Genomic DNA, 288,358 nt, shown 5'->3' with positions numbered 1-288,358 from the left:
GACTGTGCATTCCCCTTCTTCCTTAAAGTCACTAGCCTGGGCTTAAGTTCCCATGGGTGTTAGTTGTTTTGAGTGTCACAGCTTCGTCAGTGTTCATGCCATTCAATTGAGGACAAAGTTGAACTTTACTATAATCTCAACTGACATCTCTACTGTCAAATTTTCAGCAACAATAGGAATCAGTGGATTTTTCTCCTTCTGAAGCATCAAGAGGGAGGCCACCGTTCGATCAGCATACTTGACAGCATCAGTGAACACAATGCACACATGACATCCCTGGAGTGTATGGCACTGTACTGTCACTAAGTCACTGGGAAGCCTACCACAAACGATTAAATGCAGCTAAGTACATCTGGCACAACCTCAGAAAAATGCTCAACATTCTCCATGTTTGAAAAGTAGCGCTCGCTTGATTTTTCTTTAAACCATAACTAGGTGAACTAAGTGTTTGTTCATTAGGGTGAGGAATGCTGTTGCAGAAATTACACATATGAATTAAGTACAATTTGAATTGTGTTTTTCTCCATGCAAGTTGGAACAGGCCCCAGGGAATGCAATGCAATAATGTTCCTTAATCATCAAATTGACATCAGGTCAAGGCGCAATTCCTATCTCCCTGGAATGACCATTTTAATTTTGGCGAGTTTTCAGCTCATGCATTGTACATAGAAAATAAATAACACTGTGATCAACAAAATTACCAAGACGTTTGCAATGATGATTAACGCTATATTAATAGCGAAAATTCAACTTCACAATCATTTTTGAAACATGACTTATGGGTCTCCTCGTTGTCCTTTTACCATCAAATCCCCTCTCTGGTCTTCATCTGTGAAGACTGGCCTTCCAGATTCTTCTTCAACTCTCATTTTAAGTGAACGTTAATTGTCTCCTTTAAATTATGGAACATAACTTTTAACGAGGCACCCATATCCAAATAAACCATCAGGACTCAAGAAATCTCAGTTTATAGCATAAATTAAACAAAAACCAAGGATATGAAAATTCATCTCAAATTAAATCAATTGTTAAAGCCTTGTTCTGGAAGAATTGCTAGTGGTTCCTGTGGCTGTAGTATTATTCTGTTTGCACCATGGTCCCTCCCCCCAGTTAAATGTTGAGCATCCTTGAGGGGTTGTGGGTGGGTGGGGGGGGGGGGGGGGGGGGGGGTGGAGAAACGAGGTGGGGGTGAAAGCAGATGGTGGAATCTTCTATAAAAGCAGCAAACGGAAGGCAAAAACATCAGGCAGATATATTAGTCATTGCCATCTGCTGGTTTGTGATAGAATGCCCAGCTGAAACAGGTTTTGCTTTTTGCTTCAGGTTTCAGGTTGTAATTATTTACATGCTACAGGTAGGTGACTGCTTTTTCAGAGTATTAAGAAATGTTTATACCTCACTGAAGCAAAACACTTTTTAAATGATGTTATTTTTGTTTTCAGCTCTTCCAGTTAAAGCATTTTCTCCAAGATCCAATAATTGTATGTTATTCTACCAAGTTTTCCCAATACCTTACTAAATATGATAAACCCTTGCTGGGATACAGTCCGATGCATCACAGCCCTCTTGTAACCTCAGCCGAGTCACGTGTTCTGCATGGTTTGGGCATGGAGCATTTGAAAATTATCTGGCATTTCAGTGTCCTCACCAGATGTCACAGCAGCACATTCCTGGTTCAGTCACTATGTTAATCAGGATTAAACTGTGACTGATGTTCATTCTCCCTATCCTCGGGCTTCAGAGGCCAAACATAATAGTACTGCTACCCTAGCTTGGCATTTGTTTTTTAAATGGCTCAATTCTGAAAAATTAAACTATTGCAGAGTCACATTTCAAAACAAGCCTTTTGGGTCATGTTGCCCCAAATTTTCCTGGGAACAAGCGCTGTGGCCAGAGTAATTTTTTTTTTAAAAAAAGAGTTTTTGACTTGGGGCATTTGTTACGCTTCATATTATCCCAGAACTTTAACACCATTACCCCCATCGAGAACACATTGCCAGGATTTTGCAGTAACAGTACTGTGAGGCTATCAGTGCTCACCATTGTTCAGGAATAAACTGTATAGCAACTTCTTGCATCTGCACTTGTGCGGTTAAATGTATAAATAAGGAAATGGCCATCAGAGTTGCTCTGGTCTTCCAGAAACTTCACGTTACAGGCGCTTCAAGAGACTTGGCATCAAAATATATGGAAAGGTGTGAAGTCACGGCAATTATCCACAAGTCATACCAGATTAATTAATTAAATTACTGCCCTGCTAAATGAGCTCCGTGATATAGAAAATTCATTTTTACAAGTGGTGGATTCTCATTCCTTCATATATTAATTGTTGGGAGTTTTAAAAATAACTGACATTTATTTCTACCTCCCTTATTTCTCTCTGAATCCTATCTTTATCTATTCATTTCACTTTCTGTACATTTCCCATTGAATATTCTTAGACTTCCTGGTTTACAATCACAGATACATACATATAATCCTATAGTGCAGGAGGCCCACAGAAATTCTGTGGGTGAGTGCAAACATAATTTTTAGTTCAAACATCAGTTTGATTCAGCCAAGTCTGTAAACATGTCCACAAAAGTTTCCTTTCAGAGAATCCCTACAGTGCAGAAGAGACCATTTGGTGAGTGCTATTCATTCACCAATCACAAAATCTAAGCAACTAAGTACATTTCCATAGCTCTGCCTCCTGGTTAAAATTAATGCTAATTCCAGTTTTGTCTGCATTCAGGCCCGTTTCCACAGAATTGTCACTTAAGACTCAACAATATTGCTGGCAACCTGGTAGCAGAGTAATTTGCATGTCCAAGCATGTGACTGAATTTATGCACAAACACAAGTGAAAGGACTGAGATTTGAGCCAGCATCATGTGAGGATTGGTGGACAGAGATAACTGGTAGTGGAAACCACTCTGCAGAAAGATTAAAATATTGCAGATGCTGGAAATGCTTAATAAAAACAGAAAATGCTGGAAATACTCAGCCCAAGCACAGTAAACTTTGTTTTGCTCTCCCAGGAAAAGCTAGGCCCTGTGAATGATACATTTTGATGTAAACAATGACCAGAAGAAGAAATATTTTGTATTTAAGACTTCTCAGCATTGAATAAATGCACAAAGACATTTAAATCCATTAAGTATTGCATTCCTAAAGCTACTGTTATAAGAGGAAATGTTACAAAAATGAAGTTCCCACCTCACTTATGGTTTGTTACATGATCTGCCTGAAAACACTAGTGTCCCGTGAGCACGGAATTATCAAAAAATGTAATGCACAGGATAAGCAGAGCAAAAGGTGACGGTATTGAATGGAGTTTCTACAGAAGAAAAGGCCACAAATTCACCCCAAATTATTTTATGGTAACACTTCGATTATTCCTTCTAAATTGTTTTTGTAACCGAGACTGCTCCTTATCTTCAATTTGTTCATACTTCAGAAATAATCTCTTCAGAACATTGCTGAAGGAAGGGTGAATTATCTTGAGTGAATAACAAAACCCTTGTGATCGGCAGCAGCTGGTGATCTTTGACAGGCAAGACGCAGCTATATGTGCCTAACCAAGTCAATGTATCACAACAGCAATGGGCCCTTCCTGTGGAATTCCATCACCAACCATATAAATTGTATATTATCTTTGTTGAACTGCATTGTTCAGCACCTGTCTTTCTTTAGCCTTCCTTTTAAAAGGCAAATAAAACTTTTTGGAGAAAAGAGAAATGGAGTATTGCCAGGCTTTGGTACTGGTCCAAAGCTTTGGTACTGGTCTAAAGTATAGGGAGCAAAGGAGAGATGAGCAGATTTTGTTTTAAATGCACCCTTGAAAGGTGGCAGAAGCAGATTCAAACTTCAAAAGGGAAATTGATTTATAAATGTAAAAAAGAAATAATTGCATGGTTATGGGAAAAGAACAGGACAGTTTCACACAGCATTATAATAAAACAACTTTGAATGACATCAAGGCTTTTCAGGAGCATTATTACTCTAGTTACATTAAGTATTCTGTGTCTGAGGGTTATAATATTGCAGATTTACTGAGCAGCAAGGTTACATTAAAGTTAGATGTTCTATTGGAAAGGATTGTTTGTTAATCTTTGCTTAAAAGATAGAAAGCCAAGGGTTAACTAGTGTGGTAACTATTTAAACCTTTTTTGAGACTCACTAACAATCTCCACGAACATGCTAAATTTTGGAAGGTGGGCATTGAAATTCTATTACCTGAGAGATGACAACAGCAATCAGCAAAAGAGTGAGCGAGTTGGGGAAATGGCAGCAACTGTAATAACCTCTCGCCAGTTTGTTACAATAATCACTGCGCTATGTTACTGGACTTATAATCCAGAATCTAGTTAAATGTTGTTATATATAGGAAAGTAGGGAGGGGTTGCCATCGTATAGTCAGCCAGAATATGAAGCTTTTTAAATATTCAATTTCTTCTGAGGTCTATAGAATGTGCCAGTGGAATGAATGTTTTAGCATGACTACAGTGTCAGTCACAAACTGGAACAAAAGAACGTGCGAAGACTTAGTGTGCCAAAGCCTAAAACACTCAAAGTTGGAGTAAGACGATAACTTATCCAGGTAATGCTAATTACTGCTTAGTTTCAAAATGTTCAGGTTACAACAGTTTATCAAAATTAAATCACTGTTACAAATAGTTCTTACACACCTGAGAGAAGCTAAGTATTGCAGCACTGTGTATTGGAAGGCAGAAAGATTTGCATTCACAGCCTCAAAATATTTTATTGGCAATCAATTTCACCTGAAGTACAATCAGCTTCATAATTTAGAAAATGGGCCAGTACACGAGGGAGGTCCCCTGCTCTCCTTCAAAATAGTGCCATGGGATCTTGTACGCCTACCTAAGAGGGCAGACGGGACCTTGGATTAAAGACAGCGTGGCACTCCTTCAGTACTGCACTGAACTACCAGCCCAGATTATGTACAAGTAACAACCCACGTTCTGTTGCTTCAAACACGAGTGCCCGTGAGCTGATGACTGATAAAAGGGAAGCCAATTTCAAGTGTTGAATATTTAATTATGAAATTAAGATTAGAGGTTTCCAATGAGGACCGCATTTTGAGATAGAGATGCAATATCAAAATATAAATGGCTTTTTGGACAAACTACCTTGCTCGTGAATCCTGAACTTTTAGAATGCTAGTAGGAATTTAATCATATGGATAAAGACTGTTGTCATTCAAGTTTCAGTTTAGTATTTCTCACTTCTATTAGCCTAATGCAAGGTGAAAAAAAGAGCAACGACTTTTTATTTGAAATCCAAAATTATGAATGTCATTAAAAAAATTCCAAGAGGCAAAAGCATGTACAGCAAAAATTAATTTTAACCTCAAGAATTCCCATGGTCAGTATCAATCCATGAAATGTCAAATAGACCCATGCTCTGCACTAACCGCTTTCACATCTATTCATCTTGTAACGAGCAGCTCCTCATTTAAGTATACAAACTTGGATACACGCATATACAGGGAAGACAAAAGAAAGAAGAAAAAATATAAGTCTTTCTTTCCCCATTAAAAAAATTAGTCAAATATTCTGAAAGTCTTCATGTATAATTAATTTGCACAGTTGTTTTCATGCGGAAATAGGAAGGCTGTGCGTACACTGCAATAGAAGTCAGCAACAAGATTCCCAATTGATCCACTTTTGGTTTTGGTCTGGATGGGAATGTTGTGCCCTGGACTGCTGAATGAGTCACATCAGCTATACTACTGACACATTTATGATAATTTGGCTCTGCATGTGCAATGTTCAATGTAGCCCAGCAAACTTTTATATGCCACTCTCCCTTTTTTCTTAAAAAAGGAACTACATTCAGGTGTTACTGGTCGACATCGCAGGATCATTCAATAAATGGAAGCACTTATTTTCTGTGCCTCTGAATTACTTTCGCAGTATCCACAAAAAGTTAGATCACAAGTAATCCAATGAACAAATCTCATTTATACCGAGGCATATGTAATGAACTATCAGTTCCCCAGTATAGATTTAAAAATATGCTGGACAGCCTTTTTGGAAATATGATTCTATCTGCTGCAACTCCTCAGGTGTATATTAGAAACGGCAAAATCTTTCGAATAGGTGTTCGTTTACTGGAAAAATTACACAGCCCAGGAACCATTTTCCCCGTAGATAAATAGTACAAATCTGATTTCCCATGGAATTTTCATTCTTATTGTACAGATGTTGAGGAGCAGACAGTTCTAACAGCAGCGTTGTGATGAAGATAGGGGAAAAATACAATGAAGAACAAAAAAAAACAACTGTGGGAGAAGTGAGGAAGGGGTAATAAAAAGCACAATAGGGCCAGGACATCCAAGGGGTGGACAAGGGAGAGAATCAGCCAGGATTGAAAAATGCTAAGGAAACTGGAAACAGATGCAGTGGGGTAAAGACATAAAGATGATAACCGATTAGGAAAAATTAGCAGAAAAAGTTTGAAGAGGAAGAACAGCCAGAACTAAAACTGAGTAAATTGGAATAACCTTCTCCAGACTCATTCTATAAAAGGTGTTTGATTGTTGAGTAGCATTATTTATCCATTGGAATCAGGTCGCATGTGAATTCCAGTTCCCCAAGTTATTTCTCCTCTGTATCTATTCCAATCATATTGTAATTGTGTCACATTGTTTTCATTTCCCTCAGTAGCTGACATTTGTGAAGACTAAACTTTATTCTTTCTCCACTTATTTTAGCCAAGCTTCTAAGTTTCAGACAGGAACACTGCAGATCAGAAAAAGGAATGAAAGGAAGAGCAAAAGTAAGTAATTTGGCCCCATCACACTGCAATCTTTCATGACCTCCATAATACCATGTATAGTAGATGTCAACCAAAATACAAACAGATCATAGAATGTATTTGCGACAGTTTCCTCGAACAGTATGTAACGGAACCAAGAGGGAGCAAGCTATCCTGGATCTGGTCCTGTGCAATGAGACAGGAATAATTAATGATCTCACAGTGAGGGATCCTCTCGGAAGGAATGATCACAGTATGACTGAATTTAAAATACAGATGGAGTGCAGGAAGGCAAAATCCAGTGCCTTGTGCTTAAACAAAGGAGACAACAATGGGATGAGGGAGAAGTTGGCTAAGGTAGACAGGGAGCAAAAACTTTATGGTGTGACAATTGAGGAACAGTGGAGGACTTTCAAAGTGATTCTTCACAGTGCTCAGCAAAAGTGTATACCAGTGGAAGGACTGTAGAAAAAGGGACAATCAGCCATGGATATCTAAGGAAATAAAGGAGGATATCAAATTGAAATAAAATGCATACAAAATGTCAAAGATTAGTGGAAAACTAGAGGATTGGGAAATCTTTGAAGGTCAGAGAGCAACAAAAAAAGCTGTAAAGAAAAGCAAGATAGATTATGAGAGCAAACTAGCTCAGAATGTAAAAACAGATAGCAAAGCTTTCTACAAATATATAGGGAAAAAAAGTGGCTACGGTAAACATTGGTCCTTTAGAGGATGAGAAGGGGGATTAAATAACAGGAAATAAGGAACTGGCTAAGACATTAAACAGGTACTTTGTGTCAGTCTTCATAGTGAAAGACACAAATAACATGCCAAAAATTGATAACAAGGCAGCTTTGGGAGCTGAGGATCTAGAAGCGATCATTATCACTAAAGAAGCAGTGTTAGGTAAGCTACTGGGGCTAAAGATAGACAAGTCTCCTGGCCCTGATGGAATGCATCCCCGGGTACTAAGATTTGGCGGGAGAAATAGCAAATGCACTCGTGGTAATTTGCTAAAATTTGCTGGACTCTGGGGCGGTTCCAGCAGATTGGAAAACAGCAAATGTGACACCACTGGTTAAAAAAGGAGGTAGACAAAAGGTGGGTAATTATAGGCCTGTTAGCTTAACTTTTGTAGTGGGGAAAATGCTTGAATCTATCAAGGAAAAAGTAGCAAGACATCTGGATAGAAATTGTCCCATTGGGAAGCCAACATGGGTTCATGGAAGGCAGGTCATGTTTAACTAATTTAGTGGAACTCTGAGGACATTACAAGCACGGTGGACAATGGGAACTGATGGATGTGGTGTATCTGAATTTCTAGAAGGCATTCTACAAAGTGCTGCACAAAAGGCTACTGCATAAGATAAAGGTGTTCCAGGTAACGTATTAACATGGATAGAGGATTGGTTAACTAACAGAAAACAAAAAGTGGGGATAATTGGGTGTTTTTCTGGTTGGCAATCAGTGACCAGTGGTATGCCTCAGGGATCAGTGTTGGGACCGCAATTGTTTACAATTTACATAGATGATTTAGAGTTGGGGACAAGTGTAGTGTGTCAAAGTTCATAGATGACACTAAGATCAGTGGTAGAGCAAAGTGCGCAGAGGACACTGACATTGAACATCTGCAAAGGGATATAGATCATCTCAGTGAGTGGCCAAGAGTCTGGCAAATGGAGTACAATGTTGGTAAATGTGAGGTCTTCCATTTTGGTAGAAATAACAGCAAAATGGACTATTATTTAGATAGTAAAAAAATTGCAGCATGCTGCTGTGTAAAGGGACTCGAGTGTCCTTTCGCATGAATCACAAAAAGTTGGTTTGCAGATGCAGCAGGTAATTAAGGCGGCAAATGGAATTTTGCCCTTCATTGCTAGAGGGATAGCGTTTTAAAACAGGGAGGCAATGTTGCAGCTGTACAAGGTGCTGGTGAGGCCACACCTGGAGTACTGTGTACAGTTTTGGTCTCCTTACTTGAGAAAGGATATACTGGCACTGGAGGGGGTGCACAGGAGATTCACTAGACCGATTCCAGAGTTGAGAGGGTTGGCTTGTGTGGAAAGACTGAGTAGACTGGGGCTATACTCACTGGAATTTAGAAGAATGAGGGGGGATCTTATAGAAACATAAAATTATGAAGGAATAGATAAGGTAGAAGCAGGAAGGTTGTTTCCACTGGTGAGTGAACTGGGAGTGTAGCCTCAAAATAAGGGGGAGCAGATTTCGGATCGAGTTGAGGAGGAACGTCTTCCCCCAAAGAGTTGTGAATCTGTGGAATTCCGTGCCCAGTAAAGCAGTTGAGGCTACTTTGTTGAAAGTTTTTAAGGCAAAGATAGATAGATTTTTGAACAGTGAAGGAATTAAGGGTTATGGTGAGCAGGTCGGTAAGTGGAGCTGAGTTCACGAAAAGATCAGCCGTTATCTTATTGAATGGTGGAGCAGGCTCGAGGGGCTAAATGGCCTACCCCTGCTTCCAGTTCCTGTTATGTAGATCAACTCAATTTTTAAACCCAGAACTGTAGAGATTTTGCTTATTCTGTGCAAAACATTTTCTTGCTGCTGATCCAACTCGAGCCATTTTATATAACCAGCCCCAGTTTATCAAATGCACATGTTAAAATACAGCCCATCACTAGGTTTATCAAACATTCCATTCAAATTGCTGACATGCAACTTACACCCCTCATCAACATTCATGGACACAAACATCTATATATACAGAAAGATGTACTAAATTTCAAACACTAATGTGGAGTCAGCCACCTAATTTGTCTAAGAAATTCTCACTACTGCGTTAGCAATTCTATTGCTATCATACCATGAGATGGAGATCCCAGTTCAAACCTTGATCAGCTAAATCCAAGAATATTCTTGGTAAAATTAATGCAGCTTTAGAAGTACAATAACTAAGAGATAATTAAAAAACTCAATTGATAAATACACCGTGCCAAGTTAACATTTTCTGCACTGCAAAACCAGAAAAAGCAACACTTCAAATGCTGACCAGCTGCCCCTTAACACCACCTAAACAAAACTCACCATTTTCCCTTGGCCAAATTTTATAACTATTTTAGGGCCAACCTATTGACAGATGAATAATGCTCAAGGCTAATTACTCAAAGTTCACAAGCCGAAGGCTTAGAAAGAACAGAGAAACTGACTATGTAACATCCGAGAAATAGTCCAATAAACATCCAAGCGGCTAATTAAATCAAAAGGGTCTTGCATCGCACTCCATTATCCTGCACTCAACCTGGACAACTGTTTGGATGATTTTATTTCGGGAAAGGAATTTATGGGTAGCCCTAATTATTCAAGCCACCTGCCAATTATTTATAGAAAAATAATTGGATCATTTAATTTTACCACTTGGCATACAACTGTTCACAATGAAATCCTGGAGTTTCTCTGAGCAATGGGTTACTTCGGCCATTTCACAGAGAACTTCCATCAATTCTGGAGAGTTGCAAAATTTAGAGAAATCGCAATCGTCATGAGTGGTAAACTTTGCAAAGTGATGTTTTGAAATGTGCCTTCAACTCAAAGTAAAACAGAATTCTGGATAAACACCTCAGCACAGGCAGCTCATACCCATGGATCCCTTTTTTAAAAACGGGAACAAAACTTAAATAGAAGCCCATTGAGTGTTGGCTGGCAGTTTTGATACCTTTAAATTGTACCTCAGAGAAAAAGGACAGCTGCTGTTTGAGACAGTGACGCAGAAATGATCGCCATCGGGAGCAGGTGGACTGTTTTGTGTTACTAACCAAGCAGGGTGCTTGAGAGAGTTTGGTTTCTTTTCAGAAGAAAGGAAACAAAACAAATGGGCTCTTGAACATTTAGGAACGGAGAGACGTCGAGTTATGCCTTGCTGGGTGTAATCATATCTGGGAAAATGCAGGTCGAGTGGAGTGATTGTCAGACAACACCAAATTTTGATAGCTGTTTGGTAGTACAGAACTTGCTGAAAAGAAAGACATATTGAAGCTTTTCGTGGTTGCACTCATCAGGACACTTTGCAAGAATATCGATAAGAGGAAAACAACAATCTATCTTGCATGAGAAAGGAGTGCTGATTGGTTGGCAAGTGGACTCTGATTGGTAAAGGCGTTGCCATGGAGAATGCACCAGTTGATGGTGACTGACAGATAACTGTCAAGCATTGTTTGAAATTGAAACCAGGCAGCTTGACCCTGATCGGTCAAGTTATTGTTCTGGGGAATGAATCAGCCAATGGTTGTCACTTATTTTGTTAAGCTGCAACAGGCACAATATGTGTACCTGTTCTTTCTGCCTGCAAAGAACGGGGCCTTGTTTTGCTTTCAGTACATGCAAATGCGCCACATTGCAGGCATGAATGACAATCTTATATTGGCTATCAGCGTAATTCTTCGCACACAGAGGATTACTTGGCAAATGTTATCCAATTGCGGATTCATACCTACTTTTGACACAACGTTTTAAACTTTGCACGCATGGGTGGATAGGTACTGTCTGTTCCTTGCCCATTGAAAACGACAACTGGGGCATGTTGTTTGATACAATGCACCAGTCTTTGAGACGTATGACCTACATATCTAGCACTGTACTGGCACAAACTCATATACCACATTACTCATTTGTGAAATGGGTGGAACATCTTTTTGCCTTGATAGCAGCATCCCATTAGTGGCAAATACCATTAATGTTGCTACTGAAGTGGAATATTGGTGAACAGGCTATCAATGTCAAATGAGCACATGGACACAGCATTACTATTGGTATGCAAGTTCTACATGGTCTTCGCAAATGTGGAGGAATCCTTCAGTGTGTAACTATGCAACAGGTGAAGCTAGCTGTTTCAGTGTTACATGGAGTAGCAACACGAGTGGTATTTGCCACTAGCAGGATACTGCCGACTAGCCAGAAAGACGTTCCGCCTACCAAACAAACGAGTAATGAGTTATGTGAATTTAAGTACCAGTAAGAAGGTATTGATTCATCTCTACACAAAAGCATATAAAAGTTTAAGTTAGACAGTAGCCTCGAAAGAGAGCCTGGACATTCAAACCCCACTCTTGCTTTTTTACTTAGTTCATCAGCATGTTGCAGTTCTCCATTGGGCAGAAAATCAAAAAGTATGCCCATCTTCTGAACTCTAACCTGTTTGCAGGACCTAGGAATCTTTGGATTTCTGGCACTGTAGAGATGGTGCTCCATCTGCATTATCCATGTAAAATGCCTTATTAATTGTACAACCAGACCACGGACTTAAATCAGGTAAGGCACACTGAACAAAAATTCTTCATTTATGTGTATGCATTTAAATATATGACAGATTCTGAACATTTTAAATTAAGAGAAGGTCTTTTTGACCTCCTATGGTTTAAAGTCCGAATATAAGGCAGCAATTACAACCCAAAATGAACACAAACAATCCAAGTTTCAGGGAACAATTATCACATAAAAACATGTGATGGTCAAAAGGAAATGAACAAATGACATGAAAGACATTACACTTTGACAAATGGTATCTTACCTGGCAATGGAATTGGCATGCCGGGCAATGGCACACGGAATGGTGGCACCATCACTGGTGGAAAAGCTGGGATTGCTGTGGCTGGCTGCGGTACGGGCTGTGGTACAGGCGGGGGCATGGCCTGTGGCAGAGACTGCGGTACCGGGTGCTGTGTCGCGCTGGTAGTCACGGCTACAGAGACGGGTGTAGGGACCGCCACTGAGACAACAGGTGGTGGCTGATCGGGAGCTGCAGATACCAGTGGAAAAGTAAAGCTGGCACCGTCACTTGACACACTCCTCATACTTTTTCCAAACCCTTTTAAAGCTGAGTAAGTTGGTGCGCTTAATCGCATATGATCTGTACCATTTCAAATGAAACAAAAACAGCCATTGGAAAAATATATCACACTAAACAGGCTGTGAAAGCCTTCACTTTCTCATATGCAGGTATATAATTAATACATTTCATTTTAACATCTATGGACAAGCTAGTTCAGTAGCTATGCCTTTCCAGTTTTGTTGACGAAAACCAATAGATTCTATTGCAGCTATCCCAACATAGGAACATAGTAATTTTCAATCTCTTGTAACATTACACCAAACTTTAGGGTATCTGACATAGTTTGGGAGCGGGATGGGACAAAGTTATAAAAACTATCAGGTTGCAATGAGAATCTACCTCCCCTTCCCACACAATATACACCATTAAAATCACTGTCAGGAGGGGGAGTGGGGGTGATGTAGTACCAGAAGTGTTGGGAATTTCCAAATTTATGTATTTAGACATTTAAAGAACAAAACTTTCCTTCTGACCGAGTGAGTCATATCACATTGTTAGGAATTAGGAAGGATTCAGGCTTGATCTCTGATACCAGTTGAGGTAGTTAATCCCTTTAAGTACCATTGATGAGATACCAGAACTGGTCTGAAAGTCACTTGGTTGGAGAAGGAAATTGAATTTTTAAAAACCAACGTGAAGGTACCCAGTCCTGATCTTTACTCAGAAATGTTAAAGTAATGCATGAAAGGATATGAAGTGGTAAAGAAATTGGGCTCAGGAATCATGACTTGACAGTCAAGTGGCCAACATACATTAAATCTGTGGCCTTAAATGTGAAGAGATAGTTGTGTGAAATACCAGAAGCTAATTCCAGCCAACACCCATGAAATTGTCCCTCAATTGGGAAAGCTTGACACAACACTATCCCATACAATACTCCAGATTTCATTCAGCATTCAATTATATATATTCAAATTTGCTTTTATTAATTCATTCACAGGATATCAGCATCACTGGAAAGGCCAACATTCACCTCAGATTTCCCTCTATGTGGTCGTGAGCCTCCATAATGGCTTGCTTGGCAATTTTAGTTAAGAGTCAACCACATTATTGCGGGTCTTGAATCCAATACAGACCAGACTGGCTAAGGCCAGAACATTTTCTTCCCCAAAGACGTCTGGTAAGTGGCATGCTTTCAAAAGTGTGTTAACCAGGGTTCAGGGTAAACACATTCCTCTTAGAGTGAAGGGCAAGGCTGGCAGAAGTCGGGAACCCTGGATGACTCGGGATATTGAGGTCCTGGTCAGGAAGAAGAAAGAGGCACATGACATGCATAGGCAGCTGGGATCAAGTGAATCTCTTGAAGAGTATAGGGGCTGTAGGAGTAGAATTAAGAGAGAAATCAGGAGGGCAAAAAGGGGACACAAAATTGTTTTGGCAGATAAGGCAAAGGAGAATCCAAAGAGCTTCTACAAATACATAAAGGGCAAAAGAGTAACAAGGGAGAGAGTAGGGCCTCTTGAGGATCAACAAGGTCATCTATGTGCAGATCCACAAGAGATGGGTGAGATCCTAAATGAATATTTCTCATCAGTATTTACTGTTGAGAAAAGCATGGATGTTAGGGAACTTGGGGAAATAAATAGTGATGTCTTGAGGAGTGTACATATTACAGAGGAGGTGGCGCTGGAAGTCTTAAAGTGCATCAAGGTAGATAAATCCCCGGGACCTGATGAAGGACATCCCAGGACATTGTGGGAGGCTCGGTAGGAAATTACGGGTCCCCTAGCCGAGATATTTGAATCATCGATAGTCACAGGTGAGGTGCCTGAAGATTGGAGAGTGGCAAGCATTGTGCCTTTGTTTAAAAACGGCTGCCGGGAAAAGCCTGGGAACTACAGGCCAGTGAGCCTCACATCTGTGGTGGGTAAATTGTTGGAAGGTATTTTGAGAGACAAGATCTACAAGCATTTAGAGATGCAAGGACTGATTAAGGACAGTCAGCATGGCTTCGAGAGTGGAAAATCAGGTCTCAAAAATTTGATTGAGTTTTCTGAAGGGGTAACCAAGGTAGATGAGGGTAGTGTAGTTGATGTTGTCTACATGGACTTTAGTAAGGCCTTGGACAAGGTACCACATGGTAGGTTGTTGCATAAAGTTAAATCTCACGGGATCCAGGGTGAGGTATTTTAATGGATACAAAATTGGCTTCTTGACAGAAGCCAGAGGGTGGTTGTAGAGAGTTGTTTTTCAAATTGGAGGCCTGTGACCAGCGGTGTGCCTCAGGGATCAGTGCTGGGCCCACTGTTATTTGTCATTTATATTAATGATTTGGATGAGAATATAGGGGGCATGGTTAGTAAGTTTGCAGATGACACCAACCTTGGTGGCATGGTGAACAGTGAGGAAGGTTACCTCCAATTGCAGCGGGATCTTGATCAATTGGGCCAGTGGGCTGACGAATGGCAGATGGAGTTTAATTTAGACAAATGCGAGGTAATGCATTTTGGTAGATTGAACCAGGGCAGAACTTACTCAGTTAATGGTAGGGTGTTGGGGAGAGTTACAGAACAAAGAGATCGAGGTGTACATGTTCATAGCTCCTTGAAAGTGGAGTCACAGGTGCACAGAGTGGTGAAGAAGGCATTTGGCATGCTTTGTTTCATCGGTCAGAACATTGAATACATGAGTTGGGACGTCTTGTTGAAGTTGTACAAGACATTGGTATGGCCACACTTGGAATACTGTGTGCAATTCTGGTCACCCTATTATAGAAAGAATATTATTAAACTAGAAAGAAGGCAGAAAAGATTTACTAGGATGCTACCGGGACATCATGATCGAGGCATCACCAAGCTCTCCAATTCCAATTTGTGTGAAGAATGCACATGCTTTTGACTGTCCATGTACAGCACTGATGGTCTTCAATGCATACACAGTGCATCTGGAAAGGTTAATATATTGTCAACAAAGATGTCCAAACAGTACAAAGATGTGCAAGTTAACTGATTTGGCCATGCTAAATTGCCCCTTAATGTCCAAAGATGTGCAGGTTAGGTGAATTAGCCATGGTAAATGTGCGGGATTATGGGGATAGGGAAGGGCCTAGGTGGGATGATCTTTCAGAGAGTAGGTGCAGACTTAATAGGCCAAATGGCCTCTTCTGCACTGAAGGGTTTCTATGGAAGTTCCATGGATGTAAAAGTTTTTAGCTAACATAAAGTTGGGTCTATCTAAGTGGGGGAAAAATGACTTACATAGCACTTTTCATTACCTCAGGTTATCCTAAAGTGCTTTATATCAATGAAATACTTCAAGTATCATCACTCTTATAATGTAGAAGATGCAGCAGCATCTCATGTGCTCATGATCTCATCTGTTTTTGCAGTGATGGTTGAGAAACAAGTATAATCCGGGATATCAGGGGACAGAGTGGGGGAATGCAACTGACCGCAATGCTCTATACAGAACCAGCATAGAACTGATGGATTGAATGATGTCCTCCTGTTCTGTAATATGACTTTACTCATGTGATTACCAACCACAAATGTGACACCACCGTTTAAAAAAGGAGGTAGACAAAAGGCAGGTAACCATAGGCCGCTTAACTATAGAAGTTAAGGTTAGCCTAATTTCTGTAGTAGGGAAAATGGTTGAATCTATCAAGGAAGAAATAGCAAGACATCTGGATATAAACTCTCTCACTGGTAAGATGCAGCATGGGTTGATGAATGGAAGGTCATGTTTGACTAATTTGGTGGAATTCTTTGAGAACATTACATGTGCAGTGGACAATGGATGTGGATGTGGTTTATCTGGATTTCCAGAAAGCATTTGACAAGGTGCCGCACCAAAGGCTGCTGCATAAGATAAAGGTGCACGGTGTTACGGATAATGTATTAGCACGTCTAGAGGATCGGTTGACTAACAGAAAGCAAAGAGTGGGGGTAACTGGGTGTTTTGTTGGTTGGCGATGAGTGGCTAGTGGTATGCCTCAGGGATCAGTGTTGGGACCGTAAATGTTTACGATTTATATAGAAGATTTGGACTTGGGGACCAAGTGTAGTGTGTCAAAGATGCCACTAAGATGAGTGGCAGAGCAAGGTGTGCAGAGGACGCTGAAAGTCTGCAAAGGGATATAGATAGTCTAAGTGAGTGGGCAAGGGTCTGACAGATGGAGTACAATGGTGGTAAATGGGAGGTCATCCATTTGGGTAATAACAGCAAAATGGACAGTTATTTCAATGGTAAAAAATTGCAGCATACTGCTGTGCAGAGGGACCTGGGTGTCCTTGTGCAAGAATCACAAGGAGTTGGTTTGCAGCAGGTAATTAAGGCGGCAAATGGAATTTTGCCCTTCATTGCTGGAGGGATGGAGTTTAAAAACAGTGAGGTTATGTTGTAGCTGTATAAAAGGTGCTGGTGAGGCCACACCTGGAGTACTGTGTACAGTTTTGGTCTCCTTACTTGAGAAAGGATATACTGGCACTGGAGTGGGTGCAGAGGAGATTCACTCGGTTGATTCCGGAGTTGAGAGGGTTGGCTTATGAGGACAGACTGAGTAGACTGGGACTATACTCATTGGAATTCAGAAGAATGAGGGGAGATCTTATAGAAACACAAGATTATGAAGGGAATAGATAAGATAGCAGCAGGGAAGTAGTTTCCACTGGCAGGTGAAACTAGAACTAGGGGGCATGGCCTCAAAATAAGGGGAAGCAGATTTAGGACCGAGTTGAGGAGGAACTTCTTGACACAAAGGGTTGTGAATCTGTGGAATTCCCTGCCCAGTGAAGCAGTTGAGGCTGCCTCGTTGAATGTTTTTAAGGCAAGGATAGATACATTTTTGAACAGTCAAGGAATTAAGGGCTAAGGTGAGTGGGAGGGTAAGTGGAGCTCAATCCACGAAAAGATCAGCCATGATCTTATTGAATGGTAGAGCAGGCGAGGGACCAGATGGCCAACTCCTGCTCCTAGTTCTTATGTTCACACAAGCAACTCTTTATAACCCAAAGCTCAATGATATGGAGAATGGATCTTCCAAATCAAGCATTCACATTAGCCTGATATAAAATCCATCAGCACCTCAGAATATTAAAATAACATATCTCCAGTACATGCACCAATTTGAAATAGACAATGAGTTCAATTGCATGCACATAATAGAGGGAAGCCGTAATTTCAAAAGTCAGAAGCACCGAATTAAGCAAAGTCAGGGATTCATTTTCCGATTGCTCAGAATTTCTGCATTACCCACCTGGACCCGCAGCTGAGACTGTTACAACTGACGCAGGTGCACTGGAAGAGACTGGTGCTGTGCACTGAACAGAAGAAACTGGTGTTGAGATTGATGGGGCTGCCGTGCTACCGATGGGTGTTGATGTCGTAGTGATCACTTGTGAGGCCATCACTGGTGTCAGTTCTGATTGCTGTATGATCTTTACGCCCTCTGGCTTTGACCAAGCAGACTCTCGTGTCCGAGCATTGTAATAATATACCTAAAAAAGACAAGAGAACTCCTGAGTACAAAATGAAGACAACAGCAGAGCACAACACATTAAAAAAAAATTAGAGGAGCATTTTTCCTACATGAACTCAAGGTTTAATCTGTGGCTTGCTCTGAAAAAAATGGAAATCAATAAAGACAAAAGGGAAACTCACCCATGAGTGCAGTCATATCTGACAGACTGAAGGCAGCCATGGTTGTCATCCATCCCAGGACCTCAACTGGAATTCTGCAGGGAATTCCCCTCTGCCAAAATTCTTTAATTTACTTTATCACTAACCTACTCTTGGCTGTAAGTTGTAGTGGAGCTATATGTGAAGATATCAGTCTTCAACTTGTGCAATTCCCTGGACAATAAAACTGTCAATGCCAGTCTGCAGTAGGATTTGGATAACACCCAGGGTTGGGCTAGCAAGTGAAAATAATATTTGCACCAGAGTGTCAAGCAATAATCATCTTTAACAAGAAAACACCAAGCCACCTTCCTTTTAAGATTGAACAGTACCATCATTGCAGTTATCGCCCCAAATCTTCAGGGTCACCAATAATCCAAAACTTGATTGGAACAGCCATATTGGCTCGATGAGCCAGGCAGATCCTGGGCAACCCACAAGCAGCAGCTCACTTTTTGTCCTGTCAAGTGCCTCAGCATCAACAAGTCAAAGGTTAGGAGTGTTATGGAAAAAGTACCATCCATCTGTATGGATGAAAAGAGATCATCAAAAGGAATTCAACACCGCACAAGACAAAGTATCTGATTACTTGTCTGGGTTACACGAGACTCCAGTGCCACGGCAATGTGGTTGACTCTTAAAAGTGCTCCAAAATAGCCTAGCAAGCCACTCTGTTTAAGGGCAGTTAGGGATGGGCAATAAATATTGGCACAGCCAGTGATGCCCACATCCCATGAAATAAGTTTTTTAAAATTAAAAATTGATCTGCCAATCGATTAAAAATCCAATTCCTCACAGTGGCTGTAATGCATATTATCTACAGGGTGCACTGCAAGCTGAACCCTTTTTGGCTTCAGCAACTGAGATACACAAGAGCAGTTATACTCCCCCTGCTGGATGCCATTCCATGATTGTGACGGATTAAAAGCCCGAAGTTCGCAGCCTATCACCATGCAAGCACAAGGCTGTGTCAGTGTAAAGAACAAACCCACCACCTTTTTCTCAGGACAAGTACGAAAGAGCAACAAATGTGGTTTAGCTAGTATTGTCCATCTTGCAAGATCATATACAAATAAAATGTTGGTAATGATATATATGGTAAATAAACTCAGTTGAACTGATGGACTCCACTGGCTCAGATATCAGATTGTCTTCGTCTGACACACAGATGATTCCTCCAATTTTTGATCAGGTATCTTTAGGAACTGGGCCTCTATCGTATCGCATCCTTTCTTTCTGCATTATCCTAACCTCTACCACTTAATTTTATTTTAAAATTCTCATCCTTGTTTTCAACCCCCCCCCCCCCTCCTCAATGTCCTCATTCTCTATCTTTGTAATTTCCTCCAGCCCTGGAACACACCAAGACCTCTCTACTCCACGCCTCATGCACATTCTAAGTATCATCACTTAATTACTGAAGGTCTTGCCTTCAGTATAAAGTTGGTTTCATTAATGAGTAAATGTTTCGGTCTGTCGTAGCTGCACAGAATGAGGATTGTTGATGTTGTTCCAGTTTCTACAGCTAAAATGTTAATAAATCTGATAAATTGAGCTTCCCTCTTTGGAGTTTTGATGCAAGTCTTGTGTAATTGGCAATTAATGATTTTAATTTATTCAAAAGTAACCGTTTAAGATATTAAAACCCATTATTTGCTCCACAGATTTTAAAACAGGATTTAAAATTTAAGAAGTCGAAACACTTGTTCCTAATGATTCCTACACTTATAACTTAGAACAAATTGTGTCGACCTTGGACCTGGAAGCATACAGCAAGGAAAATGTGTCATTTTTTAAAAATGTTTAATTGTTTTTAACATTGCTTGAAATGGACTTATGCTGAATTATAATGGGATCAATTATAATTTTCTTGGATAAGAAAAACTGCTGATCCATGTGACTTGGAAGCAGTGCCAATAGGAAGTTAATATGCAGGAGCCATGTGGCTGAACACAAAGGGAGGTTACAAGACAAAGGAGAGCTGTAGGCAGGTGGCAATCAGCACACACAGATAGCCACAAAGAAAAAGGAGGCAGAGGCAGAAAAAGAAACACCAAATCTGGAGGAGAAGCCAGCACATTTCGATGAAATAATCAGTTTTATGTTTGGCACTAAGATGGAAACAGAATTCCAGAAGTTCCTGGGGTGCAAGATCTGAGTGAACTAAAAGGAACTGAATCCTAAAAAGTGGTGTGAATAGCACAGGCATGCAAAAGAGCTGAGGAATTGTATCATAAGACCAAATTGTGAATTGGGTGCTGTTGGTTGGCGCGTTCAAAAGAAATTCTGTAAAGCCAAGCCATCAAAATTAACATAATCCGAGTGAGATTTGGGTTGGTAGATACGCGCAATGTCAGGTTAACCATATCCATGGACCTCAGTTGTAATACGCCTGCTTAGGAATGCAACTTGAGGACCGAATTGATTAAGTTGAAAAGACTGTGGGAATGGTGTCACATCTGTGCAGGGAATGGGGGCTTGTGGCTGCATCAACTACTTACAATGAAATTTCCTTTGTTTGGAGCATCATTTGCCTGTTAATTCATGCTAAATTTGTGTTGGCTATGATTCATGTTGGGGTAAAATTTACAAAAAATGTAATCCCTCTGGTAATTTCTTCATTTGACAAATTTGGTTATTTTTGTTTCCAATTCCCCCAAAGAAATCATAACAAAATCAACATTTAATTTTAGAAATTTAGAGAAGACAGTGAGTCACTGAGCAGTCAGGTGCACATTAAAGCAAGCCAGTAACTGAAAGCTGCATGACGTGACCGAGAGAGGAAATGTTGAGTAAAAACAATAAGCCCAGAATATAATTATTCAGTTAGGGACTCAGTTATCTGTAAATTTGTGTTCCCTTAAGCAGAAGCCTCATAACTCAATTCTCCCACGCTGTCCCATTTAGTTTCACAGACTTCCTGAAAAATGTCATAGTTAATTCCTGTAGCACCAGTCTGTCAACACACTTTGTTGATAACATCTCCATTGTCAACCACACTACAGGAGATGAGCTAGTAATAAAATAAAACTGAAAGTAAATTCCCACTCTTCCTTAAACTACATAAATTAACTGGGTGGCAATTTCTCCAGCAGATTAATAAAGGTTGTGTAATCATAAGGGAGCTTCCCACTTGAATGAAATGAAGCAGTCATGTCCAGTGACTTACACCATCTTTCAGAATGGTGTCTGAAAACTAGACAATCTGTGACATAAATATTTCAGACACAGCCGATTACCTCTCTCTACAAACTAATGTACCAAATAGCTACTGTCATTTATTTTGCCATTTTGAAAACTTCTGTGACTTAACCAGTGTTGGATTATTTGCACCTAATACATTGTTACATTGCAATATTTTGTTGAAGAAGAATTCATCATAGAGCATAATCATTGTTGAGATGACCATGTCGAGCAGATTGCAATGAAAAGTTAAAGGGGTAATTTGTGATCCTTCATGATGAGATGATGAGATTTGTGATCCTTCATGATGAGATCTTACAATCTCATCCCAGGCCAGTGAGGCTTCCCTCAGGATGATGGTAACTTATGTCAGAGGACTTGAAGCGTCCATCTCTGTGGGCCAGGCAGGTGTATGTCATTAAACCTGCAGGGCCACATAGAAAACATAATCCCATGTTCCAGTTCAGTTGCGCTTGTCTCAACTTCTCATCAGAAACTGTTTCTGGTTCTCTGCTTCAAGATTTATTCACCAAAGCGGCAACAGCATGAAGAACAGCCCATTTCATCTCCAGGCTCTCAAAGTTCAAACACATTAACCAGCGAGTAAAATACAACAATTAGGAACAGGAGCAGGTTCCCTGGTCTTCAAGGCTTAGACTGCCAGATGTCACTGGTTACTTTGTGAACCCCAACCCAATACTTCAATTGCACAAGAGGAAATCTATCAAGAGCTCACTTTAACCAAACTTATGTCAATCAGAATTTGAGTTTTTGCCAGGCAGTTTCTGAATGTGGAAGTGTTATGCAGTCTAACAATTAAACTTTTGATTAGCTCCTTGTTCAGCAAAATCAGCAACTAAATCTTTTATAATTACTATTTCACATGCTAACTGGCAGTGCAGAAAATGCAATTAAGGAAACTGGAATCGGCACTGAAATCTGAGCATTTATCATCCCTTGTTTCTAGGGAACAGATATTTAAGGGACAGATTAAGAAAGTAACCAAATTTTCTTCTCAATTTATACAGAACAATTTCAACAATCATTTTACTTGCTAAAAAGAGAGCATGAATTCTCCCACAACTTACCTTTCCCTCTGGGGTTTTGTTTTCCACCCAAATCTCTTCGTTGTTCGGCAACCCAGGTGCTGCTGGAGCAGAAACTGGGGGCATGCCAGGAGGAAATATCATTCCTGGTGGTGGGGGCATACTGGTCATAGGAGGGGGCATGAAAGGTGGTCTCTGGAAAAGAAATGAGCAAGTATTAGGTGCAAATAATCCAGCAAATTCTGAGCCAAATACAGTGATGAAACTCCTCATCTACAACATAGTGACATCAATCTATTCCAGCCATTTGTAAATGAAATTACAGTGCAGTCTTCAATGCATAACTGGCTGACCAAAATGTCTATTTGCAAAAATGTAAGTTTAAAAATAAATTTGTGAAGTTTCAGATGAAAAACAGCAGGTGGCTCTTCATGGCAAGCATTTATGACATTCGCACGAAAGATCCAACCTGTGATGATACTGTGCCTTTAAGAAATGTATTTTAATCTTGTTTCTCTGCAGGACGTTTCTGCAGTCCTTGGCAATTTGTCGGCATCGTGTTGTCTATAGCCGATGTCCTTTGTTGTTGTTGAGGCAGTATAATTAATATTATGTTGATTTTAATCTGGACTAATGCAGTGTTCTGTGGTTTTAATGGTCCCTTCGGATTGCAGAATGGAGCTTGTTTGGGGGCTGGTTGACAGGGCACGTCCTGTGGCTAGGGACAGCTATGCCTCATAGAAAAGTCCAGTTTTTAGTTTTGCTTTTCATTAGTAGCTTGAAGTGGAGAAAAGCATGAGTGTTTTTCCCCCTCCCTCTGGAGTTTCAGTTTCAGTTGTGTGCGCAGAAGCTGCCCGAGATTAAGTTTACCGCTCTGAAGTTTAGCTGTTTTGAGGATACCCTTCTCTGCAAACAACAGGCCTGGATTCCTGTCCATAGGTGTTACAAAGCAGAAGATACAGCATCACGTGAGCATACTTGCTTTTTGTGCCAAGTCTGAAGGAGGATGTATGTCTGTGAGATGGCGTTTAACTTAGACATGGGCGGCACGGTAGCACAGTGGTTAGCACTGCTGCTTCACAGCTCCAGGGACCTGGGTTCAATTCCCGGCTCGGGTCACTGTCCGTGTGGAGTTTGCACATTTTCCTCGTGTGTGTGTGTGGGTTTCCTCCGGGTGCTCCGGTTTCCTCCCACAGTCCAAAGATGTGCGGGTTAGGTTGATCGGCCATGCTAAAATTGTCCCCTTAGTGTCCTGAGATGCGTAGGTTAGAGGGATTAGTGGGTAAATATGTAGGAATATGGGGTTGGGCCTGGGTGGGATTGTGGTCGGTGCAGACTTGATGGGCCGAGTGGCCTCTTTCTGTACTGTAGGGTATCTATGATTCTACGATTCTAGATCAAGAGAAAGCTAGCTGTTAGGAGTTAAGCTGTGTCATGTTTAAGTCTTGTAATTGGTGAAAGTTATGCTAATTCTTTTTGTTCTAATTTAACTGTGTTCTTAAATAAACTTTGTTTGATAAAAGCTTCCTGATGGGAATCATACCCGAGAGAAACACTTTATGCTCACCCATGCCAAAATCAAATGTAAAATGTAGGTTCTAGGCTAACTTCAGAAAACGTCTTGGAGTTTCTGGCCTGGGTCTTAACACAAAAAAACATAAAACCCTAAGTTTCTGCACTAGCTGCTCAATGATTGTGGCTCATGTCACCCACTAAGCAAGCCTTCACTTTCAATGAAGTATAGTGTGCCTTTATTTTCCCAAGCACAGAGTCCATGAGTTAAACTGAAGCCTTCGTCATTGTATTTGGATATTGGCTATATCATGTGTCCTCATGCAATTTTGAAGTGTACGAGGATAAACACCAACATGCTGAAACTTAGACTATGAACTATTAAAAAAATTACATTTTTAAAAATTTGCATGCATCTTATCCTCAAGTCCGTCCAGACTGATCTCAGCTGTGACGCTCCCAACCTATCAAAATACTCATTGAGGAACTGCTGACTGGCATGTTGTAAACAAATTAAATATGAAGGCACCAGGTTATAGTGAACATCCGCAAAACCATATTCAAATTTCACACCAGGTGGTGGGAGAAAATTTGAAAGTCTGTTTGCAAGATGTGGAATAAACTACTCCAGGCCAAGTTAATAAGTTGACAGTTAACTCATCCCAGAAGGTGCTCTAGTCTCACAGCCGAAGATCTACGATTGCCTCATCTGGAAGGAGCCGACAGCTCTCCAAAATCTCTGTGCTCCTCCAACTCTGACCTATTACCCATTCTCAAGCTTCATTGTTCCAATGTCGGTAGCCGTGCCTTCAGCTGCCCGGGTCCTAAGTTATGGAATTTCTTCCCTATGCCTCCCTATCTTTCTCTCTTTTAAGATATTTCCTTAAAACCTATTAATCTTCCTATTAATCTCTTTTGTGTCAAATTTTATGTAATAAAGCTACTGAAGTGATTTGGGACAATTTGAAAAGGTTCTGCACAGTAATAATGACGGTAGAAAATTTGAACTGAAAAAATGATAAAAGTTAGAAGTTGTACTTTCTGTTGAAATAGTTTCCTCGACCAAGTACCTGCAAAGCATTGATTCACTCAGAACATCTGGGAATTCCAGAATTTGCCTTATTCTGAAAGTTTCACAAATTAGGACAATCCTCAAAGCATTGCTTCCCAAAAGAACGCAAAAAAAAACATTTTTTTCGGAGAAAGAGATAAATAGTGAGTTCCAGTGAAATACACCGATAAGGGTCTACAAACCAACAAGGTGCTGAAATCAAATGTTCCAAAATTATGATTTGCATTTATTTAGCACTATATCATCTCTCCCAGGAGATCCCATAACACATGACCCACAATGAATTGCTTTCAAGTGTAGCCACTCTGATATGGCTGAACTCCCAACAACCATTCAGCAGTTGGGAATGCTCCATCTATACAGTGATGAGATTAATGGCCAATTTTTTAGCTCGTGTTGCTTAAACCCTAATAGAGAAAGAGTGCCAGTTGTTTTTAAAGATCCCACTGTTGCTGTGAATTTCAGGAAGGGAACCACGCTCTCTGACTGGATAGGGAATACAGACATAGCTTGGTAGAATTAATAATACGTATCTTCGTGCAGAAATCTGGGACCCCATGCAGAGAGAGATTTAACCCATGGATGTTAGAACAAACACTGCTAGCCTGATTTAGAATCCAAACAGGTATGCAACGAGAGAAGCAAAATAAGCACATGTATTTGAACACATTCAAATATCTCGAAACTCAAGAATGGTGGGAAGGGTTATTGTTACAGGGCCGCCATGTGTCTGGAAATTGACAATGGATGCATGTACATTAATATTTAGCAGATCTCGTCTCAGCTAATCAGTATCTATTAACATGCACCCAAGGTCTATCGAAACTGGAACATCGTAAAACTGAAACATGTAACATCGCTGAATATGTAATGGTAAATGATCTCGGAGCATTGTGCATGACCTCCGGGAAGATATGTTTCATGGCCTCTCTCTGTTGAGGTAGCTTTGAGAGTTCACGTCTTTCGTTGCAACAAGATTAAAAAGTTGCTTTAATTCTGCATCCAGTTGGGATCTTGCCATGGTTTTTGTATCTCCAGGCCATCTTCAATTTGGCAAGTCGTCGCCCTCTTTAAATTATAGGCCCTAATAATAGTTTTTCTCCACGAACAACTAGTAATTTTAATTCACCATCAATCAGGGGCATACACTTTGATTTGATTTATTGTCACATGCATTAACATAGTGAAAAGTATTGTTTCTTGCGCGTTATACAGACAAAACATACCGTTCATAAAGGAGGAAATGAGAGCATGCAGAATGTAGTGTGTCGATCATAGATCGGTGCAGAGAAAGATCAATTTAATGCAAGGTAAGTCCACTCCAAAGTCTGATGGCAGCAGGGAAGAAGCTGTTCTTGAGTCGGTTGTTACATAGAACATAGAACAGTGCAGCACAGAACAGGCCCTTCGGCCCACGATGTTATGCCGAGCTTTATCTGAAACCAAGATCAAGCTATCCCACTCCCTATCATCCTGGTGTGCTCCATGTGTTTATCCTATAACCGCTTAAATGTTCCTAAAGTGTCTGACTCCACTATCACTGCAGGCAGTCCATTCCACACCCCAACCACTCTCTGCGTAAAGAACCTACCTCTGATATCCTTCCTGTATCTCCCACCACGAACCCTATAGTTATGCCCACTTGTAATAGCTCCATCCACCCGAGGAAATAGTCTTTGAACGTTCACTCTATCTATCCCCTTCATCATTTTATAAACCTCTATTAAGTCTCCCCTCAGCCTCCTCCGCTCCAGAGAGAACAGCCCTAGCTCCCTCAAACTTTCCTCATAAGACCTACCCTCCAAACCAGGCAGCATCCTGGTAAATCTCCTCTGCACTCTTTCCAGCGCTTCCACATCCTTCTTATAGTGAGGTGACCAGAACTGCACACAATATTCCAAATGTGGTCTCACCAAGGTCCTGTACAGTTGCAGCATAACCCCACGGCTCTTGATCTCCAACCCCCTGTTAATAAAAGCTAACACACTATAGGCCTTCTTCACAGCTCTATCCACTTGAGTGGCAACCTTTAGAGATCTGTGGATATGGACCCCAAGATCTCTCTGTTCCTCCACAGTCTTCAGAACCCTACCTTTGACCCTGTAATCCACATTTAAATTAGTCCTACCAAAATGAATCACCTCACATTTATCAGGGTTAAACTCCATTTGCCATTTTTCAGCCCAGCTTTGCATCCTATCTATGTCTCTTTGCAGCCTACAACAGCCCTCCACCTCATCCACTACTCCACCAATCTTGGTGTCATCAGCAAATTTACTGATCCACCCTTCAGCCCCCTCCTCTAAGTCATTAATAAAAATCACAGAGCAGAGGACCAAGCACTGATCCATGCGGCACTCCGCTAGCAACCTGCCTTCAATCCGAAAATTTTCCATCGACCACCACCCTCTGTCTTCGATCAGACAGCCAGTTACCTATCCAATCGGCCAACTTTCCCTCTATCCCACACCTCCTCACTTTCATCATAAGCCGACCATGGGGAACTTATCAAACGCCTTACTAAAATCCATGTATATGACATCAACTACCCTACCTTCATCAACACACTTCGTTACCTCCTCAAAAAATTCAATCAAATTTGTGAGGCACGACTTGCCCTTCACGAATCCGTGCTGACTATCCCAGATTAATCCGCATCTTTCTAAATGGTCGTAAATCCCATCTCTAAGGACCTTTTCCATCAATTTACCAACCACCGAATGTTATGTGACCTCAAACTTTTGTATCTTTTTCCCGAAGGCAGAAAGTGGAAGAGAGAATGTCCAGGGTGCGAGAGGTCCTTAATTATGCTGGCTGCTTTGCCGAGGCAGCAGGAAGTGTAGACAGAGTCAATGGATGGGAGGCTGGTTTGCGAGAAGGATTGGGCTACATTCATGACCTTTTGTAGTTCCTTGTCGTCTTGGGCAGAGCAGGAGCCATACCAAGCTGTGATACAACAAGAAAGAATGCTTTCTCTGGTGCATCTGTAAAAGTTGGAGAGAGTCGCAGCCGACATGCCAAACTTCCTTAGTCTTCTGAGAAAGTAGAGGCATAGGTGGGCTTTCTTAACAATAGTGTCGGCATGGGGAGACCAGGGCAGGTTGCTGGTCATCTGGACACCTAAAAACTTGAAGCTCTCGACCCTTTCTATTTAATCCCCATTGATGTAGATAGGGGCATGTTCTCCTTTACGCTTCCTGAAGTCGATGATAATCTCCTTCATTTTCTTGAAATTGAGGGAGAGATTCTTGCCACACCAGTTCACCAGATTCTCTATCTCATTCCTAGACTCCATCTCATCACTGTTTGAGATCTGACCCACTACAGTGGTATTGTCGGCAAACTTGAAAATCGAACTGGAGGGGAATTTGGCCACACAGTCATAGATGTATAAGGAGTATAGTAGGGGCTGAGAACACAGCCTTGTGAGGCACTGGTGTTGAGGATGATCGTGGAGGTGGTGTTGTTGCCTATCCTTACCGATTGTGGTCTGTGAGTTAGGAAGTTCAGGGTCCAGTCGCAGAGGGAGGTGCCGAGGCCCAGGCCACGGAGTTTGGAGATGTGATTCGTGGGAATTGTAGTGTTGAAGGCTGAGCTATAGTCAATAAATAAGAGTCTGACATAGGTGTCCTTGTTATCTAGGTGTTCCAGGGTTGAGTGCAGGGCCAGGGAGATGGCGTCTGCTGTGGACCTGTTGTGGCAGTAGGCAAACTGTAGTGGATCCAGGTAGTTCGGGAGGCTGGAATTGATTTGTGCCATGACTAACCTTTCGAAGCACTTCATAATGATGGATGTCAGAGCCACCGGCCGATCGTCATTAAGGCACGCTGGTTTTTCGTAGATACCGGGATGATGGTCGTCTTCTTGAAGCAGATAGGGACCTCAGATTATTGTAAAGAGAGGTTAAAGATGTCTGTAAATACCCCCGCCAGCTGATCCACGCAGGATCTGAGTGCTCGTCCGGGTACCCCATCTGGGCCAGTCGCTTTCCGTGGGTTGACTTTCAAGAAGGCTGCTCTGACATCTGCAATGGTGACCCCAGATACAGGTTCATCCAGGGCTTCCAGGTAGAGGGCATGCTCTCACTGACCTCTTGCTCAAAACGAACATAGAATGCATTGAGCGTTGGAGTCGGCAATTTTACATGCCTTCATCTTGTAGCCTGTTATGTCTTGCCATAGTCGGCCAGAATCGGTGTAGCTAGCCTGGGACTCTAGCTTGGTTCGGTACTGTCTTTTGGCATCTTTGACGGATCTCCTTAGATCGTATTTGGCTGTCTAGTATAGGTCAGTGTCACCTGACTTGAACGCCTCAGACCTGGACTTCAGCAAGGAGTGGATATCCCTGTTCATCCATGGTTTCTGGTTGGGGAACACACGGATTTGCTTCTTTGTCATTGCACCGTGCAGAATTTCAGATGCACCACCGATTTACTGAAAGCCAAGCGAATAACACGATTCTGCTTTTCAGAAACTCCAACAAGAGCTCTGTTCACCATGCTTGTAGCATGTCCATCAATGGGCAGCACTCATCAGATTAAGCTGGGAATAAGCATTCGCCCAGAATACTGATTGGCATGCATCAAGACATGATACTTTGTAGCTCTCGTCATGCAACAGCATCACAAAGCATTTTACACAACATTTTGCAAGAGCAGAAAGCAACAGCAGGAATTGTGGAGTTACACCAAAAGCCCAGTGGAGACTTTGTAAAGGAAGGGATTGCTACAATCAAAAAATGCAGTCCTGTTGAACCTCATGTCGGGAAACTCAAAATTATTTTATGTAACAATATGACTGGGAGTTGAATGACTTGATCCTCCCCTGGACTGCAGCTTTCAAACAATTCAATGCTCCAAGGAAATCCATTTTCAGAAAACACTTCCATTTCTCTGCACATGAAGCTTTATAAGTAAATGGAAAGGAGAAGATGAAGCCCATCTGAAGATGGTGGGAAATTCTACTGCCGTGCATCGGGTACGTTTACAGGTTCTGCACTGATTCCTGGTCTGTGCTATGTTAACTAGTCTCAGCGATGACAAAAAATGTGTTAAATCTAGCCTCAACATTCTTAAGCCATGGAGAAAATAAAAACATCTCACATTACCAGTCTTGTGTGAGCGAAAATACTTAAGTGGATGTCAGGTGAAAACAAGATCTAGTTTCATTCGAAATCCTCCAGTCAAGTAACTCATGACACATGACAAACGATGTATTGTCACTCGGATGAAGTGTAGGCAATACCCATAAAATTTAACTCTTTCCAATTGTTTCCAAAGAGCAAAGGAACGTATTCTAAGATTGTCATCAAATTTATGGAAACTGGTTTACGGAAAAAAAAATCTTGAACACAGTCAAAACAGCCATGGAATCTGGACAGGATCCAGTCTTTACACACCACAGCAGCTGAACCTCACTATAAAGGATCTTGCCCTGCATGCAGTTTGGCACACATTAATGGTACAAACAGTTCCTGATTATTTATACACCCACACTTTTGGGCAGGTGCTGAAAATATCAACAGGAACAAATGCAACAGATTCAGTTATGAACATGGATCAATTCTATTAGTTTCCGAGAGTCACAGAAGGATTGCAGCATGGCAAGTTTAAACTTAAGTTTCAACACAGCCCTAAGGAAGTTGAAATCAATGCTCCTATTGATTTGCATAGAGCTCAAGCTGACAATGTCAACATTTTTGTGAGTTCTGATTCAGGGTTCAGCCACCAAGAGCAAGAGTGGCAAGACATGTATAACAAATCTAACCAAACTTCTAGGCTCACAAATGTTGATAAACCAGCAAGTAAGAAATAAAATGGAGTCACCTGAATTCCTGGGCCACGTATGGTAGACTGTAGTTGTACACCTCTAACAATAACACAGAGTCCTAGTGACAACACCATTCAAGTTTTGTTCATATTCCAAGTCATGGTGTTTTATTCGTCCTCACAAACCATTTCAAAATTCTGGCTTCCCTCACCCGATTGTTTACATCTAGGATATGGCAATAAAATAGCTAAATAGCAAAAAGTAACCATTTCCTCCTGATGATCTCTCCAACTGGACAAATATGAAACCCATCACGGTTCGGAGTGAAATATTTTACTAAGATGTAACATCGCAACTTCACAATGGCCAACATTGTAACAGTCTCTAATTAAGCAGTTGAGGAATTTTCTGACTCATTTTTTAGACGTGAGGGCAATGAGCGCATGAAACCTTTCTGTCACATGAAACAGAAAAAGAGAGTAGTAAGACATCGGGCCAGAAAAAAGGGCATGGTGAAGACTGTAAAGAGTAAACGAGAGTATGAGACATCAGTCATAACATGAGAAATAAAGTTTATAGTTTAGCACTGCAAATAAAAGGATTATTCTTCTCACATGGGGTCAATGCCACCATTGTGCTTAAACAGTAAACTTCCTTATTTGCTTTTCAATTTTTTTTCCTTCTATCCTTAAGGCACTGACTGTTGACATGCTGGGATATGGCATTGACATTGTCCCATCTCAACACCTTCCCCAAACAGTTATTCTGCACTGAGGCTAGAGCTGCTGTCAGCAGGATGCTGATCTGTGGGGGGCATCACAGTTGGGTTTGATCTTATTCACATTTGAAAGATACACTTTAGTGAACAACAACCAGGAGTAAAAATCTTGGTTGATTTACCACCTCCACTCTCTTCCAGGTCTACTGCAGTTCTGACTGAGGTTACCAGATGCAATGGAGACCATGAAGAATCTGCATTTTATGCAATACTTCTAGCCATTGGGGTTATAAAAGAGCCTTAAAATCCACAACTAACAGTTGACAGGTGTAATTCACCACATGCAAAAGTGAGCTACCTGCAAAGCAAGGTAACAACTCTGAGGATCCTGCAGCAACTTCAGATGTTAAAACTTGAGAAAAATTCCTGTAGATTCTGAGAGACAGGATCTATAGGCATTTAGAGAGGCAAGGGCTGATTAGGGACAGTCAGCATGACTGAGTGTGGAAAATCATGTCTCACGAATCTGACAGTTCTTTGAAGGGGTAACAAGGTCGACGAGGGTAGTGCAGTTGACGTTGTCTACATGGACTTTAGCAAGGCCTTTGACATGGTAGGTTAATCTCACGGGATTCAGGGTGAGGTAGCCAATTGGCTTGGTGACAGAAGACAGAGGGGGTGATTGTAGAGGGTTGTTTTTCAAACTGGAGGCCTGTGACCAGTGGTGTGCCTCAGGGATCAGTGCTGAGTCCACTGTTATTTGTTACTTAAATTATTGATTTGGATGAGAATTTGAGGTATGGTTAGTACGTTTGCAGATGACACCAAGATTTGTGGCATAGTGGACAGTGAAGAAGGTTATCTAGGATTGCAAAGGGATCTTGATCCATTGGGCCAAAGAATGGCAGATGGAGTTTAATTTAGATAAATGTGAGGTGATGCATTTTGGTAGATTGAATCAGGGCAGGACCTACTCAGTTAATGGTAGGGCACTGGGGAGAGTTACAGAACAAAGAGACCGAGGAGTATAGGTTCATAGCTCTTTGAAAGCGGAGTCACAGGTGGACAGAGTGGTGAAGAAAGCATTCGGCATACTTGGTTTCATTGGTCAGAACACTGAATACAGGAATTGGGATGCCTTGTTGAAGTTGTACAAGACATTAGTAAGGCCATACTTGGAATACTGTGTATTCCACAGGCGGCACGCTAGCACAGTGGTTAGCACTGCTGCTTCACAGCTCCAGGGTCCCGGGTTCGATTCCCGGCTCGGGTCACTGTCTGTGTGGAGTTTGCACATTTTCCTCGTGTCTGCGTGGGTTTCCTCCGGGTGCTCCGGTTTCCTCCCACAGTCCAAAGATGTGCGGGTTAGGTTGATTGGCCAGGTTAAAAAAAAAAAATTGCCCCTTAGAGTCCTGGGATGTGTAGGTTAGAGGGATTAGCGGGTAAATTAGCGGGTAAAAAAAAAAGGGATTAGCGGGTAGGGCCTGGGTGGGATTGTGGTCGGTGCAGACTCGATGGGCCGAATGGCCTCCTTCTGCACTGTAGGGTTTCTATGATTCTATGACTTCTGGTCACCCTATTATAGAAAGGATATCATTAAACTAGAAAAAGTGCAGAAAAGATTTACTAGGATGCTACCGGGACTTGATGGTTTCAGTGAGGAGGAGAGGCTGGATAGACTGGGACGTTTTTCCCCTGGAGCGTAGGAGGCTTTGGAGTGATCTCAGAGGTCTATAAAATAATGGGGGGCATAGATAAGGTAGATAGTCAACATCTTTTCCCAAAGGTAGGGGAGTCTAAAACTAGGGGGCATAGGTTTAAGGTGAGATGGGAGAGATACAATAGGGTCCAGAGGAGCAATGTTTCACTCAGAGGGCGGTAAATCTCTGGAACGAGCTGCCAGAGGCAGTAGTAGAGGCAGGTACAGTTGTGTCTTTTAAAAAGCATTTAGTTAGTTGCATGGGTAAGATGGATATAGAGGGATATGGGCCAAATGTGGGCAATTGGGACTAGCTTGTGGTAAAAGAAAGGGCGGCATGGACAAGTTGGGCCAAAGGGCCTGTTTCCATGCTATAAACCTCGATGACTCTAAAAGAAAAATCTTTGTTGGCATCTGAATTCATTTTCTAATTGGCAATTGAAGCATTTAGGAAGTGCAAATGAGACATGTAATCATTACATCTTATAGGCCATCTGCTTACATTACAATTATTCCAAATGTGTGACTGTCAACTACAATATTAATGGAACCACATTAAAGTAGATGTAGTTTTTAAATGCTGTAAATCTGAAAAACAACGATCTCAACTATCAGTGAGTGCTTGAGATGAGGAGTGTGGAGCAATTCCGTACCGATAGCCAGTCCTTCAATGTCCCATCATTGGCAAACTGTGCTCCAGATTTTCACTGAAACAACATACTAATTCCATCAGAATTACAATGGAATAAGCTGTGTCAGACAGGAGTGGTAAATTATAGCAGAAAGTCTTAACAGGTATTAAGTTACATTCAGTAAACTGAAGGACCCTGAGCTTCAGAATCTATTATACTGCGCCTTATCAAAACACAAATTAAATACCTGTAGATCACAAAGGAACTGAGCAGAAGATAAGCCATGACCTTTTTTTAAAAAAATGATGTAATATGACATTTCATGAAGCTTGGAGCCTCAAAATCCTCAAGATCCTGGTCAGAAAGGCAAGGAGTTTCGTTATGTTGAGGTTTTCTGAGACAACATTGAGCTAAAAATCGGAGATGGCACAATGAGTCTGGATTTCAACAATGCAGATACATGAAGCAGCGTGGGTTTGCATGTCCGCAGCTTAGGGAAGAGAGGATGATCATTTTTACTGACAGTACTACTCTGAAGTGCGCTGATCACAACAAAAAGCTTGAAACGACAAGCAAGAAATGGATTACTGATAATATATAGAGATAACGTAAATAGAGAGAAGCTGTTCGCACTGGTGGAAGCACTGAAAACCAGACTTAAATTATTTAAGGTGACTGGCAAAAGAACCAACAGAACATAAAAAAACACTGGAAAAACTCAGCAGGTCTGGCAGCATCTGTGGTGTGGAGATGCCGGCGTTGGACTGGGGTAAACACAGTAAGAAGTTTAACAACACCAGGTTAAAGTCCAACAGGTTTATTTGGTAGCGAAAGCCACACAAGCTTTCGGAGCCCCAAGCCCCTTCTTCAGGTGAGGTGGAGACAGAAATAATGTTGAACCTGTACAAATCTTCAGAGTTCGAGGAAGTGAGAGATTTTATACTGTCTGAGCATGTGGAGCAGGTGGAGCACAACAGAAGGACAAGAATAGGCAGGAACTAGGAAAGATTTCCTGAAAAACAATGTCAGGATCTACGAACAGTCTATAGAGATGATTTGAATGTGGGGACCAATTGTGATATTTCCAAAATTGCTAGTGACACCAAACTGGGCGGGAACGTAAGTTGTGAGGAGGATGCAAGGAGGCTTCAAGAGGGTTTTGACAGACTAAGTGAATGGACAAGAACATGGCAGCTGAAATATGTAAATAGGTGTGAAGTTATCCACATTGGTTGAAAAAAAACAAGACAACAGTATTTCTTAAATGGAGGGGGGTTGGGAACTGCACGTGTCCTTGTTCATGAGTCATGAAAAGCTAGCATGCACATACAGCAAGTAATTAGGAAAGGAAATAGCATGTTGATCTTCATCGCGAGGAGATGAGAGTGCAGAACTAAGGACGTCTTGCTGGTGAGTCTTTGGAATTCTTTACCCCAAAGGGCTGTGGAAGCCCAATCATTAAGCATATTCAAGACAGACATCGATAGATTTCTGGATACCAATGACATTGAGGGATCTGGGGATAGTGTGAGGTGGTGATGTTGAGGTGATCAGCCATGATTGAATGGAATTGCAGAACAGGTTTGACTGGCCGTGGTCCATTCAGTCCAAAGCATGATTCCGAGCTTCCTGTAGCGTGTCATTTCAATTCATCACGCACTGACCTTGATTTCCATGGCCTTCTGCAGTGTCCTAATGGCTCTCGGAACAGCAGTGAATATTTTTCGACTCAGCATTCCACAACTTCTGGACTCAATACAGAGTTTAACGAATTTAGATCATAAACTCTAACCCCATTTTGTTTCAATACCTTTTCTTTGATTTCGTCCCATTTCTCTCTTACTTCCTTTCCTTTCAGACTGCTATTCAGGATCAAGCGATTCACACCTTTTCTGGACACTCTTTCACTCCCCTTAGTCTTGCAACTTGAGTCATTTCATCTCTCCTACTCTTCATCTTATCAGGGAACTCCCATTTTGTTCTTTATCCACCCTCCCACTTTCACAAATCCTATTGTATTTCTAACTTTTCCCGGTTCTGATGAAAGGTCACACACTTAAAGCATTAACTCTTTTTAGTACCTCACAACTGCTGCCAGACCTGCTGAGTACCTAAGTATTTCCTGTTTTTTATTTCAGATTTCTACCATCCACAATATTTTGTTTTTGCACATCGTATTCCAGATGTAGGTCTCACCAAAAAGAGGAAAAGTTTCAAAATCACCTTCAAGTCAAGCTCAATATACCAACATATTGGCCCGTAACTTCCACAGAGTGGCAATCTCTGTCAGATTGCCACTCTCAACAGAATTATCCACACTGGAGTTTCGAAGCCCCCAACTTGTCCAACCTTCCTCGCTCAAGCTGGGTCAGACAGGCGCAATGCAACACACCCCCTGTCAGTGTAGAATAACTGGTGTGCAGAGAGGTAAGGAACGCCCCTTTTTACCGCAGTAGTGCCATAAAGGGGATGTTTAAAGGAAGCAGTTAAGTGGTTTACCGGGAGGAGTGGGGGTGGAAAGAGGAAGAAAGAGAGACAGAGCACGCGCAAGCGCACAAGAACGAACGAGAGCGAGACAGAGACCAGGAGACGGGGCTTGGGCCATGGGTGGGGGTGGCATTGTGTATATATGAGGTGCCCCCTGTGAGGCTTGGTCTGGGTGTATGGATTGTTAAAAGGATTTAAAATTGCTTTTGACGACTGTTCCCAGCCCAGCGCAACTGTCGAGATGAAGTTAGCACTGCTGGGCAATTACCAGGTAAACCTTTACGTGTGAACTTCCTAGAGGATTTCCCCAGTGTTTCCCCCCCAAATGCAACACTGGGCAACCAGGAGGTTATCGGCCATTATTTACTTTCTTCATTAGCTGTAAAGTGAGCCATTGGTTTTAAATGAACGAGTGATCAAAATCCCAGGTCCCTATCCTGCTCAGTTACATCCATCACATTACATTTTTAAGTGCATTTCACATTCTTACTGCTTGTACCTAATTTCAGTTCCACGTTGTTCGATATTGAGGTCCAACAACCATCTCTGCTTTTCAATGTAGCCTAAACAGATCACTTTGGATGACTGCAGCGAGTTATGTAGTGGCAGTGTGAAATGCATTTCTGAAATGTAGAAAAATATCTGCTTCTCAGCCCAATAAAAATGGAGGAAATTGGTTAAACATAACTACCTCTTTCTCAATCTCAGGAAAAGAATGCAAAAACTGAACCTGAACTGAAATTTGCTCTCTTATCAGACCTGATAGTTCCTGACAACCTATTTCTATCATTCGTCAACAAGGCTCAAACTTCCCCTACAACTCAGGTGAAGTTCACAGGCATGCAGTTTAGAAACATAGAAAAACTACAGCACAATACAGGCCCTTCAGCCCACAAATTTGTGCCGAACATGTCCCTACCTTAGCGATTACTAGGCTCACCTATAACCCTCTAGCTTACTAAGTTCCACGTACTTATCTAAAAGTCTCTTAAAAGACCCTATCGAATCCGCCTCCACCACCGTTGCTGGCAGCCGATTCCACGCACCCACCACCCTCCGAGTGAAAAACTTATCCCTGACATCTCCTCTGTACCTACTCCCCAGCACCTTAAACCTGTGTCCTCTCATAGCAGCCATTTCAGCCCTGGGAAAAAGCCTCTGACTATCCACTCGATCAATACCTCTCAACATCTTATACATCTCTATCAGGTCAGCCCTCATCCTTCGTCTCTCCAAGGAGAAAAGGCCGAGCTCACTCAACCTATCCTCGTAAGGCACGCTCCCAACCCAGGCAACATCCTTGTAAATCTCCTTTGCACCCTTTCTACAGCTTCCACATCCTTCCTGTAATGAGGCGACCAGAACTGAGCACAGTACTCCAAGTGTGGTCTGACCAGGGTCTTATATAACTGCAACATTGTCTCACGACTCCTAAACTCAATTCCTCGATTGATCAAGGCCAGTACACCATACGCCTTCTTAACCACAGCCTCAACCTGCACAACGGCTTTGAGCGTCCTATGAACTCGGACCCCAAGATCCTTCTGATCTTCCACTCTGCCAAGAGTCCTACCATTATTATATTCCGCCATCCTATTTGACCTGCCAAAATGAACAACTTCACACTTATCTGGGTTGAACTTCATTTGCCACTTCTCCGCCCAGTCTTGCATCCTATCAATGTCTCGCTGCAACTTCTGACATCCCTCCACACTATCTAGAACACCTCCAACCTTTGTGTCATCAACAAACTTACTAACCCACCCCTCCACTTCCTCATCCAGGTCATTTATAAAAATCACAAAGAGTAAGGGTCCCAGAACAGATCCCTGGGACACTCCACAGGTGACCGTCCTCCATGCAGAATATGACCCATCTATAACCACTTCTGTGGGCAAGCCAGTTCTGGATCCACAAAGCAATGTCCCTTGGATCCTATGCCCCTTCACTTTCTCAATAAGCCTTGCATGGGGCACCTTATCAAATGCCTTGCTGAAGTCCATATATACTACATCTACTGCTCTTCCTTCATCAATGTGTTTAGTCACATCCTCAAAAAATTCAATCAGGCTCGTAAGGCATGATCTGCCTTTGACAAAGCCATGCTGACTATTCTTAATCATATTATACCTCTCCAAATGTTCATAAATCCTGCCTTTCAGGATCTTCTCCATCAACTTAGCAACCACTGAGGTTAGACTCACTGGTCTATAATTTCCAGGGCTATCTCTACTCCCTTTCTTGAATAAAGGAACAACATCCACAATCCTCTGGAACCTCTCCCGTCTCCAATGATGATGCAAAGATCATCGCCAGAGGCTCCGCAATCTCCTCCCTCGCCTCCCACAGTAGCCTGGGGTACATCTCATCCGGTCCCAGCGACTTATCTAACTTGATGCTTTTCAAAAGCTCCAACACATCCTCTTTCTTAATATCTACATGCTCAAGCTTTTCAGTCCGCTGCAAGTCTGCACTACAACCACCAAGATCCTTTTCCATAGTGAATACTGAAGTATTCATTCAGTACCTCTGGTATTTCTTCCGGTTCCATACAAACTTTCCCACCGTCACACTTGATAGGTCCTATTCTTTCACGTCTTATCCTCTTGCTCTTCACATACTTGTAGAATGCCTTGGGGTTCTTAATCCTGCCTGCCAAGGCCTTCTCATGACCCCTTCTGGCTCTCCTAATTTCCTTAAGATCCTTCCTATTAGCCGTATACTCTTCAAGATCTCTAACATTACCTAGCTCCCTGAACCTTTTGTAAGCTTTTTTCTTCTTGACTAGATTCATTACAGCCCTTGTACACCACGGTTCCTGTAACCTACCATAACTCCCCTGTTTCTCAGGGGAAAGTGACAAAAGAACTTCAAATTTTTGTTTATTTTTCTGAATATGACATAATAAAAAACAGCCTTCACATACAAAAAATGGCCAGATTTCATTAATTAATATTCAACACACCTTAATTTGTCACTTGGGTTTAGGAAAAGTTCCGTGACGATTGCATGACATTTTAGTACAAAACCACATGAAATGGGAAAAACATTCAGCGCTACAATTACAGATTCTGTCCTTCCAAAACGGCATCTATGGAGATCAATGTACTTATGTTGGTGACTGCTGCGAGATCAATTGAATTGAACTATTGAACAAGCGTATTAGATTAATATTTCAGCATTGAGCCTTAAGTGTGATTTTTTTTTCTCCAGCACACATCAAGAACATAAGAACTAGGAGCAGGAGTCAGCCATCTGACCCCATGATCATGCCTGATCTTTTCATGGCCTCAGCTCCACTTACCCGCCCGCTCACCAAAACCCTTAATTCCTTTACACTTCAAAAATGTATCTATCCTTACCTTAAAAACATTCAATGAGGTAGCCTCAACTGCTTCACTGGGCAGGGAATTCTGCAGATTCACAACTCTTTGTGTGAAGAAGTTCCTCCTCAACTCGGTCCTAAATCTGCTTCCCCTTATTTTGAGGCCATGCCCCCTAGTTCTAGTTTCACCTGCCAGTGGAAACTACTTCCCTGCTTCTATCTTATCTATTCCCTTCATAATCTTATATGTTCCTATAAGATCTCCCCTCATTCTTCTGAATTCCAATGAGTATAGTCCCAGTCTACTCAGTCTGTCCTCATAAGCCAACCCTCTCAACTCCGGAATCAACCTAATGAATGTCCTCTGCACCCCCTTCATGGCCAATATTTCCTTTCTCAAGTGAGTCCAAAACTGTACACAGTACTCCAGGTGTGGCCTCACCAGCACCTGAACAGCTGCAACATAACCTCCCTGTTTTTAAACACCATCCCTCCAGCAAATGAAGGACAAAATTCCATTTGCCTTCTTAATTACCTGCTGCACCTGCAAACCAACTCCTTGTGATTCATGCACAAGGACACCCAGGTCCTTCTGCACAGCAGCATGCTGCAATTTTTTACCATTTAAATAATATTCCATTTTGCTGTTATTCCTACCAAAATAGACAACCTCACATTTACCAACACTGTACTTCATCTGCCAGACCCACGCCCACTCAGACTATTTATATCCCTTTGCAGACTTTCAACATCCTCTGCACACTGTGCTCTGCCACTCATCTTAGTGTCATCTGCAAATTTCGACACACTACACTTGGTCCCCAACTCCAATTCATCTATGTAAATCATAAATAATTGCGGTCCCAACACTGATCCCTGAGGCACTCCACTGGTCACTGATCGCCAACCAGAAAAGCACCCATTTACCCCCACTCTTTGCTTTGTTAGTTAACCAATCCTTGATCCAAGCTCATACATTACACCAAGTCCAGTGACAATATTTATACTGCCTGAAATATTGGAATATTGAAATATTGGCACACATGAGGACGACCTCAACCGGGATCTTGGGTTCATGTCACACTATCTGTAACTCCCACGACTTGCCTGGGCTTGCAAAATCTCACTAACTATCCTGGCTGGAGACAACACACACCTCTTTAACCTGTACTTGGCCCTCTCTCCACTCACATTGTCTGCACCTTTAAGACTTGATTACCTGAAAAGACTCGCATTCCAGCCATTATCTTGTAAATTGAATTTGTGTCTGTATATGCCCTGTTTGTGAACACAAGTCCTCAGTCACCTGATGAAGGAGCCTGAGACTCCGAAAGCTTGTGCCAAATAAACCTGTTGGACTTTAACCTGGTGTTGTGAGACTTCTTACTGTGCTTACCCCAGTCCAACGCAGGCATCCGCTCATCATGAAATATTGGAACACAGATTCTAAATTCTCTGTTTGCCATTGAATGCTTGTTCTTTGAAAAATAACTTTGCATGTGACGGCACAAGATTAATTGCTCCTTAATCTCTGCCGCTCGCTCATGTGGTGAAAACATAATGATGCACAGTATACCTCCAAATTCTTGGCCAATGAGCAATGATCAAAATGGACAGTTCACCTTGTTGCAATGTTGAAATTTACTTGCAAAGTAAAAGGTGCAAAATAAAATGCAGATATGCCAAAGTTCACAAAATTAACAACACGGCAACAATATGCCACTCAGCCGCTATGTGTCTCTTTTACCATTCTTAGCAAAGCACTGTGGTGGTTGGGTGCTGAGTAATTAGCCTGCGCAGCTGTCACTAAAACACAACTGGGCTAAAAACAAAATTCTGAAGTGCATCATCTTTTGAAAAGACAAAGCAAGCTTGTTGCACCCGACACAGACATTGCTTCTCAACTCTCCATCCAAAGTATCCACTTGTCTTTGGCTGCTTCTGTTTGTTTTGTTACCAAATTTCCTGTATTGGTAGCCTTTTCTTTTTTTAATGCTTCCACATTACAGCAGCTGCTTGTTTGGAATTTTTTTTGCTCCTTTTTGATGCTGGAAAAACTCAGCAGGTCTGACAGCATTTCCTGACAGATCCCCTGTTCATACTTTGAAAAAGCTCTGCTTTCCTCAACTCCAACTCTGTCTATGCGCTGGCTGCACTGATTAATAGCCTGGAGCATGGTCATTAGCACTTCAGTAGTGTGTGTTGGCAAGCAGGCAAAATATTAATATCACATCTACTTTGACTGCGAAAAACATCATCTGGTTTAAGGAAAAATGCTAACGGCTAGGTGATGGAAATTTAAAATTGATTTTTTTTTAAACTCTTCATGTTTGCCAAAACTCGAGCGGAGTCATTTACTAATTCTGAAGTCAGGGTGTCAAAATTTCAAAAATTAAAACTGATCAAATGATTTACTTAATTGAACAATGAAGTGTGTCATCTTTAAAATAAAAGCACTCTTACTCCCGAGTCAAAAGATTAGGGATTTATGCAAAACCATAGATTTCAGTCCATGATCGAGGATGGCACTTCAGTTCAGTCCTATGGGAGTGCTGCATTGTTAGATAGACTTAGGGTATGTCAAGCCAAGACCCTATCGTAGGTGGATGGAAAAGATGTTGTGGTAATATTTGAAGAGCAGGGAGTTAATCTAGAACAAGATCATTTGGTCATTCTTTCGCTCTGGGAATCTGGGCTGACACACCAGCCTAAATAACACAAAAGGTTAAAAAAAGAAAGATGTCGTTGAAGTTTGCAGCAGACATAGCCTGGAGGCATCTTGGCTTGTGCTCAAGGATGATCATGATGTTGTTGGTAAACAGTTACTTGGTAATACAGAACTTGAATATTGCTGAAAAGAGATACATGCTGTCAAAGCTTTCTATCTTGCACTCATCAGGACAATGGCAAATTTCAAATGATCACAATTTATTCTACATGAAAAAATGTGAGTGCTGATTGGCTGACAAGTGAACTTAGAGTGGCAGGCATTGCTGTGAAGAAAAGAAGGGGGAACTATAAGCTCACCAAACTCCTGGGTAATTCAAAAGACAGTAAGAAGTCTCACAACACCAGGTTAAAGTCCAACAAGTTTATTTGGTAGCAAAAGCCACTAGCTTTCGGAGCTACACAGGGTCTGCTCAGATGAGGAGGATCGCAACAGACACCTCCAGACGCTGAAGGATGCCCTCGAGAACAGGATATGGCGCTCGACTCATCAATCTACAGTTCCGATGCGCCACAGCGAAAAACCGCACCGACCTCCTCAGAAGACAAACACGGGACATGGCGGACAGAGTACCCTCCGTTGTCGAGTACTTCGCCGCAGCGGAGAAGCTACGACATCTTCTCCGGAGCCTTCAACATGTCATCGAAGACGACAAACATCTCGTCAAGGCCATCCCCACACACCCACTTCTTGCCTTCAAACAACCGCACAACCTCAAACAGACCATTGTCCGCAGCAAACTACCCAGCCTTCAGGAGAACAGTGACCACAACACCACACGACCCTGCCACAGCAACCTCTGCAAGACGTGCCGGATCATTGACACGGATGCCATCATCTCATGTGAGAACACCATCCACCAGGTACACGGTACATACACTTGCAACTCAGCCAATGTTATCTACCTGATACGCTGCAGGAAAGGATGTCCCGAGGCATGGTACATTGAGGAAACCATGCAGACACTACGACCACGGATGAATGAACACCGCGCGACAATCACCAGGCCAGAGTGTTCTCTTCCTGTTGGGTAACACTTCAGCAGTCACGGGCATTCGGCCTCTGATCTTCGGGTAAGCGTTCTCCAAGACGGCCTTCACGACACACGACAGCACAGTGTCGCTGAGCAGAAACTGATAGCCAAGTTCCGCACACGAGGACGGCCTCAACCAGGATCTTGGGTTCATGTCACACTATCTGTAACCCCCACGACTTGCCTGGGCTTGCAAAATCTCACTAACTGTCCTGGCTGGAGACAATACACATCTCTTTAACCTGTGCTTAACGTTCTCTCCACTCACATTGTCTGTACCTTTAAGACTTGATTACCTGTAAAGACTCGCATTCCAATCATTATTTTGTAAATTGAGTTTGTGCCTTTATATGCCCTGTTTGTGAACAGAACTCCCACTTACCTGATGAAGGAGCAGCGCTCCGAAAGCTAGTGGCTTTTGCTACCAAATAAACCTATTGGACTTTAACCTGGTGTCGTGAGACTTGAAACATATGCCAGCTCAAGATACAATGAAGTAATTATCAACCAATCAAGCAGTTAGAAAGGGAGTTTTAACCAATATGGAACAGTGCCAGAGCTGGAAAAGGGCATGAAGAAAGAACCTGTAAGACCCTAAAGTGTGCATCAAGGAGGAGAAGAAAATAGACTTTAATCAAAATATGAAGAGCGCAGTTGACCAGAGGAACCCAGTGTTCCACAGTGAATCTGACTGCTTATACTGCCTTTTGCTAACTATCACAATTTGGACCGACTGTAATAAACTTAAATTTGGTGAAATTTATGAAAATACACTCTTAGCCAATGTGGTAGGCAGCTAGTTTAAATTGAAACACCCTTTTAGATTAGCTCTCCCAATTAGAAGTTTGGACTAAGTTTTGCAATTAAATTGAAGTAAACCTCAGATCTTACATCGCCACTGCTCTCTGGGAAAGAGAATTCCAAAATCTATCAACTTTCTCAGAAGAAATTCCTCCTCATCTCCATCTCGATGGGACAGCCTTATTTTTGAACTGCCCCTCCTAGTTCTAGAATCCTCCATGAGAGAAAACATCCTCCCAATGTCTACCTTGTCAAGAATCCTCAGAATCTTGTATGTTTCAGTAAGATCACCCCTCATTCTTCTATACGAGTATGAGCTCAGCCTTTCCTCATAAGGCAACCCCTCCATCCCAGAAATCAGCCAAGTTAACCATCCCTGAACTGCCTCCAATGCAGCATATCGCTCTTCAAGTACACAGACTAAAATTGTACACAGAACTCCAGGTGTGGTCTCACCAACCCCTTTACAGCTGCAGCAAGACTTCCCTACTTTTATACACAATGCTCCTTCCACAAAAAGTCAACATTGCATTTGTCGTTCTAATCACTTGCTGTAGCTAACTTTTCTGTCATTCATGTACAAGGTCACCCAGATCCCTCTACTGCACCATTCCAATAAGATCACTTTCTGTTCCTATCTCACTTTTTCCCACTATACTTCATCTGTCAATTTTTTTGCCCACTCACTTCACCTATCTACAGGCGACAGGGTGGTACAGGGGTTAGCACTGCTGTCTCAGAGACAGGGACTGATCCCCACCTTGGGTCATTGTCTGTGCAGAGTCTACACGTTCCCTGTATCTGCATGGGTTTCCTCTGGGTGCTCCTCCCAGTCTGAAAGGCGTGCTAGTTAGGTGCATTGGCCATGCTAAATTCTCCCTCAGTGTACCCGAACAGGCATTGGAGTGTGGCGACTAGGGGATTGCCACAGTACTTCATTGTAGTGATAATGTAAGCCTACTTGTGCCACTAAGAAATAAACTTTAAACATCTGTTTGCCAACTGGAAAATGACCTATTTATCCCGACTTGCTGCTTCCTGTCAGTGAGCCAATTCTCTATTCATGCTATCTGTGCTACTGCTACTGGGCGGCACAGTGGTAAGCACTGCTGTCTGACAGCGCCAGGGATCCGCGTTCAATTCCAGCCTTGGGTGACTGCCAGCGCGGAGTCTGCACATTCTCCCTGTCTCTGCATGGGTTTCCTCCAGGTGCTCCAGTTTCCTCCCACAGTCTGAAAAACGTGCTGGTTAGGTGCATTAGCCATGCTAAATTTTCTGTCAATGTATCCAAACAGGCGTCGGAGTGTGGCGTAGGGGATTTTCACACTAACTTCATTGCAATGTTAATGTAAGCCTACTTGTGATACTAATAAATAAACCTTAAAAATATTAAACATCTCTTTGCAGACACTTTGTATGCTCATTACAAATTGCTTTCCGACCCATCTTCGTATCATTAGAAAATTTGGCTACAATACAGTCTTCCCTTTCATCTATGTCATTAACACAGTCAATAAATGGTTGAGGCCCCAATGCTGATCCCTGTGGCATACCACTCGTTACAGTTTGTCAACTGGAAAATGACCTAATTATCCCGACTCGCTGCTTCCTATCAGATAGCCAATTCTTTATTGATGCTATTTGTGCTACTGTCATGCCCAGTAAAAATATGCCTGATCCATAACTTTAAAATATAGACTATAATCAGTTTGGAATCTTCCGGAAGTAACGTTCTTTTTAAAAATGAACGCTTTTTAACTGTTGACGGTTATGTGACTTTTGCGATTTCAAGCTCAGTTTCCGAAAAGTTCCTGATTGAATAACCAAGCCTCCAGCTTGAATAGACATGCCAAGAAAGCCCACATGTAGGACATACACCTGCTATCATTTGTGGACTCATCCAAAATCAAAATCTGTAGACCCTCAGATTCTGTATCCATGAGCTTGATACTCAACAAAAGCAAGCTACGGAAACCAGTTTATCATAAATGAGTATGATCAGCACACCCTCATCGATTCTCTACCATGTAGCAATGGCTTCTAGCTTTGAACCATTCTGGGTGCACAATTTTTGATCATGCGTTGCCTGGTCAAAACTGTCTTCAGATAACAAATTGATTAGCGCAAGAACCAGAGAGAGAGACTGGTGAGTCTGCAGAGAACAGAGCAACTGCAGAAAAAGGCACTAAAGCAGACTCCTGTTAAAACCTGGAGACAGCTCCCAGCCATTCCTTTTTAAAGTCCACCAGCACAGAAATATGACCTTCTTGTAGGAAAATCACAAGTAATTAACTTTGTGATCTGCTGCAAAAGCCATCTCTGAGGAAATCCTGCACCAAAACAGCTTTTTGACTCCAGCTATTGAAACCACCTGGATCAGCTGTCAGCAGTGAAAACACTTTCTTCAACAGACCCACAACAAATAAGACAACCTAAATACCTGACTCACAAACTGTACCTTTGTCACCAATTGGTAACAGTGCAATAGCATATTAAACTGTACCTGGTGTGAGGGCATGCACAGTGAAAAAGACAATGTTTGGACTTTCAGGGTCAATATGTGAATAAAGAATCCTCAATATAAACCCACGAAAGCTTGTTGCTGGTATTTCAAAATTGACCATATATTCTGGTTTTCTTCTCCAAAAATGCACTGATTACCAAGTAGTTTAACTCGTTAAGCTATAAATTTAATGCAATACTTATATCTCCCCAGTACCAGTTTAAACCACTGTCCATGTTTAGAGGGATAAAATCTTAAAAACTTACCAATCACCTACATGCCTCCCTCATGAAAGCCTTGAACGGAGGCAGAAAAAGATACAAAATGCAGCGCCGTCTTCCCCCCTCTGCGCCAATTCCCCTTCTCTGCCAAATTCCCAAGTTAGCACTCTTACTTTGTAACACTGTGCTCCCTCAAACTATGCAAAAGCAAAACCTGTCTACTTTGAAAGAGATTAACACCGATTCACTTTCAGTTGATCAACAGATAGCAGAAACTGCCTGGCAGTGACAGTTAAGTAGGCTCTATAACTAGCTTGCAGTTTTAGATGTCAGAGTCTGACGACTAATCGAAATTATAACCCAAATAAAACTTGAGATTCCCAGCCACTTGTACCTCGTCACACTCAGGCCTTGTCAAACTCTGTGCTCCCACACAGAGAAACACTGAGGCCCAATTGCCAGGGCAAGGGCAGCAACATTTCTTAAAGGCACAGCATCATCACAATTTACCCATATTATATTCCATTTACCAGTTTTTCCCATTCACTTACTGTATGTCTCTTTGTAGCCTCCTTACATCCACTTCACAATTTACTTTCCTACCTATCTTTGTGTTGTCAGCAAATTTAGAAACCATATCTTCAGTCCCTTCAACCAAGTTATTTATATAAATTGTAAAAACTTGAGGACCAGCAGCAATCCCTGTGGCACACCACTCATCACATCCTGCTAATCAGAAAAAGGCCCATTTATGCCTACCATCAGCGAGTCGATCTTCAATCCATCTTGATACGTTACCCCTCACACCATGAGCTTTTATTTTACACAATAGTCTTTTATGCGGCATCTTGTCAAATGCCTTCTGGGAATCTAAGTACAGTACTCACCATTTCCCCTTTATTCACAGCACGTGACACCTTTGTCAAACATAAATTTGTTAAACGTAAGTTCCCTTTCACTAAACCATGTTGACCCTGCCCAATTGCCTTGAATTCTTCGAAATACTCTGCTATAATGTCTTTAACAATGGCTTCTAATATTTTCTCTCTGACATATGTTCGGCTAACTGGCCTGTAGTTTCCTGCTTTGTCTCCCCCCCCTTTTTGAATAAAAGTGTTACATTTGCTATCTTCTGATCTAATGCAACCTTACCTGAATCCAGGTAATGTTGGAAAATTTAAACCAACGCATTTACTACCTCATTAACCACGTCTTTCAAGGCCTTAGAGTGAAGTCCATCCAGATCATGGGATTTGTCGGCCTGCACACCCAAACATTTGCTTAATACCACTTCCCCTGTGATTGTAATCTTCTGGTGTTCCTCCCTCCCTTCCATTCCCAGCTATTTCTGGGATGCTGTTATTTCTGCCCTTTATAGTGAAGACAGATGCAAAATACCTATTTAATTAATCTGCCATTGCCCTTCTTTCCATTCCTAATTCCCCAGACACTTTCTATAGGTCCAATGCTCACTTTGTTAACTCTTTTTTTAAATTTAAAGATGTACCGAAACTCTTCCTTTCCGGTGAGCTTGCTCTTGTACTCTAGTTTGTCCCTCCTTTTCAATCTGCCAGTCTTTGATGTTCTTTATGCTCTTTCCAATCTTCTGACCTGCCACTTGCCTTTGTACAAATATGTTTTTTTCTTTAATTTTATTCTGTCTGTAACTTTTTTAGTTAACCACTGATGATGGACCCTCCCCTTCGAATTTTTCTTCCTCATTCCAATGTGTCTATTCTATGTATTCCAAAATATCCCTTTAAATGTCTGCCACTGAACATCTGTTGATCTGTCCCTTAAGCATGTTTGCCAGTTCACTTCAGCTAGCTCCGCTTTCATGCCGTGGCATGGTAGCACAGTGGTTAGCACTACTGCCTCAGCACCAGGGACACGGGTTCAATTCCCGGCTTGGGTCACTGTCTGTGTGGAGTTTGCACATTCTCCTCGTGTCTGTGTGGGTTTCCTCCGGGTGCTCCAGTTTCCTTCCACAGTCAAAAGATGTGCGGGTTAGGTTCATTGGCCATGCGAAATTGACCCTAGTTTCAGGGGCATTAGCAGGGTAAATATGTGGAGTTACGGGGATAGAATCACAGAAACCCTACAGTACAGAAAGAGGCCATTCGGCCCATCGAGTCTGCACCAACCACAATCCCACCCAGGCCCTACCCCCATATCCACCCACTAATCCACGCATCTCGGGACACTAAGGGCAATTTTAGCATGCGATAGGATAGGGTGAGATTCTTGTTGGTGCAGGCTCGATGGGCCAAATGGCCTCTTTCTGTACTGTAGGGATTCTATGCCCTCACAAATTTAAGTTTAAAATACTGTATTGGACACACACTTCACTCCCTCAAACTGAATGCAAAATTCAATGATAAATCGTTGCTACGTTGGGGCGTCTTTACTATTAGGTTATCAACTAATCCTCTCATTGCACAATACATCAGGTCTATTTCTGGAACCAACCAGAGCCTATACATCTTGTGCTAAGAAACTACCCCAAAAATGTTCTGTGAACTCATCGATGCTATCTTTGCCCATCTAATTTTCCCAGTCGAAATGGAGAATAAAATCCCCATGGCTATTGCAGTACCTTTCTGACAAGCTCCCATCTTCTCTTTTATACTCTATCCTCCCGTATAATTACAATTTGGGGGCCTCCACACCTCTCCCACAAGTGATTTTTTTGCCTTTATAATTTTGCATCACAACCCAAGCTGCTTCCACATCCTAGTTTCCTGAACTTGGGTCATCCCTGTCTAATGCATTCATTAACAAAACGACCCCTCCAGCTGTTCTTTGACTTCCTGTCCTTCCTATATGTCATATAGGCATCAATGTTCAGGTTCCAATCTATGCCATTCTGGAACTGGAATGGAGGTAAACATGCCACTGACAAGCAAGCTAACTCCTAAACAGGTCAAGCAACTTAATCCTGAATTTGAAGGACACCTCAAGCTTAACTGGTTCTGAGCTACAATCTGTTCAAAAAAGGCAATGGATTCAAACTATGGATCAGTTCGAGAATTCACTGGACAGTACAGCACCCTTAAAAGAATGGGAGAAGGCTATGAGGACCATAAAGCTCACCAGAGAAACAGGATACAAAGATAGATTTTCAGTCACATAATTGCTCACATCAAAATTATACACCCTATCTACTTTTTCTCAAATGATTCACTACTTAAGTTAAAATTCCAACTTCTCCTCTCCTCCTTTGAGGGCAGTAACTTGAGCTGAGCTGTGGTTCACACAGGGACCATGATACCAGCTGGAAGCACATCCAAGTGGTCATTCTTCACACATGAGTCATCATGGTGTGAATAGCAATAGGCTGGAATTCATGAATGACATCACAGTCTAGCTTGATACTCCTTTTGCGTCCAAATAAATACTTTTCCTCACAGAGTTCAATGAATAGCCATCAGAAACAGGAGCCACAGTTGATGTTACTCCTATCTGAACATGGGCACTGAGACTAACGATAGAAGTTGCTCTCAGGGAGCGAATGATAAATATTTCTAATCAATTACATTAAATAATACCTGCTCTACAATTGTTGAAAGCTTAACCTGAAAGATGTCCACAAGTAAAAGGTAATCGAGCAAAACGGCCACAGGCCGTTGAGAAAAGAAAATCGATTGTTTAACTTCTACTCTCTGTACCTCCTACCTGTAAATGTGGTGGGGCCATAGGTGGTGGCATTCCTCCTGGTGGTGGTGGAATTGGTGGCATACTGGGATCGAATGGTGGTCGCCCAAAAGGAGGGCGTGGAGGGGGTCCTCTCATCATTGCAAAAGGCGGAGGTGGTGGACGTACATGAAGTGGTGGTGGACCCCGCAGCATAGCATTTGTTGGAGGAGCTGGACCACGGAATCGTAGTGCTTGCTGGTGTGCCATCCTAACAGAGGAGATAAAACAAATAGATTTGACATAATTACAATAAATTTATAGGTAACACTGCAAGGATTACCAGGAGTTTTAAATTATGAGGTTTCTTCCTGTCCTTGTCCCTCTGCAGTATGATTCCATGGGTGCCAGCCACCCTCCAATAGCATGACATCAAATGGCTGTTATTCATTCAGCACTGCCGCCTTAGAATCAAACAAATGATCCTGTCTTAATCCAATATCCACAGACATGCTACCTAGCCGACCGAGTTCAATATTGGTTACAATATTGACTGAGACTGATTTTTAACTCCCAATCCAACTAACGTAGCAAAAATCAGGAATCAAACCTGGGACCCTGATCTTTTTGGACACTGCCACAAAAAATAGTGAATTTACACACTTAGAAAGATGGAAAGCCCTTTAAGTCCATAGAATAGCCCCAATTTTGAGGCACTCTTACTGTACATTTGAAAACATTTGCTGTTTTATTGATCTCTTATGGATTGAAATAAGGACAAGGAACATAAAAAGTTGCAATAAAAAGACAAAGAGTGGGTTTCCTCCGGGTGATCCGGTTTCCTCCCACAGTCCAAAGATGTGCGGGTTAGGTTGATTGGCCAGGTTAAAATTGTCCCTGAGATGCGTAGTTAGAGGGATTAGCGGATAAATATGTGGGGGTAGGGCCTGGGTGGGATTGTGGTCGGTGCAGACTCGATGGGCCGAATGGCCTCCTTCTGCACTGTAGGGTTTCTATGATTCTATGACATTTTTCCCATGTTTTAATACATTAACACAAATTTAGAGGATAACAAAGCTACTGTAAAAATCTACAAGGAGTCTTGACCGCTTATCAAATTCAAATTAGAGCATCAAGTGACACTAATCAATCTGAAACAAAAACATAAAATGCTGGAAATCCTCAGCAAAATTTGTTTTTGTTTGCGATTTCCAGTATCCATGGTTTTCAGTTTTTCGCTCTGTAACCTATCTGCTCCAATTCAGCAAGTACTAAATGTCAAAACCATTCACTAACAAGGACAGCAAAAAGGCATTTTTGCTATCTGAACCCAGGATAGAAGAGAGACACTACCACTAGTGACGCGGTGACACAAGATAGCCCACTAAAAAACAGAAGGGTTATCTTGTGTTTATGGGGTAAGAGAAGTACGGCTTTAAGATTAAATATTTTATTCAGTTTTATCCATTTCAGATGCACTATCATCTCCTTCAAGATTCCCAATATCGTACTTTTAAATAATCCCATCAGAAATTTATGGGTGAAGAATGAACATAAAAATAATGAATTCTTGGAATTAATATCTGTTGATTCTAAATACTTTATCTAGTTCTCTTTTCATTTTTACAGTCAAAAGGGAAAATAATAATGTTACAAACTAGAACAGTGGCGTAGAATCAAATTCCAATGTTTGGGACACTTGATTTTGGGAAAACCACATCAGATGACATGGAAATAAAACTGAGTAAGAATTGACAGAACTTCAAACTTGGATATTTGAAATTAGTGCAAACTAGAAACAAGGTACCTTGAGGGCTCTAATGAATCAATCTTATTAAATGCATTTATGTTCCAGGTCCCTACTCCCATGCCAGCTTCTTTATTGGTGTACAGCTCCAGTGATGGCCGCAGCACTTCTGCACCTCAGCCAAGTGCTATTTCATCACATGTAATTTACAGCACACTGTTGCCTGAAGCCAGTTATCATGCCCCAACTGTTGTCCTTGCTCAGATCACTTACCTCAGCACAGACTGGATACTGAACTTGGAAGCCTCCGGTCTGTGCATCCCAGTGCCATGGAGTGTGCTCATTTACACTTGCTAACAGAACGCTGCCAAATCACTTGAGGAGAATTACATCAGTCAGCTGCTGCAAAGAGCCATTGGCCAATCACTACCCACCTCAAGTTGATAACCATCAAAATTGAGCCTAGGTCCTTGTAAGCATGTCTATTTAAACTATGTCTCCGACTGAAGGTCACTGTATTTTATAGGAGAACATGAGCTGAAACAAAAAAACTAAAAGGAAGGCTCCCAAAGCACAACAGCACATCCTGCCTCATGCTGTACGAAGTGATCGAACTCAAACATGGTTGAAAATCAGCTAAATCTTATAACATGTTGACTGACAATCAAAATAGCCAAGTGTATCCGAAAGTTAAAACAGTATACCCACCAGTTACCCTCCCCCTCAAAAAATATAACAGCCTATGAATATCATTGCTAAAAGTACCATCAGTTCTCTGCATTTTAGCACTTAATGTGCTGACATACTGAATTTTCCAAGGTCACCAGCAGCCCTCTGGAATATCAGTTGGTTAGTCATCAGTCTCGACACTAAATGTCTGCAAGACATTTGACAGGATCAATGGATCAATGCTTTGCGCTCACTAACAATTTATTTTTCCCAATGGTGTCAGTCAATGATAAAAAAGATTCAGAGACTATTAGGGGCCGGACTGCAAGCCCCTCCCATTCGCCACTACAGCCTCCACATTGATTTAGCTGATCTCTGCTTTGATAGCAACGTAAACAGCAATTGAATCGGGAATCTACCTGGTCTGTGAAGGGCAGAACCCAACAAGTCATGCTTTTACCAAGGGGACTTTTGCTTTTAACATCCCAAAGTTTGTTCACCTCCCCATGCATATGCACTAGTAAAATTATTTAAGGATGAAGGAAGCAACAGGAATAAACAACACCATAATAGTATCTGGAGAGAGGGGGAGAAAACGAATACTGCCAGAGTCCAAGTCAATGGTCATTATCTATCTTAATCTCCAGAGCACCATGTTTAATCAAGTTTGACCCAATCCTTTGTTTTTTTCATTATTTCTTCTTAGGACACTGTCAATAGTGGCAATGCTACATTTATAACCCAACCACATTTAATTCAAGGGCATTAGAGCCTACCATGTATTATGAGTCTACAGGCTCGTGTTACGGGTGGTGTGTTTCTTCCCTAAAGCTCACATGAAAACTGTGTGGGTATTTACAACAATCAGGCTGTTTTTTGTGGGCCATTTTAATGGAGACCACAAGTTGCAAGATTCATCGAGTTTGATTTAATGTCATTTATACTCTCAATCCCTATTTGCGAGTCTGGTACTATATAACCACGATAGTGTTGCATCAGTCATGTTTCATACTGAAGAGGAGTTTTTTTTCGGGAAAGATTTGTCATTTAAACTCTCACTTTGGGAGTAGAGCAAAGTTTCATCAAGCAAAGCTAATAAATTATTTGCGTTAAGGGTCTTTTCACGTCATCTGAATGATTCTTTTGATAAGTTCTAATTTTCTCCTTATGATCCTTACTTATATAGTTCTGGAATGCAGGTACCCTCAACCAGTGGTAACTCCTGTTTGAGCCTTAACACAAGGCTGTAATTCTGTCTTGAGACAACATGCACATCCAGCAAAGGTCACAGATGGCTGTGATGAGCAATAGAAAAACAACCGATTCCATATCTCAAAACACAAGTCAATGATGCTGCTGTCCCTTCAGAGATCAACTACCAGTGAGGGAGGTGGGTCAGAGTGACTCATGGTCAGAAATAGAATATATCCAAGAGGGTCAAAGAAGCAGTGCATTTGCCCTTGTCTGCATGGAATTTAGCAAGGCTTTTGACATGGTTCCACATGGTAGACTGATCAGGAAATTAAAATTTCCTGGGAAACTCATGAAATGTGGAAAGTTAGATCCAAAATTGGCTGTGGCACGAAGCAAACAGTTTTTTCCTGTCTGGAAGGCTGTTTCCAGTGAGGTTCTGCAGGGTTCAGTGCTGCACCCCTTGCTGTCTGAGGTGCAGTGGTTATGATCGCTTTGTAGATGACCCAAAAATTAGCCATGTAGTTGAGTGAAGAAGAAAACTGTCATCTGAAGAAAGCTATCAATGAATCAGGCTGGTGGGCAGAGAAGTGACAAATGGAATTCAATCCACAAAAGTGAGGGAATGCATTTCTGGAGGACAAACAAGGCCAGGGAATATAATAAACAGTTGCATTGCAAAAACTGTGGAGGAACAGAGGGACCATGGAGTGAGTACACTAGTGCAGATTCCTGAAGGATTCCTGTTGGACTTTAACCTGGTGTTGTGAGACTTCTTACTGTGCTTACCCCAGTCCAACACCGGCATCTCCACATCATTCCTGAATGTAACAGGACAGGCAGATAGATAGTCAAGAACATATATAAGAAATCTTTTTCTTCATTGACTGAGGCAGAATGTGTAAGAGCAAGCAGGTTCGGCTAGAACTGCATAAAACACAATCGCGACGCCAGCGACAGTACTGCATACAGTTTTGGTCACTACATTGAGAAAAATGTGATCTCACTGACGAGAGTAGAGAAAGGATTTGAGAAGATTGAAGAAATTGATCATTTTAGCTGAGGAAAATCTGAATAGCCTCAGGTCGTTTCCTTTGGAACACAGAATCTCTACAGTGCAGGAGGAAGAATTCGGCCCATCAAGTCTGCACTGTCCACAATCCCACCCAGGCCCTACCCCCATAACCACTTGCTAGTCGCCCTGTCACTAAGGGCAATTTAGCATGGCCAATCCACGTAACACTTCGAACCACGGGTGGAAACTGGAGCACCGGAGGAAACTCAAGCAGATATGGGAAGAATGTGCAAACTCCACACAGACAGTGACCCGAGGCCAAAATCGAACCCAGGTCCCTGGCGCTGTGAGGCAGCAATGCTCACCACTGTGCCACCCCAACAGAGAGAGACTAAATGTACAAAATTATGAGGAGTCCAGATAGAAGGAGCTATTTCTGTTAACAGAGAGATCAGGGGAATAGGTTTCAAGTGATTGGTGGAAGGATGAGTGTGGAGTTGAAGAGAGTGGTTTTTCACCCAGAGGATTTGTCAAAACTAGGATGCTGGGAACACATGAAGCAAGTGTGGAATACAAGGAAAGTAGAAATTTGAGTAAGGAGGGCTAAAATGGGTCACGAAAAAGCATTGGCCAGCAAGATTAAGAAAAATCCCAAGGCTTTTTATACATATATAAAGAGCAAGAGGGTTGGCCCACTCAAGGACAAGGTAGGGAATCTATGCGTGGAGCCAGAGGAAATGGGTGAGATATTAAATGAGTACTTTGCGTCAGTATTCACCAAGAGAAGGACTTGGTGGATGATGAGTCTGGGGAAGGGTGTCGATAGTTTGAGTCATGTTGAGATCAAAAAAGTGGTGGTATTGGGGTTCTTGAGAAACATTAAGGTCGACAAGTCCCCAGGGCCTGATGGGATATACTCCACAATACTGAGAGAGGCAAGGGAGGAAATTGCTGGGGCCTTGAGAGAAATCTTTGTATCCTCACTGGCTACCTGGTGTTGTTAAACTTCTTACAGGGGAGGTCCCAGAAGACTGGAGAATAGCCAATATTGTTCCTTTGTTTAAGAAGGGTGGCAAGAATAATCCAGGTAATTACAGGCCAGTGAGCCTTACATCAGTGGTAGGGACATTATTGGAGAGGATTCTTCGAGACAGGATTTACTCCCACTTGGAAATAAGTGGCCATATTAGTGAGAGGCAACATGGTGAAGGGCAAGTCATGTCTCACTAACTTGATTGAGGTTTTCGAGGAAGTGACGAAGATGATTGAGGGTAGGGCATGGATATTGTCTACATGGACTTCAGTAAGGCCTTTGACAAGGTCCCTCATGGCAGACTGGTGCAGAAGGTGAAGTCGCATGGGATCAGAAGTGAGCTGGCAAGGTGGACACAAAACTGGCTCGGTCAAAGAAGACAGAGTAGCAGTGGAAGGGTGCATTTCTGAATGGAGGGCTGTGACAAGTGGCGTTCCTCAGGAATCAGTGCTGGGACCTTTGCTGTTTGTAATATATATATAAATGATTTGGAGGCAAATGTAACTGGTTTGATTAGTAAGTTTGTGAACAACACATAGGTTGGTGGATTTGCGGATAGCGATGAGGACCATCAGAGGATACAGATCAGTTGGAGACTTGGGCAAAGAGATGGCAGATGGAATTTAATCCGGACAAATGTGAGGTAATGCATTTTGGAAGGTCTAATACAAATAGCAAATATACAGTAAATGGCAGAACCCTTCAGAGTATTGATAGGCAAAGGGATCTGGGTGTATAGGTACACAGGTCACTGAAAGTGGCAACGCAAGTGGAGAAGGTAGTCAAAAAGGCTTATGGCATGCTTGCCTTCATCAGCCGGGGCACCGAGTTTAAAAATTGGCAAGTCATGTTACAGCTTTATAGAACCTTAGTTAGGCCGCACTTGGAATACAGCGTTCAATTCTGGTCACCACACTACCAGAAAGATGTGGAGGCTTTGGAGAGGGTACAGAAAAGATTTACCAGGATGTTGCCTGGTATGGAGGGCATTAGCTGTGAGGAGAAGTTGGAGAAACTTGGTTTGTTCTCACTGGAGCAACGGAGGTTGAGGGGAGACCTGATAGAAGTCTACAAGATTATGAGAGGCATGGACAGAGTGGATAATCAGAAGCTTTTTCCCAGGGTGGAAGAGTCAATTACTAGGGGGCACAGGTTTAAGGTGCGAGGGGCAAGGTTTAAAGGAGATATACGAGACAGATGTTTTTTTTACACAGAGAGTAGTGGGTGCCTGGAACTCGCTGCCGGGGGAGGTAGTGGAGGCGGATACGATAGTGGCTTTTAAGGGGCGTCTTGACAAATCCATGAATAGGATGGGAATAGAGGGATATGGTCCCCAGAAGGGTAAGGCGTTCGAGTTAAGTCGAGCAGCATGGTCGGTGCAGGCTTGGAGGTCCGAAGGGCCTGTCCCTGTGCTGCAATTTTCTTTCTTCTTTGATGGTGGGGGCCTGGAACTCCATGCCTGAAACTGGTGGCAGAGGCAGAAACCTTCACCACATTTAGAAGTCACTAGATATGCACGGATCAAGAACTGAAAGGCAAGATTAGACTGGACAGTTTTTTTTAACTCCAGACAGCATGAACACAATGGACCAAATGACTACCTTGTCCCTCTGTGTACAGAGGGACAGAGATAAGCTGCAGAGCTTATCCAAAGATGTGCGGGTTAGGTTGATTGGCCAGGTTAAAAATTGCCCCTTAGAGTCCTGAGATGCGTAGGTTAGAGGGATAACGGGGAAATAAGTGGGGGTAGGGCCTGGGTGGGATTGTGGTCGGTGCAGACTCGATGGGCCGAATGGCCTCCTTCTGCACTGTAGGGTTTCTATGATTTCTATGAGAGCTGGGCTGAGAGGTGGCAAATGGAGTTTAATGCGAAAAAGTGTGAGGTGATTCACTTTGGAAGGAGTAACAGGAATACCGAGTACTGGGCTAATGGCAAGATACTTGGTAGTGTGGATGAACAGAGGGATCTGGGTGTTCATGTGCATAGATCCCTGAAAGTTGGCACCAAGGTTGATAGGGTGAAGAAGGCGGACGGTGCGTTAGCTTTTATTGGTAGAGGGATTGAGTTTCGGAGCCAGGAGGTCATGCTGCAATTGTACAAAACTCTGGTGCGGCAGCACTTGGAGTATTGCGTGCAATTCTGGTCGCCGCATGATAGGAAAGATATGGAAGCATTGGAAAGGGTGCCGAGGAGATTTACCAGGATGTTGCCTGGTATGGTGGGAAGATCGTATGAGGAAAGGCTGAGGCACTTGAGGTTGTTTTCGTTTGAGAGAAGGTGGTTAAGAGGTGACTTAATAGAGGCATACAAGATGATCAGAGGATTAGATAGGGTGGATAGTGAGAGCCTTTTTCCTCGGATGGTGATGGCTAACACGAGGGGACATAGCTTTAAATTGAGGGGTGAGAGATATAGGACAGATGTTAGAGGTAGGTTCTTTACTCAGAGAATAGTACATAGAACAGTACAGCACAGAACAGGCCCTTCGGCCCACGATGTTGTGCCGAGCTTTATCTGAAACCAAGATCAAGCTATCCCACTCCCTATCATCCTGGTGTGCTCCATGTGCCTATCCAATAACCGCTTAAATGTTCCTAAAGTGTCTGACTCCACTATCACTGCAGGCAGTCCATTCCACACCCCAACCACTCTCTGCGTAAAGAACCTACCTCTGATATCCTTCCTGTATCTCCCACCACGAACCCTATACTTATGCCCCCTTGTAATAGCTCCATCCACCCGAGGAAATAGTCTTTGAACGTTCACTCTATCTATCCCCTTCATCATTTTATAAACCTCTATTAAGTCTCCCCTCAGCCTCCTCCGCTCCAGAGAGAACAGCCCTAGCTCCCGCAACCTTTCCTCATAAGACCTACCCTCCAAACCAGGCAGCATCCTGGTAAATCTCCTCTGCACTCTTTCCAGCGCTTCCACATCCTTCTTATAGTGAGGTGACCAGAACTGCACACAATATTCCAAATGTGGTCTCACCAAGGTCCTGTACAGTTGCAGCATAACCCCACGGCTCTTAAACTCCAACCCCCTGTTAATAAAAGCTAACACACTATAGGCCTTCTTCACAGCTCTATCCACTTGAGTGGCAACCTTTAGAGATCTGTGGATATGGACCCCAAGATCTCTCTGTTCCTCCACAGTCTTCAGAACCCTACTTTTGACCCTGTAATCCACATGTAAATTAGTCCTACCAAAATGAATCACCTCACATTTATCAGGGTTAAACTCCATTTGCCATTTTTCAGCCCAGCTTTGCATCCTATCTATGTCTCTTTGCAGCCTACAACAGCCCTCCACCTCATCCACTACTCCACCAATCTTGGTGTCATCAGCAAATTTACTGATCCACCCTTCAGCCCCCTCCTCTAAGTCATTAATAAAAATCACAAAGAGCAGAGGACCAAGCACTGATCCCTGCGGCACTCCGCTAGCAACCTGCCTCCAATCCGAAAATTTTCCATCGACCACCACCATCGATCAGACAGCCAGTTACCTATCCAATCGGCCAACTTTCCCTCTATCCCACACCTCCTCACTTTCATCATAAGCCGACCATGGGGGACTTTATCAAACGCCTTACTAAAATCCATGTATGTGACATCAACTGTCCTACCTTCATCAACACACTTAGTTACCTCCTCAAAAAATTCTATCAAATTTGTGAGGCACGACTTGCCCTTCACGAATCCGTGCTGACTATCCCGGATTAATCCGCATCTTTCTAAATGGTCGTAAATCCCATCTCTAAGGACCTTTTCCATCAATTTACCAACCACCGAAGTAAGACTAACCGGTCTATAATTACCAGGGTCATTTCTATTCCCTTTCTTAAACAGAGGAACAACATTTGCCATTCTCCAGCCCTCTGGCACCATCCCCGTGGACAGCGAGGACCCAAAGATCAAAGCCAAAGGCTCTGCAATCTCATCCCTTGCCTCCCAAAGAATCCTAGGATACATTTCATCAGGCCCAGGGGACTTATCGACCTTCAGTTTATTCAAAACTGCCAGGACATCCTCCCTCCGAACATCTATTTCCTCCAGCCTATTAGCCTGTAACACTTTCTCTTCCTCAAAAACATGGCCCCTCTCCTTGGTGAACACTGAAGAAAAGTATTCATTCATCACCTCGCCTATCTCTACTGACTCCATACACAAGTTCCCACTACTGTCCTTGACCGGCCCTAACCTCACCCTGGTCATTCTTTTATTCCTCACATAAGAGTAAAAAGCCTTGGGGTTTTCCTTGATCTGACCCGCCATGGGCGTGGAATGCCCTGCCTGCAGCAGTAGTGGACTCGTCAACATTAAGAGCATTCAAATGGTTATTGGATAAACATATGGATGATATTGGAATAGTGTAGATTAGAGGGGCTTTAGATTGGTTTCACTGGTCAGCGCAACATCGAGGGCTGAAGGGCCTGTACTGCGCTGTAATGTTCTATGTTCAAGAAATAATTACATTTCTATGAAAGCATCAGCTTACAAAGAAATATCAGAAAGCAAATTCAATGAATGGAAAATGATCAACACATTGGTCATTGTATCACCCAGACAGCAATGCGCTGAAAGAGGAACTCTTTCTTACGTCGCAATTTACCAAAGAGCTATGAGTGTAAAGAAAACTACAAGTATCGATGCACTTCAGCTATGACACCTTCTTGATGAACAGAGGTTGCTGTTAGAACATAGAACATAGAACATTACAGCGCAGAACAGGCCCTTCGGCCCACGATGTTGCACCGACCAGTTAAAAAAAAAAAAACTGTGACCCTCCAACCTAAACCAATTTCTTTTCGTCCATGAACCTATCTACGGATCTCTTAAACGCCCCCAAACTAGGCGCATTTACTACTGATGCTGGCAGGGCATTCCAATCCCTCACCACCCTCTGGGTAAAGAACCTACCCCTGACATCGGTTCTATAACTACCCCCCCTCAATTTAAAGCCATGCCCCCTCGTGCTGGATTTCTCCATCAGAGGAAAAAGGCTATCACTATCCACCCTATCTAAACCTCTAATCATCTTATATGTTTCAATAAGATCCCCTCTTAGCCGCCGCCTTTCCAGCGAAAACAATCCCAAATCCCTCAGCCTCTCCTCATAGGATCTCCCCTCCATACCAGGCAACATCCTGGTAAACCTCCTCTGCACCCTCTCCAAAGCCTCCACATCCTTCCTGTAATGTGGGGACCAGAACTGCACACAGTACTCCAAGTGCGGCCGCACCAGAGTTGTGTACAGTTGCAACATAACGCTACGACTCCTAAATTCAATCCCCCTACCAATAAACGCCAAGACACCATATGCCTTCTTAACAACCTTATCTACTTGATTCCCAACTTTCAGGGATCTATGCACACATACACCTAGATCCCTCTGCTCCTCCACACTATTCAAAGTCCTCCCGTTAGCCCTATACTCAACACATCTGTTATTCCTACCAAAGTGAATTACCTCACACTTCTCCGCATTAAACTCCATCCGCCACCTCTCGGCCCAACTTTGCAACCTGTCTAAGTCTTCCTGCAAACTACGACACCCTTCCTCACTGTCTACCACACCACCGACTTTGGTGTCATCAGCAAATTTGCTAATCCACCCAACTATACCCTCATCCAGATCATTAATAAATATTACAAACAGCAGTGGCCCCAAAACAGATCCCTGAGGTACACCACTTGTAACCGCACTCCATGATGAATATTTACTATCAACCACCACCCTCTGTTTCCTATCCGCTAGCCAATTCCTGATCCAATTTCCTAGATCACCCCCAATCCCATACATCTGCATTTTCTGCAGAAGCCTACCATGGTGAACCTTATCAAACGCCTTACTAAAATCCATATATACCACGTCCACTGCCTTGCCCCCATCCACCTCCTTGGTCACTTTCTCAAAAAACTCAATAAGGTTAGTAAGGCACGACCTACCTGCCACAAAACCATGCTGACTATCACCTATCAATTCATTACTCTCCAAATAACTATAAATCCTATCCCTTATAATTTTTTCCAACATCTTGCCGACAACAGAAGTGAGACTCACCGGTCTATAATTCCCGGGGAAGTCTCTGTTCCCCTTCTTAAACAATGGGACAACATTCGCTAACCTCCAATCTTCTGGTACTATACCAGAGGCCAACGACGACCTGAAGATCAGAGCCAGAGGCTCTGCAATCACTTCTCTTGCCTCCCAGAGAATCCTTGGATAAATCCCATCCGGACCAGGGGATTTATCTATTTTCAGACCCTCCAGAATATCCTGCACATCCTCCTTATCAACTGTAATACTGTCTATTCTACTCCCTTGCAACCCAGTGTCCTCCTCAGCTATATTCATGTCCCCTTGCGTGAACACCGAAGAGAAATATTGGTTCAATGCTTCACCAATCTCCTCCGGTTCCACACATAACTTCCCTCTGCCATCTATAACTGGCCCTAAACTTGCCCTAACCAACCTTCTGTTCTTGACATACCTATAGAACGCCTTAGGATTCTCTTTAACCCTATCCGCCAAAGTCTTCTCATGTCCCCTTTTAGCCCTTCTAAGCTCGCTCTTCAACTCCCTCTTAGCCAATCTAAAGCTTTCTAGTGCACTACCCGAGTGCTCACGTCTCATCCGAACATAAGCCTCCTTTTTCTTTTTAACCAACAAAGAAACTTTTTTGGTGCACCACGGTTCCCTAGCCCTACCAATTCCTCCTTGCCTGACAGGGACATACCTATCACAGACTCGCAGTAGCTGCTCCTTGAAAAAACTCCACATGTCGGACGTTCCCAGTCCCTGTAATCTCCTAGTCCAACCTATGTTTCCTAATTCTCTCCTAATAGCCTCATAATTACCCTTCCCCCAGCTAAAACCATTGGCCCGAGGTTCATGCCTATCCCTTTCCATCACTAAGGTGAACGTAACCGAATTGTGGTCACTATCACCAAAATGCACACCAACTTCCAAGTCTAGCACCTGGTCTGGCTCATTTCCCAGCACCAGATCCAATATAGCCTCACCTCTAGTTGGCCTGTCTACATACTGAGTCAAAAAACCTTCCTGCACGCTTTGAACAAAAACTGACCCCTCTAACGAGCTAGAGCTATAACAATTCCAGTCAATATTAGTCAAGTTAAAATCCCCCATAACAATTGCCCTATTACTTTCACTCCTAAGCAGGATTGACTCCGCAATCCTTTCCTCAACCTCTCTAGAACTTTTAGGAGGTCTATAAAAGACTCCCAACAGGGTGACCTCTCCTCTCCTATTTCTAATCTCCGCCCATACTACCTCAACAGATAAGTCCTCATCAAACCTCCTCTCTGACACTGTGATACAATCTCTGACCAATAATGCTACCCCTCCCCCTCTTCTACCTCCTTCCCTACTTCGACTAAAACATTTGAACCCCGGGACCTGCAGCATCCATTCCTGCCCCTGCTCTATCCATGTCTCTGAAATAGCCACAACATCGAAGTCCCAGGTACTGATCCACGCTGCAAGTTCACCCACTTTATTGCGAATACTCCTGGCATTGAAGTATACACATTTCAAACCCTGCTCCACCCCACCTCTGCAATGCCGTGCATTGCAGTCCCCATCCATGCATCCCTCACTTTCAGCCCCACTACTCAGGATCCCTCCCCCCCCCCGAATCAGTTTAAACCTCCCTGCATGGCCTTAGCAAATTTACCCCCCAGGATATTGGTCCCCTTCTGATTAAGGTGTAGACCATCCTTCTCATAGAGGTCACACCTTCCCCAGTACGAGCCCCAATTGCTTAAGTACCTGAACCCCTCCCTCCTGCACCATCCCCTCAGCCATGAATTCAAACCTTCCCTCTCCCTATTCCTCTCTAAACTATCCCGTGGTACAGGCAAGAGTCCAGAGATAACCACTCTGTCAGTCTTGGCCTTTAGTTTCCACCCCAACTCCATAAATCCCTGCCTAATATCCCCTTCCCCTATCCTCCCTATGTCGTGTGTCCCCACATGTACAATAACTTGTGGTTTATCTCCCTCCCCCCTAAGAGTCCTGAATACCCTGTCAGACACATCCCGGACCCCAGCCCCTGGTAGGCAACACACCAACCCTGAGTCCCTACCTTTAGTTCCGACCCTCCTATCTGTCTCCTTAATTGTGGAGTCCCCAATCACAAGGCCCAGTCTTTTACAGCCCCTAACCACCTGAGCTTTCTCACTCGGCTCACCCCCAGAGATCTGCTCTCTATGCTCAGTTGATTCCTCCTCAACTGTAGCCTCCAGCACCGAAAACCTATTATGGAGGGGAACCGCCCCAGGGGATTGTCTTCCCGATTGCTTCTTACCCCTCCTCCTGGCATTGACCCAAGCCTCATTTCTAGGAGTTACTATTTCTCTATAACTCCTATCAACTTCCACCTCCGCCTCCCGAATTATGCGGAGTTCCTCTACCTCCCCCTCCAGCTCCTTTACACGCTCCTCCAGAAGCTGCAATCTAATGCACTTCTTACAACTAAAATCTCCTGAAACACTACTGGATTTCCTCACCACATACATCCCACAGGAGATGCAGCATACTGCCTGAACTGCCATCCCTGAAGCCATTACCAGCAAGAAAAAAAGAAAACAAAAAACTTCCCCACACTTCCCCAACTGTCACTCTCCACTGCAGCCCGAGCAACACTCCCTCACTGAGACACCAACTGTCACACTCTACTGCAGCCCGAGCAGCACTCCCTCACTGAGACACCAAGAGGAAGGCAATGTCCTAACGGTAGTATCGCTGGACTATTAATCCAGAAACTCAGCTACCCTGGGGATTCCAGTTCGAATCCTGCAACAACAGATGGTGGAAATTGAGTTCCAGATTTAAAAAATCTGGAATTAAGTAAGTATCTACTGATGACATGAAACCATTGTTGATTGGTGGAAAAACCCATCTGGTTCACGAAAAGTCCTTTTAGGAAGGAAATCTGCCTTCCTTACCTGGTCTGGCCCACGAGCCTCCAGAGCCAAAGCAATGTGGTTGACTCTCAACTGCCCTCTGAAATGGCCTAGCAAACCACTCAGTTGCATCAATTGCTACAAAGTCTCAACAAAGAAATGAAGCCGGACAGACCATCTGACATCGACCTAGGCACCGGAAATGACAACAGAAAAACAAACAGCCTTGTCAACCCTGCAAAAGTCCTCCTTACTAACATCTGGGGACTAATGTCAAAATTGGGAGAGCTGTCTCAGACGAGTCAAGCAACAGCCTAACATAGTCCTTTGCACAGAATCATACCTTACAGGAAGGGAATGTCCGAGACACCACCACTACCATCCCTGGATATGTCCTGTCCCACAAGCAGGACTGGCCAAGCAGAGGTGCCGGCGGCATGGTGGTATATGGGAGGGAGGGCATTATCCTGGGAGTCCTCAACATTGACTCTGGACTCCCATGAAGTCTCAGTGCTTCAGGTTAAACATGGGCAAGGAAACCTCCATGAATCCATGGGCACCACGTACCGTCCTCCTTCGGCTGATGAATTAAGAGCGGAAAATGTACTTTTGGGGGGGGGGGGGGGGGGGGGGGGGGGGGGTTAAAAGTCCACACCAAGAGTGACTCAGCAGCAGCACTACTGATAGAGCTAGTCAGGTCCTAAAGGATCTAACAGTTAAACTGGGTCTGCAGCAGGTGGTAAGGGAACCAACAATAGGGGAAAACATACTTAATCCCATCCTTACCAATCTGTTAGCTACAGATGCATCTGTCCACTGCAGTGTCTCTCTTGTTGGGGATGACCATTACCTGACACTTCTGTGATACGAGTTGTACTTGCCACCTATTACCTCAAGCATGAACGTTGTCCAGGTCTTGCTGCATATAAACACAGATTGCCCCAGTATGACTGGCAAAATTGTGCAATCATCCCCGCAAACATCCCAACTTCTGACCTCATGATGGAGGGACGATGAAACAGCTGAAGATGGTTAGCCCTAGAACACGAGCCTGAGGAACTCCTGCAGTGATGTCCTGGAACTGAGTTACCTCCAACACCCACAACCATCTTCCTGTGTGTCAGGTAGGACTCCAACTAGTGAAAAGTGTTCCCCTGACTTCTAATGACTCCAGTTTTGCGAGAGATCCTTAACATCACACTCAGTCAATTGCTGCCTCAAGGGGCTGAATGGCCTACCTGTACTCCTATTTTGTATATTTAAATGATGTCAAGGACAGTCACCCTCACCTCACTTCTGGAGTTCAGCTGTTTTGTTCATTTTTGGACCTAGACTCTAATGAGGTCAGGAGCCAAGTGCTATGGCAGAAGCCAAACGAATCATTAGAGAGTTGATTATTGCTGTCCAAGTGATGCTTGATAGCACCATTGGCGACACCTTTTATCACTTTGCTGATGATTGACAGCATCCTGATGTGGCGGTTACTGACCAAATTGGATTTATCCTCCTTTTTATAGTCAGCTTATAGGTGGGGCAATTTTCTAAAATGCTGGGTAGATGCCAGTGTTGTAGCTGTACTGGAACAGCTTGACAGTCCAAAGATGTGCGAGTTAGGTTGATTGGCCGGGTTAAAAATTGCCCCTTAGAGTCCTGAGATGTGTAGGTTAGAGGGATTAGCGGGTAAATATGTGGGGGTAGAGCCTGGGTGGGATTGTGGTCGGTGCAGACTCGATGGGCCGAATGGCCTCCTTCTGCACTGTAGGGTTTCTATGATTTCTATGAATGATGTCTATGACTAGGGGCGCAGCTAGTTCTGAAGCACAAGTCTTCAGTACTGTTACTGGAATGTCATCAGGGCTCATAGTCTTTGCAGTGTCTAGTGCCTTCAGCCGAATTGGCTGAAAACTGACATCTGAGATGCTGGTGATCTCAACAAGGGAGAGCTGGACCATTAACTTTTCACTTCTGGCTGAAGATGGGTGATAATGCTTTTGCACGTTTGATGTTCCGGGCTCCCCCTATCACCAAGGATGGGGATATTAGCAAATTCTAATTCACTTAGCCGCAGATATTCTCGTGACAATTTCCAAAACAACAATCTCCAATCACTCCAACCCTCACTCTCAGCCAGCTCCACCAGATAGGGCTTCATCCAACTAATTTACAGAATGGTAGTGGGGCAATAAACAAATCTCATCACACTGGCACTGATCCAATGCTGTACAGTGAGCAAGCATTACAGGGGACAGGAACGGTAGGAGCGTTCTGAAGGCATAGGGAGATGAAAAACAGAAGGAAAATTAATATACATCAAAATGTAGATTGTAAGAAAATGTAACTACATTATGCTGCAGGCAAATTATCTTTTTATATAATTATTTTAGATTTTACTGTTAATTCAAAAATCCTGAAACTCCGATTTTCTATTTCAAATAATCTGCCTCCAAAATACTTCACATCCTCTCGTATGCTAATCACTTTGGTAGCTCTCATATTGTTTGAATATCAAAATCAAACAGTTTGGTTCCCTCTTCAGGTCTTTCATCGTCAACACAATTGGGAACTTTTTAAAAAACTTACATTTCTCTTGTGCATTTCACAACTTCAGCACACCCGAAGACACTTCACAGCCAATTTTTTGAAATGCAGTTGCTGTTGTAAAAAAACGCTGCGGCCAATTTGTGGATAGCAAAATCCCACAAATAGCAAAGCAATAATGACCAGACAAAGTGAGGGGAGGGGGATGCCATTCCCCACACGCAAGGGAGAAATTTACCATGGCCAATCCACCTAACCAGCACGTCTTTGGGTTGTGGGAGGAAACCAGAGCACCTGGTGAAATCACATGCAGACACAGGGAGATCGTGTAAACCCCACACAGTCACCCGAGACCGGAATCGAACCCAGATCCCTGGAGCTGTGGGACAGCAGTGCAAACCACTGCACCACCATGTCGCCCTGTGAGCAAGTATATGTATCTGAGAGAGTGGTGTGTGTGTCCCCAGTATCAGAATCCAGCATTCCATGCTGCACTCTTCCCATTTGAACAAAAGGAACAGCAATATTCTTACCATTAAAAATGACAAAAAAGTAAAACCAAAGATATTTTTGGAAGAGATTTTTTTTAAATTATCGTAATTATATACAGATGCAAAAGAAAGACTTCTTACAATCAGGTTTTTGTTTATTGGTACACATTCCAGCAATTTGTGTGGTTTAACTTGTGGGGCGACACGGTAGCACAGTGGTTAGCACTGCTGCTTCACAGCTCCAGGGACCTGGGTTCGATTCCCGGCTTGGGTCACTGTCTGTGTGGAGTTTGCACATTCTCCTTGTGTCTGCATGGGTTTCCTCCGGGTGTTCCGGTTTCCTCCCACAGTCCAAAGATGTGCGAGTTCGGTTGATTGGCCAGATTAAAAATTGCCCCTTAGTGTCCTGAGATGTGTAGGTTAGAGGGATTAGTGGGTAAATATGTGGGGATAGGGTCTGGGTGGGATTGTGGTCGCTGCAGACTCAATGGGCCGAATGGCCTCCTTCTGCACCGTAGGGTTTCTAACTCTTCACCACAATAAGAATGTTTCTCAGGGGGTTCCTTCACTGCTCTTAGGAGGTCAAAAAGGTTTCTGTGGCTCAAAATGTTTGGGAAACCCTGCTGTTAGTGGGGAGAGATTTCCTTCTTTTAAAAAGTCCCATTTAATTGAAGGGTGAGTTGCCACCATCATTCCTGTTTCCCTTTTATATCTTGCCTCAGTGGTGGGCCAAGATTAAGACAAAACCAAGCACAAGTCCAATTCCAAAAAACAAACACTCTCTGGCATTCCAGCTCATACCAATAAATTCCAGGTCCCTTTAAGTATTGCTGTCAAGGACAAAGGTTTCACATCACAAGCACTTTTTTTCTGAACTGCAGATATCAAATTGTAAACAGTTTCAAAACATCCTCACTTGAACAGAGTAGTTTCTTCTGTTATAATTCTTCACTTGACTAATTCTTTGGACCTCAGATGGAGCAGACTTCTGCACTGCTCAAGTTTGCTGTCCTCTTCATTGCACAACACCTCTTTCAGTCAACATTTCCTAATTCTTCATTTAACACCCATGATGGCTGTCTTCAAGACTGACCAAGGTATCAATGCAACTCCAACCCAAGTAAAAGCTCATGCATCTCTCTACCACAAGCTGTCACCTCTATTTTGTGAACACTGGTATTCAAAACACTCCTTTAATATTTACTTCATCGCTTCCCCCACCCACTCCCAGCTGCAAATTACCTGACAGTTTTATCTTCCTCACTTCATAATCAAATCAGTTTCCTATTCTATCCTAACTTGCAAGAATATCAAAACTATACATTCTGCATTGCTCCGTCAGGAGGCTCAAGCCCCATTCCAAGTACTTCACAACATAATCCAGGCTTGAAACTCAAATGCAGTACTCGGAATTTGCTACATTGAGACATGAAACTGGAACTCTTTCTGTCCTCCTAACTCGATGTAAAAATACCAGGGGGAAAAAAGCAGATTTCATGAGTATTCTGGCGAACATCAATACCTTAACTGTTATTAATCCAGATTATCTGGACATTTATCTCAGCGCTGTTCTCAGACCATGTATCCTAATTCAAACTGTAAAGCACTTCTGGTTAACCATAAAAGATGCTATGTGATCATAAGTTTCTAAAACATCATTAATTTCCCAGCAGTATACTGGCACAGATATGCTAATTAAATGCAGTGACCATTCATAGCTCCTTGATATATGTCTTCAATCCTTGCAACTTTGCTCAGTTTACTCGGGCCCTTCACCAAAATGTACAAATAACAAGGAGTGGATGGCTTCTCACTCTCTAGTCAATAATTCTTAAAAATCCCCCTCTTTTCCAGAATATATATCTATATATATTTCAACCCCTTCTACCAAATCAGGTTGTCAAATGCATGCAAAACAGGTCAATAAAGATTTCTGAGAGGAGAGCCAAATGTTTTACCCACCATCCAATTTTACATATATAAACATTTAGTTTCATCATCTGACAAAGAATTTTAGAATTGATATTTTAACGACCGATTCTAAACAGGCAACCGAGATGACCAGACATAAAAAATCATAACGATTTCCATTCCTGATTGTTATCCGGTGAACTCTGAGCTTTGCACAACCGATCAGCAACAGATGATGCTCATTATTCCATATCTGATCTCGATCTGAACACGTAAGCAGACAGCTCTAGTTTGACTGGGTCATTTCAATTAGCAATGGTGGCCTTTTCAGGCAAGCATTCTTGAGATGCTTTTACCCAGGTAGTTCAAGCCCATTGCCAGTCCAATAGCCCCAGAAAGAGAGAAAAAAATCCACATGCCCATCTATACGATCTGGCACAGCTACATACAGTGCACTCAAATAGGATCTCGGCACAAGACAGCGCTGGCATTCAGACTGGTTCTAGAAAGATACCCACACACCACACAAAGAGCATGATAAAGTCACAGAGGTGACTAAATTATGTAAAATCCTCCACTGAGCCCTCTAAAATGCCCCCATATCAGATAATCATAGAATCATAGAAACCCTACAGAGCAGAAAGAGGCCATTCGGCCCATCGAGTCTGCACCAACCACAATCCCACCCAGGCCCTACCCCCATATCCCTACATATTTTACCCGCTAATCCCTCTAACCTACACATCTCAGGACACTAAGGGGCAATTTTTTAAGCGTGGCCAATCAACCTAACCCGCACATCTTTTGGACTGTGGGAGGAAACCGGAGCACCCGGAGGAAACCCACGCAGACACGAGGACAATGTGCAAACTCCACACAGACAGTGACCCAAGCCGGGAATCGAACCCAGGTCGCTGGAGCTGTGAAGCAGCAGTGGGAACCACTGTGCTGCCGTGCCGCCCATAATGATGATCAATTAAAAGTTTTGGAAAGGAAGGTGAAAGGTTAATAAGGAAACATAGTTTTTCATGCACACACTTCACTGTGTGTAAAATTATAAGTCACACCCTCTGCGAAATGTAGGCAGAGTTCCCAGCAGTGTAATGCCATTTGGGGGAAGAATGGGATGATTGCTGAGCCCAGAAACAAGGTAAAAAGAAATAGGGGTGTGAATGACACCTCACTCTCCAGTCATCAAGTATCAATTCTTACACATGCCACTCCTTTCCCAGAAATGCTCACCTAATGATATTTATGCTCCCACCACCAAATCAAGCTGTCAAATGCTTGCAAAATAGGCCAATGAAGACATTTAACTTTGTTATCCAACGGGGTACGCAAAAGCGATCCATGTCCTCCACCCTGCAATCCTCCCCCACCCCCGCCATTTCACATCCCGAACTCCTCCATACTCCGGTTTCTCTTCCCCACAAACTCCACACCCCCAACAAAACTGACCCCTAGCTCCCTTCCAATTCTACAAAAAAGCATCTTAATCGGGCCTTATCCCCGTAACAGCGTGCATTTACCTTACTAATCCCCCTAAACTCTGCATCGCAGAGAGACAACTGAGCATGGACAATCAATCTAACCTGCACACCTTTGGTGGAAACCCAGGCAGACAACACGAGACTTCCCCACCCCCCCCCACCACACAATGATCCCCCCAGTTTCCTACTCTCCCAATACGAACACCCCAGCCACTTCCTCCCCCAGCTTCTGCATCCCCAGGCTCCCCCACAACAAAACCCTTCATCCTCTTTCCACTCCCCCTTATGATCAACCCAACCTCTTCTTACCTCAACACTACCCCCCTGCCTCCCCTTCCCCCGTAAATGACACCTCAGCATCCCCTCCACCACTACACGACCCGTCGGCCTCCCCCCACCCCCAAAATGACCTGTCGGCCCCCCCACCCACACAACCCGTCAGCCTTCTGACCCACAACACAACCCCCGCGGCCTTCCGTTCCCTCCTCCCACCCTCCCCACAACATGACCCCCCACCCGCACACAATCCACCTGGCCTCCCCTCCCCCCAACACGAACCCCCTCAGCCTTCCCCCCCCGCCCACAACACGGACCCCCTCAGCCTCCCCTCACCCCCCAACACTATCCCCCTCAGCCTCCCATCCCCCCCAACACTAGCCCCTCTCAGCCTCCCCTCCCCCCAACACTAACCCCCCTCAGCCTCCCCTCCCCCCCAACACAAACCCCCGCAGACTCCCCTCTCCACAACACGACCCCCTCAGCCTCCCCTCCCAACACAGACCCCCTCACCCTCACTCGCCCCCCCCCAACCAGACCCCCTCAGCCTTGCCCCCCCCAACCAGACCCCCTCAGCCTCCCCTCCCCCCAACACGGCCCTCCTCAGCTTCCTCTCTCCCCCAACGTGGCCCCCCTCAGCTTCCTCTCTCCCCCAACGCGGCCCCCTCAGCCTCCCCTCCCCCCAACACTACCCACCCTCAGCATGCCCTCACCCACAACTTCCCCTCTCCCCCAACACTGTCCCCTTCAGCCTCCTCTCTCCCCCACTCAGCCACCCTCCCCCCCAACACTACCCTCCTCAGCCTCCCCTCCCCCCAACACCAACCCCCCTCAGTCTGCCCTCCCCACAACACCAACCCCTCTCAGCCTGCCCTCCCCCCCCACACCAAACCCCTCAACCTCCCCTCCCCCCAACACCAACCCACTTCAGCCTCCCCCTCCCCCACCCCTCTCCCCCAACACTACCCCCTCAGCCACCCCTCTCCCCCAACATTACCCCCCTCAGACTTCCCTCCCCCCAAACAGACCCCCTCAGCCTTCCCTCCCCAACACTACCCCTTCCCCCAACTCCAACCCCCCTCAGTCTCCCTTCTCCCCAACATTACCCCCCTCCCTACAATACGGGCTCCCCCTAAGCCTCCCCTCCCACCCAACACAGACCCCCTCAGCCTCCCCCCACACACTAAGCCCCCAGCCTACCCCCTCAGCCTCCCCGCCAACACTACCCCCCCTCAGCCTCCCCTCCCCATTAGCACTACCCTCCTCAGCCTCCTCTCCCACCCAACACTACCCCCTCAGACTCCCCTCCCACCCAACACTACCTCCTCAGACTCCCCTCCCCCCAACGCTAACCCCCATCAGCCTCCCCTCCTCCCCAACGCCGACCACCGTAGCGCCCCTCCCCTCAGCGCCAAGCCCCGCAGCCTCCCCTCAGCGCCAAGCCCCGCAGCCTCCCCTCAGCGCCAAGCCCCGCAGCCTCCCCTCAGCGCCAAGCCCCGCAGCCTCCCCTCCCCCCAACACCAACCCCCGCAGCCTCCCATCCCCCCAACTCCAACCCCCGCAGCCCCCCTCCAACCCCCGCAGCCCCCCTCCAACACCCGCAGCCCCCTCCCTCCAACACCCGCAGCCCCCCTCCCCCCAACACCAACCCCCCTCCCCCCCACCAACACCAACCCCCGCAGCTCCCCTCCCCCCCACCAACACCCGCAGCCCCCCTCCCCCCCACCAACACCCGCAGCCCCCCTCCCCCCCCACCAACACCCGCAGCCCCCCTCCCCCCCCACCAACCCCTGCAGCCCCCCTCCCCCCCACCAACACCAACCCCCGCAGCCTCCCCTCCCCCCACCAACCCCCACAGCCTCCCCTCCCCCCACCAACCCCCACAGCCTCCCCTCCCCCCACCAACCCCCACAGCCTCCCCTCCCCCCTACACCCGCAGACTCCCCTCCCCCAACACAAACCCCCTCAGCATCCCCTCCCCCCAACACAAACCCCGTCAGCCTCCCCTCTCCCCTCAACACTAAGCCCCCTCAATCTCCACTGCCTCATTACACCGGAAACCTGGTTTTATTCCCAGATTGGGTCACTCTGGAGGTGGAGTCTGCACGTTCTCCCCATGTCTGGAGGGGTTTCCTTCCAGGTACTTCGGCTTCCTCCCACAGTCCAAACGACGTGCTGGTTAGGTACAATTAGCTATGCTAAATTCTCCCTCAGTTTACCCAAACAGGCGCCAGAGTGTGGCGGACTAGGGAATTTTCACAGTAACTTCATTGCAGTGTTAATGTAAGCCTAGTTATGACTAAATAAATCCCAGCCTATGCACCCCCAAAGCTCCCCTCACTCCCCAACATGACCGTCGCCAGGCTCTCCTCTCCCCAACACGACCCTCCAGCTTCCCCCGCCCCCAATGATCACCCCAGCCTCCTCTTGCCCCAAACACAACTCCTCGAGCCTTCTCTCCCCCAACACGATCGACCCACCTTCCCCGCCCCCAAAACTAGCCCACCCCCTCCTCTTTCCGTCCGCCCGCCCGCCCGCCTTTCTCCGGTTAAAACTCCTCAGGCGGTCAGGGCCTGGAGCCTGAGGCCCAGGCCCGAGCAGTCCACTCCGTCTCTCGGTGGTGTTGCTGAGCGGGAGAAAGGGGGGAGTTATCCACACCAACTCCAGTCCGCGGTCTCTTACCGGGCCTGGTTTGAGGTGTCGCTGTTGGATTTGGGCTGCTCGCCGGCTCCGTCCGCCTGCGCCTGGCTGGGGTGTAACAGGCCATCCTGCATCAACAAACCCACGTCGGCCATGATTGGGAAGCAGTGGGGGAGGGGGGGGAAAACCTGCCGCCGCTCACCTCAACCTAACCTGCTGGTAGGGACCCGCCCGCCCCGCCGTCCTGCCCTCATCCCATTGGCTTCCCGCCTTCAGTTCCGGCCTCTGATTGGTTCAGCCTCACGTCACTCTATGAAGTAGTCGGGTTTGGTTGCAATGCGAGACAGGCAGTGACATCATTCTGCTTCCGGTAACCCACTGTTCTCTGCTCCATGCTGGGTCCTGTAAAAGTAGCCACTTTGTGGAGAAGTCACAACTGATCAGGAACTAAAAATATTAAAGTTAAAATATTGTAAAGTTAAATAATAATGTGCTCACCAGACTTTGTAGTGCCCACTAGTTACAGGTCATGGAAGAAGATCATAGAATTCCTACAGTGCAGAATGAGCCCATTCGGCCCATCTTGCCTGCACTGACAATCCCACCCAGACCATATCCCCGTAAACCCATCCCTCTGTCAGTACGTGGCAATTTAGCATAGCCAATCTACCTGGAAGTGCACATCTTTGGACTGTGGGAGCAAACCGGAGCACCCCCACGCAGACACTGGGGGGGGGGGAGGAACGTGCCAACTCCACACAGATAGTCACCCAAGTTATGGAAACTTAAGATATAGAAGGAGCAGTAGACCATTCAGCCCTTCGAGCTTACTCCACCATTCAATACAATTAAGGTTAATCTTGATTTATTGTCACATGTATAAGGATACAGTGAAAACGATTGTTTCTTGCGCACTATACAAACAAAAACATACCGTTCGTACAGTACATAGGGGAGAAGGAAAGGAGAGGGTGCAGAATATAAGTTTTGTAGTTACAGATAAGAACATAAGAAATAGGAGCAGGAGTAGGCCATCTAGCCCCTCGAGCCTGCCCCGCCATTCAATAAGATCATGGCTGATCTGAAGTGGATCAGTTCCACTTACCCGCCTGATCCCTATAACCCCTAATTCCCTTACCGATCAGGAATCCATCTATCTGTGATTTAAACATATTCAACGAGGTAGCCTCCACCACTTCAGTGGGCAGAGAATTCCAGAGATTCACCACCCTCTGAGAGAAGAAGTTCCTCCTCAACTCTGTCCTAAACTGACCCCCCTTTATTTTGAGGCTGTGCCCTCTAGTTCTAGCTTCCTTTCTAAGTGGAAAGAATCTCTCCACCTCTACCCTATCCAGCCCCTTCATTATCTTATAGGTCTCTATAAGATCCCCCCTCAGCCTTCTAAATTCCAACGAGTACAAACCCAATCTGCTCAGTCTCTCCTCATAATCAACACCCCTCATCTCTGGTATCAACCTGGTGAACCTTCTCTGCACTCCCTCCAAGGCCAATATATCCTTCTGCAAATAAGGGGACCAATACTGCACACAGTATTCCAGCTGCGGCCTCACCAATGCCCTGTACAGATGCAGCAAGACATCTCTGCTTTTATATTCTATCCCCCTTGCGATCTTGGCCAACATCCCATTTGCCTTCTTGATCACCTGTTGCACCTGCAGACTGGGTTTTTGCGTCTCATGCACAAGGGACCCCCAGATCCCTTTGCACAGTAGTATGTTGTAATTTTTTTCCATTTAGATAATAATCCAATTTGCTATTATTTCCTCCAAAGTGAATAGGGTGTATAGAAAGATATGCAATATATAATAGGTCCATTTAAAACTCTGATGGCAGCAGGGAAGAAGCTGTTCTTGAGTTGATTGGTACGTGTTTTCAGACTTTTGTATCATTTTCCCAATGGAAGAAGGTGGAAGAGAGTATGTCTGGGACGCTTGGGGTCCTTGATTATGCTGGCTGCTTTTCTGAGGCAGCAGGAAGTGTAGACAGAGGCTAGTTTGCGTGACAGACTGGGCCTCATTCACAACCCTTTGAAATTTCTTGCGGTCTTTGGCACAGCGGGAGCCATACCAAGCTGCCTCTTATGCCACAAAGCCACTACCCTGCCTGCTTCCTGTATCCTTTCATTCCCTGAGAAATCAAAAATCTATCAGTCTCAGTCTTTAATATACTCAATGATTGAGCAGCCACAATCTTCCGTGGTGGACAATTCCAAAGATTCACCAACCTCTAAAGAAATTTCTTCATTCTGTTGGACAGGATCAACTCATGATTCTATTGCTAGCAGCCAGGGGAAAGAGCTTCTCGGTGCCTACCATTCTAAGACCTTTCAGAATCTCACAAGCAGAATCTGCTGGAAATCGGAAATAAAAATAGAAATTGCTGGAATGTTTGGACAGAACTTCAGGTTGATAGAAAATTATTAACCCAAAATGTTAACTTTGTTTCTCTCCACAGATGTTGTGTGATCTGCTGGTAGTCCCTTCAGAATTTCGTTTGTTTCAATGAGATCACTCTCCTCTCAACTCCAGAGACAATAGACTAAATTAACTCAGTCTCTCAACAAGGGACAACGAACTCATCACAGGAAACAATCTAGTGCATTAACCAGCACCACCTCTCCCTTTCCAGGGCACGGACAAGACCACAGAAGAAAGGCAGTCAGCTAGATTAACCACACCCACAATCTCTGCCTGTACTATTGCCAGTATTGAAAGTGGAAGTGTTAGGTGGATAGCTCCCACCTATCGTGTATACTCAAAATTCATTGAGCTTTTCTCAGTTTCATTTTAAATTAATAATTTAAGCTGGCATTTTCACACTTCTCTGTGAATGTCTGGTCTTGTTCAGAGCAGGCAAGTACAGAAAGAATAAGAAATGTATTACCTATATTAAAAGTTGCCAACCCTCTCAGAATGTCTCGGAGTCTGTTGGAATTAAAGATTGATCTCCTGCTGTGAGCAACTCAGGAAATAAATCTATGCAGTCAGCAAGGATTGCCTTTGGCTCCCACTTTGCCTCAAACTTTAATTCAACAACAACTTATATCTATATAACACCTTTAACTGAGTAAAACTTTCCAAGGCATTGAAGAGCAATGTAATCAAAAAAATTGATACCAAGCCAAAGTGGAATGTAAGGGACTGAGGAAAATTTGTGGGGAAGACGTTTACCAGTGTTCTTTGTCCCTTGTGGGTTTCAGTGTCCTGTTTGCCGGGTGGGTGCTGTGAACAGGATGCTGTTGGTTGAGTGATGTGGGCTGGGCCAATGGGATTGCTCCGGGGACGGGAAGAAAAAAAAGGCGCCAGGAAGTGAAGCAGCTGCAGAGCTGAGGAGGGAGCGTGCAGAAGAGGGACAGCCACATTTTTTGAAGAGAAGCTTTTCAGAGGCAGTAAAAAGTCAGTTCGAAGTGAATCTTTCTCAGGTAGAACTGCTTGGTTTTTCATGACTGCCAAGGAGGACAGCCTTCAGCGCACTGGACCTGCGTTACTACACAGATAGCTCGTGGCACCTCTGCCTCGTGTGCTTGCTCCATCATCTTCCCTCTCGTAGACCCGTCTGGACTGTGTGTGTGTCAGGGTTAAGTGAGTACTATCAGACAGGAACGGTAACAGAATGTGGTTTTCTTCAGATGTGCACCAACGGATGGGCCCCAACGTTTAAAATTCAAAGTGCTTGGTGATATTCTGAACATTTCTCAGGTTGAAACTGTTAATTGGAAAATCTTCAGTTGGGATTCTTTACTTGTTTATATCTGCTAATTACATTTGTTATTAAATTTTTTTGTTATTCCGTTTACCTTGTTGTTCCAAACCTTTTCTCATTATAAGGTTTACCTCAATAACATTTTTGGAGGCACCGCGCTAAACATACTCAAATCCTTTCCATGCAAGCCTGTACTGGCATTTATGGGTAAAGAGGAAATTTAGCCAGCTCACCATCAACTGCTAGGAATTCAGGATCCTGTAAATCGAACAGTTAAATAGTAGCCCCATGTAGTGATCAGCAGGGGGTTACATTTTTGGAGGCACCGCTGGGATCATTCCTGTTTACCAGACAGGTCAAATAATTTTTTTTCCCGTCAGTCATAAGACCATAAGACCATAAGACATAGGAGCGGAAGTAAGGCCATTCGGCCCATCGAGTCCACTCCACCATTCAATCATGGTTGATTTCAACTCCATTTACCCGCTCTCTCCCCATAGCCCTTAATTCCTCGAGTCAGTAACAGTTAACCCAGTAATTACAACAGGAAAAGTTTTTTACAGTGTTAGCAGCTCACTTAAGACAATGGATTTTTCTCAGGCTGCTGACTGGAGCCGCCAAAAGAATATCAGTTTTTCTCGTGGCATATTACTGAGCATTGTGCCAATAGATACTAGTGAGGAGACCATTACTAGGGTCTTAAACACAGTGAAAGTCTTTGGTTGCACCAAGATTTGTGGTCGCCGTGGGGATTCTACTGGCACACAGTTGTTCATACCAGTGGAGACTAGCATTGATTTAACCCTGACATTGTACCTCCAGATGTAGGTATTGAAGGAGAAGCTGGGCCATGGGCTGTGCATACGCTAGAAAGCTTGGACACACAGGATGCTGTTCCTGAAGAGGATGCTTTCCATACAAAGCTGTTGTTACTACTACAACAGGAGGGCAAGTCAATGGAGGATTTTCAGGCCATAGTATCAGAAAATCAAGCTCCCAAAGTGGATGTGAACATGGATTTAGTGACTGCTATTGGCAAACTGGTGGACAAGTGCAACCAAGTGTCTACCGATGGGCCTAGCTACAGAAAGCTGAGACTGTTTTCAGGACTGAAACCTGTACCCCCAGGTGAGGAAGAATATGATGACTGGATGGAGCAGGCTACCCAGATGATCAGTGAGTGGCAATGCACTGACGCTGCCAAGAGACAGCGTATAGTGGAGAGTTTAAAAGGGCCTGCTGCTGACATTGTCCGATTTTTGAAAGTTAGCACTCCCACTGCTACGGCCACCAATTATTTATCTGCTCTGGACACAGCTTATGGCACCACAGAGAGTGGAGCCGACATCTTGGCCAAGTTCAGACACACATACCAGGATGAAGGAGAAAAACTCTCTGCTTTTCTATATCGCCTTGACAAACTTCTCCATCGTGCTCTTCTTAAGGGAGGAATTATGGCTGCAGACATGAATCGAGCTCGGATGGAACAGCTAGTCAAGGGTGCACTCACTCGAGACATGGTTGCTCTGCGTGTAAGGATGAGCCACACCCTGGACAAACCCCCTTCCTTCTTCCAACTGATGCGGGAGGTAAGAGAGGAAGAAAATTGGATTAGCGCCAGAGAAGGGGTGAAAGCTACTGCCACCGCAGCCACCGCCAGTGTACCGCAGTCCTCAGTTACGTCTGAGTTGAACAGCCTACGAAATGAGGTAAGGGAACTGACTTCTCAGGTGGCCAGACTGTTGAGCGCTGTTCCAATTATCCCTACATCTGAAAGTACGACAGCAAGGACTGGGTCAGTTCAGCAAGCGCCAGAAGCTGCTGTTCGGGACGCGTCGCCCCGAGTGAAAATGTCCAAACCACTGCCGGCAGGAATCTTTTGCTACAAGTGTGGGCAAGATGGGCATACAAGGAGAGAGTGCAACGAACTCGAGGATCTGAGGACAGTGAATCAGAAGCTGATCAAAGCAAGCAGACAGCAGGGAAACTTCTCAGGAGCCAGGTGAAGGAACGGTGCTTGGTTCCGTGTGAAATACGTTCCACCCAATGTCCACCCCCAGCGAAGCAAGGCTCAAAACAGTTACCTGCAGGATTAGTGGGGCCCATCTCTGGTGTACCTGTGCAAATAGAAGGAGTTTATGCAAGAGCTTTGCTTGACAGTGGCTCCCAAGTAACCATTTTGTATCGCAACTTCTACGACACCTACCTGAAACACTTACCGCTCCAGCCACTTGAAGACCTGGAAACATGGGGTTTAAGCTCTCACCAATACCCATATGATGGCTACCTGTCCATACAACTCAAGTTCACTGCCACTGTAACCGGAGTGCCGCAGACAGTTGACACTTTGGCCTTAGTATGTCCTGACCCTGTGAAAGATGACAACATTGCCGTGTTGGTGGGGACAAATACCTGGCTGGTGAGAGAGTTGGTGGAGTCCTGTAAAGAACAGGCAGGAGAACGCTTCTTGGGTACTTTGACCATACACCCCGTCCTCCGAGAAGCTTATGAGACACTCACCCAGTCTGAAACAACAGAAGGGGTAGACAAGCATGGTACTGTGTGATTTACCCAGCACAAGCCAATCACCTTGCAACCAGGACAAGTGTTTAAAGTCACTGGCCTCCCAAAGTTTCCTGGTGATTTCACAGACCAGCTAGCACTGATAGATCAGCCTATTGACACTTTTTCCCCTGAAGAGTTGTGGGTGAGGCCTGAGGTTCATCCTGCATCAGTTGTTTCCAGCAGACGCATGACTGTGACTGCGAAGAACCTGTCATCCAGAGAAATCTCCTTGAAACGTGGGACTCCAGTAGCCCATATTTTTCCAGTAGCCCCTGTTCCTCTGCCGAGGGCATAGTGTGCAGATAAAGCTGCAATCGAACTGACCCCTTCCTCTTTTGATTTTGGAGCCTCTCCTATGCCAGAGGAGGCAAGGAGGCGTCTCTGTGAGAGAATGATGGAGAGGAAAGAGGTTTTCTCTCAGCACGAGTGGGATGTAGGTTGTTCTAAAAACACCAGACATGACATAAGACTGAAGGTTGCAAGGCCCTTCCGAGAGAGGTCACGTCGCTTGTCGCCTGCTGACTTTGAGGATGTGCGCCAGCACCTACAGGAACTACAAAGCCATGGCATCATCTCTGAATCGCGTAGTCCCTACGCATCGCCAATAGTAGTCGTACGCAAAAAGTCAGGGAAGGTACGAATGTGCTTGGACTACCGAACCCTTAACCTTCGAACAATACCGGACCAGTACACTGTCCCAAGGATAGAAGATGCTCTTCACTGTTTGTCTGGGAGTAAATGGTTCACAGTCCTCGACCTGAGGAGCGGGTACTATCAAATACCCATGAGTGAGGCTGACAAGGAGAAGACCGCTTTTATCTGCCCATTGGGTTTTTATCAGTTCGAACGCATGCCTCAGGGAATTTCAGGAGCATCGGCCACTTTTCAGAGAGTCACGGAACATACTGTCGGCGACATGAACTTTCTGGAGGTGTTGGTGTACCTGGATGATCTCATTGTGTTTGGACGAACCCTCGAAGAACACGAGGAGCGGTTGCTCAAAGTGCTTGACCGGCTCCAAGAAGAAGGTCTGAAGCTGTCGCTTGACAAGTGCCAGTTTGGCAGGACTTCTGTCACCTACGTTGGACATGTAGTGTCGCAGGACGGAATAGCGACAGACCCATCCAAGGTAGAGGCTGTTGTCTCCTGGCCAAGACCCCAAACGGTGACAGAGCTAAGATCCTTCCTTGGATTTTGTGGCTACTATCGCCGCTTTGTCAAGGACTTCTCCAAACTCTGCCATCCCCTCAACGGACTCCTTCAAGGATATCCTCCCCGTCCCCGCTCCAAGGGGAGTCAGACTGCAAACTCACCTGACAAGACTTACTTCAAGCCTTCTGTGGTGAACCATAGTTGGTTACCACTATGAGTGCTGAGCCATGGATGGTCAGCACTATGGGTACTTGTAGATATGTTACTGTTGTCACTGTTGGGGTTAGGGTTGGGCTGTTCTACCTGTTGATATTGTTCTGTGGTACACTCCAGTTGGCTTCGCCTACCTGGGGAAGTATAAAGGTCACTGCACTGCCTGGTGACCCTTTAGTCTGGGATTGTATTGTATATAGTGTGCTCCATTCTTGTTAGTAATAAAAGCCTTTATTTCCCGGGTACAATCTAGCCTCCTGAGTGATTTGATCGCGCATCACCTTCTGAACCCTTTGGCTCTCGGTGGAGTGCAAATCCTTATGTGGTTGAGAGTCAAATGTCTGATCTTCCTGTTTATCGTCTAAAGCCTGCAGATGGTTCGGGACCCATTAAGGTCATGCACCGAAATCATATTTTGCCCCTGGGACAAGAGGTCCAATTGAGCACTGAGGTTGACTCAAAGCCTACTCCCTCTCCAAGAGCCCTCAGGCGCAGAAAAGCAAAAGAATGGAATCAAACTCCTGAGGTTCACAAAGCTGACTCCGCAGCTGATGTGCCCCTGGGAGATCAAAACTCTTCAGACTCAGAGTCAGAGTATGGACATTACCCAGAGGACTTGATCATTGACAATCTGGAGGGAATCTGTGAACAACCGGAACAGGATGTCATGCCCACAGAGTCCAATCCCCCCACAAATGCTACAGAAGTGACAGAAGTCGCAGCGAGCTCAGAATCTTCAGAAGTAGAATCAGACCGTTCTGTTGAGGGCACTTACACTACAGACACATCTAACATAGCCAATCCAGAACCAGAGATAAGGAGATCACAGAGAGAGAGAAAGCCAGCAGACCGTTTCCATTATACAAAGCTGGGAGAGCCGTGTGCAAAGTCTGTAGTAGTAGGACATACAAGTGTTCACTCTTTTCACCCACTATTATACCAGTCATCACACTATAAGGTACATGGTGTAATTGGTTAACTGGGTCCTATGTCATGTACTTCAGCATGGGGGCATGCTGTATTTTTGGTGGGGAGAGAATGTAAGGGACTGAGGAAAATTTGTGGGGAAGACGTTTACCAGTGTTCTTTGTCCCTTGTGGGTTTCAGTGTCCTGTTTGCCGGGTGGGTGCTGTGAACAGGATGCTGTTGGTTGAGTGATGTGGGCTGGGCCAATGGGATTGCTCTGGGGGCGGGAAAAAAAAAGGCGCCAGGAAGTGAAGCAGCTGCAGAGCTGAGGAGGGAGCGTGCAGAAGAGGGACAGCCACGTTTTTTGAAGAGAAACTTTTCAGGGGCAGTAAAAAGTCAGTTCGAAGTGAATCTTTCTCAGGTAGAACTGCTTGGTTTTTCATGACTGCCGAGGAGGACAGCCTTCAGCGCACTGGACCTGCGTTACTACACAGATAGCTCGCGGCACCTCTGCCTCGTGTGCTTGCTCCATCATCTTCCCTCTCGTAGACCCGTCTGGACTGTGTGTGTGTCGGGGTTAAGTGAGTACTATCAGACAGGAACGGTAACAGAATGTGGTTTTCTTCAGATGTGCACCAACGGATGGGCCCCAACGTTTAAAATTCAAAGTGCTTGGTGATATTCTGAACATTTCTCAGGTTGAAACTGTTAATTGGAAAATCTTCAGTTAGGATTCTTTACTTGTTTATATTTGCTAATTACATTTGTTATTAAATTTTTTTGTTATTCCGTTTACCTTGTTGTTCCAAACCTTTTCTCATTATAAGGTTTATCTCAATAACATTTTTGGAGGCACCGCGCTAAACATACTCAAATGCTTTCCATGCAAGCCTGTACTGGCATTTATGGGTAAAGAGGAAATTTAGCCAGCTCACCATCAACTGCTAGGAATTCAGGATCCAGTAAATCGAACAGTTAAATAGTAGCCCCATATAGTGATCAGCAGGGGGTTACAGGAAGATATAAGGAAGGGTACTAATGGTTGCTTTAGAATTAAGTTATAAAAGACATCTTAAAGAGAGAAATCAAGATGGATGGTTTCAGGAAAGAAGGAAATATGAGAGCTTAAGATACAGCAGATTGAGAGCATGGCTGTCAAATGTAGATTGAGGGAAAATTAAATCATTTAAGAAACAATTGGAGACTATAATTCACGTTGGAGGGGGCAGTCGGTTTCTCAAAATGGATGAGCCAAGGTGGGCCAAATGGCCTTCCCCATACACATTAATTTCATGGGACAGAGACTTTTTTCCAGATGACTTTTCAGCTTTGAAACCAGGACTCTTTGACCATTGCTCTGAGATAGTTTTAAAATATTTTTTATGTTTCCCAAGTGATTGCTGGTTTTTTATGTAGTATAATGGGGAGAATCAGAGACCTGGGCAAAGATGTCATATAACTCGTTAAGTCCAAATATGTGATATAATGAGACACAATATGCATCATCACAAGAAGTGATGCAATGTCACATGACCTTGCTTTCTCTTGTGCAACCTCTTGGTGAGATGTAGCTCATAGTAAGATGTGATCCAATAAAGTTAACATTTTCCTTACCTCAGTGAACTCCTTAAATATCCGGTGTTAGCACAACAAGACCAAGAATATTATATAGTGGCAGCGGGTGAAAGAACAAGCATGGAAAAGTCCTCTGTCATAACTGGAAAACTTGAGAAAGTCATAGGTTTCCACTGATCAGAAGCTTGGCTGAACTGGTGCCACAAAGATTTACTAGGTATTGCACTGCAATGGGCCTCACAACAAACCTGAGTGGCGTGCAGGTCAGCACCCTATAATACATGATTGATGGCTGTGCAGCAGACACCCTAATCAGGCAAGGGAGTGACAAAGAAAAAGCCATGTACAGAGAATGAATAAAAGCGTTGGATCCCTACTCCAGTCTACAAAAGAATACTATTGTTGAGTGGTCTAAATTTAACAAATGTATCGAATAACAAGGAGATAGTATTGATCTGTATAGACTTGCAAAGAAGTGTGAATATGCCAGCTTAAATGATTAAAAAAGCAGAATAAATCACGATTCGCGACTCCTCAAATACTGAAGCAGTCCATGTTTAAATGCAACAAGATCTGGATATCCAGGCTTGCACTGACATGTGACAAGTGACATTCGCAACACACAAATGCCAGGCAATGACCATCACCAATAAAAGACACTGTAACCATCGTCCCTTGACATTCAATGGTGTAACCATCACTGAATCCCCCACTGTCAACATCCTTGGGGTTACCATTGACCAGAAACTCAACTCAACTTACCATATAAACACAGTGACCACAAGAGCAGATCAGACGCTAGGAATACTGTGGCAAGTAACTCACTTCCTGACTCCCCAAAGCCTGACCACGATCTACAAGGCACAAGTCAGGAGTATGATGAAAGACTCCCCACTTGCTTGGATGGCTGCAGCTACTCACAACATTCAAGAAGCTTGATACTATCCAGGACAAAGCAGCCCATTTGATCGGCACCACATCCACAAACATCCACTTCTTCGCCACTGATGCTCAGTAGCAGCAGTGTTTACTATCTACAAGATGCACTGCAACAATTCACCAAAGATCCTTAGACAGCACCTTCAAAACCCATGACCACTTCCATCTAGAAGGACAAGGGCAGCAGATACATAGGAACACCACCATCTGCAAGTTCCCCATAAGGCAATCACCATCCTGACTTGGAAATATATCGCTGTTCCTTCGCAGTTGCAGGGTAAAAATCCTGGAAATCTCTCCCTAACGGCATTGTGGGTCAACCCATAGCAGATGGACTGCAGAGTTTCAAGAAGGCAGCTCACCACCACCTTCTCAATGGCAATTATGGATGGATAATAAATGCTGACCAGCCATCGACGCCCATTTCCTACAAATGAATTTTTTTAAAAACAGATTGTTGCCAAGGTCTTGGACGAACTATGCTCTAACCCCATGCAGTTGAGAGATGTTTTAACCCTAACAAAGGCACTTCAATTGAGCAGACAAGCTGAGGTCAAGAAGCAAAATTGATCGGTGATTTGGAGTGTTCGGGAGAACCACATTCCAAAATATTTCTAGTGGAGTATGTTAAATTCAAAAGCAGGGGAGGAAGGAAGAGCACCCCTAAATTGCTCTAGCTAACTAATTTGTGTGGTGGGAAAAAGCTTGGAATAAAAATTGTCCCACCAAAGAGGCTGAATGCCATTTTTGCAGAAAGAAGGGTCACTTTCAGGCTGTATATCACAAGAAGAAGAATACCAGAAAGAGAAGGCTTCAAAAGATGGCAGGAATAGAATATATCAATGATATTGAAATTACTTTCCTTGGAGTGATCCAGGAAATAGGCAGAAAGCTTCAGAAATGCTGATATCCTAAAGGGGGGAACAAGACATACTTTAAATGTGCTTCCTACTGATGCTGAACCATGGTTTGGAGAGAAGTTCTCTTCAGCCAGCATGCAAAAAAATACATAGGCCAGGAGGTATTGAACTCAAGGTCTGAGGATAACTCAATGCAATCATTCAATATCGAAGAAGATCACTGACGTTTTATATGTGATCCTAAACCAGAGCTATTCACTCTTAAGCAGGAAAGCTCTCACTGACTTACATCTGATTTGCAAAGCAGAGGACCTGGAAAGCCGAGAAGATTAGCCCAAAAACTTCAAGAGCTGAATTTCCACAGCTCTTCACAGAACAAGCAAAGCTCTAGACAGCCTATCACAACATCCAATGTCTTGAAACAAAGCCTTTGGGCACAATCTTACCAGTGTGAGCCACGCTCGCATTTCAGCGAGGTTGGAGAATTTGGCGCCCAGCCAAATCTCCATTCACTGCAGCGGGATGGGAAAATCCTGCCGGTGTGAACGGATGTAACATTGCAGCTTTTGTGTCTGTTTACACCCAGAAGATTTCCTCATCCACTTTTGCCAAAGGTAAAAAAGGAAATTGACTCAATGTTGAAGCAATGTCTACAGGGAACAGGACTTACACTCAACACCAAATGTGAATTCTCGCTGCTGACTGTCAGCTTCCTTGGCATATTGGGGACACATCTGGGATCAGACTGGATTCACAGAAGAGCAATCCAGGAGTTTGGACTTCCTTGCAACGTGACTGAGCTCCAGAAATCCATGTGTATGGTAAACCAAGTTGGAAAGTTCCTGCCCAACATAGCCACCATGTCAGCTGTTATGACAAGACAATACATGGTGCTGAGTGGAAGCACAGCAAAGGTCTTTTGAGAAACTCAAAGAGGTGATGATATCACCTAATGTTTTAGCTCACTATGGCCCAGAGATATCCACAATCATTGATGTACCTTCTAAAGGATTGGTAGCTGTACTTTTTCGGATACAGATTGATGGAAAGCACAGAACAGTTTACCAGTTCACTGACAGATACTGGACAGGGATGTGGAATGAAAGAGAGGAAAGCATTAGCTGTGGCACGAGCTTATGGAAATTTAAAGATAGAGACCGACCACAAACCGTAAGTGACACTCTTAAATTCTAAGAAGTTAGCAAAAATGCCTCCATGAATACAGTGATTTAGGTTCCAAGAAAGCAGCAGACAACAGCAGGTGTTTTGTCTTGTATCCCAGTGGCAAGGCTTGAACAAGGTCACATAGCCCTTGTTGGAGATGTATAATTACATTAACAACAACCACAACTCTACCAGTAACAACTCCATAACTGAATGAAATCAGGGATGCACAGAACTCTGATGAAGAATGTGCTCAGGTCAGAGGGCGCTGCATCCAAGAATGGCCAACATACATGCCATACAATTGCATTCTCAGACAATACTACCAATAGGGAGGACACCTCAGTGTTGTTGACAATTTACTCATCTATGATTACAGAGTGCATTCCGAGAGTTATGAGACTCGACATACTACAACGATTGCAGCAAGCGCATTTGAGCATCAGAAAATGACGAGCCAGAGCAAAACATTCTTGTTTGGTTACGCGGTCTCTCTAAATCATTGGAAGTGATAATATCAAGCTGGATTACATCAGCAGAAGACAAAAGAATCATTGACGCCATCTTCCTTTCCAGGCGGCACGGTAGCACAGCTCCAGGGTCCCGGGTTCGATTCCTGGCTCGGGTCACTGTCTGTGTGGAGTTTGCACATTCTCCTCGTGTCTGCGTGGGTTTCCTCCGGGTGCTCCGGTTTCCTCCCACAGTCCAAAGATGTGCGGGTTAGGTTGATTGGCCAGGTTAAAAATTGCCCCTTAGAGTTCTGAGATGTGTAGGTTAGCGGGATTAGCGGGTAAATATGTGGGGGTAGGGCCTGGATGGGATTGTGGTCGGTGCAGACTCGATGGGCCGAATGGCCTCCTTCTGCACTGTAGGGTTTCTATGATTCCTATGATCAAGACCATGGGACTGTTTGGGGCTGGACGTCTTTAAACACAGAGCTAAAATGTTCTTGATTGTAATAGATATTACTCAGATGGATAGAAATCAACAACTTATGTTGACTTCTTTCCATCTGAGTCGTGATGTCTTGAAGAGTGTTCTTTTTACAGAGAAGGAGGTGCTGGAAGTCTTAAGGGGAACAAAGGTAGATAAATCCCCGGGACCTGATGAAGTGTAGCCCAGGACATTGTGGGTAGGGAGGAAATTGCAGGGCCCTTAGCAGAGATATTTGAATCATCGATAGTCACAGGTGAGGTGCTTGAAGATTGGAGGGTGGCAAATGTTGTGCCTTTGTTTAAAAAGGGCTGCAGGGAAAAGACTGGGAACTACAGGCTGATGAGCCCCACATCAGTGGTGGGTAAGTTGTTGGAAGGTATTTTGAGAGACAGGATCTACAGCCATTTAGAGATGCAAGGACTGATTAGGGACAGTCAGCATGGCTTTGTGAGTGGAAAATCATGTCTCACAAATTTGATTGAGTTTTTTGAAGAGGTAACCAAGAAGGTAGATGAGGGCAGTGCAGTTGATGTTGTCTACATGGACTTTAGCAAGGCCTTTGACAAGGTACCTCATGGTAGGTTGTTGTATAAGGTCAAATCTCATGGGATTCAGGGTGAGGTAGCAAAATGGATACAAAATTGGCTTGATTACAGAAGCCAGAGAGTGGTTGTCGAGGGCTGTTTTTCAAACTGGAGACCTGTGACCAGTGGTGTGCCTCAGAGATTGGTGCTGGGTCCACTGTTACTTGTCATTTATATTCATGATTTGGATGAGAATATAGGAGACATGGTTAGTAAGTTTGCAGATGACACCAAGATTGGTGGCATAGTGGACAGTGAAGAAAGTTATCTTGGATTGCAACGAGATCTTGATCAATTGGGCCAGTGGGCTGATGAATGGCAGATGGAGTTTAATTTGGACAAATGCAAGGTAATGCATTTTGGTAGACGGAACCAGGGCAGGACTTATTCAGTTAATGGTAGGGCGTTGGGGAGAGTTTCAGAACAAAGAGATCTCGGGGTACATGTTCATAGCTCCTTGAAAGTGGAGTCACAGGTGGACAGAGTGGTGAAGAAGGCATTCAGCAGGTTTATTTGGTTTCATTTGTCAGCCATGCTGTGGAGATGCCGGCGTTGGACTGGGGTAAACACAATAAGAAGTCTCACAACACCAGGTTAAAGTCCCACAGGTTTATTTGGTAGCAAAAGCCACTAGCTTTCGAAGTGCTCGCTGCTCCTTTGTCAGGTGAGTGGGAGTTCTGTTCACAAACAGGGCATATAAAGACACAAACTCAATTTACAAAATAATGGTTGGAATGCGAGTCTTTACAAGTAATCAAGTCTTAAAGGTACAGACAATGTGAGTGGAGAGAGGGTTAAGCATAGGTTAAAGAGATGTGTATTGTCTCCAGCCGGGACAGTTAGTGAGATTTTGCAAGCCCAGGCAAGTCGTGGGGGTACAGATAGTGTGACATGAACCCATGATCCCGGTTGAGGCCGGTCACGGGCATTCGGCCTCTGATCTTCGGGTAAGCGTTCTCCAAGGCGGCCTTCACGACACACGACAGCGCAGAGTCGCTGAGCAGAAACTGATAGCCAAGTTCCGCACACATGAGGACGGCCTCAGCCGGGATCTTGGGTTCATGTCACACTATCTGTAACCCCCACGACTTGCCTGGGCTTGCAAAATCTCACTAACTGTCCCGGCTGGAGACAATACACATCTCTTTAACCTATGCTTAACCCTCTCTCCACTCACATTGTCTGAACCTTTAAGACTTGATTACCTGGAAAGACTCGCATTCCAACCATTATTTTGTAAATTGAGTTTGTGTCTTTATAGGCCCTGTTTGTGAACTGAAATTCCACTCACCTGACGAAGGAGCAGCGAGCGCTCCGACAGCTAGTGGCTTTTGCTACCAAATAAACCTGTTGGACTTTAACCTGGTGTTGTGAGACTTCTTATTTCATTTGTCAGAACATTGAATACAGGACTTGGGACATCTTGTTGAAGTTGTACAAGACATTGGTACGGCCACATTTGGAATACTGTGTACAGTTCTGGCCACCCTATTATAGAAAGGATATTATTAAACTAGAAGAGTGCAGAAGAGATTTACTAGGATGCTACTGAAACTGATGGTTTGAGTTAAAAGGAGAGGCTGGATAGAGTGGGACTTTTTTCTCTGGAGCATAGGAGGCTAAAGTGTGATCTTATAGAAGTCTATAAAATAAGGAGGGGCATAGATCAGCTAGATAGTCAATATCTTTTCCCAAAGGTAGGGGAGTCTAAAACTAGAGGGCATAGGTTTAAGGTGACAGATACAAAAGGGTCCAGAGGGGCAATTTTTTCACATAGAGGGTGATGAGTGTCTGGAACAAGCTGCCAGAGGTAGTAGTAGAGGCGGGTACAATTTTGTCTTTTAAAAAGCGTTTAGACAGTTACATGGGTACGATGGGTATAGAGGGATGTGGGCCAAATGCAGACAATTGGGACTAGCTTAGAGGTTTAAAAAAAAGGGCGGCATGGACAAGTTGGGCTGAAGGGCCTGTTTCCATGCTGTAAATCTCTATGACTCTATAACTGCAGGGTTACATTTCTGAAGCAGTGATTACGTTGCTGAAGGACATATTTGCAACACATGGAATCCCAGACTTTGCAATCTCAGACACTGGAACACTATTTGCCAATTAACACTTTAAAGAGTTCACAGTATCATATGGATTTGTCAATACTAGCAGCTCACCAAGATACTCCCAAGCCAAAGGTGAAGCTGAAAGAGGAGTGCATACAGTGAAAGCATTGCTGAAGAAGAACAACAACATCCAACCTGTATTTCTGAGCTATCATTCAACTCTACTCCAAAATGGTCAAGCACCAACGTGAATTCCTCATGGGAAAAAAAGTAGGAACTCAATTCCTTACTCTCTCACATGCATTCATACCACAAATAAAAACTGATAACTAGGAAAAAGTGAGGGAAAAAGAAGACAAATATTATTCCAGCCAGATTTGGAACAATGGAAAATATCACCAAGCATCCATACTACCAGATCTCCTAACAGGAGAGCTAGTTTGGATATGAGACCAAGCTCACTATGGACAAGTGGTTGAACAGACACTGCATCTACATTCCTACCTCATCCAATAAGAAAATTGTGCAGGGAAATGGAACAGATGTGCATGAGTTGCCACACAGAATAAACCTGCACCGTCAAAGTAGCCATCTACCTAACGGAGCAAACCAGAGATGCTGCGATCATCAAGAGATCCTGATGATGACAGTGATAACTCCAAAACTTGCATGGGGAATCACTGATTGACCTCCCTGTAGAACTCATTGAATATGAGCTCCCTTGTGATTGGTAATTACCCCACCAGGTGGAGCTCGTATACCGAGCACTTTATAAAGCAGGCCCTTGAGTGGGCCCATTAGAGTACTGTCCTGGTCGGGAGCTGTTTGTGTTCACGACAGGCGTTTTGCTTTATTTTGTGCAATAAAGCACTGTTCCTTTACAGCTGACTCCTGGAGTTATTATACTGGTGATGAGGTAAAAGGAACATTTCGGTAACTCTACTTATCAGATCCTGGTAAGCCTGCATTGTTAAGTTTTGCAATGCCATTTTTCAGAAAATTGAGGACTGGCCACAATATGTTGAGAGAATGAGGTACTCCCTTTGGGTTTGTGAAGTAGAAGGAGATAAATGGAAAAAGGCCATCCTAACAACCGCATGTGGGGCTACAACATTCAGCATTATAAAAAGTCTGAAGTATCCAGCGGACAAATGGCAGGGTAAGTCTAGGCAACGTCAGTGGAGTTTGGGGGGCGGGGGGTTGCTCAGATGAGAAGGAGGAATGTGTGCAACAGGAGCCCCAAGACAGCGTCGACCCTGACTGTAGGAACCCCAGACTGGCACAGGCACCCCCCATCCCCAAACCACTGCACCCATGCAAACCCCTCACCCTACACCATGACCACGGCAGACTGCCCCCACCACCCCTAAGTCCACTCCACCCCCCATACCCCCCACATCTCAGGTTGTTGCTCAGTGGTACTCATCTCCTCACTCACCTCCATCACTGCTGTGCCTGAAACTCACTGAACGACAGGGCATGATCTTATGACCTTGTCCAGCCTAAGTGTAGTTGAATTCAGTGAGAATCTCCCAAGGCTGCAAATAAATTTTCAAGTGTGCGTGAATTGCGAACTGAATCGCACCAAACCATCCAGCAGGAACCTCGCCACTTTCACCCCTGGGGCCAACATTTAGAAATTTTGGGGGAGAATTCCACCCCTGGCCAGAATTCTCTGGCTGATGGTGTGCTTCCGTTGTGGGTTTCCCAGCTTCCCATGCCGCCTCCTGCCGTGAGAAGCACACTGTGAACCCAGAGAATCTGCCCCCTCCAAGCTATCCTCTTGTTGGGACATATTTTCATTAATATTGGTAAGTCAATAAAATCCTAGCATTGAGGAGCCATCATTCATCTATTAGCTTTCAACTGTAAAGCGTACCATAGCCAAGCTTAAGATGCTCCTCAGTCAATATCAATTTCCAATAAGACTATGGAATAGCATTCCAATCTGGTTACTCTGCTCCTCTCTGTCTTCAAACAGCGAGATGAGGACACAGTTATGGTGCTCTTTACTTCCGGCCTGAGCTAACTTTACACACAGGCTGGAAGCAGTAGACAGAGGAGCCTCAGACTTGGTTCCTGGTATACAAGGTCTGTTTTCTGAAGAAATAGAAGGTTATTAGATAGTTTGATCGGGTAGGAGTCGAGAAGATGTTTCCACTTGTGGGGGAGACCAAAAATCTTGTGGCTGTAGATATGATAGTCACTAATAAATGCAACAGGAAATCAGGAAAAATGTCTTTAGCCAGAGGGTGGCTAGGATGTGTAACGCAAAAGGACAACATAAAAATACCTGATGTGACACTGTGCTCCAACCACCAGGAACATTACTTATGGCAGACATTTGTTTAGGTGATTGAATTGTGCATGAGTGTAGCTGCTAAAGTGTATTTCTAACACGCAGATTTCTAGTATTCCCGTGCAATAACACTGTAATAATCTGTCGTGTTAGGAACCAGGAGGACCTAGATTTGTATGTTTTCCTTATGATAGCTTCCATCTCAGTTGCTCAATCAGGAGACATGAAGTAAAAATGAGGCATTTCACAAAGCTTTAAAGGTCAGTAAACTGTTACGTATGAGATTTACTGTGGGAATAAAAATGCAATATCTCTCAAATCCATTTAAGCAGGTCACATGTTGCTGGCTTTATAATGTAGAAAATCCCAAAATAAATTACATTTTTAAAATGAGAATTCATATTAAAGAGAATTCAAAGTTCTTCTGCACAGGGAAAGAGTGGAACCTTGGCGATAGATCAACACCTTCGGTTATGTGATCCCCTCCCATTCTCCAAGGTTTTGATCCCAGAGTGCCAGCAGCTTGTCAACTTCAATCTTAACCTGGAATGGCGCATATAGTGGATAGGAGACCGGGATGGGGTTTGGGAGGAGAGGGGGTGGCCTCAAGTATTAGGAGAAAAAAAAACATTGAACATGTTGGGAAAAATCCTATCGTGGCCAAGTGACTCAAATTAAAAGCTCTGTGCGTAACTAAGTCAAAGAGAAGAGAAGATGTTAGGTTTCATATCAAGTCTATGTTTAGTAAGTTGATCACAATCAGCACAACGTTGGGGCTTTACTGTCTCTGGAGAGAAAGAATAAGAAACTCAGTCAGGGTTTATTCCAAGCAGTAATTCCTCGGGTGATGTTTTCAAACAAAGCTTATGCATTAAGATATGGTCACTTAGATCAAGATGCAAAGACACAAAGATAGGCTGGCAACCATGGAACCTCAGCCCTATGTAAGTCAGAGCCTGCAGGAAAAGACATAACTAAAAATAAAACACGAGACAAAGAAAACAGCAGTCGAAAATTTGGATCAAAAACGAAACTCGTATGTTGTGGAAGAGTCAATGGATCATATCGTTCATGTTTTCACCAAATAAGCTAGCAATTGGCTGAACTCCAGTTCACATTTACTGCACAACTCCAGGAAAAAAAGCTTACATTTATGTAAAACCTTACAATGTTTCTAAGAAATATCCCAAAGCTTCAAGTGGATTATTTTGAAGATCAATGACTATTTTTTGCTGATGAATGTGACAGCAAATCTACAGACACCAAGATCCCAGAGACATGAGTGAGGTTAATGACAATTTAAATGGCATTTTTGTGGTGTTGGTTTCATAGGACTGTGCATTCTTGAAGGAAGATATTAAGCAGAGCTCAGGGCATTATGGATGTTCATCAAGTGTAATGTTTCATTATCAAACAGGTATTTGCAGTTTGTAAGAGTAGAATGCCTTCATTCAAAATCCCAAGGTTGAAGTATTACAAAAACATACTTTATTTAGGAGCTGGTCCTAACCTAATACAGAGAAATGTCACAAAATTCTGCCCCATGTTGCTACGAGCATTGCCTTGTGTAACACTGAGCCACACAGGCCTTCCCTTCCGAATAGCAGTATGGGTATAGCTACACCAAATGGCCTGCAGCAGGTCAAGAAGACAGCTCACCCCTACTTTCTGAAAGGTAATTAATGGATGGGCAACAAATGCGGGTCCAGCCAAGGACACCCACACCCGTGAAAGAACAAAAAAAGGCCATGAAAATGTTCCATGTTTGAGTTCTTGTTCCAGGATAATATTTTTGGGAGATGAGGCGGGAGCAGTCTAAGCTGAATGCCACCGACTAATCAATATAGAGCTGTTCTACAGTGTATTGTAAAAAGAACAAAGATGATCTTCTCTGACTCCAATGTAACCTTTGTCTGCTGTGCAGTGGTTGGAATCTATAATATCCTGCAATTCTGTAGCAACCGAATTGCAGAATTAGAGGAAAATTCTACTGACATTCCATTTTACAGGCTTCCTTGATTGCTCAGTGGTTAAATGCATGATAAACTGCCATTAAATAGCACATATCAGGAAGGGCGCACCTTCAACTTTGATCTCCTGGTCTCTGTGTTAACTGGTTGAAGCCAAGTTAGTTGGGCTCAGGGTCCCTGAGGTGGAGCAGTGGGATCATTTTCCAATCCCTGCTGGAGCAGTTGTCACTTTAAGTTCATTCTCGGTATGTCACTGGCAAGGCCGGTGTTTATTACCCAACCCATGTTGTCCAGAGAATATCTGATGAACCTACTTCATCAAATGTTGCAGTTCTTTCTGGTGCTTATATAGGATTACAAGGCATGCGAGGCCAGTTCAGAGGACAGTTATGTCAACAATTTTGCTGTTGGACTGAAACACAGATAGGTCAGGTTGAGTAAGGACAGCAATTCCCTTCCAGAAAGGATTTAGTGAATAACAATTACAAATACTAGCTTTTTAATCTCCAGGTTTTAAAAAAAGCTAAATTCAAATTCTCAAACTGCCACAGTGGGATATTTGTTCGGCAAAATTTTAACAATCAAAACCCATTCAATTACACAGAGCTAAAATCATGTTCTCAGACTTAGTCCTGACTCCTGAATTACTAGTAGTCACATAGAATCAGAATCAGAGAATATTACAGTGCAGAAGAGGCCCCTCGGCCCATCAAATCTGCACTAACACATGAAAGGCCCTGACCTGTCCACCTATTCCTACTTGCCAGCACTTGGTCTATAGCCAATGTTATGATGTGCCAAGGACTCATCTAGGTACTTTTTAAAGGATGTGGGGCATCCCGCCTCTACCACCCTCACAGGCAGTGCATTCCAGACCATCACCACCCTCTGGGTAAAAAGGTTTTTCCTTAAATCCCCTCTAAAGCTTACCTGACGAAGGAGCAGCGCTCCGAAAGCTAGTGGCTTTTGCTACCAAATAAACATGTTGGACTTTAACCTGGTGTTGTGAGACTTCTTACTGTTTGTAATCTATACCCAATTTATAAAGATGAGTGTTTCATATACCTTTTTCACCACCCTATTAACTTGCCTTTCCACCTTCAGAGATCACATGTCTAGCTTTAACACCCAGTTAATGCCTGTTTCCAGTATTGAAGCATGATGCGATTGGCAGCAATCATACCACCTCCCCTCAACATGTTTCACCAGCTTGCCAAAGTGAGAAGAACATTTTTATCTCAAATTATGAGGGTAAGCTTTCTACTTTTTATTCATGGTGTGGAGTTGCACTCACAGGGAGTGAATATCAAGGAATCAGATGGAAACATTGTTAAGATAACCAGACAGAAAAACAGTAGACGGTTTCCGAATAAATCCTCACCAGCAACTTTGTGTTGCATGAACTTAGAAGCTTTTTAACCTCCTGCCCTAATATTTTTGTAGATATAACTGAAATTTTAAATGTGTGTTAACTTTAGAAGTTAGAATACTGCAACCAGTGATATACCATTGCACGGAATATTTCACATCAGAGAATGAACTGCATGTGTTGATGAATTATAGCAAACCTCCCAAGTGGAAGAGCATCAACGAACTAAGAGCATAAGGAATTCAGGCAAGAATAGACCAAATAGCCCTTCAAGTCGACTATGTCATTAAAAATGATCATGACTGATCTTGAACCTCAACTCCACTTTCCTGCCTGGTCCTCATATCCCTTAATTTCTTGGGTGACAAAAAAAATCTATCTATCTCATTCCTTAAATAAATTCAATGATGGCATCCACTATTATGTTTGGAGGTCTGATATTGAAGACTAATAAGGACCACAAGGTCTGTAGTAATAAATTAATGAAACAGTTTATTACACGTCATTCTCCTAGGACAGTCAGCACCAGGTTGCCCAGGCAAGCTCCACCCAAGGTGGGGTTAAAATTCTGGGTCACCTATCAATATAACACCTCCCCTCTTACTTCAAACTCACCTATATAACATATGCGCATTTTTAACAGAATTAGATAAGTACCCATTTCAACTATATACAAAACATGAACACAACTGTGAAAAGTAGTATCAACATCAATTACAAGATCTACAGAGACATAATCAGTTTATCTGGAGGATGATGGTTCCTGGATGACTGTCTCGTTGCCACCGAGCTCTTCTTGGACGTCCTTCCCCGCATTTCTGGAAGTTCTCAATCTTCTACTCTAACCTGGTTACTGTTGTCAGCAGCTTCTGCTGACATTTCCTCTCTGGTCAGAACTCCCTCAGTTTCAGGAACACAGGGCTCAGTTGTTTCCTCTTGTAACAATCCCGTGTCAGGGAGGACTTCCCTGCTTTGATATGGAGCAGCCACCAGCTGATCCATGTGACTTCTCCAGACCCGTTTGTCCTGGATCTGAACGGGGTATGACACTGGCCCCATCTGGGCCACCACTGTTGCAGGAACTCATTTTTCCCCTGCTATGTAATTCCTCGCCAATACAGTTTCTCCCTTCCTGAACTTCCTTAACTTTCCTTCTCTTCAGGTCATCTGCCCTTGGTTCTTTATTACCACTTCTCATGTCTTCATTGGCCACATCAGGTCCTCAATCTGCGGCCAACCATCAATGACACCGGGGAAACTTAGGTCATTGCATGAGGTGGGTTGCGATATGTGCTCAAGAATCAATTCACTTGCCTTCCAAGGGACACCTCCCCTTGGGAAACTTTCAGGACCTGTTTTAAGGTCGGGATAAATCTTTCGGCCTGGCAATTTGTCGCAGGGTGATATGGGGTCAACTTCATCTGCTGAACTCCTTGGTGGCCGATGTAGTCCACAAATTCCTTTGCCCCAAGCTGTGGCATGTTGTCACTCACCATTTGATCAGGGCTTCCAAAACGAGTAAACAACATATAAAATCGCTTTATAGTTACCTCTGCAGATGTTGACTTTACAATTGCTACTTCTTGCCATTTCATGTGGGCATCGACCACTGCCAATAGCATTTTCCCTTCCACTGGACCTGCAAAGTTTACATGGATCCTTTGCCAAGGAGCTTCAGGCCATTCCCATGGATGGAGGGATGACAACAGCGGTGCTTTCCACACTACCGCACAGGATTCACAAGAAACTGCCTTCACCTTGATCTGGGAGTCAATGCCTGGCCACCAGAAATAGCTCCTGGTAATCTCTTCCATCCATGCCAGACCCGGGTGCCCTTGGTATACTTGATCTAGCACCTTCTGAAGTAATGTGGGAGGAATGACCACTCTCATTCCTCACAAAAGACACCTGTCTGTTACAGACCACTCCCACCTCCTTCACAGGTATGGACTCAATTCAGGCTGATTCCTATGAATAGCGTTTCCTCATAAGACTAAATCCATTGCTTGGCTTAAGACTGGGTTATTTCTTGAGGCACTTTGAACCTGAGCCGCTGATACAGGTACTTTATCATCGAGGTGAAAATACATCATTTTCAAATGCCAATCAGCAACATCAATTCCTCTGGGGAGAGGCAGCCTGGAATGCCTTACCATGCTGTTCAGATTGCCTATGCCGTATGTTGTAAAGTAGTGCCCATCATTGTAACCGTACTGCTGCACGGGATGGTATTCCTGTGTATGGCCTGAAGATGGTGGTCAGGGGCTTGTGATCAGTTAACAGCACAAATCCTGGCCGTATAGAAAATAGGAGAACTTCTTCACCCCAAATACAATACTTAATCCCTCCTCTCAACCTGGGCATATTTTTCCTCTGCTTTTGTCAAAGACCTTGACGCAAAGGTCTTTCTTCTCCATTGGACAAAACGTGTGACAATAGAGCGCCAACCCCATTAGGTAAGGCATCGCAGGCTAATTGTAATGGCAACTTTGGATCGAAGTGTACCAACACCTTCCATAAGGCTCTTTTCCCTCCTGGTACACCTCTTCACACCCCTGGGTCCATCTCCATGGTCAGCTTTTACTAGCAGACAGTGTAAGGGTTTCAGTAAGGTGGCCAGATCTGGCACAAATTTGCTATCATAATTTATCAATCTCAGAAATGATCATAACTGCGATACATTCCCTGCTCTGGGAGCTTTCTTAGATGTCTTATAAAGTCCCTCACTATCAATGATGAGGCCCAAGTGTTCAAACAAGTCCTTAAAAAATTCACATTTCTCTTTCTTTACTTGCAGGCCAAGTCCCTGCAACCTCCTGAGGGTCTCTTCAAGGTTCTTCAATGGTCCTCCTCGGTGGAGCCCATCACTAAAATATCATCCAGGTAACATTGGACCCAGGTAAACCACTTAGAATTTGGTCCATTGCCCTTTGGAAAAGGGCTGGCGCCGATGTAATTCTGAAAGGAAAGGAAGACACTTATAACGGAAAATCCCCTGATAAGTTATAATTGTCAGAGATGGTTGCGACTCTTCTGCAACTCCCATTTGAAGATCTTGATCTCGCTGGATATCCAGTGCCGATAAGATCGCAAGAGGTGAGAAATTGAGTGCAAACCTAATTTCTCGGCTCTCTTGCGATCTTACCGGCTCACTCCACACATCGGCTGGTGGGACGCAATGGTAAGATCGCCCCCAGAGAGTTGGAATAAGAGGAACATTTTCAGAATGGCAACCTGCAACTAGTGAAGTGCCACAGGAATCAGTACTGGAGCCACAATTATTTACAACTTTTATTAATTACTTGGATGAGGGAAGTGAATGTACTATTATCAAGTTTATGGATGACACAAAAATAGGTGGGAAGGTAAGCGGTGAGGATGACACAAAAAGAGGGATATAGACAGGTTAAATGAGTGGTCAAAAGCTTGGCAGATGGAAGAGATGTAGGAAAATGTAATGTTATGCACTTTGGTAGGAAGAATAAAGGAACTGAATATTATTTGAATTGTGGTAATATAATCAGGGCCTAGTTTTAAGGCTGATTAAATTGGATATCCTAAATTTAAGAATTGGGCATATTAAAATCAAACCCAGTCAAACATCAGGCAGGCCAGACTTGATGAAAGTCAAATATACAAAGACACAGGAACATGTCTGGGCCTGGCCCATCAATCACCCATCAAAGATCATTGCACTCTACTGAGACCCAGCAGGAGATCATCGCACCCCATTGAGATGTACCAGCCTATTGTTAGAAGCCCAGATCGGGCCAGACTTTCTGCCACCTAGAGTTGCTGCAGATCATGTTACCTTATCTGGCAACAGGTTACATGTAAGCAACAAATTGGAGATGGACACTTGGGGGCGGGTCCCAGTGTCCTGTCAGGCAGACATCAAGAAACCCAGTAGGTATTGGGATCCCCCGTCCTGGGACCTCATCGGCCGGAAACCAGAGAAGTTTATGGAAAGGGCAGGCAGGCAGGGAGATAAAGGGACACATCTCAGTCACATCAGCAGCGAAGGCTCGATGAGGGAGGTGACCTTGACCATCCAGAAGACTGACCAGAGAAGGAAGGAAGGAAGAAGCTGCCTTCGAGACTCACCTTTGTGATGATGGACCAGAGGGACTCAGATAATCGGGCCTGCAGTTTAACCAAATCATTTTCACGGGTAGTACACTTGAATCTGGTGTATCCTCTTGTTTTATGTGGGTAATTTAAGGGTTAATAATATTATTATTAATAAATTTATTGAACCTTTACATGTATTTGTCCTTTGTCCATCTTGCAAAAAAGAACACCAGGGTGTGGTGAACCATAGTTGGTTACCACTATGAATGCTGAGCCATGGATGGTCAGCACTATGGGTGTTTGTAGATATGTTACTGTTGTCACTGTTGGGGTTAGGGTTGGGCTGTTCTACCTGTTGATATTGTTCTGTGGTACACTCCAGTTGGCTCCGCCGACCTGGGGAAGTATAAAGGTCACTGCACTGCCTGGTGACCCTTTAGTCTGGGATTGTATTGTATACAGTGTGCTCCATTCTTGTTAGTAATAAAAGCCTTTATTTCCCGGGTACAATCTAGCCTCCCGAGTGATTTAATCGCGCATCAATTTTATTGCTAACAAAATTTTTTTTTAAAACTATGGAGCAAATGTTGAAACCCGAGCGGCTTACTTTAGATCCACGTGCGGCAGGAGCGTCGAACACTTTCGACCATTGGTTAAAGTGTTTTCAAGACTACATCGATGCCTCAACAGCCATTCAAAACGACGCCGATAGACTGCGGGTCCTTCACGCGAGGGTAAGCGACACCGTGTACTTATCAATCCGCGATGCCCAAGACTACATAGGGGCCATTAAGAAACTGTACAACAAACCGCCAAGCGAGATTCATGCTCGACACCTTCTAGCCACTCGACGGCGGCAGCCCGGCAAAACGACAGAACAGTACCTGTGTGAACTTCAGCAGCTAGCCAGAGCCTGCAATTGCAAGCCAGTGTCGGCGGCCCAGTATACGAACGACTTGATCCGAGATGCGTTCGTGGCGGGAATCGGCTCGTCGTATATTCGCCTTCGGCTGCTAGAGCAAGGTAATCTAGACCTCGCTAAGACAGTAGAATTGGCTGACGCTATGGAAACGGCCTCCAGAAGTCTAGAAACGTACTCCACCGACCACGTGGGAACATCGTGGCAAGTACAGCCACCGACTCAACTTTATTCAGCGGCTCCGAAAAACTGCGCGATTGTGTTTCCAACCTCGGAACTGATGACGGTGGCAGCTCCAGGAGGCCTGCGGTGTTACTTCTGTGGATTGGCGAAACACCCTCGGCAGCGATGTCCAGCTAGAACTGTATTGTGCTCCGCGTGTGGAAAGAAAGGGCATTATGCCAAAGTCTGCAGGACCAAACCACTCTCCAAACATTGCAGCGCGGCGTGTGATTCTCCAGAGCCTGTCTCCTTGTCTCCAGCGTCTTCGAGGTCTTCCACCACGTGCGATTCCAGAGCGCCGCCATTCCTGACGACGGAGACGCAAGACACATGCGACCTGCAGGGGCCGCCACTTTTAGCGCCACCGACCACGTGCGATCCATGGTCGCAGCCATTTTGGTCGGCACCGACCGCAGACGACCAGCAGGGGTCATCATCATCAACCATCTCAGCTGCCTGCAGTTGCACCCAAGACCAAACGGTGGCGTCAATCATCCTGGACCAGGCCAAGCCTCACAGACGCGACAAGTCCATGATGGGCATAGAGGTAAATGGACGCCAAATTCATTGTTTGTTTGACAGCGGGAGCACGGAGAGCTTCATTCACCCTGACACCGTGAAACGGTGCGGTCTCCGAGTACGGACTGTCAGACAGACAGTTTCGATGGCGTCGAGGTCCCGGTCTGTTACCGTGCTAGGGAGCTGCGTGGTCAACCTAACGGTGCGGGGCACAGTTTACGAGAACTTCAGGCTCCTTGTGTTACCGCGCCTTTGCGCTCCGATACTCCTGGGACTAGACTTTATGGTCCACCTGAGGAGTGTAACCCTGCAGTACGATGGGCTACTCCCTCCACTTTCAGTGGGAGCACAGCAGCCTCCAAATTGCCCAGCGCGCTCCACGTGTAGGCTCTTGACACTCAGAATCACCCCACCATCTTTATTTGAGAATCTCATGCCAGGCTGCAAGCCCATCGCAACCAAGAGCAGGCGTTACAGCGCTGAGGATCGGATCTTTATTCGATCTGAAGTTCAGCGGCTCCTCAGGGAAGGGATCATCCAACCTAGCTCTAGTCCATAGAGAGCGCAAGTACTGGTGGTTAAAACTGGAAACAAACCCCGGATGGTCATAGACTATAGTCAGACCATTAATAGATATACGCAGCTGGATGCGTATCCTCTCCCGCGCATATCTGACATGGTCAACCAGATTGCGCAGTACCGGGTGTTCTCCACCATTGACTTGAAGTCAGCTTACCACCAGCTCCCCATTCGCCCAGAGGACAGAAAATACATGGCCTTTGAGGCGGATGGTCGTCTTTATCACTTTTTAAGGGCTCCCTTTGGCGTCACGAATGGGGTCTCGGTCTTCCAGCGTGCAATGGACCGAATGGTGGACCAGAACGGGCTGCGGGCTACCTTCCCGTACCTGGATAACGCCACTATCTGCGGCCATGACCAGCAGGACCACGATGCCAACCTCCTTAGATTTTTACGCACTGCGTCTCGCCTGAATCTGACCTACAACAGGGAGAAGTGCGTATTTCACAAGCGCCGCCTAGCAATTTTCGGATACGTGGTGGAAAATGGGGTCCTTGGCCCTGATCCAGACCGTATGCATCCCCTCCTTGAACTTCCCCTGCCCACTAGCATCAAAGCACTGAGAAGATGCTTAGGCTTCTTTTCATACTATGCACAGTGGGTTTCCAATTATGCAGACAAAGCCCGTCTGCTCATCAAGTCTACCTCCTTTCCCCTAGCAACAGAGGCTCGCTTAGCCTTTGAAGGGATAAAAGCCGGCATCGCGAAAGCCACGATGCACGCTGTTGATGAGTCCATCCCCTTTCAGGTGGAGAGTGATGCATCTGATTTCGCCCTGGCCGCCACACTTAACCAGGCGGGCAGGCCCATCGCCTTTTTCTCTCGCACCCTCCAAGGCCCTGAAATTCGCCACTCTGCGGTGGAAAAGGAGGCCCAGGCCATCGTGGAGGCCGTTCGGTATTGGCGCCATTACTTGGCGGGAAAACGATTCACCCTGCTCACGGACCAGCGGTCTGTGGTGTTCATGTTCAACAACACGTTACGGGGTAAGATCAAAAATGATAAAATCTTGAGGTGGAGAATCGAACTCTCCGCCTACAACTATGATATCATGTACCGTCCAGGGAAGCTCAATGAGCCCTCAGACGCCCTGTCGCGTGGAACATGTGCAAGTGTGCAGGAGAATCGATTACAGGCCCTCCATAATGATCTCTGCCATCCGGGGGTCACTCGGCTCTTCCATTTCGTAAAGGCCCGGAATCTACCCTACTCAATGGAGGATGTCAGGTCCATAACCCGAAGCTGCCAGGTATGTGCTGAATGCAAACCGCACTTCTACCGACCTGACAGGGCACGCCTCATTAAGGCCACTCGCCCTTTTGAAAGACTGAGTGTGGACTTCAAGGGCCCCCTTCCTTCGACAGATCGGAACGTGTACTTCCTCAATGTGATTGACGAGTACTCACGATTCCCTTTTGTCATTCCCTGTTCTGATACGACCGCTGCCACGGCTATCAAAGCATTACGGGATCTTTTCACCCTGTTCGGTTACCCCAGCTATATCCACAGTGATAGGGGCTCGTCATTCATGAGTGATGACTTGAGGCAATACCTGCTCTCAAAAGGGATTGCCTTGAGTAGAACTACGAGTTACAACCCTAGGGGTAACGGACAGGTTAAACGAGAAAATGCTACAGTCTGGAAGGCTGTCTTACTGGCGTTGAGGTCTAAAGGTCTTCCAGTCTCCCGTTGGCAAGAGGTACTCTCTGATGCGCTCCATTCCATCCGCTCACTCCTGTGTACGGCAACCAACGCTACTCCACATGAGAGGATGTTTCCCTTCCCTCGGAAGTCTTCCTCTGGGACCTCATTACCGTCTTGGTTGACGTACTCAGGACCTGTCCTCCTGTGGCAGCATGTTAGGACCCGCAAGTCCGACCCTTTGGTTGAACAGGTCCATCTCCTCCACGCCAACCCTCAATATGCCTATGTGGCATATCCTGACGGGCGAGAGGACACGGTCTCTATTAGAGATCTGGCGCCTGCAGGGGACTTGGAAACCCCAGTCACTCCCACACCCCTAGTTAGGGACCCCCTGACCCTTATCTCTCCTCCTGACACGGCGCGGGCAGTATCGGGACCACCACTTAATCCTCTTACTCCCGTATACAGCTTGCCTGAGTCCAGGAGATTGTCGCCACCTCGAGGCGTGCTTGAGTCCAGCAGATTGTCACCACCTCGTGGTCCACCTGTCCATGAGGAACTGGAGGAGTCACTGGACACCGCCTTGGAGAGAAGGTCACCACGGTTACCAGAACCGGCGTTACCGCCAATGTTGAGTAGGTCGCAGAGACGGTGCGGTCCTCCAATACGACTGAACTTGTGAATATATGAACAGTTGTTCTGGTTTTTTGCCCCGCCGGCCTTTGTTTTTAAAGGAGGGGTGAATGTGGTGAACCATAGTTGGTTACCACTATGAGTGCTGAGCCATGGATGGTCAGCACTATGGGTGTTTGTAGATATGTTACTGTTGTCACTGTTGGGGTTAGGGTTGGGCTGTTCTACCTGTTGATATTGTTCTGTGGTACACTCCAGTTGGCTCCGCCTACCTGGGGAAGTATACAGGTCACTGCACTGCCTGGTGACCCTTTAGTCTGGGATTGTATTGTATATAGTGTGCTCCATTCTTGTTAGTAATAAAAGCCTTTATTTCCCGGGTACAATCTAGCCTCCCGAGTGATTTAATCGCGCATCACAGGGTAAAACCTTGGTGTAAGCAAACTGGTCGAAAGTGTCTGAGAATTAACAGGTACAACAGAATGATGAAAGACTGCAGAAGAGCGGGATTTGGGAGTCCTCGTGCATAAATCAAAAGGAGCTGGCATGCAGGTTCAACAGGTAATAGGGAAAGCAAATGAAATATTGACCTTTATTTTGAAGGAAATGGAGGACAAAAACAAATAGGAAAGTCTTGCTAAAACTATATGAGGCACGAGTTAGACCATACCTGTGAACAGTTTTGGTCCCTTTATCTAGGAAAGATATATACTAGCATTGGAGGCAGTCCAGAGAAGACAATCCGTCATCAGGTTGATCCTGGGTATGGAGGGATTTTCTGATGAGGAGAGGTTGAGTAGGATGGGCCGAATTTTATTGGAGTTTAGAAGAATGAGAAGCGACTTAATTGAGACATATAGGCCACAATTTTCTGGCTGGTCATGCCAACGGGATTCTTTGATCCCACCAGTGGTGCACCCCCCCTATCGTGGGTTTCATGACGGCATGGGGTGGCTTCAACAGATATTCCCATTTGCAGCAGCGGGACCAGAAGATCCCGCCACTAATGAATGGTGCGTCACTTCCTGGAGCTGAGAAAGTTGCTGAGGGGTGCCATAAAATCTCGCCCTTAGAATTCTCAGGGGGCTTGACAATATAGATGCTGAGAGGCTGTTTCCCCTTGTGAGTCTAGGACCAGAGGACATAATCTCAGAGTAAACGATCACCCAGTTAAACCAGAGATGAGGAGGATTTTTTTCTGAGGTGGTGAATCTGTGAAATTCTTTACCGCAGAGGGCTGTAGAGGTTGGGTCCTTAAGTATGTTCCACGCTGAGATAGATGGGCTGTGGAGTTGAGGATTATCATAACAGATCAGTCATGATCTCATTGAATGGGGTGGAGGAGACTCAATGGGCTGAATGCCTATTCCTGCTTATCTATCTTATGGTCTGTGGACATTAGGTGAGGTCAGGATTCAACTCAGTGCTGTCATTTCTTCAACACCTCCTCAACACACTTCTTCCTGCCAAATTTTGTCAAATTGCTTGGGCTTGAGCATGAGAAATGGTTACTTTGAGAAGAAATTGGAAGAAAAGGAAAGAAAGCACTGTCCATTGCTGAAAAAAGAGATATTTTATTGAAGCTTTTCATTTTGCAGTAATCAGGACAATTCATAAAAATACCAGTGTAAGGCAAAATAATAAATTCATACTGTATGAGAGATGGACAATATTGTTGTTCCCTTTAGTTGGTATTCTTGCAAATTGTGCTGATGTTGCAAGATGAGAAGCTTTGATTAAATGTCTCTTTCTTCTGCAATACCCAAGCTCTGAACTACCAAATCACTAAAAGCACTGTCTGTTAAAGAGTATAACAAATCTGTCAACTTGACTGTAATATGTAACAATGATTTGCATTCATATAGCATCTTTAATGTATGTCTTGAGATATTTTGCAGACTAATTGCAGGAGGAACAGAACATTGAGTTGGGAGGGAGGAATTCAAGGTTTGGCAGCAAAAGATTGATTTGGAAAATAAAGGGAGAAAGAGGTAAAGAGAATGGGGTGATGGTATATTAAGAGTTCCAGGGAACAAGGTGGTCAGGGAGGATAGGATGACAGGCAATCAGCACTTAGTGAGAGACAGGACACGAGCTGTGGACAATTTAAAAGAAGGTTATCTTATTGAGTATTGACTGAGGAAGGGTATGAAACAGACCTTTGGAAAATATATGCTTATTTTAAAGTTTCCAGCAGTCAATAGAGCTCACAATAAGTCACTTGTGTTGAGATTAATCCAAAGACTTGTCTACATAGCAAGAAAAACCCTATTACCTGATCAGTGTCTTTCTATCATACCCTTTATCTACTCTCTAATTGTTGCAGGCGGTGCTATTCTCTACTTTATCTCTTCTCCCCAAGCTCTCAATGTACCATTCTTCCTTTCTGCACCTTCTCAATGTTGAAATTGAAACCCTTTGCACAGTGTCCTACTCTAACTCACTCTTCTCCAAGACTTTGAAACTATTAAATTCCTTGCCTCCCCCAATATGTGCATTCATCCTCCCAATATTCAGATCTTCAAAACCAAAGTTGGTATCATCCAACACACAGATTCTAATCAACCTTGTCTCCTCTCCGACTTTCTTTAACTTTAGTGGAGTTCTGCACAGTGAACCTCCATCCTTCAGATGATACTTGCAGGCCTGATGGACAGGCGACTAACAGAAGTGTATCCCAGGACATTGTGGGAGGCTCGGGACGGAATTGCAGAGATATTTGCATCATCGATAGTCACAGGTGAGATGCCTAAAGATTGGAGGGTGGCAAATGTTGTGCCTTCGTTTAAAAAGCAGGGAAAAGCATGGGAACTACAGGCCATTGGGCCTCACATCAGTGGTGGGCAAGTTGTTGGAAGGTATTTTGAGAGACAGGATCTAAGGCATTTAGAGACGCAAGGATTGATGAGGGACAGAATGGCTCTGTGAGTGGAAAATCTGTTCTCTCAAATTTGAATTTTTTGAAGGAGTAACCAAGAAGGTAGATGAGGGCAGTGCAGTTGATGGACGTTGGCAAGGTCTTTGACAAGGTACCACATGGTAGGTTGTTGCATAAGGTTAAATCTCATGGGATCCAGGGTGAGGTAGCTAAATAGATACAAAATTGGCTTCTTGACAGAATAAGAAGTTTAACAACACCAGGTTAAAGTCCTACAGGTTTATTTGGTAGCAAAAGCCACACAAGCTTTCGGAGCTCTAAGCCCCTTCTTCAGGTGAGTGGAATTCTGTTCACAGAGCTTATAAAGACACAGACTCAATTTACATGAATAATGGTTGGAATGCGAATACTTACAACTAATCAAGTCTTTAAGAAACAAAACAATGTGAGTGGAGAGAGCATCAAGACAGGCTAAAAAGATGTGTATTGTCTCCAGACAAGACAGCCAGTGAAACTCTGCAGGTCCACGCAACTGTGGGAGTTACAAATAGTGTGACATGAACCCAATATCCCGGTTGAGGCCGTCCTCGTGTGTGCGGAACGCGGCTATCAGTTTCTGCTCAGCGACTCTGCGCTGTCGTGTGTCGCGAAGGCCGCCTTGGAGAACGCTTACCCGAATATCAGAGGCCGAATGCCCGTGACCGCTGAAGTGCTCCCCAACAGGAAGAGAACAGTCTTGCCTGGTGATTGTCGAGCGGTGTTCATTCATCCGTTGTCGCAGCGTCTGCATAGTTTCCCCAATGTACCATGCCTCGGGACATCCTTTCTTGCAGCGTATCAGGTAGACAACGTTGGCCGAATTGCAAGAGTATGTACCGTGTACCTGGTGGATGGTGTTCTCACGTGAGATGATGGCATCTGTGTCGATGATCCGGCACGTCTTGCAGAGGTTGCTGTGGCAGGGTTGTGTGTTGTCATGGTCACTGTTCTCCTGAAGGCTGGGTAGTTTGCTGCGGACAATGGTCTGTTTGAGGTTGTGCGGTTGTTTGAAGGCAAGAAGTGGGGGTGTGGGGATGACCTTGGTGAGATGTTCGTCTTCATCAATGACATGTTGAAGGCTCCGGAGGAGATGCCATAGCTTCTCCGCTCCGGGGAAGTACTGGACAACGAAGGGTACTCTGTCCACTGTGTCCCGTGTTTGTCTTCTGAGGAGGTCGGTGCGGTTTTTCGCTGTGGCGCGTTGGAACTCATTGATCAACAGTTCCAACGCGCCACAGCGAGGACGGCCTCAACCGGGATATTGGGTTCATGTCACACTATTTGTAACTCCCACAGTTGCGTGGACCTGCAGAGTTTCACTGGCTGTCTTGTCTGGAGACAATACACATCTTTTTAGCCTGTCTTGATGCTCTCTCCACTCACATTGTTTTGTTTCTTAAAGACTTGATTAGTTGTAAGTATTCGCATTCCAACCATTATTCATGTAAATTGAGTCTGTGTCTTTATAAGCTCTGTTTGTGAACAGAATTCCCACTCACCTGAAGAAGGGGCTTAGAGCTCCGAAAGCTTGTGTGGCTTTTGCTACCAAATAAACCTGTTGGACTTTAACCTGGTGTTGTTAAACTTCTTACTGTGTTTACCCCAGTCCAACGCCGGCATCTCCACATCATTCTTGACAGAGCCAGAGGGTAGTTGTAAAGAGCCGTTTTTCAAACTGGAGACCTGTGACCAGCGGTGTGCCTCAGGGATCGGTGTTGAGTCCACTGTTATTTGTCATTTATATTAATGATTTGGATGAGAATATAGGAGGCATCGTTAGTAAGTTTACAGATGACACCAGGATTGGTGGCATGGTGGACAGTGAAGAAAGTTATCTCGGATTGCAACGGGATCTTGATCAATTGGGCCAATGGGTTGACGAATGGCAGATGGACTTTAATTTAGATAAATGCGAGGTGATGCAATTTGTTAGATTGAGCCAGGGCAGGACTTAATCAGTTAATGGTAGGGCATTGGGAAGAGTTACAGAACAAAAAGATCTAGGGGTACAGTGGTGAAGAAGGCATTCAGCATGCTTGGTTTCATTGGTTAGAACATTGAATACAGGAGTCAGGATGTCCTGTTGCAGTTGTACAAGACATTGGTAAGGCCACACTTGGAATAATGTGTACAGTTCTGGTCACCTTATTATAGAAATGATATTATTAAACTAGAAAGAGTGCAGAAAGATTTACTAGGATGCTACCGGGATTTGATGGTTTGAGTTATAAGGAGAGGCTGGATAGTCTGGGATTCTTTTCTCTGGAGCAAAGAAGGTTAAGGGGTGATCTGATACAGGTCTATAAGGCTGAGGGGTGACCTTATAGAGGTCTATAAAATAATGAGGGGCATAGCTAGATAGTCAATATCTTTTCCCAAAAGTAGGGGAGTCTAAAACTAGAGGGCATAGGTTTAAGGTGAGAGGGGAGAGATACAAAAGGGTCCAGAGGGGCAATCTTTTCACAGAGTGTGGTGAGTGTCTGGAACAAGCTGCCAAAGGTAGTAGTAGAGGCGGGTACAATTTTGTCTTTTAAAAAGCATTTCGACAGTCACATGGGTAAGATGGGTATAGAGGGATATGGGCCAAATGCGGGCAATTGGGACGAGTTTAGGGCAGCATGGACAAATTGGGCCGAAGGGCCTGTTTCCATGCTGTAAACCTCTATGACTCTGCCATCTTCTCAGAAGCAGGGTAAGGATCCAGGACAGGCTTGCTGAAACTGTGCATTCAATGGACAGCCTCACCCATGGGTAGATGAGTTTCCCACTGGAATCAAGGGTTGAACCTTCCCCATTTGGAAAGCTTAGAGTTGTTATCAGAACATCAGGGGAATCGGCAGGAATCCCTGTTGGTATGATCTAAAAATGAGAAAGAGGAATCCTGAAGCTGTCAAGGATCAGTGCCAGGCTATTCTTAGACTTCAGCTGTTTGGAATATCCAGGTAGTTTTGGGTGTGGACATTGCAGAATACATGCTAAACATATCCATGGATATGGGTATTGAAAAAGATAGTTGCGAATAACTAATAATTACAAACTAATTTGACTGTCACAAGACATCCCTTCCCATTAAACCTTCTTCATACAGTTTGACATGCACACCATTGTTTTCTATTCATTTGTTGAATGTGAACATCACTGGCTAGGCCAACATTTATTGCCCATTTCAAACTGTCCTTGAGAAGGTGGTGGTGAGCTACCATCCTGAATCTCTCAAATCTATGTGGTGTAGGTACAACCACAGAGGTGTTACAGTGAGAAATTCCAGGATTTTGACCCAGTGACAGTGAACAAACGAGAGTAAAGGACGGTGTGGGGTTTGGAGGTAAAAGGTATTTTCTTGCATGGAATACAGACAAAGCATACCGTTCATAGAGTAGACAGGGGAGAAAGAAAGGAGAGGGTGCATAATGTAGTGTTACAGTCATAGCTCGGGTGTAGAGAAAGATCAATTTAATATAAGGTAGGTCCATTCAAAAGCCTGATGGCAGCAGGGAAGAAGCTGTTCTTGAGTCAGTTGAGGCCATGGATTTGGAAGGTGCTGTCAAAGGAACCTTGATAAGTTGATGCTGTGTATCTTATGGATGGTACACACTGCTGCTAATTTATGCCAGTAGTGGAGGGAGTGAATGTTTAACGTGCTGGATGGAATCCGATCAAGTAGATTGCTTTGTCCTGGAATGTCATGCAGGTAATTGGAGAGTAATCCATCACACTTCTTACTTGTGCCTTGGTGTCTCTTCTCAATGTTGGACAAGTTTTTAGAGTTTTTAGGTTAGTTATGAGCCACGGATTTGCATAAATCTGACCTGCTCTGGTAGCCACAGGATTTAATTCTCTGCATGAATACAGGTAAAACGCAGAGCACCACAACCTCCTCACTGGTAGGGCACAGGGGCAGGTTCCAGATCCACCGCAGCCTGAATGGGAATCAAACCCGATGCTATTGGCACCAATCTGATCCACACCAGTCAATGGATGCCCTAAGGAGTCCAAGTTGCTTGGCAACATAGACTTTTATATGAAATGTAATTCAGAGCTATGGATAGTGATGTGAGATGGTCCAATTTTCTTTCCATCAGAAAAATGACTAGGAATCTCTCCCCTTCTTACCACCTGCCATTGGTGCTTGTTGGAAGTTTTTACACATTGATTCTCAACCCTGTTTTTGGCCGTGTTCTGAATACACTTTCCTTGGCCATCAGCTCCTGCAGTGAGCCTCAAAGATGGAGCTTCTGACTCAGAAAAGGACACTACCTATTGTGTCACAAGGCCACCTGAGCCACAGTATTTATAAGTGTGGTCCAGTTAAGTTTCTGTTTAATGGTTATACCCAGGATGTTGATATTGGGGGATTTAGTGATGGCAATGCCTGTCCAGGGGGGAATGATTAGATTCTGAGTACTTGGAGCTATCCATTTTCAGACTGACCTCTTGAACTGTCCATTTGTGCTTCTACATTGCCAGCCCATATGGACTTCCCTTGACATCAAAGAAAAGCCCACTCAGATTTGAAAAGTGATTCACGCTGGTATGAAGGCTCCATCACCTCACGGACACACTTGTGCATGGAGGACTTGGTGATGCTGCAGAGGTCTCCACTGGAGGCCTGAGAGGACCTGATGGTATAGAAGTTGAGGGCCACTGTGACCTTCACTGCCACTGGGAGTGGGTGTCCTCCTGTTTCACGAGGTGCCAGGCCCGCGAGGACCTGACACTGGTGTGGCACTGTTTCCTTGCTCAAACGCAGTCTGCGGCGGCACACTGTGTCTGGCAGTTCATCAAAGGACACACGGGTCCTGTGTAGATGGTGTCCCCATCTCCAACATCCTCTGACCCTCCCCGAGGTCATTAGGTGGCCGTGACCTGCCCTGGACTGGTGGCCCCATTCTCCTGTTGCATGGTCTGGCCTTGTAGCGCATGTACATCTCCCTCTTCTTCCTCCTCAGCAGCTGCAAGTATATCAGCCAGCTCAACTGACTCAAATGTGAAATCCATCATTCTTTTGGGGTGGGAGTGTGGGGGTAGGGGAGAGAGAGAGAGAGACAGTCAGTAAGGTTATCTATCCAGGGCCCCTCACTCCTTCCCAGCAACCTGTGTCCCCATGAGTCTGGACTCAGGCAACCCAACACCATCCCTGGTGCCATGTGCCACCACAATGGTCTGCTGACCTTTGCCACATAGTGGGCACGGAGAGCATAAGGGTGGCTGTGTTGGGGTCCCCATTGGGAACTCCTGAGGCATAGACATGAGTGCACTATCTTCTGGGAATGGCTTGCAGTTCAGATGGACGGTGAAGGAGCACCCTCGTGACAATCACAAGATGAGTTCCCATCAAAGGCAGCACTGCAGAGTCCATCCAGTGTGAGGCACTGTGTTAATACCTGGTGAGCTCCCTTGATTGGGGCAACAGTTGCCAGGCATGGTTCTTGAAACTGTTAGTGGAGCCTGGGGTGGAATGTCTGCAATAAACCACAGAGCCTGTCCAGCAGACAAATGACAGAGTACCCATGATGACATCAGTGGGGTTTGGAGTCGATCTCATAAACAACCCCTTGGAAGTGACTCAGTGGCCAGGGTGAATGTGGGCAACACAAGTCCCAAGTGAGCACCGATCCCTTGATTGAGGACCCCCATATCAGCACAAACCCCCCAAAATCTTTTACCCGTGCAAGCCCCACACCCCACCCTGCACCATGGCAGTGCCTGAGACCACCCCGCACCCCATGGGTGGGTGCTCAGTGGTACTCACCTCCTTGCTCCCCCTCACGGCTGCTGTGCCTGAACTACACCTTTGATAGAGCAGTAGTGATTCATGCCAGCGTGACGTCACAATGGTGAGGTGGGGAGATTCTGAGAGGGGGGAACGATAGCATGCCAAGCCTGCTAATGATATTGATATCCATTCAAATTTATGCTAATAAATGGGTGCAAAGTGGTTCTTGCCATAAAGGGGCTGGGAAGATCGCGAACCATTTGGCGCCGGGCGCAAACCTGATTTTTTGGCAATGTACGCAATCAACCAACTCGTCACGCTGATTAACTGACAGGCAGGGTGAGGTGGTAGGATTGCGCCCTTAGAATTTCTTTTTGGACTGTGGAACTAAAGACACTGGCACCCGGCTCTGCAGACAACCCAACATTGCCCTCCCCACCCCCCAACGGCCTCCTACTCACAGGCTAAGACCCACTCTCCCAATCATTGGCTTATGCACCCCTCCCTGCATCTGCTGGTACTACAACCTCCTCCACCACCTCAAGTGAACAGCACCCCGCAATGAAGTCGCCAAAGGCCCCATCTTTCAGTGTTCATCCCCAACCCCCTCCCTTAAGGACTCACCCTCGTCCATGAGCCCCCCCATGCCCTCCCTTTGGTAGTGCCAACCTGACAGTGTCAGGTTAGCACTGCTGCAGCAGTGCCAGGGCACTACCCAGGCATTTCCTCAACTTGCTGTAAACCTCTATGATTCTATAGAGGTATATGGCCACATATGTAAAATATTTGTTTTCCATTGTGTAATAATTCAGCCAAGACCAGTTCTCTGTCACCAAACATCCTTTATTGGAAACCAAAGGAGAAGCCGCACCTGTGGCTTACAGTGAGTGAGTCTGTACCTGGAGACCACAACGGTCCGGGTTAGAGCAACAGCTTTAACCTCCCGCTGCTCAAGTTTGCATTCCATGAAACCCATGGGGAGATCTATTGACGATGCCCTGTGTCCTTTGTTGCTCTCATAACACATAGGCTAATTTGCATCTCATCACATCTCCAGCTGTCTGCCTCAAATCAATTCCTGTTTTTACTTGTATTTTTAATCTTAATTTTGTCCAATTCTTAACACATTCCCTCTTTTTAAAAATGACACATCTTAACTTGAAAGATGATTTCATTTCTCAATCAGTTCTACCTTATCAAACATTACAAAGTTTTAAAAGCATGCATTAACATAAAATATACCCCAGAGTATTTACAGCCAATGTTCCCAATAGTCTCTTTCATACTCATGATAAAGCATCTGCAGTGATGCAGTTGTCGAGGCTCAAGGCCCAGCCACTTGCGCAAATGGTGAGCAGTCAGGTGGTGTGAGGGCCAGGAAGGCGCCGGTATGTTTTCTGGGAGTAGTGGGGTGACTTGACCAGAGGTCAGGGTTCAGGGTGAGGAGGGCCGGGCAGCAGCAGCCAGGCATCCAGTAAGCCACCAGCACAGCTGCAAGCTGAGGCCATTGAGGGGAGCAGCTGCGGGCCCCCAGGTCAGGCCTTCGGATGGCTGAGCAGGTGAAGGCGACCTGAGCCAACAGTGAGGCAAGCTCACTGAGGTGAGCAGGCCAACTTGACCCTCAGGGTTGAGAAGGGCAAAGAAGCCTGATCTTTCTGAAAAATAATTTTCATTGAAATCAAGACAGATCAGTCTGTATGGAGCGACGCTATGAACCTGGGAGTAAAAAATGTAGAAAGTTGAAGGCAAGGCAAGAGGACGAAGCTAGGTGAAAAAGATAGTTTAGCACTTTACTTTAAAAGATTGAAGTATTGAGCAGTGCCAAAACTGCACATTCATCCTCAACAAAACCGTCCACAAAATATTTTGGTGACGACTAATAACTTCGACTTGCCGATATCCAGACATAACACATCACCTGAAAAACTTGAATAAGAAGTAGACTCTGAAATGGGAATGGAACAGCAAGAAACTGCTGAAGCTCATTCTTCTGCAGCTGAAATGAGGGAAGAAACCTACCCTGAAGGCATTGCCTTTTGGCCAAAATCTGTTCCACTGGTTATTTTTTATATCTCATAATAAATAGACCAGAGAACATAGATAACATGTGGAAAATTTGAGAAGAGAGTTTGAGGTTCCAGGTCAAAAGTAGTTTAGAAGTCTTTGAGTCCTGTTTTCTGAAGGTGAAGAGAAATGGCATGATGAAAAGGAGAAATTGGTTGATTTTTCGGAAACCTAAGGCAGTCTACTGTTATATTTGCATTATATTATAGTCCCTGACACGAGTAAAGGGAAACAATTGTTTGTCGACAAGTATTCTAACTGGAGAAATGATGGAAGAGATCTTCCTGGCTGTGAAGCTTCTAAAAGTCATATGAAGGCCTTTGTTCAAAGATGTAAATCATCTGGAAAAATCGGCTCAGTTTGAAAAGAATTGTTCTTACTGGAGGAAAGTGCTGAGATGTATTGTTGCCACTGTCAAACTGCGGAGTTTCTTGGGATTTCCTTTAAGAGGACATGATGAATCATCAGTATCAAGTCAGAGGTAATTTTTTTTAGCCTGTCTTGAATATCTTAGTGAATTTGATGAGAGTCTCAAAGAGCAATTGAAAAGTTATAAATATTGTGGCTCAGGGAAGACCAACTTTTTAATGCACAGAATCGACAGAGACTTCATCACTATAATGGCATGGTGGCTCAGAAACCAATTCACTAATGAATTAAAATATGGCAAATACTATTCCGTAGTAAAAACAGAAAAGGCTGGAAAATCTCAGCAGGTCTGTCATCATCTGTGGAGAGAGAACAGAGCGAACATTTCAAGTCTGGATGATGCTTCATCAGAGCTTCCATAATAGTTGATTTACACCAGATATGACTAATTGACATTAATTTTAAGATATGTGACCAGCGATGGTGAAGTTATGGAGCGATTTCTCTAGCTACTATCCCACACTTCTGAGTACCCGGAGACAACTGTTTTGGAAATCATTGCAAATTTAGGCTTAGACAACAAAAACTATCATGGCAGAGTTTTGACAATGCTCAAATATGACAGAATAATATTCAGATCTACAAGCAGGACTGAACATTGCAAGACCTGTGCATTATTCATCCCATGTTCCAGTCACTCATTGAATTTAATTTAGAATGCTACAACGGATTCATGTGAGGCAGCTGTACAATTACGCTTGGAACAGGCACATAAAAGACATTTGATGATCAAAAGAAAATTCTGACACCTGGTGGTCTACTCATGCAGATGCTGTTTTGGCTTTGAAACTGAACTCTGTCGATATAAAGGGATGCTTATCAGGTATAGCCACCTCTAATTTAGAGAAACCATGTGTGAAAGCCAAAACAAAATCCTTAGCAGAGAAGTATGATATTGCAGTTTTTACTATTTTGTGGAGCTGTTTGCTTCAAAGAATTAATGCCATCAAAAAAATGGCTACAAATGAATGCTTCATAAATGTTAGCCTCAGTTAAAAGTTTTGTCATGAAAGTTCAAAATGACTATACCTCAATGGAAACAGAGGCACGAACATGAACAAAGAGTACAGGTCCCTCTGATGACAAGACACAGACATTGTTTTTGGTGAAACGAGAGACAATGAAGTGACTTTGAAAGGGAAAGAGAAGATCATTGTTGAGACTGTTATTTGTGACGCAATAATGGTGCAATTGCAGAGTAGAAGTGAATCTCTGAAGAAAGCTGTTAAGTTATTTTTTGTGCTTTTTGACAGAAGTTTGGATGAGAAAGCTAAGAGCCACTGCAGCAAGCGATTAACTGAATTCTACTGGGAGAACTTAGTTGCAAATCATATTGACGATGAAGTAAAACAATTTATTCATTTCAATGCTAATGATGAACTCTGTGCTTCGAGATCACCAGCTGATTTGTGCAGACTTGTATGTGGTGGTTTGCAGGTAACTTTTCCAAATGTGGAAACCTTTCTGAAAATATTTTTAACAATGCCTAACACAAATGCTTCCAGTGAAGGTTCTGCCTCTATATTGAAAAGCAAGAAAAATTATCTGCAAAATACAATGAGTTAGGAACATTTGACAAGTTTAGGAATACTGGAGATTGGAAATGTACCCTTACAAGATTTTTCCAACGATGATGTTATTGATGATTTTATGAAGGAAATGTGTAGAAGAAAAGCTGTCGAAATTGCCACAGATTGCAAACAACGGATGAAGCAAGAAAATCTCAAAAGCTGTCTCTCTACCATGTTCCCCAGTCTAAATTCTGATCTTCAAAAGAGAACATATGTGAGTCTGATATAATGACTGGGGGGGGGGGGGGGGGGGGGTCACATGCAGACAGTTATAACGACTGAGTAACTGCCATCCCCCATCGCTCTCAATACCGGCCTTCAGAAAGTCTCTTCTAGACAACGAATAGAATGTTGCCAGATCGTTGCCAGCATAACCACTGATATTGCACCTGGACTAAACACTCCATTTAATTGGAGTATTTGCTTCTGCACTGGACTTTTTCTGGCTCATTCTGTCCTGCGGTGGCCTGTGCTGTGCTGCATTCATATCTTCAGCTAATATTTCCATCTCATTCCTCATCGACCAGTTCCACATTTGTTTGCCTCAAGACAGACAGATTGCAATACTGCCCAAATCTACTGTCATGCTGACAACAGGTAGGCTTGAATTTCAATTAATCAATTACAGACTTGTTTTTATAAATCAAAAAGCACAGAAGCAATTAAGCAGTGACATGTGTACCTTTTTGGGTTTTGTGGCTTGTATTGTAATTTCAATTAATCAATTATAGGCTTGTTTTCATAAGTTTAAAAAGAAGTTAAGCAGTGATCACAGCGGTTGTGTGCATTTTTCTCCTGTGGAGACATAAGGGGAATTGAAAGTATGAATGTATGGAAGGACATGGGGTGTAATGTGTGTCTGATTCGGGAAGCTTGTGTTGGCTGTTTCGGGGAAATGGGTCACTGGGAGGTGCTGCTTGTGGGGGAGGGGGGGGTGTGGTGGTGGGCACAGGGGTTGGATGTAGTTCCTGGGGGGGGAATGGGGGGCGGGGTGCGGTTGTTGGATGCCCTTGAGGTGAATGGGGATGGTTTGACATTGTTAATACAGTATATGTATGTGCAGGCCAATGATGGGCCCGTTAATTAGGTTAAAAAGGTGAGATAAAAAATTCTCTTTGTCTCTGTCCTAAAAGGGCAACTCATAATTTTAAAACAGTACCCCCAAGTTTCAGACTCACCCACCAGAGGAAACATCCTTTCCATATCCACCTTGTCAAGACCATTCAGGAACTTATATACTTCAATCAAGTCACCCCTCCACTCTTCCAAACTCAGTGGAAACAACCCCGATCTGCCTGACCTTTCCTCATAAGACAACCTACTCATTCTAGGTTTCAATCGAGTAACCCTCCTCTGAAGCACCTCCAAAGCATATACATCCTTCCTTAAATAAAGAAACCAAAATTGCACACAGTTTAAGATGTGAGGTGTCAGTTGTTTAGAGAGACTTGAAAAGCTGGAATTCTTCTCAGATGGCTAACAGAGATGCTCAACATCATGAGATGTACGTGAGAAGCATATAGGAAGAGGCTGTTTCTATTGTTAAGAGGGTTAGGAACCAATGGTCATAGATTTAAAACAATTGGGGGAAAAAGACAGCAGGGAGATGAGGAGAGGCTTTTTTTTTACAGCAAGTTGTAATGATCAGTAATGCACTTCTTGAAAGGGCAGTGGAAGCAGATTCAATTATAAATTTCAAAAGGGAATTGGATCTCTATGCTATTTTCTTTATTTCTTTGTGTGATGTGGTCATCGCTGGCAAAGCCAACATTTGTCATCCATCCCTAATTGTCCTTGAACTAAGAGGCTTGCCACACCATTTCAGTTCAGAATTAACGACATTGCTGTGGGCCTGGAGTCGCGTGAAGGCCAGACCAGGTAAGTATGGCAGATTTCCTTCTATTAAAGAACACTATGAACCAGGTGGGGTTTTTTAAACAATTGATGAGAGCTGTCATGGTGATAGACGAGCTCTCAATTCTAGATTTATGAATTGAATTTAAATTCCACCAGCTGCCATGGTGGGATGTGAATCCATATCCCCAGAACATTAGCCTGGGCCTCAGGATTACTCGTCTAGTGATGTTACCAAGGTACCATTGCCTCTCCCAATTGAAAAAGGGAACATTTACAGTGCAATGAATAAAGAACAGGAAAGTGGGAGTAACAGGATAATTCTTTCAAAGAGCTACTACAGGCAAGATGTGCCGAAAGGCCTCCTTCTGCACACTATAATTCTGTGATTGTATGCATATGATGAATGAGGTTCAAAGACATGCAGGTTAGGTTGATTGGCGATGCTAAATTGACCCAAGTGTCAGGGGATTAGCAGGGTAAATATGTGGGTTTACGGGAATAGGGCCTGGGTGGGATTGGGGTCGGTGCAGACTCGATGGGCCAAATGGTCTCCTTCTGCACTGTAGCGATTCTATGATTCTATTCTATGAGGAAAGGAACAGGCTCAAGTGAGGTGCACCCAATGGGAAATAGCCTGCTGATGCTCAGTAACTACTTTACGTTTGAGGAATGTAGCTAATGTACTGGAGCACCCCTGTGGAACTGTAGCACAGTGTGAGTCAGTCACCGTGGCAGACGAGGTGACGATTGGGGCACGGAGAGGATATAAATTGCAGAACGATTTTGACAAAGATGGATGAAGAGGGTATTTGCTAAAGCTATCTAAGCAGTGGAATTGCTTTTTCATTCACTGGAATGCTGAGCAAGTAATTGTGCACCAATCCCTGTCAAATAATTCTCTGAAGGTGAAAAATCTCAGGCACTAACATTCTGTGACATCAGAGTATTCTTCAGTATGACACTTAAGATCTAAACTAAAAAAGCGTCAACTCCTCAAAAAACATAACTACATCCACCTTTTACCAGATTCCATGCATCTAATATAACAGGGTGCAACTGAGCACAGACATCAGAGACAAGGAATTTTTAATTCCTAAAAATGAGTGGGCTTTGGTCAGGTGTGATGTAGAAAAGATGGTTCAGGTGACATACAGCAAATAAGCAAATGCCTACCTTGTGAAATTTGACAAACCAGAAACTGAATGTGCGCACATGCTTTGTATAAAAATCTATTGGGAGTAAAATCCCAATGGATGACTGTTATAGAGTTAGTATTATGTATCTTATTTAAGTCCATCGCTGATGTCTTCAGTAAGTGCTGTGACGTCATCAGTTGTTGCTCTTGTCACCTGTGTATATTCGTATATTAACTGCTGCTTAACCAGCTGCTTCTGATTTTAAATTTATTTTAAACTTTGTTATTTTTATACATTAAAGAGGGGCGGCATGGTGGCACAGTGGTTAGCACTGCTGCCTCACAGTGCGAGGGACCCGGTTCGATTCCCGGCTTGGGTCAGTGTCTGCGTGGGTTTCCTCCAGGTGCTCCGGTTTTCTCCCACAGTCCAAAGATGTGTGGGCTAGGTGGATTGGCCACGCTAAATTGTCCCTTCGTGTCAGGGGAACGAGCTAGGGTCAATGTATGGGGATAGGGCCTGTGGGATTGTGGTTGGTGCAGATTCGATGGGCCAAATGGCCTCCTTCTGCACTGTAGGATTCAATAATCTAACAAACTGGGATGTCCTCTCTCGTTATGACCCAGGATGTCTGCTAATCATGGAGACCATGCCTCATGGTTTCTGTCTGAAGTTTTCTATCCTAGGCTTTCCCGCATGGCAACCGGCTGCTGAGCAGGAAATGGAATTTTAAAATTGTTAATAATCTGCCTATCGGGAATTTCCAACACCGCCTCTCCCCCACCCCGCCCCTTTCACACATGCTCCCCTCTTCCCTCCACATCTCCTAAATGTTGGAATCAATATTTACCCTTTCTCCTCTAAATTTTTGCACCTTCTCCCCTGAAGCTGTCACCCACGTTTGGTCATTATTTTACTCATTACCATCCAGTGCCCCTTTCAAACGACTGTTCATCATATGTGAGCCCTGACATGGGTATTTGAATGTTAATCAACTGAGGATCGGCAGACCAGGTCAGAGTGAAGCTTACCCTTATGCCATTTGATATCCACACACACACACACGGGGTCACCATGTAGGTCTAGATTTTATGGGGTTGGGTGGACTTCGCAACTGGAAGGAAAGTTGGTCAGCAGCCGACACGCCAGAAAGAAGCCACCTGCTGCCATAACACACTCTGGTGGGTTAAACAAGGTATGAGCGGGGCTTCAGCCCCTCAGTGGAAGGAAGTCTTGCTCTCGAGAGTTGTTGGACATTCTGATTGGTTGTAAGCTCTGACTGTCCTGGCAGCATCAGAGTTCAGGACTGTAGGAAGGTAGGCACAGATGAAGAATGGCTGCCACAACCTGGAAAGTTCTGGGCTTTTAAGGAAAGGTCTGGAATTCAAAAGCCTAGGGAGTTGACAGGGGGGTGACGGCCGCCTGCAACCAGGTTTTGGAGGGAGTGAGCAAAGAATGAGGGGCGGGGGTGACATCTGGAGGGGTGGAGAGTGCCCTCAATGCACGCGGCATTCTCAAAAGAGATGCTCCCCACCCCCCATCTTTCCTGCATTTTTCATTTAATCCACAAAAAATGGCCTGTCCACTCCCACTGCCTTAACATGCCAGCAGTATTGTGGCATATGCAATATATTATCCTGGTCAATAGGCTTGTCATGAAGCCTAATTTATCTTTAATTATTAATTTACACTCAGTACACTTTGACACTCATGACAGCCAGAACAAAAGGGACCCCACCTGTCACCCTCCAACCTGGTTAAATGCTTTCCACCGTCATAGTCATAGTCATAGAGTCATAGAGTTTACAGCATGGAAACAAGCCCTTCGGCCCAACTTGTCCATGCCACCCTTTTTTAAAAAAAAACCCTAACTAATCCCAATTGCCCGCATTTGGCCCATATCCCTCTATACCCATCGTACCCATGTAACTAAATGCTTTTTAAAAGATAAAATTGTACCCGCCTCTACTAATACCGCTGGCAGCTTGTTCCAGACACTCGCCACGCTCTGTGTGGAAAACATTGCCCCTCTGGACACTTTTGTATCTCTCCCCTCTCACCTTAAACCTATGCCCTCTAGTTTTAGACTCCCATACCTTTGGGAAAAGATATTGACTATCTACCTATGCCCCTCATTATTTTATAGACCTCTATAAGGTCACCCCTCAGCCTCCTACGCTCCAGAGAAAAAAGTCCCAGTCTATCTAGCCTCTCCTTATAACTCAATCCATCAAGTCCCGGTAGCATCCTAGTAAATCTTTTCTGCATTCTTTTTAGTTTAATAATATCCTTTCTATAATAGGGTGACCAGAATTGCACACAGTATTCCAAGTGTGGCCTTACCAATGTCTTGTACAACTTCAACAAGACGTCCCAACTCCTGTATTCAATGTTCTGACCGATGAAACCAAGCATGCCGAATGCCTTCTTCACCGCTCTGTCCACCTGTGACTCCACTTTCAAGGAGCTATGAACATGTACACCTAGATCTCTTTGTTCTGTAACTCTCCCCAACGCCCTACCATTAACTGAGTAAGTCCTGCCCTGGTTCAATCTACCAAAATGCATTACCTTGCATTAAATTAAACTCCATCTGCCATTCGTCAGCCCACTGGCCCAATTGATCAAGATCCCGCTGCAATTGGAGATAACCTTCCTCACTGTCCACCATGCCACCAATCTTGGTGTCATCTGCAAACTTACTAACATGCCCCCTATATTCTCATCCAAATCATTAATATAAATGACAAATAACAGTGGGCCCAGCACTGATCCTTGAGGCACACTGCTGGTCACAGGCCTCCAGTTTGAAAAACAACTCTCTGCACCCTCTGGCTTCTGTCAAGAAGTGGAGATGCCGGCGTTGGACTGGGGTAAACACAGTAAGAAGTCTAACAACACCAGGTTAAAGTCCAACAGGTTTATTTGGTAGCAAAAGCCGCTTTAACGTGGTGTTGTTAGACTTCTTCTGTCAAGAAGCCAATTTTGTATCCAAACTTGCCAAATGTGAGGGCATTACATTCTGCCCCGTGTATCTGAGAGTTGTTTCGCTGATGGCCTCAGTTGCAAAGATGCTATCCAATGGCATGAAGATCAGAAATGAGTTCAAGTCTGTATCTGAGTTAAGGGTTGACAGTGCTAACCACTGTGCCACCGGGCAGCACTGTGGCACAGTGGTTAGCACTGCTGCCTCACAGCGTCAGGGACCCTGTTCAATTCCAGACTTGGGTCACTGTCTGTGTAGAGTTTGCACTTTCTCCCCGTGTCTGTGTGGATTTCCTCTGGGTGCTCCGATTTCCTCCCAGATCCAAAGATGTGTGGGTTAGGTGGATTGTCTATGCTAAATTGCCCCTTAGTGTTAGGGGGACTAGCTAGGGTAAATGCATGGGGTTATGGGGATAGGGTCTGGGTGGGATTGAGGTTGGTGCAGACTTGATGGGCTAAATGGCCTCCTTCTGCATTGTAGGATTCTATGATTCTATGAAAGGAAGTGATCTCAACTGGTAAATCGGTGGGAAGATACAGTTAGATTTTAACCCCTCTCTTGTTTAATGATCTGAGCCAGCCCTGAGCTGAGAAGATTTTTTTTAACATGTGTTTTGCTTGAATGCTCTGGCTATCTGTGTTTCATTCACACTGGGTTTTTCCTGAAATGACTTTTTACACAACATTTAGGCCCGGATTTTACTGGGCCCTAAAATGTGGTGTGGCATTCCTGCAACCTTCCTCTCATGACTGGCATTCCCACCAGGGGGGAAGCTGGCAGATGACCCTGCTACCTTTCGGCCAATTGAGGACCTTATGTGGTCAGTAAACAGCTACTTAAGGGCCTCTTCCTACCACTGCTGGTATTTTACAAATGGGTCGTTGGGCAGCTCGCCATGTGGGAAGATCAGCAGGGTATGGCAGCCTCCTTGTGAGGCTCAAGGCAGGCCCTCCTGATTGGACACCCTGGGGGGAATTTTTCTGGCCCGCCTGCCATGGGAATCAGAGTGGGTGGGGGGCGGGGGGAGGGGCAAGGTGGGCCATGCAAAGGTCCATTGACCTCGGGCAGAATTTTCCGGTTTGCATGGCCGGAAAGTCCCACCCACTGTCACCTTCTCAAATCATCCCCCTTTACGTAGAGACAACCTTAGAAAACAAGGTGAGATACAGCTTTGTAGAATTGCAATGCATTCAATAATTAATAGAATAAATTCATCCACCTCTACATTTCCCAGCCTTATGTTAAACATTAATCTTTGCCTTTTTTGCAATCATAGGCGTTTGATAAGGTTCACCATGGTAGGCTTCTGCAGAAAATGCAGATGTATGGGATTGGGGGTGATCTAGGAAATTGGATCAGGAATTGGCTAGCGGATAGGAAACAGAGGGTGGTGGTTGATAGTAAATATTCATCATGGAGTGCGGTTACAAGTGGTGTACCTCAGGGATCTGTTTTGGGGCCACTGCTGTTTGTAATATTTATTAATGATCTGGATGAGGGTATAGTTGGGTGGATTAGCAAATTTGCTGATGACACCAAAGTCGGTGGTGTGGTAGACAGTGAGGAAGGGTGTCGTAGTTTGCAGGAAGACTTAGACAGGTTGCAAAGTTGGGCCGAGAGGTGGCGGATGGAGTTTAATGCGGAGAAGTGTGAGGTAATTCACTTTGGTAGGAATAACAGATGTGTTGAGTATAGGGCTAACGGGAGGACTTTGAATAGTGTGGAGGAGCAGAGGGATCTAGGTGTATGTGTGCATAGATCCCTGAAAGTTGGGAATCAAGTAGATAAGGTTGTTAAGAAGGCATATGGTGTCTTGGCGTTTATTGGTAGGGGGATTGAATTTAGGAGTCGTAGCGTTATGTTGCAACTGTACACAACTCTGGTGCAGCCGCACTTGGAGTACTGTGTGCAGTTCTGGTCCCCACATTACAGGAAGGATGTGGAGGCTTTGGAGAGGGTGCAGAGGAGGTTTACCAGGATGTTGCCTGGTATGGAGGGGAGATCCTATGAGGAGAGGCTGAGGGATTTGGGATTGTTTTCGCTGGAAAGGCGGCGGCTAAGATGGGATCTTATTGAAACATATAAGATGATTAGAGGTTTAGATAGGGTGGATAGTGATAGCCTTTTTCCTCTGATGGAGAAATCCAGCACGAGGGGGCATGGCTTTAAATTGAGGGGGGGTAGTTATAGAACCGAGGTCAGGGGTAGGTTCTTTACCCAGAGGGTGGTGAGGGATTGGAATGCCCTGCCAGCATCAGTTGTAAATGCGCCTAGTTTGGGGGCGTTTAAGAGATCCGTAGATAGGTTCATGGACGAAAAGAAATTGGTTTAGGTTGGAGGGTCACAGTTTTTTTTTTGTTTTTTTTTAACTGGTCGGTGCAACATCGTGGGCCGAAGGGCCTGTTCTGCGCTGTAATGTTCTATGTTCTATGTTCTATCCATCTTTGGTTCAAAACCACTGATCTGAAACACTCCTGTAAAGTTCCTCTTTGGTGCCACTTTATTTCCTCACATCTCAAAAATTCTCCAATAAACTCAAGACCCAGTAAACTCTAAACCCAAGATGTGAACACTGTCACTGCTGCTCCTACAGGTTCCTTGCTGGAACTAAACCTGTGAGCATCGGGGTCCAGCGATGATAGTGTCTTCTCTTGCAGTTGAATGTTCTGTTGATATGAAGACCTACATTTTCTTACTCTGCGCTGCCACAAATAGGAATTGCAGCACGAATAGTGTGGGAAATTAGATGCTACTGCACTGGCCTGACTTCAATTTTCCTCCACAGGACTGCCACTGGACATCAGTCTTCCACAACTGTCATCAAATGTTGGCATGCCTGAAACTTCCCCATCCTATTTCCATTTTGTCCACTTTTTCACTTGTCACCAGGAACTGTCCATAGAAGATGAAAGTTGGCACCAGGTAGAAGTGAGAAAGGGCCAAAATGCTAATAAAGAGAGCAAAGGACTATAGCAGGGGCTTGCGCTCCTTCAGCTTCTCTCCCACATCCTACCTGCTGAAGGTCTCAAACTAGGCGGAGGCCTTTGGCAGAACAGAGTCATAGAGTTTTACAACACAAAAAGAGACCCTTTGGCCCAGGATGTATGTACAGGCAATCAAGCAGCTATCTATTTTAATCCCAATTTTCCAGCATGTGGTCCATAGCCTTGTGTGCTATTGCATTTCAAGTGTTCACCTAAATGCCTCTTAAATATTGTGAGGGTTCCGACTTCGATCACCCTTTCAGGCGGTGAATTCCAGATTCCCACCACCCTCTGGGTGAAAAAGCCTCTCCTCAAATCCCCTCTAAATCTCATGCCTCTTACCGTAAATCCAAGCCCCCTAGTTATTGACCCCCTCCACTAACGGGAAACGTTTCTTCCTATCTACTCTATTTATCTATCCCTCATAATTTTATGTACCTCAATGAGGTCCCTCGCCAGCCTTCTCTGCTGTAAGGAAAACAACCGCAGCCTAACTAGCCTCTCCTCGTAGCTGAAACGCTCCAGCCCAGGCAACATCCTGGCGAATTACCTCTGTGCCCTTTCTAGTTCTTCAACTCTTTGGGTCCATGAAGCCTCTTTCTTATCCCTTCCAGTGCTGCAGCAATAATCCCACCGCACCACCATATGAATTCTTCTTGTGACCTATTGACGGGCTCCTGTTTGCTGGTGGAAAGGAGCTTGCCATGAATTAAGGACAAACTTTCCTCACCTAGGAAATTGCACCAGGATTATGATGAGGTTAATATGTAATGATAGTGGTGCAATTGATATGGATTTTTTTTTGTGTTTAAGGGGAATATTTAAAAAATCAGCTTTGTTTCAGGCAGTCAGTATGTCTGGTGGAAATGCAACTCAGAGGCTGGAAAAGCAGGACAATTACTCATTTTAGAGTTGCATTTGGTTATGTTAAGTAGGGTTAATGGACTTTCGTTTACTTAAGTTCCCCTGGGATTTATCATTAGAGTGATTGACAGTCATGTGATGATGTGGTTTTATGTGCAGAGTTGGGTCTGTAGGAGAAAGAAACAGCTTTTGCAGAAAGCAGTTTAGTTTGCAGTTGAAGCCTGGTTTAAGTTAGGAGGATTTGGCAGGCTTCTGGAGCTCATTTTTCTCTCAAAGCTTCAAGACTGTCATTTCATTTATTCCTTCGTGGGACATGGACATGGTTCAATGGAGAGTGCAGGAAGGCATGCCAGGAGCAGCACCAGGCATACCTAAAAATGAGGTGTCAACCTGGTGAAGCTACCAAACAGGACTACTTGCATGCCAAACGGCATAAACAGCAAGTGATAGAGCTAAGCGATCGCACAACCAATGGATCAGATCTGAGCTCTGCAGTCCTTCCACATCCAATTGTGAATGGTGGTGAACAATTAAACAACTCACTGGAGGAGGAGGCTTCACAAATATCCCCATCCTCAATGATGGAGGAACCCAGCAAAAGATAAGGCTTCAGAATTCGCAATAATCTTCAGCCAGAAGTGCCGAGTGGATGATCCATCTTGGCTTCCTCCAATGGTCCCCAGCATCACAGCTGCCAGTCTCCAGCCAATTTGATTCACTTCACATGCTCAAAGAATCATAGAATTCTATCAAGAAATGGTTGGAGGCACTGGATACTGCAAATGCAATGGGCCCTGATAACATTTTGGCAATAGGACTGAAGACTTGTGCTCTAGAACTTGCCGCTCCCCTAGCTGAGCTCTCACAGTACAGTTACAACACTGGCATCGACCCAACAATGTTGAAAATTGCCCAGGTATGTCCTGTGCACAAAAAGCAGGACAAATCCAACCCAGCCAATTACCGCCCAATCAGTCTACTCTCGATCATCAATAAAGGGATGGAAGGGGTCATCAACAGTGCTATCAAGCAGCACCTGCTCAGCAATAACCTGCTCAGTGACGCCCACTGAGGTTTCGCCAAGGTCACTCCGCTCCTAGCCTCATTACAGCCTTTGTTCAAACATGGACGAAAGAGCTGAATTCCAGAGGTGAGATGAGAGTGACAGCCCTTGACATCAAGGCCGCATTTGACTGAATGTGGCATCAAGGAGCCCCAGTAAAACAGGAATCAATGGGTATCAGGAGCAAACACTCCACTGGTTAGAGTCATATCTGGTATATAGGAAGATAGTTGTGGAGGGTCAGTCATCTCAGATCCAGGACATCTCTGCAGGAGTCCCTCAGTGTCCTAGGCCCAACAATCTTCAGCTGCTTCATCAATGACCTTCCCTCCATCATAAAGTCAGAAGTGGGGATGTTCGCCAATGATTACGCAATGTTCAGCACCATTCGCAACTCCTCAGATACTGAAACAGTCCATGTTCAAATGCATCAAGATCTGGACAATATCCAGGCTTGGGCTGACAAGTGGCAAGTAACATTCGCGCCACACAAATGTCAGACAATGACCACCACCAATAAGAGACACTCTAACCACCGCCCCTTGACATTCAATGGTGTTACCATCACTGAATCCTCCACAGTCAACATCCTTGGGGTTACCATTGACCAGAAATTCAACTGGACTCAACACATTAACACAGTGGCTACAAGAGCAGGCCAGAGGCTAGGAATACTGCGGCGAGTAATGCACCTCCTGACTCCCCAAAGCCTATCCACCATCTACGATGCACAAGTCAGGAGTGTGATGAAATACTCCCCACTTGCCTGGATGGGTGCAGCTCCAACAACACTCAAGAAGCTTGACACCATCCAGGACAAAGCAGCCCATTTGATTGGCACCACATCTACAAACATGCAAGCCCTCCACCACCGACACTCAGTAACAGCAGTGTGTACTATCTACAGGATGCACTGCAGCAATTCACCAAAGATCTTTCGACAGCACCTTCCAAACCCATGACCACTTCCATCTATAAGGACAAGGCAGCAGATAAATGGGAACACCATCACCTGCAAGTTCCCCTCCAAGCTACTCACTATCCTGACTTGGAAATATATCGCCATTCCTTCGCAGTTGTTGGGTCAAAATCCTGGAATTCCCCCCCTAACGACATTGTGGGTTAACCCACAGAACATGGACTGCAGCGATTCAAGAAGGCATCTCGCCACTACCTTCTCAAGGGCAACTAGGGATGGGTAATAAATGCTGGTCACCCAGCAACACCCATGTCTCATGAATTAATAAAAAAACATGGGTGTCAAGCTCCTTGAGTGTTGTTGGAGTTGCACCCATCCAGGCAAGTAGGGAATATTCCATCACACTCCTGACTTGTGCCTTGTCGATGGTGGATAGGCTTTGGAGAGTTAGGTGAGTTCCTCGCCACAGTTTTCCTAGCATCTGATCTGCTCTTGTAGCCACTGTTTTTGTGACGAGTCAAGTTGAATTTCTGGTCAATGGTAACCCCAAGGATGTGGGGAGATTCAGTGAAGGTAACACCATTGAATGTCAAGAGGCGGTGGTTAGAGTGTCTCTTATTGGTAATGGTCATTGCCTGACATTTGTGTGGTGAGAATGTTACATGCCACTTGTCAGCCCAAGCATGGATATTGTCCAGATTTTGTTGCATTTGAACATGGACTGCTTCAGTATCTGAGGAGTCATAGAGCATGTGAGCTACTAGTTCTGTAGCCTCTGGAGAGATTATGAGTCTGAGACTAATGGAAGGAAGGCACAATCATTGAAAAAAAACCCATAACCAAGATCATACAGGATAGAAACAGACCTGAATACATAAAGAGAAACAGCAGTGCCTTAAAATCCTTGGAGAGAAAGCCAATAGAGATTTGGGCTTACTACTCAGATTGTGATGAAGAGGAAAGACCACGAGTTCTACAGCCAGTCAGGAGAAGATCATTCACACCGACAGGAGGGAGACTAGGGAATATTATTAACTTCAAAAGGGGTTCAGAACCAGATCAGGGAGATTGGTCAAGGCACCTTCGAGACTAACCCTATGAATGTTAGAGGCTTTGGAGAGAAAGGTAGAAGGATGTAAATATGATCGAGATAAAGATTTGAGTGGGGTTCAGGAGTGGTGAGATGTAGAGTAAAGGGTTAACATCAGAAGTACATATGATCATGCTGCTCTAATGGTGTCAGATCACATGACTGAAAAGTAATGGAAATCTGAAAGGAAAAGAAGCTCCAATCTTATCTCGAGGCCCAAGCATGTAAATACTTGCTGTAAATAAAGAGTAATGGTTTTAAGAAACTTCAGACTCAAGCAGCACACTTTGGGAGAATAGACAATCCTCAAAATCCCTGACGAGGCCCCATCACACTAGAGGCTGGAGACCATAAGACCATAAGACATAGGAGCAGAATTAGGTCACTCAGCCCATCGAGTCTGCTCCGCCATTCAATCATGGCTGACATTTTTCTCATCCCCATTCTCCTGCCTTTTCCCCATAACCCCTGATCCCCTTATTAATCAAGAACCCATCTATCTCTGTCTTAAAGACACTCAATGACTTGGCCTCCACAGCCTTCTGTGGCAAAGAGTTCCACAGATTCACCACTCTCTGGCTGAAGAAATTCCTCCTCATCTCTGTTTTAAAGGATTGTCCCTTTAGCCTGAGGTTGTGCCCTCTGGTTCTAGTTTTTCCTACTAGTGGAAACATCCTCTCCATGTCCACTCTATCCAGGCCTCGCAGTATCCTGTAAGTTTCAACAAGATCCCCCCTCATCCTTCTAAACTCCAATGAGTACAGACCCAGAGTTCTCAACTGTTCCTCATACGACAAGTTTTTTGTTCCAATGGTCATTATTGTGAATCTCCTCTGGGCCGTTTCCAAGGCCAGCACAATACTTTTTCAGCCTCAGAAGTACATCCCTGCTCTTGTATTCTAGCCCTCTCGACATGAATGCTAACACTGCATTTGCCTTCCTAACTGCCGACTGAACCTGCACATTAACCTTAAGAGAATCTTGAACCAGTCCCTTTGTGCTTCTGATTTCCTAAGCATTTTCCCATTTAGAAAATAGTCTATGCCTCCATTCCTCCTTCCAAAGTGCACAACCTCACACTTTTCCACATTGTATTCCATCTGCCACTTCTTTGCCCACTCTCCTAACCTGTCCAAGTCCTTCTGCAGCCCCCCTGCTTCCTCAATACTACCTGTCCCTCTACATATCTTTGTATCATCTGCAAACTTAGCAACAGTGCCTTCAGTTCCTTCCTCCAAATCGTTAATATATATTGTGAAAAGTTGTGGTCCCAGCACACCGAGTCACCGGCTGCCATACTGAAAAATATCCCCACTCCCTGCCTTCTACCAGCCAGTCAATCCTCTATCCATGCCAGGATCTTACCCTTAACACCATGGGCTCTTAACTGATTTAACAGTCTCCTATGCGGCACCTTGTCAAAGGCCTTCTGGAAATCTAAATAAATGACGTCCACTGGTTCTCCTTTATCTAACTTCCTTGTTACCTCCTCAAAGAACTCTAACAGATTTGTCAGACATGACCTCCCCTTGATGAAACCGTGCTGACTCAGTCCTATTTTATCATGCACTTCCAAGTATTCTGTGATCTCATCTTTAATAATGGACTCTAAAGTCTTGCCCATGACCGAAGTCAGGCTAACCGGCCTAATAATTTGCCGTCTGCTGCCTCCCTCTCTTCTTAAACAGCAGTGTTACATTCGCTACTTTACAGTCCTCTGGGACCCTCCCTGCCTCCAGTGATTCCTGAAAGATCACCACTAAGCCTCCACAATTCCCTCAGCTATCTCTTTTAGAACCCTGGGGTGTAGTCCATCCGGTCTAGGTGATTTGTTCCACAGTGCCTGATAAGAAATGATTTACATATGATTTTAATAAATAATTTGTGGAACAATATGCATGGAAATTCCCTTAATGCACTCCTGCTGGGTGAGACGCCCTCATTGGGAGCTGAGTCCTTGGCAAAATGTGTTTCACTTAAGCATAGTTTGCAGTGATATGATTTGCTTTATTTTCAATACAGTATGTAAATATGTTGAAGGACTATTTAGTTACACTTTTTAAATTCTTTCAAGGCATGTGAGTATTGCTGGCTAGGCAAGCATTTTTATTACCCATCCCTAATTGCCCTTAAGAAGTTGGTGGTGAGCCACCTTCTTGAACCATTGCAGTCGATATGGTGCAGGGACACTCACAGAGCTCTTAGTAAGGGAGTTCGAGAATTTTAACCCCGTGACAGTGAAGGAACAGCGATATTGTGTATGGGTTGGAGGGGAACTTGAAAGTGGTGGTGTTCGTTGAAACTGCTGCCGTTGTCCTTCCAGATGATAGAGGTCACAGGTTTGGAACGTTTAACTATATGAAATGTTTTAATGGGTTGGTGTGAATGCGTAAATGTTCATGGTCCTCAGGAATACTTCTTAAAATTCTTTCACGGGGTGTTGTCATCAGCATTTGTTGTCCATCCCAAATTGCCCTTGAACTGAGTGACCTGCTTGGCCATTTCTGAGTGAAGTTAGGAATCAACCACATTGCTGTGAGTCTGGAGTCACATATCGGCCATACGAGGTAAGGATGGCAGATTTCCGTGAGTGAACCAGATGAGATTTTACAACAATCGATGATTGTTTCATAGTCACTATGACTGAGATTACTGAGCATTCCAGATTTTATTAACTGAATTTAAATTCTACCAGCTGCCATGTTAGGATTTGAATCCTCGTCCCCAGGGCATTGCCTGGGCTTCTACAATACTAGTCTTGTGACTTTACCACAATGCCACCATCATCCCTAAATCTGACTACGCCTGGGAGAGCTCATTCCTAAAATGTATCCTTATATCTCAGCTGAGGGTTTAATATTCTTTTGTTAATTTTATTTTCAGGCTCATCTCTTAATTCTTAAATTAAAAAATATTTTTAACTATTGCTTCTCTTCTTTGTCAGATAAAAATGCCTAGCATTTTACCGAGGACTCTTTCTGAGTCTCTTGGCTTTTACCCGATTCCATATTTATTATTGATATATTTTGTACAGCATTCGGTCCAATGCCTGACACTGCAGTGTTCAGCATTGAACTTTCCCTGCCATCTCTGCAGTCTTTTGCAAGAAATATTTCAAATGCTTCTGCAACCATTCGGCTGCAACTTTGTTTTGCTGCTCTTCCTGTTCCAGTTTATTTATAAGTTTTGGTCAAGTCAGCTGTTACTGCAGCAGATTGTTCACCCAGCTTAATGCTTTAAAAGTTATACAAGCCAAGGACCAGAAAAGGACACCACTGAAGTGATCTAGAACATTCTAGTGCACTCTGTTTGCTTGATGGTCTGCTGCTGGGGAATTGGTTATGGCATTGGAACAAAACTATAAGAAACAGTACCAGGAGTAAGCCATACAATCCCTTGAGCCTGCTCGGTCATTCAATAAGATCATATCCGATCTTGGATCTCAACTCTGCTCTCCTGCCTCGTTCTCTTGTATCCCTCGATTCCCTTCGAGTCCAAAAATATATTGATCTCAGCCTTGAATACACTCAATGACTGAGCACCCATAGCTCCCTGGAGTCGAGAATTCTAAAAATTCACACCCCCTGAGTGAAGAAAACTTTCCTTACTTCAGTCTGACCCCTAATCCTGAGACTACTGAGGAAATGTTGTCAAGGTGAGGTGGGTTTGGGTGCATGTGAGGAACTAAATCCCCTAAAAGTGACATCAGCTCGAATCACAAGCCCACTTCTGTATTATACCCGTGAATGTTTGAGAGCCAACAGGGAGCAGCCGTTGGGTAAGTCATTTAAATATTCTAAGAGAGAATTAAGTATTGTTTTAACCAAGGATTCCAGCTATAACAGCCAGTGGACCTACTTTTTTTGAGCTGTCAGCAACACACCGGGGTCACTGAGACAAATGCACAGTGGGGAGTACTTCTTCAGTGAAAATGACAGGAAGCCTTTGAACAGTGAAACTTAGCAATTCCAGCCATGGCCAGGTGTGAGGCTGCTGTTCACTGCATTCCCTCCCAGAGAGAGTGCTTTCACTGCTGAAAGGTGATTGCCAACTTCTTGGAAGTCACTTCAATGTTCTTGCGCTTTATTCACCTTCAACTGTACTTTACTGCTGTCAGCCTTCACCACAGTATGGGAGCAACCTTTGCAGCTCTACCTTCGACCTCTGATGAAGAACAAAAGGAACAGGAGCAACACCCGCATCAGCACTTGCTGACTTCTCCTCAGTCACATGCTGCTCCACAGGGCAGAGAGGATAGACCAAGATCCAGCTCCAATAAGGCAGGACCCACAGCACCAGTTCTACATGTGGAGGGTCAGCTCCCTCGTCATGCTTAAGCAACAGTGTCTCAGGAGGCTTGTTTCATGTTGGGTCTTTACTGATCTCTGCAGCCTCCAGAAACAAGACCTCCTTCCCAGTGGTCAGGCGGATATGTATTGCCAATGGCCATCAAGGTCTCTGTTACTGGAGGTCATCTTACCACTCCCCCTGTCTCAAGGATCTTTGCCTCTCCCTCCGTTTGTGTGCTTTTTTCTGCAAGGAGGGAAAGAAGAAAGGTTTGAAGGTTAGAAATGGTTTGTGTGACTCGCGAGGAAGGTTAACATTTGTGGAGGGTGACTGCAAAGCAAGGGGACAATGAATAGGATGAGGGTGAGTTTGAATTGGCTGCTCAAATTTTATTTTATCATTTCATTAAATTGGCTGTTCAGATGGGGATGTAAAGTGACTGCAGAGAGAGGAATGAGTGGAGCTGCAAGTTGTGTTGTTTTGAAGTGTGCTGTGCAGGAGAATGCTGGTGGGCAAGTCAGATTGTAGGGCGCTTGGCACCTGATAGTGTTATACCACTGACCATTCCTGTATTGCCAAGGTTCTAGTTCCCCTCTGTACGTTGTCTCCAGGATGGAGGGAGCACATTTTTTCTACTGACTTCTTTGGCCACTTTCAAAAACACATGGTTAGTTGGAGAGGTTGTCCTCTTCCGCCTGTCCTTTGTTTAAAGGATCCATGTCTTGGTGAGACATTGTAACACATGCAGATTGCTTTAATTAAAAATCCTTCCATTCGCCCTTGTTGATTTGTCAAGGAAATTGGAAGGAGGATGGAAATTGGAAGAAGGATGCTAATACTTTGGCTCAGTTAACAAATCAAGGTAAGGCCCGCTGAAGCTGTCAATAGTTTGCCAACACTCGACATATGCCACATTTCACCATAGACTCGGGAGTCAGTTTTTGACCTTTGATGAGGAGGGGAGGTGGTGTGGAATTTTGCACTGCTGACCAGTGTGCCAACTCCCTGGCTTTGTCCCACTCCCTGGACCATTTTCCACAGGTGGGATGGGGTTGGAAGTGGCAGGGTCATCCAACTGCAAGTGGTAGGAAGTTAATTAATATAATTAAACCCAATTGAGGCCCATTGTCAGATGTTAACTCACATTTTCTAGTTGACCTCTTGGTTCCAGCAGGTGGCAAGGGACAGTACAGCTGCCTGGAAGCAGCCAACATGCGATAGAGTGGGAGAGGGGTGCCAGCACTCCAAGCCAAATTTGGAGCCCTTCCCTCTCTGCATAGAATCATAGAATACCTACAATGTGAAGAGGGCATTCGGCCCAAGAGACTCCCTGACAGAGTATTTTACTTAGGCCCTCTCCCCTGCCTTATCCCTGCGACAGCACACATTTCCCATGACTTTTCCATCTAACCTACACATCTTGGGACATTAGCATGGCCAATCCACCTAGCCTGCACATCTTTGGACTGTGGGAGGAAACCGAAGCACCCAGAACAAACCCACACAAACACAAGAGAACGTGCAAACTCCATACAGTCACGCAAGGCTGGGATTGAACCCGGGTTCCTGGAGCTGTGAGGCAGCAGTGCTATCCACTGTGCCCATTGCAGCTGAAGGTCATTCCTTCCACACAGATGGCCAGACTTCACTTTTTCTAGAATCATAAAATCCCTACAGTGCAGAAGGAAGCCATTCGGCCCATTGAGCCTGCACCAACAACAATCCCACCCAGGCCCTATCCCCATAACCCCATGTATTTACCCTGCTAATCTCCCTAACACTAAGGAGCAATTTAGTATGGCCAAATCAACCTAACCCGCATGTCTTTTATTTTAAATTTTAAAATGTTAGAAAGTGAGCATTTCCAGCTTGGTGTGCCTTCTCCCTCATTTACCTGCCATCCTGCTGCTTTCAAGCTGTGGGGCCTTCAACTGGCCCTCCAGCTTTGAGAGCCTGTCCAAGTCCACCATTTGTAATTGGATGGTGAGGTCGCCCTCTAGCCACTAATTGGCCAATTCGAGGGGAAAAAAAACCACAGCAGGCTCTGACCCCCAGCTGTCCGTGAAGGCTGGGGCCTGTAGTCTGCAGGAAAATCCTGCCCTCAGTTCTGGAAATTCTGCGCGATGCTCCTAGTTCTAGATCCTCTAGCTAAGGGAAGCAATCTCTTCATAGCTACCTGGTCAAGCCCTCTCAGAATTTTCTATGTTTCAATCAGATGACTTATTCTTTCAGAAAATATCGGCCAATTCTCAATCACTCCTTGTTGGAAAACGCTCTCAATCCAGAGAATTAATCCAATTAACCTTTTTTGCACCCCCTCTGAGATCTCCTTTCTGAGATACACAAACCAAAACTGTACTCAGTACTCCAGATATGGTCCCATCAAAGCTGTGTAGCACTACTCTTGCACTCCAACACTCTTGCAATAAAGCTCAACATATTATATGTCCTCTTAATTGTCTACATGGACTTTAGCAAGGCCTTTGACAAGGTACCGCATGGTAGGTTGTTGCATAAAGTTAAATCTCATGGGATCCAGGGTGAGGTATCTAAATGGATACAAAATTGGCTACTTGACAGAAGCCAGAGGGTGGTTGTAGAGAGTTGTTTTTCAAACTGGAGGCCTGTGACCAGCGGTGTGCCTCAGGGATCAGTGCATGGTCCACTGTTATTTGTCATTTATATTAATGATTTGGATGAGAATATAGGGGGCATGTTAGTAAGTTTGCAGATGACACCAAGATTGGTGGCATGGTGGACAGTGAGGAAGGTTATCTCCAATTGCAGCGGGATCCTGATCAATTGGGCCAGTGGGCTGACGAATGGCAGATGGAGTTTAATTTGGACAAATGCGAGGTAATGCATTTTGGTAGATTGAACCAGGGCAGGACTTACTCAGTTAATGGTAGGGTGTTGGGGAGAGTTACAGAACAAAGGGATCTAGGGGTACATGTTCATAGCTCCTTGAAAGTGGAGTCACAGGTGGACAGAGTGGTGAAGAAGGCATTTGGCAGGCTTGGTTTCATTGGCCAGAACATTGAATACAGGAGTTGGGACGTCTTGTTGAAGTTGTACACGACATTGGTAAGGCCACACTTGGAATACTGTGTGCAATTCTGGTCACCCTATTATAGAAAGGATATTATTAAACTAGAAAGAGTGCAGAAAAGATTTACTAGGATGCTACCGGGACTTGATGGATTCAGTTATAAGGAGAGGCTGAATAGACTAGGACTTTTTTCTCTGGAGCGTAGGAGGCTGAGGGGCGACCTTATAGAGGTCTATACAATATTGAGGGGCATAGACAAGGTAGATAGTCAATATCTTTTCCCAAAGGTAGGGGGAGTCTAAAACTAGAGGGCATAGGTTTAAGGTGAGAGGGGTGAGATACAAAATTGTCCCGTTTTGTGTTCGACACCCAAATTCCTCTGAACATCGACATTTTGTAGTTTCTCACAATTTAAAAACATATTCTGTTTTTTTATTCTTAAAGTGAATAATGTCCCTCATCTACTCCATCTGTTATCTTCTTTTAAGCATCTATATCGCTTCTCAGACTCTTTGGGCTAGATTTTTCTGTCCCCAATGGAGGCTGTGACGTTATGTGGCCACAAACCCCCCTCCTTTTCTGTCCAGATGGTGAGGGCAGTGAATGAGCCTTAGAACCTGCCCACTCCAATTATGAAGCCAATTGAAAACATTGTGGGCTTATTAAAAGCCTGTCTCCAGCAACCTTTTACAATTTTCCAAGAGGGGGTTGGAGTTTAGCAGCTGTATGAAACAAGCCAGCTGAGTGGAGACAAGAACCATGCATGGGGCAAGCTATGAGATGGTAAGGAGGGTAATAAAAGTTAATAAATCTGCTATTTAACGCTTACAGGTCTTAAAGCTTTGAAGTGAATGTTGCAGAAGCCCATCGCCGGTCAAGAAAAAAGCCAACATTAAGAAACTTGCCAAATCAGGGTGTCATCACCCTTCTGGCACCATCTGGGCATCAGAGCAGTGGGCACAGCTGTTTGGACTCCAACTGTGCACCAGGAAGGGTGCAGCTGGAAATGGGAACTGCATCTCAGAAATTAAGGCAATTGGAGATAAGGAGCAACAACCTGCACAGGAAAGGCAGAGCGCCGGGCATCAGGAGGCGAGAGAAGAGGGGCAACGGGCACAAAGGAGAAGGAGCCACTACCCTGAGCACAGGATTCACAGGTAGAGGTGAAGAGACCTGTAAATGACTGAGAACCAGTGGTGAAGGAGACTGAATCTCTTAGAAGTTGGTCACACTGTGCCATCGTCAGTGTAGACCTCTGCGGCATCTCACAAGAGGCTGCACATGGGTACATAGAACATAGAAAAAATACAGCACAAACAGGCCCTTCGGCCCACAAGTTGCGCCGGTCATGTCCCTACCTACCTAGGCTCATCTCCAGGTGACAGATGCCTTCTTTACTGTTGCTGAACAGAATCACAACTGATGGGGCATTGTGGGCTCAGAGGGTGCTGGGTCATGTCTCCATTCATGCCCCCACCAGTTTCCATTGGACAAAGAACTCCTCTCCCCATCAATTGAAAGCTCACCCCTGGGATAATCCGACACTTCGTTTTTCACCAGAGGTGGTTCTTCGACACGAAAACAGACCCGGCTCCTGTTTCCCATCTCCCATGCCCTCATTGCATCAATGTTCTTCTCCATCTTCCTTGCAACAACATTCCACCTCATCACCTTGAAGCTCCCTGCTGAAGTGGAATTAACCTATTGGACAAGGGGGAAACTGTTCAACCTCTGTCGCCTCCAGGCCAGAACCAAGATCACCCCAACGTCTGTCATTGAGTTGCGGTACGGAGCCGATGCCTATGTGTGTGCACACTCAGAGGCCGAGCTACAAACCATCGCCAACACATTCACCGAGGCATATGACAGAATGGGTCTCAGACTAAACATCCAGAAGACAAAGGTTGTCTACCAGCCTGGTACTGCCGCACAAAACTGCTCCCTGACCATCAAGATCCACAGTGAGCCCCTGGACAGTGAAGATCTTTTCCCATACCTTGGGGGCCTCCCCTTGGCGCAGGCCAACATTGACGATGAAATCCAGCATCAACTTCAATGTGCCAGTGCAGACTTTGGACACCAAGTGATAGATGCCCTCTTTGCTGTTGCTAGACAACGGAATCATGGTCATGTCTCCATTCATGCTCCACCAGTTTCCACTGGATAAGAAATCCCTCTCCACGTCAATAAGAGCTCACCCCGGGATAATCCGACACTCAGTCAGTTTGTCACCAGAGATGGTTTTTTGACACAAAAACAGGCTGCTCCTGTTTCCCATCTCCAAAGGAAAAATCAGGCCCTTTGTATCCTCTTCATGGCTTACTTTCCCATCTAACTTTGTATCATTGGCAAACTCAGATACGTTATACTCTGTCCCTTCATCTAAGCCATTAACATTGACTTTATGTGCTAAGACACCAGCACTAATTCTTGTAGCATCCTGCTAGTTTCAATCTACCATCCTGAAAATGACTCCTTTATTGCCATTCTCTGTTTTCTGTCTGTTAACTGATCATCTATCCTGTTAATATATTACATGCAAACCCATGAGCCCTTATCTTGTGTAACAACATTTTATTTATCAAATGCCTATACTATATCTATAAGTACCCTTTATCTACCCTGCTAGTAAAATTCTTAAACTTAGACTTGGCAAACATGATTTCTCTTTGATAAAACAATGTTTACCTTTGTGCAGGAGCCATTTGATGATTCTGTAATCGTTTAAGATTTTAAGTGTCATGTTCCCACATCCTTAATAATGGATTGAAGAATTTTCCTGGTGACTGCTGTCAGGCGAACTGGTCTGTAATTTCCTGTTTTCTCTCTTGCTCCTTTCCTGAATAGCAGAGTTGCATTTGTGGTCACTGGGACATTTCCAGAATCTAAGTAATTTTGGCAGATAAAAATCAATGATCCCTTCAGCCAACTTGTTCTGAACGCTGAAATGTAGGCAATCGGGTCAAAGGAATTTGTTCACTTTTAGCCCCATTAACTTTGACAGGTTCTTTTCTTTACTAATATGCATTACAAAAAGTTTTCACGTCGGACCCTTGCTTCCCCACTATTTCTGATATGCTTCTTGTGTGAAGACAAGCACACAATATTTACTTAATGGGCCATACGTTTCTGAGTGGCAATCAGTGTTGGATTGTCACTTCATACCCAATTACTTAACACTAAATTTCTTCCATGCCTGTTTCGCCCGACCTTCTGACTCAGGCCGGGTGAGATCCAGGCAGTGCAGTAGTCCTCGAGGCCCACAGCATTGAAGTCCAGCTCCATCAAAGTGAGGAAGGACCCTTTTTTTTAAAACTGCATTGGCTGCCATAAAACAGGTAAGTTTAAAGGTCCCATGGGGATTGACATGCCAGGGGAAGGTCTTGGGTAAGTGTATAGGATTTAGGAGGTTGGTGGAGGGTTCAGAGGTCTTGGTGTGGGGTGGAGGGTTGTTGGGTCTTGGGGGCAGGGGGAGTTGGGCCTCAGGGGCGAGGTAGAACGGGTGGGGTATTCGGGTCTGCTTGGATCTACGGAGGGGCGGGTGTGTGTGTGTGTGGTCGGGTTGGGCCTGTGGCAGATGAGGAGAGGGGTGTGTGAGGTTGAGTTGAGCCTGCAGGTGGGACACGGTGGGTGTCTGGTCAGGGAGGATCAGGCTTTGCACCTCGGGCAGGTATGGATGCGAGAGCCGAACCATGGGGGAGGGGATTTCTGGGGAGTCCTCTGCAGGCAAGAAGTAGGGGGAGGGGGTGGACTGAATCCCATGGGGTCAGGGGAGTGGGGAATGCCATGGGGTTGTAGTTAGCGGGTGGTGGGGGAGACCTCTGGTGGGCTGGGGTGTGCTGGGACTCCAGTCGTGGCTGGAGAGGCGGGGTGGGGTGGGGATATCGATCTGGGTGTTTACAATAGTTACCCAGATGTTAGAAGAGATTTTAATTCTTCAAACTTTTTTTTGAGTAGCTACTGGTCTAACCTTGGTGGAACTATCCAAAGTTTGTGATTTAAATTGCATTTTTTGGATTACTTCCAATGCAGGGCAATTACCCAGAGGAAGTTTGTACTTCTGGACAATAGCCGTGTAAACCTTACCTGTTAAATTCCCAAAGTGATTCCCCAGCGCATCTTGGGTAACCGATCCCCCACCCACCATCTGATGGCAGGGAACTTGGAAATTACAGCTAACTCTGTCACCTCCTTATTCTCGGTTATTCTTTCCCCCATTTCAGCCTATAAAGGAGACATGTTTACTTTTTCTACTCTTTCATTTCACATACTTATGGAGGCTCTTGCAATCCATTTTTATATTCCTTTCTGGTGTACTCCCAATCTCTTTTCACCCTCTTTAGCAATTTATGGTCATCATTTGCTGATATCTGAAACTCTCCTAATCCCCAGGCTTACTACTCTACTTGGAAATATTAAAAGCTTTTTCTCTTAATCTAATCCAGTGGTTCCCAAAGAGTGTGGCGCGCCACACTGGTGCGGCGAGAGAGGATGGCAAGTGTGGCAGGAAGATTCAAGGACAATCAAAGAAACATTTAAACATGGTTTAAACAAGCATGTCCCATATTATAAAGTAGTTGTGTTCTATGTTATGAATCAAGCACTGCTAGGAGTTGTTTTTTTTTTGAATGTATTTCTTATCAATAAAAAATTTGGTGTGGCGCGAGCAATCTTTTATTCCGAAAGTGCGGCCCAGTGAAAAACGTTTGGGAACCACTGATCTAATCTATCCTTGACCTCTTTGGTTAGCCACCACTTTTTTTTTCTGTGGAAAATATTGATTTCTCAAATGAATGTATATTCATTGAGAGCCATCTGACGAAGGAGCAGTGCTCCGAAAGCTTATGGTATTTGCTACCAAATAAACCTGTTGGACTTTAACCTGGTGTTGTGAGACTTCTTACTGTATTCATTGAGAACCATAGAATCGCTACATTCGGCCTATCAAGTCTGCACCAACTCTGTGACAGAGTATCTTACCCAGGCCCTCTCTTTTGCCCTATCCCCATAACCCTGCATGTTTTACAATGGCCAATCCACCAAACCTGTACATCTTTGGACTGTGGGAGGAAACTGGAGGAAACCACACAGACACAGGGAGAACATGCAAACTCCAAGCAGTCACCCAAGACCGGAATTCAACCTGGGTCCCTGGTGCTGTGAGGCAGCAGTACTAACCACTGTGCCACTGTGCAACCTCCTTAAATTTCCTTAAATGTTTCACATTGCTTATCAACCATCATATCTTTAAATCTAATTTCCCCATTTACCTTTGCCAACTCACCTCTAAAACCTACATAATTGACTTTATCTAATGTTCAGTTTCAGATTTGACGACATGAATTTGACTTAATGTGAAATTCTATTATCTTGTGGTCACTCTTCCACAGAGATTCCCATACTCTGAGATTACTAATTGCCCTTTTCTCTTGACACAAGACAAGATCAGTCCAAAGATGTGCGGGTTAGGTTGATTGGCCAGGTTAAAAAAAAAAATTGCCCCTTAGAGTCCTGGGATGTGTAGGTTAGAGGGATTAGCGGGTAAAATGTGTGGGGGTGGGGCCTGGGTGGGATTGTGGTTGGTGCAGACTCGATGGGCCGAGTGGCCTCCTTCTGCACTGTAGGGTTTCTATGATCTAAAATAGCTTCTTCCCCAGTTGATTCCACAATGTGTTCTTTTCGTAAACTGGTTTGTCCAGGCTACATAAAGATTTAAATTCTCCAAGATTATTAGTTACACACTCATCTTGCGAGTGATAACTGCCCTTTGTATTTCTTCTCTCCACCTATATTTATTCAACTCTTCTTTTCTGAGTCAAGGTCCTTCACAGCTACTTTCCTTGCATCAACTTTTATTATCAGGGCGATGCAGCAAAATCCCCAACCTCCTGCCCTCATGATCCTGATTTGTTTTCCATTGTGTCTGTCTTTTTGAAACATGAAATACCCTGGGATATTTAGTTACCAACCTTGGTCACAATGCAACTGCAAAAACCACGAGATCAAACCCATTTGTCTGCATTTGTGTTGTTAGCTTGTCTATCTTGATTGAAATGTTTTGCATAATCAGATAAAACAAATCCATTATAACCTTGTTTTAAACTATTTTTTCCCTGATGTGACTTGTTCACTGATGCATTGTTAGCATTAAATTCTCTTCCTGACACACTCTGCTTCTCTTTGCTTAAATTGCTACAGTGCTCGCTGGTCTTAACTTTTTCTTTCAGATTTAAAGGATTCCCCTCACATGATCACTTTCAATATATGCACATGCTGAGGTGCAGAGTGCACTGCTTTCAGTACCAACTATATAACCTTGTTCTGTTTTCTGAATTAATTAACATTTGTGCTTTTAATCAAGTTAGCATTTTTAAAAGTTTTTTTTCATTAATTCCTTATTGTACTTTAAGGAATAGGTTGATTGAATTTAAATATGACTGTAACCTAACATTGGGGGAGACGGTGGTGTCGTTGTAATGCCACTGGGCTCATAATCCAGAGGCTCTGCGTCATGGGTTCAAATCCCACCATAACAGCTGGTGGAATTTAAATTCAATTCACAAATTTGGACCACAAAGCTCGTCTCAATAATGGTGACCATGAAACTATTATTGATTTTTTTAAAGTCCCAGCTGGTTGGACTAATGCCTTTTAGTGAAGGAAATCTGTCATCCTTGCCTGGAAAGGTCTACATGTGAAACACCAGGTTAAAGTCCAACAGGTTTATTTGGTAGCACAAGCCACTAGCTTTCGGAGCACTGCTTCTTCATCAGGTGAGTGGGATTTCAGTTCACAAACAGGGCATATAAAGACACAAACTCAATTTACAAAATAATGGTTGGAATGCGAGTCTTTACAGGTAATTAAGTCTTAAAGGTACAGACAATGTGAGTGGAGAGAGGGTTAAGCACAGGTTAAAGAGATGTGTATTGTCTCCAGCCAGGACAGTTAGTGAGATTTTGCAAGCCCAGGCAAGTTGTGGGGGTTACAGATAGTGTGACATGAACCCAAGATCCTGGTTGAGGCCGTCCTCATGTGTGCGGAACTTGGCTATCAGTCGCTGCTCAGCGACCCTGCATTGTCGTGTGTCGTGAAGGCCGCCTTGGAGAACGTTTCCCGAAGATCAGAGGCCGAATGCCCGCGACCGCTGAAGTGTTCCCCAACAGGAAGAGAACACTCTTGCCTGGTGATTGTCGAGCGGTGTTCATTCATCCGTTGTCGTAGCGTCTGCATGGTCTCCCCAATGTACCATGCCTCAGGACATCTTTTCCTGCAGTGTATCAGGTAGACAACGTTGGCCAAGTTGCAAGTGTATGTAACTGGTGGATGGTGTTTTCAAGTGAGATGATGGCATCCGTGTTGATGATCCGGCACGTCTTGCAGAGGTTGCTGTGGCAGGGTTGTGTGGTGTCATGGTCACTGTTCTCCTGAAGGCTGGGTAGTTTGCTGCGGACAATGGTCTGTTTGAGGTTGGGCGGTTGTTTGAAGGCAAGAAGTGGGGGTGTGGGGATGGCCTTGGCGAGATGTTCATCTTCATCAATGACATGTTGAAGGCTCCGGAGAAGATGCCGTAGCTTCTCCGCTCCGGGGAAGTACTGGATGACGAAGGGTACTCTGTCCGCCGCGTCCCGTGTTTGTCTTCTGAGGAGGTTGGTGCGGTTTTTCACTGTGGCGCAACGGAACTGTCGATCGATGAGCCGACCGCCATATCCTGTTCTTATGAGGGCATCTTTCAGTGTCTGGAGGTGTCTGTTGCGATCCTCCTCATCTGAGCAGATCCTGTGTATACGGAGGTTGTTGAAGGTGAAGACATTGTGGTCCAGGATGAAGCGGATGAGTTGTAAAATTGCATCTGGAGATTGAGTACTGAGGCAGTTGCAGCAATGCTCTCGTCGTGGGGGATGCTGGTGTAGAGTGCTGAGACATCCATTGTGACGAGCAGTGCTCCTGTTTCAAGAGCTCCATGTGTGTTGAGTTTCTGTAGGAAGTCCGTAGTGTCGCGACAAAAGCTGGGGGTTCTTTGTACAATGGGTTTCAGGATGCCCTCGACATAGCCGGAGAGGTTCTCGCACAGGGTCCCATTGCCCGATACGATGGGACGGCCGGGTGTGTTTCCCTTGTGTATCTTCGGGAGGCAGTAGAGATCTCCAATGCGGGGAGTACATGGGATGAGAGCACGGAGTGTGCTCTGAAGGTCCGGATCAAAGGTCTTGATCAGTCTGTTGAGTTGATGGGTGTGTTCTTTGGTCAGATCTGTGGGTAACTGTCTGTTGTGTTCCTCGTTGTTCAGTTGTCGATACACTTCTTTACAGTGATCCGTTCTGTTCAGCATGACGATGGCTCCTCCTTTGTCTGCTGGTTTGATGACAATGTTGCGGTTGGTCTTGAGAGCGTGGATGGTGTTGCGTTGTGCTTGGGTGATGTTTGGGGCTGTCTTGTGAGTGTGGCTGATGAATCTGGCATTGACACACGTCCTAACGGCTTGGGCATACATGTCAAGTCGAGGGCAGCGGCCTTCCGGAGGAGTCCAATTCGACTCTTTCCTCTTCGGTTGCTGCACCGCGGAACACTGCAGACAGTTACCCGCAGATCCGACCAAAGAACACACCCGTCAACTCAACAGACTGATCAAGACCTTTGATCCGGACCTTCAGAGCACCCTCCATGCTCTCATCTCACGTACTCCCCGCGTTGGAGATCTCTACTGCCTCCCGAAGATACACAAGGCAAACACACCCGGCCGTCCCATCGTATCGGGCAATGGGACCCTGTGCGAGAACCTCTCCAACTACGTCAAGGGCATCCTGAAACCCATTGTACAAAGAACCCCCAGCTTTTGTCGTGACACTACGGACTTCCTACAGAAACTCAGCACACATGGGGCAGTTGGACCAGGCGCACTCCTCGTCACAATGCATGTCTCGGCACTCTACACCAGCATCCCCCACGACGATGGCATTGCTGCAACTGCCTCAGTACTCAACGCTGACAACTGACAATCTCCAGATGCAATTTTACAACTCATCTGCTTCATCCTGGACCATAATGTCTTCACCTTCAACAACCAGTTCTTCATCCACACGGAACAGCCATGGGGACTAAATTCGCACCTCAACATGCCAACATCTTCATGCACAGGTTCGAACAAGACCTCTTCACCACACAGGACCTTCCACCGATGCTATACACTAGATACATCGATGACATTTTCTTCCTTTGGGCTCATGATGAACAATCACTGAAACAACTACATGGTGACATCAACAAGTCAAATCCCACCATCAGACTCACCATGGACTACTCTCCGGAATCGGTTGCATTCTTGGACACACGCATCTCCATCTCCGGACGGTCACCTCAGCACTTCACTGTACCACAAGCCCACGGATAACCTCACGATGCTCCACTTCTCCAGCTTCCACATTAAACACGTTAAAGAAGCCATCCCATACGGACAAACCTTCCGTATACACAGGATCTGCTCAGATGAGGAGGATTGCAACAGACACCTCAAGACACTGAAAGATGCCCTCATAAGAACAGGATGTTCTGAGGAGGTTGGTGCGGTTTTTTACTGGCGCGTCGGAACTGTCGATCGATGAGTCGAGCGCCCATCTATCGACAGTTCTGATGCGCCAGTGACAAACACGAGACACGGCAGACAGAGTACCCTTCGTCGACCAGTACTTCCCCGGAGCAGAGAAGCTATGACATCTTCTCCGGAGCCTTCAACATGTCATTGATGAAGATGAACATCTCGCCAAGGCCATCCCCACACCCCCCCTTCTTGCCTTCAAACAACTGCACAACCTCAAACAGACCATTGTCCACAGCAAACTACCCAGCCTTCAGGAGAACAGTGACCACGACACCACACAACCCTGCCACAGCAACCTCTGCAAGATGTGCCGGACCATCAACACGGATGCCATCATCTCACGTGAGAACACCATCCACCAGGTACACGATACATACTCTTGCAACTCGGCCAACATTGTCTACTTGTTACGCTGCAAGAAAGGATGTCCCGAGGCATGGTACATTGGGGAGACCATGCAGACACTACGACAATGGATGAATGAACACCGCTCGACAATCACCAGGCAAGAGTGTTCTCTTCCTGTTGGGGAACACTTCAGTGGTCACGGGCATTCGGCCTCTGATCTTTGGGTAAGCGTTCTCCAAGGCAGCCTTCATGACACACGACAACGCAGAGTCGCTGAGCAGGAACTGATAGCCAAGTTCCGCACACATGAGAACGGCCTCAACCAGGATCTTGGGTTCATGTCACACTATCTGTAACCCCCACGACTTGCCTGGACTTGCAAAATCTCAGGAACTGTCCTGGCTGGAGACAATACACATCTCTTTAACCTGTGCTTAACCCTCTCTTCACTCACATTGTCTGTATCTTTCAGACTTGATTACCCGTAAAGACTCGCATTCCAACCATTATTTTGTAAATTGAGTTTGTGTCTTTATATGCCCTGTTTGTGAACTGAAATCCCACTTATCTGATGAAGGGGCAGCGCTCTGAAAGCTAGTGGCTTGTGCTACCAAATAAACCTGTTGGACTTTAACCTGGTGTTGTGAGACTTTTTACTGTGTTTACCCCAGTCCAACGCCGCCATCTCCACATCATGGCTACATGTTATCACAGTAAGAAGTCTCACAACACCAGGTTAAAGTCCAACAGGTTTTTTTGGTTGCACAAGCCACAAGCTTTCGGAGTGCTGCTCCTCCATCAGGTGGGTGGGAGTTGTGTTCACAAACAGGGCATATAAAGACACAAACTCAATTTACAAAATAATGGTTGGAATGCGAGTCTTTACAGGTAATCAAGTCTTAAAGGTACAGACAATGTGAGTGGAAAGAGCATTAAGCACAGGTTAAAGAGATGTGTATTGTCTCCAGCCAGGACAGTTAGTGAGATTTTGCAAGTCGTGGAGGTTACAGATAGTGTGAATGAACCCAAGATCCCGGTTGAGGCCGTCCTCATGTGTGCAGAACTTGGCTATCATTTTCTGCTCAGCGATTCTGCGTTGTCGTGTGTCGTGAAGGCCGCCTTGGAGAACGCTTACCCGAAGATCAGAGGCTGAATGCCCATGACTGCTGAAGTGTTCTCCAACAGGAAGAGAACACTCTTGTCTGGTGATTGTCGAGCGGTGTTCATTCATCCGTTGTCGTAGCGTCTGCATGGTCTCCCCAATGTACCATTCCTTGGGACATCCTTTCCTGCAACGTATCAGGTAGACATCGTTGGCCGGGTTGCAAGAGTATGTACTGTGTACTTGGGGAATGGTGTTTTCACGTGAGATGATGGCATCCATGTCGATGATCTGGCACGTCTTGCAGAGGTTGCTGTGGCGGGGTTGTGTGGTGTCGTGGTCACTGTTCTCCTGAAGGCTGGGTAGTTTGCTGCGGACAATGGTCGACACACAACCCTGAATTTGAATTCACAGGCAGAATTTTCCTGTCCCGCTCGCTGCGGGAATCGTAGCAGGCGGGACATAAAATTTGGCGGACCATGTAAAGGTCCGTTCATCTCGGGTGGGCATTTCCTGTCTTGGGGCCTGTGCGGCCGCAAAATCTTGCCCCATGTCTCTCATTGATCTAGCCTTATGGATGACTAGACTAGTACCATAACTATGATGCTGCCATACCTGTTGGATTGCTATTACTGCCACACCTTTTTATACCTTGGTGTTCAGAATTCCAGCTCACTGCCACTGCTTTTTTAAAAATTTAAACAACGAGCATTTTAATTCTTTCAACTGGGTTCAAGTGTGAGTCAGCCTAAAGTCTGTGGTCAGTTAAAGGTCATAAATGCAATGGATTTGGGCAGAGTCAGCACAGTTCCAGCACAAAATGTAAATTGCAGTCTCCTGGGCTGGAAATAGCAACATTTTCAAACAATGAGAGCTGACTTAATTTAAACAGAGAAGATTTTGAAGGGGCTTTACAGTGTAGACAGTAAAAGGTTACTTTCCCTGGCCGGGGAATCTAGAACACTGTAGCTTCAGGATAAAGGACCAATCATTTAGGGCTGAGATAAAAAAAACAATTTCTTCACTAAAAAATTGTGAATCTTTGGAATTCTTTAACCCAGAAGTCTGTACATGTTGAATATATTTTCGGCTGATATGGACGTTGTTTGGTTTCTCAGGCAATTAATGGATATGTGTGGGAAAGTGGAGTTAAGGTTATTGATCAGCCAAGATCATATTGAGCAAGTTGAAGGGCTGTCTGAGCTACTCTTGCTTTATTTCTGATGTTCTTGAAATGACATTTTCATGCAGTAGTGGGTGCTCTTCTGGGGCTGGAATTGAAGCATATTTCTGAAAGAATTCTGATGAAAGGTCATCAAGCTGAAACATTAACTCTGTTTCTCTCTCCACAAATGCTGATGCACTGCTGAAACTGTACTGTGTGTCAGCAAATAGAAAACTCGCTGAAGCTTAACACTCTGAAGATCCCAACATCAAAAAACACTCTTTCCACACTACAGAACACCATCTCACCTCACTCCTGCAAACATCTAATTCATCAGTCATTGTAGCCAGCAGGGGCCTTTATCTCGCACTTAATGATCAATTACAGATGGGCTGCCTGCCCGTTTACCTGTGCAACAAGCTTAAAATTGCATGGGCAACATCGAATTCTGATCTATTGAGGATTTAATCTCCTTAATCGGCTCTTTAATTGTCGGTGGGCGAGCGTCTGATTGTGCCTGTGAACAAAATATTGCGTGAGTGTATGATGGTATCGGGCTGCGCGCCTGATGCCATCACCCACTATTTCACAGTCTTCCGGACTGGACATGTGCCCACCCAAGGACGTAAAATTCTACCCATAATATTCTTAAGGGGTTTTGACAGAGTAGATGCCGAGAGGGTGTTTTCCTGGTGGAGGAATCTAGAATAGGGACATAATTTCAAATTAAAGAGTCTTCCATTTAAGACAGAGATAAGGTGATTTCTTTCTCTCAGAGGGTTGTTAATCTTTGAAATTCTCTACCCCAGAGAGCTGTGGAGGTTGGGTTTTTGAATATATTCAAGGCAGAGACTGACGATTTTGATTGACAAGGGAGTCATGGATTATGAGGGACAGGCAGAAAAATTGAATTAAGGCCACAATAAGATCAGCCACGACCTTATTGAACAGGCGTGAGGGGCTGAATGGCCTATTCCTGCTTCTACTTTTGTGTTCTTATGTTAAGAGTGCATACACTTGACCTCCGAGCTAGGGCCTGTTAGTTTGCAGATATTATTTTTGGCCTTGATCTTTCTGTGATACTTTTCAGCTGTTCACAGTATGTGAAGCTGTGGTCCAGGGTGATTTCAAGGTCTTTGGGATATGATTTGTTCTTGATTGGGATGCTGCAAAAGGTGACTTGGAGTTTGCATTTAACCATTTGGTTGCTAAGGTGGAAAGCAGTAACTGTGATCTTCGTTGGGGCTTGTAGGAGGTTCCACTAGCTGAATTATTGGTCCATCACGTCTAAGCCCTGAGACAAGCTGATACTGAGATTCTGAACGTTGGTTGTCGAGATAGCTTTCTTTTTGGCAAAACAATTAAACTAAATAAACAAACTAAGGGACAAAGCAAGGAGGACAGCCCCCTAAAAAGGGGAGAATCAAACAAAAAACAAAGCGTAAAGGAAACTTAAAACATCAAACCAAAATGTGACTAAAGGGGTCAATTATACACCCCAGTCCCTGCGGTGCCCAACAGGCACAGAAGGCCTCAGCAGTGTCCATGGACACCCATTGTGAATGTCGGTGTGGTAGAGGGGCAGATAGTCGGGTTGGACAACCCTTTGGTGGCCCACTGCCTGGACCTGTTTATATCACATTTGGCTAGGCCCAGGAGTAGATTCACGAGGAGGTCCTCCACCTCCCCCACTACACCAGGTGCCTGTAGATCAGGACTGTAGAGCTGAAGTGCAAACAAAACATTAAATATTTTTTAAATAACTGAAAAGGACGTGCAGCCTAAAACAAGTGATGTAGACATGCTATATGCATTGAAATGGTAGGAGACATGTTACTCACATAGGTGCTGAAGAGGATTGGAGCTGAAACAGATCCGAGGGCAAATCCATCATTGAGAGTCTTTATGCAGCTTGTTTGTGCAACCCTGTTCCTTTGATTGTTAACTATTGAACAAAGAACACACGTGGTAACCTGACACTGGAAAAGTCTGGCAGCTTCCAGCAGAAGACCATATTGCCACACAATGTCAGATGCAAGTGAATGGTGCAATATCTGTCTTGAGCAGGCATTGGTAGCCAGTCTCCCTGTGGGTGGTGAGTGCAAGTACTTGGCCAATATTCATCCTATCAGATCTGAAAGCAGTTTGCTCCTTAAGGAGGTTGGGCTCCACCAGTGGGAGCCTGTGGAAGATGCTCAGTTGGTAAAAGGTATGTAGCTGAGATATGGGCTGATGACAAACTGGATCAGGTGCAGGTTTGCCCACTTGAGAATGGTAATGACTTTAGCCTCTCTACAGATTGATGGAATAGCATAATTTACATGGGTATTAGTAAAGAAACCAACAAGTCACGTTGACTCCGTCCCAAGTCCAGCAGGAGATCGGGATAGATGCTATCTTAAGAGGGAAATTACAAGAGCAAGAAGCAGTCATGAGAAGGCCTTGGCAGACAGGATTAAGGAAAACCCCAAGGCATTCTACAAGTATGTGAAGAGCATGAAGATAAGATGTGAAGGAGTAGGACCTATCAAATGTGATGGTGGGAAACTCTGTATAGAACTGGTAGAAATAGCAGAGGTACTCAATGAATACTTTACTTCAGTATTCACAGTGGAAAAGGATCTTGGTAGTTGCAGTGCAGACTTGCAGTGGACTGAGAAGATTGAGCATGTGGACATTAGGAAAGAGGATGTGTTGGAGCTTTTGAAAAGCATCAAGTCAGATAAATCACCGGGACCGGATGGGATGTACCCCAGGTTACTGTGGGAGGCGAGGGAAGAGATTGCTGAGCCTCTGGCGATGATCTTTGCATCATCACTGCTCAGTGTAAACAGCACCCCCCACCATGCTCAGGGAGAGGTTCCGGAGGATTGGAGGATTGCGGATGTGGTTCCGTTATTCAAGAAAGGGAGAAGAGATAGCCCGGGAAATTATAGACCAGTGAGTCTAACCTCAGTGGTTGGTAAGTTGATGGAGAAGATCCTGAGAGGCAGGATTTATGAACATCTGGAGAGGAATAGTATGATCAGAAATAGCCAGCACAGCTTTGTCCAAGGCAGATCATGCCTTACGAGCCTAATTGAATTTTTTGAAGATGCAACTAGACACATAGACGAGGGAAGAGCAGGAGATGTAGTTTATATGGATTTCAGCAAGGCGTTTGATAAGGTGCCCCATGCAAGGCTTATTGAGAAAGTGAAGGGGCATGGGATACAAGGGGACATTGCCTTGTGGATTCAGAACTGGCTTGCCCACAGAAGGCAAAGTGTGGTTGTAGATGGGTCTTTTTCAGCATGGAGGTCGGTCACCAGTGGAGTGCCCCAGGGATCTGTTCTGTCTTGCTCTTTGTGATTTTTATAAATGACCTGGATGAGGAAGTGGAAGTGGAAGGATAGGTTGGCAAGTTTGCTGATGACACAAAGGTTGGTGGTGTTGTGGATAGTGTAGAGGGATGTCAGCAGTTGCAATGAGACATAGATAAGATGCAAGACTGGGCGGAGAAGTGGCAGATGGACTTCAACCCAGATAAGTGTGTGGTGGTTCATTTTGGCAGGTCGAACAGGATGAAAGAATATAATATTAAGGGTAAGACGCTTGGCAGTGTGGAAGATCAGGAGGATCTTGGGGTCCGGGTTCATAGGACGCTCAAAGCAGCGTCGCAGGTGGAGGCTGTGGTTAAGAAGGCGTATGGAATACTGGACTTCATCAATAGAGCAATTGAGTTTAGAAATCGGGAGATAATGCTGCAGCTGTATAGAACCCTGGTCAGACCCCACCTGGAGTACTGTGCCCAGTTCTGGTCGCCTCATTACAGAAAGGATGTGGAAGCCATAGAAAGGGTGCAGAGGAGATTTACAAGGATGTGGCCTGGATTAGGTGGCATGCCTTATGAGGAAAGGTTGAGAGAGCTGGGTCTTTTCTCCTTGGAGAAGCGAAGGATGAGAGGTGGCCTGATAGAGGTATATAAGATGTTGAGAGGTATTGATAGAGTGGATTCTCAGAGGCTTTTACCCAGGGCTGAAATGGTTGCCACAAGAGGTCACAGGTTTAGGGTGCTGGGGAGTAGGTACAGAGGAGATGTTAGGGGTAAGTCTTTCACTCAGATGGTGCTGGGTGCGTGGAATCGGCTACCGGTAGTGGTGGTGGAGGCGGATTCGAAAGGGTCTTTTAAGAGACTTTTGGATAAGTTCAAGGAAGTTAGTAAGATAGAGGGTTATAGGTAAGCCTAGTAGGTAGGGACATATTCGGCGCAACATGTGGGCCGAAGGGCCTGTTGTGCTGTAGCTTTTCTATGTTCTATCAGTTCCTGCTACTTTCCTTGCTTGAGTCGAGGAAAGGCCTGTGTCAATGTCAGCTCTAGTGTAGAGGGAAGAAAGCAGGGATGTGGGCTGAGAAAACGAAATGGTCTTGGATGGCTACACTGGAACTTCATGATGAACTTCCTTAGTTGAGGTGACCTTAGAGTTGAGGAGCAGACCAGAAACAAAATCATTTGTGGATGCTTTGTGAAGTGGGGAAAATTATAAAGATGGTTACCTGACACACAAAATGGTTGCCTGGCACACAAAATGGTTACCTGGAAAAGAGACATTAAACAGGCACTGGCTTTTAGCACAGACAGCTACTTAAAATTAAAACATGCAGCACAGACAGTCACTTAAAGTTAAACATGCAGGAATCAAATACTGCAGGAAGCCAGTCAGAGCTTGAGGCACTTTAAAGATAAGGACAGACCCAGGACAATAAAGATTTGATAATAAGATCAGCCATAGATGGGAACAGAAATACATAAATGCAGCAAAACCAATCACTGTATGAATAGACCGAAACCAGTCATTGATAGAGGAAATGTATCCATTCTATGAAACAATGCGATGTTTAATGCCCATGTCTGTACCTATCTGATTGTAACAATGTGTTAACTACCGATCACCATGATCTGTCTACTCAACTATAATGATGTGTTAAATGGATAATGTCCGGACTACCTATTGTATGAAAGGTATAAAAATGATCAACTGCTATTGTATTATTGAGAAGGTAGCTGCCAAGTACTGCGGAGTAGCAGTGCTTTCTTCCCGAAGCTTCATGTCCGAAATAAAACTGCGTTATTGAACCTCCAGTCTGACTCCGGTGGCAATTTCCCACAACACTTTGCAAGTTGAAATTCAACAAGTGAAATAGCCTGAAAATTTCTGAGTAAATTCCAAGCCTTTCCCCTTCGGTGAATAAATTGAACTATTTTGCTGTCCTTTGGTGTGGGAGATGATCACCTTCACATGAACTACCCTGTTTCAACTAATCTCATCACTTTGACCTAGGGAGCACTCATCTTGCAGTATAGGCAGAATGCTTCACATTTACCCCAATTAAATGTGGGAGATATATACGAGTAAAATGTGTCTGCCTGTCAGGAACTGCCAAAGACCATGATTTTGATGTTGTTGTTCTCCGATAGACATATATTGATGACGAATCCATGCTCTACACCTATGATTTTCAAGCTAATTGCAGCAGTGCACCATGCAAAGTACGGCATTGCAACCGATGAAGGACACAAGCTGATTGACAAAGCTTTGACAAAGGGTCATCTGGACTCAAAACATCAGCTCTTTTCTCTCCTTACAGATGCTGCCAGACCTGCTGAGATTTTCCAGCATTTTCTCTTTTGGTTTAAAAAACACAGATTATCTGGTCATTCTCACATTGTTGTTTGGGGGAGCTTTCTGTGAGCAAATCCTTCCAATTGTGACTAAACTTCAAAAGCAATCAAATGACGATAAAATACTCTGGGACATTCTGAGGTTATTAAACAGCACTATTGAAATGCAAGTTCTTTCTTAATTCAAATACATTTATGAAATATTTTATCTTTGCAGCTCAACATAGATATCCTGTCGCATTTTCTTTTATAAAAGCAAAGTTATTCTTTTGCCCAAACAACGGTCTTTTCTTTGTCATTTCCATTAATTCTTTCTCCTCTCCTATTGTCCTGAAGGCATCAACTCCATGCTTGGTTGGAGATAGAGTCACAAGTTACAGTTGCAGAATATATCAAATTCTGTTTTATTACATTAAATTGCAAGATTTTCAAGCATCAAAGAACAAAGAAAATTACAGCAGAGGAACAGGCCCTTCGGCCCTCCAAGCCTGCACCGACCATGCTACCTGTCTGAACTAAAACCCTCCATCCTTCTGGGGACCTCATCCCTCTATTCCTATCCTATTCATGTATTTGTCCAGATGCCCCTTAAAAGTCACTATTGTATCTGCTTCCACTACCTTCCCTGGCAGTGAGTTCCAGGCACCCACCACCCTCCGTGTAAAAAACTTGCCTCATACATCTCCTTTAAACATACATCTCCTCCAAAGAAGTAGGGGAGATCCTAAATGAATACTTTGCGTCGGTATTCACAAAGGAGAGGGATGTGTTGACTGGGAGTGTCTCGGAGGGGAGTGTTGAACCGTTGGAGAAAATCTCCATTACAAAGGAGGAAGTGTTAGGTTTGTTAGAGAATATAAAGACTGACAAATCCCCAGGGCCTGATGGAATCTATCCAAGGCTGCTCAGGGAGACGAGAGGTGAAATCGTTGGGCTTCTGACGCAAATCTTTGTCTCGTCACTGGACGCAGGTGAGGTCCCAGAGGATTGGAGGATAGCTAATGTGGTCCCGTTATTTAAGAAGGGTAGGAAGGATAACCCGGGTAATTATAGGCCGGTGAGCTTGACGTCCGTGGTGGGGAAGTTGTTGGAGAAGATTCTTAGAGATAGGATGTATGCGCATTTAGAAAGGAATAAACTCATTAACGATAGTCAGCATGGTTTTGTGAGAGGGAGGTCATGCCTCACTAACCTGGTGGTGTTTTTTGAAGAAGTGACCAGAATGGTTGACGAAGGAAGGGCCGTGGATGTTGTCTATATGGATTTTAGTAAAGCGTTTGACAAAGTCCCTCATGGTAGGCTAGTGAAAAAGGTTGGATCTCATGGGATAAAGGGGGAGGTGGCTAGATGGGTGGAGAACTGGCTTGGTCATAGAAGACAGAGGGTGGTAGTGGAAGGGTCTTTTTCCGGCTGGAGGCCTGTGACTAGTGGTGTTCCGCAGGGCTCTGTATTGGGACCTCTGCTGTTTCTGATTTATATAAATGATCTGGAAGAAGGAGTAACTGGGGTGATCAGTAAGTTTGCGGACGACACAAAACTGGCAGGACTTGCAGATAGTGAGGAACATTGTCAGAGGCTACAGAAGGATATAGATAGGCTGGAAATTTGGGCAAAGAAATGGCAGATGGAGTTCAATCCTGATAAATGCGAAGTGATGCATTTTGGTGGGAATAATGTAGGGAGGAGCTACACGATAAATGGAAGAACCATAAAGGGTGTAGAGACGCAGAGGGACCTGGGTGTGCAAGTCCACAGATCTTTGAAGATGACGTCACAGGTGGAGAAGGTGGTGAAGAAGGCATATGGCATGCTTGCCTTTATAGGACGGGGCATAGAGTATAAAAGTTGGGGTCTGATGTTGCAGATGTATAGAACGTTGGTTCGGCCGCATTTGGAATACTGCGTCCAGTTCTGGTCGCCACACTACCAGAAGGACGTGGAGGCTTTGGAGAGAGTACAGAGGAGGTTTACCAGGATGTTGCCTGGTATGGAGGGGCTTGGTTATGAGGAGAGATTGGGGAAACTGGGGTTGTTCTCCTTGGAAAGACGGAGGATGAGGGGAGACTTAATAGAGGTGTATAAAATTATGAAAGGCATAGATAGGGTGAACGGTGGGAAGCTTTTCCCCGGGTCGGTGGTGACGTTCACGAGGGGTCATAGGTTCAAGGTGAAGGGGGGGAGGTTTAACACAGATATCAGAAGGACATATTTTACACAGAGGGTCGTGGGGGCCTGGAATGTGTTGCCGGGCAAGGTGGTGGAGGCGGACACACTGGGAACGTTTAAGACTTATCTAGACAGCTATATGAACGGAGTGGGAATGGAGGGATACAAAAGAGTGGTCTAGTTTGGACCAGGGAGCGGCGCGGGCTAATTGTTCTTTGTTTCTCGTTTCAAGGCTTCATTCTATGATCATCTTGCTGGTGCCAGTACAGAGCGAGACTGCGGATAGTTGGGAACCTGTCTCGGGGGCAGGGAATTCAGATGGTGTTCGTAAAGCAGAAGTGGAAATGAATAGGGTTGGGAAGCAATTTCTGATCAGGGCCAGTGTGATCTCCTGGACTCGTTTCGATCGCCTCAGGGGGTCGGAGAGGAATTTCCCAGATTTATTTTTCCCCATATTGGCCCTGGGGTTTTCACTCTGGGTTTTCGCCTCTCCCTGGAGATCACATGGTCTGGAATGGCGGGGTGGGGGTGAGTTAATAGGTTGTGATGAACAAAGCATCGTAGCTGTGAGGGACAGCTCGGTGGATAGGATATTAGGATGTAGATAGGCTGGAAAATTGGGCGGGGATCCTGGATTCAGGATTCAATCCTGGACCGGGGAGCGGCGCGGGCTTGGAGGGCCGAAGGGCCTGTTCCTGTGCTGTATTGTTCTTTGTAAACCTTGCCCTCACCTTAAACCTATTCCCCCTAGTAATTGACTCTTCCACCCTGGGGAAAAGCTTCTGACTATCCACTCTGTCCATGCCCTTCATAATCTTGTAGATTTCAATCAGGTCGCCCATGGAGATGGTCTACAGGTTTTTTTATGTAAAGGACTGTTTCTCCTGCAGGACTTTCTACTTATTTTTAACCTGGGCACACAGACAGATTCCAGTCAATCTGCCACAGGTGAGTACATTGGACAACACTGTTCCCATCCTTTCACTTATTTTGAGAATACATTTTGAGATTCTGATTTCTCTTCCATTAAAAGTGGAAATTAATGGTCTTGGTTACTGACATTACCGCATCCAAGTGACCATCGTTCAAGCATACAGCCCTGACACCATGTGTCAGCTATTTAAGTGTGAAGGATTCAAAAACCAGGCTCCAGCCCATGTTCACATGAAACGCAGACACAAGCACTGCAAACAAGATATGGCGAGGAGTAGGAATCCAGACTGATTTATCCCTTGTCCAAACACATAATGCTGCGACATTGATGCTCTGCTTGAGATTAGCCCACTCAGCACAGTCCAAGGATTAAATTTGGAATTTTCCTGTTCAGAATGAATAAACTCACTAAATCTTTGGAGGAGCAGTGGTACAGCCTTGTCTATCAGGTCCAATTGCCTGTTACCCTGTAATATATTCATCATTAAGTTAATCGGTGGACAAAAGAATCTTGTCTCATCAATGAGCACATGTTGTTTCCTATTGGAACACAATGGACCAAGATACTTCAAGGGAAAAGAAAAAGTTCTATTGCTTTGCTCCATAATACTTTTCACTGTATGTTAATAAATGTGATAATAATAAAGCAAAGCAAATCAAATCAAAATAATGTCATTAACAAAGATGGGACATTTTGATACAGTAACAGTGCTATCGACATGCAAGTTGTTGTTGCATCTGATCTGTTGCCCTAGTTGACATTCCAATTCAGTACAAATTTGGAACAAAAATGGAACCAATTGACTTCTATGGGTTAAGGCTTTTAACCACTGGGGGAGCTATATTTTATTCTTCCATTCCCATATCATGTATATTTCACAGTCGGAAATCTATTGTCGACAAATCTTAACTTAATCACTTTAAAAATATTTGCATATTCATTATAAATTGAAGATTATATTAGTTGCGCCTATCTACTAATCTGGCTAATGCAAACATATGGTTTCTTCAAAAATTAGTTTCTCCACATCCTGACAAAATCAGATTTAAAAGCATAATAGCTTTACTTGTTTCTTATGTCATGATGATGAATTTAGTGCATTAATCTTCTCTGTCCAAATAAATACATGTTTGTTCAATACTTCCCCATGTCAATTGTGTCTGTTTAAGTAACAAAACCAGCCATTTGTTTGAAGGACCACAATTTGATAATGTCGCATTAGACAGTATACTAAGTACTGACTGAAGTTTCTGTGTTTACATTGTGCAAGGCTGGCTCCATCAAGGAAATATTACAAGTGACATTCATGATAAGGGTGAGAAGGGTCAATGCACTGAATCTATGATATGATGCTGAGCCACACAACTTCTCATCGAAACTAATAATGGGTCAAAGCAGGGAAAGCTTGGAAAATGGCAACTACTCCCTACGGTTAAGATGGGGAAAATCAGCTTGGTTTCCATTGACTCCAGCTGAAAAAACTGGATGTGGAAGAAGAAGCCCTCCATCGCCTCATAACATGCATAAGTCTGAGACCACCAATGAAGAGGAACCACTTGTTGGGAATGATACATCAGTCAGTGTGAATAAGCATCTATAAGAGAGAAAGACAGAGGAAAAAATAGTGGATCAAACTCTTGATTGAGGCAGGTTTAAAATGTTGCTTTCGTGTCAAAAAGATTTATATGGTTCTCTTCACATGTTCTTTACAACAAAGTACTTTGAAGCGTAGTTCTTGCTGTAATGTCAGAAACAAGACAGCCAATTTGTGCACGGCATGTCCCCAAAAACAGAAATGTGCTGATGACCAGACCATTTGCTTTCGTGGTGTCGGATGAGGGATAAATGTTGATCCAGATATCAGGGTGATTTTACCCTGCTCGTTCTTTGAAATGGCACAATTACATCTTTTGTGTTCAGCTGATAGGGCAGGTGGGGCCTCGATTTAGAAAGATGGCACCTGAGACAGTGCTGCACCACCTGAGCACCTCACTGGAGGAGCAGCCTGGAATTTTGAGCACAGGCCAATGCACCTAACCAGCAGGTAGTTTGGACTGTGGGAGGAAACTGGAGCACCGGGAAGAAACCCACGCAGACAAGGGGAGAACGTGTAGACTCCACGCAGACAGAAGGCCAGGCCTGGAATTGAATCCGGGGAGGGGGGAGGGGGGAGGGGGGGGGAGCGGAGGGCTGTGAGATAGCAGTGCTAACCACTGATGTTTTTTTTAAAACACCATTTTACAAGAGCAACGAACTGAAAGGCAACGTAGAAAAGTGATCAGAGCCATCACCTTCTCCCCAGACACCTGACTGGTAGATAAAGCTTACCGGATTCGCCCCATGGGCACTCCCTGTCCCCGCCCCTACCCAAGGCTGCGCAAAGTGCGCGCGCGCGCTCCCTTTGCGGTATGGGCGCGCGCGTCCGGGGCCGCGCGCTCCGGACCGCGCGCTATTCCCCCTCCCGCTCCCCACCTCACACCCCGTGCCCGCGCTCGCTTCGGCACCCCGCCCGCACCCCCAATGCGCCTGCGCACTGCGCCGGGCTCAGAGCTGGAATAATGGCGGCGGTTTGATAGTTCCGTTTTTTGTGTGCGTTTGTTTCCTTTCACCTCAGGAACAGCGAAAAGAAGGACAGAGACGCTTCTTCCTCGGCACACTGAAGGAAAGAGCGGGTGGGGAGAGGGGTGTCTGCGGATTATGCTGTTTCTGTGAACAACAGGCCTGTTCCTACCCTGAGATAACAGAACAATAATCGGCAGAAACAGATAGAAAATACTGGAGCCCGCCGGCCCCGCACCTCTCCTTTCATTTACTATTCTGTGCGGCTGGCCCCTCACCTTGATGGCCGGCCTGAGGGTGATCATGAGCGGAGTGAGGGAGAAGCTGGAGGCGGTGCTGAACGTGGCCCTGCGGGTGCCGAGCATCATGGTGCTGGAGATGCTGTACCGGTGGGACGTGAGCTCTTTCTTCCAACAGATCCAGGCCCGGAATAATAACAACCTGCTCTTCCAGTACAAATACCTGGCCCTCAACCTTCATTATGTCGGTGAGTGAGTGCACAAGCAAAACTGGGTGCACTGGGCAATTTTATTTCATATTGCGTATATTTATATATGTGTGGCGAGTGTGTGTATTGTGTGCGTGTGTACATGGCGTGTGTGTGTGTATTGTGCCTGTGTTGCGATTGCGTGTGTGTGTGTACGCTGGTTGTGTGTGTGTGTACGCTGGTTGTGTGTGTGTGTGTACGCTGGTTGTGTGTGTGTGTGTATGCTGGTTGTGTGTGTGTGTGTACGCTGGTTGTGTGTGTGTGTGTACGCTGGTTGTGTGTGTGTGTGTACGCTGGTTGTGTGTGTGTGTGTACGCTGGTTGTGTGTGTGTGTGTACGCTGGTTGTGTGTGTGTGTGTACGCTGGTTGTGTGTGTGTGTGTACGCTGGTTGTGTGTGTGTACGCTGGTTGTGTGTGTACGCTGGTTGTGTGTGTACGCTGGTTGTGTGTGTACACTGGTTGTGTGTGTGTGTACGCTGGTTGTGTGTGTGTGTACGCTGGTTGTGTGTGTGTGTACGCTGGTTGTGTGTGTGTGTGTGTGTGTGTGTGTACGCTGGTTGTGTGTGTACGCTGGTTGTGTGTGTGTGTGTGTGTGTACGCTGGTTGTGTGTGTGTGTGTGTGTGTGTACGCTGGTTGTGTGTGTGTGTACGCTGGTTGTGTGTGTGTGTGTGTGTACGCTGGTTGTGTGTGTGTGTGTGTGTACGCTGGTTGTGTGTGTGTGTGTGTACGCTGGTTGTGTGTGTGTGTGTGTACGCTGGTTGTGTGTGTGTGTGTACACGCTGGTTGTGTGTGTGTGTGTACACGCTGGTTGTGTGTGTGTGTACGCTGGTTGTGTGTGTGTGTGTGTACGCTGGTTGTGTGTGTGTGTGTGTACGCTGGTTGTGTGTGTGTGTGTGTATGCTGGTTGTGTGTGTGTGTGTACGCTGGTTGTGTGTGTGTGTGTGTACGCTGGTTGTGTGTGTGTGTGTGTGTGTGTACGCTGGTTGTGTGTGTGTGTGTGTGTACGCTGGTTGTGTGTGTGTGTGTGTGTACGCTGGTTGTGTGTGTGTGTACGCTGGTTGTGTGTGTGTGTGTGTGTGTACGCTGGTTGTGTGTGTGTGTGTGTACGCTGGTTGTGTGTGTGTGTGTGTACGCTGGTTGTGTGTGTGTGTGTGTGTGTACGCTGGTTGTGTGTGTGTGTGTGTGTACGCTGGTTGTGTGTGTGTGTGTACGCTGGTTGTGTGTGTGTGTGTACGCTGGTTGTGTGTGTGTGTGTACGCTGGTTGTGTGTGTGTGTGTACGCTGGTTGTGTGTGTGTGTGTACGCTGGTTGTGTGTGTGTGTACGCTGGTTGTGTGTGTGTGTACGCTGGTTGTGTGTGTGTGTACGCTGGTTGTGTGTGTGTGTGTACGCTGGTTGTGTGTGTGTGTGTGTACGCTGGTTGTGTGTGTGTGTACGCTGGTTGTGTGTGTGTGTGTGTGTACGCTGGTTGTGTGTGTGTGTACGCTGGTTGTGTGTGTGTGTGTGTGTACGCTGGTTGTGTGTGTGTGTGTGTGTACGCTGGTTGTGTGTGTGTGTGTGTACGCTGGTTGTGTGTGTGTGTGTGTGTGTACGCTGGTTGTGTGTGTGTGTGTGTGTGTGTGTACGCTGGTTGTGTGTGTGTGTGTGTGTGTACGCTGGTTGTGTGTGTGTGTGTGTACGCTGGTTGTGTGTGTGTGTACACGCTGGTTGTGTGTGTGTGTGTACGCTGGTTGTGTGTGTGTGTGTGTACGCTGGTTGTGTGTGTGTGTGTGTACGCTGGTTGTGTGTGTGTACGCTGGTTGTGTGTGTGTACGCTGGTTGTGTGTGTGTACGCTGGTTGTGTGTGTGTACGCTGGTTGTGTGTGTGTGTGTACACGCTGGTTGTGTGTGTGTGTACACGCTGGTTGTGTGTGTGTGTACACGCTGGTTGTGTGTGTGTGTACACGCTGGTTGTGTGTGTGTGTACACGCTGGTTGTGTGTGTGTGTACGCTGGTTGTGTGTGTGTGTGTACGCTGGTTGTGTGTGTGTGTGTACGCTGGTTGTGTGTGTGTGTGTACGCTGGTTGTGTGTGTGTGTGTACGCTGGTTGTGTGTGTGTGTGTACGCTGGTTGTGTGTGTGTGTGTACGCTGGTTGTGTGTGTACGCTGGTTGTGTGTGTACGCTGGTTGTGTGTGTACGCTGGTTGTGTGTGTACGCTGGTTGTGTGTGTACGCTGGTTGTGTGTGTACGCTGGTTGTGTGTGTACGCTGGTTGTGTGTGTACGCTGGTTGTGTGTGTACGCTGGTTGTGTGTGTGTGTACGCTGGTTGTGTGTGTGTGTGTACGCTGGTTGTGTGTGTGTGTGTACGCTGGTTGTGTGTGTGTGTGTACGCTGGTTGTGTGTGTGTGTGTGTACGCTGGTTGTGTGTGTGTGTGTGTACGCTGGTTGTGTGTGGGTGTGTGTACGCTGGTTGTGTGTGTGTGTGTGTACGCTGGTTGTGTGTGTGTGTGTGTACGCTGGTTGTGTGTGTGTGTGTGTACGCTGGTTGTGTGTGTGTGTGTGTACGCTGGTTGTGTGTGTGTGTGTGTACGCTGGTTGTGTGTGTGTGTGTGTACGCTGGTTGTGTGTGTGTGTGTGTACGCTGGTTGTGTGTGTGTGTGTGTGTGTGTACGCTGGTTGTGTGTGTGTGTGTGTACGCTGGTTGTGTGTGTGTGTGTGTGTGTGTGTACGCTGGTTGTGTGTGTGTGTGTGTGTGTGTGTACGCTGGTTGTGTGTGTGTGTGTGTGTGTACGCTGGTTGTGTGTGTGTGTGTGTGTGTACGCTGGTTGTGTGTGTGTGTACACGCTGGTTGTGTGTGTGTGTGTGTACGCTGGTTGTGTGTGTGTGTGTGTACGCTGGTTGTGTGTGTGTGTGTGTACGCTGGTTGTGTGTGTGTGTGTGTACGCTGGTTGTGTGTGTGTGTGTGTACGCTGGTTGTGTGTGTGTGTGTGTACGCTGGTTGTGTGTGTGTGTGTACACGCTGGTTGTGTGTGTGTGTGTACACGCTGGTTGTGTGTGTGTGTATGCTGGTTGTGTGTGTGTGTGTACGCTGGTTGTGTGTGTGTGTGTACGCTGGTTGTGTGTGTGTGTGTACGCTGGTTGTGTGTGTACGCTGGTTGTGTGTGTACGCTGGTTGTGTGTGTACGCTGGTTGTGTGTGTACGCTGGTTGTGTGTGTACGCTGGTTGTGTGTGTACGCTGGTTGTGTGTGTACGCTGGTTGTGTGTGTACGCTGGTTGTGTGTGTACGCTGGTTGTGTGTGTACGCTGGTTGTGTGTGTACGCTGGTTGTGTGTGTACGCTGGTTGTGTGTGTACGCTGGTTGTGTGTGTACGCTGGTTGTGTGTGTACGCTGGTTGTGTGTGTACGCTGGTTGTGTGTGTACGCTGGTTGTGTGTGTACGCTGGTTGTGTGTGTACGCTGGTTGTGTGTGTACGCTGGTTGTGTGTGTACGCTGGTTGTGTGTGTACGTGTACGCTGGTTGTGTGTGTACGTGTACGCTGGTTGTGTGTGTGTGTGTGTACGCTGGTTGTGTGTGTGTGTGTGTGTGTACGCTGGTTGTGTGTGTGTGTGTGTACGCTGGTTGTGTGTGTGTGTGTGTACGCTGGTTGTGTGTGTGTGTGTGTACGCTGGTTGTGTGTGTGTGTGTGTACGCTGGTTGTGTGTGTGTGTACGTACGCTGGTTGTGTGTGTGTGTGTACGCTGGTTGTGTGTGTGTGTGTGTGTGTACGCTGGTTGTGTGTGTGTGTGTGTACGCTGGTTGTGTGTGTGTGTGTGTGTGTGTGTGCGCTGGTTGTGTGTGTGTGTGTGTGTGTACGCTGGTTGTGTGTGTGTGTACACGCTGGTTGTGTGTGTGTGTGTGTACGCTGGTTGTGTGTGTGTGTGTGTACGCTGGTTGTGTGTGTGTGTACGCTGGTTGTGTGTGTGTGTGTGTACGCTGGTTGTGTGTGTGTGTGTGTACGCTGGTTGTGTGTGTGTGTACGCTGGTTGTGTGTGTGTGTGTACGCTGGTTGTGTGTGTGTGTGTGTACGCTGGTTGTGTGTGTGTGTGTGTACGCTGGTTGTGTGTGTGTGTGTGTACGCTGGTTGTGTGTGTGTGTGTGTACGCTGGTTGTGTGTGTGTGTGTGTACGCTGGTTGTGTGTGTGTGTGTGTACGCTGGTTGTGTGTGTGTGTACGCTGGTTGTGTGTGTGTGTACGCTGGTTGTGTGTGTGTGTGTACGCTGGTTGTGTGTGTGTGTGTACGCTGGTTGTGTGTGTGTGTGTGTGTGTACGCTGGTTGTGTGTACGCTGGTTGTGTGTGTACGCTGGTTGTGTGTGTGTGTGTACGCTGGTTGTGTGTGTGTGTGTACGCTGGGTGTGTGTGTGTGTACGCTGGGTGTGTGTGTACGCTGGTTGTGTGGTGTGTACGCTGGTTGTGTGTGTGTGTACGCTGGTTGTGTGTGTGTGCGCGCGCTGGTTGTGTGTGTGCGCGCGCGCTGGTTGTGTGTGTGTGCGCGCGCGCTGGTTGTGTGTGCGCGCGCGCGCGCTGGTTGTGTGTGCGCGCGCGCGCGCTGGTTGTGTGTGCGCGCGCGCGCGCTAGTTGTGTGTGCGCGCGCGCGCGCTGGTTGTGTGTGCGCGCGCGCGCGCTGGTTGTGTGTGCGCGCGCGCGCGCTGGTTGTGTGTGCGCGCGCGCGCGCTGGTTGTGTGTGCGCGCGCGCGCGCTGGTTGTGTGTGCGCGCGCGCGCGCTGGTTGTGTGTGCGCGCGCGCGCGCTGGTTGTGTGTGCGCGCGCGCGCGCTGGTTGTGTGTGCGCGCGCGCGCGCTGGTTGTGTGTGCGCGCGCTGGTTGTGTGTGCGCGCGCGCGCGCTGGTTGTGTGTGCGCGCGCGCGCGCTGGTTGTGTGTGCGCGCGCGCTGGTTGTGTGTGCGCGCGCGCTGGTTGTGTGTGCGCGCGCGCTGGTTGTGTGTGCGCGCGCGCGCGCTGGTTGTGTGTGCGCGCGCGCGCGCTGGTTGTGTGTGCGCGCGCGCGCGCTGGTTGTGTGTGCGCGCGCTGGTTGTGTGTGTGCTCGCGCGCGCTGGTTGTGTGCGCGCGCGCTGGTTGTGTGCGCGCGCGCTGGTTGTGTGCGCGCGCGCTGGTTGTGTGCGCGCGCGCGCTGGTTGTGTGCGCGCGCGCTGGTTGTGTGTGCGCGCGCGCTGGTTGTGTGTGCGCGCGCGCGCTGGTTGTGTGTGCGCGCGCGCGCTGGTTGTGTGTGCGCGCGCTGGTTGTGTGCGCGCGCGCGCTGGTTGTGTGCGCGCGCGCGCTGGTTGTGTGCGCGCGCGCGCTGGTTGTGTGCGCGCGCGCGCTGGTTGTGTGCGCGCGCGCGCTGGTTGTGTGCGCGCGCGCTGGTTGTGTGCGCGCGCGCTGGTTGTGTGCGCGCGCGCTGGTTGTGTGCGCGCGCGCGCTGGTTGTGTGCGCGCGCGCTGGTTGTGTGTGCGCGCGCGCTGGTTGTGTGTGCGCGCGCGCGCTGGTTGTGTGTGCGCGCGCGCGCTGGTTGTGTGTGCGCGCGCTGGTTGTGTGCGCGCGCGCGCTGGTTGTGTGCGCGCGCGCGCTGGTTGTGTGCGCGCGCGCGCTGGTTGTGTGCGCGCGCGCGCTGGTTGTGTGCGCGCGCGCGCTGGTTGTGTGCGCGCGCGCGCTGGTTGTGTGTGCGCGCGCGCGCTGGTTGTGTGTGCGCGCGCGCGCTGGTTGTGTGTGCGCGCGCGCGCGCTGGTTGTGTGTGCGCGCGCGCGCGCTGGTTGTGTGTGCGCGCGCTGGTTGTGTGTGCGCGCGCGCGCTGGTTGTGTGTGCGCGCGCGCGCTGGTTGTGTGCGCGCGCGCGCTGGTTGTGTGCGCGCTGGTTGTGTGCGCGCGCGCGCGCTGGTTGTGTGCGCGCGCGCTGGTTGTGTGTGCGCGCGCGCGCGCTGGTTGTGTGTGCACGCGCGCGCGCGCTGGTTGTGTGTGCGCGCGCGCGCGCTGGTTGTGTGCGCGCGCGCGCTGGTTTTGTGCGCGCGCGCGCTGGTTGTGTGCGCGCGCGCGCTGGTTGTGTGCGCGCGCGCGCTGGTTGTGTGCGCGCGCGCGCTGGTTGTGTGCGCGCGCGCGCTGGTTGTGTGCGCGCGCGCGCTGGTTGTGTGCGCGCGCGCGCGCTGGTTGTGTGCGCGCGCGCGCGCTGGTTGTGTGCGCGCGCGCGCGCTGGTTGTGTGCGCGCGCGCGCGCTGGTTGTGTGCGCGCGCTGTTTGTGTGCGCGCGCGCGCGCCGGTTGTGTGCGCGCGCGCGCTGGTTGTGTGCGCGCGCGCGCTGGTTGTGTGCGCGCGCTGGTTGTGTGCGCGCGCTGGTTGTGTGCGCGCGCGCGCTGGTTGTGTGCGCGCGCGCTGGTTGTGTGCGCGCGCGCGCGCTGGTTGTGTGCGCGCGCGCGCGCTGGTTGTGTGCGCGCGCGCGCTGGTTGTGTGCGCGCGCGCGCGCTGGTTGTGTGCGCGCGCAGTGTGTGTGTGCGCGCGTGTGTACACAGATGGCCGATGCGCCCACGTGCGCCCAGATGGCCTGTGCACTGATGGGGCCTGTGCGTGCCCGGGTGGCCTCTGCCCGTCCGCCCGGGTGGCCTCTGCGCGCCTGGGTGACCTGTGCGCCCGCGCGCGCCCAGCTGGCCTGTGCGCCCGCGTGCGCCCAGCTGGCCTGTGCGTCCGCGCGCGCCCGGCTGGCCTGTGCGTCCGCGCGCGCCCGGCTGGCCTGTGCGCCCGCGCGCGCGCCCGGTTGGCCTGTGCGCCCGATGGGGCCCACGCGGGCCCGCGCGTTTACACGTGTGTGTGTGTGTGTGTGTGTGTGTGTGTGTGTGTGTGATACACTTGGGTCCGGATTTTCCGGCCATTCACACTCTGCCGCTGCTGCAAGCGAAGACAGAGAATTTGGCAGAAATTCCTGCCAGCATGAACGGTTAGAGAATGCTGCCAGTTGTGTGTGTTATGCACACACACACACACACACACATCTAAGATGCACTGTGCGTGTGTCGGGTGCAATGTGCGAGTGCGTGCGTAGGGTGCATTGTGTGTGTGTGTGCATAGGGTGCATTGTGTGTGTGTGTGCGTAGGGTGCATTGTGTGTGTGTGTGCGTAGGGTGCATTGTGTGCGCGCGCGTAGGGTGCATTGTGTGTGCGTGCGTAGGGTGCATTGTGTGTGCGTGCGTAGGGTGCATTGTGTGTGCGTGCGTAGGGTGCATTGTGTGTGCGTGCGTAGGGTGCATTGTGTGTGCGTGCGTAGGGTGCATTGTGTGTGCGTGCGTAGGGTGCATTGTGTGTGCGTGCGTAGGGTGCATTGTGTGTGCGTGCGTAGGGTGCATTGTGTGTGCGTGCGTAGGGTGCATTGTGTGTGCGTGCGTAGGGTGCATTGTGTGTGCGTGCGTAGGGTGCATTGTGTGCGCGTGCGTAGGGTGCATTGTGTGCGCGCGCGTAGGGTGCATTGTGTGCGCGCGCGTAGGGTGCATTGTGTGCGCGCGCGTAGGGTGCATTGTGTGTGCGTGCGTAGGGTGCATTGTGTGCGCGTGCGTAGGGTGCATTGTGTGCGCGCGCGTAGGGTGCATTGTGTGCGCGCGCGTAGGGTGCATTGTGTGCGCGCGCGTAGGGTGCATTGTGTGCGCGCGCGTAGGGTGCATTGTGTGCGCGCGCGTAGGGTGCATTGTGTGCGCGCGCGTAGGGTGCATTGTGTGCGCGCGCGTAGGGCGCATTGTGCGCGCGCGCGTAGGGCGCATTGTGCGCGCACGCGTAGGGCGCATTGTGCGCGCGCGCGTAGGGCGCACTGTGCGTGCCCGCGCGTAGGACGCACTGTGCACGCGCCCGCGCGTAGGGCACACTGTGCACGCGCCCGCGCGTAGGGCGCACTGTGCGCGCGCGCGTAGGGCGCACTGTGTGCGCGCGCGCGCGCGCGCGTAGGGCGCACTATGTGCGCGCGCGTAGGGCGCACTGTGTGCGCGCGCGCGTAGGGCGCACTGTGTGTGCGCGCGCGCGCGTAGGGCGCACTGTGTGTGCGCGCGCGCGCGTAGGGCGCACTGTGTGTGCGCGCGCGCGCGTAGGGCGCACTGTGTGTGTGCGCGCGCGCGTAGGGCGCACTGCGCGTGCGCGCGTAGGGCGCACTGTGCGCGGGCGCGCGTAGGGCGCACTGTGCGCGGGCGCGCGTAGGGCGCACTGTGCGCGCGCGGGCGCGCGTAGGGCGCACTGTGCGCGCGCGGGCGCGCGTAGGGCGCACTGTGCGCGCGGGGCGCGCGTAGGGCGCATTGTGCGCGCGTAGGGCGCATTGTGCGCGCGCGGGCGCGCGTAGGGCGCATTATGCGCGCGCGCTAAGGTTCCAGTGTGTGCGCGCGGTGCAGTGTGTGTGTGCGTGCGTAGGGTGCATTGTGTGTGTGCGTGCGTAGGGTGCATTGTGTGTGTGCGTGCGTAGGGTGCAGTGTGTGTGTGCGTGCGTAGGGTGCAGTGTGTGTGTGCGTGCGTAGGGTGCAGTGTGCGCGCGGTGCTGTGCGCGCGTGCGCGTTGGGTGCATTGTGTGTGTGAGGGTGCAGGGTGCTCATGTGCAGAGTTGCACTTTCCATTGATTTCAGTCACATAGTCTTTTTCCTACCAGTATGACTGAAGTGATATGCACATAGAGCAAGGGCCAGTGAAGTGAGGTGCATGCTGATTGAACACAACATTGACTGTGAGAGCCGTGCACGCCCTCTGCATCCAAAGTGTAACCATTGCTTTTGTTTTTACCATTTGACGTTGATAGTTCTATTAATATATACATGGCTAAACATTTTCTATAACTCTAATGAAATATTTGGTGTGTGTTAAATGTATTTAATCTTATTTCATGGGGTCATGATTCATGAACAAGTCTGATTTCAATCTTGCAGCCCACTGAGATGAAGGAGGGCCACTCACTAGCCTAGGTTGCCCATCACTGGACTGGATAATGTAGATGGGGAGAAACAGTTCCCATTGCTGGAAGGGGTGGGGATCAGAGGACACCAATTTGAGGTGATTCAAAAAAGAGGTAATGACATGAAAAACATTTTTACGCAGCGAGTGGTTTGGAATGCACAATTTCTGTGTGATAGAGGCAAACTCAGTTATAGCTTTCAAAGGAAAATTTGATTTAGCACCTGATGAGAGAAAATTTACAAGGTTATGGAAAAAGAGTGGAGGAGTGGGATTACCTGAGTGTGTAGACATAGCAACTTAAACAGCCTCCCCCTGTGCTGTAACATTTTATTGTGTGATTCTAGATTCATACGTGAAATGTGATATGAGGAGTGAAAAATTTGAAATATTTCCTGCAAGGATTAAATAATAGTGATTGCCTCACAGGCTGGAAATAGGAGCAATGTGAGGTGATGAGTTAAGAGTAACTTATCATTCCTGAATGCCTCAGTAAGTTTGGCTATGCAAGTTAGGAAAGTCCAAGATTCAGTTTTTGAACTGTGCTTAGCTGAATTGAACAGGAACGTGCCTTTACATAGCAATCATAGCAGCTTTTCCAGGGACAAAGATAATTTATTTTAAAAAATCAACACCGAGCCAAAGGAGGAACTAACAAAGTGGGTGACTAAAAGCTTGGCCAAAGAGATCAGCTTCAAAGGGATTTAAAGGAGGGGAGAGAGATGGTTAAGGAGAGAGGTTTTGGGAGAGAATTGAAGCAGCTGAAAATCTGGTGAATCAGTTTTTGGATGTACCAGAAACCAATTAGAGGAATGCAGGATTTCCAGTGGATTGTTGTAAAAAGTTGCAGTGATAGGAAAGGTGAGTTCATGGAGGGATTAGAACATGATGAGGACATGAATTGTATATTTTAACTGTTGAGAGACTGTGAGCTAATGTAGGTTAATCAGTACAGTATAGCAGCTTTAAGGTTTCCTGAGACTTGTGTTTTACATCACAACCTCGTTGGGCAGGAGAGAATTGGTGGCCAGCGGTTTTCATTCTTGATCAGTATCCAGGAGGGCATCAGGATAGGACCAGGCTGTAATCGGCTGCAATGGGTTGAGTATCCGGCCAAGACTTTAATTAGTAAAAGGTTGAAGGGTTATGGGGGGAAGACAGGAAAATGGGGATGAGGAGCATATCAGACACAATTGAATGGCAGAGCAGACTTGATGGGCTGAATGGCCTAATTCTGCTCTGATATCTGATGAACTTATGAACTATCACTTGGGCAAGTTGCCAGCAGGTGTCTTGACATCAATGGAATTGTACTCACAGAAGTAGTCAAGGTTTTTAAGTGAATTGAGAAGAAAAATGGTGAAAGGGAGGTGGAGATTTTTAAAATCCACTGTGCTGGCCATTTCTTTTTGCCATTTCTCTTGTATAGTGTTGTCACTTATTACCACAAGATTATAGGACTGAAGATAAAAAATGCTGCAGGACTGGAAATCTGAAATACAAACAGAAAATGCTGGAAATATTGAATTGGACAGACAGCATCTGTGGAGAGAAAAATGGTTTATGTTTCAGATTGATGACACTGAAACATGAAATGTTTCTCTTTCCACAGATGCTGCCTTGCCCCTGAGAATTTTTCGCATTTGTTCTGTTTATATTACAGGATGGATTTCATTTGAACCATTACACATTTTGTACAATGCTTCAAATTACCCCTCAGTTCATCCCACCACAGCAGCCACCAGTGTAACCTGTATTCACCAATATCTTATTGATGTACAATTCCACGCTTTTTATTTGGACAAAATCCATTTGGAAGAGCAAAATACAAATCCAAATTTGTATTTGGATACAAATGACTTTATATCCAAGTCATTTGAACTGTCATTTCCCACAGTTCAAATGACTTGGATATAAAAGATGGATGCAATCAACATTGCATATCTGTGGAATCCCAATGATACTTATTTGTCAGGGGCTGTATTGATTAGCTGTTTGTAATTCCTTTTTTTGGCAATTTAACATTAATGTTATATCTTGTAATAATTTACTACAGCTTCTTTCCATGATCTTGGCTAAAATATACCTTTTAAAATTTTGAGTTTTGAATTAGTTAAAATGTCTACCGTGCAAAGGGACCTGGGGGTCCTTGTGCATGAGACGCAAAAGCCCAGTCTGCAGGTACAACAGGTGATCAAGAAGGCAAATGGGATGTTGGCCTATATTGCGAGGGGGATAGAATATAAAAGCAGGGATGTCTTGATGCACCTGTACAGGGCATTGGTGAGGCCGCAGCTGGAATACTGTGTGCAGTATTGGTCCCCTTATATGAGGAAGGATATATTGGCATTGGAGGGAGTGCAGAGAAGGTTCACCAGGTTGATACCGGAGATGAGGGGTTTGGATTATGAGGAGAGGCTGAGGAGATTGGGTTTGTACTCGTTGGAGTTTAGAAGGATGAGGGGGGATCTTATGGAGACTTATAAGATAATGCGGGGGCTGGATAGGGTGGAGGCGGAGAGATTCTTTCCACTTAGTAAGGAAGTTAAAACTAGAGGACACAGCCTCAAAATAAAGGGGGGTCGGTTTAAGACAGAGTTGAGGAGGAACTTCTTCTCCCAGAGGGTGGTGAATCTCTGGAATTCTCTGCCCACTGAGGTGGTGGAGGCTACCTCGCTGAATATGTTTGAAGCGCGGATGGATGGATTCCTGAGCGGTAAGGGAATTAAGGGTTATGGGGATCAGGCGGGTAAGTGGTACTGATTCACGTCAGATCAGCCATGATCTTATTGAATGGCGGGGCAGGCTCGAGGGGCTAGATGGCCTACTCCTGCTCCTATTTCTTATGTTCTTATGTTTGAAGTGCTGGTATGTAGCGAGGCCATGGTTGTATGCAACTCCAGCTGGTTACTGCATCTGTCATGTACACCATTTATCAGCGCTTCAAAGAATCTGGGACACATACAGTTTGTAAATGTTACATGTCTCGTGTTCTCTCATCACAGGATTACTAAGTAGTTGGACAAACCAGCACAGTATTTAATTGCTTAATCTTAGCACGAAGTTTGCACAGGTTATTTTATGGTTGATTGAATAATTTATCCATTACAATTTGAGGACATTATTTACCTTCATATGAAGTGTACAAATACTGTCCAGACGCCTGTGTACATGTGTATGTACAATCCCACCTTGGTTGCTAATATACTTCTCATTGCACTTTGCCTCAAAAGCAGGGTGTAGTTTGAAGTGCTCTGGTTTTGAGCATGTTGATGCATGCATTAATGATGCGATAGTGCTTTATTTATAAGTGCAATTTGTACATGCATAAAGTAGTGGATTTGCATGCCTTTATTATAGTCTCTGATTTCTGCTAGTTTTTATACATTTTCTTCTGTTTATTATTATTTGACTTTTTGATGACATAATGAAATTTAAATTTTAAGCAAAGCTATTATTATGTTAAAGAGTATAGTACTTTGGCAGAGTATACTGACACATTTTATTTTATATAAAACCATCCAAGAAGAAATAGTTACCCTCTTGCAGAACCGGCTGTCTAAAAATTGGACATTATTAGAATGTGTCTTGCGTCATTTTTTTCTATTTATCTGAATTAAAATTAACATAACAGGACAATTCAGTGCAGCAATGCATGATGCCGGATGTGTTATCCCCTTCGCCATTTGTGCGTCAGTCTATTCCCGTACCCCAAGCAACTCTTGACCCCACCAATGTGGATTGGTCCAGAATGCCCAATCCGAATTCTGACAAAACCCGAAATCACACATAGATTTTGCTCTGAGATTGCCAGTTTTGAGAGATTGTAACTGCAGAAAGAAAAGAACAAGTTGCTGTTTGAATTCTGATCTGGAATGTTGTTTATAATATTATGTATTATTGTTCAATAACTACCTGCATGATGAACTTGGCCTCCAATACATTGAAGATGATATTTCATACTCATCATAATTCTGCTTCCAACCTTAGGGAAAATTTTGAAAAATTGCAAATCGAAGTCTCTAATCTCATTTGATTGTTTAGCATGTTGGTATCAGTGTACTTTAGGAAATATTGAACTTGAATCAGAATGCTTTAACTCCTTCCAAGTTGCCTCACTGACAAGTTTGAAGTCAGCACTCTGTGTTGCTTTTTCATTCACCAGGCAATGCAATAACTGCTATTGCAAGTAGTCTTGGTACTTATCCACCATGGTCCTAGTGACAGTGCTGCACACTATATCTAAAATGTGTAAGATTGTGATTAGTATATCTGAGTTTTGTTGTAATTCCCAGCTTGGGACTTGGCATTTAACATTACTCATCAGATTTGAATAAAACCTTGTATATAATTCTTATTTCTACATGCTATAAAATCTCCTTGCTCATCTGATCAGCTCTGCTCAGATGAATTGTAACTCAAATTGGAATCTATTTATTGTTGTGAAAAATATTTCTGGGAGGTTGATTTATTCTGAATGTTCGCCTTTTTACTATTCAGATCAAATTACTCCTGTTGACAGGAATTCAACAATTGTACCCAGAAGCACATTTCTGTGTGGACAAAAGTTTTTTCTTTGTACATTTAAATACCATGGAGTTTAGCTTTTTACTCTTGAACCCTTCAAACATGATATAATTTTTTATGGTCATCATGAAGAAATAAATCAAATAAATCATTTATTTCAATGCAAGAGGCCTGATGGACAAGGCAGATGAACTCAGGGCATGGATGGATATGTGGGACTGGGATATTATAGCAATTACTGAAACATGGCTAAGGGAGGGACAGGACTGGCAGCTCAATGTTCCAGGGTACAGATACTATAGGAAAGAAAGAACAGGAGGTAAGAGAGGAGGGGGAGTTGCACTTTTGATTAGGGAAAACATCACGGCAGTACCGTGAGGGGATGTACCCGAGGATTCAGCCACTGAGTCTACATGGGTAGAACTGAGAAATGAGAAGGGGGAAATCGCTTTGAACAAAGAACAAAGAAAACTACAGCACAGGAACAGGCCCTTCGGCCCTCCAAGCCTGCACCGACCATGCTGCCCGACTTAACTAAAACCCCCCATCCTTCCGGGGACCATATCTCTCTATCTCCATCCTATTCATGCACTTGTCAAGTCACCCCTTAAAAGTCACTACCGTACCCGCTTCCACTACCGCCCCCAGCAACGAGTTCCAGGCACCCACCGCCCTCTGTGTAAAAGATCTGCCTCGTACATCCCTTTTAAAACTTGCCCCTCGCACCTTAAACCTATGCCCCCTAGTAATTGACTCTTCCACCCTGGGAAAAAGCTTCTGACTATCCACTCTGTCCATACTTCTCATAATCTTGTAAACTTCTATCAGGTCTCCCCTCAGCCTCCGTCGCTCCAGTGAGAACAAACCAAGTTTCTCCAACCTCTCCTCATAGCTAATGCCCTCCATACCAGGCAACATCCTGGTAAATCTTTTCTGTCCCCTCTCCAAAGCCTCCACATCCTTCTGGTAGTGTGGTGACCAGAATTCAACACTATATTCCAAGTGCGACCTAACTAAGATTGTATAAAGCTGCAACATGATTTGCCAATTTTTAAACTCAATACCCTGGCCGATGAAGGCAAGCATGCCGTATGCCTTCTTGACTACCTTCTCCACCTGCATTGCCACTTGCGGTGACCTGTGTACCTGTACACCCAGATCCCTTTGCCTATCAATACTTTAAAGGGTTCTGCCATTTACTGTATATTTTCTATCTGTATTTGACCTTCCAAAATGTATTACCTCACATTTTTCTGGATTAAACTCCATCTGCCATCTGTCCGCCCAAGTCTCCAACTGATCTATATCCTGCTGTATCCTTTGATGGTCCTCATCGCTATCCGCAAATCCATCAACCTTTGTGTCCTCCGCAAACTTGCTAATCAATCTAGTTACATTTTCCTCCGAACCATTTGTATATATTACGAACAACAAAGGTCCCAGCACTGATCCCTGAGGAACACCACTTGTCACAGCCCTCCATTCAGAAACGCATCCTTCCACTGCTACCCTCTGTCTTCTTTGACCGAGCCAGTTTTGTATCCACCTTGCCAGCTCACCTCTGATCCCATGCAACTTCACCTTCTGCACCAGTCTGCCATGAGGGACTTTGTCCAAGGCCTTACTGAAGTTCGTGTGGACAACATCCACTGCCCTACCTTCATCAATCATCTTCGTCACTTCCTCGAAAAACTCGATCAAGTTTGTGAGACACGATCTCCCCTTCACAAAACCATGTTGCCTCTCACTAATATGTCCACTTATTTCCAAGAGGGAATAAATCCTGTCTCGAAGAATCCTCTCCAATAATTTCCGTACCACTGATGTAAGGCTCACCAGCCTGTAATTACCTGGATTATTCTTGCTACCCATCTTAAACAAAGGAACAACATTGGCTATTCTCCAATCCTCTGGGACCTCCCCTGTAAGACGTCTAACAACACCTGGTTTAAGTCCAACAGGTTTATTTGGTAGCAAACACCACTAGCTTTCGGAGCGTGCTGCTCCTTCGTCAGGTGGAGTGGGAGATCTGCTCTCAAACAGGGCACACACAGACATAAATTTACAGAATACTGATTGGAATGCGATTCTTTACAGCTAATCAAGTCTTTAAGGTACAGACATTGTGAGTGGAGAGTGTATTAAGCACAGGTTAAAGAGATGTGCATTGTCTCCAGACAGGACAGCTAGTGAGATTTTGCAAGTCCAGGCAAGTTGCGGGGGTTACAGATAGTGTGACATGAACCTAAGATCCCAGTTGAGGCCGTCCTCACGTGTGCGGAACTTGGCTATCAGTCTCTGCTCAGTGACTCTGCGTTGTCGTGTGTGGTGAAGGCCGCCTTTTAGAACGCTTACCCGAAGATCAGAGGCTGAATGCCCGTGACCGCTGAAATGCTCCCCAACAGGAAGAGAACAGTCTTGCCTGGTGATTGTCGAGCAGTGTTCATTCATCCATTTTCATAGCGTCTGCATGGTTTCCCCAATTTCCATGCTTCGGAACATCCTTTCCTGCAGCCTATCAGGAAGACAGCGTTGGCCGAGTTGCAAGAGTATGTACTGTGTACCTGGTGGATGGTGTTTTCACATGAGATGATGGCATCTGTGTCGATGATCCGGCACGTGTTGCAGAGATTGCTGTGGCCGGGTTGTGTGGTGTCGTTGTTACTGTTCTCCTGAAGGCTGGGTAGTTTGCTGTGGACAATGGTCTGTTTGAGGTTGTGCGGTTGTCTGAAGGCAAGAAGTGGGTGTGTGGGGATGACCTTGGCGAGATGTTTGTCTTCATCAATGACATGTTGAAGGCTCCGGAGGAGATGTCGTGGCTTCTCCGCTCCGGGGAAGTACTGGACGACGAAGGGTACTCTGTCCACCGTGTCCCGTGTTTGTCTTCTGAGGAGGCCGGTGCGGTTTTTCGCTGAGGCACGTCGGAACTGTCAATCGATGAGTCGAGCACCATATCCTGTTCTTATGAGGGCATCTTTCAGCGTCCAGAGGTGTCTGTTGCGATCCTCCTCATCCGAGCAGATCCTGTGTACATGGAGGGCTTGTCCGTAGGGGATGGCTTCTTTAACGTGTTTAGGGTGGAAGCTGGAGAAGTAGAGCATCGTGAGGTTATCCGTGGGCTTGCAGTACAGTGAGGTGTGAATGCGAAACAACTATATGATGATATCAACAAGTTCCATCCCACCATCAGACTCACCCATGGACTACTCTCCGGAATCGGTTGCATTCTTGGACACACGCATCCCCATTAAGGATGGTCACCTCAGCACCTCACTGTACCGCAAGCCCATGGATAACCTCACGATGCTCCACTTCTCCAGCTTCTATCCTAAACACGTTAAAGAAGCCATCCCCTATGGACAAGCCCTCCGAATACACAGGATCTGCTCAGATGAGGAGGATCGCAACAGACACCTCCTGACGCTGAAAGATGCCCTCATGAAAACAGGATATGGTGCTCGACTCATCGATCAACAGTTCCGACGCGCCACAGCGAGAAACCGCACCGACCTCCTCAGAAGACAAACACGGGACACGGTGGACAGAGTACTCTTCGTCGTCCAGTACTTCCCTGGAGCGGAGAAGCTACGACATCTCCTCCGGAGCCTTCAACATGTCATTGATGAAGACGAACATCTCGCCAAGGCCATCTCCACACCCCCACTTCTTGCCTTCAAACAACCACACAACCTCAAACAGACCATTGTCCGCAGCAAACTCCCCAGCCTTCAGGAGAACAGTAACAACGACACCACACAACCCGGCCACAGCAACCTCTGCAACACGTGCCGGATCATCGACACGGATGCCATCATCTCATGTGAGAACACCATCCACCAGATACACGGTACATACTCTTGCAACTCGGCCAACGTTGTCTTCCTGATAGGCTGTAGGAAAGGATGTCGTGAAGCATGGTACATTGAGGAAACCATGCAGACGCTACGACAACGGATGAATGAACACTGCTCGACAATCACCAGGCAAGACTGTTCTCTTCCTGTTGGGGAGCACTTCAGTGGTCACGGGCATTCGGCCTCTGATCTTGGGTAAGCGTTCTCCAAGGCGGCCTTCACCACACACGACAACGCAGAGTCGCTGAGCAGAAATTGATAGCCATGTTCCGCACACATGAGGACGGCCTCAACCGGGATCTTGGGTTCATGTCACACTACCTGTAAACTCCACAACTTGCCTGGGCTTGCAAAATCTCACTAACTGTCCTGTCTGGAGACAATATACATCTCTTTAACCTGTGCTTAATGCTCTCTCCACTCACATTGTCTGTACCTTAAAGACTTGATTAGCTGTAAAGACTCACATTCCAATCATTATTCTGTAAATTGAGTTTGTGTCTCTGTATGCCGTCTTTGTGAGCAGATCTCCCACTCCACCTGACGAAGGAGTAGCACGCTCCGAAAGCTAGTGGCGTTTGCTACCAAATAAACCTGTTAGACTTCTTACTGTGTTTACCCCAGTCCAACGTCGGCATCTCCACATGACCTCCCCTGTAGCCAGTGAGGATACAAAGATTTCTCTCAAGGCCCCAGCAATTTCCTCCTTTGGCTCTCTCAGTTGTAGGGTTCTACTATAGGCCCCCAAATAGTCGGTGGGAAATTGAGGAGCAAATATGTAAGGAGGTTACAGATAGCTCCAAGAAAAATAGGGTGGTAATAGTAGGGGATTTTAACTTTCCCAACATTGACTGGGACAGCCATAGTATTAGAGGGTTGGATGGAGAGAAATTTGTTGAGTGGATTCAGGAGGAACTTCTCATTCAGTATGTGGATGGCCTGACTGGAGAGGGGGCAAAACTTGACCTCCTCTTGGGAAATAAGGAAGGGCAAGTGACAAGTGTTCGTGAGGGATCACTTTGGGACCAGTGACCATAATTCTATTAGTTTTAAGATAGCTATGGAGAATGATAGGTCTGGCCCAAAAGTGAAAATTTTGAATTGGGGCAAGGCCAATTTTGATGGTATCAGGCAGGAACTTTCACAGGTTAATTGGGGGAGTCTGTGGGAAGGCAAAGGGATGTCTGGTAAGTGGGAGGCTTTCAAAAGTTCCTCTTAGAGTGAAGGGCAAAACTGGCAGAAGTCAGGAACCCTGGATGCCTCGGGATATTGAGGCTCTAGTTAAGAAGAAGGAGGAGGCACATGACATGCATAGGCACCTGGGATCAAGTGAATCCCTTGAGTATAGGGGGTGTAGGAGTAGAGTTAAGAGAGAAATCAGGAGGGCACAAAGGGGACAGGAGATTGTTTTGGCAGATAAGGCAAAGGAGAATCCAAAGAGCTTCTACAAATACATAAAGGGCAAAAGAGTAACAAGGGAGAGAGTAGGGCCTCTTAAGGATCAACAAGGTCATCTGTGTGCAGATCCACAAGAGATGGGTGAGATCCTAAATGAATATTTCTCATCAGTATTTACTGTTGAGAAAAGCATGGATGTTAGGAAACTTGGGGAAATAAATAGTGATGTCTTGGAGTGTACATATTACAGAGAAAGAGGTGCTGGAAGTCTTAAAGTGCATCAAGGTAGATAAATTCCCGGGACCTGATGAAGTGTATCCCAGGGCATTGTGGGAGGCTAGGGAGGAAATTACGGGTCCCCTCGCTGAGATATTTGAATCATCGATAGTCACAGGTGAGGTGCCTGAAGATGGGAGGTTGGCAAATGTTGTGCCTTTGTTTAAAAAGGACTGCAGGGATAAGCTTGGGAACTACAGGCCAGTGAGCCTCACATCTGTGGTGGGTAAATTGTTGGAAGGTATTTTGAGAGATAGGATCTACAGGCATGTAGAGATGCATGGGACAGTCAGCATGGCTTTGTGAGTGGAAAATCATATGTCTCAAATTTGATTGAGTTTTTTGAAGGGGTAACCAAGAAGGTAGATGAGGGCAGGGCAGTTGATGTTGTCTACATGGACTTTAGCAAGGCCTTTGACAAGGTAGGTTGTTGCATAAGGTTAAATCTCTCCGGATCCAGGGTGAGGTGTCTAAATGGATACAAAATTGGCTTCTTTACAGAGGCCAGAGGGTGGTTGTAGAGGGTTGTTTTACAAACTGGAGGCCTGTGACCAGCAGGGTGCCTCAGGGATCAATGCTGGGTCTACTGTTATTTGTCATTTATATTGATGATTTGGATGAGAATATAGGAGGCATAGTAAGTTTGCAGATGACACCAAGATTGGTGGCATAGTGGACAATGAAGCAAGTTATCTCCGATTGCAACAGGATCTTAATCATTTGGGCCAGTGGGCTGACAAATGGCAGATGGAGCTTAATTTCGATAAATGCGAGGTGATGCATTTTGGTAGATTGAACCAGGGCAGGACTTACTCAGTTAATGGTCGGGCGTTGGGGAATGTTTCAGAACAAAGAGGTCTAGGGGTACGGGTTCATAGCTCCTTGGAAATGGAGTCACAGGTGGACAGAGTGGTGAAGGCAGCATTCAGCATGCTTGGTTTCATTGGTCAGAACATTGAATACAGGAGTTGGGACTTCTTGTTGAAGTTGTATAAGACATTGGTAAGGCCACACTTGGAATACTGTGTGCACTTCTGGTCACCCTATTATAGAAAGGATATTATTAAACTAGAAAAAGTGCAGAAAAGATATACTAGGATGCTACCGGGACTTGATGGATTGAGTTATAAGGAGAGGCTGGATAGACTGGGACTTTTTTCTCTGGAGCGTAGAAGGCTGAGGGGTGATCTTATAGAGGTCTATAAAATAATGAGGGGCATAGATCAGCTAGATAGACAACATCTTTTCCCAAAGATAGGGGAGTCTAAAACTAGAGGGCATAGGTTTAAGGTGAGAGATACACAAGTGTCCAGAGGGGCAATTTTTTCACACACAGGATGGTGAGTGTCTGGAACAAACTGCCAGAGGTAGTAGTAGAGGTGGGTACAATTTTATCTTTTAAAAAGCTTTTAGACAGTTACATGGATAAGATGGGTATGGAGGGATACCGGGCAATTGGGATTAGCTTAGGGGTTTAAAAAATAGGACGGCATGGACATGTTGGGCCAAAGGGCCTGTTTCCATGCTGTAAACCTCTATGACTCTGTGAATGTAGACCGTACAGTTGTAATTTCCTCTCAGGCTTGCATGGTCAGGGGATTCATGCATAAACTTGAGGCGAAAAAAACCTTGATTTTCCATTGGTAAAATATTCGTTGTACTTTGATTTTCACATTTTCTGGACACGGGAAATGGATATAATATAAAATCGGATGATATTCTTTGTTACAGATTTGACTATTTAACCCATTTGTGGAGCAACATTTGTACACTTGACAATGTCTCTGTGTGTATCTATAGTAGCTGTCTCTGTCTCTACAGTCCATGCATTTCTGACATGGAAATCTACAATGTGGTGACATGCAAAACTTATTTTGATATGAACTCAGGGATCATAAACTATTTCTGGATTACTGGTCCAAGTAAGTATTGAACCTATCTCTCATTAACTTTAGTCACTGATTTCCATGCAGTTATTATCTTTCATTGTTTGACTCATAAAAGGAATGAACTTTGTGACATACATTTGAAATCAAGAGTCAATTTGAGCTAATTGAATATTATCAGGCATAATATTATTTGGAGGCGATGGCAAGTAGGAAAATGAAATCCACAGGTTCTTACAGTTTCAGCGAAAGCGAACTGGAGTACACCTGATGAAATCTTAGTTACCACTGTTGTGGTGCTGAAAGGAAAAAGACCGGGGGCTACATCAGCTTCCTAAGAACAAAATTATGCTTTGGGCAGGGCAAGTATGAAAGGATACAGAAGGGCTGAAGAATGTGCGCATTGACATTCAAGTTAGAGTGGTGGACAGGGTTCATGCTCCTGGGATGCTGTAAATAACGTGAGAAAGTGAGGAAGATAGATTTAACTCAGACTGGACATGTTTGTGTCAGACACTGGAGGACAATGAGACTTAGTGTGGCATGAGTGTATAAGGCTAGTCTCCAATAAATACTTCTGGTGGCGCAGAGAGCTGAACCTTCAGGAAAGCAACAAAACAAAGTCTGAATGCTTTTGGAATGAAGTGTTTATTAACTGAAAGGATTTAATGACCAACACTCAAATAATGAGTGAGTATGTACTATAACAAGATATTATGTGTAAGGCATTTGTGCCATTTGATTGAAGAATGACGTCATTGATGTTGGATTGGATTCCACTTGGGGAAATTACTGCTTAGTGGGAAAGTTAAGATTGTAGGATTGCATGGAAAGTGTTGATGGGCAGAGAACTGTTGTAACATAATATTTTATTAATGACTTAGAGGAGGGAGCTGAAGGGTGGATCAGTAAATTTGCTGATGACCCCAAGATTGGTGGAGTAGTGGATGAGGTGGAGGGCTGTTGTAGGCTGCAAAGAGACATAGATAGGATGCAAAGCTGGGCTGAAAAATGGCAAATGGAGTTTAACCCTGATAAATGTGAGGTGATTCATTTTGGTAGGACTAATTTAAATGTGGATTACAGGGTCAAAGGTAGGGTTCTGAAGACTGTGGAGGAACAGAGAGATCTTGGGGTTCATATCCACAGATCTCTAAAGGTTGCCACTCAAGTGGATAGAGCTGTGAAGAAGGCCTATAGTGTGTTAGCTTTTACTAACAGGGGGTTGGAGTTTAAGAGCCGTGGGGTTATGCTGCAACTGTACAGGACCTTGGTGAGACCACATTTGGAATATTGTGTGCAGTTCTGGTCACTTCACTATAAGAAGGATGTGGAAGCGCTGGAAAGAGTGCAGAGGAGATTTACCAGGATGCTGCCTGGTTTGGAGGGTAGGTCTTATGAGGAAAGGTTGCGGGAGCTAGGGCTGTTCTCTCTGGAGCGGAGGAGGCTGAGGGGAGACTTAATAGAGGTTTATAAAATGATGAAGGGGATAGATAGAGTGAACGTTCAAAGACTATTTCCTCGGGTGGATGGGGCATAAGTATAGGGTTTTCCTCGGGTACAAGGGGGCATAAGTATAGGGTTCGTGGTGGGAGATACAGGAAGGATATCAGAGGTAGGTTCTTTACGCAGAGTGGTTGGGGTGTGGAATGGACTGCCTGCAGTGATAGTGGAGTCAGACACTTTAGGAACATTTAAGCGGTTATTGGATAGGCACATGGAGCACACCAGGATGATAGGGAGTGGGATAGGTTGATCTTGGTTTCAGATAAAGCTCGGCACAACATCGTGGGCCGAAGGGCCTGTTCTGTGCTGTACTGTTCTATGTTCTATGCAGAGAATGGAGCATAATTTGGTGGTTATAACCACAGACAAGAATTTTAAACTATCTCAATATTAGTGCACAGGCAGGGAAAGGTAAAACCTGACCTCAATATATATTACTGCAGAAGCAGTTTTGCTTTGTAAAAATATTTCACATTGGTGAGTGGTTAACTGCATAATCTGTTTCACTACTAACTGCAATGTGCTAGGTTACCTGTTTTCACCTGGGGCAGCAATTAGGATGCTGCAATACTTTTTCATGCAACGTGAGCATCGTTGGCAAGGCCTGCATTTATTGCCCATCCCTAATTGCCTTTGAGGAAGTTATGTGAGCTGCTGCCTTGAGCCATGTGATGCAGGTAGACCCATAATGCTATTAGGAAGAGAGTTCCACGATTTTGACCGAGCCCTGACATCCTCGGGTGAGGAAAGTTAAAATCAACTCGAATTGTGCTCCAGGGTGCTTTCAAGTGACTTAGGCTGAAAAGTACACATAGGTGGACTTGTGAGCCAAGATGTACTGAGCCATGTTACAGACTGCAGTACAATATGCTGGTGACTCTGTCACAGTGCTATGTCTAGGCTCATGCATGTAGAAATACTACTTGAATGAGGTGATCAATGTCTGTTGGTGCCAGTTGAACCATTTTCCAAGTGTCAGCAATCTCGGGAGAGGGAAGAAAATAAAGCAACTTGCATTTATGTTGTGCCTTTAACATAGTAAAACTTTCCAAGGTGCTATACAAAAGCATTATCAAACAGAATTTGATATTGAACCACGCAAGGGGATATTCAGATAACCTAAAGCTTGTTGAAGTGGTAGGTTTTAAGGAGGAGAGAGGTGGAGACAGTTCCAAAGATCTCTGCCATTTGTGGAGCAATTAAAATTTATATCACAAAGGGTTGTAGAGTCTGGAGAAGGTTCCGGAGGTAGGGGAGAATACAGGAGGGATTTGGAGTCTTAGAAATACCATCAGCCCGTCTAGGTCAGCAAGCTCAGGGTTGATGGGTGAATGGTACTTGATGCAAGTAGAATCAGGGCAGCAGAGTTTAGAACAATCTCAAGTTTATGTAGGACAGAAGATGGGAGAATGGCTTGGAATGACCAATTTTAGAAGTAACCAAAGCATAGATGAGGGTTTCAGCAGTTGATAAGTGAGGTGGCGCAGAGGCTGGCAATATTACGAAGGTGGAAGTGGGTAGTTTCGGTGGCATGAATATTTTATTGGCAGATCCTCTTGGTATCAAATCAGATGGTGACTTCAGTCTTGCAAATACTGGTCAGGTACAGTTAAGGTGAATTTCTGCTCATCCTAGTCCTGGATGTTGGACTGGCAGTGAAATGAATTAGGGAGGGCAGAGGGCTCAGGAAGATATGAGCACCCTCATTGTGTTTATGGAACCTGACAATATTTTTGGATAATGTCAACTTTGGGGCAGCATGAATATGAGAATTAGGAGGGGCCCAGGGATATATCCATGGGCCTAAAGAAGTGGAAGTGTGGGGTCGGGAAGAAAAGTCGTTCGAAGTGATTCTCAGGCTGCAACTCTTAAGTATGGAATCAGGCAAGGACGGTCCCTTGACAGGTTTTGAAATGGGAGAACATAATTGAACATAATGGGAGATAGTGATGTGGAGATTAATGGCATGCATGAGACAACTATGACACAGTGTGGGCATAATGAATTTTAAAAAAGGAGCTTTATTGTTGACCCGTTGAGCTGCCAAGTAATTACATTAAGAAATCTGGCTCTAAATGTGTTAGTCTTAGAGAAGCAGAATTTCTTCTGACCTGTGACCTTGACCAATCTATATCCAATTATATGGTTGGATGCAATAGACTTCGAATTAGCATCAGTGGAATATTTTATTACATGATCAGTTCAATTCAAAAGTTAGAAGATTATTTTAAGTATGAATGATGATGCTTTACGGAATTCAGTAATTTGTCGGACTAGTGCACAAGCTGCAGTTAATGGCTTTATATGTAAGATTGACAAACGTGCTGCTTAAGAATCTTCATAGTAGATGTAACCTTTCGTCCTGCTGAACAGTGAAAATGCACCTCCGTTCTTCTGATGGGCTCGTGGGTAAATATAAACCTTAGATTGGCAAGCATGCAGTCTGGATGCTTGAGGCTGTTCAAGATGATGCTGAGCTTGCTGTTAAGATCACATTTGGAGTGCTCTCTTTGACTTGATCTTTGGTTAGAAAAGGAAAATGAGCCTTTTATTTTCTGTATTGTAAGACAAATTTCTGGTTCAGATTGGCTATGGAAAAAGACAAGGAACATTCCAGACTAACAATACTTAATTGGAGGAGGGTCAATTTCAGTGGGTTGAGAATTGTTACCTCTTCTCATTAAGTTGAAATACAAGATTGGCAGACAAACTGTAACAGAACAATGGGCTGCCTTTAAACAGAAGATGGGTCAGGTACAGTTGAGGTTTATTTCCAGGAGAAGAGAAAGGGTAAATAAAACCAGAGCTCCCTGGAAAATGAAAGAGATGTAGAGTGACAAATAGCAGAAGAAGAGTGCGAATTGCAGACACCGGGTTGATAACAGACCTAAGCTAAATGTAGAGAATTCTGAAGGACATTGAAAAATGAAATGAGGAAAGCAAAAATGAATTATGAGCAGAGAATGGCAACTGATGTAAAATAATGTAAAAGTCTTCTGTTGGCACGTAGCTATTAAAAAGTAGTAATGAGGAGGCACAGGGCTGATTAGTGACCGACAAGGAGGCTGAGGTGCTAAATGAGTGCTTTGCATTTGTAATTATTCAGAGGCGCTGCCAGAGTCACTATGAGCTAGAAGGTGGTTGGGATACTGGATGAGTGAAAAATTGATCCAGTGCATATTACTGGCTATATTTAAAGATGATATGTCACAAAGACCAGATTGGATGCATCTGAAGATGCTGAGGGAATTGAGGAAAGTATGGAGATACAGGCTGTAATATTCTAATTTTTCTTAGATACTGGGATTGTGGCCTGAGGATTGGAGAATTGCAAATATATTGCTTCAAAAAGAGTGTAAAGATAAGCCCAGCAACTACAGGCCAGTCAGTTTTACCTTGTTGGTGGGAAAAGTTGTCGAGATGGTAATCTGGGACAAAATTAGCAGTCACTTGGACAAGTGTAGATTAACTAAGGAACGCTAGCACAGATTTCTTAAAGGCAAATTGTGTTTCACCAACTTGATTGAATCTCGGGATGAGATTCAGAGACGGTTTGAGAGGGTAATACAGTTGATGTGATCTAGTTGAAGATGATAGGGCAGGTTGAGAAAGTGGTTAAGAAGGCACACGGGGTCCTGGACTTTAGAAGTAGGAACATAGCGTACAAAACCAAGGTTATGACGAAACATAGTAAAATATTGGTTTGGTCTCACATGGAGAGATGTTGCAGAAATGATTTATGAGAATGGCTCCACGGTTGAGAGTGTTTGGTTGAATGAATAGACTGAAGAGGCTCTGGTTGTTCTCTTGGTAGATGAGATGGTTGAGAGGATATTTAATCGAGGTCTTCAGAATCGAGTGGGGTCCAGACAAGATAGGTGGGGAAAAAGTGTTCTCGTAGGCAGGAGTACCAAAGGATCCAGCTTTAAAATAATTGGCAAAAGAACCGAAAGCTGCATGAGAATTTTTTTTGGCTGAGAGCGGTTAGGATCTGGAATGCGCTGTCAAGAAGGTGCTGATGACAGATTCAATCTTGGCTTTAAATAAGGAGTTGAATAAGCACCTGAAGAAAGATTTGTAGGGATTTGGGGAATGCGCATGCCCCTAGATTGAGCTAAATTGCTCCTGCGGATCAGAAGGTATTCGATAGACCGAATAGTCTCTTTTTGTGCTGAAACCATTCCATGATGCGTTGAAATCATGGACGTTGAGGTGCTGTTTTAAGCTGCATTTGAGCAACTTTGTGGTTTGGAGGGCATGTTGATGAACTTGTTGGTCCTAATCTGATTTTGCATCTCATTGACCTGGGACTTTTTTATAAATGGTACTTACATTTTGATAAATGGTGAAGCTAGGACATTTAGATTTTTTTGAGATCTGCCGAACAGAATTTTGTAGGGTATGTTGGTGCATTCACTATAAATCACTGTGATTGGTTGCCGGGCAGGAAGAAGTGAAAGGCAAATTCACTAACATCCATCAACCTGTGAAATGAACAGCAAGATTACCTTTTCCTTTAAAAATGTCTTGTTTGTAAGCAGTGATGTCATTTTCTGTTGTTTCACTGTGGTAAATTGATTTCAATATTGACATGTAAAATCATCCACTTAGCCCCTAAGAAGGTACTTTTGTTGGGGTCCCCGTAAGAGGCTGATAATTTTAAGAATAGATTTTAATCCCTGGCGACTGACTTAAAGGAATCCCACAATAAGATTTCAAGTTTCAAGATTTCTTCGGGAACAAACTAAAATCAACATCAACTAAACATTATTTAGGGGAAAAGTATACTCTACAGAAAATATATCCCTTATTACTTTCTCTATATCATCGATAGTCCCCACTATGTTATGCGTTCTACCGCACACTTCACAGAGTTACAGTCTTTATAGGAACCAGTCCCAAGTTACTGCCACTTCCAACAGGTGAGGTTCTCCTTGTTTCATTGAGTTGTAACTTCCAGCGTCCATCAAAAGTCACTTCCCTCAGTCTTCTGAGAGTCCCCAAACCGACTTCGAGCAGCAAGGACCACTCTGGTAGTTCCTCCTCCCATATCTTGAAGAGGTCAAGCTCCCATCAGCATTTTGTCTGGTCGCAAACAGAGAACAGCCTTTTCCCCTGCTGTCCACAACTGCAGCCATTTTCCTGTCTCTTCATCCAAGGTTTTTTAATTAGATCACCTCAGTGTCTGTAAAGTCTACTCATGGCAAAGCTATCTGCTCTGTCCTTTGTTTTCACATTTTAAACCTGGCAGGTGAATTTCACCAGCACTTGACCTGGACCCCCTATCCCTGTACTAAGCAGGCCACAAAGACTTATTGCCGTGCAGACCTAATAACAAGTCACATGTCCATCTTCACGGCTCCATTTTACCTTGAATTAAAAAGACTTTAAAACATAACAATCTCATAGACTCTAGTGGTCATAACACTAAATGGTGAAAAGCTAAACACAGTGGAGGTTCAAAAAGACGGAGGGTGGAAGCTGATGGTGCATAGGTGTGTAGATCAGTAAAATATCTTGGACAGGTAAAAATAAACAAATACTAATGGGAGTGGCCTTTATGTCTAGAGGGCTATAATACAAGGGGTTAAAGCTTAGTCTATGTCTGTATAAAGCCCTGGTTCGATCACATCTGGAGGACTATGTTCACTTTTGGGCATAAGGAAGGATGTATGTTGGCCTTGGAGGGAATGCAGTGTAGATTAATTAGAATGATACCTGAACCCCTAGGGTTAAATTACAAGGAGAGAGTCCACAAACTAACATTATATTCCCTGGAATTTAGTAAGTTAGGAGGTGATTTGACTGAAGATATTATGTATGAGAAACTGATTTTGTAATGTTTTGTAAATTGCTACGATCCATGTTGGGATCAACAAACAAAAAACTCTGAGCACAATGAAAAATCAATAAACAAGATTCCACCTTATTTTGTACTTCTAATTTAATGGTCAAATCAAAGTCAATATGATTTATACAGTGGAGACAAATTTAAATTTTGCTTTATTCCTGCGAGTAATCCATGGCAAATGTTCAGTTGCAATTATGTTAACCGTGAGCCCGCATGTAGGCTCAGTTCAACATGTCCGAAGAAGTTGCGAGGAGATGAAGCTCCAACTGTCCAAAGTTCCAAAGGCACAAAACATTGAATGCTGACATGAGTATTCCCCAGGCAAATTTCCAAAAATGCCATGAGGTTCCGCCCAAACTGGTTTTCCAAATCCATTAGTATTTACAGCTGCAGACTTGTGTTAGTGTTCACACAAAAAACAGGTATTCCAAATAAACTGACAGTTTGATTTTCCTCAGTGGTATGTACAGTGAAATTAATCGCTGAGGCATATTTTTGTTCATCTGATTGCAGTCTGGGGGATGATTTTGATACTTGCCCATAGAGTATCCTGTTGAATTACAAGCAACTTGTGAATTTCCATCTTTTAAGTGTGCATATGTGAACTCTGGAAGTTATTAAACTTGTTGCCATTGTTGCCTAAAAATTCAGCCACTGAGTATGTCATAATTCGAACTCTGAAATAGTTTCGCTATCAGTGGTCTGACTGTATCATCAGTTGGTATTGTAGCTGTGCTGACTGCTTAGCTCAGTGAGGATGCCAATTGGGAGATGTTTACAGTACTTGTGCTTCAGTAAAGGAAAGTACAGATGGAGTTGCATCTGGGACTGCAGTTTGATTTAGTTGCATTGATTAATATGAGGAAAAATGTGTCTCTAGTAGCCGAGTAAGAAGTCTCACAGCATCAGGTTAAAGTCCAACAGATTTATTTGGAATTACAAGCTTTTGGAGCGCTGCTCCTTCATCAGGTGAGATGAAGGAGCAGCACTCCGAAATCTCATGATTCCAAATAAACCTGTTGGACTTTAACGTGGTGTTGTGAGACTTCTTACTGTGCCCGCCCCAGTTTAGTATCCCCATATCGAGTAGGCTAGACATCGCACACTATAACATTCAATAAAATAGACTGGGAGCTCATTAGTTCAGTACAGTCTTTGCTTAGCAATTGGGAAATTGTAGCTAGCTTGCACATTCTGGGATAGGGAGAAATTAAATCATTTTGGGGTTCTGATTGCTTTTCAGTGATGTTGGTTGCAAGTGAGTTTGTGAGGACAGAACTTGGGTGTGATGCACTGCCACTTATGGTTTCATTTTACATGGGCCTCGGATGATACTAGCAAGATTCAGTGCTTTCAGTAGAAGAACAGATTGGCAAATAAAATACGACCATAATTTTGACTCACTAGATTTGTTTTCTACTTTCATGGTTTCCTTCAATATTACTCACTGCACAGGTCGTTCGACTGCTTTGACCAAATGAAGTATAGTAATTTCAGAATTTGGTCAGAGCATACTGATTTTTATAAGTGGAATAAAGAAAAATATTTGTGTCAAATATAAGAACAGTATATGCTGCCACTTATATTCACTTTAAGCAGTATTTGAAATACATCTAAAGAAAGGTTGTGGACACAGAGGTTCAGCTTCTTGCATGTTTATTTTAGTGGGTTGTTTTGTGCTGGAGACTTCCAGTATGTGATTCTTGTGCTCCTTGTGGTAACTCTGATGTAAACTTCTCAGATCCACCAGAATCTTGGTAAGTTACTGTGAAGCATAACCTAATTTTAAACATTGGTTGCAAAAGCAATAGATCCATCAAACCATTTTTTGTAAAATAATGAACGACACATGTACAAAACCACAAACAATTTTATACAATGCAGAAACAAAATGCTAAAAATGTTGGAAATCTGAAATTACAACTGAAATTGTCAGAAAATAATCTGTGGGGAGCGAAACAGAGTTAATGTTTCAGGTTGATAACATAATGAAAGGAATCGGCATTAATATACACTTCAATGAGTTTTATAGTTGTGCACACCTTACTGTGTCATGGCCTTGGATGGTTTTGAACTATGTGACTTTTCTTACTCAATCACAGAATTGTTACAGTGCGGAAGGAGGCCATTCGGCCTGCCATGTCTGCACCAGCTTTCTGAATGAGCAATTCACCTAGTGCCCTTCCCTTCTCCCCTACGAACAGGCACATTATTTTCGCATCACAGTCTAATTCCTTTTCAATGTCTCAATTGAACCTGCCTCCACCACAGAGGCAGTGCATTCCAGACCTTAACCATTTGCTGCACAAAAATAGATTTTGCTCATGTCGCTATTGCTTCTTTTGCCAATTAGTTCAAATCTGTGCTACTTTAAAGAAGGCATTGTGGAAGACGGATCTGTGGCTGCAACAGATTAACAAAGTTGGAAGGCAATATTTGACAATTCAGGTTGGTTAGAATGAAATAATTAGTTTTTTTTATTTTTTGCATTTTGCAATTGTTGGGACAAGTTCATCATTACCAAAAGACCATTTTGGTAAGGTATTAAATAACATTGCATTTTTGATCAAACATTTAATTACTTTCTTCAGTTGGTCGAATGTATTAACATCGCTTAAATATTTCAGTTTGTGTTGGGCCATTTTATATGCAGTGGACTTTGACAGTAAAAATCTTTGTAGTATGGATGAGGTTGCCACAATCACAGTTAAAATTTCTGCTTGGCTACTGTTTTGTATATTGTATTGCTGCTATTTTCCCCTGCATGTTGTGCGGGTTTAAGATAGCATGATATATTTAAATGTGCAAATGATATATTTAAATGTTGATGCAAATGTTTACATCAACATGTGGCAATTTCTTTATTATTTACAAGTAAAGTCAAAATCAAATGTTCTGGACATAGCTTCACCTTCAGCTTTCTATTTGTTTGATATATTAATGTATACTTCATAATTTCTCAATCAAAAAGCACAATCTCCATATGTTGGGTAAAGTATGAGGCAAAATGCAAGAATGCAGGCATTGAAATCTTAAGGCTGCAAAGCCATTAGATGGTTTCTTATTTGAGTGAAACCCTAAAATGCTGGAAATAGACAGTGGCTCCATCAGCATTTTGAAAAAAGAGGCATATGAAAATACTGCAACCTTGGTTCATCATTTCAAGGACAGTTTTTAAGATGACTGCAAGAATTGACATCCCTGCTCGAGCAGTGTGGATGAAAATATGTTGGGCCTGTTGGATCGAGTTACGCTTTACCGTCAATTAACTGTTTCTAACTTGTTTCTGACATCTTATCCAGTGACTAAATGTTAACCTCAAGCCCACAGCAAACCCAAAACATATTGCCGAAAATGCTGCAACATCAGCAGTTGTACTGAACGTTTGTGAAAAGAGCTGGTTCAACCCTAGGAGATAAAATTTCCAATTTGTGAACTGTACAACATAAAAAGATCATCACTTCAGATAGAAAACTGTATGCTTAAGCAAATGAAACTATCTTAATTTTGCACAGGGAAAGGTGTTTAAAATTGAAAAAAGCATAGTAATAATGGGCAGGGATCTGAAATACAAATAAAAATGGACAGCAATGTCAACACATAGAAGATAAAGGCAAGTTAATGTTTTATTTGGGAACTTGAATTCAAAATGTCTTGAGGAAGGATTTCTACACAAAAAGTCTGTTTCTCTTGCAAATAAGTAATCCATTGTGGATGTGAAATATTTTCTGTTTTGGTTAAGCTTAAAAATTTGACGTACGTGACACTGAAACATAACCTTGACAATTAACTTTGAAGATTATTGCAAGCGGTAAAATCCAAAATGGTAATCCTGAGTTAATGCTTTATCTGGTGAGATAGCCTGGCTATTAACTATTGGTTAGTAAAGATATTGAAAATTTTGAGTCTTTAGAACCTTTGCCCAACATGTGTCAGCATATTCTGGAATGAAGGAAAATCAGTTTCAGCGAAACTGAAACTGCATTTGTACCCCTTGTGCTGCACGCACGCATGCACACACACAACCCTACACATTCACACACACCCAGTATAACCTCTTTATACACTACTTCCTGTGCACAGCACAAATAAAATGTGAAGAGATGCATCTCGAAGCTATTCTGGCTACTGGAACTTTGCAGGGGCAGTCATTGATTCACTTTTATTTCTTTCTTCCTTGTCTGATTGAATGCATGAAATAAGATATTCTCTATGAAGAAATTCTGATGTGGAATGTGGTTTGTGCCTGGACTGGTTTGTTGACATTTTCTCAATTCACACCACTGTATTTGTAAAAATGTATGCATTATACTTGGCTGCACATAGCTCTCTGTAGAACTGTTGCATATCAGCACATTGTCATTTCTAAAGCTATTTTCAGAAAAATGGTATGTTCTTAAGAAATGTACGCATTGGAAAAATACTGGATGAGTCATGGGTAAAACATGCTGGATTAACGCAGTGCCTATCGAAGGGGGAAGGGAATTAGCTTTGTGCTGTCTCTTATTGTTTTCGTGATTAAAGAGCTCTTATTTTCCAAGAACACATAATTATGACAAGAAATATCATGGCTTTTAAGGCTGTCACAACATTTAGGAAATGTTTGGGTTTTATACCATGATACAATTAGGTTGATTGGCCATGCTAAAATTGCCCCTTAGTGTCCTGGGATACATAGATTAGAGGGATTAGCGGGTAAAATATGTAGGGATATGGGGTAGGGCCTGGGTGGGATTGTGGTCGGTGCAGACTCGATGGGCCGAATGGCCTCTTTCTGTACTGTAGGGTTTCTATGATTTCTATGATAATTTGTTATTGGCTTAATTCCTTGATCTATTGAGTTAATGTTTACTCGGTGGAATTCTTGTTCCTTTTCAGCACATTCTTCTGTAAGATGCATCCAGTATTTAAACGCATGTTATGACAAATCCAAACTCAAGATAAGGGTGCATGAGAAGACTAAAAATAATAGATTTGTACTCTTGTTCCTCCTCTTGCACCCCCCCCCCCCCACCCCCCAAAAGTAACTCCCGCTTTGGTATACTTCTAGTTTTGGCAGCCCACCCCATCCGTTTTGCTACTATCGGATGTAATTGTAGCAAAAGTACGTTCGGTGAGAACAGGGATTGAGTTTTGCTGTGATGTTGTCCATAGCCAAATAGCTTCATTAACATTTGAAGAATGGCCTCATAAATCAAGCTGCTGCTACCTGTGGAGCGATAGCCTAGAAAGCGTCGACATTTTCAGGACTGGTGGGAAGAAAATGGGAGGGGGAGCTTTATAAGTATAAAACAATAAATTGAAGTCATTGTTCTTTTTAAAATAGTTAATTGGAAAATACTTTAAAGAATAAATTATCACCTTTGTGGACTAATTTTAGTTAGTTTGCTTTCTAAATTTAAATTTTGTGTTGTTTCAGCAGTAAGTTTCTCAAGTTGAAATTTCATAACATAACACTTTCATTGATGACAAAACTGTTATTCGCATCAATTTGGAAATATTGTGAGCCTTGCACAACATTGGTAGGTTTAAATGCAGCTTTAATTTAATTCAAAATGCTCTCAATTTAATTTCAACCTAACTAAACTGGTTTTAATTTGCTAATTGAAGGTATGAATGTTGGAATACTTGTTCATATTTTGGACCTATTATCGGGATTTAGCAATCTGAGGTTAGTTTAATTTATCCCCTCATGGGGGAATCTAGACCGTTTCAAAATGAGGAGTCTCTCATTTAAGACAGATGAGAAGAATTTCTTCCTAAGGTTGTTCATGACATCAAGGATATGGAGATACTGCAGGAAAGTGGCATTGAGTTAAATAATTAGCCATGATCTTATTGAATGGAAGAGCAGGATTGAGGGGTTGAATGGCCTACTCCTGTTTCTATTTCTTAAGGTCATGTGTTAAGTTAGAAACTATTTACAAAGATTGTAATGGGCATCCTTGTCTTCATTAACAGGGAAATCTAGCATTTTTAATATACTGAAAGCATGCCAGTTTAATACTTAAACATGTTCCAGGTTTGTGCTTGTTTAATGATGAAATGATACACTTCTATGATTGTTTAAACCTCCAATAGCTATACATATCAAGACTATGAGATGGAAAAGAGAAGAGGAAGGCAGGTTATCATTTAAACACACAATATGTGGCACTTGATTCCACATGGAAGTGTGACAATACCGTGATCCATAATACGTAATGAAAAGCTTGCGCATATGCTCAAAGGTCCAACTTGTACCATTTGCTGTACCAGTGATTTGAGTCTAGAGGATTGAACTCTTTGAAAATGATGATGAAGGGATTCTTTTATTACTGACTTATCGTGAAAACAGCAGTATTTTTAAGTTGCTGACAGCTATTTATTGCTGGATAACGTCCCTGGTACTGTATCTGCGACTCTGTGTGCATAGTGAACAATCCGTTCATTTTCATTAGCTCTGGCAAGGCATGGTTTAATCATAGTTTTCGTTGGCAGTACTTAAAATTTCACATTGCTGCCTATTTTTTCTGTCAAGCCATCAAAACTTTTCTAAAACTTTTATTTTTTGTGAATTTGGCTATTGTATTGTTAAAAACTGTTAGGGGCTTAACAGGTACGTTGTAATGACTGATAGTAGAAATTTATTTATATAGAAGTATTTATGCAGTGTTGAGTACCATTTATTAGTCTAGAAAAGTGGCTACTAACATTTCACCACCATCGTGGAACTGTCATTTAGAGCTTATTTTTATGCAAAATGAGCTTTTAAACTTTGAAAGAGTATAATCTAGGTCTCAAATGTTTGCCTCACAAATATTGACATAATTTGCTTAATTGCAATTCCACAGCCTGTAATTTACCATATTATGTGTGTGTTGTATTTTCTAATTGCATAATGACCAATTTATTGGTGGACGACAGTTCCTATGTATTTTGAACTGCCTCTTTACAATTAACTATTTACACCCTCATACTGGAGAGCACCAAGGTTGCTGCACTGCAATTAACAAAATGTGGTTAATTTGGGCTTTTGTCTTGGAGGCCCAGAATAACTTGTAATGGCTTTGTGGATTTGTTCCAAGTGTAATTAAAGCTGGAAAGTAAAACTGTCAGCTTATATCCCTTTTGGTGCTTATTCTTGATAACTGCAACATTTTACCTTTTTAGCTGTGCTGCATCCACAGCTGGATAAAACTCCAAATTAGTAATTGCATCATAGTTTCCCGACATGTACACATTTCACACTCAAATGAGTGAACCAACAGGACGTTTATTCAGATCAATTGCCATTGTGGCTGTCAGGAATAAGTGTCATCTGCATGCTGCTGAAAAACCACATTGCAGCATTTACATTTTAGTCGAAACCCTTATGTTCTTAGTGTTGGCTGCAAATATGCCAGAGGCTGACTTGTGTCAGCTTGTGAATATGTCATTGCTTCTTCTGCGCATTGTGTTGTTGATATCCTCAACAACATTGACAAATGTGGGAGTGGTGAACGGGAGCAAAATAATGATCGGCATGTCCAGAAGCCTTTTAAAAATGGTTTTGAGATGCATGAATTTGATTGCAGTTTTGGAGGAAGCTGCTAAAAATTCCTTTTGGTCTAAAAAATGTTAAAAATAATGGGTTGCCTATTTAAAAAGAAGATAATATGATTTTTTTTGTATTGGAGGCTTGTAACTCTCCCTGAAATGGTGGTGGAAGCAGAATATTTGAATATTTTTAAGGCAGAGGTAGATAGATTCTTGGTAAGCAAGGGGTGATAGGTCATGGTGGGTGCGCAGAATGCAGATTTGAGGTTATGAGATCAGTCATGATCTTATTAAATGGCAGAACAGAGTTGAGGAGTCAAATGGCCTACTGCCCCGTGTCCATATGTTTGTATAGTTGCTCATTACTGCACATGCATGACTATTAGTGCCCCCAGGTATTTATCACAAATGGCAACCTTTAGAGTTGCATTGAACTTTTAATACTGTGGAGACTGAAGATAAAATTCCAACTGATAGTCGAAACACAGGCCCATTTTCTTAACATTACCATGGCAACGTTTCCCTCCCCAATGTGATGTGTGCAAATTTTGTCTCTTCCCACATTAGTCACCTCAGAATATTATTATAGCTGTCTTTTCCATCATCGACTTCCCTGCTCTCAAACTCTCGCTCCACCTTTAACATTGTGAAAGTGCTGGTAACAATGGTCATTTTCCCCTCGAGTTGGGACACTAAATATTAGTAGTGTATTGAATCAAGGACATCGGGGGTAATGATGATGTGGAGATGCCGGCATTGGACTGGGGTAAACACAGTCAGAAGTCTCACAACACCAGGTTAAAGTCCAACAGGTTTATTTGGTAGCAAAAGCCACTAGCTTTCGGAGCGCTGTTCCTTCATCAGGTGAGTGGGAATTCTGTTCACAAACGGGGCATATAAAGACACAAACTCAATTTACAAAATAATGGTTGGAATGCGAGTCTTTACAGGTAATCAAGTCTTAAAGGTACAGACAATGTGAGTGGAGAGAGCATTAAGCACAGGTTAAAGAGATGTGTATTGTCTCCAGACAGGACAGTTAGTGAGATTTTGCAAGCCCAGGCAAGTCGTGGGGGTTACAGATAGTGTGACATGAACCCAAGATCCCGGTTGAGGCCGTACTCGTGTGTGCGGAACTTGGCTATCAGTCTCTGCTCAGCGACCCTGCGTTGTCGTGTGTCGTGAAGGCCGCCTTGGAGAATGCTTACCCGAAGGTCAGAGGCTGAATGCCTGTGACCGCTGAAGTGCTCCCCAACAGGAAGAGAACAGTCTTGCCTGGTGATTGTTGAGCGGTGTTCATTCATCCGTTGTCGTAGTGTCTGCAGCTCTCCCCAATGTACCATGCCTCGGGTCGTCCTTTCCTGCAGCGTATCAGGTAGACAACGTTGGCCGAGTTGCAAGTGTATGTACCGTGTACCTGGTGGATGGTGTTCTCACATGAGATGATGGCATCCATGTCGATGATCTGGCACGTCTTGCAGAGGTTGCTGTGGCAGGGTTGTGTGGTGTCGTGGTCACTGTTCTCCTGAAGGCTGGGTAGTTTGCTGCGGACAATGGTCTGTTTAAGATTGTGCGGTTGTTTGAAGGCAAGAAGTGGGGGTGTGGGGATGGCCTTGGCGAGATGTTCATCTTCGTCAATGACATGTTGAAGGCTCCGGAGGAGATGTCGTAGCTTCTCCGCTCCGGGGAAGTACTGGACGACGAAGGGTACTCTGTCCGCCGTGTCCCGTGTTTGTCTTCTGAGGAGGTTGGTGCGGTTTTTCGCTGTGGCGCGTCGGAACTATCGATCAATGAGTCGAGTGCCATATCCTGTTCTTCTGAGGGCATCCTTCAGCGTTTGGAGGTGTCCGTTGCGATCCTCATCTGAGCAGATCCTGTGTATACGGAGGGCTTGTCCATAGGGGATGGCTTCTTTAACATGATTAGGGTGGAAGCTGGAGAAGTGGAGCATCGTGAGGTTACCCGTGGGCTTGCTGTACAGTGAAGTCGACTCATCGATCGACAGTTCCGATGCACCACAGCGAAAAACCGCACCGATCTCAGAAGACAAACACGGGATACGGCAGACAGGGTACCCTTCGTCGTCCAGTACTTCCCTGGAGTGGAGAAGCTACAACATCTTCTCCGGAGCCTTCAACGTGTCATTTGATGAAGACGAACATCTCGCCAAGATCATCCCCATACCCCTTCTTCTTGCCTTCAAACAACCGCACAATCTCAAACAGACCATTGTCTGCAGCAAACTACCCAGCCTTCAGGAAAATAGTGACCACAACACCACACAACCCTGCCACAGCAACCTCTGCAAGACGTGCCAGATCATCGACACGGATGCCATCATCTCACGTGAGAACGCCATCCACCAGGTACACGGTACATACTCTTGCAACTCGGCCAACATTGTCTACCTGATACACTGCAGGAAAGGATGTCCCGAGGCATGGTACATTGGGGAGGCCATGCAGACGCTACGACAACAGATGAATGAACACCGCTCGACAATTGCCAGGCAAGAGTGTTCTCTTCCTGTTGGGGAACACTTCAGCGGTCACGGGCATTCGGCCTCTGATCTTCAGGTAAGCGTTCTCCAAGGCGGTCTTCGCAACACATGACAGCGCAGAGTCACTGAGCAGAGACTGATAGCCAAGTTCTGCACACATGAGTACGGCCTCAACCGGGATCTTGGGTTCATGTCACACTATCTGTAACCCCCATGACTTGCCTGGGCTTGCAAAATCTCACTAACTGTCCTGGCTGGAGACAATACACATCTCTTTAACCTGTGGTTAACCCTCTCTCCACTCACATTGTCTGTATCTTTAAGACTTGATTACCTGTAAAGACTCACATTCCAACCATTATTTTGTAAATTGAGTTTGTGTCTTTATATGCCCTGTTTGTGAACAGAACTCCCACTTACCTGACGAAGGAGCAGCGCTCCGAAAGCTAGTGGCTTGTGCTACCAAATAAACCTGTTGGACTTTAACCTGGTGTTGTGAGACATCGGGGATAAGGCAGGTTAGGGCAACCTCACTCAAGGCAGGTGTTGGAGGAGGCTAGTGTGGTCAACTGTGAGAAAGGTTAGAAACAGGTTGACAAGTATGAGGAAGGATGATGCATTTGAATTTCACAGGATGTGGCTTGTGACTTTAATTATGACTTTCATTCTGTGGCAGGAATGGAAACTAGATTGGGGAGGTTCAAACATGAACTTCAGCAAAGATTGATTTGGGAGATGACAGCATGGTCAAGGAATTCTGATAGGAAAGAGAGATTGAGATAACTAGGTAGTTTGCGTGGACTGGATTTTTTTGAGGATGCCATAATGATGACAAATCTGAACGGGAGGGGAGCAGTACCTGTGAAGAGGCAATTTCTGCCATTATTGGCTAGCATGGGGATCTGGTAGGTAATTTGGTCAACAATTAATTTGGATAGGATTGAGGGTGCATGAAGTGGGTACCATGGATAAGGGCATGAGTGGTGATGAGAGAGCAATAAGGGAAATGTATAACATAATGTTGGAACTGAGGAGAATCTGGGGAAAAGTTTGGCTTTGTGGGCTAGTGAAAGGTAATATGCAGCAGTTGGATAGGTGGTGTTAATCTTTGTGTCAATGAAATCCACCATGAAGTGATTGGGGTACCCTAAAGCTTAGTTGAGAACTCAAACTCAGTGCTGTGTGGTCAAATTGGCCTATTAGCAGAGAATGCCAAGTCGGATGCGAACAGCATCTGGCATGCCTAAAAGTGAGGAGCAAACCTGGTGCAGCTATAATACAGGTGCAGGACTAAATGCATGCTAAAGAGTGGAAAAACATTCTATAGACTGATCATAGTGGTCTCACCTGGTCAGATCAAAGCTCTGTCGTTACTGCATCAAGCTGTGAATGCTGGTGGGCAGTTAAGGAACTAACCAAAGGAGGAACCTCCACAAATATCCTGATCCTCAACGTTAGGGGAGTCCAGCAAGTCAATGCAAAAGGCAAGGCTGAAGCATTTGCAACCATCTTCATCCAGAACTGCTGAGTAGATGAACTATCCCGGCCTCCTTCTGAGATCCTGGCATCACAGGTATCAGTCTTCAGTCAATGCAATTCACTTCATGTGATATCAAGAAATGACTTTGGTGGCACAGTGGTTTGCACTGCTGCCTGACAGCGCCAGGGACCTGGGTTCAATTCTGGCCTCAGGTGACTCTGCACATTCTCCCTTTGTCGACATGGGATTCCTCCGGGTGCTCCGGTTTCCTCCCATATTCTAGAGATGTGTGGGTTAGGTTGATTGGCCATGTTAAATTGCCCCTTAGTGTCACGGGGATTAGCAAGGTAAATTTGTGGGGTTGCAGGGATCGGTAGTGGGTGGGATTGTTATCAGTGCAGCATCGATGGGCCAAATGGCCTCCTTTTGCACTGTGGGGATTCTATAATCTCTCATTCACTAAGGCCAGTTTGTTTTTGCCTGAAGGCAATGGATACTACAATGACAGTGGGCCCTACCAGTGAACAGTGGAATGGAAGACTTGTGCTCTGGAACTAGCCGCACCTTAGCCAAGCTGTTTGAGTACAGCTGCAAAACTGACATCTACCTGGCGACATAGAAAATTGCTCAGGCATGTCTGTCCACAAAAAGCAGGGCAAACCCAAACCAGCCAATTACAGCTCATCATTCTACTCTCGATCATCGATGAAGTGTTGAGAGGTGTTGTTGACAGGCCTATCAAATGACACATGGGCAGTCTCTGACTAAGTCCCTTTAAAAGACTAAGATGAGGAGGAATTTCTTCAGTGAGGGTGGTTTCAATGCTTACTGCACACCACTGATTTTTCAAAGAAAAAACTGATTTCGTTTGTTTCCACTATTCTATTAAACCTTTGGCTGCAAATGATTGGCTTTGGAACATAACATGAAGAATGATTTTTCACTGTGTGCAGCTCATATAACATTTTGTTATTTACAGAGGAACAGGTCATAAATCGGTTTACAAATCAGCCACAACTACGTGATCACTCTACATATTGTCATGTGAGTGTACCTTTAAGAAAGTTTTTTTAAAATCATGCAGCTTTCAGCTTCGGTCATGTCATTGGGGAGCTGAGCTGTGGAAGTCAGGTGATAGGGTTTTCGGTTTCGTTTGTGGCAGTCCGATGATAGGGTTTTTTTCCTTTGGGCTTTTAGTTTTGTTTTGGGCAGTGTGTTTTTTTTGGAAGCAGTTTAGCAGCAAGCTAAGAAGCAGTCTCTCCTTGTTTTTTTCTCTTTATTTGGTTCTGCCTTAAAAAAGCTGTGTTTTGCGAATCAGATTCGAGTACAACCTCTTCTGAGTTTCTTCACAAGGGATTTTCAGCATTCAACCCAGGAGGCGGGATTCCTGTAACAAGTGAGCATTAGCGTTTTGTATACTGGATGTTGGCTTTGGTTGGAACACAAGAGACATTTCCTTAAGAGTTATACATTATTGTGGTTGTTGTGTTTCTTGTTTGTAATTGTTCAAAATTCTTGCTAAGTGTCTTACTATACATGTCAACAATATTCTTAATTAAACTTTGTTTTTGATAAAAGCACCTCTTGGGTCAATTGAATCACACCTGAAGTGAAACCTCTCATGCACATCCTACCCAAGTTCAGCGTAAAACGTTACAGGGTAGGCAAGCTTCATATAACACCTTGAAGTATCCAACCTGACTTGTAACAATATCTTAAGTAATGCAGCCATTTATGCTGTGCTTTTGTCGTCTTTGCTAACTTAGAATAGAACATTATGAGACTGGATGTGGAAATATTCTAGTTTTAACTTAGTTTGACTAATGATTTTCCTAGATCAATTTTGTTGGTTTCCTTCATAATATTAAAAGTTCAGATTGATGCTAGTGAGCAATTCAAATGACCATTTTCACGTTTATCATAAACAGTGAAAGGAGGCACAGATGAGAAACAACTTAACATGGATTGAGTATTATCTCCGTGGTGTGAAGGTGACTGAACTTCAATTTTGGAACCCTGTCCTGTAATAGATTGCAGTAGACCTGTGACATGAGGAATGTTTTATTTTCAGCTTCTCCTGATAGATTTTGTTCTCCACTTGGAAATAGGTTTAAATCTAAGGGCACAAGAAAAGCAGATATTTGGTTACTCTTTGAAAAATGAAATATCATTCTCATTTTCTTTTTATTTGATTTGATTTATTATTGTCACATGTATTAACATAGTGAAAAGTATTGTTTCTTACACTCTATACAGACAAAGCATGCCATTCATAGAGAAAGAAACGAGAGAGTGCAGAATGTAGTGTTACAGTCATAGCTAGGGTATAGAGAAAGATCAACGTAATGTAAGGTAAGTCCATTCAAACGTCTGACAGCAGCAGGGAAAAAGCTGTTCTTGCGTCGGTTGGTACGTGACCTCAGACTTTTGTATCTTTTTCCCGACGGGAGAAGGTGGAAGAGAGAATGTCTGGGGTGCGTGAGGTCATTAATTATGCTGGCTGCTTTGCCGAGGCAGCGGGAAGTGTGGACAGAGTCAATGGATGGGAGGCTGGTTTGCGTGATGGTTTGGGCTACATTCACAACCTTTTGTAGTTCCTTGCAGTCTTGGGCAGAACAGGAGCCATACCAAGCTGTGATACAACCAGAAAGAATGCTTTCTATGCTGCATCTGTAAAAGGTGGTGAGAGTCGTAGCTGACATGCCATATTTCCTTAGTCTTCTGAGAAAATAGAGGCATTGGTGGGCTTTCTTAACTGTAGTGTCGGCATGGGGAGACCAGGGCAGGTTGCTGGTGATCTGGACACCTAAAAACCTGAAGCTCTCAACCCTTTCTACTTAGTCCCCATTGATGTAGACAGGGACATTTTCTCCTTTACGCTTCCTGAAGTTGATGACTATTGTTGGCATTGAGGGAGGGATTATTGTTGCCGCACCAGTTCACCGGATTCTCTATCGCAATCCTATACTCTGACTCATCATTGTTTGAGATCCGACCCACTACGTTGGCGTCATCAGCAAACTTGAAAATCGAATTGGAGGGGAATTCGGCCACACAGTCATAGGTGTATAAGGTGTATGGTAGGGGCTGAGAACACAGCCTTGTGGGGCACAGGTGTTGAGGATGATCGTGGAGGAGGTGTTGTTGCTTATCCTTACTGATTGTGATCTGTGAGTTAGGAAGTTCAGGATCCAGTTGCAGAGGGAGGTGCCAAGGCCCAGGCCACGGAATTTGGAGATAGGTTTCGTGGGAATAATGGTGTTGAAGGCTGAGCTGTAGTCAATAAATAGGAGTCCGACATGGGTGTCCTTGTTGTCCAGATGTTCCAGGGTTGAGTGGGCCAGGGAGATGGCATCTGCTGCGGCGGTAGGCAAACTGTAATGGATCCAGGTAATCCGGGAGGCTGGAATGGATTCGTGCCATGACTCGCCTTTCGAAGCACTTCATAATGATGGATGTCAGAGCCATCGGCCGATAGTCATTAAGGCACGTTGCTTGGTTTTTCTTAGGTACCGGGATGATGGTCGTCGTCTTGAAGCAGATAGGGACCTCAGATTGTTGTAAAGAAAGGTTGAAGATGTCTGTGAATACCTCCACCACCTGATCCACGCAGGATCTGAGTGCTTGTCTGGGTACCCCATCCGGGCCAGTCACTTTCTGTGGGTTCACCTTCGAGAAAGCTGCCCTGACGTCTGCAATGGTGACCCCAGATACAGGTTCATCCAGGACTTCCTGGGTGGAGGGCATGCTCTCACTGACCTCTCGCTCAAAACGGGCGTAGAATGCATTGAGCTCATCAGGGAGGGGTGCATTGGAGCTGGCGATTTTACATGCTTCATCTTGTAGCCTGTTATGTCTTGCAGACCTTACTGTAGTCGGCAGAGGTCAGTGTGGCTAGCCTGAGATCCTAGCTTGGTCTGGTACTGTCTTTTGGCATCTTTGATGGGTCTCCTTAGATTTTTGTATAGGTCAGTGTCGCCTGGCTTGAACGCCTCAGACCTGGACTTTAGCCAGCAGTGGATATCCCTGTTCATCCATGTTTTCTGGTTGGGGAACACACGGATTTGCTTCTTTGGCACACCTTTGTGTTCTTTGGTTGTGAAACCTTCTTTGGTTCATCAATGATCTTGAGTTATATTGCCATTGATCTTTTATTTGTGGAATTCTGACACTTGTCAGTCATTTCAAACTACTGCTGTATACCTCAGTTGTAATCAATTTTAGTGCTTTCTCAAGATCAGCATTTTCCTTTTGCCCACAAAAACCATAGTAGCTTCCAGAGACTAATTGTACAGAAGGTTTCTGATAAATGAAAAAATAACTTTCATAATGTGTGATCACAGTCTATATTTAACAACAGAACAACTTGAACTTCATGTCTGAAATTTTGAACCTGCAGTCAGAGGCAGATTGTGGGCCTTCACCCTTTTGTCCTTATGAAGCATCAAACACTGTTATGTTCATAGGCTTGTGATAGTCTTTTCAGTTCTGGTCATTTGATACCAAAACAAAGATCAGCCTTCTAAGAATTGCAGTGCTTTGGTGATCCATCACAAGCTCACAATAATGAGGTTTGATTTGATGGGTGTATCTATTTAATCAATAAGGGAATGGAAGGTTATGGGGATAAGGCGGGAAAGTGGAATTGAGGATTATCATATCATAGAAACCATAGAAACCCTACAGTGCAGAAGGAGGCCATTTGGCCCATCGAGTCTGCACCAACCACAATCCCACCCAGGCCCTACCCCCACATACTTACCCGCTAATCCCTCTAACCTACGCATCTCAGGACTCCAAGGGGCAATTTTTAATCTGGCCAATCAACCTAACCCGCACATCTTTGGACTGTGGGAGGAAACCGGAGCACCCGGAGGAAACCCACGCAGACACGAGGAGAATGTGCAAACTCCACACAGACAGTGAGCCAAACCAGGAATTGAACCCAGGTCCCTGGAGCTGTGAAGCAGCAGTGCTAACCACTGTGCCGCCCAGATTAGTCATGATCCTGTTGAATGGCGCAGCAGACTCAATGGGCTGAATAGCCTATGTCTGCTGCTAAGTCTTATGGTCTTATTTCAATACCATTCACCTGAGCTCCAGCTAAGGCTGTACATTATCTGAAGATTTCCACATGTGCAACAGTCAGAATTCCAGGTCTGTTTCCAACCCCATTTTTGGCCTCTTCTTACCACCTATCGGCACGGTAGCACAGTGGTTAGCACTGCTGCTTCACAGCTCCAGGGACCTGGGTTCGATTCCCGGCTTGGGTCACTGTCTGTGTGGAGTTTGCATATTCTCCTCGTGTCTGCGTGGGTTTCCTCCGGGTGCTCCGGTTTCCTCCCACAGTCCAAAGATGTGCAGGTTAGGTTGATTGGCCAGATTAAAAATTGCCCCTTGGAGTCCTGAGATGCGTAGGTTAGAGGGATTAGCGGGTAAATATGTGGGGGTAGGGCCTGTGTGGGATTGTGGTTGGTGCAGACTCGATGGGCCAAATGGCGCCTCTCTGTGCTGTAGGGTTTCTAAGTTTCTATCGAACCTATTCTCAGATGTTGACATGGTCTCTCTATTTCATCACTAACTTCAGTCACACCTTACACAGCTTCATGCCTTAGTTTTTAAACAAAGTTGCCCTCTCTCTGAAATTTAAGACTCAAATCCCTTTTTCTGCGCCCCGAAGGCCAGATTGTTTTTGCCTGCTTTGTTGCATTCCTTCACAATTTTAAACAATTGTCAAATCAAAGAACAAAGAAAATTACAGCACAGGGACACAGGCCCTTCAGCCCTCCAAGCCTGCACTGACCATGCTGCCCGACTGAACTAAAACCCCCTACCCTTCCGGGAACCATATCCCTCTATTCCTATCCTATTCATGTATTTGTCAAGACGCCCCTTCACTTGAAAATTGTTCATATGTATATTTCTTCCTACAAAGATTTTACAAGATATAGATACATTCAATTACATCTTGACTTTTAAATTCTATACCACTTAGCATAGAATCCTGTATTCGATTAACTATTTTCTGATGTTGTCTACTTATGTTGTTTTTATGGTCCTGTAAACATGATTCCCCCACCCAAATCGCGCTACCCTTCTACATCCTTTAAAGGATAATGTCTTTATAATCAATACATACTGTGCTTCTTAATACTTGCTGTGGTTGAATTTCCTCAACCACTGTTCTGTTAATTCCACCATTTTGCCATTACCCGTTTGCAGCTTCTATTGGTCTTTAGAATTATTTGTATTGTCTGCTATGTTAGTATTACTTGCCAACAACCTGGATACGACTCCCACTTGCTCTTTATCCAAATCATTCCAGTATAGAAAGAACAGAACACTGTGGGACCTCATTATCCACTTAGAACATAATGTCTAACTTCAGGGCAGGTCGTCATACTGGTTCTGAGTTGTGCAAGCATGGGCTGGCTGAGTATGGTCAGTACTCCATGTACTGCTGTCTAAAATTAGATGTAATTACGTGATTGGACAACACTTGTTGAACTATCCCAAATATGCTAAGAATTACGCTGTCTGTTTTAAGATGATCATTTGGGCTCACAACGTAGAGTCATAGAATCCCTGCAGAAGGAGGCCATTCAACCCATTGCATCTTCACTGACCACAATCCCACCCAGGCCCTATCTTCATAACTCCATGCATTTACCCTGCTAACCCCCCTGACATTAAGGGGCAATTTATCATGGCCAATCCACCTAATCTTCACATCTTTGGACTATGGGAGGAAACCCACGCAGACATGGGGAGAACGTGCAAACTCCACACAAGCAGTGACCCGAGTCCGGAATTGAACCCGGGTCCCTGGCGCTGTGAGGCAGCAATGCTAACCACTGTGCCACTGAGATATTATGGGGTTAAATGTCGCATGCTGCTGTGAGTTGAATTCGGAATGACAAGCTTAAAACATTTATGATTAATGAGATTACCTATTAACAATTCTCTTTCTTTCAACATAACCATATTATGACCTTAGATGTAGTTAACCTGACTCGAACAAAGGGTGTCTTGTGATCAGCTACATTGTATCAAACAGCATGTGATTATGAGAATTGTAAAAATACATAAAGGGGGACTGTCCCATTTTTCAGCGCGCCTTTGCTACCTGACTCCCAGCACTGAGTGGAGGTTACGTAGCAAAGGCTTGCCAGCTTGCATATGTAAGAAAAATAAAGAACTTTCGAATCGGACAGCGGTTGGTGTTTTGCCTTTTAAATCAAGGACGGAAGAGTCTCGAAAACAAACATAACACCATTGTGCCGCCCCAGTGTTTCCCTTACACTTGCAAGAAGCCACATATATTGATGTGCAGAGACCTATCTTCTACAGGCAAAAGGAACAGGTCCAGGTATTGTGTTTTTCTGAATTAAGCAAAAAGCAGAGGAGACAGTAGCTCTCTAGTGGTTTCTCCATGGCAGTGTCGTGATCAATTAGAGTAGACCGACCAACCAGTTAGCACACACTTCACATGCAGCATAAATTGTTACCTCCTTTGAAATTTGGCACTCTTGCAACTGTCCTGATGGATGCAGTTTGAAAAGCTTCAATACCATGTCTCTTTTCTCAGCAATGCTAAAGTTCTGCATCACCAAGAAACAAAAAATATTTTTGATCAGAAATTGCCATCTAAGTACATGTCATTATGATCATTTGAAAGCAGACCTCTCCAGTGTAAGTGGAGAGAGACGCTATGACAATGGATGAATGAACACCGCTCGACAATCACCAGGCAAGAGTGTTCTCTTCCTGTTGGGGAACACTTCAGCGGTCATGGGCATTCAGCCTCTGATCTTCAGGTAAGCGTCCTCCAAGGCGGTCTTCACGACACACGACAATGCAGAGTCGCTGAGCAGAGACTGATAGCCAAGTTCCGCACACATGAGGACGGCCTCAACCGGGATCTTGGGTTCCTGTCACACTATCTGTAACCCCCATGACTTGCCTGGGCTTTCAAAATCTCACTAACTGTCCTGGCTGGAGACAATACACAATACAACCTGTGGTTAGCCCTCTCTCCACTCACATTGTCTGTACTTTTAAGACTTGATTACCTGTAAAAATTCACATTCCAACCATTACTTTGTAAATTGAGTTTGTGTCTTTATGTACCCTGTTCGTGAACAGAACTCCCACATACCTGACGAAGGAGCAGCGCTCCGAAAGCTCCTGGCTTGTGCCACCAAATAAACCTGTTGGACTTTAACCTGGTGTTGTGAAACTTCTTACTGTGTTTACCCCAGTCCAACGCTGGCATCTCCACATCCTGTGTAATGAGATAGGAATAATTAATGATCTTGCACTTCGGGATCCTCTCGGAAGAAGCGATCACAGTATGGTTGAATTTAAAATACAGATGGAGCGTGAGAAGGTAAAATCCAATACCAGCGTCTTGTACTTAAATAAAGGAGAGGCTGCAAAGGGATGAGGGAGGCGTTGGATAAGGTTGACTGGGAGCAAAAACTTTATGGTGGGACAATTGAGGAACAGTGGAGGACTTTCAAAGCAATCTTTCAGTGTTCAGCAAACCTGTATACCAGTGATAAGGAAGGACTGTAGAAAAAGAGATAATCAGCCATGGATATCTTAAGGAAATAAACGAGGGTATCAAATTGAAAGACAATGCATAAAAAGTGGCAAAGATTAGTGGGAACCTAGAGGATTGGGAAATCTTTAACGGTCAACAGAAAGCCATGAAAAAAGCTATAAAGAAAAGTAAGATGGATTATGAGAGTAAACTAGCTCAGAATATGAAAACAGATAGCAAAAATTTCTACAAATATATAAAACGAAAAAGAGTGGCGAAAGTAAACATTGGTCCTTTTGAGGATGAGAAAGGGGATGTAATAACTGGAAATGAGAAAATGGCTGAGGCATTGAACGGGTATTTTGTGTCGGTCTTCACAGTGGAAGACACAAATAACATGCCAAAAATTGATGACAAGACGGCTATGGCAGATGAGGACCTAGAAACTATCATTATCACTAAAGAGGTAGTGTTGGGCAAGTTAATGGGGCTCAAGGTAAACAAGTCTGGTCCTGATGGAATGCATCCCAGGGTATTAAAAGAGACGGCGGGAGAAACAACACGTGCACTAGTGGTAATTTACCAAAATTCGCTGGACTCTGGGTTGGTTCCCGCAGATTGGAAAACAGCAAATGTGACGCCACTGTTTAAAAAAAGTAGACAAAAGGTGGTAACTATAGGCCGGTTAGCTTAACTTCTGTAGTAGGGAAAATGCTTGAATCTATCATCAAGAAAGAAATAGCGAGACATCTGGATATAAGTTGTCCCATTGGTAAGAAGCAGCATGGGTTCATGAAAGGAAGGTCATGTTTGACTAATTTGGTAGAATTCTTTGAAACATTACATGTACAATGGACAATGGGGAACCTGTGGATGTAGTGTATCTGGATTTCCAGAAGGCATTTGACAAGGTGCCGCATCAAAGGCTGCGACATAAGATAAAGGTGCACGGTGTTACGAGTAATGTATTAGCATGGATAGAGGATTGGTTATCTAACAGAAAGCAAAGACTGGGGGTAAATGGGTGTTTTTCTGGTTGGCGATCAGTGACTAGTGGTGTGCCTCAGGGATCAGTGTTGGACCGCAATTGTTTACAATTTACATAGATGATTTGAGTTGGGGACCAAGTGTAGTGTGTCAAAATTCGTAGATGACATTAAGATGAGTGGCAGAGCACAGTGTGCAGAGGATGCTGAAAGTCTGCAAAGGGATATAGATAGTCTAAGTGAGTGGCAGATGGAGTACAATGTTGGTAAATATGAGGTCATCCATTTTGGTAGGAATAACAGCAAAATGGACTATTATTTAAAAGGTATAGAATTGCAGCATGCTGCTGTGCAGAGGGACCTGGGTGTCCTTGTGCAAGAATCACAAGGAGTTGGTTTGCAGGTGCAGCAGGTAATTAAGAAGGCAAATGGAATTTTGTCCTTCATTGCTAGAGGAATGGAGTTTAAAAACAGCGAGGTTATGTTGCAGCTGTATAAGGTGCTGGTGAGGCCACACCTGGAGTACTGTGTACAGTTTTGGTCTCCTTACTTGAGAAAGGATATACTGGCACTGGAGGGGGTGCAGAGGAGATTCACTAGCTTGATTCCGGAGTTGAGAGGGTTGGCTTATGAGGAGAGACTGTGTAGACTGGGGCTGTACTCATTGGAATTCAGAAGAAAGAGGGGAGATCTTATAGAAACATGTAAGATAATGAAGGGAATAGATAAGATAGAAGCAGGGAAGTTGTTTCCACTGACAGGTGAAACTAGAACTAGGGGGCATGGCCTCCAAATACGGGGAAACAGATTTAGGACTGAGTTGAGGAGGATTGTGAATCTGCGGAATTCCCTGTTCAGTGAAGCAGTTGAGGCTACCTCATTGAAAGTTTATAAGGCAAGGATAGATAAATTTTTGAACAAGAAAAAAATTAAGGGTTATGGTGAGCGGGCGGGTAAGTGGAGCTGAGTCCATGAAAAGATCAGCCATGATCTTATTGAATGGCGGAGTAGGCTCGAGGGCCAGATGGCCTACTCCTGCTCCTAGTTCTTATGTTCTTATGATAATCCCGACTTTATTACCCCAATCTCCAGAAAACCAGTGGCACTCTTTTTTATGGATCTTATGACCTATCTTCCCATTGATTGTGCCGCCTCTGATTGTGCTGAGGGAATTCCTGTGCACTTGTTGCAATGTAATGCTATCCAGGGTTGCCCCTCTCCTGCATATAAACTATGTCTATTCTAAGCACCAAAAAACAGCATGCAAAAGTAATATCACCCTCCCAGGGTTAAGTTAATGAAGTAGAAGAACCTACTGTTAGAATTCATCATTCTAATCTGTTCCATCTCTTTCCACTTCATAAGCTTCATAAGAGTTTGAATTTTACAATACCTAGAATTATAGACACATATCTAACTATGGTTTAGTACTTGCATATTCCAACAGGATTCAGCAGGATTGATGAACATAGTCTTTTGTATATCAATATTGCTCTTGCTTTGATCAGCAGCACACAAAATTGTGTTAGGTGATCATTTGCTTCCATTTTGTACTTTAGTGAGAGGAGGAACAGAAAGAGTTAAAAAAAAAATTAAAACGTGCTCTCGGTGAGGATTGCAGTAATTTCTTTAATGAAGAATGTAAAAGTTGAAGACAGCATACAGAATTTAATTTTTGGTTTATTTTAAGTTAAAACCAGACAAAAATTACTCAATTCAGTTTTCTTGGCTTACGTTCTCTATGTTGGCCAGTCTTCAGAACTTGATTTGATTCTTTAGTGACCTCAGTAATTTATAGATTCATGGTGATATAATCACGGGTATTAGAGCTGCATTAGTCCATTTGAAAGAACTCCTTGTGAGATTCATGGTACCAGAGTAAGTCAGTCACTGATATCTATATACTGAGGGGGAGTTAGAAATGGAATGTCCTCAGTATTGATAAATAAAATATTCCATGAGCAAAATGGACCCTAATCTTTTCAGAAAACATTACTTAAAAAATACAAATTCACATTAATATAAAAGGGCAAACTTCGTATCTTGGGCATAACTCAATTTATGGGAGTCTGAGACCTGCCACCAAAGGCTTCGTCATTTTCTATTCTAAGTCTGTTGGTACACTACAAATGGAGCAGCATCTTTACCATTTGGATATCTAATTCAGAGTCTCCATTGCTACACCTGGCATTAAAAGTGCCCTTTTATCAACCTGTGTTTTATGCAATCAGGGTGAAAGAACCCTTATCTGAGGGTTAGTTGGATTATACTTAGTTGGATTCCATGTGCTTGATATCCCCTAAATCAGTGGTTCTCAAGCTTGGTCGACCGCAGACCTCCCATTCGGGAAGAAAACTCCATGGATCAACTCCCTGTCTGACCCCACCTGCTTTCACTTGCCACCAAAAAAACTCATCAGAATTATTGGGAATTTATAAATATTTCACTGCTTTTTCCCCAAAGGATCTAATAAACTTATATGCATTCGTTTTTTAATTAAATATCATGAGTAAATTAATTCATGCCAGAAGCAAAAGTATAGACATATAAACAATGTTACAAGAGATCACACTTACCTGAAACATTCGAATGTTCCAATGTGTTCTAAAATCATCTGTCTTCTGAGGAATTAATAATTTTACATCTCTCTTAATCAAAATCAACGGTAATGTAAGCCTTACTGATAACACAGCATTGTTATTAATTGCACTTATGACAATTCTGTGCTGTGTACATTGGAACCCGTCTGGTTGTGTGACATGGGCAACTTGGGGGACAGAGTTCTAGCCCATTCTCTCGTCTCAGCTGCACAATGGTGCGTTAGTGACTTGCATTTTGCACCAGCAAGTGGAACAAACCTAGGGAAGACTTGGCAACATCAGGCCCTAACAAAGACATTTTCAGAAAGTAGGATTGCAATTGCTTTGAGACTTCCAAAGCCTAGTCTGATGTTATTTGGTGCTCAGGTGCTGTAAACAATAGATACTATTTGGCTGATAATTCAAATTTTGCATTTTCTTTTTACAATTTCTTGCCTTGTCATGAACTTGAGGCCTATGAGTAAGTTTTAAAAAAATTTAATGTTTGAAGTTTTCCTTCCATTTGTAGTGGAGGATTTCCAAAAGTCAGAATTTTTGTGTTTATTACTTAATTTCAACTTGCCAAATTAGTGACCTGTTGAATGCACATTGACCAAGATCCACTTGGATAGGTTCACCCATGCCTTCAGAGAGACTTCTGTTGATAAAGTTGTAAATTGCACTTTCAATTCCAATACAATTTTATTAAATCCATAAACTTTGATTATTGAGTAAGTGACTTGCAGGCTTCAGAACCAAGCCATGTAGACCAGATGGTTCCAGGTTCAGTCCCTGACTGATAATGAATTGGTTGCTTATTCCAGGAGCAATAGGTGCTACAGATTTGAAAGGAAAATCAGCCATGATGAGTATTCTTCTAAATTATTAACGGTTTTGGAAATTGTACCTGTTCAGTTGAGCAATGAAAGGTTCAGGCTCTCCAATGATGCCCAATGTGTGATTGAATATTTGACAATGTGCCGAGGCTCGTACACAATGAGCACTTGAGCAAGGTGCAAGGGGGCCAGATAGGCTTTCAAGGACTAGTGATTTGGCAGGTCATAGAGTTTCAGGAGGGAGATATTGTTGGAGGAAATGTTTGAATAGGATGATTGTTTCAGATCATATTATGAAGAAGACAGAGCTGCACTGTGCGTCAAAATATAACATATTTGTATTTTTATCAATTTTAGGTCATGCATTATGAATGTAACTGAACTTGTTAGCAAGTTGAAAAAAAATTGCTGAAAAAGAGTAATGTTATTGAAGCTTTTTGGCTTGAAGTTATCAAGGCGGATGCAAGAATGCCAAATTTCAAAATCTAATGTAAGATGTGATTCTATGATTGGACTGCACCTGCTGTACAATCTGGAGTGTGTTACACTGGTAACAAATTTAAGACCATTAGTCCACCTCGTAATGTGGTTCACTTAAGCTTGCTGGAAGCTACATATATTCATGTGCAAGGTCTTAACCTCTGCAGGCAAAAGGAACATGTCCGGACATTGCATCTTTTTTGAATAAGCAAAAGCATGGGGAAAATAGCATCTTGGTTCATATGCCATGGCAACGTCTTGACCAATTAGAGCCAACATGCCAACCATTCAGCACCTCTTTTCTTGAGCAGCATAAATCATCAGTGTCTTTGAAATTTGACATTCTTGCCTGATGAGTGCAAGATGAAAAACTTCAACAGCATGTCTCTCTTTTTCAGCAATATTCAAGCTCTGTGCCACCAAGCGACTCTAAAAAGACTGCATAGAAGAATTATATCTTGTGTGTGTGGGAGAAGTGAGACAACTATTTTTTAGAGCATAGTTTTAGAGTGTTAACCTGCCTCCTTTTGTCTTGCTTGAAAACAGATCTGTGTTGCCCAGCAAACAGTTCAGATTGTTTTATTGATAATTTAGGAAAGTTTGCCACTTTGCAAGTAAGATTGAAGCTAATTGTTTATTACAGTCATTAAAGATAGTGTTATACCAAGCTTCAATTTCATTAGATTTTATTTTGGACCTGTCCTAGTAAACACCCGTACTGACAGGGACAGTGACGTAGCCTAACCATAGAAATTGAGAGAGTGTTGTGGGTGGGTGCTTCAATGAAGACTTTGATGTCCTTAAATCTGGAATTACTGCTTGAATCTTCAATATTGATGACACTCGATGTTGTGCAGTTCATTTTTAGATGTTTGAGAACATGTAGGCACAATACAGAAGGCTAAATATACACTTTGTCTTTGTTTCAACATGTTCCAGGAAATTGTGCAATTTATTGAACTACTTGTGTTTCATGATTTCTGTTTACACTGTGATGGGGGGAACCTTATTATAGAATGGGTACAGCACAGAAGGAAATTTTATCTGGCGCTTGCCTGCCCATTCCACAAATGTGTCTGTCATTTTGAAAGTTCTACATCATCCTCTTCACAGTTTGCAATATTTCCAAGTTTTGTGTTGTCAACAATGTTGAAACTGTGCCCTGTACACTAAAGTCTAGGTTTTCAATATATATCAGGGATAGAGGCTGTCCTAACACTGACACCTTGGAAATTATTATAAACCATCCTCTTGTTTGAAAACAACTGAGCACAACTGGCATGTTTCCTGTCACTCAGCTGATGTCACATCTATATTGCTGTTGTCCCTTTCATTTTATGAGCTCTAAGTTTGCTTGCAAATCCGTGTGACGTTACTTCAAAGTAATATGTGTTGAAAATGCTATATTGAGCTAAATTTGCTCTTGAGGAGTCTTAGAGACATGTACTTGGTTTCAGATGGGACAGATGAACCAGAATCCTGGAGACATTGACACTAATTGTTGTTGCAACAATCTTGCTCAACAATCTTGCTCATTTGAACTCCTCAGGGTCCATTGTCAGTTCAGACTGGAGAATTCTGCTTTGTTTTGAAGTAATGGGTGGGAGATCAATTTTAACTTAAAGTTGACATTGGGACTTATTATTTTTAACAAAGGCTTTAGGGAACTGAAATCGGTTGCAATAGCATCTGTGAGAGCATTTGGTGAGATGAAAAGATTTGAAATATTGGGCTATCAATTAGTGACGTAAGACATGGGGAAGTATGATGCATTACATATTTTGTATTATCATGAGGAACAAATTGTGTTAATTGAACAAAGTGTCTTTAATTGCAATCATTTTGTACGTTGACTGAGAATAAAACCTTGCAATAAAACAGCGTAACTGTTTGGACCAAGGCTCACCTCGTCTTGTGTTAACTTAATCTATCTTTGGAGATATTGAAGAAATAAACCTACGAAAGATATATGAATTTTCTTGTGTCAAGGGTGGGCTTGGCACATCACTGGGTTATGCTATCATTAGTAGATAGTGAGCACTATGTGTTAGCTTCCAAACAGTAAGACGCTTGGGTCTCTTAAAGAAACCTTATAATTGTATTGTTGTGATTGAATCTATTTCTTTTTTTGTTGTCTTTCAGGTTATATAATAAGCCTTGTTCTCCTCACTCTGCCTCGACAACACTTGGTCCAGCTATATCTGTATGTTTTGACAGCGCTACTTTTGTACGCTGGGCACCAAATTTCAAGGTAAGGCTCATTGAAGTGTTCAGTTCTGACATTGATGTAAAAGCCGCTTTTTTTGTGCAAACATTAAAATACAAAGAGTTAGATGTTAGACAATTACCTGTTGCCTCTGGAACCCTGTTTAAATCCTGGTTTGTTTAGATTGGATAATGTTTTTCTTTGTTGACCATTATTCTTAACTGAGTGTGGATAATCTGAATTACAGAACAAATTTGCCCCTTATGACTATGAAATGACAAATAATTGTCAGTCTGTCTCAGATTGGGAGTGGTAAACAGAAAATTTGTCATTCAGGGTATTGGTGTGCAATGGGGTGCTGTTTTTCTGAGATTGGAGCTGAAATATGTTGGGTTATGTGGAGTAAGAAGTCTCACAACACCAGGTTAAAGTCCAACAGGTTTATTTGGTAGCAAATACCATAAGCTTTCAGAGCACAGCTCCTTCGTCAGATGGAGTGGATATCTGTTCTCCAACAGTGCACAGACACAGAAATCAAGTTACAGAATACTCCAAGTGGAGAGGATCTTGGAGTATTCCGGCTCCAAGTGGAGAGGATCTCCAAGAAGATCGCGCATATCGACACAGACATCAAGTTTCTACAAACATGCAAGAAAGCAGACTAGTGTTCTGTAACTTGATTTCTGTGTCTGTGCACTGTTGGAGAACAGATATCCACTCCATCTGACGAAGGAGCTGTGCTCCGAAAGCTTATGGTATTTGCTACCAAATAAACCTGTTGGACTTTAACCTGGTGTTGTGAGACTTCTTACTGTGCTTACCCCAGTCCAACGCCGGCATCTCAACATCAGGGTTATGTGGAGACAGCTTTGCTCTGCAACTAATCACACTTCACCTCTATGTAATGTTATCACTGGGTTATCAAAATAAAAACTGCTCCCCAGTATTCTGTCATCTTGAGAACAAGATGATGAAAGTTTAAGGAGAGGGTAGAAGTGCAGGTTAATGGAGCTGAGGGCTCAGGCGAGGTTAGTAAAGTTTTCAGACCATGTAATAGAGCACAGAGTATAGAAGGTGGCAGGAATCTAACCTTAGGCAGAGCAAAAAAGATGACAAGTATGAGAAGGGAGGTGGTCAATGCAAGACTACGGGTGTTGTATCTAAATGAGCTTGTTGCGCACATTGGAATTGGCTGGTACGATGGTGTGGGCATCACAGAGACGTGGCTGCAAAGGGATCAGGACTGGGATCTAAATAGCGAAGGATATGTGTCCTATTGGAAGGACTGACAGATGGGCAAAGGGGGCGGGGTTGCATTGTTCGTTAGGAATGAAGTTAAATCGATAGCAAGAAGTGATATAGGATCAGAAGGCATAGAATCTCTGTGGGTAGAGTTGAGGAATCGCAAAAGTAAAAAGACCCCGATGGGAGTTATGTACAGGCCCCCTCGCAGTAGTCAGGATGTGGGGCAGAAAATAAATCAGGAGATAGAAAAGGCATATATAAAAAAAGGCAATATTACAATAATCATGGGGGACTTCAATATGCAGGTGGACTGGGAAAATCAGGTAGGTAGTGGATCCCAAGAAAAGGAATTTGTGGAATGTCTAAGAGATGTTTTTTTGGAGCAGCTTATGACAGAGCCTACTAGGGATTTGGTGATGTGTAATGAGGCAGACTTGATTAGGGAACTAAGGTGAAAGAACCCTTAGGAAGCAGTGACCACAATATGATAGAATTTACCCTGCAGTTTGAGAGGGAGAAGCTGGAATCAGATGTAACGGTATTACAATTAAATAAAGGTAACTACAAAGACATGAGGGAGGAGCTGGCCAGAGTTGATTGGAAAGGGAGCCTAGCAGGGATTCAGTGGAACAGCAATGGCAGGAGTTATTCAGGAGGCACAACAGAAATTCATCCCAAGGAGGAGGAAACATGCGAAGGGAGGACGAGGCTGATGAGGGAAGTCAAGGACAGCATAAAAGCAAAAGAAAAAGCATACAAAGTGGCAAGGATTAGTGGGAAGCCAGAGGATTGGGAAGCCTTTAAAAGCGAGCAGAGGACAACTAAAAAAGCAATAAGGGGGGAGAAGATGAAATATGAGTGTAAGCTAGCTAGTAATATAAAAGAGAGGAAGAGTTTTTTTTCAATATATACAAGGTAAGGGAGAGACAAAAATAGCCATTTAGATTTCCAGAAAGCCTTTGACAAGGTGCCGTATAGGAGACTGTTGAATAAGTTAAGAGCCCATAGTGTTAAGGGTAAGATCCTGGCATAGATAGAGGATTGGCTGACTGGCAGAAGACAGAAAGTGAGGATAAAGCGGTCTTTTTCAGGATGGCAGCCGGTGACTAGTGGTGTGCCTCGGGTCAGTGCTGGGACCACAACTTTTCACAATATACATTAACGATTTGGAGGAAGGAACTGAAGGCACTGTTGCTAAGTTTGCAGATGATGCAAAGATATGTAAAGGGACAGGTAGTATTCAGGAAGTAGAGGGGCTGCAGAAGGACTTGGACAGGTTAGGAGAGTGGGCAAAGAACTGACAGATGGAAAACAATGTGGAAAAGTGAGATTATGCACTTTGGAAGGAGGAGTGGAGGCATAGACTATTTTCTAAATGGGAAAATGCTTAGGAAATCAGAAATATAAAGGGACTTGGGCCTCATTGTTCAAGATTCTCTTAAGGTTAACGCAGGTTCAGTCGGCAGTTAGGAAGGCTAATGCAGTGTTAGCATTCATGTCGAGAAGACAAGAGCAGGGATGTACTTCTGAGGCTGTATAAGGCTCAAGTCAGACCCCATTTGGAGTATTGTGAGCAGTTTTGGGCCCCATATCTCAGGAAGGATGTGCTGGCCTTGGAAAGGGTCCAGAGGAGGTTCACATGATCCCTGGAATGAAGAGCTTGTCGTATGAGCAGCGGTTGAGGACTCTGGGTCTGGACTCGCTGGAGTTTAGAAGGATGAGGGGGGGATTTTATTGAAACTTACAGGATACTGCAAGGCCTGGATAGAGTGGACATGGAGAGGATGTTTCCACTAGTAGGAAAAACTAGAATCGGAGGGCACAACCTCAGGCTAAAGGGATGATTATTTAAAACAGATGAGGAGGAATTTCTTCAGCCAGAGAGTGTTGAATCTGTGGAACTCTTTGCCGCAGAAGGCTGTGGAGGCCAGGTCATTGAGTGTCTTTAAGACAGAGATAGGTTCTTGATTAATAAGGGGATCAGGGGTTATGGGGAAAAGGCAGGAGAATGGGGCTGAGAAAAATATCAGCCATGATTGAATGGCGGAGCAGACTCGATGGGCCAACTGGCCTAATTCTGCTCCAATGTCTTATGGCCTTATGAAAAAAATGTAAAAATACCAACTTTTGAAAGCTAAGCTAAAGCTTAGCTTTTGAAACTTAGCAATATTACTTTTATCCATTAAAGGGCCCATAGCTTCCTCGTGTGGCTTGTCTCTGCATTTCAGGTACATTGCGAATGCTCAAAGCACTCAAAGAATGATGTATGATCAGTATTGCTTCTGTTCCATTTTTTGTGTGTGCCATTGCTGAATTTTTATCTGCACATGAGTTTCTCATTGTGCTTTTTTTTCTCAATTGTTTTTGAGTTTCTGCATTTTTGTTGTATTTCTTTTTCGGTGTTACCGCTTTTTTTTCTCCTCCCATCACTATTTCATTGTAGATACAGTTGAAGGAAAACTGGCAGATAACCAAAAAGTGTTTTCAAATTAGCCTCACCATACTACAGGTGTCCAAAGATGGACTCTAAATCCATCCAGCTGAAGCTAGTTTGTCGGGGAAATAGGAAGATTTAATAGAAACTGCTCCTTTCTCTGAACAGTTTTTAATGGCAAATGTAATCCTTATAGGACATTGGTGCATAGCGTACGCCTACTGCAATTTTCTCATTAAACATCATTTTCAACAGGTTAAAAATTGGAACATTATTGAGGCTGTGTTTGCACAAAGATCCAAAGTGCAATGTGTTTGGCCAGTTCAGCAACAGTGGCTCACATAAGGTTGCAGAAATAATCATCCAATTGTCCACTTTCCAGTTTAATGGAAGAAGTTGTGTATTTTAACAAGGGAATGCTGACTGCACATACTGCATCGCTGCTCCACTAATATCTTAGGAGTTTGTCTAGTCCTACTGGTAATATTTGAACAATTTTGCTCTACTGTTATTTGTGGAATGAGCATGTTATGACTTGTAGATTTGCAATTTTGCTCTATGTATATTGATATGAAGGCATGCTATGATCTTTATTGATGAATTATTTCTGTGTTTCAGCATTTCTGAACTGTTGACAAAATGTGATTTGTATAGCAAGTTGCATTGTCATTACAGTTGTCAGGATGTATTGATTTTATTGTCAGCATGTCTTCAGTTCTTAAAGCATTAATCCAGTGACAGTTGCAGCAATGTTTTTGCATGTAAATGTGACCCAAGTGACAATTTAGATTGAGAATATTGTGAACTTTGGGGAATATTGTGAACTTAAAACACATAATTGGAGGAGAGATAAAATTTTAGATTAATCGTGGACAAACTTTGGGAGATACTAGAGGAGAGACAAAAAGCATTTAAGGGAGCTCAGCACAAGAGTAGTGATAGAAAGAAAACTAAACCCACGAGTGAACCTAATATGAGCATATGAATTAGGAGTTATGGCCTCTATTCCAACTTCAATCTACCCCTGATAACCTTTGACTCCCATGTTAGTCAAGAATCTCAGCCTGTGGGAGATTGAGATCAGAAGTGGATGACAAAAGCTGGGCCCAGGAATGGAGCTGTTGCTGAGTGAGGATCAGCAGATGATAAAACCAGGTCCAGGAGTGGAACTGCTGGATATAAAGCCAGGTCCAGGAGTGGAGCTGTGGGTGATTGAACCAGCCCCAGGAGCAGAGCTGTGGGTGACTGAATCAGGCCCAGAAGTGGAGCGACTCGTTATAAAGCCAGGCCCAGGAGCAGAGCCGTGGGTGATTGAACCAGCCGCAGGAGCGGAGCTATAGGTGATTGAACCAGCCCCAGGATATAGCCAGGCCCAGGAGCGGAGCTGTGAGTGAACATGGCTCAGGAGCGGAGCTGTGGATGATTGAACCTGGCCCAGATATAGAGCTGGCAGGAGTTAAGCCTGGTCCAGAAGCAGAGCTGCAGAGGTTGAGAGGAACAATGGAAAGTGAAGCCAGGCCCTGGAACAAAGCTGCGAGAGATTCTGGAGCTAGAGCTACAAAATGAGCAAAAATTGAAAATCAAGGAGTGGCGTCACAGGACAGTAAATTAGTGAGTGGCTGGTGATTATTGAAGGTTTAATTTTGGTCTTTAAGCTAGGTCAGTGTGTCAAACTTAGAGCTTAAGGAATCTATAACTTACTGTGACTTACAAGTGAACTGGATACTTTTCAATCTTCAGCAATAAATACCTATTTTCTCAGCTGCTGTACTATTGTACTCAAAAGAGTCATCTGTTTAAGCTGTACTAATGTTTTTGGCTGCAGAATTCAATGTGGTGAATGGTTTGTTTGAGGTTTTTGAAAGGATTTAATGAATAGCTTTTGAAAGACATTGGAATTTGTCTGATTCAAGGGTTGATTAAGGAAAATAGAGGAAAAACCTTTTTGATTGATTGGTAGTAAATGGGCCTCATTAAACATTCACTCCTTCTACCACTGATATAGTGGGGCAGCATCTACATTGAGTTGCACTGCAGAAACTCAGCAAGGCTCCTTTGGCAATATCTTCTAAACCCCCGACCTCTTCCACCTAGAAGGACAAGGCAGCAAGATGCATGGTAATGCCAACACCTGCAAGTTCCCCTCCAAGCCATGCACCATCCTGATCTGAAATTATATTGCCTTTCCTTCACTGTTGCTGGATCAAAGTCCTGGAACTTTCCATTGCAGCACCATGGGTGTACCTATACTATATGAATTGCAGTAGTTCAAGAAGGAAGCTCATCGCCACCTTCTCGAGGGCAATTAGGAATTGGCAATAAATGCTGGCCTTACCAGTGATGATCATATCTCATAAAAGAATGAACAATTTAAAAAAAAATCCATGTCAGAAACTTTGGAGTTAGGCAGAAGAGGAATGGTATTCAGTTGTCCTTATGATGCCAAGTTCGGATGCATGCACAGATTCTAGGAAGCCATGGAAAGGTCAATGGGTTGGTAATGCATGCTGTTTGTTCAATCTAAAGAACTTGGAATCCCTTTTTGGCCTGGTAGCAAGTATTCATTTCAAACACCTTGATGTGAAAATGTTGTTTGCTCTGGGTGCTCTTTGTCTCAGAGTTCATCAGATGATTTTGAAACAAGCTAATTTGTTCTCAGTAAAGTGCCATCCATTTGGTACAAACAGTGGTTGTTTAGTACAAATTTGCTATGTAAGTATAACGTTGGCACAGCGATTAGCACTGCAGCATCCCAATGCCAGGGACCTGGGTTCAATGCCTGGCTTGGGTCACTGTGTGGAGTCTGCACATTCTCCCCCTGTCTGCGTGGGTTTCCTCCGGGTGGTCTGGTTTCCTCCCACAGTCTGAAAGACGTGCTGGTTAGGTGCATTGGCCATGCTAAATTCTCCCTCGGTGTATCAGAACAGGCGCTGCATCCTGGCAACTAGGGGATTTTCACAGTAACGTCATTGCAGTGCTAATGTAAGCATACTAATGACACTAATAAATAAACTTAAATTTGAATCCAGGAAATAATTGTTTTTTTTACCATTGGAGCGGATTTCGATTGTGTATGTCTGACTTGTCCAAATTTAATGCTTTCTCTCAAGCCATCAGAGAGAGGCAACTCTTTGGAAGGTTAACATAAACTTTTTATTTAATTGTACATCCGCATTATATCATAAAATGGGCTCTCAACCTTTTTGCTTCTGAGGCCCTCCTCGCATGTTATAAAAAGTCTCTGAACCCCTCGTAATGCAGTCCAAAAATCAAATATTTCTTATTTTTGTTTTGCTTAGTTAATGCGAAACCTGTTGTTGGTGCTGAGCAACAATTTTGTCAAGTCATTTATCTTTGAGAAAAAACAAAGGCTAACCAAAAGCCAAAGAAATCTGAAAGGGAAAATGGTGAACCGCAAGACCGAGGAATGGCGAACTGCTGACTGTTGCTCGGTCTTTTGGAATGATTAACAAAATATTCAGAAATTAACTCTGAAAGGAGAAATGGGGTACTGAAACGCAGGCGTGTGATAAATAAAAATCCGCAAGTATACACAAATGGAGGAAAATCATTATCTGTAAATAGAAAAATGCCTGCAAAGACGAGTCAGAAATGGGTAACCAAAAATAGAGGAAATGATGAACTAAGAAGTGTAGAAGTTATTGAAAGGGATGAAATGTTAACCAAAAACCAGAAATAAGTTTCTGAGAACAAGTGGAAAGTGGTTAATCAAGTGCCTTCCTGAAAGAGTGCTGGAGGCATCCTGGAATCCCTTGGTTAATTATTCCCCATTGTGCATTTTCTCTGATGTGTATGGACATGTTTGGATGTATTCTTCTCAAGGAATCCAGGTCTAGTTTCTGTGGGAGTGATGTTTGGGAAGTGTTCGCGGTGCTTTACGCTGTCTGGCTACACTGGCTCTAGTAGAGGGTGGCAAGATGATGAAACAGCAGCTCCACTCCTGGGCTGGATGTGCCAACCCAGTATACCAGTAATAACTTCAGATTGAAAAGTGGATCTCCTTTGGGTCATGGCTGGTGAAAGACCATGCTGAACTAGAGAGGGCAGTCCTAAGCACTTGTGGCTGTGCCTATGCCAGACGGAATGGCAACAGGAAATTGCTTTCATGCTGATAAATCTATGGCTTTCATGGTCCACTGTTTTCTAGGCTAGCCAGAGTGAAGGAACATCTAATGATACTGGAGCAAACATGGCCTGGCATTGGGAAGCCAGGTGATAGCGGCCTCTTGAGGTTGCAGTTTCTGGATGCACCTGTTGCCTTGGTGATTGATTTTCAGCTCACCAGTCTGCATTTCTGGGATGCTCCAATCTGATACATTTTACTCCAGAGTTCCAGTCCGATTTGGTAGATCCTTTAAAGTGGCTGCTTAAGAATCCCTGTGCTAAGGCCTGTAACTTCTCTAAATCTACTGTTGCTGTATGTGAGTGTCCACTCACAACTATTGATGAGGTTTACATAAGAGTATAGTTGTCCAATTGAAACTTGTGCACGTTGACCTAATTGTAATATCATCAAACAAAAATAGCTATATGTCTGACCAATGGTATATCAATCTCCCATGTCCTCCCATTTCCATTGTTCTTCCTTCTAATGGACACACATGAGCTGCAGATCATTTGATTAAATTCTTGTGTGCATACTGTGTAGCTAAAGCCTCCCTTACAACTAGGAGTTTTATAGTCCTTGACGCTTATCTGGGTCTGTTTCAATCAAGATCTATGGTTTTTCTCATCGCAGCTTGCTGCTTATGTGATTTTTAAACTTGTGTGGTTATTAACCTTTTCAGTAGGAATGAAGGAGCATCGGCCTCTGCAATTGTCTAACATGTTTGAGGTTCGCTCAGCTTATTTGGATGAGTGTGGGAGCTACAAGGTGAATATGCAGACTAACCATGGTATAGGAAGCCATTCAAGTCAGGGGAGCAAAAAGGGACGCTGTGGTAGTCGGGGACAGTGTAGCGAGGAGCCAAAGTTCAGAAGGCTATTTGCCTGCCCGGTGCCAGGGTTCAGGAAATCTGCTCCAGACTGGAGAGGAACTTCTAGTGGAAGGGGAGGATCCCATTATTGTGGTCCATATAAACACCAATGTCTAATGTGTAATGAGGCAGATTTAATAGACAATCTCAGAGATAAAGATCCCTTGGAAACAGCGTTCGTAACATGGTAGAATTTAGCATTCAGTCTGAGAATGAGAAACTTGTGTCAGAAACAATTGTGCTTAACATAAATAAGGGTAATTACAAAAGAATGAGATCAGAGTTGGCTGGAGTGGAGTAGCAGGAAAGACGGTTGGTCAGTAATGGCAGACGTTTGTGAACAGAGTTCATGACTCACAACAAAGATATATCCAGTGAGAAAGAAAGATTCCAGGAAGTAGATAAATCAGCGCATAATCTCAGAGTAAGGGGTTGCCCATTTAAGATAGAGATAGAATCATCGAATCCCTTCAGTGCAGAAGGAAGCCATTTGGCTCATCAAGTCTGCACCGACTCTCCAACAGAGTATATTACCCAGGCGTGCTGACGAGATGAAGAGGAATTTCTTCTGTGGGGACTGAATCTTTGGAATCCTTTGCTGCAGAGAGCTGTGGAGGCTGGGTCGTTAAATATGTTCAAGGCTGAGATTTTTAATTAGTAAGGGAATCAAGGGTTATGGTGATAAGGTGGGAAGTGCAGTTGAGGATTATCACACCAGAACAGTCATGATTTCGCTGAATGAAGCAGAGCACACTCAAAATGGGTTGAATGACCTATCTCTGCTCCTACATCTTATGGTTATTCCTCTCGCCAACCAATCACCAGCCTCCTGTCATGCATCATAAATTGTTGTTTCCTTTGAGATTTGGTATTCCTGCAATCTGTACTGATGAGTGCAGACAAAACGCTTCAGCAATATTTCTCTGTTCATCGAGAATCTTGGAACTTTCTTTATAATAACACTAGCGAACTCTCAATTTCACAGACTGCAGTGGTTCAATAGAACAGCTCACCATTACTTTGTGAAGCAGTTAGGCATGGGCAGTAAATATTAGTTTTGCCAGTGAGGCCCACATAGAATCATAGAATGGTTACAGCACAGAAGGAGGCTATTCAGCCCATTGTGTCCACGTTGGTTCTCAGTATGTGCAACCCAGGTCGCCCTACTTCCCCGCCCTTTCCATGCATTCCTGAAAACACTTTCCCTTCAGATAATTGGGCAATTTCCTTTTGACGGCCACAATTGAAACTACACCACAAAGAACATTCCAGATCCTAACCACTAAATGAGTAAAATGTTTTTCCTCATGCCTCTATTACTTCTCTTGTCAATTACCTTAAATCTATGTCCTCTGATTCTCAACCCTTCTGCCAATGGGAACAGTTTTTCCACTATCTACTCTGTTGAGACCCCTCATGATTTTGAGCACTTCCATGAAATCTGTCAATTATCTCTTCCCTAAAGAAAATAACCCCAGCTCCCCCAATCTAACCTCATAACTGCAGTCTCTCATTCCTGGAACTATTTTCATAAAGCTTTGCTCCTCTCCAATGCCTTCAAATCCTTCATAAAGTGTTATGCTCACAATTGGTCATTAACCCAGTTGAGACTGAACCAGGTTTATTTAAGGGTTTACCATAGCTCCTTGTTTTTATACTCTATGCTCACATTTATAAAATCTAGCATCCCATAGGTGCTGTTAACTACTTGATCAGTCAGTCCTGCCACCTTCAACAATTTTGCATACATGCTCAGGCCCTTCACTCCTGCAGCCCTTTCGAATTGTATCCTGTTATTTTATGTTTGCTTTCCTTGTTCTGCCTATTACTTGGCACTATTTGCATTCGGTTTCATTTGCAATGTGTCCGTTTGTTCCATCAACCTGCCTATGCTCTCTTTAAGTTTATCACTATCCTCCTCACAGTTGCTATATCATTCATCCCAATGAATTTTTAAAAAAGGTTGGTATTATTATTGAAGCAAAACACTCCACAGTGTAGTGGGTACATGGCTTGAAACTAGCTTTGGATTTGCAAGGAGAAAATCAGCCAGAATAACGGTTACTGATCAATACACATGGCGTGCTGCCAAGTAAATGTGTTTCAGCATTGAGTGAGGAGAGGATTGTTGTGATGCAATCAATAGTCTTCTGATAAGTTTCACATTCTAACCACTAGGTAAGGATGTTTCTCCTGAATTATATTTATTTGGATTCATTTGTGCCTGTCTTACTCTTCTTTACTGGCCCCTCGTTTTGGCCACCCCATAAGGCGAAAGATCTTCTCTCCATCTACCCTATTGAATCCCTTCATAATCTGGAAGACATCTATTGGGTGACTCCACAGCCTCCCCTTAAATAGCAAAACTTCTCAGCATTAAATATATATTTAAGTGCTAAATGAGTATAGGTTTTCTTCCTATAAAGGGACAGAAATACATGACGTACTAAAAATTTAATTGCTCTGTTTTCACTGCATGCTTATAGAGGTAGCAAATGAAGAGGCACTTTTATCGAAATATCAATATCCTGTTGTTTTTTTTTATTTTCCAGGGACTTTGTGAGGAGTGAGATTGAATTCGGCCATGATGGACCTGTGTACGAAGAACCTTTGTCCCTGAATCGCTTCACTACAGCTTTGATAGGTATGGTGAGACTTTGAAATTTGCCCAATGATTAATGCTTGCTAGTAAATTTGATGTATTTGGCAGAGTGATTGGTGAAATTTAATGTCGTACACTGACAGAAAATACATCTTCAAGTTGGTGTAAGTGGAAAATTTGTTTGGAAAATCTCTTAATTCTTATGACATAAGAATGGTTTCCAAATTGTAACTTTTTGTAAATCACTATTTTCTTTGCTTCATCTCAGAAGGCAGTAATTCATGCTGGGGTATAGTATAGGACTGTGCCCTTTTTTTTGGTCAATTAGTGTTAGTCGTTAGATGTTTATTGAAGTTGATCCATCATCCGCCTGGAAACCCCTCACCAATGGTAGCTTTCCTTGACATATTTTTCCTTTCTCTCCCTTTCCACTACTGTGGAGACACAGGCTAGTTGTTGGTCCTTCAGTTTCTGGTCTTGCTTAGATCAATTCATAACTTATGAAGAGACTACTACAGGAGTCCAGTGTGATCATCAAACTTAAAACAATATAGAATATAAAAATGAGTCTGTTGGTCCCAGTTGTGTGAGAAACTTGCCCTAAATACCATATCAATAGGAGCGCAGAAGCTGCTATCCTGTTATGGATGATTTTTTAGTTGATTTTGTTTCGGATATTGTTTTGTACTGGGCGGCAGGGTGGCACAGTGGTTAGCACTGCTGTCTGACAGCGCCAGGGACCCGGGTTCGATTTCTGCCTTGAGTGACTGTGAAATTTGCACATTCTCCCTATGCCTGCGTTTCCTCCAGGTGCTCCGGTTTCCTCCCATAGTCCAAAGATGTGTGGGTTAGGTGGGTTGGCCATGCTAAATTACCCTAGTGTCCCATGATGTTTAGGTTAGGGGGATTTCTGGGGTAAATATGTGGGGTTACAGGGATAGGGCATGGGTCAACTGCTTTGTCGGAGAGTTAGTGCAGACTTGATGGGCTGAATGGTCTCCTTCTGCACTGCAGAGATTCTATGATATTCAAGTGAAAAAAAAGAATTACAGCATCCCTCTTAAATCTGATCCTGGACTCATGCCTGTTTTTCCTATGCTTGCCTACTTCGAGTGCTACAACATCACTGCAATGGCACTCACTACAGAGTAGCAAACAAAATGGTCTGTGATAATCAAAGAACATCATCCTTGTTCTTGCTACAGATCCTCAGCTTGTTTAACCATTCTCTCCTGTAACACCTCTCCTCCATTGTCCCAACTCCTACTATTATTTTCATTATTTGTAGCCGGAGCATTTGGAACATGTATATATCATGCACATTCATGAAAGGGTTTTAAGATTGTCTCTTCTGCCCTGAGAAGTGCCCAATCTGCCTCCTATTATCCTGGAAGGGCAAGGTATCTCAAAAATTTGAGAGACAGGTGAAGCTAACCGTTTTACATAGCTACTATGCAGCAACAACATGAGTGGTATTTGCCACTTTTAGGATGCTGTTGTCTGCCTATCACACAAGTTAGTAATTAGCATTTGAACTTCAGTTCCAGTGTAATGCTAGGTTTGTAGGCTGTATGTTCCAAAGACTGGTGAATCATATCAAGCAACATGTTTCTGTCACTGTTAGCATCGGGTAAGGTACAAACAGCTACCAACCAACCCTTGCTTGCAAAATCTAAGCAGTGTCCAACATTAGATGTGGTGTGCCATTGGACAACATTTGCTAAATTAGCTCTCAGCTCTGAGGAAGAGTCATCCAGACTCAAAACGTTAGCTCTGTTCTCTCTCCACAGATGCTATCAGATCTGCTGTGATTTTCCAACATTTTCTGTTTTTGTTTTAGATTCCAGCATCCGCAGTAACTTGCTTTTATATTTGTGAAATAATCTTCAGTATGCCAAGACCCTTTTTGAACATGGGATGAGTGCAAGATGAAAAGCTTTGACAAAAAAGTCTATTTTTTTCATCAGTGTTCAAGTTCTGTATTACATCAGAAGCCTGGTAACATTGAACAGTGCCCTTAAGCTTCATCCATTGTACAATAAAAGGAAGCTGCTTGTTCAAGGACAAGTATATAAAGATAAATGCTTGGTGTGTAGACCTTTTCTTACTCCCATCTGCATCTCTGCCATATCATCTATGCACCTGTTCCCCTATCTGTTAGGAACTATCTGTTAGACGGAGGATGAGGGGTGACCTAATAGAGGTGTATAAAATTATGAAAGGCATAGATAGGGTGAACGGTGGGAAGCTTTTTCCCAGGTCGGTGGCGACGTTCACGAGGGGTCATAGGTTCAAGGTGAGGGGGGGGAGGTTTAACACGGATATCTGAAGGACGTATTTTACACAGAGGGTGGTGGGGGCCTAGAATGCGCTGCCGGGCAAGGTGGTGGAGGCGGACACACTGGGAACGTTTAAGACTTATCTAGATAGCCACATGAACGGAGTGGGAATGGAGGGATACAAAAGAATGGTCTAGTTTGGACCAAGGAGCGGCGCGGGCTTGGAGGGCCGAAGGGCCTGTTCCTGTGCTGTATTGTTCTTTGTTCTATTTCTATCTTTCCAGGAGAGTACCAGAAGATTGGAAAATAGCCAGTGTGACTTCTGTGTTCAAAAAGGTAGAAAGGCAGAAGGCAGGGAACTATAGGCCAGTTAGTTTAACATCTATTATTGACAAAACACTGGAGTTAATAATCAAGAGGAAATGGCTAATCATTTAGGAGAGCTGAATATAATCAAACCTAGTCAACATAATTTTATGAAAGGAAATGTTGGACAAATTTGCTCAAATTCTTTGAGGATGTAACAGAGAATAGATAGAGGGGAACCTGTGGATGTCGTGCATTTAGATTTTCAAAAGGCATTTTGACAAGGTGCCACATAAGAGGCTGGTGCATAAAGTAAAAGCTCATGTAATTGGAGGAAGTCGGTTAGCATGGATTGAGAAAAAAGAGTTGGAATAAATGGGTCCTTTTCAGAATAGAAAGATCTAACTAGTGTAGTGCTGCAGTGATCAGTTCTTAACCTGAAATTGTTCACTATGTACATCAATGACCCGGAGGAAGGAATAGAATGCAAGGTATCCATATTTGTCGATGATATGATGATAGGTGGAAGGGCATGCTATGGAAACCAACCCAGTGAACTGGGTTGAATCTTGTTCTTATCCAACTTCCAATTATATCTGCTTTATAACAGGATGGCAAGGTTGTCATCCCCAGAGATGGTCATGTATCTTTCTCCGGCAGCTATTGTTTTTCTGAACCCTACCAATAGGTATCAGAAATCTATCTGAGCCTACTCCAGTCATCTGGACATATATATATTTTACAAACAAAGTCAATGGCATAAACAGCAACAGGAATCCTTTGGATTTATTTTCTTTGTTCCCTAAACAGCTATCAACCAATTTAACTGTCAAGTGATAGAACATTTGACAAGGTTTTGTGTAAAATGCTGCTATTTATCCTTATAGTGGATAAAGGATTTATGGTAAAACCTGAAAATTGATGAGAAACTGACTAGCACAACACAGTGGTTCTAGTCATCATATGGGGATATTTAAGTGCCGAGCCAATGCTAGAAGACATAAGAATGGTTAATCGGATCAGAGTGCTTATTGATGATGACGGGCTAGAGATATTCAGGTAAGAGAGTAGATCATTGTGCCAAAAAATAATTTTAAGACTGATGTCAGGAGGTTCTTCACACAGGAAAGAGTCGGAGTTGTGGAGGCAAAAAATTTGGATTAATTCAAATATACCGTGATGCTGAGATGACAGTTTGCTTCTGAATGAGTGAATGAGGGTTGATTGAAAGGCCTTCTGCGTCCTATCTGGTGCTCGGGGATAAAAAATGAGAGAGTTGTGAGTTACGTGATTCAGCTACTCATTGGATGAATTGACTGAGTCATGGGAGTCAAGCCAAATGTTTTCCAAGTTGTATCATGTGTTGCTGTGATCTTGTACTTATAACTAAAGTAATTTCTTTAACTTAAGATACATTGAGAGCTACTGTTAGTAGGGGTTGTATTTAATCCCAAACTTGAGATTTGAATGTGTACTTAACCAACAATACACTCAATTCTCCTGTTTCTTCCAATTTTCTACCATTCAATATGTTTACTTTGAACACAGTTTAAGAAAAAAAGAACATTCACTGCCCACCACACAAACTCAATGTTCCCATTGTTATATTCTTGGCACTCTGTGCTGTGCAGTTCTGAACTTAAAACTGCTGAATAAAGCTTTGCTGCCCAAAGTCTTTTGTGTTCTTGTGTTGACTGTGAACTGGACTGAAACTGGGAGGACATACTTTCTGACTAGATGGATATCCTTGAGCTATTTTTCAGCACATTTAAAAGCGTAGAAGATACAAGATGGAAACAGTCCACTTGGCCCAACTGGATTGTGTCTAATGTACTGCAGCAAGTTGACTAAAATAGCCTTGTACTACTTGGAAAAAAGATGCATGTTCATCTATGAATGACAAACAGAAAAGCAACCACAGTTGCCAGAAGCAATTGCTTCCGGTAAAGGTAATGAGAGTTGAGCATCGCTTTGCAGATCAGGCCAGATTTTCACAATTATGTAATTATAAGCATCTAGATGTTAGAAAAATGAACAATTGTCAGGGCAGCTGGTGATGCAGTTGATGATTCTTTATATGCAGTTTACTGGTTGGCTGTAGGGATTCGCATTCTAATCAGTATTCTGTAACTTGATTTTGTGTCTCTGTGCCCTGTTTGAGAGCAGATTTCCACTCCATCTGACGAAGGAGCAGCGCTTCGAAAGCTAATGGTATTTGCTACCAAATAAACCTGTTAGACTTTAACCTGGTGTTGTTAAAACTCTTAGTGAAGTTTGTGAACAGGGAACTGAGATTAAAAGCTTCTAATAGAAAATAGAGAAAATATTACAAGCCTTGATAGACAGAGAACAATTAGGTGATTCATTGAGTCTATCTCACAAAATCATGATGACACACTGTCACCAGTCGCCATGTAGAAGTAGTCATTGGGAACAAAGAAATGGTGGAGGATCTGAATAGGTACTTTGCGTCGGTCTTCATGGTGGAAGATATCAGTAACATACCAAAAATTCAAGAGAGTCAGAGGGCAGAGTTGAGTGCGATTGCCATTACTGAGGAGAAGGTATTAGGGAGGCTGAAAGGTCTGAAGGTGGATGGATAATCTGGACCGGATGGACTACACCCCAGAATTCTGAAGGAGATAGCGAAAGAGATTATGAAGGCATTAGTCGTGCTCTTTCAGGGATCAGGGAGGGTCCCAGAGGACTAGAAAATCACTAATGTAACACCCCTGTTTAAGAAGGGAGGGAGGCAAAGGACAGGAAATTACAAGCCGGTTAGCCTGGCCTTTGAATTGGTAAGATTTTAAAGTCCATTATTAAAGTTGAGAATTCGGAGTATTTGGAAGTGTGGGGTAAATAGGGTGAAGTCAGCACAATTTCGTCAAGGGAAAGTCATGCCTGAAAAATCTGTTAGAGTTCTTTGAGGGGGTAATGAGCAGGTTAGACAAAGGAGAGCCTGTGGATCGACTTGGATTTCCAAAAGGCTTTAACACAGGAGACTGCTGAATAATTTAAGGGCTCATGGTATAAGAGGCAAGGTACGAGCATGGATAGAAGATTGGCTGTCTGGTAGAAGGCAGAGAGTAAGGATAAAGAGGTCCTATTCAGGGCGGCAGCTGGTAACTATTGGAATTCCACAGGTGTCAGTGTTGGGACCACTTTTCACTTTATACATCAGTGATCTAGATGAAGGACTGAGGGCATTGTGGATAAGTTTGCAGATGATACAAAGATAAGTGGTGGGACAGGTGGTATTGAGGAGGCGGGGATGTTGCAGAAAGACTTGGACAGGTTAGGAGAGTGGGCAAAGAAGTGACAAATGGAATACAACGTGGGAAAGTGTGAGGTTGTGCACTAAGGCAGAAAGAATAGAGGTGTCGACTATTTTCTAAATGGGGAGAAAATTCAGAATTCGGAAGGGTAAGGGGACTTAGAAGTTCTAGTTCAGGGTAACTCGCACGTTGAGTTGGTAGTTAGGGCAGCAAATGCAATGTTAGCATTCATTTCGAGAGGACTAGAATATAAAAGCAGGCTTTATAAAGCTCTGGTCAGACCACATTTGAAATATTGCGAGCAATTTTGGAACCTGTATCTAAGGAAGGATGTGTTGGCCCTGGAGAGGCTCCAGAGGAGGTTCACGAGAATGATCCCAGGAATGAAAGGCTTGACAATGAGAAGTGTTTGAGAACTCTGGGTATGTACTCAATAGAGTTTAGAAGGATGAGGGGGGATCTCATTGAAACCTACAGAAAACTGAAAGGCCTGAAAACTGAAAGGCCTGGATAGAGTGGATGTGGAGATGTTTCCATTAATATGAGAGACGAGGATCCGAGGGCACAACTTCAGAGTAAAGAACCGAGATGAGGAGAAATTTCTTCAGTCGGAGGGGTGGTGAATCTTTGGAATTCATTGCCAGAGAAGGCTGTGGATGCCAGTTCATTGGGTGTATTTAAGTCAGAGATAGGTTCTCGGTTGGTGAGAGGATCAAACGTTATGGGGAAAAGGCGGGAGAATGGAGTTGAGAAACAAATCAGCCATGATTGAAAGGCGGAGCAGACTCGATGGGCGACGGGCTTAATTCTGCTGCTATATCTTATGACCTTACATCTTATGATTTTATGTAAATCTCCTGGGAGTGGCAAAAAAAATCTAGGGCCAATTTAAGGAGACAAAACATAGAACCTTCCCCTCTGACTCCCCAAATACCACTTAAGGTTAAAACTACGCTGGAGAAATCTTGATTAACTTCATGTTCACCTATCTTTCAAACGGCCTGATTTCCAGCAGAGCCAGTAATTGGTCTGGATATTTTGATAGCATGTAGCAAATCTGCAATTGTCAGTTCTCTTAAAGGTATGCATTGAATCTACACATGGGGGATGGACTGATAACTTGTTCCATTGTTTATTATCCTCTGAGAGGAGAAAAACCCCCTGACATCTTTTCATTCTGCAATTTACATTATTAACTCTGGTTATTTCCAATCTATCTAATTGAAATAACTTATTGATGAACACAATCTAGACGCTTCATTATTTTAAGTACATGAATCAGATGGTTCTTCCCCAGGTAACCAATAATCAGCAACTACTGCAAGTGACATTACACAGTGAAAATATGTGAATTAATTGTATTGCAGCTTTATTTACATGTTGAGAACACTCTTTTGGAAATTAGTATTTTTTGAATGAATGACAAATACTGGTTTCCAGCTGACATTTTGTAGTAACATGCTGTTTTTACGCTGTCACTCAACCCAAAGACTGCATTGAAGTTTTTGCATCCAAAGCAAATTTAATCTATTTTCAAAAGAAGCTTGTGTCACCACTCCTCTTAATAGTCTTTTATTGATGGCCCAGTTGCTTCATAAGCAATGGGCCTTTATATACTCTTACCACAAGACAATTTTCTGGTATGTGTAAAATAATACTATATAAATTCACACATTTGATAATTTATGACCTCATCTTTGCCAAGTTTTCTTTCAGCTGGAAGGTCTGGCAGACCTAGCTAAATACTTGGAGATTTCAATCTCAGCTGAAGAACGCAAGTTAACAACAGTGAAGTAAAATTAGGAAAACTGAAGAAATCCATAACATCAGCAGCAAAAAAGAGAATCTCTGCATGAAATATTAAGCTGTAGTGAGGGATCAGTTGTGTCTTTACAGCATTTCTGTTTCTTTATTTCATGTAGTTGTGCTTAATTATCTTGACAGTTAATGAATAAAACAGTTACACTCCAAGTGTTCTATAGAAGATTCCGAGAGATTCTGAAAGCTCTCGTGAAAAACGCTTGATTAAACTTTAGTTTGTTGTCTTTGCTGTAACTATTGAGGTTTAATTTCTTTCATTTGTTTTATATTCCATTTCTTTCATTGTTTTTTCCGTTGCTTTGTTTCTTTCCTTTTACTCTTTACTTTTGGTTTCTCTTCACTATGCTTAAACTTTCTTTTTAACTGCTTTGTGCTTTTGTAGTTCTTTGTTTCTATCTAGCCCCATCCACTGGTAAGACGGTGATAAAACAACATGACAAAATGGGATCAGATTTTCTGTCTTCAGAGGAAGATTTAACAGTAAATTCAACCGACAGTCACAAAACTAGATTTTGAACTGTGCTCGACGGAACCTGGAATTGTCAGAAATGTTAGTTTTCAAAGGCATCTTTCTCTTGGAATATGCAGTTCAAAAAATTGAAGTAACAGCATTGGTAACTTAGTTGATGGACTGCTTGATGAAGTAATATGCTTCAACTAATGTTTGGCAGGGCATGCAACATCAATCTTTGCAGAAGAATGTTTTGTCAGATGGCTGTGCAGCTGTAATGGCAGCTGCACCAAAATCTATATTCTGGACCATTCCTGTCTTTTTGACCAAAAGACTAAGGGTAGCCAAGAGGAGTGGAGATGTTGGGGGTGGGGTTTGGAGTAGGGACAATTAGCATAGCAAATAAGAATATTAAATCTCCTCTAGGGGGGCAATGCTGTTTGTAAACAGTCACTACAGTTGCATTTTTCTTCCCTTGAAAACTATTGTCACAAATTGTGTTGTTATCTGGGGAAGCTGTTACACAAACATATTGATTATTAAAAGGTATTCTGGACCTAGTTGTAGCCCAAGACACTTTGCCTCACTGTTAACCACCTAGCCAATCTTTGTGTCATCCGCAAGCTTACTAATCCAACCCCCCACATCTTCTATGTCATTTATATAAATGATGAATAATAGGGGGCCCAACACAGGTCCCTATGGTACGCCACTGGACACTGGCATCCACTCACTAAAGCAGTCATCTGTCATCACCCGCTGCCTCCTACTTTTCTCCTTTGCCTATTTAGAGGCAGGCATCATATGTGGAAGATTTGAACAGGAGCTTCATCATTGATATTCCCATCAAATAAAACTACTGAAAATGGATGCAGATCAAGGTTATCTGATATCCATGCTCTGGAGTTCTGTATAAACTCTCGATACACATTGGTTGCTTGGATGCATTCTACTTGAATGAAAGTGCACGATGGTTGGCGGGGGGATTTCACATTGTAAGTGCAAGTTGTTTTTGCTTCCACAAGTCTCTTTCTCCTCTTTATATGAGATTGGTTTTCGTCCCTCCTATAAGATTTAATCAAGATTCATAGATAACCCAAAAAGGTTGAGGAATCAGTAGCAAAAATAAAACACAATTAAAGTAGATACAATGGACATATGATCCATAAAAGTGAGAAGATTTACCGGTCTTGGATCAGACGAATGAATGACAAGGCACAACAGTTTGATCTTGGTCGTCTGTGAGATTTATTTCAAGTTGATTGAGTTAAGCTGAAGCTAGCATTGATCTATCTCGAAGAGCCCTTCTGTGCCTGCCTGCATTTCCTCTTCTTGACCACCTATTTATATACCTTATTTTAGGGACTGGTGGATACCTCACATCAATCGTTTGTTTAATTGTTTTTCCCCATTTAAATGTCCAATTATCAGGGAATAGATATTCAAGTTGGGTCCCTTCTATCCTGGTATCCAAATCATTTCTTTGCTTCGCTTTTGTATGAGCATCATGTTACCTCCCCAACTCAAGTGGTTCAGATAGGCTAATCATGAGGCTCCTTTTTATGAGGTCCACCTCTGCTTATACCAGGGTTGTCTAACCTTTTCACCTGGGGGACAACATTTCAAAAGTTTTCTCACTCAAGGGTCAATGAGCAAATTTTAGAAGGATCAAGTTCAGCACGACACACATGAATATAAAAAATATTGTATGAAAAGAAACAATTTAAACTATCAGTAATAAATAAGCTGAGTATTAGAGTGTAATACAGTGCAAGTGTGTGTGCGCGGTTTACTCTCGGTGCTCACTCATGCACCCTATTGTGAGAGTAGATATCAGTGCATGATGGTGTGTGGGTGACTGAAAACCCTACTACTAGGAGTAAGTTAAACTTGGTGACGCACTCTGCACGCGCACACTCTGCTCTCCCCCCCCCCCCCCCCCCCCCACATACTCTCTTGCTCTACCTCATACCCTTTCCCCCTCACACTCTCTCCTCCCCTACTCACACCCTCTTTCCGTGTCACAGTGCCTCACAGCGCCAGGGATCTGTGTTCAATTCTGGCCCTGGGTGACTGTGTGGAGTTTGTATGTTCCTCCCCATGGCTGTGTGGGTTTTCTCTGGGTGCTCCGGGTTCCCCTCACAGTCCAAAGATGTGCAGGTTAGATTGATTGGACATGCTAAATTGCACCTTCGTGTCAGGCAGATTAACAGGGTAATTACATGAGTTACGGGGATAGGGCCTGGGTGAGATTGTCTTGATGCAGGCTCGATGGGCTGAATGGTCTTTTTCTGCACTGTAGGGATTCTATGCTTCACTTGTACTCTCTCTCTCTCGTCCACTGCTCATGCCCTCTCTTTGTGATTTTTATTAATGACTTAGAGGAGGGGCTGAAGGGTGGATCAGTAAATTTGCTGTGACACCAAAATTGGTGGAGTAGTGGATGAGGTGGAGGGCTGTTGTAGGCTGCAAAGAGACATAGATAGGATGCAAAGCTGGGCTGAAAAATGGCAAATGGAGTTTAACCCTGATAAATGTGAGGTGATTCATTTTGGTAGGACTAATTTAAATGTGGATTACAGGGTCAAAGGTAGGGTTCTGAAGACTGTGGAGGAACAGAGAGATCTTGGGGTCCATATCCACAGATCTCTAAAGGTTGCCAGTCAAGTGGATAGAGCTGTGAAGAAGGCCTATAGTGTGTTAGCTTTTATTAACAGGGGGTTGGAGTTTAAGAGCCGTGGGGTTATGCTGCAACTGTACAGGACCTTGGTGAGACCACATTTGGAATATTGTGTGCAGTTCTGGTCACCTCACTATAAGAAGGATGTGGAAGCGCTGGAAAGAGTGCAGAGGAGATTTACCAGGATGCTGCCTGGTTTGGAGGGTAGGTCTTATGAGGAAAGGTTGAGGGAGCTAGGGCTGTTCTCTCTGGAGCGGAGGAGGCTGAGGAGAGACTTAATAGAGGTTTATAAAATGATGAAGGAGATAGATAGAGTGAACGTTCAAAGACTATTTCCTCGGGTGGATGGAGCTATTACAAGGGGGCATAACTATAGGGCTCAAGGTGGGAGATACAGGAAGGATATCAGAGGTAGGTTCTTTACGCAGAGAGTGGTTGGGGTGTGGAATGGACTGCCTGCAGTGATAGTGGAGTCAGACACTTTAGGAACATTTAAGCGGTTATTGGATAGGCACATGGAGCACACCAGAATGATAGGGAGTGGGATAGCTTGATCTTGGTTTCAGATAAAGCTCGGCACGACATCGTGGGCCGAAGGGCCTGTTCTGTGCTGTACTGTTCTATGTTCTTCCCCAAACCCCACTCACTCCCCCTCTCCCACTCGTACCCCCCGCCCCACTCTCACACTCACCCGCTTATATCCCCACTCCACTTATACCCTCTCACCCTCTCTCCCCCTGTTCTCCCCTGCTCACACGCACTCTGTCCCTCCACTCGCACGCCTTCCCTCCCACTGCTCGCAGCCCCCTCACCCTGCTTGCATCCTCTCTCTCTGCGCCCCCCCTGCCCCGCCCGCCCGCACCCCAATCACAAATTATTGATCTCCCGTGGTGAGCCTATCAGCAACAAATATGGAAGATAAGCTGCCCGTGATTGGAGGAGCAGAATCTCTCATTCAAACGTACCTGTTTGGCTGGGATTTTGAAAACTGGCTCCAGAGCTGCATAGAAGGGCTTTACGGACTACATCGGTTAAGTCAAGCCTGACTTATACAAAGGCATGTTTCTGTTATATCCCTGGCCAGATAACAGGCCCTTGAGAAAAATAGTATTGAATATCACTAACATTATTCTTTGTCAGCTCAGGCAGACTGCTGAAGCATCTTTTTTAACTGGAGAAACCTACTTCTCATGATTCTATAAGAGCATTATTTCTTGCACTCCTCTCAAATCCTTTAAATCACTCTGGATTACAGTTCCACAGATGTTGGTTGCTTCTGGTACCTATACAAGTGGTGCAAGCTGGCAATTTGACTGACAGGACATCACAAACCCAATCCTGTCGCTACCTAAATCCTACACATGCTGTCTTTCTATCCTGGGTCACTAGAATTATAAATCCTTTTGATTTTTTTTACATAAACTGTTGATGCCTGTATTGCTCGGATCGGTGCAAAACCAGGAATCAAAACTAAGGTCTTTTGTATTCAACCCTGGGGGCTCTCTTGTCTATATAAACATTATACATTTATAAGTTTGACTTCAGAATGCAATTTATTAGAGCTCCAGAAGCCTGTTTTTTAGGACTGAGGTTTTTGGATGCTTGTAAGCATTTGGCACCAAGATGCAAAAAGGAAAATGGTTAATAAGTAGTTGTCCTGTTTAGTGTCACATCTTCTCAAGTGCATGGTTGGAATTGCAAGAATTCTTAGTCATATCCTTGACAAAATTGCATTCTGTGCACAAATTATTGAGGGTATCAGGATAACTTGAGAACCGGTTAATTAAGTGAATGGAATCCTGGGTTTTGTAAATGGGGAGTAGAATAAAAAAGCAAGGAAGTTATGATAAACCTTTATGAAACGCTAGTTTGGCCTCACCTGGAAGATGTGTCCAGTTCTGCGCACCACACATTCGGAAGGATGTGAAGGCGTTAGGTAGGATGCTGAAAAGATTCACAAGAATGGTTCAGTTATGTAGATAGGTTGGAGAAACTGGCAATGTTCTGCTTGAAGTAAAGAGATTGAGAGGAGATGAAGTTGCTCAAAATCATAAGGGAGCTGGACAGAGTAGATAGAGAAAAACTGTTGTCATTGGTGAAAGAATCAAAAACCAGAGAGCACAGACTTAAGGTAATTGACAAAAGAAGCAAAAGTGACATAAAGAAAATCTTTGCACAATGAGTCTTCAGCATCTGGAATGCACTGCCTGAGAGTGTTGTAAGAACTGGTTCATTCATAGCATTCAAAAGGGAATTGGATCATTACACTGAAAAGGAAAAAAATGCAGAGCTGCAGGGAAGTGGCACTAAGTGAATTACTCTTGCGGAGAGCCAGCATGGGTATATTGGGTCAAGTGGCCTCCTTCTGTGCTGTACCCACTCTATGATTCTAGGATAAGATGTAGAAGGGAAAGGTTCAGTGCCCTTGGGCATTGAGAGTACTTCTGAGAAAGAGATGAACTAAACAAAATTGTAACCTGTATCCTGACTGGCAGGTGAATAGAGTGAAGAGGGTTTAAAATAATACTCCAGAGGAGAGGTGAAACTAGACCAGTGATTCCCAAACTTCTTTACTTCATGGCACACCTTCACAGTACAAAAGAATTGAGGCACGGCTTCTCTCGCAAAAAACCCTTTTATCTCTGAAACCGTAAAAGCATACCAAGCCACAATTCAATACAATTTCCAGTCGTTTTGAAGTTTGCAATGAAAGCTTACAAGTCAAATACAATATGGAGCCTGTTTCTCCTTTTCTTAACTTTATTGGTTCCTGTTTCTTACCTCTTGTCTTCTTCCCTTACTGGGAACTTTGATTTTTTTTACTTCTCTCTGTTTTCTCTCCTGCTTTGTTGTCAACCTCTCCGTGTCGCTCGGTTCTCCGTTGCGCCCTTTGTGTTTTTGCACAGGCACACGGGACCTCTGTCTTCAATTCCGTGGTCGGCATCTCCAATTGCTAAAGAACCTGGGATCTCTTTACATACGTCAACCAGGAAAGGGCTGCACGTGCACAGTTTGGAATGTTTTAGGTCGATGATCCAAACCGTGCATGCACCGGCTGGGAAAGGACCACATATGCGCTCATATATTTTTACATTGGTTAGGACCGTGGGCATGCACCTGACAAATGTAGAAATTCCAAATCGTGCATGTGCGAACTAATCCCAGCCAGTGCATGCGTGGGTGTTTCTTTCCTATTGGAGCTGATGTGCTTGCTGACCATCTTGGTGCCCTTGGAACCAGCGTGCTTGGCCAATTCCCCCAGCAGCTGGAGGCGGACAGCACTCTGGATTTCCCAGGAGGAGATGGTCTGGCACTGGCGTAATGGATCAGGCGAGAAGCCTCGCTGGTGATCCGCTGTAAGATGTCGCTGATGAACGAGTTGAGGACACTCATGGCCTTGGAGGATGTGTCTGTATCCAGGTGGATCTGCTTCAGCACCTTGTAGATGTAGATTTTTAAAAATCATTCGTGGGATATGGGCGTTGTTAGCTGGCCAGCATTTATTGCCTATCCCTAGCTCCAGTTGAGAAGGTGGTGGTGAGCTTCCTTCTTGAATAACTGCAGTCCATGTGCTGTGGGTTGACCCACATAGCCATTAGGAAGGGAATTCCAGGATTTTGACCCAGCGACTCGGGATCTTGATCAATTGGGCCAGTGGGCTGATGAATGGCAGATGGAGTTTAATTTAGACAAATGCGAGGTGATGCATTTTGGTAGATTAAACCAGGGCAGGACTTACTCAGTTAATGGCAGGGCGTTGGGGAGAGTTACAGAACAAAGAGATCTAGGGGCACATGTTCATAGCTCCTTGAAAGTGGAATCACAGGTGGACAGAGTGGTGAAGAAGGCATTCGGCATGCTTGGTTTCATTGGCCAGAACATTGAATACAGGAGTTGGGACGTCTTGTTGAAGTTGTACAAGACATTGGTATGGCCACACTTGGAATACTGTGTGCAATTCTGGTCACCCTATTATAGAAAGGATATCATTAAACTAGAAAGAGTGCAGAAAAGATTTACTAGGATGCTACTGGGACTTGATGGATTGAGTTGTAAGGGGAGGCTGGATAGAGTGGGACTTTTTTCTTTGGAGCGTAGAAAGCTGAGGGGTGATCTTATAGAGGTCTATAAAATAATGAGTGGCATAGACAAGGTAGATAGTCAATATCTTTTCCCAAAGGTAAGGGAGTCTAAAACTAGAGGGCATAGGTTTAAGGGGAGGGGGAAGAGATACAAAAGTGTCCAGAGGGGCAATTATTTCACACACACTGTGGTGAGTGTCTGGAACAAGCTGCCAGAGGTAGTAGTAGAGGCGGGTACAATTTTGTCTTTTAAAAAGCATTTAGACAGTTACATGGGTAAGATGGGTATAGAGGGATATGGGCCAAATGCGGGCAATTGGGATTAGGCGGCATGGACAAGTTGGGCCTGTTTCCGTACTGTAAACCTCTATGACTCTGTGACTGCAAAGGAACGGCAATATCTTTCAAAGTCAGGATGATGAGTGGCTGTAGTTCTCCTTCCTGCTCTGCCTGTGCTTCCTGTCCCAGCCGCCTGAACATTTTCATCACCATCTTCTTGGAGCCTTTCTTGGAGAGGGAGCACTTGCAGCCCACAGGCGTGTTGCTGATGGAGATGGCGGCAATCGGTATGGCCAGATCTTCAATTCCCTTCCTCGATATTCGTTTTCAATGCTGAGCAACATTTGTGGGAGGTCCGAGGTTCATCGAGTCCTGGAGATGCCGACCACAGAGCTGAAACGAAGATTAGATTTAGTTTATTTACATTAATGTTCAATTATTTTAAGGAGTTTTAACCCTATTTTACAGCACACTTATGGGGCCTTTACGGCACCAGTGTGCCGCGCCACACCGGTTGGGAACCTCTGAGCTCGACAATCGAGCAGGCAAGGAATGAATTTTAGATATACAGGGAATTGCCAATGGGCAAGTCAGATTGAGAGGGGTTAAACTAGACAGTTTAATCAGAATGAAGAAATCGGGTAATGGATAAGTAAGAAGGAGAAATTGCCATGCCAAAGGGATCCATATTAATATATAAATAATATAGTGGTGCTACAGTTATTGGCTACATGGAATATTATTTCGCAACAGTTCAGATTTAGCTGTGGCTGGGTTAAGATTGGCAATGACATATTCTTGAGCATGCAACTTTATGGAGAGCTTGACCAAGAACTAAGTTAGGAATGTTCATAGAATCCCTACAGAGCAGAGAGAGGCCATTCGCCCCATCGAGCCTGCACCAATTCTCCGACAGAGCATCTTACCAGGCCCACCCCACCCCACCCGCCCTATCCCCGTATCCCATTTACCCCGCTAATCCCCCTAACCTACACATCTTGGGACACTAAGGGGCAATTTAGCAGGGCCAATCCATCTAACCTGCACATCTTTGGACTATAGTAGGAAACTGGAGTACCTGGAGGAAACCCACACAGGCATGGGAAGAATGTGCAAACTTCACACACTGAGCCAAGGCTGTAATCAAACCCGGGTCCTTGGCACCATGAGGCAGAAGTGCTAACCACTGTGCCATGATGCTGGAGAAATTATCATAGCATTAGTGAATAATAATTTGAATGAATAAATGGTTCGACAGAGACAATTGAAATAAAAAGCAAGATTAGTCCTGTTAGAATCATAGAATCCTGACAGTGCAGAAAGAGGCCATTCAGCCCATTGAACCTGCACCGACAACAATCCCACCCAAACCTATCCCCGTAACCCCACATATTTACCCTGCGAATTCCCCTGACACTGAGGGGCAATTGAGTATGGCCAATCCACCTAATCTGCACATTTTTGTACTGTGAGAGGAAACCCACACAGACATGGGGAGAACGTTCATTGCCCTCAGTTTTTTCTTGACACCACGTGGAGTGAGTCAAATTGGCTAATATTGGGCATCTGTGATTTTGAGAACCTCAGGAGGCGACGAGGATGGATAACCCATTCGGCACTTCTAACTGAAGATAGTTGCAAATTCTTTAGCCTTGTCATTTCCACTGAATGGGTTTTGTAGCATTGAGTTTGGGAATGTTAGTGATGAACTATCTAATTGCTTACCAGTGTTCAGGACTGCGGCACGACTGCAGAGCTTTGGTCTGATATTTTGGTTGTGGGATCACTTAGCCCTGTCCTTCGCATGCTGTTTTCATTGTTTGGCATGTGTGCCATCCTGTGTTGTAGCTTTACCAGATTGGCACCTACGTTTTTTGCATGTCTGGTGCTGCACCTGGCACGCTCCCCTGCATTCCTCATTAAACTAAGGTGAATTTCCTGTTTTATGATCATGGTAGATTGAGGGATATGCTGCTGGGCCATGAGTTTACAGATTGTGGTTGAATACAATTCTGCTGCTGCTGGCTCACAATGCCTCATAGTTGCCCAGTTCAGCTGAACTTTTTTTCCAGGATGGCTGTGCGATGGTCACCCCTACCAATAGTCATGGACTGATGCATCTGCGATAGGCTGATGGGTGAGGTCAATTTGATTTTTGCTTTGTTGGTTCTCTCCTACGTGCTGCAGGCCCAGTCTGGCAGATATGTCCTTCAAGACCTGACCAGCTCGCCAGTAGTGGTGTTACCAAGCCACTGTTGGTGATGGACATTGAAGTTGCTCTCCCAGTGTACATTCTGTGCCCTCAGTTCTTCTTTCAAGTGGTATTCAACATGGAAGAGTGCTAATTCATCAGCTGAGGTGGAGCGGTAATTGCAGGAGGTGTCTTTCTGCATGCTTGACTTGATACCATAAGATTTCATGGTGTCCATAGTCAATGTTGAGGACTCCCAATGCAACTGCCTCCTGACTGTATTCCACTGCGTCACAAGTGTGTCGGGCAGCATGGTTGCACAGTGGTTAGCACTGCTGCCTCACAGTGCCAGTGTCCCAGGTTCAATTCTGGCCTCGGGTCATTGTCTGTGTGATGTTTGCACATTCTCCCTGTGTCTGTGTGGGTTTCCTCCGCCACTCCAAAGATGTGTGGGTTAGGTTGATTGGCCATGCTAAATTGACCCTAGTGTCAGGGGGATTAGCAGGGTAAATGCGTGGGGTTGCGGGAATAGGGCCTGGGTGGGACTAATGTCAGTACAAAGTCGATGGGCCAAATGGCCACCTTCTATACTGTAGGGATTCTATGATCTATGTAACTCTGGTGCACCAATGCAGCCGATGAGGAGGATATAGCCAGGAATAGGAACCTGGGACATTGGTTGTAAGGTATCCTTTGTTGAGTATGACTGAAACAGGCTTGACTAGTCTGTGGGACTTTGCGAGGTTGACTGTTCAAGGTGTGCTATTGTTGTTTCTGGTGCCTAGATTGATACTGGTCCCTTCAGTTTTATCCTCTTTTGACTTTAAAGTTTTGGTACAACTGAATGGCTTGTTCGGCCATTTAAGCCAGTTAAGAGTCAGCCATATTGATGTGTGGGTCTGTCGTCATATGTAGGCCAGTCCAGGTAAGAACAGCATATTTCCTTCCCAAAAGCCATGGTAGAACTGGGTAGAAAACCAGAATGTAGAAACAGTTTGCATAAGAGATGAGAAATGGTAAAGCAAGAAGTCACTTGTGGGAGTCGTGTATAGGCCTCCAAATAATAATAACCAGATGGTAGGGCGGAGCATAAAGGAAGAAATAATGGGAGCTTGTCAGAAAGGCATGGCGATAATCATGGGTGTTTTTAATCTACATATAGACTGGAAAAGTTAGATGGGCAAAGGTAGCCTAGCTGAGTTCATAGAATGTTTCTGGGATATTTTCTTAGAATAGCACATTCAGGAGCCAACCAGAGAGCAGACTATTTTAGACTTGGTATTATGCAATGAGATGGGATAATTATCTCATAGTGAAGGCACCCCTTGGTAGCAGTGACCGTGATATGATTGAATTTTACATTCAGTTTGAGGGAGAGAGGAGTGGGTCCGAAACTGTTTTTAAACTTGAATAAGGGCTATTAAGAGGGCATGAAAACAGAGTTGGCTAAAGTGAATTTGCAAATTATTTTAAGGGATGGGTCAATAGAGAGGCAGTGGCAAACGTTTGTGGGTATATTGCAGAATACACAGACTAGATACATTCCAGCAAGTAAGAAGAAGTTGTCCAAGGGAAAGATAGCTGGAAGGTCAGAAGAATGGACAGAATATAAGGAAAAGCAAGGATGGCTAAAAGATTAATAAGTAGGGAAAAATTGAACTATGAGGGAAAGTTAGCCAGAAATGTAAAAACAGAGTAAGAGTTTCTATAAATGTTTTAAGAAGAAACAAGTTAACAAAGTGAACGTTGGTCCTATAGAAAGTGAATCTGGAAAATTGATGATAGAAAACAGGGAAATGGGCAGATGAATTGAACAGATATTTTGCATCAGTCTTCACTATAGAGGATACAAATGATATCCTAGAAGCAGCTATAAATCAAGAAATGGGAGGAAGGAAGTCAGGAAAATTACAATCACCAGAGAAGCAATACTAAGTAAATTGGAGCTACGGGCTGACAAATGCCCGGGTCTTAATGGATTTCATCCTCTTGTCTCACAAAAGTGGTTAGTGAGGTAGTTGAAGCATTGGTTTTAATTTTCTCGACACTCCCTAGTTTTTGGTATGGCCCTATTAGATTGGAAAATAGCAAAAGTAACTTCATTATTCAAAGGGAGGGAGACAGAAATCAGGAAATTATAGGCCAGCTAGCTTAACGTTTCATAGGGAAAATGTTAGAAGCTATTATTAAAGAAGCTATAGCAGGACACTTAGATAAGTTCAAGGTAATCAAACAGAGAGTCAGATTTCAGCATCCACAGTATTTTACTTTTTTATTAAAGAGTCAACATGATTTTATGAAAGGGAAATCATATTTAACCAATTCATTGGAGTTCTTTGAGCAAGTAACGTGCTGTGGACAAAGGGGAACCGGTGGATGTACTGTACTTAGATTTTCAGAAAACATTTGATTAAGTGACACATCAAAGTTTAATGCGGTTGGCATGGATAGATAATTGGCTGGCTAACAGGAAGCCAAGAATAGGCATAAATGGGCCTTTTTCAGGTTGGCAAGATGTAACAAGTGGTGCCCCACCACAGGGATCAGTGTTGAGACCTGAACAGTTTACAATTTATTTAAAGGACATGGAATGAAAGGATGGATGGGATGTTTGTTTTGCAATGATCCAACAAATGCTAGTCCTGCCATACTGCAAAATAAATGTATACATTTGTCCATGTGTGTGTGAGAATATATAATTTTCAGCAATGACCCAAGATGTTTTAAAAATGGGGCATTATTGCTGATTGTTTTTTACCCTTGCCATTTCCTCTTCCTGATCAGAGTGTGATTCGAGACTTTCTCGGGAAATATGAATTTATTTTCAAGAAAAGTAGCAACAAAATTCCCCAAAACCCCCTCGCTTATTGACTTCAAACAAAATGCTTTTGGTCACAACTAATTTAAGATTGTCAGGCAGGCTTGTGTGTACTGAAAGCTACATGTTACAAAACACAGAGCCCTTTTTGTTGCAGACAGAAAGAAAATGTAAACACATTGCAGATGTTTCAGCTAACCAGAATAAGTGATAGCCATTTGCTGGTTCTCTCCTCAGGGCAATAACCTGACCAGAGACAAGTTGCCCCATGCACATCTTCAAACAATGCTTGGCAGTTAACTGTCAGTCACCATTAACTGGTACATTCTCCATGGCAATGCCGCTACCAATGAGAGTCCACCTGCCTACCAATCAGCACACTCTTCTCATACAGTATGAAGTTATGTCCTTTGATATTGGTATTGTTGTGATTGTTCTGATGAGTGCAAAATGAAAATCTTCACCAAAATGTATTTTTCAGCAGTACTAAAGTTCTGTACTACCAAATAAGAAGGGGAATTACTTTGGGCAGGAAATGCTTTGTATCATCTTTAAAATCTGAGGTTGGTTTAAAAGAATTGTCACGAGCTGCATCTGACTTATTTATTTTTCATTTAAATCTCAAAATGCTCATATTTTGGATGAAACCTTTTGACCAATCATTGTTGCTTGCTACTACATAATTACTACTGATGCTGTTTAACTGGAAGGGAGTAAATATCCTGGCTGGGAGTTTTGCTAGAGTGTTTCGGCAGGATTTAAACTAGTGTGGCAGGGGGGTGGGGAACCAAACAGTAGGTCAGTAAATACTGAGGCTGGGGTTGAGCTGGGGGCCAGGGCAAGGCGAGCTAAGAAGAGGAGCACTCTGGAGGAGGATGACCTGAGTGGGCCTGGAGGTCTGGAGTGCATCTGCTTCAATGCAAGGAGCGTAACGGGTAAAACAGAAGAACTTAGGGCCTTAATGCTTATGCGGAATTTGGATGTGGTTGCGGTGACGGAAACTTGGTTAAAAGAAGGACAGGACTGGCAGCTGAATATTCCGGGGTATAAGTGTTTTAGGCGAGACAGAGGAGGGGCTAAAAAAGGTGGGGGAGTAGCGATATTAGTTAAGGAGCATATTACCGCGGTGCAGAGGGTAGACAACTTAGAGGGGTCATGTACTGAGTCGCTGTGGGTGGAACTCAGAAACAGGAAGGGTGCAGTCACTATGCTGGGGGTGTACTACAGACCACCCAACAGCCCACGGGAAGTGGAGGAAAGGATATGTCAGGAGATTCTGGATAGGTGCAGAAAAAATAGGGTTGTTGTAGTGGGGGACTTTAATTTCCCTGGCACAGACTGGAAAGTGCTTGGAGCTGGGGGTCCAGACGGGGAGGAATTTGTAAAATGCGTACTGGAAGGTTATTTGGAACAGTATGTAGATAGCCTGACTAGAGAGGGGGCTATACTGGATCTAGTTCTGGGAAATGAGCCCAGTCAGGTCGTCAAAGTTTCGGTAGGGGAACATGTGGCAAATAGTGACCACAACTCTGTTAACTTTAGGATAGTAATGGACAAGGATGAGTGCTGTCCTACGGACAGGGTGCTAAATTGGGGGAAGGCTAACTATAGCCGGATTAGGCAGGAATTGGTGGATGTTGATTGGGAGAGGATGTTCGAGGGTAAGTCCGCGTCTGGCATGTGGGAGTCTTTTAAGGAACTATTGATAAGGCTGCAGGATAGGCATGTGCCTGTAAAAAGGAAAGATAGGAAAGGTAGGATTCGAGAGCTGTGGATAACCAGGGAAATTGATGATCTGATCAAAATGAAAAGGGAGGCGTACGTTAAGTCCAGGCAACTGAAAACAGATGGAGCTCTGGAGGAATACAGAGAGAGTAGGAAAGAACTCAAACGGGGAGTTAGAAGGGCAAAAAGAGGTCACGAGATGTTCTTGGCAGGCAGGATTAAGGAGAATCCTAAGGCATTCTATTCATACGTTAGGAACAAAAGAGTTGTCAGGGAGAAAATCGGACCTCTCAGGGACAAAGGAGGGGAATTATGCTTAGAACCCAAGGGAATAGGGGAGATCCTAAATGAATACTTTGCATCGGTATTCACGAAGGAGAGGGGCGTGTTAACCGGGAGTGTCTCGGAGGGAGGTGTTGACCCGTTAGAGAAAATCTCCATTACAAGAGAGGAAGTGTTAGGTTTTTTAGGGAACATTAAAACTGACAAAGCCCCAGGGCCTGATGGCATCTATCCTCGACTGCTCAGGGAGACGAGAGATGAAATTGCTGGGCCTCTGACGGAAATCTTTGTCGCTTCTTTGGACATGGGTGAGGTCCCTGAGGATTGGAGGATAGCGAATGTGGTCCCGTTGTTTAAGAAGGGTAGCAGGGATAACCCAGGAAATTATAGGCCGGTGAGCTTGACGTCCGTGGTAGGGAAGTTGTTGGAGAGGATTCTTAGAGACAGGATGTATATGCATTTAGAACGGAACAATCTCATTAGTGACAGACAGCATGGTTTTGTAAGAGGGAGGTCGTGCCTTACAAATTTGGTGGAGTTTTTTGAGGAAGTGACAAAAACGGTTGATGAAGGAAGGGCCGTGGATGTTGTCTATATGGATTTCAGTAAGGCATTTGACAAAGTCCCACATGGCAGGTTGGCTAAGAAGGTTAAGGCTCATGGGATACAAGGAAAAGTGGCTAGATGGGTGGAGAACTGGCTTGGCCATAGGAGACAGAGGGTAGTGGTCAAAGGGTCTTTTTCTGGCTGGAGGTCTGTGACCAGTGGTGTTTCGCAGGGCTCTGTACTGGGGCCTCTGCTATTTGTGATATATATAAATGATTTGGAAGAAGGTGTAACTGGTGTAATCAGCAAGTTTGCGGATGACACGAAGATGGCTGGACTTGCAGATAGTGAAGAGCATTGTCGGGCAATACAGCAGGATATAGATAGGCTGGAAAATTGGGTGGAGAGGTGGCAGATGGAGTTTAATCCGGATAAATGCGAAGTGGTGCATTTTGGAAGAAATAATGTAGGGAGGAGTTATACAATAAATGGCAGAGTCATCAGTATAGAAACACAGAGGGACCTAGGTGTGCAAGTCCACAAATCCTTGAAGGTGACAACACAGGTGGAGAAGGTGGTGAAGAAGGCATATGGTATGCTTGCCTTTATAGGACGGGGTATAGAGTATAAAAGCTGGAGTCTGATGATGCAGCTGTATAGAACGCTGGTTAGGCCACATTTGGAGTACTGCGTCCAGTTCTGGTCGCCGCACTACCAGAAGGACGTGGAGGCGTAGAGAGAGTGCAGAGAAGGTTTACCAGGATGTTGCCTGGTATGGAGGGTCTTAGCTATGAGGAGAGATTGGGTAAACTGGGGTTGTTCTCCCTGGAAAGACGGAGAATGAGGGGAGATCTAATAGAGGTGTACAAGATTATGAAGGGTATAGATAGGGTGAACAGTGGGAAGCTTTTTCCCAGGTCGGAGGTGACGATCACGAGGGGTCATGGGCTCAAGGTGAGAGGGGCGAAGTATAACTCGGATATCAGAGGGACGTTTTTTACACAGAGGGTGGTGGGGGCCTGGAATGCGCTGCCAAGTAGGGTGGTGGAGGCAGGCACGCTGACATCGTTTAAGACTTACCTGGATAGTCACATGAGCAGCCTGGGAATGGAGGGATACAAACGATTGGTCTAGTTGGACCAAGGAGCGGCACAGGCTTGGAGGGCTGAAGGGCCTGTTTCCTGTGCTGTACTGTTCTTTGTTCTTTGTACAGTAAACATGGAAAAATATCTATGTCTGAATAACTTGCTCCTACCTACCTCATTGCATTAAATGAGAAGTATGAACTGTGTTATTCATTCTGTTGTATTGCTGAAGTGTTAAAATCATTATGGAATGTTGCCTGGAAACAGGCAAGATTAATTGAGCATAAAGTTCACAGACCTGACACTTTAACTTCTTTCTCTCCCTACATAGATGCTGCCCTGTTGAGGTTTCTTTCAGCATTTTCTGTTTTATTTAAGATAAAATCATGGTTATAGTGAATTTCCATCTGTTGCATGTCCTTTCCAGTTTTCTCTTTGTTGAGATGTTTTCATAGCTTAGCAAAAATATTCATTCTGTCCATGACAGGATAATTATTGCCATTTTCAATTCTTCTGTTGGCTGAATTGGTAAAGATGTTGTGCAGCAAAGAATCAACATTCTTATCCAGTTTTAGGCTCTTCAGTTATGATGGTGTTGGCAATGTGATGATTGGTTTTAGCACCCGTTGAAAACTTAACTTCTGTCCCCACTCCATTGTCTCCTGCTTGAAAATTCCACATGTATGGGTGTCAGATGAGGATATTCAAGTGTGAATTTTGCCAGTAAATCTCAACAAACTTTCAGCTCTCGGGGCATTAGGGCTGAGCTTTATCATCTTCGCAGCATACAATGCAATGGATATGAACTTTGGCGTTGGACCTTTCAACCAACTAATCATGATGTATTAATGGATGCATTATTTTAATCTTAAATATGGTTGCACTGATAAAAACATGGAGAACATATGTTAAAATATTGTAATTTTCATCAACCTTAAACCATGCCTTCACATATGATGTAACAACATTCAAAATATTTTGTGACATGGTGGAAGAACTCACCCTTGATTTAATGATAAATGCACCACTTTTATGGTACAGTGGTGTACAGAAAGCCATGAGGTAGGACCATAGTCTGGAATGTATCAGTTGTTCTAAGTTGAGATACGACAGACACTTTTTTCTGGTCTGGGAGGTAGAAGGTTAGTTCTCATATGGGATCGTATGCAGTTATTCATGCTGAAAACTGCGTGCATTTGGACATCAGGCAAGATGTCTGATGCCCAAGCTTGCCCACAGCACTAAATGTTGTCATGATGAATGACCCTTCAGGCAAGGTATTGAGGGGTGCCTATGAATAAGTTGTGGCTTTCAGAAGAAGAGACAACATTTCAGCCCGCTGCCAGCTAATGTAAGTTATAGTATGGTGTAACTTCGTTTTGACTGGATCTGTTCCAATTGCATTAATTCTTTGTTGTGTTGTGTTTATTATAGGACAGCTGGTGGTGTGCACACTTTGCTCCTTTGTCATGAAGACGAAACAGATCTGGCTATTTTCTGCCCATCTGCTGCCCTTACTGGCACGGTTCTGCATGGTTCCTGTGGAAATGCTCGTTATTATCAACAGGTTTGCCATGATTTTCACAGGATTGGAGGTGCTTTATTTCCTGGCTTCTAACCTTTTGGTACCATACAAGCTGGCCAAATCAGCATACAGGGAACTGGTACAGGTGAGAGAAACCAACCACATGAATTGAGTATTAACATAGAAACATAGAAAATGGGAGCAGGAGTTGGTCTTTCAAACTTGCTCCATCATTCAGTATGCGCATGATTGATCCTCTATCTCAACACTATATTCCCAAGCTCTCTCCATACTCCTTGACACCTTCAAAGTCAAGAAGTCATAGAATCATAGAAATCATAGAAACCCTACAGTGCAGAAGGAGGCCATTCGGCCCATCGAGTCTGCACCGACCACAATCCCACCCAGGCCCTACCCCCACATATTTTACCCACTAATCCCTCTAACCTACACATCCCAGGACTCTAAGGGGCAATTTTTTTTTTTAACCTGGCCAATCAACCTAACCCGCACATCTTTGGACTGTGGGAGGAAACCGGAGCACCCGGAGGAAACCCACGCAGACACAAGGAGAATGTGCAAACTCCACACAGACAGTGACCCGAGCCGGGAATCGAACCCGGGACCCTGGAGCTGTGAAGCAGCAGTGCTAACCACTGTGCTATTTCTTCCTTCAATATATTCAGTGACTTGGCCTCCACGACCTTCTATGGTAGAGAATTCCACAGATTCATCACCCTCTGAGTGAAGAAGTTTCTCCTCAAGCAGCAATCCTGCCATCCCAGGAATCAGTCTGGTGAACCTTTGCTCCATTCCCTCTTTGGCAAGGAGTATATCCTTTCTTAGATAAGGAGACAAAAACTGTGTACAATATTCCACGTGTAGTTTCACCAAGGTCCTGTACAGCTGCAGGGAGACATCTGTGCTCCTGCACTCAAGTCCTTTTGCAATGGAGACCAACATACAACTTGCCTTCCTAACTGCTTGCTGTACCTGCATGCTTGCTTTCAGTGACTGGTGTACTAGTCTTCCCCAGTCCCTTTGAACATCATCACTCTCATTATTTAAATAATCCTCTGCCATTCTGTTTCTCTATCCAAAGTGGATAACTTCACATTTATCCAAGTTATACTGTATTTGCCCATTCACTCAACTTGCAGCCCATTCACTAACAGCAGCAGCAGCAGCAGCCAGAGCAGTGGCATCACGGCTGGCTCCGTTGTTAAGCAGGGAGGGACAAAGAGCACCAGGGCAATAGTTATAGGGGACTCAATAGTTAGGGGTACAGATAGGCGCTTCTGTGGATGTGAAAGAAACTCCAGGATGGTGTGTTGCTTCCCTGGTGCCAGGGTCCAGGATGTCTCTGAATGGGCAGAAAGCATTCTGAAGGGAGAGGGTGGACAGCCAGAGGTCATGGTACATATTGGTACTAACGAAATAGGTAGGAAGAATGACGAGATCCTGCAGCAGCAGTTTAGGGAGTTAGGTAGAAAGCAGGATCTCTAGGGTTGTACCCTCAGGATTACTCCCTGTGCCACATACCAGTGAGGCTAGAAATAGGAAGATAATACAGCTCAGCACGTGGCTAAACAGCTGGTGTAGGAGGGAGGGTTTCAGATATCTGAACCATTGGGATCTCTTTCAGAGCAGGTGAAAACTGTACAAGAAGAACAGGTTGCATCCAAACTGGAGGGGCATAAATATTCTGGCTGGGAAGTTTGCTACTGTCACACGGGAGGATTTAAACTTGTTTGGCGGGGGGGGGGGGCGGTGGGTGGTGGGGGTGGGAACCATAGCAAAGGTGAATTAACTGAAGGGGAACTAGAGAGTGGAGCCAGTAAGACTCAGAGAAAGAGCAAGGCAGGATGTGGTTGTTAATGAAAGACGGTCTGGTGGACTGAAGTGCATTTGTTTCAATGCAAGTGTAACCGGTAAGGCAGATGAACTTAGAACTTGGATTAGTACTTGGAACTATATGTTGTTGCCATTACAGATACTTGGTTAAGGGAAGGACAGGATTGGCAGCTTAAAGTTCCAGGATATAGATGTTTCAGGTAGGATAGAGGGGGGGGGGGCGGTATAAAAGGGGTGGGGGAGTTGCACTCCTGGTTAAGGAGAATATCACAGCTATACAGGAGGGAGGACACGTCGGAGGATTCATTCAGCGAGGCAATATGGGTAGAGCTCAGGAATAGGAAGGATGTAGTCACAGTGTTGGGGGTTTACTACAGGCCTCCCAACAGCCAGCGGGAGATAGAGGGACAGATATGTAGGCTGATTTTGGTATGGTATAAAAGTAACAGGGTTGTTGTGGTGGGAGATTTTAACTTTCCCTCTATTGACTGGGCTTCACTTAGTGCTGGGGACATGGATGGGGCAGAGTTTGCAAGGAGCATCCAGGAGGGCTTCTTGAAACAGTATGTAGATAGTCCAACTAGGGAAGAGGCCGTATTGGGGAATAAACCCAGCCAGATGGTCGACGTTTCAGTAGAGGAGCTGTTCGGGAACAGTGACCACAATTCAGTAAACTTTAAGGTACTGATGGATAAAGATAAGTGTAGTCCTCAAGTGAAGGTGCTAAATTGGGGAAAGGCTAATTACAACAATATTAGGCAGGAACTGAAGAATGTAGATTGGGGGCAGATGTTTGAGGGCAAATCAACATCTGGCATGTGGGAGACTTTCAAGCATAAGTTGGTAGGAATTCAGGACCAGCGCATTCCTGTAAGGATGAAGGACAAGTACGGCAAGTTTTGGGAACCTTGGATAACGAGAGATATTTTGAGCCTCGTCGAAGAGAAAAAGGAAGCATTTGTCAAGACTAGGAGGCTGGGAACACATGAAGCAAGTGTGGAATACAAGGGAAGTAGAAAGAAATTTAAGCAAGGTGTAAGGAGGGCTAAAAGGAGTCACAAAAAGTCATTGGCCAGCAGGATTAAGGAAAATCCCATATATTTTTACACATATATAAAGAGCAAGAGGGTTGGCCCACTCAATGACTGGGGAGGGAATCTATGTGTGGAGCCAGAGGAGATGGGCAAGGTATTAAATGAGTACTTTGCGTCAGTATTCACCAAAGAGAAGGACTTGGTGGATGATGAGTCTGAGGAAGGGTGTGTCGATAGTTTGGGTCATGTTGAGATCAAAAAGGAGTAGGTATTGGGGTTCTTGAGATACATTAAAGTGGGCAAGTTCCCAGGCCTGATGGGATATACCCCAGAATACTGAGAGAGGCAAGAAAGGAAATTTCTGGGGCCTTGAGAGAAATCTTTGTATCCTCACTGGCTACAGGGGAGGATACACTCACCTGAAGAAGGAGCAAGACTCCGAAAGCTTGTGCTACCAAATAAACCTGTTGGACTTTAGCCTGGTGTTGTGAGACTTCTTATTGTGCTTACCCCAGTCCAACGCCGGCATCTCCACATTACAGGGGAAGTCCTAGAGGATTGGAGAGCAGCCAATGTTGTTTCTTTGTTTAAGAAAAGTAGCAAGTATAATCCAGGTAATTACAGGCTAGTGGGCCTTACGTCAGTGGTCGGGAAATTATTGGAGAAGATTCTTCGACAGGATTTACTCCCACTTGGAAATAAGTGGACGTATTAGTAAGAGGCAACATGGTTTTGTGGAGGGGAGGTCGTGTCTCACTAACTTGATCGAATTTTTCGAGGAAGTCACAAAGATGATTGATGAGGGTAGGGCAGTGGATGTTGTCTACATGGACTTCAGTAAGGCCTTTGACATGGTCCCTCCTGGCAGACTGGTACAGACGGTGAAGTCGCATGGGATCAGAGGTGAGCTGGCAAGATAGATACAGAACTGGCTCGGTCATAGAAGACAGGGTAGCAGTGTCAGGGTGCGTTTCTGAATGGAGGGCTATGCCAAATGGTGTTCCTCAGGGATCAGTGCTGGGACCTTTGCCGCTTATAATATACATAAATGATTTGGAGGAAAATGTAACTGGCTTGATTAGTTTACGGACGCAAAGGTTGGTGGAATTGCGGATAGCGATGAGGACCGTCAGAAGATACAGCAGGATATCAATCAGTTGGAGACTTTGGGCGGAGAGATAGCGAGAGATGGAGTTTAATCCAGACAAATGTGAGGTAATGCATTTTGGAAGCTCTTTGACAGATGGGAAATATACAGTAAATGGCAGAACCCTGAACAGTAGTGATCGGCCGAGGGATCTAGGTGTACAGGTACGCAGGTCACTGAAAGTGGCAACGCGGGTGGAGAAGCTAGTCAAGAAGGCATACGGCATGCTTGCCTTCATCGGCCGGGGCATTGAATTTAAAAATTGGCAAGTCATGTTGCAACTTTATAGAGCCTTAGTTAGGCCGCACTTGAAATATGGTGTTCAATTCTGGTCGCCACACTTACCAGAAGGATGTGGAGGCTTTGGAGAGGGCACAGAAAAGATTTACCAGGATGTTGCCTGGTATGGAGGGCATTAGCTATGAGGAACAAACTTGGTTTGTTCTCAATGGAACAACGGAGGTTGAGGGATGACCTGATAGAAGACTACAAGATTATGAGGGGCATGGACAGAGTGTATAGAAGCTTTTTCTCAGGGTGGAAGAGTCAATTACTAGGGGGCATAGGTTTAAAGTGCGAGGGGTAAGATTTAAAGGAGATGTACGAGGCAAGTTTTATTTTTACACAGAGGGTGGTAGATGCCTGGAACTCGCAGCCGGGGAAGATAGTGGGAGCAGATACATGAATAGGATGGGAATAGAGGGATATGGTCCCTGGAAGAGTAGGGAGTTTTAGTTCAGTCGGGCAACAAAGTTGGTGCAGGCTTGGAGGGCTGAAGGACCTGTTCTTGTGCTGTAATTTTCTTTGTTCGTTGTTTAAATCACCTTGAAGTCTCTGAACATCCTCCTTGTCATTTGCATTCTCACTGAGTTTCATGTCGTCAGCAAACTTGGAAATGTTATTTTTGGTCCCTTCATCCAAATCATTTGTATATTGTGAATAGCTCTAGCCCAAGCTCTGATCCCTGCGAGATCTCGCTCGTCACTGCCTGCCAGTTTGAAAAATACCCATTATCTCTACTCTGTTTCCTGTCTGCTAACCAATTCTCAATCCATGTCAGTATTTTATCTCCAGTGCCATGCACTTTGAATTTGCACACTAACCTCCTAAGTGGAACTTTGTATTCCTGCCTCTTTTTCCCAATATGTGGTCTGAGTTGAGTTGTCCACAGTTTGCCTTGCCAAAAATTGGCACAATTTCTTGTTTTAGTTTGTTAACATGTTCTAAAGTTTCTGAAGCATCTTACAAGTGGCTTAATCTAACATTTGAGTTGTTACTGTTGGGTAGTGTGACATTGATGTCCACCTTGTTTATTATTCTTTTGCATTTCTGTTTGGGTGTTGCCCCCTCATGTATTGTAACATTGCATTTGATGCAAAAATTCCTGAAGTAAATACCTTAAAGAAAAATTTGATTGGATGATGAATAAGAAAAAGAATAAACATAAGTTTGGCTTTTTCTGGGCACTTTTAAAAAATGCTCTGAAAATTTACTTTGTCATGTCCTTAAGGCTGCTCCAGTACTTCATATGGAAATGGTAAGTGGGTAGTGATGATCACCAACTCCTGTTAAAAAGTTTATGGAAAAGTTGGCACCTAATTTGCTGTGAAAATAACAATGAGTTGAATGTGCCTGCAGTTAGTAGTGTGTAAAGTGTCAAACAGTTTGTGGTAATGCAAGGATGCCTTGTTTTGGCACACATTGCTGGATGATTTCCATCACTCTAATGTTGGCCTCATTGACTTGCCTTGTTTACAGAGTAAATATGAATTAAACTCATTACAGAAAGTACTTAACAGTGCATGACCCTTTTAATAACAAGATTTATGTAAATGCAATGCCATTCAACTTCTCTGGCCTAGAAAAGGAATAGTTGAAATGGTAGAGTGCCATTGTCAAAATTAAAGATTTTTTAAATTTAAAATTAATGTTTTATTACTTTTCCTCACTGTCACATTATTTTTGGCCTCTTCAAGTTTGCTTTTCCTCTCTTCTGCATCTGATCTGACTCTAATTCGCCCTATTTTTTTCCCTGTCTGTCCTATTCTTTTTCTGTCTTAATTCCCATTGGTTAAGAAGATGGACTGTGGGTCTCATAATTCAACTGTCAATCAGTTAAACTCCAGAAGTTCACAACTCAAAAGTTTTTTTGAGCTGAAAAGCAAGAAAAGCCTTCTAACTAGCAGAGATGTTGGGCTCCAGCAAATTCTTGGTCATTGAGTATTTGAGCATTCAGTGAGATCCACTGTACAGATATTGGAAGAATTAACTCCATTCTCCCCTAAATATAGGCCCAACATTTTTATACTTGGTAATTTCTGTAGGAATTTGTTAATCCCTTTTAGCGGGGTCACTAAGCCTTGTGCTATTTTTTTCTTCATTAAATTTGCAAATCATGTGTTTTTTACAGAGAGTGGTGTCTATTGGATAATGAAGCACTTTTTCACATGCTACTCTGTCAGCATCTATTATAGTATAAGCTATAAATAAGTCTTTTCATCTTCCATGCAATATGTTTTAATCACAATCTCAGAAAAGCATCTCCTGTTGCATAAGAACCATAGAATACAATGTTTGCATCAAGGAAGGAGGTCATTTGTCCCATTATGTCTGTGATGGCTCTCTGCAAGAACAATTCACCACCCACTCCCTGCCTTCTCCCGTTAGCCCTATAAATTTTTCCCCTTCAGATAATTGTCTAATTGTACAATGCTTCCATTTCCTGTTCTGTTTATCTTTGTACTTTACCATTGATTTAGTGCACATTATAAGTCCTTACTGTGCTGGATCTACATCTATTATGGATTGGGTTAAGATTACCCAAATGGATTTGGCATGGTTATTAACTGTCGTGCCAGGAAGAGAGAAGAATATCATTATGTGTTGCCTTTGAAAACTTATTTTTATCCAGAAGCAACATGAGTGCGTCAATCTAATTGTGTCCTTAAAACTGATTCATTAAAGTATGCATGTTTTCATATTTGACTAATGTTGTAAACCAGTTTGCATTCAGTTGTTATGTGTGGCAGTATAATGCTAATGGGTTTTCTATGTAACCAAATCCATTCACACCTCCTTTCTCACTTGTTCTTTGGACAGGTAGTGGAAGTTTATGGGCTGTTGGCACTGGGAATGTCTCTCTGGAATCAGTTGGTTGTCCCTGTGCTGTTTATGGTTTTTTGGCTGGTCCTGTTTGCTCTACAGATCTACTCATACTTCAGTACACGTGATCACCCCACATCCCGTGAGAGACTGCTCTTTCTCTTTCTTACCAGGTACAATTTACTATTGCACTTAAGCTAGTAGCATTTCACAATTCAGCTTGGTCAGTAGAATTTCCATTAAGGATAATGGTTGTTGCAAATGTTTCAACTGTGGAAGAACGTCCAGCAGTATTATTCAGTCTGGGGCTGTGTCTGCTGAGATTTCAATGTTCTGCGTTTTGGATTCTATCGATCATTAGGGTTGAGTATTGAGAATTGAAACTTTGTTGGGCTGCTGAGTTCAATTTGTTCCTACACTGCTAAATTAATCAATGTTAACATTTCCTAATTATTAGTAATAGTTATCCCCTGCTTTCAGTGAGAAATGGTACTTGGGAATCAACTGTAAACCAACAATGGAGTACATGGGAAACCATTATCTATTTGATGTTGGACCAGGCTTACGAATTTAGATAGTCACTTATGTGTAGTTAATTTGTGAATAATATACTTAAGGGAGAGGGGAGGAAAAGGAGGGAAAAAGTTGGTGCTTAGAAAGCCATCTTTGCAGTCATATTGTTGTGTTGCTAACAGGATTAATAAAGTATACCTGCTTTCATCTTAGTCACATCACTTGACTAACATTTCTGTTGCAGTATTGCTGAATGTTGCAGCACTCCTTATTCTTTGCTGGGCCTCATGTTTACAATCTCCTTCATTACCCTGGGTGTGCTGACACTTTGCAAGTTCTACCTTCAAGGTTATGGAGCTTTCATGAATGACAATCTCATGCATAGGTAAGTAGCAATCCCATGCATGGTCACGAAAAGAATACAGTGCATCTAAACTTGGACATAAGATACTTAAGTAAACCTATATGCTTCTGAACAGTTCTAGTCAAGTTTAAACAGCATAGCAAATATTTTCTAAATGGTGACAACTACTCAATGTGAACAATCCATTATTCAAAACTTAGTTTTGAAATCTGATTTTAAAATGTATAATTTTAGAAATGGCTGAGGTTCATTGGCCCTTTTGCATTTTGACCATTTGAAGAAGTGTCTGACTAACTCAAAAGCACCTATGCAGCACAGTTTATTGTTTTTTCCAAAACATCTAAGCTTCAAAATTAATCTCATCCTCTCAGCACATTATCACTAAAATTTCTCTGAGCTAGATTGACTGTTTAAAACAAAAAAACACCAGTTGGAAATCTTGGTGAAAGTTTGATATTTTGTGAGTCCAGATAGAGCATGCGTTATTGCTGATAGCAATGTATCTCTTGCATAGCGTTTCAAAATGTTTTTAAAGACCCAACCTAATAGTATTTTTTTCAAAATCCCAATTCGTTTTTTTGTGACATTACTCTAAATGATAAAGTCACAACATTTTTATTTGCTGTAGTTGAAACTGTCTTTTTCATCCATGAATTTAGTGACTATTTATAGAACGGGAGACACAGCAGAGATCTGTTATGTCAATTGAGATTTTATATTTTAATAATCTTTCCACAGAGGAATGACTGAAGGCATCACATTGCTGATTCTGGCTGTACAGACTGGCCTGATTGAATTACAGGTTGTGCATCGAGCCTTTTTGCTGAGCATCATTCTCTTCATCGTGGTAGCTTCCATCCTTCAGTCAATGTTAGAAATTGCTGACCCTATTGTTCTTGCACTTGGAGCATCAAGAAACAAGTAAGATGATCTTCGGATCCTAAGACTTTGCTGCATAAGTGGAGGCAAATTTGGCCTCTTGTACCTGTCTCTGATGCCTGAAAGAGCTATCTCCATCCCTTGTCTATCCAGTTACTTAGCACTTATAGATTCTGCTTCTCCTGCTCTGACATGTTAACTGCAAGTTGTTCTGTTATTTGTTATACTCTCCATTTCTACTAATTCTGATTAGTATATAGATAGTATTTAAAGTTAGAAACAGGTTATTCTTCCTACAGGTCCATGCCTATGTTTATGCTCCACCCATCTCCTTTAATCTCATCAGTTTATCTATCAATTCCTTTCTCCCTTACTTAGTCATCCAGCTTTCCCCTTCGGTGCATCTATTGCTAGTCAGCTGAATACTTGTGGCAGGAAGTTCCATGTTTTAACTTGTCTCTGGATAAAGAAGTTACTCCTGTATTCCCTTTTGTCTTTATTATTAACTATCTTGTATCTTCTTTATATGGTCCATAGTTCTGGTCTACCCTTGATAATCTTGAGGACCTTTTGTCTTAGTCTTCTCCTTTCTTGAGATAAGAGCTTCAACCTTTTAATCTTTCCTGATAGCTATAATTTTTCAGTTCTGATATCAGCTCAGTAGATCTTTTATACATCAATATTTCCAAATTTTTTTCTTGTATGCAAATCAGAATTGAACATAGTATTCTCCATGTGTGCTCTAATCAAGGTATTACAGACGTTCAACATAATGTCTCTCCTTTTCAATTCTGCCCCACTAACAATAAGCCACAGCACTCTTTTAACCTGTATCAGTACTTTGTGATATGTACCTGTATCCCAGTTTCTGCTCCTCTGCTCAACTTGGACACTTATTTTCCAAGCAATATTAGCTTTCATCTTCTTCCTACCAAAACATATCACCTCACACTTAACTATATTGAATTTCATTTGCCAATTATCCTTCTACAAATTTATTAATACCTACCTGTATCAAATAAAACTGTCCCCATAGTGCCAGAGGAAATGCCACGTGTGGTTTGAGACTGACACCAATACTGTTTATAGTGGCTTCTATTGTCAACAAATAAAATATCAGTAGATGCAAGTATTTAAGTGATAGTTCACAGAATAAGACAAGACTTGATGTTACCTGCTCCTACTCAGGGTTGAGTCCAATGCCACTTGGCCAGTTGCTATCAAGCCATGACCTTCATTGATTTGACTCCACACTTCGGTGTGAGTCTTAGCTTTGACCCTACAACTTGAACTACAGACTTGTCTCTGCTTTTAAACTCAAAGGATGAGAAAGCTGTAGACTGTATTCTTGTCCCCTGGAGAGTCAATTACCCTAGCAACACTGCTCCACTTCCTGAATCATCTTGTTTGTTTGACTACTGATCAGCTTAAACCGTAGTTCATGATTGGCACTTCAAAAGAACATGAGGTCTTGTTGAAACCATCTCAGATGTTGGTTATGATTCTGCAGCTGGTCTGTGTGTTAGCTTTGGTGTCCCCACCGCCCTGACTAATCTGAAGTTAACATGTCACATAAAATGTCTTCCAAAATCCAGGATGTTGCCAGATTATTTGTTTGTTCTGATACTGCATTTTCCTGCCTTATCCTCCAACATTAGCAAATCTGAATCAGGATAATGATGTGATCAACTTTTGACTCATGTTAGCAACCTGTGGATTTAAATCGGGATGATTTGCATGTAGGTTACTATTGCTAAACAAAATATGTTGGTTTTGCCTCCATATGTTCCATCACCCGCTCTAGCCCACCTCCCAAAGGATTTGGTGTCATGTGCATGTCATGTCTAGTCCAAGTCCAGAGATCATTGTTTAGCTAAAGGATGAACAGAATTAAATCAAGCACTGACCCTTGTGGAATACTAGTTTTCCCCTATTGCTAGTCTAAGCAACTACCTTTAATTCCAACCCTCCACTCTGTTTTCAGTTTTTATTTTAGCTGATGTATCCATTCTGCTACTTGTCCCAGACTCCACATGCAGGATCTTAGTGATGAATTTACTGTACAGTATTCTATAAGAAGGCCTTTTGAAAATCCAAATATATTACACCCACCTAGTGCATTATCCTTGTCTATCCTTTATGTTATCCTTTTCAAAGAATTAAATAAGGTTGGTCAAGAATGATCTTTGTTTAAAATTCATGCCTAATATTATATTTCAGTCTCTACGTGTTTTTCTGTGAATTCTTTGAGTTCCATTATATTTTCTGCCACTGATAAACTAATTGGTCTATCCTTCCCTGGAATGTCCTATGTTCACTTTCACATAAAGGAATAACATTTGCTGTCTGTCAGTCGGCTGATATTACTCGCTTTCTTATTTTATTTTGTACTTGTGTAATTGTATTTCTGATATTCTGCAACTTATTTTTTAATGTACAGATATGCAATCTAGGCCCTGGGTTTTATCCTCTAAGTTTGGTTAGATTTCTCCGCTTCTATCTTAAATGCCTTTATATCGTTCTTGATCCCTTTTAGTACTGTGCCCATCATCATATTCTCCCTGCTAAATACTGAGGTAAAGTACTTATTATTTCTGCCATTTTGTTGTCAAAACTGCAGCCCCCAGAGAGAGCGAGAGAGTGACCTCTTGCTTCTTTCAAAGCCAAGCAGAAACTGCCTGCTTTTCCCTGTAAGCTTAACTCCTCCCATGAGCACATGACTGTCTCTTGTCAATCAACTTAATCAAACCCTACTCTGAAACCCCAGGGAAATAAACAAAAACGCATTAACTCAGATTAAAATAAATACCCCCCTATATAGGATCAATTATTAGTCTGCATTTTCAGCATGTGAGCTGCCTGGTAAACAGAACTGAATTGTAAACATACCCCTTAGAAGAAACATGATAAAAATATATTTCTTAAAGGCACAGTATCATCACAAAGAGGCACCAATCAAGCAGGCTGCTTTGTCCTGAATAGTGTAGAGCTTTTGCAGTGTTGTTGAAGCTGCACTCATGCAGGCAAGTGGAAAGTATTCCATCACATTGTGAGTTATAACATTTCCAAGAGTTTTTTTCTGCAAGACTAACAGTGTGAAGGGGGTCCTCATCTGTTTATTGATTTATAATTGTATTCTGGGGGAAACTCCATAGCAGAGTCTCTGGAGAAGCATACAATCACTGGTAACCTTCCATGGGGCGGCACGGTGGCACAGTGGTTAGCACTGCTGCCTCACAGCTCCAGGGTCCCGGGTTCGATTCCCGGCTCGGGTCACTGTCTGTGTGGAGTTTGCACATTCTCCTCGTGTCTGCGTGGGTTTCCTCCGGGTGCTCCGGTTTCCTCCCACAGTCCAAAGATGTGCGGGTTAGGTTGATTGGCCAGGTTAAAAAAAATTGCCCCTTAGAGTCCTGGGATGCGTAGGTTAGAGGGATTAGTGGGTAAAATATGTGGGGGTAGGGCCTGGGTGGGATTGTGGTCGGTGCAGACTCGATGGGCCGAATGGCCTCCTTCTGCACTGTAGGGTTTCTATGATTTCTATGATATTCAACTGCACATGTGAACACTCCAGATATTGCTGTCCATTTCAGAGAAGTAATGATGGTGAATGCTGCCAGTTTTGCCATCATTACTGCCTCAGAATCTGGGTTATTACCATATCTTGGTTTTCTGAATTCATCACCAATGAGGCAATATATTTAAGATCCTTTTGAAGATTCCTGACAGGCAAAAAAATCGAATGTAAAATAATATAAATGCAAGTCAGACTTTGTAGCCTTGGTTTTGCAGACTGGATTACCAGGGCTCGGCAAATTGGATACCCCTGGCTTCATGTCTGCAAATACTGGATAGGTGTTTTCTGCAGTGTATTACTAAGGAAGTTGTTTTTTTTAAAACAAAATTTGTAAAAGATCTTTAGCTTCTCAGTGCAGTGGGATTTGATATGTCTCTTGTTTACTATATCCTATGTACTTGCTTACAGGAGTCTGTGGAAGCACTTTCGAGCAGTCAGTCTGTGTTTGTTCTTGTTGGTGTTCCCAGCCTACATGGCCTACATGATTTCTCAGTTTTTCCAGATGGACTTTTGGCTGCTCATCATCATCTCCAGCAGTGTTCTCACATCCTTGCAGGTAATGAATAAATGTCTATTTCTATAATATCATGAGATTTCTTTGGCATTACTGCATAGCATCACCCTTAAAAATATATGACCTTCCATCTCATTAGGTATCAGTCAAGTGAGAAATACTCTTAACAGTGGAAAAGGTTAAAATTGTCAAAAACAATGAACAAGCATTGGATTGAAATTTGGGGCTGTATTTTTATAACATGGCACATTGATGTGTGTCTGCCATTGCTTCCTCCTTATTTGTCTGCCTTTTCTCAAGATATCTCTCAACTCAGCACAAATTTGAGCTATGTATATACACACACACACATAGGAGATTTTCACAGTAACTTCATTGCAAGTAAGCCTACTTGTGACAATAATAAATACAGTACCACGCTAGTCATCAGTTAAGCAAACTGCTGAATGCCTTTCTTACAATCTATTGAATGTTGATGGCCAGTCTCTCAACAGAGAAATAATTTGCATTTATATCACACTGTGATATCCCACGAAAGATTTTCATTCCTGTGGTATATTTCACTAACATACACATCTCAAAGTGCTTTACATACAATGAACGACTTGTGAAATGTATCACATCTCTAATGTAGGAAATGCAGCGACCGATTTATGCACAGCACACATTCTGAGAATGGTGTCCTAAAACATATCCTAACCAGTGAACTGCTTTTGAAATATAGTCAGTATTATCATGGAATTATTGGATAATATAGCACAGAGGAAGCCATTCGGTCTATCAAATCTGCACCAAAGAGCAATTCAGTTAGTCCCACTCCTTTCATTACCCAATTTTTTTTCTTTCTTTGAGTATTTATCCAGTTTCCTTTTGAAGACTGCTTTTGAATCTTTATCAACCACCCAGTCAGGTATTCCAATCCCTAACTGCCGTTTTTCCTTCGTATAGCCTCTGGTTCCTTTGCCAATCATCTTTTCTCTTGTGCCCCTGGTTATCGACCCTTCAATCCTTCATGATTTTAAACACATCTTTGCCTTCTCCGATATAAGGAGAAAACCTCAGCTTCCGCAGATTACCCAATCTACTATAATTCCTCATCCCTGGAACTGTTCCAGAAAAGCTCTTCTGTACCCTCCCATTTCATGTCTTTCCCAAAGTGTAGTGTCCAGAGTTGAAAACAATTCTCCACTGGTGCCATTATGGTGTTCCTTACTGGTTTAGCATAACTATTGAACTGTATACCTCTATTTATAAAACCCAGGCTCATATCTAGTTTATTAGCTGCTTTATTAATCTGTCGCGTCACTTTCAAAGATATGTGCGCAAACATCCCATGGCCCTAGCACCCCATTCAGAATAATACCATTTTGCATGTATTGTCTCACTCCATTCTTCCTCCCCAAATGCATCACCTCACATTCTACTGCATTGAGTTTCATGTGTCCACCCACTCCACCAGCCTGTCTCTGTTCCCTTGATGTCTGTTGCTACCTTCCTCAGTGGTTAGTACGTTTACAAGTTTGGTGTTGTCCCCAAATTTTTAATTTATGCCCTGTCAAAGTTATTAATGCATATTGGAAACAGCAGTATTTCTGGTACTGAACCTTAGAGAAAACCACTCCATACTTCCCTCCAGTCTGAGAAACACATGAACATAAAAATTCTGAGCAGGCCATTTGGCCCCTCACGTCTACTCCACTGTTTGGCAAGATTGTGGCTGATCTGATTGTAGCCTCAACTCTACTTTCCTCTCTATCCCCTATAACCTTTAACTCCTTTTCAATCAAAAATCTATTTAACTCAGCCTTAAAATATTCATTGATTCTGACTCCATTGCTGTCTGGGGAACGGAATTCCACAGACACTCAGTCCCCCTGAGAGAAAACAAATCTCCTCTCCATCCTAAATGGAAGACCCTTTCATTTCAAACTGTTATAAGTGAACCTTCTCCATTGTCTCTACTGCAGTTAGATCCTTTCTTAAATAAGGAGACCAAAACTATACATAATACTCTAGAGATGCTGTCACCAACAACTGCAGCCAAACTGCATGAGAGCAAAATACTACGGATCCTGGAAATCTAAAATAAAAACAGAAAATGCTATATAAAAAAAATCAGCAGGTCTGGCAGCATTTGTGGAAAGAGAAACAGAGTTAACGTTTTGAGTCCGTATGAATCTTCTTCAGAGCTTAGTAAAGAGCTGAGGAATGGCTACCTGCCTGGAAGCAGCAATTATCAATTATACCCTCTAATTGGCCATTGTGCTGACACTGATTGAAATCTTCCAGTTGGTAGTCAGTCCCCCACACAGGCTGAATCCCGGTTGATGAATGAAGGTGGGGTCCCAGCAGCAGACAGGTGGGCCAGCACTCTGTATAGAAGTTTTTTAGAAGGCATTTTCATCTTGAGGCACCCGCTCTTTCACCAACCTAGATCGACAGCTTCCACCTCTGACGGTGAGAGCGCTGATCTGTTGTTCTCCTATTGGCCTTGGGGAGCCTACCAACAGTGCTTAATTGGACAGTGAAGCATGCACCCCAGCCACCAATTGGCCTGATGCTCGTCAAAAAAATGGTAACTTTTATATTCCATTTCCCTTGCAATAAACAACAACATCTTTGCTTGCCTTCCTAATCACTTGATGTACCTGCATGCTAACCGTGGTGATTCATGGACCAAGATCCCTCTGTGCTGCAGAGTTTTGCAGTCTCTCTCCACTTCAATCATTTACAGTAAACTTTGTTATCCATTGCTGTACCAACTGGAAAGCTCCATTAACTGGAATTTCTAATATCCCCTAATCCCTGACAGTTCTAATTTTTTTTAAAAAGCCAACTGAAACTCTTGACAGCTGCCCGAATGTTGGAAGCAGCAATTACTGCTCCGAGCAACAGTCAGTGAAGCCCACAGCTTGTTTTTTTTCAAAAAGCCGGTCTGAAGGTTAGAAATGAAGAATCAAATGGTCAACTTCTGAAACCCCAATATTGTAAATCTGCCATCTGACGGAAATTTCACATCCTGTGCAATAACATAACATAGATTTTATAATTATGATTTTATAATGAGAGATTATTTGTTCACATCTCATTGTACTGTCAAATCCACTAGGAGTGAGCTTGTGGGTATTATGCTCAGCTATTTCTCCAAAGAAGTGAGAGCTTCTGTTCAGCTTGGTCTTTGCTTGTAGTGGTAATCTGTTCGGTTTAGGTTTTACTCTGATGCCCTGCTGAGTTGGGGCCCTTGACTGCCCAGCTGCTTTCCCTCAACTTCTCAAAGATGGTGCAGCATCTTGTCCTCTGCCCAGAACAAAGCAACTTCCCATTAACTGCCATTTTTGATTAACCGGCACTGCCCATTTCCGGAGCATAGTGGGTTACAAAAGAAATTACTGTACTGCTTTCCTATTGTTCCTGACGGTGGACAAGTTCACATTTTCCAAATTATATTCCATCTGCCTGAATTTTACTTATCTGTAAAACTTTGTAGACTCATTGCGTCCTCCTGATAATGTATTAACCTACCTATCTTTATGTCATCAGCAAACTTGGCAACCATACATTCCGTCCCTTCATCCAAGCCATTGAAACAAATTTTAACTAGTTGAGGCCACAGCACTGCTCTCTGTGGCATTCCACTCACCACTTTTTGTCAACTCGAATATTACACTATTATCTCTACCCTCCACTTCCTGTTAGCTAGCCAATTCTTTATCAATGCTAATATGTTATTCCCCCACACCATGAGCTCTTGTTTTGTGTGGTAACCTTGATGTAGCACCTTACCAAATGCCTTTTGGAAACAAATTCACCACATCTGCAAGTTCCCCTTTATGCACGTTGCTTCCTATTTCCTCACAGAACTCGAATAAATTTCCCTTTCACAAAATCAAGTTGACTCTGATTCTATAACAATTTTCTAAGTGCCATACTGTAACCCCCCTCCTTAATAATAGATTCCATCAATTTCCATTTGATATATGTCAGGCGAGCTCACCTGTAGTTTCCTGTTTTCTTGAATAAAGGTGTTATGTTTGCTCTTTTCCAGAATCCAGAAAAATTTTTAAAATTGCATCTATTATATCAGCTTCTACTTATTTTAAGACTCTAAATATCTGATTTTCATTTTGTGAAACTACATATACTCCATCTAATCATATTGATTTTATAAATGTCCTGCTACTGCCTCCTCAAAGATGGCATTTTCCCTGTGACAGATGTTCGGCTAACTGGCCTAACATGTCACCTTTCTGTCTCCTTCCTTTCTTGAATAGTGGTGTCACGTGCATTTTCCAATTTGCTGGGGCCTTTCCAGAATCAAGGAAATTTTAGGACATTAATCAGATCCTGGGCACTTGTCAGCCTTTAATTCTAATAACGTTCTCAGTACTTTTTCCCTGGTGAGTCCAATTGTTTTAAGTTCCTTCCTCCCTTCTGCCTCTTGATTTACAATTATTTCTGGGATGATATTTATGTCTTTTACAGTGAAGACGGACACAAAATACCTGTTCAATGCTACTGCCAGTTCCTTATTTCCCTTTATTAATTCCTTGACTGACTCTCCAGAGGACCAACGCTGACTTTAGTTACTCCTTTCCTTTTTAAATGCCTGTTCGAAACTCAATACATATATTTTTTTATTTCTAGCTAGTTTTCTCTCATACTCTAATTTTGCACTCATTCCTTTAGTCATTCTTTACTGGATTTAAATTCCATTCAAATTCTGACCTACAACTTCGCAGAATTGTGCACTTTTTCTTTCAATTTGAAACTATCTTTAACTTCCTAGGTTAGCCATGGTTATTGCATCCTTCTCATAGTCTTTCTCACTGGAATATATCTTTGTTACAAATTATGAAGTATCTCCATAAATATCTGAAACTGCATCCCTTCTGTCCTACTCATTAACCTAACTTCCCATTTACTTCTTACTGGAGTGCCTTCACATTTACAAAATTGACACTTGTTAAGAGAATAGAGCGCCCCACCCCTCTCCCCAGTCATAAGGTCATCAGAACTAGGAGTAGGTCATTCAGTCTACCCAGCCTGTTTCGCCATTCAATAAAATCATGTCTGATCTGATTGTGGTCTTAACTTCACTTACCTGCCTGACCCCCATAGCTCTTGATTCCCTTGTGGATCAAAAAACTGTCTAACTTAGCCTTGAATATCTTTTACACCTCCAGCTCTCTGCAGAAGAGAATTAAGATGTGGAAATGCCGGCGTTGGACTGGGGTAAACACAGTAAGGAGTCTAACAACACCAGGTTTCACTAGGCAACACCAAATTTCCACTCCATCTGACGAAGGAGCAGCTCTCCGAAAGCTAGTGGCGTTTGCTACCAAAGAAACCTGTTGGACTTTAACCTGGTGTTGTTAGACTCCTTACTGAAGAGAATTAAGTACAGGCCCAATCTGCTCAACCCCTTTATCCCATAAACCAGCCTAGTGAACATTCTCTGAATTGTTTCCAATACAAGTATATCCTTGTTTAAGTATGGAGACAAACTGTACACGGTACTAATGGTCTCACCAGTGCCCTGCACAGTTGTAGCAAGTCTTCCCTGCTTTTATACTGCATCCCCCAATGTGAAACAGGCTAACATTCCATTTGTCCTCTTAATCATTTGCTATACCTGCATGCTGACTTTCTGTGATTCATGTACAAGGACACCCAGATCCCTCTGTAATGCAGCATTCTGCAATCTGTCATTTCAAATGATATCCTGCTTTTCTATTCTTCCTGCCAAAGTGGACAGGTTTACATTTTTGCACATTATATTCCATTTGCCAGATGTTTTTCCATTCACTTCACCTATACAAACTCCTTTGTATCCTCACAACATGCTTTCCTACCTATCATTGTATCATGAGTAAATTTGACTCCAATATGGTGACCACTTATCCAATTCGTTAATAGAGATCGTAAATAGTTGAGACCCCAGCAGTAATCCCTGTGGCATTCCACTAAGTACAGTTAACCAACCTGAAACTAGTCCATTTATCTTGACTCTTTTTCCTGTTAGTTAACCAATCCTCTCCTCATGCTAAAATGTCACCCTCAACACTGAGCTTTTATCCTGTACCGTAACCTTATTAAAAGTCTTTTGGAAATCCAAATACACTACATCTGCTGATATTCTTTCAGCTATCTGAAGAACTCTTAATCAATTTGTCAAACATGATTTTCATTTTGTGAAACCACATATACTCCACCTAATCATATTGATTTTATAAATGTCCTGCTACTGCCTCCTCAATGATGGGTTCTAGCATTTTCCTTGTGACAGAAGTTAGGCTAACTGGCCTAACATGTCACCTTTCTGTCTCCTTCCTTTCTTGAATAGTGGTGTCACATTTGCATTTTCCAATTTGCTGGGGCCTTTCCAGAATCAAGGGAATTTTCGGACATGACTCAATGCAAGCACTATCTCTGCAGCCACTTCTTTTAAGAAGGCCATCAGGTCCAGGGGTCTTGTCAGTCTCGAGTCCCACTAGTTTTCCTAGTTCTTTTTCTCTAGTGATCATGATTTCTTTAAATTCCTTCTTGCCTTTTGCCCCCCTGCTTTTTTACTATTTTTGGGAAGCTAATTGTGTCTTCTACTGTGAAGGCAGTTACAAAATACTTGTTCAAAGTTTGTGCCATTTCCTTGATTCCCATTCTTAATTTCCCATTTTTATCCTCTAAGGGGCCATGTTTTTTCTCGACATTGCTGTTTTGATGTGAAGGCATGTATTTACTTAACAGATAAAGGCATCACTTGAGTGTTGATCTCCTGTTGACTAAATATGCGCTTTAACCAACTAAGCCTTGGTGCCAACTTTAAAACATAGTGCGCCTGGCATTCCCAGGCATTCTCCCGTCCAAGTACTAACCTGGCCTGAGTCTGCTTAGCTTCCAAGATCAGACAGGATTGGGCATTTCAGACTAGTGTGGCCATAGGCTCTAAGGGACTTCAGAATCGTTATGGTGCAGAAGGAGGCCATTTGGCCCATCGTGTCTGCACTGGCTCTCGGGCATCATGATTTAGCGCCATTCCCTTGCTTTTCCCCATATCCCTGCACATTGTTTCTATCCAAGTGATCATCTAATTCCTCTTGAATGTCTCGATTGAACCTGCCTCCACCACACTCTCAGGCAGCGCATTCCAGATCCGAACCACTCATTGTGTGAAAAGGTTTTTTTTCACATCACATTTTGTTTCTTTTGAAAATCACTTTAAATCTGTGCCCTCTCGTTCTTGATCCTTTTACAACCAGGAACAATTTCTCTCTATCTACTTTGTCCAGCCACCTCATGATTTTGAACATCTCCATCAAATTAAGCCAACACTCAATTTAGCTACTCTTTCCCTTTTTGTCTCGTAAAAGCTTTTACAGTATTTTTATATTTCTTGCAAGTTTTCTCTCACTCCAATTTCTGCCTGTTTAATATTTCTTTTGGTCGTCCTTTGCTAGTTTCTGTACCCAATCTTCCTTCTGGCCTATCACTATTATTTGCAGCATTATGTTTTTTTTTCAAATGTTATCCTTAACTTCTTTAGTTAGCCCATGAATTTTGTATCCTTTTCATACTGTTTTTTCCTCAGTGGAGTGTATCTTTGTTGAGAGTTATGAAATACCTGTTTAAATGTCTGCCACTGCTTTTCTATTTTCTAACCTTTTAACCTATTTTCCCAGTCCACTTTAGCCAACTGTATCATCGTATCCTTATAATTGCCTTTATTCAAATTTAAGGCTCTTTTGGATTTCTCACACTCAAGCCGTGAAATTCTATGAGTTATGGTCAGTCTTAACAAGAGACTTATTTACCATAAGTCCTTAATTCATCTTTCCTCATTATACATTACCAGGTCTGCAATAATTTACCTATTTGTAATGTTTAAGAAACTGTGCTGGATCCTCTCTGTGAACTTATCCTCCTATCTATCTTTGCCAATTTGATTTATCCAACCTATATCAAAATTAAAATCTCCTTTAATCATTGCAGTTTCTTATAACCCCCCATTATTTATTGATAAATACTCTAACCTACAGTGTAGCTGTGGTCAGGATACCTATAAACTACTCCCACCAGTGACTTCTTCCTTTTGCTGTTTCTTATCTTCATGCAAAGTGAGTCTACATCTTGATTCTCTGAACCAAGATTATTTCTCACCACTGTACTGATCTCATCCTTTTTTAACAGAGCTACCCCACCACCTTTTCTTCCTGTTCTTATGAAATGTCAGATACCCTCAAATATCTAGGTACCACCGTGGAGCTAAAATATTGGACTTTTAAGCTGAGACATTTACATTTGAATTCTGGAATCAAATATTTGCCCAGGCATTTGTTATGGCAACTTGGCCTAATCATGAGGGAAGTGGTCTGAAACTGTTGTGTGGAGCAACAGTGGTGGAAGAAGTGTAAGTGTCCCTTCTCACATCTCTTGTGCAGACTCCTAATATGATCAGCTTTCTTAGGAGAGATATTGAATAGTGTTCAATGTTCAATAAGTCAAATCACTGCTAACTGAACTCCCTATTCCCACCTCACTGAGTTTGAGGGTCCAGTAACTACAAATGGTGTTCTCATTGACTTTTTAAGTTACCCTTAATTGTGATCCTCTAAAACAAAGAGTAACACCTTCTGGTTAAAACATTTAACTGATGAGCTTTTAGAGAAACCTTTCACTCTAGTTTCGGTAGGTTTTTAAATTTTCTTATTACTGTAGTAATATACATTAAGGTAATGACATTTTGAGCTGTAAATGGAATTTCGTATTTAAGAAAAATTCCATATCATGATTTTTGTCTAATGGAAGCTTGTGAGCGTTTGCTGGGAGAATGGAAATGCTGTACTTTCTCTACTTGAGCACATTCCATATTCAGTTTCTGAGTGCAATTAATTAAACCTGAATGTTTACAGTGTTATGAGCCAAACAGGCAAATGGTAATATGTATTGTAAAACTTCTTTTCGTTCAAGTTCAGCTTAAGTCCACTAATTGGAGTTGCACTGTTTTGTTACATATAGACAGTTGATGCAATGTTAAAACCACGCTCTAATATAATTTCTCATTGCTGATAGGTGCTTGGAACGCTCTTCATTTATATCCTTTTTATGGTGGAGGAATTCAGTAAAGAACCAATGGAAAATCTTGACGATGTTATCTACTATGTGAATGGCACATATCGCTTGCTTGAGTTCCTGGTGGCTTTGTGTGTTGTTGCGTATGGTGTAGCAGAGACAATATTAGGAGAGTGGACTTGGATGGGTTCATCCATCATCTTTGTCCATTCCTACTTCAATGTCTGGCTTCGAGCACAGTTGGGATGGAAGAGCTTTCTTCTCCGCAGGGATGCAGCAAATAAGATCAACTCGCTGCCAACTGCCACTAAAGAGCAGCTTGAAGAGCACAATGACATTTGTTCCATCTGTTACCAGGTATGTAGCATGGCACCAGTGCAACACTTAAACCCTGGCTTTAGTACTCAAACTCTCATTCAGGACGATCGCAGTTGGTTGTCCTTATGTTCAGTTCACGTTCTGTATGTGTATTAGCTTCTGCTAATTCCTAATTGCTATAAAATTCCTTTTGTCACCTTCCGGTGTCACTTATGCTGTGAAAAAGATTTAAAGGCAACTAAAACTTTTTAAAAGAGTAATTGATAGTTTTATAAACTGTTGGAGTGACTTGCATGATTTATGTTATAATCCGGACCTCCGGTATGGTTGAAAGTTAGTAAGGGGCAACTGTTGGATATCAGAGGTGAATGGAAGTATTGGGGCAATATGCACACTTCACTGGTAAAAATTATATCCATATATTCATGAAAATACTGAAGTAATCCCCCTAAATGAAAGATGCTTAGTAAGCATGAGCACTGTTAAACTGTGAGCAAAAATTGGTCTTTCACTCAGAGTATGGAAAATCTAAGTTTATTTGTTGAAAATAATTCAACAATAATGAAAGGAGATGTTAGTTTGCTGACAGGAATTACATTTACAATATTTTAAAATATTTTAAGTTCTTCCCTTAATTATAATCAGATAGCCATGAACTTCAAGTTGCCATCCTTCTGAAATTTGAAAGCTAACCATCACAAAATAGTTTTAAGCAATGAGCAAAAGTGTGTTTGAGAGGAATTCTTAATCCAGGTGCAGGTTCCATTTGCAATACTCCTCACAACACAGTTACTTTTTTTTTAACTAGCGTCTGTTTCCAGGTTAGCAGATGGCTGCTTAATTGAGTTGCAGGTTCTATTGAATTACATGTAAATTAGAAACCTATTGGTTTTGAGAATCACTGGCTTTATTGCACAGGTGGCTGTTTATTGAAGGTGACCAGAAGGACAGATTTTACTATTGTGAAAATATTGCCTGTAGTTTGGCTGTTTGAGGTTCATTTAGGACGGTGTTGGATCAACAGTTTCTTAATATTGTAATTCCCCCATTACACCTCTTTTTCTGTTCCTCTATCCTGAGTCTGGTATGTCATTCCACATATGTCATTGCCAGTGCTCCAATACCTAAATCAACCCACACTTTTGTGTATACAGGCAGTTGACAGTTAATTCAACTGTGGAGGACGTCATTTTCAGTTTTAATCTTGCTTGTGTCGTCTGTCTCCTGTACATATAAAAGTAAAATGCTGCAGTTGCTGGCGATCTGTTAACTGTTTCTCTCTCCACACAAGCTGCCAGACCTGTTACATTTTTCCAGCACTTCGTTTTTAACTCCCTTTTACTTTCACTTCTCTGTGTAAACACACGTGCACATACTTTCCAGCAGGAGTTACTAATTAGAAATCAAGAGACAAAACCATGGCTGAACTTTTAAGTTTCCACTTCTCCCTGATTTTAGAACGGGTGACTCAGCAGGCTTCAGCAGAATTGAACCCAAGACCCTCTTGTCTATGTTACCCACTAAGATATCAGGGGACCTATCTTTGTATTTTCTGCACTATTGTTTTGGCTGGCCGATGTAAAGCATCTTTCTATTTTTATGCTTGTAGCTGGATGCCAGATGATTCTCAAGCTGTCACAGTGACTTTATCTGACCTTTCCCTCCCTTTACTATTAGAGCAATGTATTTTACTTCAGCTTTGCCCTATCAATCCAGGAGACTAACTTTGCAATCTTTGTATTAATGCAGTGCACTTGGGATGCATGATTGATGGATGTGAATGCACTTGATTTTAGTTTGTAGGCTGGACAGATCTTTTGTTCCCTAGTGTAATGATATTGTCATCCTCATAATATAGGAAACAGACTCATTTGGATTTTGGATAGAAGCTGTTTTGACTCTGTTTCAAGGCATATAACTATAGCTTAAATTGAAGACAAATTTAATGTTTCACGTTGACTGATGAAAGCAAAATATAATTTACAACATGTTGAGCAACTTGCCACTGAAACAGTGGCAGTGCATTAGTAACAATGTATTGTCAATGCATTTAGGTACTAAGTCCCTATTTATTTCCTTTTTTCTGAAGTGATGGCATGAAAATTTAATGTGCTTTTAAAATTCATAATAGACTGTACAAAGGGTCATGTGCATCAGTTTAAGAGAGGAATTCAGTCTCTATCTTTTGACTCCAATAGGCAGCTTGCACCTTACTCTGGATTTTATGTCAACAGAACTGTTTAATTGAGTTGCTGCTTTATAACTAATCACCAAAACATGATGGGACAATTCTCCAAGGGAAGAGATGGGGTGAAACTATCATGTTTCACTGGTTGGCGTGATCAGATTGTGGCATATGAATTTAAGAGCATCCCACTGACCTGGTAGATTGTGGCACAGTCTCATACAATACTAAATGGTATTGACCTTATGATTGTGGGTTTGATTCCAAGTGCTTTTTCATTAATTGATTTGTGCTGGATTCAGAACCCTGATAAGAAAGGAATTGAAAATACATGTCAGCCACCATGACTTGCTCAATTACATATAGATGTGAACTCTGGATGGTTAAGGGGCCAGTTCACCGGTTATGGCTCTTGTGCGCCAATAGGCTTTTGACATTCGTGGTCTAGGTTCATGCATAAAGAGTAGCTAGTTGGGCTGCAGGTATAGGTTGAACAAGTAGGGGTCAAAGCTAGAGCAAAATAGGTAAAAAGCAGCAACAGAATATTCTTACACCGTTTTAATATGTTGTTTCTTACCAAATTTAATTTTCTTTACTTTAGGACATGCATTCTGCGGTGATTACACCATGCAGCCATTTCTTTCACTCGGCCTGTCTCAAGAAGTGGTTATATGTGCAGGAAACGTGCCCATTATGTCACCAGCAGTTGAAATCTCAAGGACAGCAGGTTGGGACAACACCAGTACAAGGACCAGGAGAGCAATTGCCCCATAATGAGAGAAGAGCAAGTCAAGAATTGGTTGGACTAAATGATGGGCCTCCTGGTAATGATTCAGATCTAGCTCATGGTTCTGAGGGCCCCATGGGGCAAAACGAAGAGGGCCAGAAAGCTCTAAACACTGATTGCAGTTCTCATGGAGATCCAGGCACAGATGAACATCGATGTGCACAAAATGGCTCTAATGTGGGCAATATTGAGTTTTCACACCCAGCAGAACTTTGTGAGGATGATGATCAACAATTGTCTGTTACACAGGAGAGTTTCAATAAACAATGCATGGAGGCGTCAAGTGCTCATGGAAGGGAATTGAATGAAGCGGATTGTCACCTTAACCTGCCATGATACTGCAGTGATGTTAAAGCCTTATAATAATGTAGGCAATGGCTTTCTATTTGAACTTGACAGCTTAAGCAAGAAGTGAAATGAAATGTATTTACAGAGAAACAGAATGTAATGTTCTCACAAGCAGGTCTGGAGACATTTTGTAAGAAGGGATCGAGTGAATTTGTTGCCACATCATCTTTACAGTATTAGACACAGCCATGGCAGGACAGGGAGGATGTTTTTGCTAGACGTTTTGTAGGCATGAAATAATTAGATTGACTGACGTATTATATTTATATATAATTAGAAGCTTTAAGCATGGTTAAAGTCACATGCTACAAGCAGACTTTTTAAAAAAAAACAAATTAAAAATTTTTGTAGCTCTATATTCAGCAACTGCAATTGCACTGTCATAGTTTATGGTGCATTTCCAAAGTATTTAATGAGTACCTGATGAATGGTGCGTGAATAACTTTGGCTTGTACTTACCTGCTCAATGAAGTAGACTGAAGCTTTTATGAGCACTTTGATTCCTTTCAAATTCTTGAAGGATCATAAGTGGGATGAACTGCAGGATACAGATAAGAGCAGAGTTGCACGATGAATATGGCACGTTTGACTTCTGAAACCTGAGGGGTACAGTGTTATTTTTAAGTTGAGAACTATGATTTGTGAAAATGATTACATTAACTTGTATGATGAAACAAAGCAAAAGAAAAAAAGCCATTTTGTAGCTCTGATAGATTTTGCACAATTTTCTTTTTGGGAGGAGGGGAGATATTGGTGACATATTTTCTTAATTCATCATGGCTTAAGTAGGTAGGCTCACATTTAATATTACTTTACTGTGTGCATTTGAACAGAAAAGGAAAACTCGTTTTTTTCATCAGCGAGTGAACCAGAAAATTGAGAGTCTTACTCTGTAGCTTTTGAAAATTGTGAACAATTTGCAAACAACCAGGCTGGCATTGAATAATAAATATGAGATCATGGATAGAATCAATCTAACACAATTCCTCTGGGGCTTTATTTTGAGAATGTGGATGTCTGAATAAATACGTCAAAGTCATCAAGTGCACCATTACTGTTTCCTCTCCTCTTGAAGACACTGATACCTCCTGGGATGTAATGTTCTATCGGTCTGAGCTTTGACACTGAGCTATGGTGAGTATTCAGCCATGGAATGCAGCATAGCTGAGCCTGATCCCACTTCATCTGATATCCACTTGCATACATTTTTCAACAAAGCTGGCTGGATAGTAATCAGGAATGAAACCCTGGCTGAGTTTAATTTCTCCCCCTGCACCATCGAACTTTAAAGCCTCTAATCTTATAGCCGATTTGGAACACCTTGTGGCATAGTGGTTAGCACTACTTGCCTCATAGCGCCAGGAATCCAGGTTCGATTCTCGGCTTAGGTCACTATCTGTGCGGAGTTTGCACGTTCTCCCTGTGTCTGGCCATGCTAAAATTGACCCTAGTGTCAGGAGGATTAGCAGGATAAATGAGGGTTACGGAAATAGGGCCTGGGTGGGATTGTGGTCGGTGCAGACTCGATGGGCCAAATGGCCTCCTCCTGCATTGTAGGGATTCTATGATTCTAATTGATGTTCCTGTTGAGCCCAACTAATTTGGCAGAAACCGGAAATTGAATTCCCCCAAATCTTTCTGGTGAGATGAACTTTGAATTTCAGTGGAACAAACAGCACTGTTTTGTCAAAGAAACATAGAAAACTACAGCACAAAACAGGCCCTTTGGCCCCACAAGTTGTGCCGAACATATCCCTACCTTTTAGGCCTATCTATAACCCTCCATCCTATTAAGTTCCATGTACTCATCCAGGAGTTTCTTAAAAGACCCTATTGAGTTTGCCTCCACCACCACTGACGGCTGCCGATTCCACTCGCCCACCACCCTCTGTGTGAAAAACTTCCCCCTGTACCTACCCCCCAGCACCTTAAATCTGTGTCCTCTCGTAGCAGCCATTTCCACCCTGGGAAAAAGCCTCTGAGAGTCCACCCGATCTATGCCTCTCAACATCTTATATACCTCTATTAGGCCTCCTCTCATCCTACGTCTCTCCAAGGAGAAAAGACCGAGCTCCCTCAGCCTATCCTCATAAGGCATGCCACTCAATCCAGGCAACATCCTTGTAAATCTCTGCACCCTTTCAATCTTTTCCACATCCTTCCTGTAATGAGGCGACCAGAATTGAGCACAGTACTCCAAGTGGGGCCTGACGAGGGTCTTATATAGCTGCATCATTATCCTTGGACTCCTAAACTCAATCCCTCGATTGATAAAGGCCAGCACACCATACGCCTTCTTAACCACCACCTCCACCTGCGGGGCCGATTTTAGAGTCCTATGGACCTGGACCCCAAGGTCCTTCTGATCCTCCACAGTACTAAGAGTCCCTTAATATTGTACTCCTTCATCCCATTTGACCTGCCAAAATGGACCACTACGCATTTATCTGGGTTGAAGTCCATCTGCCACTTCTCCACCCAGTCTTGCATCCTATCTATGTCCCTCTGTAACTTCTGACATCCCTCCAGACTATCCACAACCCCACCAACCTTCGTGTCGTCGGCAAACTTACCAACCCATCCCTCCACTTCCTCATCCAGGTCATTTATGAAAATGACAAACAGCAAGGGTCCCAGAACAGATCTCTGGGGCACACCACTGGTGACCGACCTCCATTTAGAAAAAGACCCATCTATACACACTCTCTGCCTCCTTTGGGCAGCAGCCCCTTGGATCCCATGCCCTCTCACTTTTTCTAGAAGCCTTGCATGGGGGACCTTATCGAATGCCTTGCTAAAATCCATATAAACCACATCTACCGCTTTCCCTTCGTCAATGTGTTTAGTCACATTTTTGAAGAACTCCACCAGGCTCGTAAGGCACGATCTGCCTTTGACAAAGCCATGCTGAGTATTCTTGAGCATACTAAACCTCTCCAAATGCTCATAAATCTTGTCCCTCAGGATCTTCTCCATCAGCTTACCAACCACTGAGGTTAGACTCACCGGTCAGTAATTTCCTGGGCTATCCCTATTCCCCTTCTTGAAATTAGGAACCACATCCGCAATCCTCCGGCACCTCTCCTTGAATTTGTCTTGCTTTTATGGCCAAATGCAGTTCAGTACCTCATTGGGTACTTTTACTGTTCATTGTAGAATTTTTCTTGGATTGGTCCATTTTGCAGAATAATACACAGCTGTCAGAAACTACTTGTTGCAAAACCAGTAGAGTTTTGTTAACATGAACTGAATGCACGAGTGAATGCAGCTTCAAATGTTTCACCTTCATCAGTAAAACCTCACCATGGAAAATCAGTGTTGATTGTATGCATGATTGTTTTATTTCAGTTCATTCAAACCAGTGCATTTATACATGCTTAATAACTGTCAAGTGCATACGGAGGGAGTCATGACACTCATTTAAACTAAGTTGAACTTCTGTCAAACTTTGAAATTATCTTTGAAATTGTAGATAATTTCTGAAAACTTGCTGTAGTTTGGCAGTCAGATGAGAAGATATTCAAAGATATATATTTACTTTTGCAGCCAGTATCCACACCAGCTCCATCTTATAAGTTTAGGTTTTATAAGTTTATTTATTAGTGTCGCACATAGACTTACATCTTAATTAGATAATAACACTGATTAGATGTAGGTTGAAATGTCTTGATCATACCCTCTAAAGAACACACCAATTACGTTATATGTTCAGTACCACCTGTCGGGGCGGCACGGTAGCACAGTGGTTAGCACTGCTGCTTCACAGCTCCAGGGACCTGAGTTCGATTCCCGGCTTGGGTCTCTGTCTGTGTGGAGTTTGCACATTATCCTCGTGTCTGCGTGGTTTCCTCCGGGTGCTACAGTTTCCTCCCACAGTCCAAAGATGTGCGGTTAGGTTGATTGGCCATGCTAAAAATTGCCCCTTAGTGTCCTGAGATGTGTAAGTTAGAGGGATTAGTGGGTAAATATGTAGGGATGGGGGGTAAGGCCTGGGTGGGATTGTGGTCGGTGCAGACTCGATGGGCCAAATGGCCTCTTTCTGCACTGTAGGGTATCTAATCTAATCTAATCCTCTTAGTTTTTGGTGGGGCCACAGATCTGATGTAGAATTAGAAACAATTTTGTACTGGAAATTTGTTCTCATTATGAACAATCTTTCAGTTCTCCAAGTAGATTTTATTTAAGATTGTTAGGGGAGAGGGGGAGAATTTCGATCCTCAGCCTAGTGTTGATTCTAACCTTGGTAAGTATGTGCTGCTTCCCTGGTAGTGCAGAAGTTAATGGGATATCTGCATCGTGTTCACTCCACTTTTTTTCTATTAACTTCACTGATGAGAACCTTTTTTTGTATCTTGTATTTCAGCTTTTTTGTATTCTTTAACTGTATTCTAGAAAGAAATCTATGGAAGTTGGTAGAGAGCTGGGAGACTGTGCCCTCTATAATTTAGAGAAGTTGTTTACATACACCATATTTATTCTTTCTTGAACATTGTGTTGTGGGATTAAGCTCCAGAGGTTTTGATGGGTATATATCTAAGTGATCTCCAAAAATTGATTACAGCATAAACAGGCAAAATATATAAAAGAATTACAGGAAGTGGGATTGGATGGTTACGATCTAGAGTTATCATTTGGACAGGTTTGAATTGTCAAATAGCTATCTTCTGTGCCCATGATTTTGAAGCTAATTAGCAGCACCGTGAAACCTTGTTGAGATGAGTTTATTATATTTTGACTTTGAATTGAGTTCTGAAAGATTCTTTCAACTATCAATTAGTCTAGAAATTAAATATGCAAAAACCCACCTGAGTCATCACACTTCAACGCTGCAGTAGTTACTTTCTCCTTTTAATTTTAACCAACCTAGGATGCATCTATCTATAATAGGTTTCACTGTACAATTTGAGACTACCATGGCAAGATTGTGATGTGATAAATTACTGATTTGTCTTTAATGCCCAAGCAATTATTGGAACTAATGATCCTACCTCTATGTAATTGTATGGAATTCTTTGAAGGAAGGTTATTTCCACTGGCTGGCTGGAGAACTTAGATCAAGGGGTGAAGGGGGAGGCGGAGCTGGATTGATGTGCTGCTGCTATTTCTTATGGAATCTTGTAGTCTTGGTTTGGACTGTTTGTCACTCTCCATGACTCACCTTTGTTGACATTTGGCTGAAGAACCAAATTGAAGACTGTTAATAGTGCTGCTTTCACAATTCCAGAATCCCACCACTCATAAGATTCCACTCATTCCAGAGATTTTAAGGATTGTATCACTGGATGCTCGTAGATGACATTAATTAATCTTAAAAGTTTGGAATGTTGTCAAGTGGGGTTCAGAGATTTTCTGAAATCTACCAGAAAATACATCAAGCTGCTATTGAGTGCTGGAGCAGTGCAAGTTTAACAAACTTATTGTGTAGTCAACAGCAGAATATTTTTACACAAGATACAAATTTTCCAATAAATGTTTTTGCATCATTGGCATGGAGAGGAAAATTAGGTACATACATGGTGCGAATGAGGGACTGTTTGAGAGTCAGAAATGTGGCCTTTATGCAGATGATCATTTAAATGTAATTAAATCCCAAATGTAGATTTGCCAATATTTGAATGGCCCCATTACTCTATTTTACATTTTAACAGGATCCAACCAGAGCAGCTAGAAAAATTCAGACATTGTTTGAAAGTAATAGAACGTAATCTTCCCACAACTTAATTTAGTGTTTGAAATTTGGCAGCTATTGTTGAAGCCCTTCAATTGGACAAAATCTTGAATCAACCGCCATGAATGAACTTATGTGGGCCAGTACTAAACTGTTCCAATAAGTGCTTAGTTTGATGTGTGTATCATTCATATGAAATTAACATGATATAGGCAAGGTGATCTGACAATTCTGGGACTTGAATTGTCACCTATCTTTGAAAATGAAAGATTAGTAACCCTGATTCTCTCCTGATTTCTAGCTATTGGGCAATAAGGTCAATTGTAGTCATCTGTTTGCTCCTCCAGGGTGTGCTCTTGCAACAGGATACATTGATTAAATAGAAATATTCACTTAAGAACAGGCCAGGAATGTTTCTAACTTCTCTGCCTTGGTACTCAACCACACGTTACATTTACCCAACTCATCAGAAACGCTTTCTACACTCTTGTATCTTGCACAAGCTCCATTCTCCCATTTGTGTATGAAATCACACTTTTGCATAAAGGTTCACATCAAACAATTCCGAAGTTAAATCATTTTAATTTGCTAGTTTTCTCTTAAGATTTACTTTCCTCCTGTCCAGCACATGTTGACTTTTGAACTTGTTGGATTCCACCAGCACCCTTCAGTCTCTCATCCACATTTGACACTTAATGATGAGTTGCAATGAACTATTGAAATATAGGAGACATAATGAGGTATTTGGATACTGATCAGGAATGAAGATGTTTGATTTTCTTCACCCAAACTCTGGTTCAAGAACCAATTATACTACTGCTATTAACAACCTGGTTAAAATCAACTCTCTTGCTATGGGCTGGGATTCAAGCTTGGGAATGTCTTGGTCTATGTGCCCTAGTAACTCAGATTATCTCACGATGCCATTGATTGGCCACAGGGGGAGGTTACAGACTCTTGTCAGATTCAAAAGTTCCATTCAAGTGTGTCCTTACACCATGGTTACTCAAAATGCTGCCCCGGTATATATCAGGTAGGCCAGTACCCATATACCAAATAACATCATTCTTTCATTATGTTTAGTTATTCAAAATTATTTATTTTTACTTGCTATGTTTGTGCAACTGCAAAATGGACCTCTAGACATTCTAACATTTAATTGACTCATTATTCTTGTGACTGATGTATAGCAGCAGTTTGGTAAAATTAACATTTTTAGAATTAATTTGTTCAGTTTGATATCGATATTGTACATTTCAATTAAACTCTTTACTCTGGTAAGTTTTATTTATTGTTACACCTTTTGGAACATTTTTCAATTTACTGTGGTTATGTTGGTTCCACAGAGCATTGTGCACAAGAGAAAGCCAGGGGCCCTATTTAACTTGTCAAATGGCCCTCGAGAATCAGACGTATGATTCTTATCATGGTAATATGCTTTAAAATGAGAACGGGTCATATTTGGGAAAGCATTGGCTTTGAGCATGTAACAAATTTTATTATGACCCCCCATGTAGTAAGAGAACATTATCAACTTTGCAATTTGGATGATGGGTGGGAACAGCATTGCATTCAGCTATACTGCCCTGTGTGTTTACATAGCTTTCTGCTATTTGTTGCATCAGCTCACACTTGACATTTGGGTGAGTTACAGAAGGGTTTTCTTTCCCTTTGGATCCATATCCAGTTCCAAATACAGAGAGGAGAAATGGAGAGTGAGGAAGAAAAAGAACTATAAAATATAGACAGCTAACTCAAAACAATGAACCAATGTGCCTCATTAGCATGTTTTTGCTCACTGGCAGTGATCAAATAACTTATCAATTATTTGGGAGGCCTACTGTGGGTATTGCACAAGTCATCAGTGCTGTATTGGTTACCATTTCATTTTGCAATTTCATTTTACATTGAATTATTTTTGCTGCAATCTTCACATCTACCTTGCTGAATCACATATCACACCTATTTTTAAAGGTGTTTACTAGCAGAAAGTTAAATGGGATTATGGCTAATTAATGAACTTGGATGGCAAGCGTTCTGAATTGCTTCTTTTCACTGAAGGTAAATTAGCCATATGAGCTGGAAATTAGTTATAATGAATGATCACAAAATTAACTTTTAAATTGGCTATAAAAATAATGGAATTATAACTTTGTATTTTGAAATTGATTCAACTTGTGTCCAACGTCAACTTTATCACACATGGTCTACATTAGAAGTAATTACAGTGATATATTTAAATTTAAACTTGTTCCCCAATGTTCTTCTTCAGGCATCAAATTGACTTAAAAATTAAGCAATTAAAATGGATGGATTAGTCATTCAAACCAAATGAATTTAATTTAATGATGGCTGTTAAGCAGAAGATTGTTAATGTAGACACCATTGTGTTACAGTAATTTTATGAAAACAATCTTGATTTCAACCTGAAAGTGTTCTCACGAAGTACCATATTTTATCAAATAATCTGCATCTCGTAGGAAGATGTGTAATATGGGATGGTGAGTAATTAAGTGAAATACAAGGTACTAATCCATTTTAAAGATTCAAATGAAGCTCAAGTGGTCTATGTTGAATTCTGAAGTTCCATTATTGCTAGTTTACCCAGGTTTTACTCCTTTCTCTGGATATTGACTCCTTCTCAGGTACAGCTCTATGGGAAGTCTCAGCCTTC

General features: G+C 43.8%; 2 protein-coding genes across 4 annotated transcripts in view; one reads left to right on the top strand and one right to left on the bottom strand.

Moving 5' to 3' along the window:
• Window positions 1-74,757, bottom strand: part of LOC144505246 (transcription elongation regulator 1-like) — a 116,713-nt gene extending 41,956 nt beyond the window's left edge. For all 3 annotated transcript variants that reach the window (XM_078231276.1, XM_078231277.1, XM_078231278.1), the window contains exons 1-5: window positions 74,562-74,757; window positions 50,627-50,855; window positions 22,495-22,647; window positions 17,802-18,042; window positions 12,284-12,622 (exon numbers count right to left, since the gene is read on the bottom strand). In XM_078231276.1, the coding sequence (XP_078087402.1) occupies window positions 12,284-12,622; window positions 17,802-18,042; window positions 22,495-22,647; window positions 50,627-50,855; window positions 74,562-74,674 (1,075 nt within the window). In that variant the 5' untranslated portion in view covers window positions 74,675-74,757. The remainder of the gene's footprint in view (window positions 1-12,283; window positions 12,623-17,801; window positions 18,043-22,494; window positions 22,648-50,626; window positions 50,856-74,561) is intronic.
• Window positions 74,758-161,849: 87,092 nt separating this feature from the next.
• rnf145a (ring finger protein 145a) lies at window positions 161,850-281,063 on the top strand. Its single transcript, XM_078231275.1, has 10 exons — window positions 161,850-162,365; window positions 217,645-217,753; window positions 228,937-229,028; window positions 254,241-254,476; window positions 261,466-261,641; window positions 262,226-262,366; window positions 263,084-263,266; window positions 267,207-267,354; window positions 276,379-276,735; window positions 279,483-281,063. Exons 1-10 carry the CDS (start codon window positions 162,161-162,163, stop codon window positions 280,002-280,004), a joined length of 2,169 nt encoding a protein of 722 aa, XP_078087401.1. The 5' UTR covers window positions 161,850-162,160; the 3' UTR covers window positions 280,005-281,063.
• Window positions 281,064-288,358: the final 7,295 nt, after the last annotated feature.

This window comes from Mustelus asterias, chromosome 16 (genome assembly GCF_964213995.1).
Source record: "Mustelus asterias chromosome 16, sMusAst1.hap1.1, whole genome shotgun sequence".
Taxonomy (NCBI): Eukaryota; Metazoa; Chordata; class Chondrichthyes; order Carcharhiniformes; family Triakidae; genus Mustelus; species Mustelus asterias.
The sequence above is the reverse complement of the archived record's forward strand: the minus strand, read 5'-3'. Positions and strand labels throughout refer to the sequence as shown.

Excerpts from the sequence above, each read along its gene's own strand:
- rnf145a (XM_078231275.1), top strand. The coding sequence starts at position 162,161 with ATGGCCGGCCTGAGGGTGATCATGAGCGGAGTGAGGGAGAAGCTGGAG. Across the intron at positions 162,366-217,644 it reads CCTCAACCTTCATTATGTCG|GTTATATAATAAGCCTTGTT; the intron begins GTGAGTGAGTGC and ends GTTGTCTTTCAG. Across the intron at positions 229,029-254,240 it reads CTTCACTACAGCTTTGATAG|GACAGCTGGTGGTGTGCACA; the intron begins GTATGGTGAGAC and ends TGTTTATTATAG.